This window comes from Castor canadensis, chromosome 12 (genome assembly GCF_047511655.1).
Source record: "Castor canadensis chromosome 12, mCasCan1.hap1v2, whole genome shotgun sequence".
NCBI classification, from domain to species: Eukaryota; Metazoa; Chordata; class Mammalia; order Rodentia; family Castoridae; genus Castor; species Castor canadensis.
Genome location: NC_133397.1, coordinates 50,328,277 through 50,616,634, shown reverse-complemented (window position 1 = coordinate 50,616,634; position 288,358 = coordinate 50,328,277). Strand labels below are relative to the sequence as shown.

The window sequence follows — 288,358 nt, the reverse complement described above, 5'->3', positions numbered from 1 at the left end:
CCATATAGCATTGATAAAAATACTAACTCAGGAAAATCTCAAAAGAACATGTAAAATTCAGAATCTGTTTTTTTTTAAAGTTTGGTCATCTCACTGAAAACTGTAATTGAAATGTGTGTGATTCTGCTTACATATTTATTACATGATTCTATAGATCTAGAGTGGAAAAAATGTGGAACCTACAGAGGACTGCAATGGGAAAGCACTTCCATTCTCTAGCCAGTGATAAGAAAGCAAAACTCCTTAGGCAGGGACTTTCTCCCTCTGCTACTCATACCACCTTCTTTTTAAACACTGCTAAGTGTGAAATTAGTGTCCCTCAAAGTGCGTGAGATTAATTGTTAGTCATTGTACACAGTTTGGGGGCTAACTATATAAAAATTGATATTAAAAGAATACTACCAGATTGATTGAGTTTTATAGTTTGCATTTAGTTTTCAAATTATATGAGTTGAAAGGCAAAAGCTGCTAAAGCAAATTAAGGTTTACTAGTCCTTTGAAAGACAAATGAGTCAAATGCCATAGTGTAGGAAAAGCAGTAAAAATGGTTCTGAAATTAACTGTACATTTAAACAGCAAACATGCTAAGATTGTATGTGTTGACCACATTTTGTGGAGGTCACATGACTTTCCCTGTGCACTGACTTGTTAAGATAGTGCAAACCAGGAGACTAGGACCCTTTTTGAAGATGTGAAGTTATAGGCTCACTGTTGAGTGCTTGCCTAGCATGGGTTAAGCACTGAGTTTGATCCCCAGCACTACAAGTAAGTAAAAATAAAAATTAGAATTAAATGTAAGTTATAATGTTTTATTTCCAATCCATCTTTAAATATTCAGTTAGACCCTGCTTCTTGAAATATGGAATAGATGTAGTATGCCCTATCCTTTAAGTACAGCTAAAATCCTGGATAGGGACCTTTGGTCCCAAAGAACGACATGGTTATGAGTTTCCTTTTTATTTTTGGTGGTACTGGGATTTGAATTCAGGACCTTTTGATACTAGGCAGGTGTTCTATCAGTTGAGTCACACCCCTATTTTGCTTTAGTTTTTTTTTTTTCAGATAGGCTCTTGTGTTTTTTCCTGGGGCTGGTGTCAGGCCAAGATCCTCTTACCTACGCCTCCTACATAGTGTGGGTCACAGGTTTGAGTCACCACATCTTGGATTACATTATTTGTTGAGATGAGATCTTGCTAACTTTTTACTCTGGCTGGCCTCAAACCACCATCCTCCTGATCACCACCTCCCAAGCAGCTGGGATTACAGATGTGAGCCACTGTGCCTGGCCTCCCTGAGTTTTCTTTCTGCCTTATTTGTATAGACTGGGTGCTGAAGAAAGTCAGGAAATGCCAACAAAAGTGTTTATTTTCTAGCCAAAGAAACTGCAAAGCTTTATTATAGCAAGGCAGAAATTTTTAGACAATAATAGCTCTACTTCAGCAAACACCATAGAAAAATCCCATAGCTCCTATCCCCACATTCCCATTAGCAAAGGCCAATTGGGGAGTCTAAAGCTTCATACTTACCAGGCTTTGTTAAAGCACCCAACTCACCTTCATGAGATTAGCAGACAAGATGAATAGAAAATAGAATAAAATGACAAATTGAGAAAAATTAAAATAACCTTTCTAAAAGCAGAAAAGACTACAAAGAATCAAATCAATGATACAGAAGCTAAACTGAGGAAATGTTCCCAGACATCTAAATGACTATGTAAACAAAGAAATAGGAGCCAGGTGTGGTAGCTCATGCCTGTAATCCCAGTTACTCAGGAGGTGAAGATCAGGATTGTGGTTCAAGGCCATCCCAGGCATAAATAGTGAGGCCCCATCTCAACAAACAATTAGAGTGTGTTGGCACACATCTGTAACCCCGAGTATGTGGGAGGCCATAGGTAGGAAGGAGGCTTGAGGTCCGAGGCCAGTGTCAGGCAAAAGCAACACCTTATCCAAAAAATAACCAAGCTAAAAAAGGTTTAGGGTTGTGGCTCAAGTGGCAGAGCACTTAAAAAAAGAAAGAAGAGCTGGGCATCAGTGGTTCATACCTATAATCTTAGCTACTCAGGAGGCAGAGATCAGGAGGATTGCAATTCAAAGCCAGCCCAGGCAAGTAGTTCACAAGACCCTATGTTGAAAAAACCCTTCACAAAAATAGGGCTGGTGGAGTGGCTCAAGGTGAAGGCCTTGAGTTCAATACTCAGTACTGAAAAAAAAGAAAGAAAAAGAAAAGAAAAGAAAGAAATTTGAATTAGAATTTAAATAAAGAACAGAAAAAACAGATCAGAAATAACAAATATACAACAGAAAAAAATTTCAAGATCTAAACATGTAATAAACATAACGTGCAAAATTAGGAACACAGATTAATGCTTAAACACAGCCTGGTAAAACTTTATATTTCTTGATTGGTGAAGGAAGCTTATAAGCAAGTTTATAAACAGAACACAGTCACTTGTGTTTGGAAGTAAGGAAACAATTTTCTGATTACAAAATATACGGTTTAAGCAAAATAATATAAATAGGCCAAAATAAAAAAGGATTTGGATAAAACAAACTCAAACAAATGGAGACAAAGATGGCAGCTATTTAAAAAAAAATAGAATTTTTAATTAGTTTCACCTGAAAGTAAACGTGCACTTCTCCCCCATTTTTGCCTATAAAAGAAAAGAAAAATGATCCAGCTTCAAAGAGAGTGTAGTTGGGTCCTGCTTTTCCCTTAGGGTTTTGTTTCTTGGCAGAACAATTCTGTGGTCTGAATTTTTGTGACCCCCCTCCAAATTCATAAGTGGAAATCTGATTCCCAGCATGATGGGGTTAGGTGCTTGGGCCTTTGGGAAGTGATTAGGTCTGGAAGGTGGAGCCCTCATGATCCAGATTAATGCCTGAACAAAGCATTGATGACACTGAGTTCTCCTCTTCAGCGTGTGAGAGACACACCAAGAAAGTACCATCCATAAGAAAGTGGATCCTCACTTTTAGGGAATTTGCTGCCATCTTGGTGGACTTCCCTGCCTCCAAAACTATGAGAAATAAATTTCTCTTGCTTTTAAGTGTCAAACTAAATAACAATCAGAAATATATTTTATAAAGAATAATGATATTTTTGGGGGGACCAGCAGAGAGCTGCAGGGGGAATACATGTGCCATAATAAACTATGGGTGTATTCAAGGAAATTGCAGCAAGGAGAAAAAAATTAAAGGTAGAAAGAGAGAAACTGGCATAAGCTACTTGGATACAGACTTGATTGGTCTTAGAGACCCAAGGCAGACCCATCAGCTCAATGATGGAGATGTCATTGCTGGGCAAGTGATCTATCAAGAGCATCTTGCCTGAATTATTGTATCTTAAGCAATAAACAATGTTCAAGATAAGTTTTGTTGTACAAATCTGTGAGTACACTGGAGGTGTGCAAAGCATGGGGTGCATGTAAAACAAGAAAAAAAAAATTCCTTTGAGCTTTTGAAAAGTCCTTGAGAAAGTACCATCTCAAATAGACAGGCATGAACTCATCCCCTTTAGAACTTCCTGGCTCTAATTTTGTCTGGCTCTAACAAGAAAGACTTCATCTTGGAATCATTGACATTCACATAAGCTACATTCACATAAGCTACCCAATATGTTGTATTCTGTAACAGCAGCACAGAGTCAGACCAGCAAGCTGAGGATTACTCCTCCCTGGTATCTTGCTGATACTGCCTTGCTACCACCGTACACTCCTAAAAGTTACTCATACTTCCTATCCTCATGTTTATTTTCACAGTACATATCCAGCTCTCATCCCAGGCTATTTATTCTTTTAAGTCACTAGTCCCCCATGCCCACCTCCTATTTCATCCCTCAGTTGGACTGTCTGGCACTAAACCCTTTTTTGTTCTAACTTCCTTGGCATCTACCAGGGTTTTTGGCAATGTCATTCTCTCCTTGTCAAATAATCTTCCTCCTGATCTTCCCCATGATTGCTCTCCTCCTGAGCACCCATGGATCTGCTCCATAGCTGGATTCTGGCCTACTGCAGGCCAGTCCTCACATGGGAACTGATGTTAACTGCCAAGTAGCAGAGCCAGAATGACAAAATACCTAAGGAACCTAGCCATTAAAGAACCAAAAAGACATTGACAGAATCACAGTTTTGGTAAGATATTTTAACTTAGTGCTATGTACCCATATGCCCAAAAAAGAGCACCTTGGCTAAAATAATTAAGATTTTAGAGAGTCAAAACTAATGGCTTAGAATTCCAAAATATTTAATATGATACCACCCCCAAATAATATAATTTTTCTCTGAATCCTCTGGAAAAATAGTAGTCAAGAGTATTTTTTAAATTTGGGGTCAAAAAAAAAGGGGGAAGGTAAGTAATGAAAAGAGATTAGCCTTATTACAAATTAAAGCAATTAATCTAAATTAATTAAAGTAGTTGAGTTTTGGCATAAAAGTAGCCCAATAAATCAATGAACAGAAAGATATCTCCCAAATAGTATCTAGATATGTAACAAATTAATATATAAACAGGGTTTTCCAATTCTGGGGGTGAATAATTACCAACAATAAGTTTTCATGTAATTGTTTACTAACTTAGGAATTAGGATCAATTTCGGTACTAATTTTATACCATCTACTAGTGTTTTAAAATTTGTTTCTCAAAAACTAAAGATTCCTCAAATAAGAAAACAGAGTTGAAAGAAAGCAGGAGAAAGATGGATTGAGTGAATCACACCCCTTCCATACCAAGTTAAGTCATTCCATTTTCTAATGTTTATAAATCAAACTTCCATGTAAGATTTATTTAAATAAAGGGTTTCTCACCAAAAAGAGAAAAATGTGAAAATTTTCCATAAATGAAAACATATTTGAGGAATAAAATACTTATTATTGAAAATAAAGCACTGAAAACCACACATGAACCTATAGTTTACCAATAGCGAATATCTGTAATAAGTAGATTTTTCCAAATATAGATGCAATAGGATAAAAATAAAGGAAAGACTGAGAAATGACTATAAAATTTAAACATTTCTTTACATCAAAATAAGCCAAAGTAAAAAGGTGGTAAGAAAATATTTGAATCACACATGAATTTAAATGTGTTAATTCCTTCATTTTAGAAAACCTTTATATAAATGAATTAAAAATACAAAGTCCTGAATTTCTGGAAAAATAAAACTATCTGGATGGCAATATCCAAAAGGCAAAATCCAGAAAAACATCAAAACAATAAACAGATTGAGAAATTCCAACCAATTTTTGCAAAATGGAAGGTGAATGGAGGAGTGGTCACAGGTAATAAGGCAAAGAGGGAGCCAGTACCTGAAAATGCAGAGTTGGCTGATTCATTTTTTCTATTTGTAATATGGGGCTGGAAAGAAAGGGGTTCATAGATAGGGTATGCATGAAATCCAGTCCTTGCTGTCTTTCTCCACCCCCCCTCACTCTTTCCTTCATTTACATGCCCATCCTCATACATGCAGAATTCTCAGAAGTCAGCCTCTATTGTCCAAGCAGAGGTTCTTCTTCTAAATAAAATGAACCACTTCTCTAGGGAGAGTTCAGGAGTGAGAGAAAACTGTCTCATAGTAAACCTTGCTTTCCTGGCTTTCAGGCTTCCCAACAATGGTTGGCTTCCACTCTACTCACTCTGAAGCTAAGCCTGATAAACAAGATCATGAAGACAAAGCACACAGTCTTCTATTTTTATTGTCACATTTTAAAATATAGATAGATTTTTATCTAAAAAGGAATCACTTTGCACTGAGTGAATCATGTAATATGAAAGAGAATGATCCAGCAGTACAAATAGTAATGAATAAATGACCATCAAAGAAGGACAGAATTTAGGCTAAAGGAAGTAAAGACAAAATAAATGATCTCTAATAATCCCTCATGAATATTTCAGAAAATACTGTGCCTATAAAGTATAAATAAGATGCTATTAAAAGAGGGGGGTCAGTCAAGGAACAAAAATAACTCATGGAAATTAAAGTATTATAGCTCAACAAAGAACTATCACTAATAAACAAATATGTAGGAAAATGAACAGTATCATGGATATGAAAATTATGCACATTATCATAAAACACCCTGCTTTGTTTCACTGTTAAATTAACAAAAGCAAAAAAAGAAGTAAATAAAAATACTCAGTGCTGGGGAGGATGTGATAAAATGCTACTGGTGGTATTATATATTTGTGTAACTCTGGAAATAATTCAGCTATGTAAAAAGAGACAAGAAAACAAACTTTTGGCAAACAGTACAGGACTGTTCCTGGGCAATCTTGAACCAGTTTAGTTTTCTTCCTGTTCTTGCTTTGTCATTCTTGAGGTAAATAGGGACAGGGACTGATCATATCAGCCTGGGCTCCATTGCAATACTCTCCCGGAAACAGGATGTCCTCTAGTGTTTTAGCCCAGTGTGTCACATGTCCCCAGAATATAAAAACCCAGGAGGGCTGATTGTGGCACAAGTGGAGCAAATGTAAATGAGACTACTCCACTTTCCTCAGGGAGCTTTCCTGAGCATTAGAGAACCAGTCAGAATGACTCCTAGGCTTCTATTGTCCCTTGCTGTCTGTCCGTAAGTAATAAATCTGCTCCTATAACTCCTCATGTGTATTGGTGTTCTGTCTCACCAAACTCAGTCAAGTTGGTAACCTGTGAACAGTGAACCTACTTCATACCTAGTAATTTTGTTTTGTTTCCATCTAAGTGGATGATGTAAGGAAACTAAAAAAAAATATATAGAAGCAGTTAAGTGCCCAAATATGTTATCACAGCAGTATTTTGAAGGGGAGAGATTTTTATTTTTGCAACAATTATTCTTGAAAAAGTATTCAATATTCAGTGCATTCTTCTGCAATACCCACAAAAGAGAACTGAGGAAAAAGCTGTAGAAAAAATAATGCCTAGAATGAGCTTTGAGTGATGAATAAGAAGAAACTGAGTACAAAAAGTTGGAATGATATTTTGGGCCATAGAAAAAACATGAAAAAATATATAGATTATAAAATAGTATAGAGAGCATGGAAAACTATAAGTAGTTTAGAGTTTCTAGTGATTAAACCATAAAGTTGGGAATAATTAGAGATGAGGATAGGGAAATGGTTAAGGAAGAGCCAGGCCAAGGAGTCCCTTAAAAAAAACCTTTGACATTAGGTAATGAAAAGCCCCAAAGGACTTATACAAAGGAGTGATGGCTTCAGGTTGTGTTTCAGATGCATCAAATTTTTAAATACTTGGTAGAAATAAATGAGAAGTACAAAGGGAGGTGGGAAGTGATGAGTTCAGTTTAGGATATGGCATATGTATGGTTATTATAGTACATTTAAAGGGATATGACTGGTAGGCATTGGATCTATAAATGTAAAAGGGAGGGAATAGGTCAGCACTGAAGACACATATGTTGAAGTTATTAGTATTACAAGTGGAAATTAAAGTCATGAAAATTATGAGAGTGCTAGACATTTACATAGTGCATAAAAGGAAAAGACAGCACTGAGTGAAAATGAACTTTGGGGGATATCAGTGTATAAAAGGTAAGGAAGAAGAATCACAAATGAAGAAATGGACAAAAAGGAGACAGGAGATTGAAATAACAGTAAAATGTCAACTAGTGGAGTAGAAGGTTTTAAGAAAATGTCAATAGTGTTAAATGGCATAGGAAGATTCACTAAGATAGAGATCAAAACATGATCATTAGATTTGGTTATCTGAAAAGAGATATTTTTACTCAACACTAGTCACTGCAGAACCTAATTACAGGAAGTTTGAATGTTGGAGAGTTATCTAGGAAGCATGAGTCAGATACTCTTTAAACGTAACTGATTAAGAATAAAGGAAAGTGGTAGAAGCAAGAAGAGGAGAGAATAGGGTGTGGGTGGCCAGCAAGAGGTGTTTAAGACTTGGAGACAGTTGAACATATTCATAGAATGAGGAATTAAGAAAAACATGGGAAATACAATAGGAAGTACAACGGTGGGGTGGAAAGCAAGTACTGAGATACAAAGCACAGGAAATATAGGTATTAAATGGGAGGTAATAAACAATGATGGGGTTTAGGTCACACTAACCCAAAATATGGCACCTTGGCTTTAGAGAAATAAATCAGAAGACCTCTTTGAACTATCCTCCCTGAAACAAGCTATAAATGAATTCTCTAAAGTTCCATTAAAATCATCAAACTCTTATTCCAGAGGGTTCCTTATACATGGAGGAAAGGAATGAAGATACAGAAACTCAAGAATCGAAACAAACAGGACGTGCTAAGTTCCCCTTCATTTCTTACCATTATATTACATCCCCTTTTGTTCAGTAATACTTCTAGATGACTGTCTACTCTTCATCAAACCTAAGCATGAAAGTAGTTTTTCGTGTTTCTTTGTTCTTCCCTTTGAAAACTCCCGTGCCATATAAAATTTATGTTAAATAAATTTGTATGATTTCATTATATGCCATGAACTTTATGATGGGTGAGAAAAAAAGATATAACTTGCTCCTCTCTATACCCTTGAGATGAAGAAAGCAGCTAAGTATGAACGGCAGGTATAGATAAACTTGTGGGTGTGGAGTGGATAGAGAATAAGATGTGGTCTCAAATGTCATAGCCTTAGATCACCTACAAGGTAGGAGGCAAGCCCCTCTGGGTAAGGAAGTTGAAAAATATGGCAAGATGTTGAAGAGTCTCAGAGTTCAGAGGGGAAGAATTTTTAAATTCTTCAATTTAAGAATTGTGGGATGGAAACCGGGCATCAGTGGCTCACACCTATAATTCTAGCCACTCGGGAGACAGAGATCAGGGGGATCATGGTTCAAAATTGTTTGCAAGACCCTATCTTGAAAAAAAATCCCATCACCAAAAAGGACTGGCAGAGTGGCTAAAGTGGTAGAGTGCCTGGCTAACAAGTATGTGACCCTGAGTTCAAATCCCAGTGCCACCAAAAACCAAAAAAGAATTGTGGGAGGACCTTAAGGTACTAAGATTAGAAAGTATAAGTGCATAATGGTGCCCATTGATGGGTGGCCCTGGAGTTTTTCTCTAGCTTTTCTCAGCATTCCACGTATAGCAGAGAAAGTGGTCTGTCAGATTGGCCAGGATGAGTGAGATATTGCTGAGTGGATAAGCTAGAAGGGTAGTGGTTGGAGAGCTTAGAGAGAAAATTGTTCCAGCAATAAGCCACATAGTTTATGCCAGGTAAATAGTTCAGTCAGAGGGATGGGAAAGGAGTAGTAATAGATTAGAGAGAAATTGATAGGTCAAAGTATTTTTATCCATTATTTTTATCAAATCAAAGAGCAGGTATAGTAAGATGGGGACCTTTATGTACAAGGGCTTTGTATTACTGTTATTATAAAAGCTAGTAATCTGCAGGTTCCTTTTTGTGGTCACCATCAATTTAAATGTAAAAGAACCTTATTTTTATTCAGTATCCAGGGATTAAAATATACCATTCTTAGATTATAGTAAGAAAGATAAATGAGTGTGAAATAGCAAATTCTTTAATTTTGAAATAAACATCTTTCTGGTATTTCTGAGATATATACCACCTTATTATTTGCCCCAGACCAAAAAAAAAAAGAGGTGTATGTGCTCTCTCCAACAGATCCATTTTAATATTCACACATTTCCATGTAGGTGTTAGGGTTACTGTAAGTATCAAACTAAATATGAGTAATTTTCAGTACTCGCTAGCAAAGCCTTTTGATTTGCCTTGGGTTGTTAGCTTTGACCAAATGGAAAACTGGGGAAACTTTAAGAATTAATTAAAAGCTGCATTCAAAACATTCAAGATGAAATTTTTTTTTAAAAAATGAACATTCTGGAAGGGAATGTATACAGTAACATGGATGAATTTTTCACAGGTGGAATGTAGAATGCCAAGTGACAAGCAGCATCAATCAGTACAACGTCTAAGTCATAGGCAGGTGTGATTAATTAAAGCATTGACTCAAATATCAAAGTATCTCATTATTCGAATTTAACTGAATCAAAGGATGCTCATGTAACAAAACAAAACCAAAAACAAATTTCCAACCCTGAATGAAAAGGCTTGACAGGGGGAAAAATGCTTATGAATCATTTTGTACACCAGCATTAGCATTTGCTAGTTCAAATATAATAAAGCCCTCTGTATGAATGCACCATTAATAAAATCTTCAAAGTGGCTTCCCTCAACATTTTCTTTTTGATTTTTCATGATTTAATTAGAAACATCTTTTCAAAGGCTGGTTTTACTATGGTAGTATCACATCTGCCTTTTCAGCAGTATGCTGTTTAATCACAGTGGGTTATAAAGTGAAACTTCCAGTACTTATTGTATTATCTACTAGAACCCACACATTTCCTACTTTTAGTGCCCCTGAGTCATCATCTTATATTTGTTCATCAACATTTTAACTGCCCCTCTTTAAAAAATGTAATTTGATAGTTAATTTTCTAAACTTGTTATTCTTTTCTTTTCAAAGTAATGATATTTCATATGCCTTTGATATGCATCATCCTGTACCTGACCCCTGTTTTCTAACAAGTATAAAAGTTATTTCTATTTTTATACCTTATATTTGTTTGCTATTTTTTATAGAAATTTGATGAAACTAAATCCTTCAAGGTTTCATTATCATCAGTAAAAATGAATTAGTTCTTTTATTCCCATCCTTGTGTGGTTTTAGAATATATGTAAACACCATGGAAGGAGTGTTGAAATTGGTAGCACATTGAAATTAATGATGTAAGAAAAAAGTTAAATGTACAAATGTATATATAAACACATGGAGAAATAGATTTCTTTTTCTAATAAATAATAATTCTCAGTTTTTAAAATACTATTAGGTTAAGTCCTGGTTTTCACTGGAACAGAATCAAAGGTATAAAATGGGTTGCAAACCTGCTGAGGAAGAACTCAGATCATCCTTCTTCCTTCCCTTTCTTCCTTCTTTCTTTCCTTCCTTCCTTCTTCTTTCCTTCCATCTTATCTTTCTGCTTGCCTATCTATCTCCATATCTCTCTATATAGTCATCATTCCTTTTAAATTGCAGAGAAAAAGGGTCAACAAATTATTCAAATAAGCATGTATTGTTAATTAGTGTAAACTCCCCTAAAAGTAGGAACCAGTTCCTAGCATTATTGGCCATTCAAAATACAAAACCTTTATCACACCAGCAAGCAATGGAATAATAGATAAGAAAATGAGTTCAAGGGACCAGTTGCCTTGATTTCAGTCCTAGTCTTATCTATTAAAAGATCCAATTATTGGACCTTCCTTTATTCTGAAATTTAATATGGTACTAGTATTTGACAATTGTTTAAATTAGCACTACATTTAAAGTATTTAGAACAATTTCTGAGGCATAGTAAGAATGAAACAATCATTAGTTATTGATAATATTATTTCTCTGTTTCATCATGCTGGCAAGGTAAATTCCTTTACTCTTTCACTAGTCAGCTTTCTGTTACTGTGACAAAATACTTGAGAAAAACAAAAAGAAAAAAAGGTTTATTTTAGCTTATGGTTTTAGAGGGCTCAGTCCATAGACATTTTGTTTGGGGAGTGCCTGATAAGGCAGAACATTATTGTGGGAAGTACATGGTAGAGCAAAACTTCTCACCTCATGGTAGCTGGGATGAAAAGAGAGAAAGGAAGGGGCCAGGGACAAATTATATCCTTCAAAAGCCCACCCTGTAGTGACCTACTTTCTCCAACTAGGCCCTACCTCTTAAAATTTCTACTACCTTTCAATATACTACCAGCTGAGGACCAAGCCTTCAACACATGAACCTTTGGGAGACATTCCAATTCCAAACTATAACACTATACTCCTTTTAAAGAAAATCTACCCAACTAGCTCTCCTTTAAGTTTAGTCATTAATCTAGTATTTCATTCAACAAGTATGAGTTGAGTACTTGTCATTATCCAGGAACTGAACTAGATCCTGGAGTCTTAAGAGTAAACATGAAACACATTGCCTTCCTTTGACATGAGAATCAAGAACAGGCTCCCCAACTAAACAAGCAAGTATAATACAGTATTTGTAAATGTTATAATAGTAGTAGTGGGAGGTGCTGTGGAATCAGAGGGCTGGGGAAAGTACTGATGGGGACCTTCACCAGATGATAGTAATTTCTCCTTACTGAAAAATACCCTGCCTGCCACTCTGACTTCCTAACTCCTCTACCATCTTAATAGGCCTAAGCAGATTCACAAATTAAATTTATTGGACCCCAAAGAAGGGAGGAGTCTCAGGAATCTATATATTTACAAAGCACTTCAGTTGGTTTTGATGCAAAAGTCTAAAGACACAACAATTATTCAACAAAATGGACAAGCCAAGAATAGCAAGAAATACTGAAATAAAATCTCAGTGCTGCACATCCAAATTGTAGACAAATTAGTACATCACTACAGTAGTGCATTAAAAAGACCTTTATGTCTGATGCATTTTAAGGAGAGAGTCATCCCAGACAGGGCAATTAATCAATGCCATCACCTCATATTCAGTCATACACATATACTATGCTGAAAAGACCCAAGAATCCTATCTTAAAAGACTTCCAGATAAGGGGATTCAATAGCATTTCTTGTTCACATTTTCTAATGATTATAATGTTAATTATCACCACATTCTTGGGCTTAATCAGGAACTTGATCACTTCTGCTGCTGTCTTTCATTTTCTGCACATTTTCAACATCAAAGCTGCCTCTAATTCCTTCTTTCAACTTCTTAGTTCATCTCTGCTCTTCCACCCCCTTCCCAAAGTCTATCTGGAAAATATCTGGACCTCATTCTCATTAAAATAATGCAACAATGATAAGGTTCAAATCATTGTCCATCTCAAGGAACATTTGTGTTTTAAGGAGAGGAAATTTTTAAAGAAATACAAATTTTGAGATTTTAGGCAACAGACAACTGACGATATAGGGCTGGGTTTTCTTGCTGTCCCTTAAACTACAGCGTCCTGCATGGCTATGACTGGTAGCCACTGGTATATTTGGGTGTTTAATTACTAGGATAGTTACTTTTATGTTCCCCATCACTCTATATGTGTTGTTCTGCTTTGAGTATGTAGCTTCTGTGCTGAGAACCCCATGCTCTGATTGTTGCTGACTTAAGGGAGAGCAAAATAAAATTGTCCACAATGGTTTTAAAAGCCAATTGTTACTCTTTATCCATGGCAGAATAATAACAATAATTGTCGCCACTTAAATAGTGCCTTTCATCTTCAGACCTCAAGGCACTTCAACATTGTTGCTTCACATTATTTGTGTGAATTTCTTTTGGAAGCCAGGAAAACTGAGAGACACATAATACATGGTTAGCTATGCTAATTTTGTTTTCTTTAACAAATGCAAAATAAATAGCCTACTAAAAAGCCAGATAATATCTTGAAGATAAACCCTTTCCAAAGTAGGTAATTCTAAACAGATGTGTTTTGTTTTATATGAGTGTAATTTTTAAAAAAAATTTTATTCCCATAAACACAAATCCTGGACTTGATTAACGATTGCTGAATTTTCTGCTTCTATTTTATCAGTCATAGAAATAGGCAACATGCTTGTTCATAGAAAAAATGGCTATAATGAACAGTAAAGCTACAGCTTTTTAAAGCTTTGCTGCCTTCTAAATTTTATGAGTAAATTTTGTGGAAAACTGTGTAAATAGAGCATAATTATTTTAAAAATAGGAGCCTTTGTTATTAGTCATCTAACTGTCATGGGTATACAAAGCACCCTGCTGTATAGACAAAGGACTGAAAAAAGTTACCTGTAGAGAGTTTTTGCTATAGAAAGAATAAAAACTGAAGCAATGGAATGAACTTGTGGTTCATAAACGCAAATGCTGAATGCTAAACCTGGCTGAGGGAAAAACACTTTAGTCTGATAACCGGATTACTTAGAACAAAAATAGAGAAAATTAAGAACTGAAGAGCAGAAAATTAAGGTGGAATGCAATTTAAAGAGTAAGTAGATGATGTAGGCTTTCATTTTCTTCCCCCCCGTGTCCAGCTAATTAAAATTACAATCAAAATGAAAGAGTCTAAACTTGTAAATATCTTTAGCTAATGATTTTGTCTTTTTAATCATCCTCACATTCAAAGTCTTCTTTTATTCATTTAGGTCTTTACAATAAAATGAAATTGTTTTTTCCCTGTAAAAATCCTCCTTTTAATTTTCCTTATCAGCTTCTCTATATAATATATTCTTTGGATTTTTTTTCTCTTCTCTTTATAATCTATCTTTTCAACTTTTACTTTGAACATATTTTACAGAAGGCAAAAGCAGTGTAAGTATAGAGTTTGTATTTTATTAAAAATTTAAATGCTAAGGATGAAGGGTGTAGCTCAGTAATAAAGCACTTGCCTACCATGGATGGTTCTGGGTTCCATCCCCAGCATTCCCTCCCCCCAAAAAATGCTAATCTAAATGTAATGGTTTTAGGCTCCCTCACAAATGAAAGAAATAACTTGTTCTATACATTATAAAATTAAGCTTTCAAAAATTAAGTGGATTCAATTCTTTTACTCTAAATACTCTTATTACCTTTATATTTCAAAGCAAAATCACAGCTAAAGAGGAAATTTTGCTTTATACCTGTGTTTATTAGTCTATTATGCATCCAACTGTCCTGGAATAATTGTTGGGGGACTCAAGAAATTAAAAGGTACCTAGGACATTGAAGTCCACACTGGTGGAGCCTATGAAGAAGTGAGGTGTAATACACATCAATTGGATTCGGCTGCACACACCTTTTGTAGTGGAATTTGTTTCTGAACCTGAAGGTCAGATCTGGATCTTGCATAGCATCCCATCTCTCTTTTCTGGTTACACTTGTCTTACCCCATAGCCAATAAGAATTAGTAAGATTTATTGATTCTAGCTTTTTGTGAAACTCTTCCATTCTTCCCATCTACATGAGTACCAATTAAGCCCAAGCATTTATCAAGACTTCAGCAGCTTTCAGAAGTTCTTGAAAGAGTTTCTCAATTGGTCTTTTTATCTGCTCCAGTGTATGAAAGCTAAACTTAAAATATAGTACTAGGAAAGCTCATTTCAAAATATCACTAGAGAAATGCAGTTGCCTAGTTAGAAGTTAGCAATGGTAGTCATCTAACTAGCCACTTTACTGATCTCTTTGAGAGTTGATATTCCAAATAATGTTATATATGCTGGTGACGTTGAATTCAAGGCTTTCTAAGACCAGTCTCCTTCCTTACATATTAGAGTCATTTTATTCCCCTCCATACTACTGTTTATATCCAGTGTCTTAAAATTTTCATCTACTTTCCTGCCTCCTCAGACAGACATATTGTACACATAGTAATCCTCTTCTTTTTGCCCAGCAAACTCCTATCCTTCAGATTAGTTGCTTCCTACAAGACTTTATACCTTATACCTCAGACTAGGTCAGGTCCAACTTAAATGGTTTTTCATCAATTTTGACTTCTTCTTTATGATAGACATCTCAATTGTAGTATAAAATAATTGACTCTTCAGTTAGATGTAAGCTTCATCTTCTCAAGGACTATACTGGAGACTGGATCTTATTCACTACTTTAGCTCCAGAATTATTTTATTTAAATAGATTCTCACTGAACTTTCATTTTTGGGGAGTTTTTTTAGTGGTGCTGGTTTGTACTTGGGGCCTTGTGCTTGCTAGGTAAGCATGCTACTACTTGAGCCATGCTTACACCCTCTTTCTAAACATTTTTGAAGGAAGAAATAAAGTATTGAAGTTATGAATAAGTAGATTATTCTAGATGGTAATGTGCAGAAGCATCAAACAAATTCTATTCTAGGGTGATGGGCTTTGGCCTCTGTCATTCTGATTAGTAACTTGGCTTTAGCTCATATGTTCAAACATCCTTCTCATTGTTGTTCCATGTGACCCCCACCTAAAGTTATGAGCCTCACTGGATTCTGGCACCTGATGTAAATAGAAGTGCAAGTGGCCAGGACCTATTTATGTGGGTAGCAGATTAGGAGAAGCCTATGAGAACTTGACATAAGCACAGCTATGTCAAATAATTGACAGGCTGAGTTTGGCACAGCCCCAGCCGCAGAAGGGAGCGAAAGCAAAATGCAGCACAGCTGCTTTTCCTAAATTGTTTACATTCAGAGAGAGCAGGTCTCTCTTGTTTCAATGTCACACCCCTCCCTGAGAACTGTTACTCAATGTCCTTGTTTACCACTGTATATAAGACTCATTGAAGGAGGATGGGAGATTTTTGATTGGCTGGCTGCTGGCTTCTTGTGAGGCTGCTGCTGACACTGCTGTTGCTAGCGGCTGTGTGTCTCCACCAGAGCAGTTTTCTGCACCAAGAACTTTATATATAGGTGTTAAAAAAGCTAAGCTAAAGAAAAACTAAAGAGAACATGGGATAGTGCAAGTCTAAGGACCAAGACTTTAAGAGTTATGCTAATGCAGTTTTTAGACGTGGCTGCTGTTGTGTGTCTGCAAGTCTGAGGGCCAAGACTTTAAGAGAGATTAAAGAAAATATGAGACAGTGCAAGTCTAAGGAAAGAGACTTTAAAGAATAGAAAAGAAGCAAGGTTTAAAAGAATAGTAAAGAAGGAAGGCCTTAAAGAATAGAGAATAAAAGAAGCAAAGTAAAAGAAGAGAATAATAGAGAAAAGAAGCAACAAAGCTGCTGTGCATCTCCATCCAAGTCCCAATACAACTGACCCCAACTTTATGCTTGTTAGTCTTCTATCCTTTGTCCTTTCTATATCTCCCATTGCCCTCAATTAGGTCAGGAGAACAGGAGCTCGCAAGGCTTGCAAGATATTTATAAGTCTGCGATGGGGGACACTGAAGTGTCACATGATACAGTTTGTACTTTATGGAGTTAATATGGTAGCCAATATCACTTAAGAATACTTCATGACTAATTATCTCTGATTGCTGAACACCTCTTACTCCAACTTAGCATCCATGATTCAAGAAAGATCAAAATAGGGAATGCAAGTGATGAAATCCTCAGCAATGGTCACCTTCATATGGCATTCTCCCCCATGAGCAAAGGCCCATTCGTAACCATTAGACCCACCTAACCTACCAAACTAAATTAGCTTTCAAACTTCACAAATGTCTAGATCTAGATGCATATATCCAGAAGTATTTCTAGTTCAACTGCAGTTTGAGACAGCATCATAATGGATCTGACTTTTTCTTGCCTCTGTAAGACTGTAGGTCTCACTCAAAATGGTGCTTGTGTGATTCATTCTGTTGCATATGTGCCTCAGATGTATTGAAGGATCCAAAATATTATAATTGATAGGAAAATATAATACTAAATATTGTGCTACTCTTTTATTCATCTTTTTATTAGCAATTCTTTGATTCTAACATTATTGAAAACTGGTAAATTTAAGTTTTGTATATGTGGTAGTCCATTGAACAAATATTTATTTGAGTTTCTGTTATGTTAAAGGACTAGATGAAGTGCTATAGATATGGCAGAAAATAAATTAGAAAGTATGTCTGTTTCATGGAGTCTATATACACTACTGGGTGAAGACAAACAATAAACAAAATGAACAAATTAAATTTATAGTTGTTATAATATAATACATCTGTGGAAAAATAAAGTAGGATAAGGGCTATGGGATATGTGGTAATGAGGTATACATTTATTATTTATTTATTTGGTGGTACTGGGTTTTTTAAAAATCAATTTTACTTATTCTTTTTCTTTCTTCTTTTTTTTAGATAAAAAGACATTTCTCTTTCGGTTGACAATTCTGACATTCATAAGGGCAGTAATTGCCATTTAGTCTAGTCTACCTTTGCAGTCACTAGTGGCTACATTGTGCATTGAGGATTATAAAACAGGCTACATTGAGCATTATATTTTCTGTTTCCTAGCCTATTTCTAAAACATACAGAAAGTAGAAATTTCCCATATACCTCTACCCCAGACATGCCCAGCATCCCCATTATAAATATCCCTCACCTCAATAGTACATTTTTTACAATTGAAGAATTTATAGTGATACATTATTATCAATCAAAGTACATAGTTTTACATTTGGATTCACTATTAGTGTTTTATATTTTATAGATTGGAATAATTTCAGGTATCCAGTATTACAGTATCATTCAGAATAGATTCAGTATCCTAAAAATGCTCTATGTTCTTCATATTCATCCCTCCCTCCCCTCTAACTCCTAACAACCACTGATATTTTTATTGTCTGCATAGGTTTTTCTTGTTTAGAATGTCATATAATTGGAATCATACAGTGTGTGCTTTATCAGACTTGAGTTTTATAATTAGTGAGATGCAGGTGAATTTCCTCCATGTCTTTTCGTGACTCAATAGCTCATTTCTTTTCCATTCCATTGTCCAGATGTGTCACAGTTTACCTACTAAAGTACATTTTGATTGCTTTGAAGTTTTGCAATTATAAAATAAAGCTACTATGAACATCTATGTGTAGGTTTTTGAATGGACATATTTTCACCTCTTTGGGTAAATATGATAGGGCACAACTACTGGATCAAATGGTAAAACTGTTTAGCTTTCTAAGAAGCTACCAAACTATCTCCTAAAGTAGCTGTGTCATTTTCCTTTCCCACCAGCAATGAATAAGAGTTCTGTTTGCTCCAAGTCTTTGCCAACATTTGGTTTTGTCATTATTCTGGATTTTGGTCATTCTAATAGATGTGTGGTTGCTATTCCACTGTTATTTTAACCAGTAGTTTTGAATGCACCAAACTGTATCCCCCTCTACCCCCAGTATTCCACTGAAGCTGCCAGCAACTATTCTCTGGATTGTCTAATAGATTTTATTTATTTATTACTTTTACAAAAACATTTTAATTAACATATATTAGTTGTACAGGGGGATTTCACCATGACATTTCCATATATGCTTATAATGTACATTGATTAGACTTACCCTTTCTATCACTCTCCCTCATCTCCCCTCCTCATTCTTAAAATAATTTCAATAGGTTTCATTGTTCTTATTTTCATGTAAGTGTATAAAGTACACGACCATATTCTCTGTACTTAACCCTCTCGGTCACCCTCCCTAAATAAGACATTTTACATTCCTGTCCTTCATTTTTAAAGTATATGTTAATTGTTCAAAGGAGTTTCACCATGGTATTTCACACATGCATATATTGTCCTTTCATCAGAATAACCTTCTCTATTACTCTCTCTTTCCCTATCCTCTCTACCCTCCTTTTATTTAACAGTTTTCAGTGAGTTTCATTATGCCATATTCAGACACAGATTCAATGCATTTGGATGTTATTCACTCTCTTTTGTCCTCTCCTGCCTTCCCTTAGTCCCCTCAAACAGTCCCACTATTACAAACATGTTGTGTGTATGTGTCTCTGTGTGTGTTGTATGATCATGTATGTATTTATGTATGTGTTTATCTTTTAGCTTCCACATATGAAAGAAAGAATGCAACCTTGTGCTTCTGAACCTGGCTTTCTTTGCTTAACGTGATGATCTCCACTTCCATTCATCAGTTGTAGGGCATCTGGGCTGAGTCCATAACTTAGCTATTGTAAATATGGGTGTGCAGGTGTCTCTATTGTATCCTGACTTACATTCCATCAGTTATGTGCCCAGGAGTGGTATTGCTAGATTTTATAGTAATTCTATTTTAAGTTTTTTGAGGAACTTCCATACTGCTTTTCATAGAGGTTGCACTAATATACATTCCCATCAACAGCATATAATAAGGGCTCCTTTTCCCCTCTCCATCCAAGCTAGCATTTATTGTTGTGTTCTTGATGATAGCAATTCTGACTGGAGTGAGGTGAAATCTCAATGTTGTTTTGATTTGCATTTCTTTTATGGCCAAGGATGCTGAACATTACTTCATGTATTTATTGGTCATTTGTACTTCTTTTGAAAATTGTCTGTTCAGTTCATTTGCCAATTTATTCATTGGGCTGTTGATTCTTTGGAAGTTTAGCTTTTTGAGCTCTCTGTGTATTCTGGTTATTAGTCCTTTGTCAGATGTATACCTGGCAAAGATTTTCTCCCATTCCAAAGTCTAGCTCATCAATGTTACTGTTTCCTTTGTTATGCAAAGTTTTTAGTTTGATGCAATCCCATTTGTCAATCCTTACTCATACTTTCTGAGCTATTAGAGTTCTATTCAGTAACCTATTGCTTATGCCTATATTTTCCAGTGTTTTCTACATTTTTTCCTGCAGTCATTTCAGAGTTTTAGGTCTTACATTACAATCTTCCATCCACTTTGAATTGATATTAATACAGGGTGAAAGACAGGGAGGGAATCTAGTTTCAGCCTTTTACCTGTGGAAATCCAGTTTTCCCAGCACCATTTTTTGAAGAGTCTTCATTTATTTATTCATTTTTAGGGCGTGGTAGTGAGGTTTGAACTCAGGGCCTCATATTTACTAGGCAGGTGTCTTACCACTTGAGCCATGCCTCCCCAGCCCTTGGGCTACAAATTTAAATAGAGTTGACAGAGAGGTGTCTTGAAAAGATAACATTCTGGCAATGACCTAGAGAAAGGGAGAGAGAGAGAGCCATCTGTGAGACAATCATTACAGACAGAGGGAAAAACCAGCACAGGTTTGAAATGGGAGCATGCCTGGTATATCTAAGGAATAGCAAGGAGGTCACTGTGATCAGAGCAGTGAGCAATTATATTAGGGAATGAAATTAGAGAGGAACAAAAAGAGACAAGAAAAATCTTATAGGGCTTTGTAAACTATTTTGGAGACTTGGATTGTTATTTGACTGGAATAGGGAGGTATGCAAGGGATTTGAACAGCATATGGTATGATTACCACTGAAAAAGAATCTCAGTGTTTTCTTTTTTGGTAGTAAAGGGACAAAGGTGGAGTCATGGATCAGTGAGGATACTACTTACAGATCTGTATCTGCTAGCTTCCTAGCCATGGTTTTGTATCTCCAGTGATAATCCTAACTGAAAACTTATTTTCATATAGTGATAGATCTGGTGGAGATGCATTAAACAAAAGTAGGTTCCACATAATTATGCTTTCATTTCTAGAAGTTGAGTTTTCCTTGTTGAACCTGAGAAACTTTAACAGCAATTCTTCAGTTGGTGAAGATAGGGAACTGCTGGGTGAAGGTGCTCATTCATGTTCTGTGCCATGCAGAAAGGCTCTTACATTTTCTTATTATCACACTCAGATAATTCAGAAACCTGATATCCATTCATAAATTCATTAGTTTCCATTATTATGCAAAATAGATTTAGTTGTTTTAGGGGATAGAAACCAATATAATCTCTATCCCTAGTCTTAAGAAACATTTCTAATGTAATTAATTTCAGAAGGCATGATTATAATGGAATAAGAATAATTTTATTAGGAATCTCATATAGTCTGGCTTGCAAAAGTTTTATACATAGAAATCATTGCAGTCAGATTGTTTCAACAAATAATTTCACCAGAATTCATGCATAACTATTATATGTAGCAACAGAAGTTGATCTTCATGTATTTACATATTACTCTTGCAAAAATAAAGTTACAGCTGTTAAAGAGTATCTATTTCAAAAAGAATTAACCTAGAAGGTAACAGCCACGCACAGGAAATCAATGTGAGTCAATGCCCTGTATAGCTATCCTTATCTCAACCAGCAAAACCCCTTGTTCCTTCCTATTATTGCTTATACTCTCTCTACAACAAAATTAGAGATAAGGGCAAAATAGTTTCTGCTGGGTATTGAGGGGGGGAGCGGGAGGGGGTGGAGTGGGTGGTAAGGGAGGGGGTGGGGGCAGGGGGGAGAAATAAACCAAGCCTTGTATGCACATATGAATAATAAAAGAAAAATGAAAAAAAAAAAAGAGTATCTATTGCTAGTAGGTAAGATTAGAAATATTCTTTGTGATGTTTTCTTAAAGGTTAAGTAAATAAATAGTCAGAGTCTATACTAGAGTAGCAACAATTTCTGAACTTAAAAGTTAAGTTCTAAAGATTCCTAAAATAGCTAAAATTTGATAGAAAAGTCAATTTTAATAGAAGCCAAATAATGTAAAGGTTTCTAAGTTTTGGCCATTGGTCTTTGTTTATACTGGTTTATTATTCTCATTTTAAAAATGTACTATAACAAAAAAGTCATAAAAACACGAAGCCATATTATAAGTCTGCATTTGCCACAAACATTTTTTTCCATGCATATTTTTCATGTGTGTGTGTGTGTGTGTGTGTGTGTGTGCGTGTGTACACAATCACATTTTTAAGGAAGATTTTTAAGGAAGATTTTGGCTGGTACCTGGTCTGATACTTTTACTTACTCATTTATAAACTCAAATCACAAAAGGATCAGAAGAATTGCTTATCTGGTTCTATCTTCTCCTCAATGCAGACTTCCTCAATATAATACTGTGCCAATGAGTAATCCAGTCACAATCTATAACTGGCTATATAAATTATGATAAATATTTTTAGATAAATGATTGCTCTAGAGATGACTGAAATGATCCTGGTTAAAATGGGCCAGTTTCTTGAGTTGCCATTGAACAGGTCTTTTAAAATGTAATGCTCAGAATCTTTGACATACCTCATAAAATGTATAAGCCTAAAGCAAAGAGCATGTTATTTTGAGGATTGTTTAAAAAATAGTTTACCAAGCCCTGCCAAAATCTTTTATGAATGGAGTAAACAAGTGTTTTTTCCAGGGGAAATAGTTTCTGTGACATTACAAAGCAGCATTTGTCAAAATGAAATCTATTTGAGCTCAAGGGTTCAGTTCATAAGAGGGCCTCATGAAAAATGATTGTACTAAAGTGACATATATTGTCAATATTAGAAGAATAAAATAATTTGTGGTATAATAACAATACCAATCACAGCACAGATTAATTTATACTCTTTTTTATTAGTAATTTCAGTATTTTTCCATATGCCTTTCAATTACAGATGAAGTGTTTTCTAACAAATGATTGCTATTACTCCTTCTCTAATCCAATTTTTTTGTAGCATTGGCATTTGAACTCAGGACTTAAGCCACACCTGTGGTATAGTCTTAATAGTATGTTGTCCATTGTTCATGCTTCCTTGCTGAGTTTCAAATTAAAGTAAAACATTCTAAGGATTCATTTTATTGGTTCCAATGGTTCTGTATTTTAAAGTTCAGAATTTTTACCTTTTGGTCAAAGTGACTTTTCAATATAATTCAGTTTATATTTTAAAAAATGACACTACAATATTAAAATTCAAAGTTTTGCTTTTCCTTTCCAATAAAAATACAAAATTTAGATTTTCAGTACAATTTTGGGTTCAATAAGTCACACCTTATTCATATGATTCAAATCAAACCAAACATTTTTATCTCTCTTTTGTATTAACAAGCACATTGGTGGATGCACCATGTCAGAGTCCTTCCAGCAATTTTTCAGTCTGGGTAAAGAACAGAACGAATGCACATGAAAGAAGTAAAAACAGTTTCAGTGCAACATCAACAAATGCAAATTACTATAATGTGAAGTATTCACCTAGTAGGAGATTAAAGTATAGATTAAGGGTGGGTCTAAATTAAGGTATAATTTGGGTAATTAAAAAACACTTTTTGGAGATGAGTTTTGAGTAATTTTTTTTAAGTTTTCATGTATGAAGGGGCAGGAATTTTCAGTGAGAAGAGCAAGGCAATGAAATGGAAAGGAGCAATTTTAAGATAAGAAAGGAAATACAAATGGCCAGGGCAGAGATGGGTTTCAAAAGTATACTACTTTGGCCTATGCATTCCTCCAATCTTTTTTAAAAACTCCACTTTTCTTCCCCTTCATTTTTATTAGGATATATTTGCTGTACAGGGGAGACTCATTGTGACAATTCCAAATAGGTTTTCATTGTACACTGTTTAGATCAACTCCACCATCTCCTCCCCCTCAATCCACTCCATGCCCCACTTGAAGCAATTGCAAGAGGTTTCATTGTTCTATTTCATATAAATATATGAAGTCCATCAACCATATTCCCTCACCTTCATCTCCTTCATTCACCCTCCTTCCTCTCACAAACAACCCCCCCCACACACACTGTACCTATTTTAACAGTCCTGTCTTTCATTATTAATTCCTAAATCAATGTTCAAAGTGGTTTATGGACATATCCCATCTGTGAGTATAATTTACTTTGGTCATTTCAACCCTGTCCATTACTCTCCCTTATCCACTCCCTATTATTCAATAGCTTTCAATACATATTTTTATATCCTCTACCTGCACAGATGTTATGTTTCAATATTGTTGATGCTCTTTTTTCTTTTCCTTCCCTCCTTCTCTGAGTTCCATAGAGTAGTTTCACTATTATGAACATGTTCTAAATATAAGTTTGTATGTGATCATGTTTAAATAATTCCCCTTTTAATAGTTTATCAACTTCTTTATTCAGCACAGACTCAGTGGTATACCCTGTCTTGTGGTACTACTTCCAGGTACTGGCCAGTTCTAGACATCAGAAGAACGAGTTTTGTAGCTAGGCCTGTGCAGTGGTTGCTAGTGAAGTGACCAAACTCAAATTATCTCTCAATGTGAGTCACAATCCTAATGTCACACCTCTTACTCTTGTCTTTTCCTCATAATCTTAACAATTTTCATGTAAAATTATGACCGCTGCTCTAGCCAGCTTTCTCTTGCTCTGTTACTACCTGAACCTAACTATGGGTGACTGGAGATGCAGAAAGGACAAATGATAGAAGACAAACATGCATAAGTCTGGGGCCAGGTGTGCTGGGCACTCGGAAGGAGACACACAACAGCTTCATTGCTTCTTTTTTTTTCAAACTCAAATAGTAATGGATATTTATTATGGTTCTCAGGCTTATGTAGAGAAGACTATACATGATAAAACCCCAAAATGTCCATATGTCATGTTACTAAAAATGCCACACACTCTAGTATCAAGTGATGACTCTTCACCAGTAACATTTCATTTTCCTTCAGTAATATTTACTGTGGCTTTTGTGGGCCAAAGAGAAGACTGAACAGGACCCACCCTCCCTTCTGAGCAAGGGACTGTGGAGACCTGACCATTCTACTGTATTGTGGTGTGATACTGAAGTCTCAACCTTCTTCTTTTTTTTTTATTATTTTATTATTCATATGTGCACACAAGGCTTGGGTCATTTCTCCCCCCTGCCCCACCCCCTCCCTTACCACCCACTCTGCCCCCTCCCTCTCCCCCCACCCCCTCAATACCCAGCAGAAACTATTTTGCCCTTATTTCTAATTTTGTTGTAGAGAGAGTATAAGCAATAATAGGAAGGAACAAGGGTTCCTGGTTGAGATAAGGATAGCTATACAGGGCATTGACTCACATTGATTTCCTGTGCGTGGGTGTTACCTTCTAGGTTAATTCTTTTTGATCTAACCCTTTCTCTAGTTCCTGGTCCCCTTTTCCTATTGGCCTCAGTTGCTCTTAGGGTATCTGCTTTAGTTTCTCTGTGTTAAGGGCAACAAATGCTAGCTAGTTTTTTAGGTGTCTTACCTATCCTCACCCCTCCCTTGTGTGCTCTCGCTTTTATCATGTGCTCAAAGTCCAATCCCCTTGTTGTGTTTGCCCTTGATCTAATGTCCACATAACTTCATTGCTTCTTTTCTCTTATTCTTTAAGGCCTTACTTCTAAAGCCTTTCTTTAAAACCTTGCTTCTTTTCTATTCTTTAAAGTCTCTTTCCGTAGACTCACTTTGTCCTATGTTTTCTTTAATCTCTCTTAAACTCTTGGCCCTCAGACTTGCACTATCCCATGTTCTCTCTTTAGCTTTCTTAAAGCCTTGGTGCTCAGACTTGCACTGTCCCATGTTTCCTCTAATTCCTAGCATAACTCATTAGTAGCAGCATCATTCTGTGGCAGTCCCCTTGCAAGCCACCAGCCAATCAATCCATCCCCCATCACAAAACCTCACATCCTTCTTCAGCAAGTCTTTTATATCCAGTGGTAAACAAGGAGGTGGAGCAACAGGTCTGGGCGAGGGGTGTGACATTGTAACAAGAGAAACCTTCCTTACTTCTCTGAATGTAAACAACTTAGGAAAAGCAGCTGTGCTGCATTTTGCCTTCTCATTCTCTTCTGTGGCTGGGGCCATGCCAAACTCAGCCTGTAGATCATTGAGCACAACTGTGCTTATGTCAAGTTCTCATAGGCTTCTCATAATCTGCTCCCCACAGACTGCAAATTTTTTTAAAGTTACCAATGTTGAAAAGCAGAATTTTCTCAGCGATAGCAGTGGCTCCCCCATTCTCTATTCAACTTGCTCCCAAGCTTTGCTACTAGTTATAGTTACACATGAACTTCAAATTTGGATCATTTCTGCTTTTTTCTGTTCCTAACATCCTGGATGTTAGAAAAGAAGATTTATACCTGCTCATGTTGCAGCTACAAACCCATCATATCTTGTTTCATCTGGATTTTCAGAGGCATTTTGCGAAAGTTCTACATCTCCTGTCTATTGCAGTATCTTTTTCCATTTCCATTTCTCCCTTCTAACTGCCTTCCTTACATCTCCTACCCAAAGCCATTCAGATGATAAGGTCATTGGTCAAACACTGAGCCCAAAGGTCATCCTGTCCACTTGATTACTAAGGATCCTCTTGTCCACTGGGGGCCTGCTGGTGAGTATTGCATGAAGTATGAACATTTTTAGGTTCTGAGACTGTTTTAAGAGATCTAACTCATCCATACACCAATCCATAAGCTTGTTTTTTACTAATCTTTTATTTACTTTTTTAGCTAATCCATACCATTATCCCTAGTACAGGTCCTGACCTCTAGCCAGACCTTCTATGAAAAGTATCTAACATGTAAAGAACATGTTGTGCCTGCTAAAGGGATTTCTGTCCTCCAGTTTCCTAAAAGGCAGCCAACAATCTTCTTTTATACCCAGATATAGGCACAATGTGTGGAGCCATCTTAAAGTCAAGCTTAATGTTTTTGCAACCTCAGTCATTTGCTGAAAGGCAACTGCCTTTAAGCTATAAATGTGAACTGAAGCAAATATGTATGTTTGGAGAAGATATAAGATTGTAGGATATGTGCTGTTTGTTGTTAAATGATGCTGGGTACCACAAACTTATTGCTGCATTAAGGAGAGAGCACTCAGTTTTTTGAGGGCTGTATAACCCTATTGGAAATCTCATGCTAACCAGGCCCCTCCAGAGCCTGATAAAGTCAGAAATTTTATCATAAAATGTTAGATACTGGAAAGGCCATGGCCTTTTTCCAAATCTGAGGGTCTTCTCAATATATCTCCTCCCTGGAGTTAACAAGCCTCTGTTTAGTATCTTTGTCTGCTAAAGGAAATTCAAGACTTAGAGATTGCAATCCATAAGGACCAAGTGACAGAGTAATGTGATCAAACTCTGAATGAGGTGCTAAACTTTCTTTCCTTATGGACTCCAACTATAAATGTGCAAAATTTATTCATCCTGTTAATGGCCAGAATAAGTTATACAAATATATTATTTCTAAAATTTAGAAACCCATTTTGAAAGGAAGATAGTAGAATATGTCTCGATCCTCACATATCCAGGCCTTTTCCTGTCATATAAAATCCCTTTATTTTTATAGAATTTTATAGTCACACATATGACTTATGGAAGCATCTAGGGTTGTTTCTAGTTTCTGTTGTTCATGTCCTTCCAGCATGATGTTTTGTGGAGATTTAATCAAAATGTAATGGTAACATGGTCATGTTCCTAGCAAACTAGATTATAGACTAGAGCTAGGGAGCTGACATATCCCTGAGGGATGACAATAAAAATTTATGGATTCCTCTGTCAATGATAGCAAACTTCTAGAGATGCATAGAAACCAAAATGGGAAAAAGTTTTGGTGAGATCAACAGATATACCTTGAGAGCTGAGAGGTACTTTAATTTATCCCTGTAAAAAGAAAAAAAGTGGATGTGGTGCTGTACACCTGTCACCCCAAGATGTCAGCCTACCTTCATGAGGAAGTGGAAGTAGAATTGTGGTCAAAGGCTGATGGGCAAAAGTTCAAGACCCTATCTGAGAAAATATGGTGGGCATGGCTCAAGGTCTTGAGGCCAGTTCTCCAGTATTGCCAAAAACCAACCAAACAAAACCCCAAAACCACACACACACAACCTGCAATTCCAAGCAAAACTAGAGCTTCTACTGATTTTGTTTCCAATAATACACTGTAATTCTTCAAGACCTATAAAATGGCAAAAGTCAAATAAGTCTATTAAATTAATCTCCAAATATATACCTTTTAGGAAGCAACCTCTGGGGTTGTAGTGGTCCTATTCCTTCCTTATTTGGGCAAGGAGAGTTCCTAATGACCTCCACTTGGCCCTTCCTAAAGATACTAGTCCTCCTTACTTTATAAGTCAGGAAGACTGTGTGGGGTATCTGCCAATTCCTAAAATGCCACTTCATTCCAGATCTGAGAATATGCCCCTAAGAATTTTTTTTGGGGGGGTGGTTACTGGAACTTCCATGCAACATAAATGGCCTAGACTCCATTTATCACCTGAGTTCCATAATGATCCCCAATTCTGCACATCTGACTACAGCAGAATTCTCAGTTCCCAGGAATCAGTGATAACTTTAAACTAATAAGCACTATTTCCTAACTTTAAGAGTTCTCCTTTCCTCAATGCTCAAGGTATTCAGGCTAAGGCCTGCCAGCCACATTAGAAAGGATGAAGCAAAATGTTCACAGTGTGTCTGTGTAGTGTTACCACAGGATTTTTCCTCATAGGCACTACCCTCTCCTTTACTGGTCAATGTTGGGCTGTGAACTCAAAATTCTCCAGCACATTGGCTCCAGTGAGACCTCTGTTCACTAGACCTAGAATAGCTTTGGTTAAATAAATCAAGACACACCTTAATTGGCTGTCTGTCTATTTCATTCCTGGGGACTCCATGATTAATTAACCACAGTCAGAGATTTCTCCTACTGAAGCCATTCCCTGATCCCTGAGAATAGCATCTGGCTATTAAAACAATACCCACTTTGCTTCAGATGGTTAACAGTCATCACCTGAGCCAGGCCCCAGCTGGCTTCTCACATCCCCACTGAGATCAGGAATACCATTTTTACTGAAGCTTCTTCCACAAGCATTCCCAGCCCAGAAAAAAAAAAAAATAGAGCAAGCAGATCACTTTTAAATATTTGGGTATTTCCCTTTTCTCTATTTATTTTTATTGGCAAAGAAAAGTCTTCAGAGTCCTGGCAAGATGCAGGGGTGAGACAACTGATCCATTTAATCTACTTATCATCCAAAGTCTTTAAATTCTTTCCTCTATCTTCTGCCAAAGGCTTTCTGGCCTTTTATTTCACAAAATGAGGCCAACGGTGGGTTCCTGTTTGCTTTAGCGAACCTAGAAAACTATTACCCAACTGCCTGAGCTACCACACTGAATGCAGTATGTCTTACGAATGAATGCATAACCATGCATACAGCCCATTTATGTTCAGAAATAAAGAAATCTTCGATTTCTAACATTGCTGCACAATAAAATAGTATGAGGAGTTCAAAAAACATGACGTCCATCATGTCTCCTATCACATTTGGGGTGGGGCACTCTAAGACATTGGAATCAGGATTTCCAGGGTTAAGCATCTGCATTGTTTTTCAAATATGCCCAAGTGATTTTTAATCTACAGTGAGATTGAATAACTTCTGGTGACAGACACTCTTGTTCACTCCTAAGGTTTGTATTACTATCTATATGCTAGGCTAATAATACCCATCTATAAAATCCTGGTAATATCTGTCTCTGAACTTCCCCCGAAAATAATATTTCTCTTCATCCCTTCCCCCAATTTTCCAAGAATGTGGAAGCTTTTACAATTTTAAAGGGATTATCCAATGTTTTCACACTTACCACCTACCAGGATTTGTGCCATGCTCAGAGAAAGTATACCAGTACTTGTCTGCACCTTCTTTGTGCTTACTTTAATTACACATTGAGGGTTTCTTAGTATTGGTATTATTACCATTTGGGATAGACTATTATTTGTTGTGCTGGTTCCATCCAATGGATGTGCTTTCTTTGAGGTGACAACCAAAATGAATCCCAATATTGCTAAATGTCCCCTGGGAATCAAAATTGCCCTTAATTGCAAACTATTTGGCAATATGGTTGCCTGTAGATAAAGATTTCATAAGAACATACATTTTAACATGTTACATATTAAGTATATTAATTTTCTCTCCATTGTTCCTTATCTTGAATGTACTGTTATTAATACTTTATCAATCCAGAGATCCTCCTATTCCAGGACCACAATTGATTTGTTCATATCAGGATGCAAGCAGGATTTCATATTATTCATTTGTGTTGTGTTTCTTAAATATATTTTAGATCTGAAAAATCATTTTCCCTCCCTCCCTTTTGCCTTCCATGCCATTGACTCGATTAAGAAGTTGGGTCACTTGAATTCTTAACATTTTGGATTTGTCTGATTGTTTCCTCCAATGTCATTTCATTTGTTCCGCTATCCCCATTTTCCTGCAAATTAGAAGTTACAACCAAAAGCTTGATTAGATTCTGGTCAAACACTGTTGATACTGTACTTCACACTGCCACACATCAGTCGATAAACAATGTATGGTCCCCCACTCTTACAGTTTTACACTGTGTGGATACCTGTTTCACCACAGCCTTTTAACTAATGGTTTCAGTATCTACTAATCATTAGTACCTAAGTCAATTGTTTATTCAGGAGTTATAAAATGATCACTTTTGGGAGGTCCATTTTTGAAACAAACTATTTGATATGACAAGTAGACATCTAAAGCAGATACATGCAAGTCTAACAGTTGAGGCTAAAAAAGATAAATTTAGAAGCTGCCAGCATCTAGTTGGGCTTTAGTGTCTGTAGACTAAATGCATTCACTGAGCAGAAGAGGGTCTAGTAGGAGCTCTTCCCCCAAGTAGATGCACTAAGGTATATCAGTTTATAATTGGATGAGAAGGAGCCAAAAGAAGGCTAAGAATGTAGACTCCATCTCCTCTTTACCATTCCTCATAACTGTCCCACTATGCTTCCTAAGATTTATAAATTATCCTTACATTATAGGGAGCTTCTTGTGATCCCAATCTACTACACTTGGATATCCACACTATCAGGGATAGGATAGCTATCACTTTTTTGAGCCTAAAAGCTATCACTTTTAGATGTTTTAGAATAAATATATAATTTACATATACCTCTCCGGGAAGGTATGTGTTCTGACCATTTTTGGGCACAGCTAATCTGAAGGGATTTCAGAGAAGCTATACACTGGTCTTTGGGAAGGGGAACGGACTTCAGTACCTCAAAGTAATTTGTCCTCTATGAACATCTGTCTCGCTAGGAAAGAGAAAAAAGTTTGCACATTAATCATTGGTGGATATTCTAATAATAATAGTAGTCACTATTAACATTATTATCATAGTTAATTGCTGACATCTATTGAGAGTTACGTATCAGGCCATGATACATAAATCTCATTAATCCTCACAATAATTCTGAAGGTATTTGTTGTGTCATCACACATTTTATAGAGAAGAAAACAGGGCCACAGAGGACTTATATAATTTGCCCAAAGTTGTACTCTAGTGACTATCAGTGTTTGGACTTAAGTCAAATTAGTTCAATTCCTAAGACCCTTTTTTAACTACTTACATTAAAAGTAGAAACAGGTGAGAGTTTTCCTTCTAGAAAAGAGGTAGGAGGGCCTGTTGGAAACCATTACTCAGTAAAACAACTATAATTAGTGAAAACAATTTTAAAAAGAAAAACTTTTAATGTAAGTATAGTTCTAAAGGTTTATTGTTTCTTCTTAAAGGAAGAAACAGTTATTAGTAAAATGTACTAAATCTCAATAATGACTATGCCTGTGTCACTTGATCCACAACCAGATTTTTCCTGCTTTCCAACTCAGCCTGCTGGAAGTCCCATTTTGGGTGGGTGTTACGAGGATGGAGCTCCTTCTCCCCTCAGTTCACAGTTAATGGATATGCTATTCCATTGGAAGGGGTCAGCCACTAGCATGTCTTATCCTCTCTAGCTCCAAATTACAGAGTCTAAATCCTAGTGAATGCAGCTGAGAAGTTCCAAGCTCCCTTCCTCCACCTAGTCCCTACTCACAAGGTAGAGGCTCTCCCCTAACAACAGTATGGCCCAGAATACTGGGGCTTCTGATCACTGTACCCCAGCTGGCTTATAATGGGAAGGTTTCATGCTGAGAGCTACAAGCTGAAAAGAAAATATACTAAGGATCAAAAAGTGCCAAAAAAGATGCTCAGTATCATTAGCCACCAGCGAAGTGTAAATAAACCACAATAAGACACCACTTCACACCAACAAGGATGACTATAGACAAATAAGAGTATAATAGCAAGTGCCATGAAGATTGTGGGCTCTGGAACACTCAGAAACTGCTGGTGAGAATCTAAACTGGTGCAGCATTTTGGAAAACAGGATAGAAATATTTTAAATTTCCTATATGCTTCAGTAATTCCACTGTAGGTATATACTCAAAAGAAATAAAAACATATATCTACATAAAATCTTACACATGAGTCTTCATAGCAGCATATTTTGTATTTTTTGTTGTTCAGTTTTTTTTTTTTTGGTGGGACTGGGGTTTGAACTCAGGGCTTCACACTTGCAAAGCAGGTGCTCTACCACTTGAACCACACCTTCAGTCCATTTTACTTTGGTTTTTTTGGAGAAGGGTTCTTGTGAACTATTTGCCTGGGCTCACTTCGAACCATAGTCCTCCCAATTTCAGCTTCCCAAGTCGCTAGGATTATAGGCACAAGCCACCAGTGCCTGGCAATAGCAGCATTATCCTTGATAGCTTAAAAGCAGAAACAACCCAAACATCTATAAACTGAAAATGGATAAATAAATATAGCATGGCATATCCATATAATGGAATAATATCCAATCATTATTGAAGTATAATAGACAAAATGGGTGAATCTTGAATATCATTATGTGAAAGAAACCAGTCACAAAACAGAATATATAAATGATTCTATTTATATGAAATGCAGAAAATAGTCAAATGTATAAAAACAGAAAGACTAGTGGTTGTCTAGGGATGGCAGTAGGGGAAATGGGGAGTGACATTCAAAGAATATGGGTTTCTTCAGAAGGACAAAAATGTTCTAGAATTGTCATGGTTGCACAATTCTGTGAATTTGTTAAAGTGGTTGAATTGTGCAATTTAAATGCGTGAGCTACATGGTATATGAATTGTAGCTCAATAAAGATGTTATTAAAAAAATCAGATATCATAATGTCTTCCTGTACTAAACAGTAAATCTTTGAGAGTAGAACCATGTTTTGTTCAACACTCTATCTTCTTTTTTAATCACAAAGGTCTAGTATAGAGGCCAAGAGAATGGATTTTGGAATTAAGTCAGCCTGAATTTGAGTCCCAGTGTTGTGATATACTAGTTGTGTTACCTGGAAAAATGATTCAAGTTTCATTAACCTTAATGTCCTGACTTATATAATGAAAATGATAGACTTAAAATGACAGAGTTGTCACCGGAACTCAGTGAGATAATGCATGAAAAGAACTTCTAAAAGCCAGGCATGATTCCCTATAATTTCAGCACTCAAAGGCTGAGGGAAGAGGATCACAAGTTTGCGGCCATCTTATGTTACATAGTAAGACACTACCTCAAAAAACAAAAACAAGCAAACAAACAAACCAAAAACTAAAATGCTTAGTACATGGAAAGTTGTAAAGAAATGTTATGTCTCAGCTATAGCAGATACTCACTAAACAATATGATAAATGTGTGGAAAATGGGGCTTGTAGATAGGATCTTGAAAAAATCTGCACACAGTTATGGCATTGAATGTCATACTGTCAGGATGGGTAGGAAGTTTTTACATACTCTTGAGTTGGGGAATACAATATAAAAACTTTTGAGATAATTTTTATAACGATTGTGAATAAGAGGTCTTTTGGAGAAGCGGTGTTATAGCCAAAGAAGCAAATCAGGAAAAAAATGAGTAGCAATTTCTGCCTAAAAATCAAGAAACCATTTCTCTCCAAGCTTCAGTTTACAAAGCTATAAAATGTGCATAGTAATCCTTGTTCCAACCACTTCACAGTGTAACTGGAAAGCCCAAATGATATAAGGTATATGAAAGTGTTTTGGAACTTATACAAGTGTAAGTATTCACCCTAATCAAATTATTAGTCCTAGTCAATAATAGCGACAATACTGCACATACTCTTATCCAGATATTAGATAACGATGATCAGTGGTTGGGTTCTCCAGGAAGCAGACTATATGAGAAACTGCATTGGTCTTGTGTATCAACACCTGTGGGGGAAGTGAAGGAAGTAAGATTGGGTGGGGGGAGATGATAGATGGTGATTTAGGCACAGAAAACCCTTATCTGACTACATGAGGTACTTTGAAGCTGAGATAGCCCTTTATGGTTTTCCTCCATTGCCAAGAGGGGGAAAGACTTTTATACCCCTGCATTGGCAGTCATTAAGTAAGAACCACACCAGGAACAGGGTTTGACTTTGGACTCAATATTCAGCAAGGACCATTTCACAGAAAGAGCTGACAGCTAGGCACTAACAATGGACAATCTTTCCAGCAGGTAGGCAGAATCAGTCAGTCCTAAAGTGAGTTTTGGGCAGCAGAACACATCATCCAAAAAATGATAGTGTGAGGTGGAGGACTAGCAATCATGGAGTAAACTCCACCAATTTCCAAATTTGGAAAAATCAAGCCAATTTTGTTGTTTTGTCTTAGAGATCTAATTCAGTAACATATTACACACTTATGCACACACATATTCTCCTTTATATCTTTTCTGACTGAATGACTAAAATAATTTCAGCTATGCTCAGAATTAGTGATTTTTAATAAAAAAGGCTTTTAGTGATTAGGATTATTGAAAAAATTAGTCAAAATACACAAATGTAATTATTGAATCACCCTAGTTGTTAAAAAAGGATTTTCTTTCATGGAATATGCTCATTAGGATGGCTTGGTACAGAATAATTATTGATTATATCAAATATATATTTTTTTATTTTTGGCCATTATGTTATTTAATGTTGAAGTTTTATATACATCTGTAAGAAAACTCCTTTAAAATAATTAAAATAGCAAAATAATTCAGGTTTTAAAGTATTTCAATAATGAACCAAGTACATTTGGGGCACATGGAGAATTGATTATATCATGAGCTAATGAATTTACTTTGACACAAAAGTATTTTTACATATTTTCTTGATTGGTTTTATTTATTTATTATTGCTATTATTTATTGTGGTGCTGCACATGGAACCTGGGGCCTCACACATGCTAGGCCAACCATTCTAACACTGAGCTGCTTCCCCAACCTTCCATATTTGTTGAGCAATAGAGGTAGGCTAACATTTTGTTCCATTGACGTCATCTATAGTGACTATTATTTGAAAGATTTTATGTCAATTTAAAATTTATTTCCCTAGAAGTTTAAAATCTTAATTCTTGAAAGGTTTTACTTTTTCCTTTTTTAATATCTTTTTTCTTCCTTCTGAAAATTTTATGTGTTCAGAATTATTGACTTCAGAGATAAAAGGAGGGGGTGGTGTGGGTGGTAAGGGAGGGGGTGGGGGCAGGAGGGAGAAATGACCCAAGCCTTGTATGCACATATGAATAATAAAACAATAAAAATTAAAAAAAATAAAATAAAATATTCAAAAATAAATAAAAAATAAAAAGGTAAGAGAAAACTTATGGCAATAAAATATTCCTGAAATTCAGTATGAATTTGTTACTAGTCTGCAGCACCAAGTATTTGTAAAGATATTCAACTGTATTATTCCTAAACAAAATGGGGCTAGCAAAACAGAGGTTTCATACTGAAAAAGAACTCAGGTAAATAGATAAAATGATTTATAATAGTTTATTGCAGGGTTGTTTTGGCTTCATTGGATGTGTTAGAGCATGGATTATTAGTCTGCATAGTATCAGATAGGTTTTCTCATAGAAATAAATTGTGGTGCCTCAGAGCAGTGGTCTTTGAAAATTTTCATCACATGTCCCCCAAATTAAAAGTGTAAATTGCATATATTTCTGGTGGCATCTAAAATTCTTTTTGTTATAAGTTTAAATAGTCTCAAAGGATATGTTTTTGGCATATTTTAACTATTTGTCTTTCTGCAATAAAACTATTACTCTTAAAAATTCAAGTGGAATCTAAATACCAACTGTTTTAGTGTAATGCATGCTAAGTGGTGGTATAATACATGAAACCACAATTTAATTCCCTAATATAAAAAAGTTTATTTCTCCCTCATATCAAGTCAATTGAAAGACATATTCTTTCTACCTTGTGCCTTTATTATTCCTGAGGGAATAAAAATTTTCTTAAAATTTTCTTAAATCTTTTGATTTAAGAAAAAAATGTTGACTCATGCATAAAAAGTTTTTATGAGGCACTCACAGTGCATTGGCTGCAACTCAGTCACTAGACCACATCAAACTGCAAGGAAGGCTGGAAGTATAATTTAGTTATGGGCCTGGGGAAAAAAGAGGAAATAAGTTTGAGGAGTACATGACAGTCTCCACTCTAGCTCACTCTTTCAAATCAAATATCTTTCTTCTTCTCACACTAAAACATACTTCTTCTTAAAGTGGACAGCCCAAAGTTTCATCACTATATTTATCTAAAATTCCAGAATCTACCAGTAATGCATATATGTCTGTTCAAATTTGGATTGAGATTCCTCTAGTCACTGCTACCATCCTTCCTACTTAACACACACACACATACACATAACAAAATTATGATTTTGATTGAACACATACACATACACAATTTTGATTGACACATACATATAACAAAATGGTGGAGCAGAGGTAGGAGAAATCCAATGAGCTTACTCAATAGGAAAAGTGAATAGTAGGAGATTCAGAGTATTTACTGGTATATACAAACCAGTTATAAAACCGGTCACAGTAAGGACTGGAGGAAGACCCTGTTCTGGCAGCAGAAAATGTTTCTTGGTTCAATTTTGATTGCGCATTGAGAGAAGGTTATTTTTTGTGATCCTTGGTTCTTCTTAAGACTCATTCATGTCCATTATTATCAGTAGTCACATTTGACATGGGTGTTGCTTCATTTAGAATGGCCTGAAAAGGGGAACAAAATAGTGGACTAGAGATACCACATTTCTACATCTCCACAAATCTGAAATAAAACCTCAAATACATGACTACTAAGGGAAGGCAGAAGGCTTACAAAGGCAGGAGCGGATACAGGTAAAGAGTAGATAGAGACCAGGGAAACCCAGAAAAGTTGAGCTCTAGGTGTAGAAAAAACCCAAAGGGAAGCCAAGTGCTGGTTGAGATTGGGAAGATCATAGTTCAAGGCCAACCTGGGCAAATAGTTTGTGAACGCCCATCTCCAATATGATCAGAGCAAAATGGACTGGATGCATGATTCATGTGGTAGAACACTTGCTTTGTAAGCGTGAAGCCCTGAGTTTAAACCACAATCCCACCAAAACAAAGAGAAAACCTGATTGGGAAAGAGCCTGGAGTTGCCCTGAGTCCTGAGCACCCCACTCTGCATAATCTCCCTACACCATAATGTACTTAAAATGTTAAGATGAGAGAACAAGGAAGGGAATTTGAAAGCTACAAGAGAAAAATGCCACCTTATTTAAAATAGTAAACATATCAGAATTACTTCAGGTCTCCCAGAAGAAATTTTAAAAGCCAGGAAAGCATGGAAAAGCTCTGAAAGAAAATAGTTGCCAACCAAAATTACTACTCAGTAAAGTTGTCCTTAAACTCCATGGAGAATTAAAAACCTTCCAAGATGAGCATAACCTGAAGTAGTTTGTGTCCAAAGACATGTCCATGTTTACAAAGCCTGCATTGCAGAAGATAATTAAAGGAATACTACATACAGGTGAGGTAGAAAGATAGTCACAAACACAAGAGCTCTGGAAAGAATAAATTTTGGGAGCATAATGGATAAACACATAAAAATTATGAAAAAAATCAAACACATTCAATTTAGCAATCCAGAAAAATCCTCAGATAACAAGGGTGAAAGAAAAGAAGAAACAATGCTTGAATCAACTTAAAAAACACAGAATCACAGGAAACAATAAACGCCTCTTAATTATAACCCTAAATATAATGACCTTATTTCTCCAATTAAAAGACATAGACTGGCTGATTGGATTAAAAAACAAGATCCAACTATTTGTTGTCTGGAAAAGACAAACCTTTGTAGTGAAGAAACACACAGACTGAAAAGCATAAGGCTGGAAAACAATATACCAACAAAGTGGAAACTGAAAGTAAGCAAGCTCTATACACATTAGCTGAAGTAGATTTCAAGCCAAAAATAGAAGAGATAAAGATGCTCACACATATTAATAGAGGGAAAATTCCATCAAGAAGACATTATGATTACAAATTTATAAGCACCAAATATTGGTACACCCAATTAATTAAAAAACCCACTAGTAGATATAAGTGAACAGGTGTATCCAGTTACAATACAGTGGCTGACTTCAATATTTCATTCTCATCAGTGGATAGATCATCCAGGCAAAAGAATCAATAAAGAAACTTCAGAGTTAAGCTGCACCATACAGTAAAGACACTTATAGGACATGTACACAATATTCTATCCAACAACTGTTGAATATATGTTCTATTCAGCAGCTCATGGAACTTTTTTCAAAATAGATAACATTTTAGGCTATAAAATAAGTCATAAGAAATAGAACAAACTCAAAAAGCTTTCTGTATCTTATTAGATCATAATTGGATAAAATTAGACATAAATGATTATAAAAGCTACACAAACACATGGAGATTGAGCAAGACACTTTTGAATGATCACTGGGTCATTGACAAGATCAGGGCAGAAATTAGAAAATTACAAGAATAAAATGAAAACAAAAATGCAACATACCAGAATAAGTGGGAGTTGGCATTTCTAAGAGGAAAGTTTATAGCTATTAGTGCCTTCATTAAAAAAAATCAGAAAAATCTCGCATAAATAATGTAATGACACACCTCAAGCTCTTAGAAAAACAAGAACAAGCCAAATCCAAAATTAGTAAATGGAAAGAAATACTAAAGATTAGGGAAGAGATTAATAAAATGGAAACTAAAAGAACACAAAAATCCATTAAACAGAGTTGGTTCTTTGAAGAAATAAACAAGATTGACAAACTTTTAGCCAAAGTAACCAAAAGAAAGAGAGAAGAACCAAATTAATAAAACTAGATATGAAAAAGACTTTTCACAGATACCTATGAAATCCAGATGATCATCAAGTAATATTTTGAAAATTTACATTCCAATAAATTAGAAAATCTAGAAGAAATGCTAAAATTTTTTTATTGTTTTATTATTCATATGTGCATACAAGGCTTGGGTCATTTCTCCCCCTTGCCCCCACCCCCTCCCTTACCACCCACTCTGCCCCCTACCTCTCCTCCCCACCCCCCTCAATACCCAGCAGAAACTATTTTGCCCTTATTTCTAATTTTGTTGTAGAGAGAGTATAAGCAATAATAGGAAGGAACAAGTGTTCCTGGTTGAGATAAGGATAGCTATACAGGGAGTTGACTCACATTAATTTCCTGTGCGTCTGTGTTACCTTCTAAGTTAATTCTTTTTGATCTAATCTTTTCTCTAGTTCCTGGTCCCCTTTTCCTATTGGCCTCAGTTACTTTTAAGGTATCTGCTTTAGTTTCTCTGCATTAAGGGCAACAAATGCTAGCTAGATTTTTAGGTGTCTTACCTATCCTCACCCATCCCTTGTGTGCTCTCGCTTTTATCATGTGCTCAAAGTCCAATCCCATTGTTGTGTTTGCCCTTGATCTAATGTCCACATATGAGGGAGAACATATGATTTTTGGTCTTTTGGGCCAGGCTAACCTCACTTAGAATGATGTTCTCCAATTCCATCCATTTACCAGCGAATGATAACATTTCATTCTTCTTCATGGCTGCATAAAATTCCATTGTGTATAGATACACATTTTCTTAATCCATTCGTCAGTGGTGGGGCATCTTGGCTGTTTCCATAACTTGGCTATTGTGAATAGTGCCACAATAAACATGGGTGTGCAGGTGCCTCTGCAGTAACCTGTGTCACAGTCTTTTGGGTATATCCCCAAGAATGGTATTGCTGGATCAAATGGTAGATCAATGTTTAGTGTTTTAAGTAGCCTCCAAATTTTTTTCCAGAGTGGTTGTACTCATTTACATTCCCACCAACAGTGTATGAGGGTTCCTTTTTCCCCGCATCCTCGCCAACACCTGTTGTTGGTGGTGTTGCTGATGATGGCTATTCTAACAGGGGTGAGGTGGAATCTTAGTGTGGTTTTAATTTTCATTTCCTTTATTGCTAGAGATGGTGAGCATTTTTTCATGTGTTTTTTGGCCATCTGAATTTCTTCTTTTGAGAAAGTTCTGTTTAGTTCACTTGCCCATTTCTTTATTGGTTCATTAGTTTTGGGAGAATTTAGTTTTTTAAGTTCCCTATATATTCTGGTTATCAGTCCTTTGTCTGATGTGTAGCTGGCAAATATTTTCTCCCACTCTGTGGGTGTTCTCTTCAATTTAGAGACCATTTCTTTTCATGAACAGAAGCTTTTTAGCTTTATGAGGTCTCATTTATCTATGCTATCTCTTAGTTGCAGTGCTGCTTGGGTTTCGTTGAGAAAGTTCTTGCCTATACCTACTAATTCCAGAGTATTTCCTACTCTTTCTTGTATCAACTTTAGAGTTTGGGGTCTGATATTAAGATCCTTGATCCATTTTGAGTTAATCTTGGTATAGGGTGATATACATGGATCTAGTTTCAGTTTTTTGCAGACTGCTAACCAGTTTTCCCAGCAGTTTTTGTTGAAGAGGCTGCTATTTCTCCATCATATATTTTTAGCTCCTTTGTAAAGACAAGTTGGTTATAGTTGTGTGGCTTCATATCTGGGTCCTCTATTCTGTTCCACTGGTCTTCATGTCTGTTTTTGTGCCAGTACCATGCTGTTTTTATCATCATTGCTTTGTAATATAGTTTGAAGTCAGGTATTGTGATACCTCCAGCATTGTTCTTTTGACTGAGTATTGCCTTGGCTATTCGTGGCCTCTTGTGTTTCCATATAAATTTCACAGTAGATTTTTTAATCTCTTTAATGAATGTCACTGGAATTTTGATGGGAATTGCATTAAACATGTAGATTATTTTTGGGAGTATAGACATTTTTACTATGTTGATTCTACCAATCAATGAGCATGGGAGATCTCTCCACTTTCTATAGTCTTCCTCAATCTCTTTCTTCAGAAGTGTATAGTTTTCCTTGTAGAGGTCATTCACATCTTTTGTTAGGTTTACACCTAGGTATTTGATTTTGTTTGAGGCTATTGTAAATGGAATTGTTTTCATACATTCTTTTTCCGTTTGCTCATTGTTAGTGTATAGAAATGCTAATGATTTTTCTATGTTGATTTTATACCCTGCTACCTTGCTATAGCTATTGATGATGTCTAGGAGCTTCTGAGTAGAATTTTTTGGGTCTTTAAGGTATAGGATCATGTCATCTGCAAATAGGGATATTTTGACAGTTTCTTTACCTATTTGTATTCCTTTTATTCCTTCTTCTTGCCTAATTGCTCTGGCTAGGAATTCCAGTACTATGTTGAATAGGGGTGTAGATAGTGGGCATCCTTGTCTGGTTCCTGATTTTAGAGGAAATGGTTTCAATTTTTCTCTGTGAATATAATGCTGGCTGTAGGTTTGTCATATACAGCTTTTATAATGTTGAGGTACTTTCCTTCTATTCCTAGTGTTCTTAGAGCTTTTATCATGAAATGGTGTTGGATCTTATCAAAGGCTTTTTCTGCATCTATTGAGATGATCAAGTGGTTTTTGTCTTTGCTTCTGTTAATGTGGTTTATTACGTTTATTGATTTTCATATGTTGAACCACCCCTGCATCCCTGGGATGAAGCCTACTTGGTCGTGGTGAATAATCTTTTTGATGTGTTGTTGAATTCAGTTTGCCATTATTTTGTTGAGGATTTTTGCGTAAATGTTCATTAAGGAGATTGGCCTATAGTTCTCCTTTTTGGAGGTGTCTTTGCCTGGTTTTGGGATAAGTGTAATACTGGCTTCATAAAATGTGTTTGGTAGTTTTCCTTCCCTTTCTATTTTGTGGAACAGTTTAAGGAGGGTTGGTATCAGTTCTTCTTTAAAGGTCTGATAGAATTCAGCAGAGAATCCATCAGGTCCTGGACTTTTCTTTATGGGGAGACTCTTGATTGCTGCTTCAATTTCATTTTGTGTTATAGATCTATTCAGGTGATTAATTTCCTCTTGGTTCAGTTTTGGATGATCATATGTATCTAGAAATCTGTCCATTTCTTTAAGATTTTCAAATTTATTTGAATATAGGTTCTTGATGTATTCTCTGATGATTTCCTGGACTTCCATGGTGTTTGTTGTTATCTCCCCTTTTGCATTCCTGATTCTACTAATTTGGGTTTTTTCTCTCCTCATTTTAGTCATGTTTGCCAGGGGTCTATCAATCTTATTTATTTTTTCAAAGAACCAACTTTTTGTTTCATTAATTCTTTGTATGGTTTTTTTGGTTTCTAATTCGTTGATTTCAGCTCTTATATTTATTATTTCTCTCCTTCTATTTGTTTTGGGGTTTGCTTGTTCTTGTTTTTCTAGGAGTTTGAGATGTATCATTAGGTCATTGATTTGGGATCTTAAAGTCTTTTTAATATATGCACTCATGGCTATAAACTTTCCTCTCAGGACTGCCTTTGCTGTGTCCCATAGGTTCCGGTAGGTTGTGTTTTCATTTTCATTGATTTCCAGGAACTTTTTAATTTCCTCTTTTATTTCATCGATGATCCATTGTTCATTAAGTAATGAGTTATTTAGTTTGCAGCTGTTTGCATGTTTTTTGTCTTTACTTTTGTTGTTGAGTTCTACTTTTACTGCATTGTGATCAGATAGTATGCATGGTATAATTTCTATTTTCTTATATTTGCTGAGACTTGCTTTGTGCCCTAGGATATAATCTATTTTGGAGAAGGTTCCATGGGCTGCTGAGAAGAATGTATATTGTGTAGAAGTTGGATGAAATGTTCTGTAGACATCAAGTTGGTCCACATGATCTATTGTATATTTTAGATCTAGGATTTCTTTATTGATTTTTTGTTTGGATGACCTATCTATTGATGATAATGGGGTGTTAAATTCTCCCACAACCACTGTGTTGGTGTTAATATATGCTTTTAGGTCTTTCAGGGTATGTTTGATGAAATTGGGTGCGTTGACGTTGGGTGCATACATGTTGATGATTATTATTTCCTTTTGGTCTATTTCCCCTTTTATTAGGGGAATGTCCTTCTTTATCTCATTTGATCAATGTAGGTTTGAAGTCTACTTTGTCAGAGATAAGTATTGCTACCCTGCCTGTTTTGGGGGGCCATTGGCTTGGTAAATCTTCTTCCAGCCTTTTATCCTAAGCCTATGTTTATTTCTGCCAGTGAGATGAGTCTACTGTAAGCAACAAATTGTTGGATCTTCCCTTTTAATCCATTTTGTCAAGTGGTGCCTTTTGATGGGTGAATTAAGTCCGTTAACATTAAGTGTTAATACTGATAGGTATGTGGTGATTCCTGTCTATTAGTTGTCTTAGTTGTTTGAAGGTTTGATTGTGTGTATCTAAGTGGAAGTTAGTCTCTACTGTCTTGCTTTTTCTTTTCCTGTGGATTGGTGCTGCCTGTCTTTTCATGGTTAAGTTGGGTTTCACTTTCTGTGTGCAGAATCCCTTGCAGAATCTTTTGTAGTGGTGGCTTTGTGGTCACATATTGTTTTAGTTTCTGCTTATCATGGAAGACTTTTATTGCTCCATCTATTTGGAATGATAGTTTTGCTGGGTAGAGTATCCTGGGGTTGAAGTTATTTTCATTCAGTGCCTGGAAGATCTCACCCCACGCTCTTCTTGCTTTTAATGTTTCTGTTGAGAAGTCTGCTGAGATTTTCATAGGTTTTCCTTTGTATGTTACTTGTTTTTTCTCTCTTACAGCCTTCAACATTCTTTCCTTAGTTTCTGAACTTCTTGTTTTAATGATGATATGTCGTGTGGTAGTTCTATTTTGATCTGGCCTGTTTGGTGTCCTGGAGGCCTCTTACATCTGTATGGGAATATCTTTCTCTAGATTTGGGAAATTTTCCGTTATTATTTTGTTGAATATATTACGCATTCCCTTCACTTGCACCTCTTCTTCTTTGATGCCCATGATTCTCAAGTTTGGTCTTTTGATGGAGTCGGTGAGTTCTTGCATTTTCTTTTCATAGGTCTTGAGTTGTTTAATTAATAGTTCTTCGGTTTTTCCTTTAATTACCATTTCATCTTCAAGTTCTGAGATTCTGTCTTCTGTTTGTTCTATTCTGCTGTATTGGCCTTCCATTTTGTTTTGCAGTTCTGTTTCGTTCTTTTTTCTGAGGTTTTCCATATCCTGGATGTTTTCCTCTTTAATGTTGTCTATTTTTGTCCTGAGTTCATTTATCTGTTTATTCATCGTGTTCTCTGTTTCACCTTGGTGTTTATACAGTGCTTCTATGGTTTCCTTTATTTCTTCTTTTGCTTTTTCAAATTCTCTATTTTTGTTGTCTTGGAATTTCTTGAGTGTCTCCTGTACATTTTGTTTGACCCTATCCAGTATCATCTCTATAAAGTTCTCATTGAGTACCTGTAGTATGTCTTTTGTTAAATTATTCTTGTGGGCTTCATTGGGTCCTTTGGCATAGTTTATCTTCATTTTGTTGGAGTCTGGATCTGGGTATCTGTTTTCTTCATTCTCCTCTGGTTCCTGTACTAATTTTTTGCTGTGGGGAAACTGGTTTCCCTGTTTTTTCTTTCTTCCCATCATTGTGTTTGGTGTTGTTACTGTCCCTGTACTGTGTGCAATTAAGTATTTTCTAGCTTGTAATAATAACAATGGTGATATTTAGAATGGAAGGGTGAGGGGAGATGGAAAGCAAGAAGTTAAAGAAAAGGGAAAAACAAATAAACAGACAAGAAGGAGAAAACAGAACAAGGAATCAGACAAGAAAGTTTCAAAGGTATAAACAGGGAGTGTTAGTGTACTAATCGACAGTAAGCTGAACAGGCATTAGAGAGACAGAGAGAGGATTGAAAATAAAAAATAAAAAAAAAGATAAGAATAAAAATAAAAAAATAAGTAAATGAAAGAAATGTATATATAAAAATAAAATGAAAAATAGAAAATTAAAAAAAAACCTAAAAAACCAAAAAACCTCCAAGTTCATATGCAATGAAGTTTCAGTCTTAATAATTTGGGTGTCCATCTCAGTTTCTGTTCCTGGAGATGGTGCCTCAGATGTTGTTCTGTAGTTGTCTTATCAAAGGGGATGCATAAAGTAGAACAAAACTACACACACACTCAAAAAAAAACCCCCAGCAAGTGTTCCAAGTTCAAATGCAAGACAGTTTCATTAAGTTTTTCAGCATGCAGGTGTAATTTGGTTGTTCTCTCATCAAAGGTAGGGAGAACAAGAGAAAAAAAAATAGTCTGGTGACAGTTCTGAGAATGGTATCTGCAGCTGTGGCTTGCCTGCCCGCTGCTGTCAGCCTGCTGTTGCTGGAGGCGTTATTTATGCAGATCTCTGGGGTGAGCTTAGCACTCACCTGGCCCTGCAGGCTTTGTTTACTCAGAGTTCTCCTGTGCGTGAGCCTCTGCTACAAGCTTTCCCCTTTCCAAGCACACTGGGGAAGGTGACACTACACTCGCTTTCTCAGGCCTGTGTATTTATTTACAGTTCATGTGGGAAGTGGGTCTTCCTCCCTCTCCTGTGCAGTTTTCTTCCCACCACCACTTTTACAAGCTTTCCTGCTCCTAATTACTGGGCGGTGCTGCTGCTCCTGCCAGCCACCATGTTTGTTTACAGTTCACATGGGAAGTGGGTCTTCCCTCCTCTCCTGTGGAGTTTTCCTCCCTCTGCCACTCTCACAAGCTTTCCCACTCCTGGTTGCTGGGCATGTGCCCCCCACTCCTGCCAGAGCCTCTCTGGCCCACCCGGCTTGTTTATTTACAGTCCCAGGAAGGATTCCGTTCCCCTAATCTTTGGCACTCAGTGCACCCCACCCTCTTTCCTATGTGTCTTTATTGTTCTTATTGCTTATTAGTCAGTTTCTCTTTTTTTTCCCCCGGGTGGAGGTCGGTCTGTCCAGGGGGCTATGCTGGTCTGGCCCAGGCTTGTCTGTGGGAGTACTGTGGTACCACAAAGCTCACCTTGTCCGTGTCTTCCCAAGCCATCTGGGCGTGGGTGACTGGTGACCCGGGGGCCCTCCTTGTTTCTCTGGGTAACATGAAGTGGGGATTCTCTGTGCCCGCTGCAGGTGTGAAGGGGTCAAAGTTTTGCCTTTTCTCAGTGATTTTGCCTGCAAAGTGTGTCTCCAGCATCTCTCCAAGATTTCACTATAGGAGGCTTGCTTTCTGCTTCCTCCCTCTAGCCGCCATCTTGGAATCTTCTCAATGATAAAAACTTTTAAACACATGTAACTTACCAAAATTGAACCAAGAGGATATAAACAACTTAAAACAGATCTATAATGAACAATATAGTTGAAGAAGTATGAACGTCTCCAACAAAAAAAAAAGTCCCAAGACTGGATGGGTTCACTGCTGAATTCCACCAAGCCATTAAAGAAGAACTAACACCAAAGCTGTTCAAACTATTTAAAAAACTAGAAAAGGAAGAAACTAAATTCATTCTGTAAAACCAGTATTACCCTGAATACCAAAACCAGGTAAGAATACAACAAAAAAGAAAATTTCATTGATGAACATAGACACAAAAATTGTTAATAAGATACTTGAAAACCAAATTCAACAACACATCAAAAAGGTCATATATCCTTACCAAGCTGGTTTCATTCCAGAATGAAGATGGTTGAACACAGGCAATCAATCAGGAAGCACAATGCAGCACACGTGTAGAATCAAGGGTAGGTGTCTTAATCAGTACAATGATGAGAAAAAGGCTTTGACAAAATCCAACATTGTTCATGCTAAAAGCCTTGGAGAAACTAGGATGAGAGGAGACTTGCCTTAACACAATAAAGGTTACATATACCAAGCATGCAGCCAGCATTGCACTAAATGTGGAAAAACTGACAACATTTCTTCTAACATCAGAAATGAGATGAGGGGCCACCCGCTTCACCCTTATTCAATACAGTGCTGAATTCTTAGTCAGACAATAAGGCAAAAGAAAGAAATAAATAAATGGGATAAAAATAGAAAAGGAAGAAATCAAATCATCCATATTTGCAGATGACATGATCCTATCCTTAAAAGACCCCAAAAGACTCCACCAGCAAACTCTGAGATCTGGTAAACACGTTCAGCAAAGTGTCAGGATACAAAATGAAAATATAAAAATCAGTAGATTTCCTATATATCAATAATGAACATGCTGAGAAAAAAAATCAAGAACATAATTCCATTGTCAATAGCCTCAAAAAAAATTAGAATACATCTATAGTGAATGCTATAGTGAAAGACATCTATAGTGAATGCTATAAAACACTGAAAGGAGGTGAAAGACATCTATAGTGAATGCTATATAAAAGAAATTGAAGAACATGGAAATTACAAGATGGAAAGACCTTGCATGTTCATGGATCAGTACAACTAATATTGTACAGATGGTTATATTATTGAAAGCAATCTCCATCAAAATTCCAATGGCATAAGTCACAATAATAGAAAAAATTCTATGCTAAAATCAATTTAGAAACACAAAAGAACCTGAATAGCCGAAGCAATCCTGAGCAAAAAGAGCAATCCTGGAGATACCACAATATCTGACTTCAAACTATGCCACAAAGCCATAGTAGCAAAAACACCATGGTACTTGCACAAAACCAGACTCATAGACCAGTGGAATAGGATATGGGATACATAAAAAAACCTACACAGTTACCATTTATCTGATTCTCAGCAATGGTGTCAGAAATATACATTGGAGAAATGACAGCCTCTTCAACAAATGGTGCTGGGAAAACTGGATATCCACATGTAGAAGGCTGAAACTAGATCCCCATGTCTCACTCTGTGCAAAAGTGAATTCAAAATAGATCAAAGATTTCAATGTAATTCCTTAACCTTTTAAACTACCTTAGGAAAAAAAACATTGGGAAAACACTTGAAGATGTAGCATCAGCGACGACGTTCAAACAAGACTCTAATTGCTCAGGAAATGAGAGCAAGAACCAACATATGTAATTATAACAAAATAAAAGGTTTCTGCTTTTTATTAATAAGGAAACAATTGTTAAAGAGTAAGTCTATAGAGTGGGATAAAATCTTTGTCAGTTATACATCTGACAAGGAATTAATATCCAGAATATATAAAGAGCTCAAAAAAATCAAGCATCAAAAGAATAAATAATTCAAGTAGTGTATGGGTAAGTGAACAGACAGCTCTCCAAAGAATTACAAATGGCCAATAAACATATGAAAATGTGTTCAATATCAATACCCATAAAGGAAATGCAAATCGAAATGACAGTGAGATTTCATTTCACTCTAGTCAGAATGGCTATCATCAAACAACAAATGCTGGTGAGGATGTTGGGGAAAAAAAATCCTCACCATGTCTGATGAGAATGTAAATTAGTGCAGCCACTATGGAAATCAGTGTGGAGGTTCCTCACAAAACTAAAAATAGAATTACCATGTGATCCTGAAATACCACTCTTGGGCATATACCTGAAGGAAACTAATACAGCATACAATAGTCACCTGCACACCAATGTTTACTACAGTGCTATTCTCAATAGCCAACTGATGGCATCAGCCTAGGTGCCCATCAATGGATGATTGCATAAAGAAAAAGTGGCACATATATGCAGTGGAATATTATTCAACCACGAAGAAGAATGAAATTACGTCATTTGCTGAAAAATGGATGGAATTAGAGATCATCCTGTTAATTGAAACAGGCCAGATTTCAAAGTCAAACACTATAGTGAAGTACATATGGAAGGTGTAGGTAGAAGTTACACAGTCTGAGGCTGGTCCCTATCCAAAAAAGTAACGAAAGCAAAAACAGTTTGAAGGCATAGCTCAAGTGTTAGAGTACCTATCTAGCAAGTGTGAGGCCCTGAGTCCAAACCACAGTACAAAAGACAAATGCTGCATGTTTTCTCTCATTTGTGGAGTCTAGATCTTACAAAATAATACGTAAACATAAATGTGGGACTACTGGGGGAAATAGCTAGAGGTGAGAGGGGGAACAAAGAGGATGGGAGAGAGAATGTGATTGAAGTACATTATATGTATGTCTGAAAATGTCATACTGAAGTCCATATAAAAATTTGTAAGGAAGTTAAAGGCAGGTGTTGGAGGAAAGTGGATAAGAAAAAGTAATAGAGGGAATGAATATGATCAAATTCCATTATGTGCATGTATGGAAATATCACAATGAAACCACTTATTTTGTACAATTAGAATATGCCAATTAAAAAAGAATGTCCTAAAGACAATGGTTTTTGGCTTCAATATATTCTCTACTGTCTATAATGTTAAATTTGGATAAAATTAAGTTGGTTTAAAATTAAAGCAAAGTCAAGAGTATTCCGGGGAGGGGATTGCCTGCGTGTTTATCTTTGTTGGGTGAACTCATTTGCTTGTCCAATGGTGCTGTCAATTTTAATATTCTTCTGAATCAACACGATTCTTCAGAGTTTTAGGACAGTAGAAGAGAGTATAATTTAGGTTGTGTTTTCTTTTAAAGAATTATGTACATTGTGATAAAGTAAAATATGCCACTTTCAGAAAAACGGAACAAGTTTAAACATAGGAAGTAACTTTTACATTATAATTTATATGAAACATGTTTTTTCTATGCTATGTCTAACTCCAATACATTATACACAGATATTTATATTAATTTATATTGCTAGATTTTGTTCACTAGAATAAATATTGCTACTATAAAGAGACCTAAAAATGTGTATGATTTCTTCTTTTATCTTTGCCAGTCAGGGTTTCATGGAGCCCTAACTACAAATCTTTGACCAGTCAGCTTTGTAATGTGATATCATTTCCTTTGTGTCTTTTCCCCTCCATGTTATTTTTTCCTTTGTACCTTTTTTAGGCTTTAAAGGAAAATGAAATTAAAATGAATTCAACTCAGGTGGACTATTTGAAGAATATAGTCACTTTTATTTTTTAAATTATATGCTTAAGAAGATTTTGAAGACTATTTTCAATGTCTTGCTAATTTTCAATGGTCATTTAAGATGTTTTTGTTATTTTGAAATAACTATATACATGGGTGAACATAAAATTACCTTGATTTTTGAAAAACATAATAACTTCTGAATGATATGTGCCCACAGAGAGATTTTCTACATCTCGATTTGTAAGATTTCTATGATGTTCATCATTTGAGCACTGTAATGTTTATAATGCTCATTATTTGAATAAGAGAATCTTAAGGATTTTAGGAATTCTCAATTCATCTAACAAAACATTAAAACCTAGGTACACACGTTTAGCCTCAACTCTGAGTATGTCATGCCATACTGAACATGACCTTCATCACCTGTGGCAGTTAATTGCTTCACATCAGTTCCTGAAAGCATTTGTTGTCTAGTTGAAAATGTACAAGATTTAGGGTATTTTCTCTACTATTGATAAAATAGTCCTAATATCCAATGTTGTCATTCCAGTTAAATTTCACAAACCCATTCTTATTAAGCAGACTAACTGTAAATATGAACTGGAATTTTAAAGTCATCTTTTTCAAAGTTATCACATAGTCCATACGTAACTATTATTATTGTTTTGGAGCCATTCATTTCTCACAAATGGTTTTTAGAGTTGGAAAGGATCTTAGAAATCATTAAGTGATTTATTCAAAATCAAGCTTCCATAAGAAGACTAGCCTGCAAAAGAAAAATGAGTTACGAACATAAAGGATGGGTACCTACAGAAAAGAAAGTATAGATGGATCATACACTACTGAAAGTAGATTCTTTACTATAAAAAGGGAAATGAAATTTTAAGTGATAATGTGGTGCCACTTTTATGTACAAATTGGTAAAAATAAAAAAGTTTCAAGACGTCTCAATTGTGAAGGCTGTAGGAAAGCAGGTGTGCATAAGTTGTTGTGGGACAGTGAGCTGGTACAAATTCTCACCCCACCGGTGGAGTGGCTCAGGTGGAAGTGCACCTGCCCAGCAAGGGTGAGGCCCAAAGTTCAAACCCCAATATTGAAAAAAATAAGAGTAATCTGCCAATATCTATCAAAATTACAATTGAATATATACTTTGGTCAAAATGTTCAGGACTGTACACTAAAAAGGTAAATTTTACTTTGTGTAAACTATACCTTAGTTTTTTAAAATGAAGAGGATTAATACTAGTATCCTCAAAATAAATTCCATATTGCTTTTAAAAGAATGAGCTTATCTATACTTATAAACTCTAAGATATACTAGGTAAAAAAGATCAAGCATCTGAACTCAATTTTCTTCACTCTCCTTTTGTGCTTCATCCAACTTGCTACATGATTTCAAGTCTGATGATATTTACATTTCTAACCACCTTTGCTAATGTTTTATTTTTCAAAAACCTTGGTAATAAGAAACTTGCTTTACATAGAAAATGAAAACTGTTTACTTTTTAATACTATCAGCCTACCAGCAAGTTGTATATTCATCTTTTCTCCTTCCTTCCTTCCTTTTAAATGGGTCTCTAGGAAAGCTATTTCCAGCTTACCAAACATTTGGATGTCTTCTATTTCCATAAAAAATTTTGTATTATTTTGGGAGATATATTACCATAAGCAGTACTTGATCAAGAGAAAATAATTTTTATATTTTTCTGCTGTTTATAAGTAAATTCCTTTTGAAAAACATCTTGCCAATTACACATAACTATTAGCAGATATGATTATATCTGTTTCTCCACAGACTTGCTAATACTGATTTTATGCTTGATTTTGAAGAGCGTAAGACAGTGTTCTTAAATTTTTAGAAAGATACCCAAAATGTTTTTATTTTGAAATTATTATATATGCATAAAATCATTTTAGAATTTTGAAGAAAATTGTAATTTACTTGTCAATTTAGCTATTAATCAAAATTTTATAAAATCAGCTATTTTTATGCTACAGATAATTTTTCTTTTACTTCTTGTAATTTGTCCATAGACAGAAACAAATAACACCAAAAAGAAACCAATGGGAAGGTTCATTTATGTGCTTACAATGTATTTTGATTAGATTCACCCCTTCATCATTGTCCCTCATCCTCCTTTTCCTACTTCTTAGAACAGTATCAACAGGTTTCATTGTTCTGTTTTCATACAAATATGTAAAGAACATGGACCACATTTGTTCTCCCTCACTGTTTCCCTCCCAGTATACACACCCCTGGACAGGACATGTTTACATTTCTACCCTTCATTTTTTAAGTGTATATTGATTTTTCAAGGGGCTTTTGCCTTGGAATTTCCTGTATTTTTATTTTTCCAGTTTAAGTCTCATGATGATTGCTCTTTACTTTTGGTATTGTTCACTTTCAGGTTATGCTGGTTTACTGAGTTGATCATGCTTGATACTTTCCTAGCTTTCATGGATTCATCAGTTCTCCTTTTGAGTTTTATTCTTCCCTGACCTCTCATATTTGTGATTGTTTTTCTTCTCTTCTGTGCAAAATATTCCTTTGAGTATCTTCTGTAATTCAGGCTTGGTGGACTTGAACTGCTTTAGCTTATCCTTATCGTGAAATGTCCTTATTTCTCCACTGAGATTGAAGGATAACTTTGATGGATATAGTATTCTTGGCTCCAGCAGTTGTTTCACAACTGTGAGGGAACGTTAAAAAAGAATTCAACTCCTTAATACCTCATCTAATGCAGATGGACCTTTTAGCTTTATTCCCCCAAATCTTTCTTTCTTTATAATTAAAGTGATCTCTATTTTGAGAAATCGTTTGACATTTAATAAACTACATTCATTTAGCTGATACCCTCTAAGCTTGAGACTTTAAAACCTCTGTCTGAGCAGTCATTCATTGGGTGATGCAAAATCTTTCAACAATAGCTACTCAATACAATCCGATTTGAGATTTTATATTTACTAAGTTTAGAATAACAGTTTTCAAATTTTTAAGTATCAGAATTGCCTCATTAAAATAGATTTGTTAAACACATGCTTGTTAACACAGACTGTTGAAGGCCTCTCCCAGTATTGAGATTCATTAATTCTGTAGTGGATGCTCTCAGGTCATTCAGATGCTGTTTGTTTACAGTCCTCTCTTTGAGAACCACTAGTCAAGGGTACAGCTTGGGCACCTATATATAAAAAGAGTTTAACATGATTTCCATGGTTGACAGCCAACATCACAGACCCATATTGAGAATTAGTAAGATTATATCTGCTTCCACTTATCCATTTTGAGTTAACAGCATGAGTTTTCCAGAATAAAAGTGAGTGCTTTGTGACTCTTCTTTCTTCTTTGCATGCATTTTCCTCACAGATAGAATTTCTCTCCATTTTTTTTTAATCTTTGGACAAATGTGATTGACTAGTCACAGGCAAAATTCAAAATAAACTAGCAGTCATTCCCTTGCCACCTTTTATTCTTCTTTATTCTTCATTCTTCTTTTAACAACTGTTTTTTCCAATTTGTTATTCTCTTCCTCCTCACAAACTCTACATTATGGCCTTTCTAAGTTTGTAACCCCTGTAAATAGTTGTCTTGGTTTGTTTTTTAAAAATTTTTTTTGCAGTACGTGTGTTTGAACTCAGGGCCATGTGCTTGTTAGGCAACCACTGTACCACCTCATCCATGTCCCCCACTCTTTTTTACTTTCAGTTATTTTTCAAGTAGATTCTCCAGCTTTGCCAGGATTCAGCATTTTTGGATCTTCCTATCTATGCCTCCATTTGGATTTGTGTCTTGTGGCTCTTCTAGAACTCGGAAAGAACAGCAGCTTGGTTGGATGTTTTCCCACCTTATTTTTTGGTTTAAGCTGACAAGAATGCCTCCAGCTGGTTGAACTATATGTCTGCAGATATGCAGACTTGAGAAGCCCCCTTATCATTGCCAGAAAGGTAGCGGAACTCTTTGGGTGGCATATCCAGATAGAATTGGCTCTGCAGCATCTCCTCCATGATGCCGAAGTGTACAGGGAAAATGTCCTGGTCTGGGCTGCTAAGCAGCCCTCTCAGGAGCATACAGTCCTCAAGCTTACCTGCCATGATCTGCAAAGACCCTGTCCTCTAAGAGGTGAGTAGGGCCTATTTGAAATTTTTAAAGGAGAATTGTTAGTTTTTAAGATGGTTAGCATCTGTTTCCATTATAGACATAAATTTTCTGCTTTGTCCCAGTTGTTTCTTCTCCCAGTTCCCATTAAATGGAAGAAAGTAAGATGCCTGTCATTTATAGTAAAATTAATAACGGAGAGACTGCCTGAGTCTACTGGGAATGCAGAACTTTGGAAATGACAAAATTAAGGAAGAATGGAGGAAGAACAACCATTTAGGAGTCTCAAAAAGACTGGAAAAGCAAAACAAAAATCATATTTTAACTATGACACCATAAAAAAGATAGTAGTTATTCAAGATTAAAGTATGAAAAACACTGAAATGTTCCATAAAGTTGGAAAAAAATTGAGAATTATGAGGACTTTAGATTTGCTCATTGAAAAGTATTGGTTAACTTAAAAGAGCAGGGTGTTTTGCTTGTTTTTCTATTCAGACACTAAAAAGCAGTTCATAATTGTGATGTAGGGGATAATTTTGGCATTGCTTTTAAGTTTTTAATCCTTGAGACCAGCATACTCATGAGAAATAAACTATGAAGACTGAGTTTTATGACCAGAGTTTGGTAGGTGACATATAGAGGGGATATGCTAGCTCCCACCAACTCTCCTCTAACTCCCCAGGACAAGACACCTGGCTAGATAGGCTTTACCAATAATGAGTTTAGACCCATAACAGGTCTGGAATAATAATTTCTGTCTCATTCTGGGCAGTAGAAATGAAATCCACAGCCACCCCAACTACAAGTAAACAAAAGAACATTGAAGGGTGAAGAAAGGACAAAAAGGTAAAGGAGTTGTTCAAAATCCATTAAAAACTCTTACATCCCTATAAAATAGAAGAATCCAAGTTATCAGCAAAAGGTTTCTTAGCAGAGCAAAGAAACCAAACCAACCAAACAAATCTATTCTAAGGAAAAATCCCCTCACACAGTGAAAGACAATGATTAATGAGATTAACAACTCTTTTGCATTTTTTTGATGAGCAACTGGAAGAAATGTCTTCAAATTGCTAACATCTAATAATTTAGGAAATAAATACCTAGCAATTCAGGAAAAAAAATGATGTTGAGAGTGGCAGAATAAAAGATACCTGGCCTGGTGTGGTAGTGAACACTTGTAATCCCAACCTGAGCCATTGGACAATGGACTTTGGGGCCTATAATGGAGAGTTGATGACAAGTCTCAGTCAAGGTGCTCAGCTCAAATCCATATTCCTATTTTCTCAATAGAGCCGGAATTAAGGAAAAGTGGACAGGAAACTGAATTTCTGTGCTTGGAATTAGATGAAGTCAAGGTCAACCCAATTCTGAAAACTCTCAAAAGTAGAAGAAAGTATCAGTACCTTGATGCTGCCATTCTAACTGAAGATGAAGTAGAAAAGAGTTGGAGTTGTTGAAGATAGGTGTTCAATATTTCTCTTTCCCATTTTAAAAATCCCATTCTCCCATTATGTTAACTCCTCAAACTTCATATACATACATCTATGTACACAGATCTATCTATCTCTCTCTCTATATATATGCTATGTGTGTATGTATCTATCTCTATCTATCTATCTATCTAATCTCCTCTGACCATCTTCATAGTCCCTTATCTCCCTCCATAAATGTAAACACTGCTAGTAATACAGTATGTTATTTATGTGAACATAAATGTTGTAATAGAAAACACACCTTTTTAGAATTGTGTTGTTCATTTATCAAAGTGTTCTGAGATTTTTCCATGTTGGATCATGCAGTTCCTCATCAGCAAGAGAATTTATTTATTTTTTCCAATTTGTCTGTCTTTTCTTTTTCTTTTTTTTTTAAATTGTTGTGCTGGGTGGGAGTACATTGTGACATTTACAAAAGCTCTTACAATGTATCAAATATATATTTGAGTTCACCCCCTCCACTGCTCTCCTTCATTCCCTCTCCCAGTAAGACTATTTAAATAGTACTGATTTTAGTATATAAAAGAAACCAAACTTAGGATGTGTCAAAAAGCTTGAAATTTGGTGTGAACCTCATGCAGTTTGCCAGAGAGATTCCAAAACTGAAATCATGCTGGTGGTGATAACTTTCTGATGTTTAAATATATTGAGTATTCTCTGTGGTTGGCTTTACTGGGCTTCTTCTTTTGAACCATGGTCCCAATATACTACATATGAACTGGTGATGGTGATGAGTATCCGACACTTCATCTGGAACACCTGGATATTGGTCAAGTCATTGAATTAATAAGTCTTTATATGGCATGTCACCTTGTTCCCTCGTGGTTAAATTTCTTACAGTCTTTATGTATGGGGAATGCCTATTTACAAATTCAAGTAATGTGAATAGTGACTTGAATATATCTTCTTAGCAACTATGGTGATATCGTACAATACATTTTTCTGGAAAACTTTTAATCTAGTTAGTTAAGTATGAGGATTCAGAGGCAGGGAGACAACTGTCTTTGACTATTAGCTACATGGAACAATGTATCCTTGGAGCTTGAGTTAGGTTATAGGGAAAAGATGGCTAATACCAAATCATGCACTTGAATCCTGGTCCTAGGCTTCCTAGCTTTCATAACTATGACAAATAAATTTCTATTGTTGATGGTATTTTTGTTATAGCAGCTAAATAGATGAAGACATTTAACAGAGTTAATGAGCACCTACAATACTCCAGGAACTAAGCTATGTGATTGGAAAGAGCAATAATTTTCAGAAGACAAGAACGGTTTCTCAAAAGAGAGCATTTAAGGAGGAAATTGAAGGAAGGGATGGGGGGAAGCATGGTGACAGGGAAGCTGAGGTACTGAAAATGCCAAAGGTCTTAACTCACAGATAAATTATAAAATGCTTGAAGTAAGGGAACTCTTAACCTTTGTGTTGATAGCACTATTGTACAACCAACCTTCACTTGCTTTATCCCCATCACAAACCACATAGTATGGTGATACTTAATAATGGCAGGTCAAAATGAATGAATGGCAGATCAAAGTGAATTTGAGAACTCAAGTAGGGATTCATCCATCAGAATCACTCAGAAAGTTTGTTAAAACACAAACTTCTGGGCCTTATTCCCAGAGTGTTTGATTCTGTAGGCTTGAGTTTGGGGCACATGAGCAGTTAGAAATATTTTTCTTTTTCATTACTAGTTTCATGGCAGAGCTCCCTATAAAAAAAAAAGACAGATTAACAAGATAAACCCATACATATTTATTTATTTAATGTTTTACATGACATGGAACCTTATAAATGAAAACTCAAAGAAACAGAAAACTGTATCTTTTACAATGAAAAATGGACACTCATGACTATGATTGAACAAAGGGGCATGAATTAATGGTAGTAATGGGGCAAATTTAGCAGTTCCTGTTCACTGTGTCTTCAGAGATAAGGATATTCCCTTTCTGTAGGTGTAGAGAAGGCAAGTCTCCAATGAGGACAAGGGAGAAGGTGAAAATGAGCTTTCTAGGTTTTGTTGTCCCCTCAAATGCCAAGGTGCCATATTTTGGGGCAGTATGTCCTGAACTCCACCTTGGTTGGCAATTTGCATTTCTTTTTTTCCTTTCCAAATTTATTTATTTGTGTTGGGGTTACATTGCGACATTTACTGAAGTTCTTACAATATATTGTAGTTGAATTTACCCCCTCACTATGCACCTTGTATAGCTATCTTATATAAACAAAACTGTCTTTTTTCAGAAATGGAGACCAGGTCCTCTGGGGGGAGGGTAGGCACCAGTGGGAAAGGGTAGGATATAAGGAGAGGGTGTAGGAGGGTGAGTATGGTAGAAATATTATGTATTTATGTATGAAAATGGAAAAAATAAAGAAGAAAATTTGCATTTCTATAAAGTTCTCAAGTGAAGCTGTTGCTGCTGGTTCCAAATAGATTACATTTTGAGAACCCCTGCTTTGGTGTAATTGGTATCTGTTCACTATTATAGCATCCTTATTTTCCCTAAGTACCCAGAATATTGTGACAATTCTTGTGAACCTCAGAGAATTTTGAAAAGTACAATTCCAGTTTGAAGTTAATAAAGATGGGAGGGGAGCATATTACCCATCTTTGCACAACCGTTCTCATAGCTCAATGATGTTTGGCAAATAGTACAGCTCAAAAGTGTGATGCATTGAATAGTAGTTGCCATATCAAATAATTATAAATACAGTTAACAAATTTCTTATTTAATCAACCTTTAGTAAAAGGGAATGGTTACCACTTTTGAATTAGCAAAACATATTGCAAGTGTTGACAGAGAAGTTAGTTCACTGAGTCCATCAGCAAACTTCTTTCATGTTTTACTTTACATATTTGTATGTGCAGTACACCAGAACTGGTCCAGGGTTGGCTTGTGTCACCATCAATATATATCTATGTGTGTTTCTCAAATACAGTATGTGATTAAAACCGGTAAGTCACAGAACCATAACACATGTATATGATTTATTGAATGTAGTATAATGCCTTATAATATGCAGAGTAAGTTATAGTGTATGCTAATGGCATACAGGAGATCCTCTAGGGGCGAGGCCAACAGCAAAGAAGGGGAGGTGAGTCAAGTTCAGCGCAGAAGTGGTACAAAAATGCAGACTGCAAAACTTTGGGGCTCCAAAGCTGTAGCAAGCTTTCAATAAAATCAAATAAAACCACCAAAAGGGTTATTGGGACAACCAAGCTTCCAGTGATCCTGATCAGTCACACCTGTGGATCTGACAGCGCGCTCCTGCGGGTTGGGAACTGATGGAGGTCCCACTGAGCAGCGTTGCCCGGGTCAACCCCGGACGCCGGAAGCCCAAGACTCTTCCCGCCAACGCCGGTTTCCGCCCCGCAGCGGGCCGGCGCCTGTGGATTGCGCATGTGCGACTCCACGATAGGCACGCCATGGCGGTGACGGGGAGGGACCTGTTGCGCCAGTGTCCGCTGCTTCTGCCCCAGAACCGGGCGAAAACTGTGTATGAGGGTTTCGTTTCGGCTCAGGTACTTTTCTGAGAAGTCCCTAACGGGCGTGGATAGCAGCCCAGACGCACGGGGCTTGAGTGGGACGGCGCGCGGCTCGTCAGGAAATCCGACTCCCGCCGAGGGCCGCGAGGAGGCGGGGCGTGCCGTGGCGTGGCCACGCCCCCCGGCGGGTTGAGTGGCAGGTTCCGGGACTTCCGAGATGCTCACTTGGGTGTCTTCGGAGGAGTGTTTTGGAGGAAACAGCCTTTTGACTCTCTGTCAAGTCCTGTGTACCTGAGCATCTCTGCGTCGGGTATTTTGTGGGAAATCTTAGTCTCGAAGTTAATTTCTTTTTTTACGGAGTTCATTACACTTGGTAATTCGTGCACGGTTTTTAAGTTCACAAAGCGTTCGCCAGGTTCCCTGTCTCAGCCCTCAGACATGTAAAAATAGTCATTGTTCTCGTTTTATAATTCAGGAAGTCAAGGCTTGGGAAACTGCAGAGGTGGCGATTGTATCCCATTCTCTTCCAGCTTGGGCTATCTGATTGCAGTCCCAGGTTTTCCCCTTTGCTTTGCCCCAGGTTACCTTTGGTTTGGACCTTGAGCATAGACTTTTCCTTTCTGAACCTGACACCCCGCTGCGTCCCCCTACTTCCATAGTCCTGAAACATAGGGGTCGTCCTAGGAATTACTGTATGGTTTGAAGTCTCCTCAAAGAATATAATCCTCCAAAAATGTTGAGTGCAATATCAAATCCACTTGCTAAGTGATAACTTTTACGTGTCCCTAAGATTACTAGAAAGTGGGATTAATCAAAATGTTCTGTGATTACTGAAAGGTTATAAACTCTATGCTTGAGCTGTTAAGTGTGTTTTCAAATTCATGTGACCATCACGGAAAGTAGAGGTTATAATTCATTATTACATATGGAAAAAAGTTAGCCTAACTTTGCTTACTCAGTTGTTGAATTACCTAGTTAGAAACAGGATTCACTTTCACACAACATTTAGAAAAGTTTAAAAAGTTATTACTAACTTGTAGGTTTTTTTTTCCCAAGAGCCATGCTATACTTAATTTTAGGCACTTTTAGTAATGTATCATGTTTGTCTATGTGTGCTAAAACCCCTTAGAAAACGTGTGCAGTCATCACAATTCTATGATTTTTTTTACCTTTGCTGTGCCTACAGTTGTAATTTGTGCCTTCCTTAAGCACAAATTTATTTAAATCTTAATCTAAATACTGTTTAATTGCCTAAATATGTTTTCTACATTTCCCAAGTTTATGGAAAAGTGTCAAGGGTGTACGAAGAATTTCATTCAATATACTCTTTGCCCATATTCACCAGTTTATATTTGTCCCATTTGCATTAGCTGAGTGTGGAATGTGGTGGGAATATATACATATTTTCCTGAGCCATTTGAGATTAAATCCTAGTGCTCCTTTATCCCTAAATACTTCAGTATACATTTCATAAGAACAAGGACACACTCGTCCTAACCACAGTACAGTTGCTAAAATCAGGATATTTAATCATAATCCAAACCATTACTGAACTTGGAGTTTTTATTCAAATTTGTTAATGGTACAATTACATCCTTTATACTTCCTTCATCTCCCACTTTCTGATGTAAAGTTCCACATGACATTTAATGGTTGTGTCTCTTTAACCTGCAATAGTTCTTTGTATGTGTTTGTTTTTCATGAACTTGACATTTTTTGAGTTTAGGTTATTAGATAGAATTCAGTCACTATGGGTTTAATCTTTCCTCACCAATAAATTCAGTTTATGCATTTGGGCAAAGTTACCATGGAAAGAATATTGTGTACTTCTTCTCATGGCACATGAGTCAACTGATGCCATTGTTGAAGATGTTAATTTTAATCACCTGGTTAGGGTGACATCTGCCAGATATCTCTTGTAATTAGCAAATACTTTCAGGGAGGTACTTTGAGGCATAAAGCTTTCACATGCCCTCCTTTTAGAATCTGTTGAGTGTCACTTGAGTTATTACTGCAGTGGTGGCCAGATGATGATGCTCTAACACTATCATCTCTTCTACATTTATGAACTGACATTTTACTGTAAAAAGTAACCTTCCCTTCTTTCCCATTTAGTTATTTTTACCAGAACTGACTCATGGATGCAAAAAAATTATTTAATTCATTATGACCATTACTTACTTTATTTTGATGCTCAAATAGTCCCAGATTTGACCAGCGATAGCACAGTTTTATTTATACAAGTTTTTAAGGCTTTGCATTTTTCTCTTATTACTATTTTAAAAGTGTCCTATAGGTACTATAGTGGTGTGTCATCAGTATTTTTTTAGAAGCTATATAATTTCTATTGTTAAAGTTTTTCAATTTTTCTGGTGGAATGTCCTTTCTTATTTCTTCTTTTAATTTTCTTATTTCTAGTTTTATTGCACTGTGATGAGGTAGTCTTGTGTGTTTGTGTGTGTGTGTGTGTGTGTGTTGCCAGAGCTTAAACTCAGGGCTTTGCTCTTGGTAGGCAGGTGTTTGAACCACACCTCCAGTCCTATAGTATTGTTTTTAAAATATCTACTTTGTGGAATTTAGTGACATATTTTTCTGTGACCTAATAAATATTCATTTGCTTTTTTCTTTTATCGGTGAGTGATCCATTTGTGATTATAAAGAAGATGTATCCTCTATTATGTTCTTTCCTCTTGGATGAGTTTTGGTAGTTTTCATCAAGTAATTTGTCCATTTCATCCACTTTTTGAATTTAGTGGCTTAAAAGTTATTGATGATATTTCCTTATCCTTTTAATGTCTTCAGGATCTGTGATAATGTTTCATATATTGGTTGTTTTTTGCTCCATAACTTTTTCAAGTCTTAGTGGCTTAAAACAACAAACATTAGTTACCTGCTTCTGCAGATCAGGAATTTGGGAACAATTTAGTTGGTCAGGGTCTCACAAACTTGCAATAATGCTGTTTGCTAATACTTTGGTTATTTAAAGGTTGACCAGGGACTGGAGATGTGGCTCAAACAGTAGAGCGCCTGCTTTGCAAGTGCAATGCCATGGGTTCAAACACCAATCTCATCCAAAAAAAAAATAATTTTGCGGGGTTGGGGATTTAGCTCAGTGGAAGAGCGCTTGCCTGGCAAGTGCAAGGCCCTGAGTTTGGTCCCCAGCACCAAAAATAAAAATAAAATAAAATAAAGGTTGACCAGCCTTGCAAAATTTGCTTCCACCCTTATTTGTTTATACAACTAATCCATTCCTTAACTCATGGATTCATTTCTTAACTCATGGATCTCTATAATGTTGCTTGAGTAAATGGCAGCTCGCTTCCTTTCATTGAGTGATAACAGCGGTCAAACATAAAACTGCACATTGTGTTTTATTCCTTTGCTCTGAAGTCACACAATTTTACTCTGGCTTTATTCTGTCTGTTAGAAGCAAGTCTCTAAATTCAGTCCATATTCAAATGAAGGGAGATTGGGCACCAACTCCTACCAATAGAAATGTCATATAATTTATGAGTATATCTTAAAAATGCTTTCAGTTCCAATTCCTGCTATAGGTTAATTTGTGTCTTCTTTCTTTTGTTCTGATGTGTCTGGATAGAGAGATTTACTATTTTATTGATTTCTTCAAAGAACTTGTTTTGTTTCATTGATTTTTCTCCATTTTTCTGTTCCTATTTTTTGATTTCTGATCTTTAGGTTCTTATTTTTTTCAAGTAGATTAGATCATTAATAGACTGTTTAAACATGAGAGATGTTTACTACTTTAAATTTTTCTCTAAACACTACTTTATCTATATTACACAAATTTTGTTTTGATGTGGTTTCATTTTTATTCAGTGCAGATTGCTTTTTAAGTTTTTCTTTGATCGCATGACCTTCTTTCACTATGATTTGTCTTTTAAATATTTGGGACTTTCCACATACCCTTTTGTTATTGATTTGTAATTTAATACCATATTGGTCACAGAAAAAACTTGATATGATTTGAATTCCTTTAAAATTATTGAAACTTATTTAATGGTCCAGAATATGGTCTATCTTGGTAAGTGTTCTGTTGAGTGGACTGCTCTGTGAATGTCAGAGCAAGTTGATTCATAGTGCTCTTTAAGCGTTCTGTTTTGTATGTGTGTGTGTGTGTGTGTGTGTGTGTGTGTGTGTGTCTTCTTATTCTGTGAATTAGCGAGATGAAATGTTAAAATGTCTAACTATAATTGTTAAATTTTCATTTCAATCAGTTTTTCCTCCATGTATTTTAAAGTTCTGTGCATAAAACTTTCAGGATTGTTGGTAAAGTCAGTTTGGTAAACTGTATTCCTTATGATTATGAAATGACCCATTTTATACCTAGTAATAATCTTTTCTCTGAAGTTTGTATAGTTTTTGGTATTACTATAGTGATTCCAGCTTTCTTTTGGCTTATGTTACCATTGTTCATCTTTTTCCATTCTTTAAGCTTACTTGTGTCTTTTTATTTAAAGTGGCTTTCTTCTGAACTTTGCTTTTTTATGGAATCTGACAATCACTGCTGTTTACTTGGGGGTGCTTAGATCATTTACATTTAATGTGATACTGGCACTGTTGAATTTACATCTGCTGTCTTGCTATTTTGTTTTTGTCCAATGTATTCTTTGTGTCTTCTCTATTTTTGTGCATTTTGTATTGTTCTTTTGTATAATTCTATTTTCATCTCCTATGTCAGCTCATTTGCTGTGTTCATCTTCAGTCTGTTTTCTGTTGCTGTTACATGCCAGGTAATTTATAAAGAACAAAGGTGTATATACCTCTCCTTTTTGGAGACTGGGAAGTCCAGGAGCACAGTGCTGACAGCTTGTTAGCTTCTTGTGAGGACCTTCTTGCTATGTCATGGTATGAAAAAGGTCATTACATATTAAAACAGAGCAATTACACAAGCTTGGTCTTTCTTGCTCTTCTTACAAAGCCAGTAGCGTCATCATGACCTCATCTAATCCTAAATTCCTTCCCAAGGCCATTAACATATGACTTTGGGGATTAAGTTTCCAGTTCAAGAATTCCAGCAACTTCCCCAAACCATAGCAGTGATGCATAGAAGATACGCAGTGCCACCCCGGCTGTCATTGACTTTTGTTGTCACACTGTTGCACTTTTGTAGTTAGTTCTCTGACCTATCAGAATTCTACAATATTGTTTTTGTATTTAGTCTAATACTTCCCATTCTCTCTCTCATGAGTGTTTTTCCACTAACACTCTTGACTAATTGCTGTGGGAGTCCCAGAGGGGGCTCTACTGAAAATGGATTGTATTTTTCTTACTACAGGCAATTTGAAGTTTATTGTGTTTGCTGTCTTCTGGTTGGAAATACGGGATTTTTGCAATTTTGTTTCTAATATTGATTAGTATAGTTTTGTGGGGAAGATGTAGGGGAAAAATTCAGGTTTACACATATCTCCTGTTTTCTGCATGCTTGGAAAAATATGCCTTTTGAAAAACAAGTCTTTTTTTTTTTACATGCTTTAACTACAAAATGCCTGATTTACGGTATTTTCTTGAATCAAACAAGTATTATGGCATGTAACTTGTCATTTGACCTTTTGAAATGGCTGTATTTCCCAAAGAAGGGACTTTGGATTTTTATTCTTTCAGGTAACAACACAAATTTCTACAGTAGTTTTACTGTTTTCATGTAAGATGTGAATAATTCTAGCTTGTTCTTACACCTATGTGTGGGATGTCTGTAAAGTTAGGTTAAAGTTACTGCGTAATACCTTTTACTGCTTTAATGAAATAGTGAATTATTGTTACTTGACCTTTTGAAAAGGTCAGTAGTACATTTTGTTTCATTTTTTTTTAAAGGACATTTAAATGTAATGAAAGTCAGAACTGTAATATTACCATGAAAGTAAAGGTTATGGGGTACATTTAATTGTGTTCCTCTGTTTTTGAATCTGCTTTGAGGGAGTCTGTGCTAAAATTCCACATGGTAATTGTTTTTCAAGAATTTTATTACTCTTTTCATTTTATATTGTTGGAGTAAAAGATTACATTTCTGTTTATCTTTTTCTGCTTATTTTTGCTCAAATTTCACATGTATTATCCTATTTAAGTTACAAAGTTTAAACTCTTTACTCATTCACTTTCCAAAGAAAGTAAAACTGAATATATTTTTCAGAGAACAATCTTTCCTTTCCTTAGGAAGACTCACAAATAAAATTCTGTATATTCAAATGTATAGCCAAGTGAATATTTAGATTAAAGTAGTATTTAATGTTATTGATTTTATATAATTAAAGGTTCAACTAGTATGAAAGAATTAAATATACTCTGATTTGCAAATGTATTTCTTTTATGTCTAAATGATTACATTTTTGGAAATATATTCTCATTTTGTTAAAATTTAGAAAGTTGCAAACATGGAGCCGATAATGTATTATGTGTTCTTTTTTTCCATTATGATTTTTCTTCTATATTCAAAGCAATTTAAAGGAATTCCTTTTTTTGTAAACTTACTTCCAAAGAAATACATGTCCACTAACAATTTCATAGTCTTTCTTGTGTTGTCTGTGTTACCTTCTCTTTAAAGATGAGGCCTTAATTTAGTGTTTTGATTTCCTAGCCCTTACAAAGTTTTTGATATATAATGTTGAGTTATTTCTCCCAAATGCTTGTATTTTTCTAGTTATTTGAAAAATAACTTGGATAAATTTGATATCTTTTAGAAAATTTATGAAAATACTGCCTTTTTATGTGATTCTGTTTTACTTCTCATCATGATTAAGTGAAAGATGAAAGTTTGAGTGAATCTTTTTAATATTTTTTGTAGGGAAGAGATTTCCACCTTAGAATATTGTTGCCTGAAGATTTACAACTGAAGAATGCAAGGTGATGTGGTGTTTAGTTATATGCATGTATCATGGTGGGATAGGCAGCCTGTATAAAATGGTTTTAGTGACTAGAGTTTTGCCTGAAATGATTATAAATAACTGCTGGCAACAAACTCAAAACATTTCTGATTTTTCCAAGTAAGTGTGACATTTGCAAATAATGTCTTTGTTACTGAAATGCTTTTTGGAGGTGACATGTTAATTCTCTACTTTTTAAATTTAAGCAGTAAATAGCAATTGGGGATACTTTTCTTAACAAGTATGGAATAAGAGTATAAAGGGAAAATGCAAAAGGATTAGACTCTTTCCTCAACTTTTGACCAGTGTTATTCATATGTAGTAAGATAATGTGGGAAGACCCAAATTATTAATATAGTCCTGGTATAAATTATGTATCAACATTTACTGTTGGTAGAGACAACTAGTCAGGAGATGAAACCAGAAATTTAGGCATCGCCAGAAATCTTAATTCTATATCCCTAAATATCTCTGGAGTAGAGTGAAAGGAAAGGAATGTAGAGGTGTTTATGAATAGAGTTGATAGGATTTTGTGACTAATTCAAAGCAAAGGTAAGAGGGAAAGAAGAATAGAGGATGCTTCCCAAGTTTTTGGCTCAGATTACCAAACTCCAAAAGAGTTCACAGATGGAGAAGTGGGAGGGAGATGGTTTTAAGGTATATTGATTGTCAAATATCAACAGGAGCTATTTAGTGGGTACTCATGTATTGGTATGGAACTTGTGTGTAAGACTTGGAGTAAAGGTGTCTGTGGGAGTCGCAGTTAGCATGTGATTTGAAGCCCTGAGCATAAATAGACTTCCTAGTTTTCTATCTGTGGGATGAAAAGAGAAGGCTCGTGAGATGACTTTGAGGGCATACCAACATTTAAAGGACTAGCAACTGAAGGGGAACTTAAGATGAGTAGAATTGAGCAGAAGAGTAAGTAGACAATTTGTGTCGTAGTATCTCTGAAGCTGAATAAAGAGCCTGGAGAAATGATTGGTGAGCATCCATGAGTGTTGCAAAGGGATCAGGTTAGATATGAATAGGGTTTGTGCAGTGGTGGAAAAGCAGGTTGTATTGGATTTTGGACTGGATTAGTGAGTAGAAAGGAAATAGAAAACTATAAGCTACTTTGAAGAAAAGCCCAGACTAGACGAGGATGCACTCAAGGACGATTGATTTTTAAAAGATGATATATACTTAAATTAATTCATTAAGAAAAAAACTAGTAGAAAATAAGTTAAGGATACGCAGTAATGAGATAATTAATGAAGTGATCATGTTGGTAGCAAGGTATGGGAAGCACATTTGGAGAGGGTGTCACCATGGACAGCTGAGTGAACTACTCTGCCACCGATAGGGGAGACAGAGTGGGTATGGGGTTTAACAAACCAGGAATGGACGGAATTGTGATCGTTTAGAAAGGCCATAGTTTGGAAAACTCAGAGAAACTTCCTACTTATAGGTAAGTAATTCTTTAGAAAAGTTGCTTACCTAACCAATATTAAGAGCAAGGTGAAGAAAGCTAGGAGATAGATGAACTTTATCACCACCTATACAGTGGTGATACAGTTAAAAGTATATATTCAGAGTAGTTTGGAATTTGAAGAATATATTGCTACATATGCTTTTTGAAATGTAAATTTGATACATTATGATCCAAACTGTTGGTTATATTTAGCCTACCTTGGAGAAGAATCTAGTTCACTAGAAAACTTTGCTTTAGATATGTTAAAAAAAAATACTTGTTTGAATGCCATTTACTGATTGCAGTTATTTATATTCTGAAGTAAAATTAATACTGACAGTTTGAAGACAGGACTTTCAACAGTATAAGAGGCAAAAATTTTATTAACTTGTCAGAATTACGTTTATGTCATCCTTTTGATTATATGTGCATGTGTGTTAGCATAAAATAAGTTTTCTCTTTTTAATTCTGAACAATGAATAAATTATTTTGTCCTGTTCAAATTTTAGATTACTGTGTAGTTGGCAGCTGAAAACAATTCTTAATGGATACAATCAAATAGTCCAACAGGTGAGTCTTTTAACTGGTTTATGCTTTAAATGAGAATAAGAAATTACTAAATTTACTCTTTAAAGATCTGCTTTGCGGTATGTTATAACAGACAGGTTTAACAGTGGCCCAGTTTTTTGTAGGTTTCAATTCAAACTGTTAGAAAGTTTAAGGATCTATATAAAAATTTTTTGGGGGGTCGGGTGGGGTGATGCTTTTACCTCCAGTCAGAATTTGTGTTGAAATTGATTTGCATTCTTTAGACTTAAGATTTCCAAATGCATCCTTTTTCATTATTTCCTGGATGATTTTTTCTTTTGAAACTGAATAGTGGTGATGGAAAACAAACAAACAAAAACTTGGACCTAGACTATCTGTGGAAAAAATGGGAGATTTTAGCTTTAGATTAGCATGGAAAAGGTGTGAGAGAAATTTACTTAGGATCCTATGTACTTGGATAATGAGAGGAGAGACAAGCAGGGTACCTCAGTTAGTGCTTAGGGTTCCTCTGTCTGAAAATTCCTTCAAGGATTTCAGCAAATTAAAAAAAAAAAGCATTGTTACTGAAGCAACTGAAAATAATAAGATGCCTACTGTAGAAAAATAAATGTTACAGAATTGTACTTTTTGATGATTTATTCATTTCTTTGTTTTTTTCTGGTTTCCTATATTTTTTTCTATTTTACAAAAGCAAGTTATATGGGATAACTGACAAGGAGAATCACTCACATGAACCATTACTGAGTCACAAAGAAATATAAGAGAGAATAATTTATAGAATGTAAGCTGTCATACTAACAGTATAGTTACAGCAGATTTTTAATGACATGTTTAAATTATTTTACTCTATTTTCTTTCTTTTTTCACTCTGTTCTCCCCATTTCTATGACTGTTTATATCTTACACTTAAAGTTTAAGAATGACTTGTTGACATATTTAAGTAGTCTGAAAAAAGTGTTAATGAAGGCTCAGCATAACATTTTTCTCTACTAATTCATCAAGAAAATTCCTAAAAGAGTCTTAACTACTTTATTACTGTCTTTGAGCTTCAATTGGTCAAGCAGAACCTAGTATTAGTTTGAGTTGCATTTTTTTCCAACGTTTAGTTGAATACTATTTTCTCTTGTATCATTTTTAGTAAATATGGACCAAGTGGTCAAAGAACTTACTCTGTGAAGGACCATAATAACCTTTTCAGGCTTTGTGGGTCATCAGTCTCTGTTAAAACTACTTCTCTCTGTTCTTATAGCACCCAAGCAACCAGAGGCAAATGGTGAATGAGTGGGCATGGCCACATTCCAATAAAACTTTTTAATAAAAATAGGTATTGATCTGGATTTAGCCTCTGAACTGTAGTTTGCAGAACTTTGGTATAATTTATTACTCATCTGCTATAAAGTAAAGGAAAGAAATACCATACAGAAGAAGGTGTAATCTAAGATTTATTCTGCAAATATGTACCCACTCAGATTTAGGTTAAGATAGTGAATGATATGCCTTCACACAATATTGAAATACCTGATTCTTATTTTTCTAATCTGAAATGACTGAACAGTTTTATACTTAACTTTGTTAAGAACTGTGTGGTATTGGTGCAGTGCAGCAAAAATGCAGTGTTTTTATTTCAAGCAGAGAAATGATGTGTTCTGAGAAAGCAATATAAGACTTGACAGTTTCTTTGCTTCCTTATAATTTTTGTCTGGGAAATGGAACCATAGCTGTTAAATGTTCATTCCATTTTAGAAATTATTTCCTTTCTATCATTTTCATTTTATTGAATGTTTCTTTTCTTTTGAATTAGTTTGAGTTATGAAAGGACAAACATAGCGATCAGTGTTCTTTAAGGTCAAGAAAAAATATGCAGTATTTTTGATAAGCTATTGTTAATTCATTACTTTAATCAGACTTTTTACAACTTAAATTTATTTTTATGATTATGATTTTTATACTTAATTTCCTCTTTTCATTCATATCACTCCCCTTCTTCCCTTCTCTCCCTCTGTCCTCCTCTTCTTTTGTAAAATAGTGATATGATTTGTTAGCTTTAACTTGGTGGTAAACAATATTAAAGGGTCAGGAATGTGTGAGGTTTTCAGTGACACCAAATTAGATTTGAGAGTTTTAGTTACTCTTTCAAAATGATCTTGGTAGGAGCAGTAGGGATGATGATCAATACTTCCCCACTTAATACTTCTAAGATGTAAATATAGCTATGTTTTTCACATCCATTTCAACTTATATTTCATTTTCAGTGAATGGAGTATTCATTTTACATATGAAATTAATTAGAAATGTTTTGATTTAGAGAATGCAGCACTCTCCTGATCTAATGAGCTTTATGATGGAGTTGAAGATGATTTTGGTAAGAATTTTTTTCTAACATTGTGAATGTGTTCTGTAAGTCTTGATTGTTTCCAGAACCTCTAAAAGCTAACATTATTAGAATTTAAAACTTGTCAATCTTCAGTCACTTTATTTTTTTTTACTATGTACTTAAATGTGGATGGTACTTTTCTTGAACTTTGATTGTATCATAAACTTGGTACCTTTGATGCTAGTGCTGGGCAGATACTGAAGAAATAAAATGTATTGCTGGTTTATCAGAGGATTTAACATCCAAGGAGAGATTAGGTGGTCATACTTAAAGGCATAATGTTAAATATAAATAATTTTGTATACATCTATATATTCCTGAATATTTATTGCTAAATATATTTATATTATATATTGCATGTATGCATACATATATATGTATATACATGTGTATAGTTAAAATGGTAATTGCTTATTCAGTTAATCAGTTTTGCACAAAATACTTGATTATTTAATTTGTCCTGTAGACATTTTACTATTTTCTTTTTTATTTGTTTTGCTGGGTGGGGGTACATTGTGGTATTTGCAAAAGTTCTTACAGTGTGTCAAGTATATCATACTAGAATTCATCCCCTCCACAACTCTCCTTTATTTCCCCCTCCCCCGATTCCTTGAATAGTTTCAACAGGTATCATTTTTGCATTTATGTACATGTGCACATGTGTACACATTTTTTGCACCATATTCAACCTCTCACCCCCTTTCCCCACCACCTCCCCCATCCCGCTGGTACCAACACCCTTCTCCCTGATTTTCTTAAAACTTTCTTATTACCCACATTTTCAACATAAAAGAGGATTAGAGTAAATATAATTAGACTATGATCTGATTCGACATTTTGCCATTCATATTTCTTCCCCTAACTTTTTTTTTTTTTTTAGAAGAAAGAGTAGTGTTTAAAAGTATTAAAAAATATTTTAAAAGTATTTAAAAGGAAGTCCTGGATATTGAATTCATTTCTTTATAAATATATCACTATGTATCTCCTACAGCTAATTGATTTCATCTTGTTTTAGATATATAATTATAAGCTCAATGAAGTTACTGATAATTCCTTAAGGCTGCTTTGTTTGTATCAGTATTGACAAGGTCCACACTTTATGTTTAGTTGATATGTCTCTTAAATCTTATATAAGATTTGTAGTGTAGTTAGTTTATGCAACATCTCATCACCCTATTCCTTTTCTTTCATGTCATCTGTCATTTGTTGGATATATGAAATTATGTGTCCTGTAAAATTTCTCACATTGTGACTTTAGTTTGTTAGGTATTCATGTAATCTTATTTATTTATTTTTGACAGTACTGAGGTTTGAACTCAGAGCCTCATGCTTGCTAGGCAGGTGCTCTAGCACTTGAGCCACTCTGCCAGCCTTCATGGAATATTTTTAACATATTCTTCGAAAGGTTGATTGAGCATCCGTTATCTGAAACTGACCAGATGCCACAAGTGGAAAATTTCATGCCATCGAACTTTATGTAATGTACAATTATTAAACTATTGCTTAAAATTACCTTGAGGCTGCGTGTATAAGGTATATATGAAATGTAAATAATTTTGTGTTTCGGTTTTGGTTCCATCCCTAAGATATCTCGTTATGTATATGTAGATATTCCAAATTAAAAAAAAATTGAAATCCTAAACGCTTCTTACCCCAAGCATCTGAGATAGGAATGCTCACTTTATACCTCCTTTACAATCTGGGTGTTAGAGCTACAGCTCTCAGCAGATTTGGGTCCGTTTGTTTTGATAAAAAATCCTTGATGCTCTGTACTTAAATTTCGTTAGGAGTTACTTGATGTCTGCTGATTACTTTTTTTATTTTGTAAAGATTGATCAGTAAGTTTAGATCTATCCAAGGCAAAGTTTCCCATTAGCTTGTCACTTAGTAATTTTAGCATCCAACACAAATCCTTGCCTATATCCACTGTTAGATTTTGCAAATGGTGATTTTTTAATCTCTTGATATACTGGGGATTGAACACAGGGCTTCGTGCATGCTAAGCAAGTGCTCTATCACTGGGATATATCCCCAGCCTTCAAATAGTGATTTTTAAAAATTCCATCATCTGCATTTATTAGTGGAAAGTTTTTATAGAGAAAAACCCTCATTAGTTCTTAGCTTTATTTGAGGTAAAGCTCATACTAGAGAGATAGGATAAGTGCTTGTTTCTTTTTAAAAAATCAATTTTTAGAATAATGAATTGGTGCCTAGCAACTGTCATATAGAACTAAAGATTTTTTTAAGTATCATTGTGAACTCATGAGATTTTATTTATTGGATTAACTTTAATCCATTCTTTTCAATGCTTAAAGCGTACCATTTTTGGTCAGTTGTAAGCCCTTTTATATTGGCTCCTGAGTTCTTTTAACATAACCTAACCTTCTTTGCTTTCTGACACTAGTTTCCCCAGGCTTATTTATTCATCCTGTAATCAGCCATTTCTCCAAATTCATATTTATATATATATTTGTGTGTGTGCATGTGTGCGTGCATGCATGAGAGAGAGAGAGAGAGAGAGAGAGAGAGAGAGAGAGAGAGAGAGAGAGAGAGAGAGAAAGAAATGGTATTTGAATGCCAAAATCTGGAAACTGGCATGATCTTTGATGTTACTGCTTCTTGGCTATTTCAATGGACAAAGGTAGGAAACATTTTAGAGTATGATTAATCATGAGCTCACATTGATATTTCCAACTCAAATTTGGCATTACTGGATTTTTACTTCTTTGGTTTTATGCTTGCATCTCTTATATTTAGAAATACTGATTTCTAATGGTATTAACATTATTATGTTTTTTGATAATTGTGTTAGTCACTTTTTGTTGCTGTGACAAAATACTTGAGAAAACAACTTAAGGGAGGAAGAATTTATTTTGGCTTACAGTTTCAGAGGTTTCAATTCATGGTTACTTGGCTCTGTTCCTTCTGGGCCCATGATGTTCTGGTGAGGCAGAACATCACAGTGGGGCTGCCTATGTTGGAGCAAAGTGGCTCACCTCCTGGTGGATAGGAGGAAGAGAGATGGACAAAAAGGGGCCAGGGACAAGATATACCCTTCACCAACTCAGCTTCCATCAGTGCCATTCAGGTCTGAAATCATCAGTGGATAAATCCACCAGTGAAATAAGCACACTAATGATACAGTTACTTGTTAGTAGCATCACCAGCTGGGGTCCAGGTCTTCAGCACTTGAGCCCTTTTTGGGGGTACACTTCATATCCAAACCATAACACTATATTTTAGTTGTAGTTTTACTATATCTGTTTACATTTGTTTATATCAAAATTATAATACCAGCGTTGCTATTGACAATTCAAAGTGGTTTAGTATTGCTTCAATAAGAAGAAATAGCTTCTTAAGGTCATTTTGGCACCTTTTTTATTCTAAGTAGCACGTACTATATACGAAGAATTAATTGCCTCCATTTTTCCTGAGTCCTTTTTTAGTTTTTTATAGCTATCATTTATTAAATACCCATTTTATTTCTAAGTCATAGCTATCTTATACAGTACTGGAGTTTGAACTCAGGACCTTGCCCTTGCTAGACAAATGATCTATCACTTGAGCCACACCCCCAGTCCTTGAATCCTTTTTTTAATCCGAGCCTAAGGCCTCAAAACTAAGAAATGCTAAAAGTGAGGATTTAAGCCTATGCTGGTAAAGCTTTCCTACTGTACCTTTGGCTCCTCTGTGAAGAATGGTTGTTTCTCTCCCCTTGCCTTGTTACCTGTTCCCATCCTAGAGGAGGATGGTCTGACTCAAAGTAGAGTTTACAAATATCATAAATCTGGGATTGAAATACATTTTTATTATCCAAGTTTATTTTTACCTTTAGTATTTATGGGTATTAGTAATTAATATTTTTGAATAACAATAGAAATTTCAGGGCTGGGGATGTAGCTTAGTGACAGAGTGCTTATCTACCATGCACAAGGCCCTGAGTTCAGTCACTGGCACTGTAAGAAAAATAACAAAAAAGCAGAGATTGGTGGCAAATGCCTATAATCCCATGTACTCAGGATGCTGAGGCAAGATCCCAAGTTCAAGGCCAGCCTGGTTAATTTAATCGAGACCCTTTCTCACAAAAGCAGAACAAAAAAACTGGAGATGTATTTCAGTAGTAGAATGCTTGTCTAACATGCACAAAACCATCTCCAGTATCGCAAAAAAATTTTTTTTTCCCCAAAAGAAACAGTGTGCACCTGGGTATGGTTTAAGAGGTAGAGTACTTTTAAATAAATGGAAGGCCCTGAGTTCAAGGCCACCAAAAAAAAAAGTGTGTAAAGTTATAGTGTAAGAACTGTGTTAAGTCATTTTATTCAGTAACTAGTAGAGGACATTCTTAATCATGCAGACTTTTTTTTTTTTTGGTTTGGACCACCAGGCTATTTTTAGATTATATTAGATGTTTAGGTTATTGAAGAAAGGCAGGCTGAGGTTGTGGCTCAAGTGGTAGAACATCTGCCTAGCAAGTGTAAGGCCCAGAGTTCAAACCCTAATACCACTATAAAGGGTGGGGGAAAAAAAAAGAAAGACAATATATGTCTTGTGTCTTAGTTGCTTACCCTGTATTAATCCATACTGATTTCTTGGCTTTGTGGATCTGCTTTCTTGTTTTTTCCATCTTAAAGCAGGTTCAGAACTAGGCTGAAGTAGTTTCAGTTAATAGTCCTGATTCTGAAATGCCATTTTGTAAAGTCAGTTCTTTTAAGTATTATCTCAATAGTATTCTATTCTTATTAAATGAAAAAGTGTAAAGCCAGGTGTGGTGATATAAGCTCATATTCCTATCATTCAGGAGATGCTGAGGCTGGAGGATCACAAGTTTGAGGTCGGCCTAGACTACACAGTGAGACCTTGTCTCAAAAAAAAAAAAAAAAAGTAGAAGGACCAATAGCAGATTAAAGATGTACTTAAAGGAATAAAAATTTCAACCTTTTATTAGGGTTATTTTACCAGAAATGCTTGTAATCTTAAAACTCTTCTCATGTGTTTTTGTCACTGATTTCTTATTTTTAAAAATTTTTTATACAGGTTGACTATTCTCATATTTACAATGCTTGGCATTAGAACTATTACTGATCTTGAAATATTTGTGTATACATTATAAGATATATTGGGGAGGGGACCCAAGTTTAAAATGAAATTTGTGATTCATATATACCTTATGCACATAGCTTGGAGGTAATTTTATACAATGCTTTAAATAATTTTGTGCATGAAACAATTTTACAGTGTGGAATTTTTCACTCATGGCATCATGTTGACACTTAAAGTTTGGGACTTTGGAGCATTTCAGATTTTGGATTTTTAGATAAGAGGTGCTCAATTTCTAATATCTTTTGATAATCCAAACCATATGAACATCTAAGAATTTTATAAATATATTTATTTATTTTTTTAAATAAAATGTTGTTAGTAACTCGAAAGTCATTGGTAATTATTAATCTCAGCAATTCTAGTGTTGTCTGTATTGCTTTGTAAAAAATGTAAATTTTAGTTTTGTTTGAGGGATCATATACCATTTTAAAGATATCATAGGTGGACTTAGCGAGGAAAGGGGCTATGATCAGCTAGATGAATAGTGAAATACTGGCTTTGCCTGGTTAGAGAGTAATGAATGTCAGTGAAAGAAATTAGTAGGTAGGTACTCACTGTGATAAGAAGGAACTTTTGTTAAGATGTAGTTCACCAGGGTATCACTAGTTACTGTAGAAAGACTCCAGGCTTTTCCTTACAGGCACATGGTGTTTTGTGTCATTTATCGTATCTATGGAGTAGAAATATGGTGAAGCCTTGAAGATAAGTACTTTTTATTTTTCACTCTTTCATCTCTGGTAGAATACCAGTCCAGAAGGATAATAAAATCTTAAGTTTTTTCATTGTATAAAATAGAAATTTTGTTTGTTGTAGTCCTCTGAGTTTTTCTACGAGAAGAGGAGTAATGAATCACCTAAGTTTTCTATAAAAATAATAAGCTCTTTAGATAGGCACTAAAGCGATTATGAAATTGCATTTGTAATGAGGTACTAAAACTTTTTTTTGTCTAGCATTCTATAGCTGATTCAAGTTTTCTTCTTTTAAACAGGAAGCTGCTTTAAAGAATAGACAAGAATTATATGCACTACCTCCTCCCCCCCAGTACTACTCAAGCCTTATTGAAGAGATAGGAACTCTTGGTTGGGATAAGTATGTCTTTTAAAATATGCTTTAGAAATGCCTTTGTTTTAGACAATTTAATATGTTTCCAGTTTAAGCAATTTATTTTATACCTGTTTTTAGTCAGAGTGCTTCATTGTAATTAGAGTATATGATTCTTATTGCTGTTATCGATTAAGAGGGAGGGTATCTTAAAATATTGACCTGCAAAGCTAAATATAATTTGGACAAAAATGACATTTTTGTGTACATAGCATGAAGTTATCTTAGTAGATATTTTCACAATATATATAACATTATTTTGAATGTTACTAAATTATCCCTGTTTAAAAAGTGATATCCAATATCCAGGCATGGTGGTACATGCCTGTAATCTAGCTACAGGAAACGCGGTAGGAAGATGGAGGATCTACGTCTGCTGGGACAAAAGTGCAAGAATCTATCTGAAAAAGCAACTAAAAGAACTGAGGGCATGGCTCAAGTGGTAGAGCACAAGCAAGCCCAAGGCTCTGAGTTTAATCCCTAGCACTGCCAACAACATAAGAAAAGAAAACAAAAACCAAAAGCAATGCTGAGATATACACGACTGGGAAATCTGCAGTGTTTTTGGTGTGTTTAGGTAAATGTGTAGTTGTTTTTGGTTATCACACAGTTTGGCCATTCTAAGATTAAATACCTATATACATTTCAAGTGTTTTTATAATTTGAGAAGTGAATTTTAGCATCTAGGGTTTGGAAGAATCATCTAGCTTTCTTTAGAAAAAATGATGAATGAAGAAACTTAAAAGCAGTTCAGTAGATTGGTATGCAGGTTGTTGAAACTTCATCCATATATCACCTGGGAAAAGATCTGTGGTGATTTGCTTGATTTTAGTATAATATTAACTTTCTACATTGAGCTAGAGAATCAGTATAGATAAACCAATTTAGTTCTTCTCAGTTCTTAATCACTGTCAGTTCTATTTTAGTATTCAGTTATTATTTCAGCTTAGATTGCTAGTTACTAAGATAAATCAAAGGCTGACTGTTAGTTACTATGTAGAATGTGGAACTTTTTTACCAGTAAGTGTTTCTGGAAGTGTTTAAAATATTTTATTGTTCTGTTTGTTATTTTTTACCTTTTTTTCTCAGTTGGTCTTTTGAGAGCTAACTTAAAAGAACCAGAAAAATCAAATATCATTTTAAAAGAAGGCAAGAACATATCTTAGGTGCAAAATATATGTCTAGAATATATGCCCATAATCTGATACCTGAAGAAAAACTAGTCATAAACATATTTTTAGAGTTCCAACTTATTTCCGTATAAATTTGTTTGTAGAGGTGCTTAAAAATACAGTGTCAGTATTAGAGAAAGAAAGATTCTTTCTTTTTGCTCATCATCCAACATCCATTTATATTCCTTATTAGCCTTTTCTTAGAACAGTTCCTCCTCTTTTCCCATCATTTTTTTCCCACCACTAAATTTGAATGAGAGGCCTGTTCCTCCTTTGGTGCAGAGATGGGTTGGCCATTTTCCTAGGCATGTACTTTAGACTTTGGTGTGTTTAGGTAAATATATAGTTATTTTTGGCATGTACTTAGGAACCCTGAAATTCATACACTGGGTTCTTGACAAAAATTGCAACTTCAACTTTCAACTGTTAAAACCTTACTAAAAATCACGATTTCTAGTAATAGTGTTTCACTGTAGATGATGGGTTGCTTAAAGTTTGTATGGTATAATTATTTTAGGTTTCCCAAATTGAATGTTAGAACCCAGCATCGTTATTTTGGTCTTTTGTATAATTGCTCTTGAGGATGCAACTGATTGACTAGTGTTAAATTATGCCAAATGATACAAACCCATGAAATGCATTAGGGATTTTGTTTTTGGAGGTCTTCCATTTCATGATACAGCATTATCTTAATGAGAAACCATGAAATTTGTTTTCCTCCTTCAGATGTTGGAAAAGTCATGCTTCTCCTAAATATCTGCCCTCTTTTTGTTTTAATACTTATTTTTATTTTTTGTTGTGCTGGGTGGGGTACATTGTGGCATTTACAGTATGCCCTCTTATTTAATAGATAATCTGAATCCTATAATTGATTAAGTTCTCTTTGACATGGCCCCAAGGAGGCTTGTTAACTGTTTGACTCTTTTTAGAGCCATGTTGGATATAGGATTTACATTTCTGTGTGCTAATATAACCTTGAGTTTTGTTTTCTTGCTACTTTTGTTTTTTTTTAATTGCCTTAAATTCTTTATGGAGTTGTTACAAATCAGCTCTATCCAGGCAAGAAAATGCTTCTCCAGTTATTCCAGACCCGTGCAGGTATTTGCATGTGCAAAGAGTGGATGACAGTGGGTAATGGCAGTTGGCCCTGGGCCTTTCACATTTAGGGTTCGGGCCCTAAGTGTTATAGCATCTTTGGCAGGAGGGATCTCTCTGCTAGCAGATCCCAACCAGTTACTTTTCTGTTGCCTTTTGATATTCTCTGCTGCCAGATTCTGCCTGTCCCGCTGCCCTGGTCTCTTTTACCTGGGCCACTCTGTGTGCTTTCCTTACTGCTGCCCTGCTGTCAGGACACCTTCCTCCCTGCCACTGCTGCTTTTCTTGGTGTTACAACTCAGCAAAGATGGGCAAGACCACTCACGAGAAAGACTTTATGAGGAAGTGATATTATAACATCAGGGGGACAAAAGGAGGATGTTTCCTAGATGCTCACAAAGTGAATTGACCCTGCTGCTTGTGTAGCTAAACGGGGGAGGAGCAAAGGGTATCTGCACCAATCTTGATAGTAGTCCCCTTATGTTTGCACCATTATACAAATGAAGTATTCTGTTTGCACCAATCACAGATCTTCTGTTAGGGTGAAGTGTCTCCTCACCCTTTCCCTGGGTGGATGTAGTAGTTCTCTCTGGTTAGTGAAAGCACCTTTCAAAAGGGTGCTTACAACAAAGGCTTATCACTAATAATACTTTAGCAATATTTCACAGTGTTCCAACAATGCTTAACTTCTGTCCTATTGTCTTGGGGAGAGGTGGGCCCCTTCTATGTGTTTCAGAATGAGTGATATTAAAAATAAAAAGATCTAATTGTCTCTGTTCTCTTACAGCATTTTATTCTGATACTCTCACTGAAATTGTATTCATGAAGACTGACATAAAGATTGATCTTTATTCCTTACTTTTTCCAGTGTTTGATTTTATTAACTACCTTTTCCTTTTTAAAACTCTGTTTTTGTCTTTTGTAACCATTGTAGATTCTTTCTTTTATTTTAATTCCTTTAATCTGGTCAGAGATCTTTTTCTTCCATGTCCTGGATATGAATTACCCATTATGGTTCTAGGCTTTTCTTCTTCCTTCAGAGACAGAGTAACCATTTTTTAGCCATTCGTCTGTTGCCTCCATTTAGTTTTTACTTCATATTTTTTTTTACATTTCTATTAAGTTTCATGAAAACATTTGGCAATAACAATTTGACTTCATTATTTGAAACACTCTTCTGTTCCTCCTTCTCTGAAGCTCCCAAAGTACAGTTCTTCTCTAATAGTCAGGCTTTGGTTCTAGGCATTTCTTCAGTTATGTGTATTAAAACATATCTTGACCCTTTCTGTGTATTTATTTCGAGTCAATTATTAAGCCCCTTCCAAAGTTGTTACGATGGAGTTTGATAAGATCCCTAACTACTGCATTGATGTCTACCTCTAGTTTCTATATTCTTTCTTCTTGGTAGGTCATTTTACTGTTTTTGATACCCACAATCCAGAGTAAAATAGCCACTCACCAATTAGTAAATATATTCAAAAATTTTTTTTTTAATTTTTATTTTATTCATATGTGCATACAATGTTTGGGTCATTTCTCCCCCCTCCCTGCACCCTCTCCCTCCCCTCGCCTAACCCCCCCTTACCCCTCGCTATGAGGCAGAAACTGTTCTGCCCTTATCTCTAATTTTGTTGAGGAGAGAGTATAAGCAATAATAGGAAGCACCAAGGGATTTTGCTAGTTGAGATAAGGATAGCTATACAGGGAGTTGACATGCATTGATTTCCTGTACATGTTTGTTACCTTCTAAGTTAATTCTTCTCGAACTAACCTTTTCTCTAGTTCCTAGTCCCCTTCTCCTATTGGCCTCAGTTGCTTTAAAGTATCTGCTTTAGTTTCTCTGTGTTGAGGGCAACAAATGCTATCTAGTTTTTTGGGTGTCTTACCTATCCTCAAACCCTCCTTGTGTGCTCTCGCTTTATCATGTGATCAAAGTCCAATCCCCTTGTTGTGTTTGCCCTTGATCTAATGTCCGCATATGAGGGAGAACATAAGATTTTTGGTCTTTTGGGCCAGGCTAACCTCACTCAGAATGATGTTCTCCAGTTCTATCCTTTTACCTGCGAATGATAACATTTCGTTCTTCTTCGTGGCTGCATAAAATTCCATTGTGTATAAATACCACGTTTTCTTAATCCATTCGTCAGTGGTGGGGCATCTTGGCTGTTTCGATAACTTGGCTATTGTTAGTAGTGCTGCAGTAAACATGGGTGTGCAGGTGCCTCTGGAGTAACCTGTGTCACATTCTTTTGGGTACATCCCCAAGAGTGGTATTCCTGGATCATATGGTAGATCAACGTTTAGATTTTTAAGTAGCCTCCAAATTTTTTCTAGAGTGGTTGTTCTAGTTTACATTCCCACCAGCAGTGTAAGAGGGTTCCTTCCTATACCTATTAATTCCAGAGTACTTCCAACTCTTTCCTGTATCAACTTTAGAGCTTGGGGTCTGATATTAAGATCCTTGATCCATTTTGAGTTAATCTTGGTATAGGGTGATAAACATGGATCTAGTTTCAGTTTTTTGCAGACTACTAGCCAGTTTTCCCAGCAGTTTTTGTTGAAGAAGCTGTCTTTTCTCTATCGTATATTTTCAGTGCCTTTGTCAAGTTGATTATAGGCTTCATATCCTGGTCCTCTATTCTGTTCCACTGGTCTTCATGTCTGTTTTTGTGCCAGTACCATGCTGTTTTTATTGTTATTGCTTTGTAATATAGTTTGAAGTCAGGTATTGAGATACCTGCAGCGTTGTTCTTTTTGCTGAGATTGCCTTGGCTATTTTTGGCCTCTTGTGTTTCCATATAAATTTAATGGTAGATTTTTCAATCTCTTTAATGAATGTCATTGGGATTTTGAAGGGGATTGCATTAAACATGTAGATTACTTTTGGGAGTATAGACATTTTTACTATGTTGATTCTACCAATCCATGAGCATGGGACAGCTCTCCACTTTCTATAGTCTTCCTCAATCTCTTTCTTCAGAAGTTTATAGTTTTCCCTGTAGAGGTTGTTCACATCTTTTGTTAGGTTTACACCTAGGTATTTGATTTTTTTTTTTAAGGCTATTGTAAATGGAATTGTTTTCATATATTCTTTCTCAGTTTGTTCATTATTAATGTATAGAAATGCTAATGATTTTTCTATGTTGATTTTATATCCTGCTACCTTGCTATAGCTATTGATGGTGTCTAGGAGCTTTGAGTAGAGTTTTTTGGGTCTTTAAGGTATAGGATCATGTCATCTGCAAATAGGAATATTTTGACAGTTTCTTTACCTATTTGTATTCCTTTTATTCCTCCTTCTTGCCTAATTGCTCTGGCTAGGAATTCCAGGACTATGTTGAATAGGAGTGGAGATAGTGGGCATCCTTGTCTGGTTCCTGATTTTAGAGGGAATGGTTTCAGTTTTTCCTTTAATTACCCTTTCATCTTTGAGTTTTGAGGTTCTGTCTTCTGTTTGTTCTATTCTGCTGGATTGGCCTTCCATTTTATTTTGCAATTCTGTTTCATTCTTTTTTCTGAGGTTTTCCATATCCTGAGTCGTTTCCTCTTTGTTTATTTTCGTCCTGAGTTCATTTATCTCTTTATTAATCATGTTCTTTGTTTCACTTTGGTGTTTATACAGTCCTTCTACAGATTCTTTTATTTCTTCTTATGCTTTCTCAAATTCTCTTTTTTTGTTGTCTTGGAATTTCTTGAGTGTCTCCTGTACATTTTGGTTGACCATATCCAGTATTATCTCTATAAAATTCTCAATGATTACTTTGAGGAATTCTTCTTTCAGCTTATTCTTGTAGGCTTCATTGGGTTCTTTGGCATAGTTTATCTTCGTTTTGTTGGAGTATGGATCTGAGTATCTGTTTTCTTCATTTCTCTCTGGCTCCTGTACTAATTTTTTGCTGTGGGGAAACAGGTTTCCCTGTTTTTTCTGTCTTCGCAGCATTGCCCTCAGTATAGTTATTGTCCTTGTACTGTGTGCAATTAAATATTTTCTAGCATGTAATAATAACAGTGGTGATAATTAGAATGGTAGGGTGAAAGGAGAGGGAAAGCAAAGAAGGTAATGAAAAAGGGAAAAACAAATAAACAAGTAAAAAAACCAAAACAAACAAACCAAAAAAACGGTGTCAAAGATATAAACAAGGAGAGATAGTGTACTAATCAACAGTAAGCTAAACAGACATTAGAGAGACAGAGGATCAAAAAAAATCTCTAAGTTCAAATTCAATAAAGTTTCAGTCTTGATAATTTTGATGTTAGCCCCTCAGCCTCCAATCCTGGAGATGATGTCTCAGAAGTAGTTCTGTCGTTGCCTCATCAAAGGCGAAAAATACAAAAATACCAAAAAAACCCAAAACACCACAAAGTGTCCCATGTTCAAATGCAATACAGTTTCAGTAAGTTTTTCTGCATGCAGGTGTAGTTCGGTTGTTGTCTCATCAAAGGAAGAGAAAAAATAAAAAGTCTGGAGTCAGCTTTGTGAATGTCTGTCTGAGTCTGTGACTCACCTGGCCGCTGCTGTCAGCCTGCTGTTGCTGGAGGCTTTATTTATGCAGATCTCAGGAATGAGCTTAGCACTCACCTGGCCCTGAAGGCTTTGTTTACTTAGAGTTCTCCTGGAGGGGACCACCACTGCTACAGGCTTTCTCCTTTCCAAGTACGCTGGGGGAGGTGGCGCTACACCTGCCTTCTCCGACCAGCTTGCTTTTTTACAGTTCACATGGGAAGTGACCCTTCCCCTGTCCCATGGAGTTTTTTCCCACTGCTACTTTTACAAGCTTTCCCCCTCCAAGGTTGCTGGTTGTGTGCCACCGCTCCAGCTTTCTCCGGCTGGCTCATTTATTTACAGTTCCGTGAGGGATTCCCCCCCGCCCCACCTTTGGCACTCAGGGCACCCCTCACTCTTTGCTATGTGTCTTTTTTGTTGTTGTTGTTTATTCAGTTTAGTTTTTTTTTCTCTTTTTTCCCTGGGTGGGGATCCGTCTGTCCAGGGGGCTATGTTGATCTGGCCCAGGGTTGTCTGTGGGAGTACCACGTGCCGCTTAGCTCACCTTGTGGTCTGTGTCTTCCCACGTGGTCTGGGAGCTGGCGTCTGGCAGTGTGAGTGCCTTCCTGGTTTCTCTGATTAATGTGAAGTGGAGATGCTATGCGCAGGCTGGAGGTGTGGAGGAGTCATTTTGCCTCTTCTCGGTGGTTTATCCTGTAAGGTGTATCTCCAGCATCTCTCCAAGATTTTATTTTAGGAAGCATGCTTTCTGCTTCCTCCCTCTAGTTGCAATCTTGTAATCTCTCCTATATTCAAAAGTTTTTATGTTTGACTTTGGCATCAAAAACCACTTTTCCTGTAAAATTTTTTGAGTGGAAGTCCTAACCTACAGAATTTGATTTTGTAACAAATTTAACCATTTTGAATGTCTTGAAAAATAGTATGAAGGACAGAAATGATCATTTGTAGTCATGAAATAAATAAGAAAAAAAGTCACCTCTTCTTCATCATTTCCATGAGCAACCATAGGTTGAACCATAGGCACACTTAATGAAATAAATTATGTTATACTTCCCTGTTTCTATTTCCTGTAGCTTTGAACTCTTTGAACTTCCGAGTCCCAGTAGTCACATTCTCCTGGTAATTTACCTTCTTCCTAATTGCCTTTAGATTTCTGTATCTTCCATTGGAAATTAGGTTTTTTCCCCCTTGTTGATTATTATTAATATATATATTTTTTTGCAGTACTGGGGTTTGAACTCAGGGTCTCCTGAGTGCTTTGAACTCCAGTGTATTTCTTTTGTTTTCTTAAAATCTTGTCTCTATTCAATAAGGTCACTACACATTCCTTTAAAAGAAACTTATGAAAAGGGAAAAATGAAGAAAATGTTTTAAGTTGGAGTCATTTTAGTTATTGTGCCTTTAATCACTGCTTCCTGTTGGCTGGTTTTCAGTATTTACCCATGGTTATTCATGATGCAGTATTAGGCCTAATAATATTTTGCTGATTTTTGTAAAGTGTGCGTAAATGTCTTAGAGGCCCTAGATGACATCATTTTCATTCAGGTAACGTTTACATTTTCCTTTGCTTGGAAGATAGTGTGGGGGCAGATTGCCCTGCCCCAGGTGAGTTTATAGGGGTCATTATAGCTCTGATTTTTTCTTTCCATCTTTCCTTTCAAGCAAAAGCCAACTTATTTATTGGATTTTTTTTTTCCTTTGGTGGATCTTAAACTCTAAACTCTGTCTCTTTACTTAACCAATTTACCTCTCAAGTAAGAGTTCATTTTTTGCGAGGCTCCATCTCTTTCTCATTTGCCTTGCTTTCAGGAGTGGGCCTTCACAGGTTCTAATTGAGTTTTCAAGGGCATTGATTTGGAATTTGTTCCATTTGTGAACTCTTAAGTTCTAACTAATTTCTCCTAGTATTTTGAACTTCCTGAGTGTATTCTTTTGCAGTTTAGTGGCTTTCCGTTTGGTTCACCCCCTTATTCCCTACAATTTAAAGATTTATCAGACGTTTTGAGGGAAAATTAGCAGAATGTTAGGCCAAGGCTTCTGGACCTACCTTTTTCTCATATTCTGACCTTTCAAGTCCATTATTATTATTGTTATTATATTTATCAATCCTCAAGAGACTGCCAACATTAGGGTTTTTGTTGTTGTTTTGGTTTATTTTTTTGCCACTTAATAGCAGGTCTCTGTCAAGGCCCTTTGCCCAGATACTTCTTCACTTGCCCATGCCCAGAACTGATAAATATGCTAAGGGAGAAATGGCTTCAGAGTGTTGGCTTACCTTTCCACTTCTTTAGGGTTTTGGTCCTTCAAGTCCTGGTTGCCTTAGCAATTCTTTGATGTTTTCAACCTCTTCTTTTTTTTCTCTTTTTACTTATAAGACTACTTTAATTGTTCAGGGAAGTGTTCTTCAGTTGTTCAGAGAAGTGTTCTTTGGTTCAGAGAAGTGTTAGTCTGCAGCAGCCTATTCCATTTTAGTGAGAAATGGATATTTGATATAATTTAAAATGTACTGTTGTTATGATATTAAGGATTGGTTAATATTTATTCATGAGATCAGGCTTTATATTTGTTAAGGCTCCATTCCTGAGTAGGGTTTGTGATAAATAGAACCTTTTTTAAAAAAATTTTTTATTCACTTATTCACATGTGCATACATTGAGCCATTCCTTCCCCCCTTCTCCCCACTCCCTCCCTCTCCCCCCACCCCCTCTTGCTTCCAGGCAGAACCTGTTCTGCCCTTATCTCTAATTTTGTTGAAGAGAAGATATAAGCAATAATAAGAAAGACAAAGTGTTTTTGCTAGTTGAGATAAGGATAGCTATGCAGAGATTCCTATATCCATTATCATACATGAGTACATAATATTTCCACTGCATTCAGCTTCCTTTACCCTTTCCTTGTGTCTTCCGCACTCACTGGTACCATCCTCTTGACAGAACCTGTTTTATCTTCCTGTTCTCTGTTCTTGAAAAAATAAATCTTTTTATTTGTTTAAGATAGCTCTACTGGGAGTTTTGTTATGACATTTCCATATATATATATGTAGTATGTCCTGAATTGGTTCATCTGCTTCATTTTTCTCCTTTCTACCTTAGTCCCCTTCTTATGGCAATTGAAACAGGTTTAAAAATTCTATATTCATTCTTGTATAGAAAGTACATCCACCATATTCACTTTCTTAGCTTCCTTTTTTTATCCTCCCTCTTCCATTAGTGACCCCCACCCCTTGTTTTACCTTGTATTGTTTGTATTTTTATTGTATCTTATCTCCCACATATGAGAAGAAACACATGACCTTTGTCTTTCTGAGCCTGGCTTACTTCACTTGAACATGATATCCTCCAGTTTCATTCATTCACCTTCAAAGCACCTGGTTTCATTCTTCCTTACGGCTGAATAGAACTCCATTTTATATACATGTATAAATGATTACATATATATAAAATCATTTTTTAATCCACTCATTAGTCATCCAGCATTTGTGTTGTTTGCATATGTTGGCCATTGTGAATAGTGCTGTAATAAACATCAGCGTGCAAGCGTCTCTGTTGTATTGTGACTTATGTTCCTTTGGATATATGCACAGGAGAGGTATCATTGGATCACATGGCATTTCTATCTTTAGCTTTTTGAGGAATCTCCATACTGCTTTCCATAGTGGTTGTATGAGGGTTCCTTTTTCCCCACATCCTTGCTAACATTTGTTGTTTTTTGTGTTTTTGATGTTAGACATTGTAACGGGAGTGAGGTAGAATCTTAATATGGTTTTGATTTGAATTTCCTCTATGGCCAGGGATGTTGAATGTTTCTTCCTCTGTTTTTTCACCATTTGGACTTCTTCCTTTAAAAAAACCTCTGTTTAGTTCACTTGTCCACTTCTTCATTGGGTCATTGATTTTTTTGGGTGTCCTTGTATATCCTGGTTATTAATCCCTTGTCATATGTATAGCTTGCAAAGATTTTCTCCCATTCTGTGGACTGCCTCTTTAATCTGGTGACCATTTCTTTTGTTGTACAGGAGCGTTTTAGTTTCATATAATCCCATTTGTCAATATTTTCTGTTAGTTGGTCAGCTATATGTGTTCTATTTAGGAGGTCATTGCCTATGCCTATTTGTTCCAATGTATTCCCTGCTCTTTCCTACACTAGCTTCAAATTTTCAGGTCTTAAATTAAGGTCCTTAATCCACATAGAGCTAGTTTCAGTTTTCTGCATGCAGACATCTAATTTTCCCAGGAACATTTGTCAAAGAGGCTGTCTTTTCTCCATTGTATGTTTTGAGCCCCTGTCAAAAATCAGGTGAGTGTAGCTGTGTGGATTCATATCTGGGTCTTTACACTCACCTTAAAAAAATAAAATACCTAGGAATAAACTTAACAAGGGAAGTGAAAGACTTCTACAATGAAAAGTATAAACCAAGAAATCAAAGAAGACTGCATAAGAAGAAAAGATCTCCCATGCTCATGGATTGGCAAAGTCAATATTGTAAAAATGGCTATATTACCAAAAGCAATCTACAGCCCCATCAAAATTTCAATGATATTCATCACAGAGATTGGAAAATCAACCCTAAAGTTCATTTGGAAGCACAAAAGACCACAAATAGCCAAGGCAATATGGAGCAAAAAGAGCAACACAGGAGGTATCATAATACCTGACTTCAAACTATACTACAGAGCCATAGCAATAAAAACAGTGTGGTACTAGCACAAAAACAGATATGAAGACTAGTGGAACAGAGTAGAAGATCAAGATATATTTTTATTTCAAGATCAAGATGTATTTTATTTTGGAAATAAAAATATAGCTTGGCATGGTGGCTCATGTCTTTATTCTTAGCTACTTCATAGGCCAGTCCATGCAAAAAAGCTAGCAAATTTCCCCCACTTTCAATCTCAACCAACAAGCCAAGAGTGGTGTTGTGTGGCTGTCATCCGAGCTACACAGAATGCATAGGTAGCAGGATCACAGTCTGAGCCTGATCCCAGGCAAAAACTCGATACTTGATCTGAAAAATAACTAAAAAATAATAAAAGTGGACATAGGTCAAGTGGTAGAAGACTTGCTTAGCAAGTGTGAGGTCTTGAGTTCAAACTTCAGTACTGCCAAAAAAAAATAATAATCACAAGGTTGGCTACAAAAGATCCCTGTGAAAGGTCATACTTTAGTTGTAATGACTAGAATGGGTAAATCACTTAAAATATAGATAGCTATTGCTACTTAATTGTTTGTGTTTATATTATTTGCAAATAATGAGTGCATTAACAGAAGAGAAGTTGCCTGCATGGACTGTGAGATGCTGAAGAGTAAGGTTTTGTCAGCATTTATCCAACACTATCAGATAAGAAAAATCAGTTTTATTTTTGAGACTAAATTCTTAAATAGAATTGGGTTTCAGGGCTTGTGTAGCCAAGGATATGAGCCAACTGTACTCTCCTGTACAGATTTGCCTCCTTTGAGGTCCTGCCTGAGCTGCTGTCTAGCTTTTTTTCTTTTTGGTGGGATTGGGGTTTGTAATCATATAATATGATGATAAAGGAAATTTCTTCTTTTAGGTAATACAGACTTAGCTGTGTTTTTAAAATTACATACTTGCTGTTTTAAATCAATTCTGTAAGATTAGGAATTATAAAAATTTAAATTGGTAGTGAAAAATATTTAAAATGAGGAAACATCTCCTTTTTGTCTTTCTTTAGTAAAGAAATGACATTGAGAATTAGTTGCAAACTTTAAGTTTGATTGCTGTTGTTTTAATTTCCATACTTGTTTCAACTTGTAAAAAATTCTCATAACAGCAACTTTTCCAAAGGGTAAACTGAAGGTGGTATGACAATTTGGGATTATTTTGAGTGGCATTGGTTTACAAATGTTAAGTGATATCTGCTAAAAGATGACTTGATGGATTTCTGTTAAGTTCTGGTTATGTTGTTTTTATAAAACACCTCATTAAAACAATAAGAATTAGAGTTCTTTGGGTTTAGCAGGATTTGCTTTTTGTATTAAAACCATCCTGGATTTGAAGCAAGAAATACTTTTGCTTTACAGGTAGTCTGATCGTGCATCCACCTTATCTACAACATCCTAATTTATTCCTTTTATTATGACCCCTTTCAGTGTCATAGGCATCCTAGTTTGGAGGAAATGCATACACACTTTATTTATAAAATACCTTATATTTATTTTAATAATCACATGTCCCTAGATAATTCAGAGATTAAATGGTTCTAACAGATGTGAGCTGATGCTTTGTCCTTTTTAGACAGCATGTTATTTATCATTTAGAGGGAGTACAGTTCAACTATTGGCCTTTCAAGTATATCTTGGGAAAGAGCTTAGTTGTACTAAATCTGTTGTGCTACTGAAAGATGGTCAACATATGTTAAGTTAGACTCTTTGGTTAAGCCCATTACCTTGAAAGCTGACTAATGATGAGTTTTAAAGTAATTCCTAATGCGTTAAAAAATTATAATATACTGGGGGAAATGGAGATGCATTCTTATTCACACTGAAGTAATTTCAGTGATTCGACCAAAACTTTAATTCTGTTTTACCACCTGTGTTACTTGGGACAAATAACTTAACCTCTCTGAGCTATGTTTTCTTCATATAAAGCTAATCATACCCAATAATAAAGATTAAAAGAAACATGTCATGAGACTCACATAGTTCCTTATGTAAGGTAGATTCAAGACTTGCTACACTGGTTCACCTAGTAATGTCAGACCATACCTGAGTTTTATAGCACTTAATTAGGGCAATGATTTAAGTATAATGAATAATTATTATTTGTTTCATAACACATAAGAAATAGGTTTAAACTGGTATGATTTTCATTCTAAACTACCATTATTAATAGGATGATCTTTCTCCATACATGTAGAAAAACAATGAATAACTATAAATTATATGTATAGTAGTGAAAATGTTTTTTTTAAAAAAAGATATGTTTATAGTATTTAATTTACACATACTTTGCACTCAGCTGTTATTTAAAACTTAACACAAGTTAGTAAATTATGACCCAGTTTCACTTAGCTTCTGCATGTCATGTATTCATAAAGCACTGACACATGCACAGAAATAGAAAACTTTCACATTTCTTACATGACAAGCTTATTTGAAGGGGCTTGGTGTGGTCATTCACACCTGTAATCCCAACTACTTGGGAGGCAGAGATAGGAGGATTGAGGTCTGAGGCCAGCCAGGGCAAAAGCTCAAGACATAATAAAAGACTGAGGGTGTGGCCAAAGTGGTATAGCAATTGCCTAGCTAGCACCAGGCCCTGAGTTCAATCCTCAGTACTGCAAAAACAAAAGTAAAACAAAATGTCTGTCTCTCCCTCCCTCCCTCCTTTCCTTCTTTCCTTCCTTCCTTCCCTTCCTCCCTCCGAAGTAAAACTTGAAAAGGATAGAGTAAGTTCAGAGAGAGGTGAAGTGCTTTTGGTTTACAAATAATTCTGCAGTTATCTGTAGTAGAGGAGATGAATATGTTACAAGGTTGGAAGGAGTGGAGAGAGCCTTAAGCAGGAGGGAATGGTGGAGGCAAGATTATAGAAGGAAGCATGCATTCATCTTTGGACCATGGACGAGATCCCATGAGGAGATTAGTATGTTAGGGCTGGACTGGAGGATCTTGAATGCTAGACTAATCATTCTGTATATGCAGGTGATAGAAATTCATTGACTATTTTTGAGCAAGGGGTTGATAAGATTTATAAGGTATTTAGGAAGGCTAAATCTAGACACAGAAGGCTGGATGGATTGGTGTACAGAAGAGTTATGAAGTGAAAACACCAGGAAAGTTGTGAATCATCTAGGAATGAAGTAATTAAGGCTTAAACTTGGTAAAAATGGAACCTTTGATGCTTTGTTAAAATATGAAGGTCTTCAGTCTGCCCTTTGATGTTACTACTGCTTAAATGTATCTCTGATAGTCAAAGAAAGAACTAAATAACTGATGTTGGTCAGAATGAGTGCAGCATTTTAAGAGATATAAAGAACATTTCTTCTTTTCTGAACTGGTACCATCCAGCTATTAACAGGGACAACAACAATAAAACTTCCCTGAAGCTTAAGAGTTAACATCCTTTTCAGATGTTCATAATACTTAACTTTCAAAGTTAGTGCGTTTTTATTAATTGCAAGCCAATTTACAAAGAAATATAGCAAATGATAAGTATAAAGTGGAGTGATAAAATATTTTTTCTTAATATTTTATATTCATGTTTTTATATTTTCTTGGTTTTAGAATATGCTCAGTTAAATGATCGTGCCTAATATCCTCTTTAGTATAAATTTAAGATGGGAATTTTAAGCATTTTTTCTAGTATTTTATACATAATAACTTTTTAAAACTTTGAGCTTTTCATTGATGAAAGTTTCCTAAATTTATTATTTAAACAAATTACATTTCATTTCAATGAAATCGTTTAAATTGAAACGATTTAATAGTTTAACAATAAGCAGAACATTGAAATGGACTTTCTAGAAAAAATTTAATATTGCTTGCAAAAGCTTATCACCTGTTTTTTTTTTTTTTTTACCTTTAATATCAAAGTGGGGATACTCTTTCCTATCATGAACAGCTACACATATGCTTTATTAATATGGGACAGGGGAAGTTGCTGATAACAGATAGAACCCAAATTCTCAGGTCAAACAAGAGAATTTTATTTGTCTCTTGTTTTACAGGCAGGTGGCTATGAGTAGGTTGGTGGCTCTTTTCCATAAGGTCATTCAAGAACCCAGGTTTCTTTTAATTGTTACTCAGTACCATAACTTCTAGCCACATATGGCTATTGACATTTATATTTAAATTCACTTAAAAATGCACTGTTAATACGAGCCACATTTTAAGTCCTCCATAGCCAGTATATGGCTAGTGGCTATTGTTCTGGATAGCATAAAAAGAGTATATCTGTCAGCATGTCTTTGGGAGGGGAGAATAAGAGGAGTGAAGAGCCAGAGGCACAATTTTGTTATAAAATGATCCAAACCATGCACATATCACTTCTGCTTGCAGCCCCGTGGCCAAGATTTAGTTTTTATTCCTACATCTCACTGGAAGGACAGCTAGGGAGAGTTACTAGCAGGGTAGACTGTACCCTGCTAAAGTTTGGTTTAGTTGGAGGTGGAGTGGGGAGCAGGGATTCTATTCCCAAAAGGGAAAAAGTGAGAATAAACACTAGAGAATAATTGTCAATCTAGCTCATATGTACTGAAGGTATTAATAATCCCAGTAAGGTCTCCTTTTGCAACTAGCCGGGGATTAACATGGTAAAAATCTTTCTTAATTTTAGATGACCATGGTGTGATTAACTTGAAATTATAAGTGTTTGTTTTACTACTTTATTTGAATTACACAGTGTTTCTTAAAAGGTGTTTTGATGAGTAAGTACAAAAAGTACTAGTGGGTGGTTTAGTTGTTCCCTTTCTTTTCCTCACACCTCACTCCTTGTGTGCAGTCTCAGCCTTGCAGTTATAAACTATTTAGTGCTTATAATAAAAAGCAAATAGTCTTTTCTCATACCATTTCTTACCCCAGTCTTATTCTCTGAGACAAACATTTTAAAATATTCATGTTCACAATTTCCTTATTTCTAAATAACATGTCTACATTTAGTATGTCTTGATTTATCAGTCTTGGGAATTATATGCTGATCATTTATTATAAACAAGGATTTGGTCATATACAATTTACTGTCTTCATTATTTTTATTTTTCTATTAGCTTTAATATCTTTTAAATCATTTTCATGTTCATTCAGCTGAAGATGTGTGTCTTGACTCTAAAATTAGCAATCATAGATGTTATTGTTACTAAGCTTCCCTCCCGATATCTTTCCTCTTTCTGCTTCCCACTTTTTTTGTCATCTCTTCTTTGAAAATTACATTTGTTTCTGTACATTTATGTTAGTTTCTCTAACTATAATTAAGTCCTTCAGCTTTTTGTCTTGCTGCATTCTAAAAATTGTAATTAGTCAATAGTTTAAATTTTCAAATTTAGCTTCATGTTGTTTATTATTTAGTATAGTTTCATCTTTCCTCTTTAGTTTCTTGCATTTAAAAATATTTCCATAATTTCTGCCACTATATCAGCCATACTCTGTTTTATAGATTTTGCCTTTTTGTCAGCTGACACCCTCCTGCTCTCTCTTTCTGTCTCTCTCTCTTTCTCTCTCTCTCGCTCACTCCTAGTTTTACTTGTTACCCAGTGGTCTTTTAACTGTATTTTCATGAAAGTTGTTAAAAATTTGCTATAATTATTGCTATTCTTTCTTTTTCCTTATAAAGTTTTTTTTTTTTTGGTGGTAATAGGGTTTGAATTCAGCAGGTACTCTACCACTTGAGCCACACCACCATACCTCCAATCCTTTTTCTTGTTCTTTATGTAACTGGCATTTTATATTTTAAAAATTTCTTTATTTTTTAAATACAGGAAGGATATTAGTGCATGTGTTCATCTCAACTTTTTGAGTCTGAACTGTAGATGTTTTCAGTCAGATGCTCATGTATCTAGAATCGTACAATAAAACAGGATAAAGACTCACATTCAAGTATTTGGGAGGCGAGAAATTTAAGGTGTTTATAGATAAAGCTGCAAAAAGTAAAGATTAACCATATAGTTATTCTTATGTAAATGAATGTTTGTTCTAGAATAATTTTACCCTCACTTGTTTGATAAAGCTCTATACTTTTTGCTGTTATGATAAACCTTCCATCTGTTGATACCATTTTGTTTTACTTTCTATTCCATTATTGAACCTATGTGTCTTCTTGCGATTAGCATCTGTTTCTTCGTTACAGTGCCCCACAACTTCATTCCCTATGGTTTATTGAAATTGACCCATTTTACCGTTACACCCGTCTGTCTGTAACTAAGTGGCTTATAGGGATATTGAAAATGCTGCCTCTGTTGGGAGGCTAATGAGAGTTCCGAATGCTAATGGGTCTTGTCATTAGTCTTGGTGATAAGTTACACAATACTCTTGGACTAGTTTTTGTCTTTATAAGAGAATAGTATTGTAAAAATGTCAAAAAATATCCACATGCCCAGTTCACCAGTAAATATACTGTTAAATTTGAGCCATTTTGGCAGTAGCTTATGCTACTCAAGGGACCATATTTTTACAGAATGATATATTTTGAAGGATATTGGTTTTCATTGTAGAAAATTCATGCATTTAGAGCAACTTAAAGCCAAAACAATTGGGCTTGTGCTATATGTTTAAAATATTAGTCATCTTGAATACACGCCTAGGTTAAGTGTCAGAAGCTATATATCGTGCAAAAAGAAAATTTATTGTTAGGAGACCTGACTGTACCTGTGCTCTTAGCGTTTTCCTTAGAGGTTCAATTTGAGTATATGAGCTAATATCAGTGAGATTTTTGTACAGTAACATTATTGATAATAAAGGAAAGTTCATTGAGGAGAAAAACAAATAAAGGAAGCATAAAAGTCTCATACCATGTGAAACTACAGAAATGGATCAAAGAGTTTGACAGGAAGTTTAATGTGTACATAAGTAGAGGCTGACAGAAACATGCTGTGTGTGCCAAAGGTTCCTGTGATGGAAAACCGAAACATAGTGCTCACTGACCACAGCATGAGCCTTGACACACATTGTAAATAATCCAGAGATCTATGACTGCATTAAGCACTAGGCTGGTGTATTAACAGCAGTAAATCTATAGCAACAGAAAGGGTCGGCATGCAGAAATTCCTCTGATTAATTTTTGTCGTGGTTTAATAGGAATATAGCAAATATTTTCATTTTAGATTATACAGTCCTCAATCCTTCCCACCATAGCCCACCCCATCATAATCATTTTTTTTACTCTCTTTGCTCACCAGACTTGTGTATGTGGATACTTGCTTCAGTACTATCCAGTTAAAAGCAGAAGATGCTTCTGGTAGAGAGCATCTAATGACTGTCAAGTTGAAGGAGAAGGTATGTGCCTTGCTAAAACTGTTGTAGTCAGGAAGTACTTTGACAAATGAACTCTGTGAATGTTTTCAGTATAAAGGAGTGTGAGTTATCTATAGATACATATATGATTGCCTTTAAAAATTGATTTTGGAAAGTCTCAGAGTTTATTCACCAGGTTTCTAAAAGCCTAGTTATAATCTTCTGTCATTATTTTAGCTTAAATTTGATCAAGATGGAGACTTACAGTAAATACTATAAATAACATTTAGTAGCCTCACAGTGCCATAAAAAAGTGTTATTTTTCTACCATCCTATATAGAAAAGAGTGGATGCCTTCACAGTCCCCAGTGAAGTCCTCCTGTAAATGTCTTTTGCCTTCACCTCTTGTGAGGATTTACTTTTGCAGTTCTTATCTTGGCTTCCATCATTTCACACACACACAACACAGACCCACGTACCCCCTCTCTTCCACACACAGAGACACACACACACACCTACATAGTGTTTGTTATTTATTTGTTTTGTTTGAAGTTTTTTGGTGTATGTTTTTTGAGATTTTTCAGTTACAGACTAGTGATCTTAATCATTCATGGATTTTATTGGCACAAAACATTTAATTTTATTTTTGTTTCATCTTTTTAGTTTTACATTGTGAATATTTAAGAAATGAGTAGAATAAGCAAGTTTAGCATATAAATCATTTACTTAGTAATCACTGGAAAAACATTAGAATTTGAAGGAAATCAGGACATCCAACTTTTTTATTATTCCTAGTGATCATCAATCAATTCTATTTCAGGGGGTTGTAGTGATGAAAAGATCAATTGTGTTTGTCCTTTTTAAAAATGTGTCTGGCATTTAAGCTTTTCACAAGTGAAAATTAATATATAAAGCTGTACTGGGTGACACAGAAAAGTTGATACCTTATAGTGGTCCTGTATCAGACAGGTTGAGAAATAACTCATTCTTTCTCATACACAGAACATTTAGGTATAATTTTAAGACCCATATACAACAAATGTTAAAAAAATTTAGTGGGATATGAATCTTATTTATAAAAGAAACAAGATGGTTATTTTCATTAAAATGTGATTTTTATTTTCCTTTTAAGTTTCTAAGCATGTGCTTTTTTTAAGATCTAGGAGAAATCTGCCCTTATCCTTCCAAAAGGTCACAAGTTGCCAGCGGCAAGGGTTTTGTCATTTCCGTCAAATCACTATTTGTTTATATTTTGTACATTGATTAAAGTTGCTTTAGTGCTAAAAGACCAAAATGAAAGATTTAAAATATACTCTGTCCTCATTTTTATAAGCTCTGTACTTACCAAGGAGATAATGCTTTAAGTCCACACTACACTTAAAAGATTTTATTAATTTAGTTTTTACTGACTTGTGTTAACTGTACACATCAGTAGGGTTCAGTGAGATAAAAGATTCTGTTGCCACCCTAAGATGGTGACATTTGAGAACATGGATGTGGCTGTCCATACAGTCCACTCTCCCTGCTATTTTCTTATACCTTTCAAGGTAAATGAGATGGATCTTTTAATATTTCTCAAAAACTATTCTGTAGTTATGAAGTGCTGTGTTACAGTCATTTTGCCAAGACAGAAGAAAAAACTTTATTTGAGCTGGGAAAGGATTAGGAAAAAATGTTTATTAAAAATAAACAGAATGGAACTTAATCTTATGTTAGTATAATTTATTAGAATCTTTATTTGTCCTTTTAGTTTAGCATTATAGAGGCCAAAGTTGTCTTTGACACTTGGTAAGTTTTGGGTTTGTTTTTTGTTTTTGTTTAGGAATTTATGGGCCTGGGATAGTTAGTTAAAAAAACAAGAATAGCTGAAACTATTTGGTAAAAGTATATAATACAGAATCTTAATCCAAATTAAATTTTAGGGAGAAAGCTGAATTTTAACAAACCTTAAAGCAGGAAACAGGCTTATATTTATAAATATGTAAACCTTTGTTTTCTTGATTTGGTATATATTAAATAATAGGTTTTTTAAAATTTTTGTTATTATTTTTGGTGGTACTAAGGTTTGAACTCTGGGATTCCAGCTTGCTAGGCAGGTGCTCTGCCCCTTGAGCCTTGCTCACCTCAGTCCCTTTTTAGTTATTTTTCAGATAGATCTCATGTTTTTTCCAGGGCTGGCCTCAGACCACAATCCTCCCACCTATGCTTCCCAGTAGCTAGGACTACAGATATGCCCCACAATGCCTAACTTGTTGGTTAAGATGAGCTGTCCTTAATTATTTGAATTTGGACTGGCCTCAAACCATCTTCCTGATCTCTGCTTCCCAAGTAGCTGGGATTATAGATACCTGCTGACCTGCTTTTATTCTTGAGTGTACATTCTCCCAATTGCACTACTCCTCCTTACTATTTCTAAAAACCTACCAGAAGAACAATACCAATTTGTATTAGACAACCCCTATTAAAAATATGTCAATCAAAAAGAAACATTATACAGCAAAAAGTGGTTTTTATCAGAGCATTTGTGGCACTTACAGTGTATCCTGTATTAAGGAGTGAGGTTCCTTTCTATACGAAAGAAGTAGTTGAGAGCTTCCTCGGCTTTGACCAAGAGCAGAATACTTGAAAAACAAACCCCAGACGTGTAGCAGAGACTGGGCACTGTCACTGTTTTGCACTGACAGTGGACCTGCCTGGGTATGTGGGATCATACTGTATTTTACCTTGCTTTTTGTTTTTCTTTAACTATTTGTGGATCTGTTTATACTATTTATTATACTGAGTCCTACTTGAGTGTAGGACTTACTGACTCCCAAGGCCACAGATTCTTTACTTTGGTGTATCTACTCCAAATATAGCAAGCATTTCATTAACTTCTTACTGTATCTAGATTGATTAAGTTATAGTTGATAGTGCTTATTTTTATATCTTTAAGAGATAGATAGCAGCAACATAAAGTAATCTAAATTTACAGTTTTGACTCGAGGTTTCAATTGTGTATAATTATTTTTAAAGAATTCTGAGATTTTAAAGGGAAAAGGTTTTGTAACACTTTCACTTGAGTTCTGTCATTTCAACATGCAAGACAACCACAGAAATTAAATGACTCATCCATTGTCACACTACTTAATTAACAAAGCTTGAGCCACAGACAGCTGAGGTATCTATCTATTTTGAGATAAAGACATGACTTTTTAACACGGTGTACAAATTGTTTTCCCAGTCATTACAGTTTTTAAACTCTGAAGAACATCCTGTGGTAGTTTTGGATTGTCTGAATGGGTTCCCTCATCTCAACCTGATATTTTTAATTTTTCCTTTTTCTTTTTTCAGAATTTAAGCATTGTAATATTTTGGAGTGGTTTTTCTATGTATTTGTCTTTTGTTATCAATTTTATATGGCCAGATAGCATGAGTCAGTATACAGTGATACTAAATTTCTTTTTAGCCAAATGATCATTATAGCGAAATGTTAATTCTTTTGAGGCATTGTTTCAAATGGATTGTTGTTTGTTGAATATTGCAGATTTTTAAATTTTTGTTTTGGCATTATTAGGGTTGGAACTCAGGACCTAGAGCTTACTAGGCTGGCACTCTTCCACTTGAGCCTTACCCCAGCCCCTTTTGCTTTAGTTATTTTTTCAGACAAGCTCTCCTGTTTTTGTCTGGAGCCAGTCTTGGAAAGTGATCTCCCTACTACTGCCTCCACATAGCTGGGATTAGGCATGGCCTTCCTTGTCCAGTCCTGCAGTTATGATTTGTAGTCCCTCTGGCTTAGACAGTGAGGTCTGAAAAACAATAAATTGAAAAAAGTAAAAGTCTGAAGCTAAATTGTTTGTCAAATGAAAATTATTCTGAAACTAATTTTTAAAGTAAATTTAGCGTTTCAGTGGAGGGAATTGACTATTTTTAATTATGTGTGATTTTGAAGATTCCAGAAGTGAATTTCAGTGTTATCATAATGAATAATTTGCTAATAAGAAAATTAATTTTAAGAAAAACTACCTTTTTTCTCATTAACTTAGAAACCTGATTTGTTCTCATGACTACCATTTTTTACATAACTAATTCAGTATTAATTTTCTAATTTTTTTTAGCTTAGAATTCTTATTTTCCTTGATCCGAAAACATGTTATCATTTTTTTTATTTTCTTTATAAAATTTGCTTTGATAGAGGACATCAGTTTTTAAACTGGTAGTTATATATAATCATTGGTGTTGCATTTCTTGATTCTTTTAATAGATACTGTCTATTTTAATGTTGACTCAGGCATTTGAGGTGAAATCTTAGACTGGAAGGAAGTAAATACCAGTTTGATCTCTTGTTTTAAAGATAAACTGAGATCCACTTTGGTCCACCCCTCACTTGTCATTGAACAGAACACAATTACTTTGGTGCCTCAAATCACCAAACTTTGTATCTCTTGAGCACCGGTTGACTGTTAATCAGCTCTCAAACATCACTATAATAGTAGAAACAGAAATTTGCATATATTTGTAGTTAAAATAATGCTTTTCCTAATTTACCCAGTTTTTATGATGTCCTGTGAAGTTGTCACAAAGCAGTGAAAATGACCTGATACTGTGCTTTTTCATAGTACCCTTCAGAATCACCAGATTGTTTTGTGGATTTTCCCATTGCATTTTGTGTTTCCTGGACACCACAGGTAACTGCTTAAATTTATTTTAAGTAATTAAAAAAATGTATACTTTTTGGCATACATATATTTGGTTTCCAGCTTAACACCAGCTCAGCACCTTATACTTATAGGTGTGGGATAAATACAGTATTACTCTAAACTCAGGATTTATATTTGAGGTTTCGCTTTTGTTTTGCCTCAAGAAAACATAGAATTAGTATGAGTATACTAATTTTTAAAATTGTACATTATACTGAAATTCTTAGCAAAGTACAAGTAAATTTAAGACCTTTTTATCCACAACTCAAATTGGACGGATGTTAATGTTTTGCCTCAGCTATCTCTTGCTCTTTGTCTTCTTTTAGAAATTAGATGTTCTGGGAATAGTACAATACCCACTCCCTTTTTGTCACTTGTTTCTCTTCCTTTCTAAAAAGGTTATCTTTCCCTGAAATTGATATGTATGTTCTCCATGCATATTTTTGCTATGTTTTTATGCTATATTTACAGAATATTATTTTTGCACAATGCTATTTCAATGATTGTTACATGATAGTACTTCAGTGGTTTTCCATGATCATCTCTGTATCTAATACATTTATTTAAAATGCTGTCTTTTATTCCATTATGTCCACTGACCAGGCAGTTTATCCATTGCCCTACGTTAAGGGTATTCATAATTTTTTACTAATTGCCTGAAATGAACATCTGTATGTGTTTCCTGGCACATATATCTGAGAATTTCAGCATGGATTATTCCTAGATATGAAAATACTGAATTGTAGGGAATGTGCCCCTTTGAGATTACTAAATATTGCCAAATTGACTTCCCAAATTGGTTGTATAAGTTTATGTTCTCAGTTAGCAATAAATAGTGATGCTTACATTTCCATATTTCTTGTAAGTTTTTTTCTGATCTTAGACTGACCTTAATTCTTATTAACAGTTGATCATAGTGATTGTGTTCAAAGTCTTTGCCTATTTGAAATTTTTTTTTAACTAAACATTCCTTATATATTTTGGACACTAATTCTTTGTTGGCTATATGAGATGTAAGTATCTTCTTCCTGTGGCATATATTTTAACCTTGCACATTATATATTTTTGAAGTTTAATTTTCAGTGTGGTTGCATTTGTCAGTTTCTTCCTTGTTTTTGCTTTTCATGTCTCAAATAAAATCTTCCATATTCTTTTCTGAAAAGATGTTCCTGTAGTTTGTTCTATAAGTTATAATTTTTCACATTTATGTAAGTATGATATGGTAATCCAAATTTGTTCTTATCATTATTATATATGCTTATATAATTTGGAGATATCTTGATTTGTAGGAGTCTGTGGATAGTTTCCCCAGTTTTTCTTTACACATACTATTAAGATTTCAAACGGTAATATTCTTGGAAAGTTTCAAAGTCTATTCATACAGCTTAAGAATTTTGATGGTGGTACCAGAAGTAGGAGCTCTTTGAGACTTCTAGACTGTGTGCTGGCCTTAATAGCCTGTATTTTGAAAGTAAGGCAGTCAGACAACTTTGGTATATGTGATACTTTATTGACTGACTACAGGCAGTTCTTTTGGGAGTTTATTTTTGGTTTTAACAGTTTTTAAACAGTTGTGGTTCTTAACATTAATGTTACTGTTGTAGTTTATTTGAGTTATATTTAAGAGACTGCAAATAGGTTTCAGATAATTGATTAAAAAATCATTGCTTTTGTGCATTTCCTCTATGGTGATTTTGGACTTTAAACCTGGAAGATCTTTATTTTCCTTTCTTTTTGTAATATAATAGACATGGCTTTGTGGCATCCATATTAAAAATGGGTAATTTTCCTTATGGTCCCTGTCTTCCCACTGAGTTGATAATGTTTTGATGTATTTTTCTTTTGCTCTGATGAGAGGTCTGCTGCTGCTGCTCTGACATATTCATTTGGATGAATAATTATAACTTGCACAATGTCAAGCTGAAGATGGTAGGGTTTTGTGCGTCATGACAAGCCTAGTAGCCAGTGCAGGTGTCTCACAGCATGATCAGCAACAGCCAGTGTATTCTGGCTCAGAGGAGACATTTAGAGTCGTAAGAAATCAGCACCAAGGGCAAGGCTGCTGCTACTATTGCTTCCATGACGTGTGCCAAAGAAACACAAAGTGCTTTTCAAAGACAAGGGTCTAAATGTCTCTTTTTTGATATTCACTTTGTTTACCCAGTAAATCTCTTTTAGAGATTTTAGCATAGAATGTAAGAACATCTCAAGATTTTTTTCTTAATTCTACTTTCTAACGTCACATATGATCTAAAATACTTCTCTAGCTATCTGCTACCTTTCAGAGTTGTACATATATGTCAATATTATTGACTAATGAGGCTGTATAGTGTGTTAATGTAACATTTTGAGTGCACTGATATTATGATTATATAAAAGTGGAAATCATTTTGTCCAGGTCACTGACTAAGCAAAACTGGCTGTTACAACTGCAATTCTACCTGAAAATGTGCCATAAGTGCAAATTTGGTGAAGTATCCTTGCCACAGGCATTTGAAATATTTGGATTTGATATGATGCAATAAACAGTGATCTTATATTTTTTTAATCATGGAAATCTGATATTCTTGGAAAAATGCCATGAAGGAAGAAGAGCAAAGCTAATGATAAAGCCTCTGGCTGATAATCGATAATCTGGTGGTGAATGAAGAATTTGTAATTAAAGGAAACAGTCCTATTACATAGCAAGGAGCGTGATCCATTAGTTAGAGCAGCAGACTAGCGGTCGGTATCTAGGTTGTGTTTATAGTTCAGCCATTGACTTAATTGTGCAATTTCAAACAAGTCACATGACTGGCCTTAGCCTCAGTTCATATATATAGGAAATTTTTTTCTTCACAAATAAGTTGAGAAAAATAAGTTTAGTTTAAAGCAAATACAATGTCAGGGACAAAAGGTCTCAATTATCCATTATAAGCATCCTGTGTAAGTTCTTTTGACCAAGATTTTCATTTTTCCCATTTCTCTCTGCTGTGTCAGATAACTCATAGTACTGGGTTTTTGTTTGCTCCTAAATTGCTTAATTATATATGCTTTTGCTTTCTTGATCTTATTGTACCCACAGTAGTTTGGATAAAACGATCTAAACAAAGAAAAAAAATTCCTTGTTTCTATGTGATATGAAAGGTGAAAGTAGGAGTGAGGAAATCATGGAACCAGACTACTAAAGGCCTTGGATTTCTTTTTTTTTCTGGTGCAAATATTGGGATATGAACTCAGGCCCTCATGCTTGCTTGATAGGCAAGATGGGGTCTTGCTAACTTTTTGCCTAGGCTAACCTTGAACCAGGATTTGCCTCCCAAGTAGTTGGGAATTTCTGGCATGAGTCACCATGCCTGACCCTTTTCTAATTTTTAAAAACGTATATATTTTTAAAGTACCCTGCATTAATTCTAAAAAAGAAAAGAGGATAAATATAAGCAAACAAAATTAAGAAAACATACAATATGCCTTTATCTGAATTAAAATTTCAGTGGATACTAATTTCAAATTACAGGAGTGGTGGTGCGCCTTGTAATCCCACCGACTTCAGAGGTGGGGCAGGAAAATCAATTAGGAGTTCAAGGTCAGCCTGGGCAACAAGGTAATTAAACCCTGTCTCAAAAATGAAAACCTGAAAAAAGCAAGAGGACTTGGGGTATAGTTCAGGTGATAGAGAGTGCTTGTCTCACATGTGCAAAGCCCTGGGTTCAATTCCTAGTACCAAGAGGAAAAAAACCCCAAACCTCATCATTGATAGCTTTATTCATTTATTATTTGAGACAATCTTCAGAATCACTTGGGTTTTTGTGATAATTGGGTTTACATTTATCCATGAAATTAAACATAGAAAATTGTTCTCCATTAACAATTAGGTCCTTCAGTAATAGCGCTGGTTTCTTAACCCACATGTTGCATAATTTTGTTGAATTTATTCTTTTAAGTATTTTAATATTTGCCTGTATGCAGTCTTTTTCTTTGTGTTTTCTAATTTATCATCACAGTATGGGCAAATCTATTATTATCTTAAATTTACGTTTATCGAAGTTATACACAAATCTAAAAGAGTTAGGCTTCAAGATTTCTTTTCCCTCACTCCTCCCCCTCCTTTCCTCTCCCGCTTTCTTTTCTTGTTTTGGGGGGGCATTTTCTAGCCTTTTTCTCACTTATTTGTCTTTTCCAAGGTAACTGCTTTTAACAGTTCTCCATTCCTTTTAGTATTTGTGTTATTCAGTTTTCTATCATTATAACACATAACTGAGGTAATTCATATATAAAGAGAGAAGGTTTATTTTGACTTGCAGTTTGGGAGGTATCAGTCATGATCAGTAGGACCCATTACTTTTAGGACCCTGGGGAGTGAAGGGTTGCACATTGTGGTGGGAATGTGTGGTTTAATAAAATTATTTGCCTCATGACTTGTATGTAAGAAAGAGAAAGGGGTTTGGGTCCCACTGTCCCCTTTGCTGGAGCACACCTCAGTGACTTAAGACCTTCCCATTAGGCCCCACCTCTTAAGGGTTTCCACTACCTCCCGTACCACTACTATGGAGATAGAGTCTTTAACACCTGGTCCTTTGGAGGACATTTGAAATTCAACCTGTAGCAGTATTATAATTTATGTTATTGTTCTTGTATTTATACTGCATTTTGTTTGTTTTAGGCATTATCCATAATTTTCTACTGTGAATAACAATTTTCTGTTTTTTCTACTTGTCTTCATTCCACTTGCATATATCCTAACTTCTTGTTCTCTACAATAATTATAATCTTGATGTAAATATTCATATTATTATGAATATGTATACTTTGTAGAGATAAGCAATGTGTAGTTAGGTCTAACTATTTAGCCTCTGTCATCCTGGGTTTTGTTATTCCTAGAATTAATATTTATCTTACTTTCTCAGTTTCTTTGTTTTCTAAGTTATATGACCTTACTCAATCTCCATATACCTGAGATATATCTGAATAAATTTCTTTAGTGGGCAGATGGATGGATGACTTTAATCTCAAATACTCAGTTACTTGCTAGATTAGTGAAGATATTACATTACTTTAATTTTCAAGTGGTCTGAATGTTGTAGAATATTTGAGATCTGTGGATTGTGAACACATGAGATACTTCTGTGGAATAATGAAACTCTTCTGTGAATTTAAAGACCCATAGAGAATAGTTTTTTGGAACAGGCTGTTTATCAGATGTCTTCATTGCACCTTAAGGAATATTTTAAATGATTTACCTACTAATGTTAATAAGTCAGACGTAATGATGAACCTTCATGATAGGTGTCATCGTTTATTCTGGTGGACTACTGAATAATAGTAAAAAGAAAACACAGGGTCTAAAAGTCTGGATGAAATCCTGTCTCTGTCCTTCCAACTCATGACCTTATATAAATCATTTAATTTTATAAAAAGAGGCAAATGATATTTATGTCACAGATTGCACGAGTCAATTGAGATATTATGAATGAAAGTCCTTTGAATTGTAAAGTGTTGTGCAAATATAAAAAGTGAACTGTAGGGAGTTAGTGCATTTTGTACATTGGTAAGTTCTTAAAATAGTGAGAGCTAATATGGACAGAAATAATATCTGTCCATATGCATGTACATTATGTGTTTGTTTATGTATGTATATGCATACATCTATACAATAGCAAATAGTATCAATTGCATATAGCAATAGATATGCAGTGTCATATCTATTGAACTGCATATACCTTAAAGACTTTTAAGACAGTATCTCTATGTGCAGCAACTAGGCATATTCTGATGTTTAAAAATGAAATAGGATTACTAATGAAAAATGACTGTCAATATCACAAGGTAATGTGGATGTTGAGATGACTAATATGCATTGTACAACAAGTAGCTTAGATAAAGGTAAGAGAAATATTGTCTGTCTTTTTATTGGCTAGCATGTTGTCAATACTTAGACTAAAACTTAAGATTTAGAGTAAATCAGTAAAATATTTTTAAATAGCAGGTGCTTCAAGTAAAGGAAGAAGTATATCAGTTTCCACATGGCTTCTTAATGTTGTGATTTTATTTTAAGTTTAAATACTTTTGGATAGAAAAGATTATCTTAGCTATTATCAGTGAAGCAGTGTATAATTTATTAACATCTCTACCTCATGTTTTGCTTCTCCCAGGGACTCTGTCTGATAAATTGATAAATTATATTTATTTTACTTTTGAAAAGCTTTTATTCAAGGGCTAATTTGGAATTTGTCGGTATTGGTGTTCTTGTTAATGGGAATATTTGTATGTTTTAAAACATCCACTTAGAAATAAAAAGATGCTCATTATGAGACTAAAGATCCAATAGGTTAGAGACAAAAGTGGTAATTCAGTTTTGAAAAGTGTTAGTTCAAATATCCCGTAGAATCACTAGGAGATATTAGTAGTTTTATATATGAAATACCACCACTCATGTTTTTGCAGTAAAATAGAAGTTAAATATTAAAAGCCAAACCAGTTTAGTATATAGAAGTAGAAAAGCAAAGTAGACGATGTAAGTTGGTAGATAGTATAGTAGAGGGCAGTGGGATGGTATTTATTTACTTCCTAAATAAGTAACTTTGCAGTTAGTTCTTGGCTCTGGCTATGAGAGTAAATTGGCAGTCAGCAGCACACTGCTGGCTGTTATTTTTGTTACCCCTTACTTTATCTAAAGTAAAGGTTTTTGTGACCATTTATTTCCGTTTTGTTTTTAGTATGAGTGATAAAGTTAGATATAGCTAATATTTTTTCGTGCATGTGTGTGTGCGTGCGTGTGTGCATGTGTGTGTGTGTGTGTGTGTGTGTGTAGGTAGGCGGGATCCTTTTTTTCCATGTAACCTAACTACAACATAAAGCTAGCCTGATTTACTAATTGGTCTTGATTTTTTAAAATTATGTACAATGTTGACAAGATTGAAAGTGTCTACTTATTTTCATTGTGCACTTGACAGACTTTTCTTTTTCTTAATAGAATTGCTACTGTCATTCTGTGATTGTTACATGCTTCATTTAGCCCTGTGGGCAGATACCCTCTTAGGATGAAATAAAAATAGTACCAAATATTTGAAATGATCATTGGTCAGTAATAGCTAAAACAACTTAGGTGTAGGAAAGATGATAAGTTCTTTATGGATTGCTTGACAGAAAAATAGCATTTGATTAAATAGTTTTAGTAATAGATACAACTATAGAAAGAATTGAGAACATCAATGAAGCATGTAAGTATGATCAAATGATTTGAATATTTAGAAGCTTTATCACCTCTTTAGAGATACCTGGTTGGAAATATTGCAATTAATAATAAAATTAAATTTCTTAAAGTTTAATCTCTTAATATTTTCTTGCTCTGTTGGAGTCCTTTGAATCCCCCAAAGATAAAGATAAAAATGGTTATTAGAGGATTTATCTGCAAGTATTATAGGGAAGTATAAAAAATCAGAATGGGAAGCAACTGTTGCAAGTACCAGAAAATTATGCTATTAATTTAAGTGTCATCAGAGCACAAAAGATCACATTCTGGGACTATGTAAGCATTATTAAAATACTGGAAATAATAGTACTTAAGATGAAGATATTAAACTCTAAGATCTGGTTAAGTGACTGACATTATTACTTCACTTCAGGTATTATAAAAGTAACAAAATGCTTTTAAAGATAATAAGCGTTACATTTTGAGATTGGCAGTGTTCACACTTTTCTGCTTAAGTGCTTTCCTAGTTTAACATAATTTAATAACAGTTATGGGGGAATAGCTAACATCTTAGTTCTCATATAGATCTTTCTTCCCACCTCCAATATAAATCTATATATTTATATAAAATTGATAAAAATTTTACTCTCTACAAGTGGTTGGTGTATGAATTTTTTACTCTACTGCCTTATTTGCCATTGCTGTAAGAACTGTGGCTATTTTGTGTTTTTTTTTGGCAGTACTAGGGTTTGAACTCAGGACCTTGCACTTGCTAGGAAAGCATTCTGCCACTTGAGTAACACCTTCAACTTGTGTTTGTTTTTAAGTTCCTAATTGTTGAGAAAACTTTTGTAAAAAAGCTACTGCTATATAGATCCTTTGCTGTCTAGAAATCAAAATGAGTATTTTTAAAAACATCTTTATTAAGGTATACTTGATATGTAATAAACTGAACATATTTAAAGTGTACAATTTGGTGAGTTTTGATTTCACTTTTACCTGTGAAATCTTCTCCACATTCAAGATAAAAAACATTGCTATAACATCCACATCATCTCCTTTCCTTTGTTGTCCCTCCTTCCTGCCCTTTCTATTCCTACCACCTTCACCCAGTTCTCTGGCAACTGCCAATATGCTTTCTGACTCTGTAGGTTTGTTTATATTTTGTAGACTCTTAAATAGTTCTATGTACTTTTCTGCAACAGGCCTCTTTCCTCAGTATAATTCTTTGGAGACTTATCCATGTTGCAGCAGGTTGTAGAGTTCATGCTTTTTTATTGCCAAGTATTAACGTATGTACTACAGATTGTCCATTTACCTTTGATGGGCATATGTATCATTTTCAGGATTTGTCTATTATAAATAAAGTATTATAAACATTATGTAGATGTCATTATATAAACATGTTTTCATTTCTCTTGGGCATATACTTGAGAGAGGACTGACTGGGTTGTATAGGAAGTGTATCTTTAACTAGTAAAGAAACTTACATACTTACTTACTTTTTTCAATGTGGTTGTGCTATTTGAGTTCTTAATATATATTTGAGACTTTGTGTTCAGCTGCCTCCTTGCTGACATTTGGTATTTTCAGTCTCTTTCATTTTAGTCACTAAGTAGATATTTAATAGTATCTCAAATGTTTAATTTGCACTTACTTAATGACCTGTGATATTGAACAACTTTTCATGTGCCTATCATCAATGTTTCTTCTTTTTGAATTATCTGTACATATTTTGCCTGAATGCCTAAGTTAGTGGACAGAGAGATTCCATATTTATGGATTGGAGGATTCAATACTGTTAAAATGTCAGTTGTCTTCAAATTTATCTATATATTCAATAAAATCCCAATCAAAATTCCCACAAGCCTTTTAAGGCACGGATAAAATCATTTTAAAATTCATAAGAAAATGCAAAGGACTTAGACTAGTCAAAATAACTCTTAAGAACAACAAAGGTGGAAGACTGACTTCACCTTATCTAAAGAATTATAAATCTGCTTTTATCAAGATAATGTGTCAACATAAAGGAAGACAGGTAGATCACTGGAATGCAGAATTTAGAAATAGACCCATACATATACAGACAGCTGTTTACAGCAAAGGGTCAAAGATAGTTCCATATAGGAGAACAGTCTTTTTTTTTTTTTTTAACAAATGATGCGAAAATGATTGGATGTCTATATGCCAAAAGATGAGTTATGTCATAATGGTCAGAAATTGAATGTAAAACCTAAAACTACAAAACTTGTGGAAGAAATATATGAGATAGTGTTTGAAACTTTATGTTAGACAGGCTTCTTTTTGTTTTTAGGTGTTTTCATTTTTGTTTTCTTTTTGGTAGTGCTAGAGATCATATGCAAACACTGTACCACTGAGCTATGTCTGTCTAGCCCAGGCAGACAACACCAAACACAAGATCCATAAAAGAATGAATGGGTAATTGAACTTTGTCAAAATGAAACATTTTTGTTCTTGAAAGATAATATTAAGAGAATGAAAAGGCAAGCTAAACAGGAGAAAATATTCACAAATCACATACATGATAATATACTTACATTCAGAATATATAAAGAATTCTCAAAACTCAATAATTAGAAAACCCAAAATAGGCAGTATTTTATAGAGACATACCTGCTAGTTACTTAAAGGATAACCCTTTTACTACCATTAAAGTTGTATATAATTAGTTATGAAAAATGTTTTCAAAATATACCTCTTAGAGAATTGTACTGATGTTCCCTGCCTGATTGATTCCTTTTGGCTATGATCTGATAACTATTCTCTCCTTCTCTTCCTTTCTAATACTCTTCTAAGTCATATTACTTCAGTCAGCTTTATAGTGTTGTATCTTGACAAAACACCCCTCTCTTTGCCTTCCTTCCAAGGTTTTCCTAATGATAAACTTAAAGAATAGTGTGGGAGCAATTAGGTATATATACAGTAAGCCCACCTTATTTGCATATTATATATACACAGTTTTGACCAAGTGTGGTCTAAAAAAAATCAAAAGAAATCTCAAAACTGAAAATTTCTGAACATACATTGCACAGCTCAGTTGTTGAAAAGCTCTGATTTAGTTCTGCCTTGTGTTTAAATCATTGTGTGATCTTCTGAATGCCCTTAATTTTGCGAAAACATGCCTCCCAAAAGGCAAATGATGCCCCCAAAGTGAGGTAAAGATGAATGTGCTTAAGTGATAAAGTGACAATTTGCGATTTGGTGAAAGGCGGCACATCTTTAGTGGAAGTCGTGTGGCATTATGGGAAAAGTGAATCAAGCATCTGCAGTGCATTTCTGAACTCTGTGCGTCCAGAGCATTCACAGTTTTCACTTAGATGTGGTCTACTTGACATTATCTACCTGTGGACACCACAGATCTGTTGTATATGTGCAGACCTGGAAATGGCAGATTTAGTCCCCCTCAAGCAATTCAACCAGTGGGGATTGGAAACTAGCAAATAAATGCTCCTTGATTCCATTTCTTGGATGGGAATTCTGGGAAACTTTGTCTACAGCTTCTTACAAAAGTAACATTAACCACAATGACTGGGTGAAAGCACACCCTTGGCTTTCCCTCCTGTATTCCACTGTTTCCTGTTCCCTAGTCCCATCCCTTAGATTCATTCCAGTGAACTGCTCCACACATGACCTTGTCTCAGGCTTATTTTCTGAGGGGATCTTGAGATCAAATCGACATTATCATATGCTACAAATAAAAATGGTATAGGACAAGGGTCAAAATATAGCAGTCATTCTTATGGTCCAGAAATTTACCTTCTTAAAGAAAAATCCTGATGTTTGCTCTTTGTTTGCCTTGTTTTTCAAGATTGAACAAAACTTACATAACTGTATCTGACCTTCTAAGCCATTTAACTTGGCAGCTTTCTTTAAAAATCAATTTATAAATCAAAGGCTGCACCGGGTTTCTTTCATATAATTTGCTTGACCCTAGAAAATTGTAGTCTTCACAGCTGCTATCTGCTTCTTTTGACTTGTCACTACTATTTGAAAATTTTTCTGTGACTTCTGTGTAACTGACAGTGGGATATAGCCACTAAGTACTTAGCTGTACTTATACTTCATTTGTTTGTAGAAAGAAAGGTGTTTCAACATTTTAGAAGTAGGTGCTAATGCGTTTTGAAGAGTTTGACTTAAGTATGCAGATAACTTATCAGTGAATAATGACACTGTAGAGACTAGATCACAAACTGTTTTTCAATAAAGTTACATCATCTAGTCATGGACCTAGTAAGAAAATCTTTCTTACGTCCCCATTCACTGACTTATGCTTCATAAGCAATTATTAGAAAAGGTAACAAATTTTAAAGTTTTAGAATTATACCTAGTTTTCTGATGATTTACTTATTAAACATGAACAAAATAGCCAACTTGTTCTAGTCCTGCTCAAATAGTGGAGTACTTGATTCATGCACACCTTCCAGCATAAAAACTGGCAAGATACCCAAGATACCAATTTGTATGCCAGCAGTGTAAAACTATTTCAGGTAATAGAATAAGCCTTTTAGTTTATTGTAAGTTCATGATTTGGTGACCTTTGGGCAGATAACTTCCTGTTGGTTCATGATCTCTGGGATTAAGTGTGAAAGATACCTTTATGAGCTGAAAAATCTGTCTGATTTTGTGTATTCAGAAAAATACCATGAATCAACACAGCAACCCCACATAAAGATCCGAGAAGTCCATGTACAGAGCAGTACAGATAGTATATCAAGATGTAGAGAACCTGACAGTGGATTGATTGCTTAAGATCTTTATGCCTGCTCTTTTCAAATCATTTGTAGATGTCCATTTTTTTTTAAAGATTAGTACATTAAAAACATTCTTCTGACCAGGCATAGTGGCTCACCTTTGTAATCCTAGCTTCTTAGGAGGAGGAGAGCAGGAGAATCTCAGTTTAAAGTCAACCCTGTCAAAAGATTCAGGAAACCCCACCCCATCCAAAAGCCAAGAGTCATGACACACACTTGTTACCCAGCAAGGTGGGAAGAAGCATAAAATAGGAGGATTGAGGTCCAGGATGGCCCTGGCATAAATGTAAGACCCTATTCATAAAATGTAAGGCAAAAAGGGCTTGGCCGCATAACTCAAGTGTTAAGAGCACCTGCCTGGCAAGCACAAGGCCCTGTGTTCAAACCCTCAGGGGTTTGAATTGCAAAAAAAAGTTTTCTGACCTTTGCTTTGCTTTTCATTTTAGGAAGTTGCTCTCTATCAGGGAATATCTCACTTTTAAACTAAGCCGTTGTGCTCCCTCTACTTGTATTGTACCTTTCTGATTTCTTCTGTTAGTCTCTACCTCTTTTTTTCTACTATAGCCCTACTCGAGATTAAAACAGATTTCTAAAAACTCTGTTGGGGTTGGTGTCTTGTTATCCATCTTTCTCACGGTATTTCCCTTTTTTGTGGTGGTGGTGGTATCTTGAAGGCAAAATGTTTAGCATTTCTCTCCCACCATCACACGGCTTACCTCAGAGGTTTTTGTATTGTTATCTTGGTTTCAGAGATACTTTTCATTTCTATGAGAGTTCCTGTTTTGGGGGCACTCAGCCTAATGTGGGTATGTTTATGTGAGTTTGCATTTTCTCCTACTAATTTCTATTTTGTATCTTTATTTTTCTATTTCATTTCCTGTAATCACATTGCTGTATGTAATGGCATTTTCTTTTGACTAGTGAATTTACCAGTTGGCAGTGTTCTGGGTATGATTTTTGAGTCTTCATTATATTTACACCTTGTAATTGCTTTCCTGTTTCTGCTAGGAATTTGTGATTCTAAACCTATTTGAAAATTCAGTATTTGGGGGAGATTGCAGTTTTCATGCTATGTTTTAGAAAAGAATGTTAGTCATAAAATGCTGGTTTGACTTCCCTTAAATACATGGGGTTGTAAAATATATTGTGATCTAAATACTTTGATTGTTATGTAAAAGTTCTTTGATTCAGATATGAAAGTTCTTTTGAGCAAAGCAGAAATGGTTATTGTACAATAAATCATAAATAAACATTTATGGATTTATTTAATGGACATATATTTATAACTTGATAAGTTCTGTTTATAAAATAGAGGATTGGAAATAAGTGGGAATACATTATAATAATTGGTATCTTAAAAAGGAATACTTTCAGTTGGAAGCATTACCTCCTTTATGGATTTTTAAGCAGTTATATTTAGAATTCTCTAGTTTTAGAGCTGGAAGTTATCTACTGCACACACCTGTATTTATATGTGAAGTATTGAAGCTTACAGAGGTTAAGTATGTCTTGGTTAAGATCAAATACCTCATTATCCTTAAGATTAGAGCTGTGAACTGTTCTCATAAATGAAGTGCTTTTTATCTTTATATCAGAGAACTCATCATAGTCCTGGCTTATGAAATATTAGTTTTATTGAATTAACTTTAATATATTTTCAATATGTTATGTATATCAGGAAGTGGGGGGATGGCTAGTGTATCATTTATTTCTATTTTTACATAGACTTTTTATTATAAAAAGTATGTTATTGTAGAAGATAACAAGTACAAAGAATAAAAATTGTCATAAAGTCTTATTTTTTTTGTAGTGAAAATGATAGCCAAGTTTATTAGGAATGAAATTTAGTATAACAGGATAAAAGTAGGGACAAATGGGGAAATAGGTAAAAACATTTCCTGCTCACTGTGTAAGAAATGAACTTTTTACTATGTTAATGTTGTATTGGGAGTACATTGTGACACTTATGAAAGTTATTACAATATATCATAGCTGAATTCACCCCTTCCATTATTCTCCTTTAAACCCCCTCCCTCCATTCTTAGAGTAGTTTCAACAGGTCTCATTTTTACATTTTCATACATGAGTACATAATATTTCTATCACATTTATCCTCCTACACCCTCTCCTTATAACCCACATTAACTAGAGATCAGTGAAGAGATGGAATAAGGTCATTAGAGCAGATTCAGAATGAAATTATTGATTATTCTGGATTGGATTAAGGGCATGAATCAAGTCCCAGATGACCTAAAAAATGCTCACCTCTTTGCTGAGATTCTGTAATAAAGCAGTAACCGGTAATAGGAGCTGTAAGAGAGCAGCCAAGCCATGGAATTGAGCTATTGAAGGAAAAGTTACTTTGGAGATTTGTAGATTCCTCACCTGGTGTACTTCATTTTTTAACTATCCTCAACTCTGAGACTTCTCTGATTTCTTTTGTTACTCTGAAGGTCTGCAATTAGAAAAATAATGTCTAATCTTACGAGGTTGAACATTTTTATTAGATCACCTGTATGCTATATTTAGGGAATGATTTCTTTATCCCCTGTTTTTCTGTCATATCTGTTTCTATTTTTTATGTTTTCAATAATTGTTTTTATGTTAAGGATGTCACTTCATTGTCTAATATGGTACAAGTATTTTCCTATTTGGTATTTCCTTTAGGTCAAGGGCTATAGTTTTATAGTAATAGTTACAAACTTTTAAACACTGTAGTTGAACAGTTGATATTTAATACACATCATCTCACTCCAATCTTGTGAGTATTGATAGTATTTCTTTGTGGTAGAAGTTCTGTGGTGTAGATAAGTATCCCCGGTAGTCCCTGTGTTAGAGGATTAGTCCCCAGGGTGGCATGTGGGCAGACTGTGGAACTTTTAGGAGGTAGAGTCTAGTGGGAGGTCCTTAGGTCATTGATGTCCTTGAAGGGAATTGTGGGACTCTGGTCTCTTCCTCTGCCTCTTTTACTTCCTGGCTGTGAAGTGAGCAATTTGCTCTACCACATGCTCCCTGCCACTGCTATCTGGTACAACAAAGCAATGGATCTGCCTCATTTTGGACTGAAAATTCCAAAGTGGTGAGTCAAAATAAACCTTTTGTTCCTTGTAAGTTAATTATCTCAGGTACTTTGCTATAGTGAAGGAAAGATAACACATGAATCATGACTGAGATTAAACAACTTACTGAGAAGATGCAGCTAACTTCAAGTGATGGGCTGCCCATGGAACTTCAAATATGATGCAGTCTGTGTTCTTAACCACTGTACTTTATTGCATCTTATATTTTCTTAACATCACCAACATCTAGTATACAGCATACTGCTTAGTAGACACGTTATTTGTACTTGCTGTATTGAGATGTATTAGGATATAATTCATATATGCATTTGCTTATTTAATTTTGTATTAACTTGGTATATTATAAATTATTTTAGTCATTGCTTGACTAAGATAGTTTGCTGAATATGGTTTCAAATTAGCTATTTTAAGTTGAAGATAAGATTTTTTTCTTCCATAGTCTGTTTTTTATGGAATGGGTTTCAGTTTTACAAACTCATTACATACATCCACCCCAAAATTAATACAAAATTCAATATTATTTATTGAAATTGTGATTAAAATGTTCTTATGGATGCCTTTATTTTTCTTCCACCTGGGTTGCCTAAATTTTGACAAAGTGTGACTGTGGTCACATTTAAACTGTAAGAAGCATGGTTGTTCTTCATTGTCACATCAGTGTTCCTCAACCTTGCTGCATGTTGGAATCACTGGGTAATGTTTAAAAGTGGCACTGCCAAAGGCTGCATTGAACCAAGATCATTTGAAAAGGAATGGCTCAGTAGAATATGCATTAGTGTTCTAAGTTCCTGAGGAGATTCTAGTATCATTTTTATTACAGAGAAAGTTATGGGTACTGATAATATTTCTGTGAATTAAAAACAATCTATATTCGTAGTTGAAGGAAAGACTGAATTTTACTTAGAACAAAGAATATAAGATTAAAAAAAAAATCTCCTTAAGAATTCTCCAGTGGGATTCCAAGATGGCTGCTAGAGGGAGGAAGCAGAAAGCGAGCCTCCTATAGTGAAATCTTGGAGAGACGCTGGAGACTCACTTTGCAGGCATAGTCATTGAGAAAAGGCATAACTTTGACCCCTCCACACCTCCAGCCGGCGCAGAGAATCTCCACTTCACGTTAAAGGGAGAAACAAGGAGGGCCCCTGGGCCGCCATTCGCTGGCACCCAGACGGCTTGGGAAGACGCGGACCAGGTGAGCTTCGCAGTACCGTGGTACTCCCACAGACAAGCCTGGGCCAGAGCAGCATAGCCCCCTGGACAGACTGACCTCCACCCGGGGAAAAAAAAGAGAAACTGAGTAATAAGCAATAAGAACAAATAAGACACGCAGGAAAGAGGTTGGGGCGCACTGAGCGGCAAAGATTGGGGAAAGGGAATCCTTCCCGGGACTGTAAATAAACAAGCTGGGTGGGCCGGAGAGCCTCTGGCAAGAGAGGGGGTGCGTGCCCAGCAACCAGGAGTGGGAAAGCTTGTGAGAGTGGCGGAGGGAGGAAAACTCCACAAGACAGGAGGGAAGACCCACTTCTGATGTGAGCTGTAAACAAACATGGCGGCTGGCAGGAGCAGCAGCACCACCCAGTAATCAGGAGCCGGAAAGCTTGTGAAAGTGGAGGTGGGAGGAGAACTGCACAGGAGAGGGGGGAAGACCCACCACCCACATGAACTGTAAATAAACACGGGCCTGAGAATGCGGGTGCAGTGTCACCTTTCCCAGTGCTTGGAAAGGGGAAAGCTTGTAGCAGAGGCTCACGCACTGGAGAAATCTGAGCAAACAAAGCCTGCAGGGCCAGATGAGTGCTAAGCTTACCCCAGAGATCTGCATAAATAATGCCTCCAGCAACAAGCAGGCTGACAGCAGCAGCCACAGTTGCAGATATCATTCTCAGAACTGTCTCCAGACTCTTTATTTTTTTTCTATGTCTCCCTACGTTTGATGAGAGAACAACTGAATTACACCTACAAGCTGAAAAAGTTACTGAAACTGTATTGCATTTGAACTTGGGACACTTGGTGGGTTTTTGTGTGTGTGTGTGTATGTAGTTTTGTTGTTCTTTATGCATCACCTTTGATGAGATAACTACAGAACAACATCTGAGGCACCATTTCAAGGATTGGAGACTGAGACTTCACTGCATTTGAACTTAGAGGTTTTTAAAAATTTTCTATTTTTTCATTTTATTTTAATACATTTTTACAAATAGATTTTTCTTTCATTTACTTTTTTATTTTTATTCTTACCTTTATTTTTTTATTTTTGATTTTCAATCCTCTCTCTGTCTCTAATGTCTGTTCAGCTTACTGTCGATTAGTACACTAAAGCTCCCTGTTTATACCTTTGAAACTTTCTTGTCTGAAAATTTCCATTCTGTGTATTTGTTTTTCCCATTTCTTTAACTTCTTGCTTTCCATCTCAGCTGACCCTTCCATTCTAAATATTACCATTGTTATTAATACAAGCTAGAAAATACTTAATGGCACACAGTACAGGGACAGTAACAACACCAAAGACAATGACGGGAAGACAGGAAAAACAGGGAAACCAGTTTCCCCACAGCAAAAAATTCCAGAGGGGAATGAAGAACACAGGTACTCAGATCCAGACTCCAACAAAATGAAGATAAACTATGCCAAAGGACCCAATGAAGCCCACAAGAATAATTTAAAAGAAGACATACTACAGGTATTCAATGAGAATTTTATAGAGATGATACTGGATAGGGTCAACCAAAATGTACAGGAGACACTCAAGAAATTCCAAGACAACAAAAATAGAGAATTTGAAAAAACAAAAGAAGAAATAAAGGAAACCATAGAAGCACTGTATAAACACCAAAGTGAAAGAGAGAGCACGATAAATAAACAGATAAATGAACTCAGGACAAAAATAGACAACATTAAAGAGGAAAATAGCCAGGATATGGAAAACCTCAGAAAAAAGAACGAAACAGAACTGCAAAACAAAATGGAAGGCCAATACAGCAGAATAGAACAAACAGAAGACAGAATCTCGGAACTTGAAGATAAAATGGTAATTAAAGGAAAAACCGAAGAACTATTAATTAAGCGACTCAAGACCTGTGAAAAGAAAATGCAAGAACTCACTGACTCCATCAAAAGACCAAACTTGAGAATCATGGGCATCGAAGAAGGAGAAGAGGTGCAAGCGAAGGGAATGCGTAATATATTTAACAAAATAATAATGGAAAATTTCCCAAATCTAGAGAAAGATATACCCATACAGATGCAAGAGGCCTCCAGGACACCAAAAAGACCAGACCAAAATAGAACTACCCCACGACATGTCATCATTAAAACAACAAGTTCAGAAACTAAGGAAAGAATGTTGAAGGCTGTAAGAGAGAAAAAACAAATAACATACAAAGGAAAACGTATAAAAATCTCAGCGGACTTCTGAACAGAAATATTAAAAGCAAGAAGAGCATGGGGTGAGATCTTCTGGGCACTGAATGAAAATAACTTCAACCCCGGGATACTCTACCCAGCAAAACTATCATTCAAAATAGATGGAGCAATAAAAGTCTTCCATGATAAGCAGAAACTAAAACAATATGTGACCACAAAGCCACCACTACAAAGGATTCTTCAAGGGATTCTGCACACAGAAAGTGAAACCCAACTTAACCATGAAAAGACAGGCAGCACCAATCCACAGGAAAAGAAAAAGCAAGACAGTAGAGAGTAACCTCAACTTAGGTACACACAATCAAACCTTCAAACAACTAAGACAACTAATAGACAGGAATCACCACATACCTATCAGTATGAACACTTAATGTTAACGGACTTAATTCACCCATCAAAAGGCACCGCTTGATGAAATGGATTAAAAAGGAAGATCCCACAATTTGTTGCTTACAGGAGACCCATCTCACCGACAGATAAGCATAGGCTAAAGATGAAAGGCTGGAAGAAGGTTTACCAAGCCAATGGCCCCCGAAAACAGGAAGGAGTAGCAATACTTATCTCTGACAAAGTAGACTTCACACCTACATTGATCAAACGAGATAAAGAAGGACATTCCATACTAATAAAAGGGGAAAAGACCAAAAGGAAATAATAATTATCAACATGTATGCACCCAATGTCAACGCACCCAATTTCATCAAACATACCCTGAAAGACCTAAAAGCATATATAAACACCAACACAGTGGTCGTGGGAGACTTTAACACCCCATTATCATCAATAGATAGGTCATCCAAACAAAAAATCAATAAAGAAATCCAAGATCTAAAATAAATATGATCTATTGATCAAATGGACCTAGTTGATGTCTACAGAACATTTCATCCAACTTCTACACAATATACATTCTTTTCAGCAGCCCATGGAACCTTCTCCAAAATAGATCATATCCTAGGGCACAAAGGAAGTCTCAGCAAACATAAGAAAACAGAAATTATACCGTGCATACTATCTGATCACAATGCAGTAAAAGTAGAACTCAACAACAAAAGACAAAAAATATGCACACAGCTGGAAACTAACTCATTACTTAAGAATGGACCATCGATGAAATAAAAGAGGAAATTAAAAAGTTCCTGGAAGTCAATGAAAATGAAAACACAATCTACCGGAACCTATGGGACACAGTTAAGGCAGTCCTGAGAGGAGAGTTTATAGCCATGAGTGCATATATTAAAAAGACTGAAAGATCCCAAATCAATGACCTAATGATACATCTCAAACTCCTAGAAAAACAAGAACAAGCAAATCCCAAAACAAGTAGAAGGAGAGAAATAATAAAAATAAGAGCTGAAATCAACGAAATAGAAACCGAAAAAACCATACAAAGAATTAATGAAACAAAAAGTTGGTTCTTTGAAAAATAAAGAAGATCGATAGACCCCTGGCAAACCTGACTAAAATGAGAAGAGAAAAAACCCAAATTAGTAGAATCAGGAATGCAAAAGGGGAGATAACAACAAACACCATGGAAGTCCAGGAAATCATCAGAGACTACTTTGAGAACCTATATTCAAATAAATTTGCAAATCTTAAAGAAATGGACAGATTTCTAGATACATATGACCATCCAAAACCGAACCAAGAGGAAATTAATCACCTGAATAGATCTATAACACAAAATGAAATTGAAGCAGCAATCAAGAGTCTCCCCAAAAAGAAAAGTCCAGGACCTGATGGATTCTCTGCTGAATTCTATCAGACCTTTAAAGAAGGACTGATACCAACCCTCCTTCAACTGTTCCATGAAATAGAAAGGGAAGGAAAACTGCCAAACACATTTTATGAATCCAGTATTACACTTATCCCAAAACCAGGCAAAGACACCTCCAAAAAGGAGAACTATAGGCCAATCTCCTTAATGAACATTGATGCAAAAATCCTCAACAAAATAATGGCAAACTGAATTCAACAACACATCAAAAAGATTATTCACCACGACCAAGTAGGCTTCATCCCAGGGATGCAGGTGTGGTTCAACAACGAAAATCAATAAACGTAATAAACCACATTAACAGAAGCAAAGACAAAAACCACTTGATCATCTCAATAGATGCAGAAAAAGCCTTTGATAAGGTCCAACACCATTTCATGATAAAAGCTCTAAGAAAACTAGGAATAGAAAGAAAGTACCTCAACATTATAAAAGCCATATATGACAAACCTATAGCCAGCATTATACTTAATGGAGAAAAACTGAAACCATTCCCTCTAAAATCAGGAACTAGAAAAGGATGCCCATTATCTCCACTCCTATTCAACATAGTACTGGAATTCCTAGCCAGAGCAATTAGGCAAGAAGAAGAAATAAAAAGAATATAAATAGGTAAAGAAACTGTCAAAATATCCCTATTTGCAGATGACATGATCCTATACCTTAAAGACCCAAAAAACTCTACTCAGAAGCTTCTAGACATCATCAATAGCTATAGCAAGGTAGCAGGATATAAAATCAACATAGAAAAATCATTAGCATTTCTATACATTAATAATGAACAAACTGAGAAAGAATATATGAAAACAATTCCATTTACAATAGCCTTAAAAAAAAAATCAAATACCTAGGTGTAAACCTAACAAAAGATGTGAACAACCTCTACAGGGAAAACTATAAACTTCTGAAGAAAGAGATTGAGGAAGACTATAGAAAGTGGAGAGCTGTCCCATGCTCATGGATTGGTAGAATCAACATAGTAAAAATGTCTATACTCCCAAAAGTAATCTACATGTTTAATGCAATTCCCATCAAAATTCCAATGACATTCATTAAAGAGATCGAAAAATCTACCGTGAAATTTATATGGAAACACAGGAAGCCTCAAATAGCCCAGGCAATACTCAGTCAAAAGAATAATGCAGGAGGTATCACAATACCTGACTTCAAACTATATTACAAAGCAGTAGCAATAAAAACAGCATGGTACTGGCACAAAAATAGACATGAAGACCAGTGGAACAGAATAGAGGACCCAGATATGAAGCCACAGAACTATAACCAACTTGTCTTTGACAAAGGAGCTAAAAATATACGATGCAGAAATAGCAGCGTCTTCAACAAAAACTGGGAAAACTGGTTAGCAGTCTGCAAATCCATGTATATCACCCTATTCCAAGATTAACTCAAAATGGATCAAGGATCTTAATATCAGACCCCAAACTAAAGTTGATACAGGAAAGAGTAGGAAATACTCTGGAATTAGTAGGTATAGGTAAGAACTTTCTCAACGAAACCCAAGCAGCACAGCAACTAAGAGATAGCTTAGACAAATGGCACCTCATAAAACAAAAGCTTCTGTTCATCAAAAGAAATGGTCTCTAAACTGAAGAGAACACCCACAGAGTGGGAGAAAATATTTGCCAGCTACACATCAGACAAAGGACTGATAACCAGAATATATAGGGAACTTAAAAAACTAAATTCTCCCAAAACTAAGGAACCAATAAAGAAATGGGCAAGTGACCTAAGCAGAACTTTCTGAAAAGAAGAAATTCAAATAGCCAAAAAACACATGAAAAAATGCTCACCATCTCTAGCAATAAAGGAAATGCAAATTAAAACCACACTAAGATTCCACCTCACCCCTGTTAGAATAGCCATCATCAGCAACACCAACAACAACAGGTGTTGGCGAGGATGCGGGGAAAAAGGAACCCTCTTACACTGATGGTGGGAATGTGAACTAGTACAACCACTCTGGAAAAAAATTTGGAGGCTACTTAAAAAGCTAGACATTGATCTACCATTTGATCCAGCAATACCACTCTTGGGGATATACCCAAAAGACTGTGACACAGGTTACTCCAGAGGCACCTGCACACCCATGTTTATTGCGGCACTATTCACAATAGCCAAGTTATGGAAACAGCCAAGATGCCCCACCACTGACGAATGGATTAAGAAAATGTGGTATCTATACACAATGGAATTTTATGCAGCCATGAAGAAGAACAAAATGTTATCATTCGCTGGTAAATGGATGGAATTGGAGAACATCATTCTGAGTGAGGTTAGCCTGGCCCAAAAGACCAAAAATCGTATGTTCTCCCTCATATGTGGACATTAGGTCAAGGGCAAACACAACAATGGGATTGGACTTTGAGCACATGATAAAAGCGAGAGCACACAAGGAAGGGGTGAGGATAGGTAAGACACCTAAAAATCTAGCTAGCATTTGTTGCCCTTAATGCAGAGAAAGTAAAGCAGATACCTTAAAAGCAACTGAGGCCAATATGAAAAGGGGACCAGGAACTAGAGAAAAGATTAGACCAAAAAGAATTAACCTAGAAGGTAATACACTCGCACAGGAAATTAATGTGAGTCAATGCCCTGTATAGCTATCCTTATCTCAACCAGCAAAAATCCTTGTTCCTTCCTATTATGGCTTATACTCTCTCTACAACAAAATTAGAAATAAGGGCAAAATAGTTTCTGCTGGGTATTGAGGGGGTGGGGGGGAGAGGGAGGGGGCGGAGTGGGTTATAAGGGAGGGTGTGGGGGCAGGGGGGAGAAATGACCCAAGCCTTGTGTGCACATATGAATAATAAAGGGAAAAAAAAAAAAGAACTCACCAGTTCAGAATGTCTGTTGTAGACAGCCCCTTCAGCAAATGCTACTGGGAAAACTGGATATCTGCATGCAGAAAACTGAAACTAGATCCATGTCTTTAGCCTGTAGAAGTATCAACTCAAGGTAGCTTAAGGACCTTAATACAAGACCTAAACTTTGAAGTTAGTGCGATAAAGAGCAGGGTATAAATGGGAATTAATAGGTATAGGCAATGACTTCCTAAACAGAACTCAGGTTAGCAACTAAGAGAAAGGATTGACAAATGAGACTATATGGAATTAAAAAGCTTCTGCACAACAAAACAAATGGTCTCAATGGTCTCTTAATTGAAGAGGCTGCCCACAGAATGGGAGAAAATCCTTGCTAGCTATACATCTGACTAAACTCCCACAAAAATCAATGGCCCAGCGAAGAAATGGGCAAATGATCTGAACAGAGCTTTTTCAAAGGAAGAAGGCTAAATGGCCAAAAAGCACATGAAGAAATGCTCAGCATTCCTGGCCATAAAGGAAATGCAAATCAAAACCACATTAAGATACCACCTCACTGCTGTTGTAATGGCTATCATCAAGAACACAGCAACAAATGTTGGTGAGGATGTGGGGGAAAAGGGACCCTCATACACTGTTGGTGGGAATGTAAATTAGTGCAACCACTATGGAAAACAGTATGGGGGTTTCTCAAAAAACTAAACATAGATCTGCCATATGATCCAGCAGTTCCACTCCTAGGGATATACTCGAAGGAATGTGAGTCAGGTTACAACAAAGGCACCTGCACACCCATGTTTATTGCAGCACTATTCACAATAGCTAAGCTATGAAAACAGCCAAAATGCCCTACTACTAATGAGTGGATTAAGGAAATGTATTTATATACAATGGAATTCTATTCAGCCACATAAAAGAATGAAATTTTGTCATTTGCAGTTAAATGGATGGAACTGGAGAACATCATCTTAAGTGCAGTTAGCCAGGTTCAGAAAGCCAAAGGCCACATGTTTTTTCTCATATTTGGAGTATACACCTAATACAAATACAGCAATACTATAAAAAACAGGTCACAATAAGGGGAGCTCACACATGAGACAGGGAGGGCAAAAGAAGGAAGTTAAGGTAAATGTGTTTAATGTACCATCTATACAAAATGAATAAAGAATTTTTAAACCTGCTGAAACCACTGTAAGAAAGGGACTAAGAAAGAAGAAAAATAGAGGAGATGAACCAATTTGGGTTATAATACATACATACATGAAAATGTATGCACAGGAAACTCCCTGTGCAGCTATCCTAAACAAAAATGTCAATTTTTTTCTTTTACAAAATTGAAGAACAGGAGGGTGGGCTAGGTCCTATCGGGGTGGGGGTGGGGTTGGTATCAGTGGGCAGGAGGGGGGTGGTGAACAAAAGGTGTGGGAGGGTGAATACGGTGCAAATACTGTGTTCACATGTATGTAAATGGAAAAATGAGACCTCTTGAAGCTATTCCAGGAATGGGGGAAGGGGAGGATAAAGGAGAATGGTGAAGGAGTTGAATTCAAGTAGGATATATTTTATACATTGTAAGAACTTTTGTAAATCCCACGATGTACCCCCACCCAGCACAATAAAAATTATAAAAATGCACTTAATAAAAAAAAATCTCAAAGACTATAATTTGATTAGACAATGAGCTTTTTTCCTAGGAAGACAGGTTTTTATTTTTATTATTATATATTTAAATATATAAAGATTTCTTCCAAAAGACTACTTTTAAAATATTTGCAAAGAAGAAACACATTAGTTCATAACATAATCCACAAAAGTAATTTTTTGAGGTAAAAGCTTTACTTGGATTCAGAAAAATAATTCCGATAGAATTTTGTTATAATAAATAACTCACATATGTTATTTAATTATTTGAGATTAATTTTCCCTTCAATATTTTTCATAAATTTCAAACATACAGAAATACTTAGAAAGTTTTGGGTTAGTGCTCACAGCCCATCATCTAGATTTCACACTTACTACTCTGCTGCTGTATCATGTATTTTTCCACTTACTCATTCCTCTCTCTGCATAAGCGCACCTGAGGTTTAGTGCATCCCAGGGTAATTTGCGGATATTTGAGCACTTTCTGTAAAACACATCAGCACGCAAACCTTTTAGTTCTTTATAAAGTTTGGAAACAATAAAAAAGATTTTTTAAAATTGTTTTTATATTTACTCACATGAGTATACGTTGTTTGTGTCACTACCCCCCAATCCCACGCACTTCTGGCCAGGACCTGTTTTGCACTCTTGTTCTCCAATTTTGTTGAAGAGGTAATAAGGACAAACCATTTTTGTTAGTTTGAGATAAAGATAGCTGTACAGAGAGATTCCTAGCATTACTTCCATGCACATGTTTATTGCAAGCCACATTGGTCATCTCTACCAGACCTCTTCACTACTTCCTAGTCCCCTTCCCATAATAGCCTCTGCCAGTTTAAGATTACTATATTCACTCCTCTACAGTGAGCGCATCAGCCCCATTCAAGTTTTAGGTTTCCTTCCCTTTCCCTATCCCTCCCATGTATGTTCTTCCCTTAGTGTGTGACCCATGTCCAGTAATATTACTGCATTTGTTTTAGGTCTGTAATCCACATATGAAGGAGAACATGTGATTTTTGGCCTTCTGAGCCTGGCTAATTTAGAAAAGGCATAGATTTTAAGTGTACTATAAATTCCAGTAAGTGGATGTAATATTATTATCATCCCAGGGTCCTGTGAATCCCCATTGTCTGGAGTTATTTTTGATGGTACTAAGGTTTGAACTTTAGATTTTGCACTTGGGAGGCAGGCAATCTACCATCTGAGCCACACCTCCAGACCTATCTTGATATTTGTCACCATAGCTTAGATAACACCTGTTCTAGATTTCATATGAACAGGAGCTTACAAAATGACCTCTTTTGTATATAACTTCATATATTAGGAATCTGTTCTGTACTGGAATTCATTCATCTTATCTTTCTTTTCTTGGTGGGCAGCTGGACTTTTTACCAGTTTTTAGCTCTTATAAACACAGCTACAATGGGCATTCTTGTGGAAGTATTTAATTATGAGCATGCCTTTTTGGTTCTCTTGGAGTGGAACTGCTAGGTGTAAGAGAGGGATATATTTAGTTTCTAAAGAAATGAAAGTGCTGACTCTTCAAAAGCAGTTGTTGGTGTCATTTTACATGCCCACCAATAGTATATTGGTTGCTTTACGTTTTCATCAACTTTTCTTGTTTTTATATTAATGTTACCTCTTATTATTATTGTACTCACTTTTTTCTGAAAGTTTTTGTTTCATTTCTTATTTTGTTTTGCATATTGAGAGTTGGAAATGATCACCTTAAACTAGAATAATAGCTTTGGTGAGATGTGAAGCTGCTCATATTTATTACAAAATGAAGAGTTGGCTATTTTTACTTTGGAAAAGTTTTTTTTTTTAGGGAACTCATCTCCCTGGTAAATACAGATTTTGAATGTAACTTTCGTCATATTATTCCTTGGCGCATATATACAAATACTACATTGTTAACATTTAGAAGTAATTTTCTTTTTTTATTAGGGAAATAAATCCAAGTGAGGGTTTGTGAGTGATTTAATGGACAAAATAAGCAGTTGAGAAAAATCTGTTAGTTTTTTACATAGCTTATTGGTAAAATAGTTTTAATGTCCACTTCCCACATTCATTGAAATTGCCAAGCAAAGTGTTTCTTTGGCCATCTCCTCTGGAAATGTAAAACTACTGAAGGAAGAATCTGTTTTAAGTAGGTTTCCAGTGAAATCTGATAATGACTTTTAGGGTTTAAAATTCACTTTTTCTATAATTAACTTCTAGTTTAATGCTTGGTTTTTGCTCTGATTTTCTTACTTCTTTATTATACAACATCTTATTTTCTGTTCGAAATGTGGAGTTAGAATTTTGTTTACTGTTGTATATAAAAGAAATGGACAGTGTAGTTGGAAGTACTTTCAAATAAAAGATGTGGCTATGAAAACATTTTCTCATTTATTTTAAAGGGAATTAAAATATAGACATAAAATAAGTAATTGTAGACTTTTAAAGTACACATACATAGATATAGCTAGAACAAGAAAGGATAATACATATTATACTGATTTAAAAAATATGAGCTGGCACAGTGGCTCATGCATATAATCCTAGGTACTAGGGAGACAGAAATCTGGAGCATCTTGGTTCCAAGCTAGTCAGGGCAAAAAAATGTGATCTCTTATTTGAAAAATAAAAAAGTAAAAAGGGCTGGGGGTGGGGCTCAAATGGTAGAGTAAGCAGGAGGCTCTGAGTTCAAACCCCAGTACCACCCCCATTACCCCCTTAAAACTTAGTTATTTCTAATTTCTAGATTCTGTAAATTTGTAGATAAGTAGGGTATACTAGAAAAAAGTACAGATAGTCTACCTTCAGTGTCCTTAAAGGTTATTTTCAGACATTAAGCTCTAGTTCTTACTCATACTTTTTTTTTCTGGGCATAGTTTAGAAGAGTTGAATCTGAAATACTGAACTCAGTGATTTTAATAAAAATTGTGTGGAAAAATCACAATTTGTTTGATTCTTTAAAAGTATGTAACATTGGGCTGGGGCTATAGTTCAGGGTAGACCACTTGCTTACCGTATGTGAGGTCTTGGGTTCTATCCATAGCATAGAAAAAGAAAACAAAAGAAAGAAGAAAAACCTTTTCATACTTTTGACTTACTTGGTCTGCAAAACTATTTGCTAAGATTGTTTAAAGGTAGTTTAGTCAAATTACAAATAGAGCTTCATTTAGTAGCCAAATTTAAGCTTACATTTTTATTAAAATTATATAGGCACTGTGCTCAACGCATTACATATATGATACACATTAGTAAAGTTGTTTATGTATCATGTTATATTAGTAATTAACTATTCCATACCTATAGTGTCACATACATCTGAGTAAAAGTGTGGTTTTAAGAAATTATTCCTGATAAAGGTCTCCAGTCTAGTGAGGACAAGACTTATGCTAATGATGATGCTAATGCAGGTGAGGAAATTGGAAGCAGGGAGAGTGGACTTGTCTAGTGAGTCCAAATTCCAGCTGAAATGAAGAAGAGCTTAAAGTGTCCATAAATTGAGTGTATTTTGAGTCAAAGAGTATCTAGTGTTGGTAGAGTTCCATATAACTTACTCAGCTTTCATCTTTTCACAGAGCTCCTTAATAAGTATTCATAGTCAGTTCTTGGCAGGATTAGAATCACTGAAGACATTCTGGGATGTCATGGATGAAATCGATGAGAAGACCTGGGTACTGGAGCCAGAAAAACCTATGCGGAGTGCAACTGCACGCAGAATTGCATTAGGTAGGGGAAAGAGGGTTAGGGCTTTTATTTTCAGGTGTTCGATTTTATATTTTATTATTTATGAAAATGAATCTAAAGATGATAGTTAAAATCTTAGATGAAACATCTTTGCATGAAGTCAGCTATTAAAAGTTTTTGGAATAAAGTATAATTTCTTTTACTACATATTTAAATACAAATATTTTAGGTGAAAAGGGCAAGTACTGAGGTGTTTCATTATAAAAGGTGATGATCCAGTGGAAGTATCATTCAGAGATAGAGTTTAATTAGCTTTTAATTAGCACAAAAATAGTGGAGCAGGTTATTCAAAATGTACATTACTTAGAACAAAAAAATCTGTGTTAGAAATAATGAAGTCTGCATCTGTGAAACTTAGACAAGATTAGTGTGAACAGATCTGGGAATACTTCTGTCAAAAATATAAAGTATAAAAGAATCCAAAGGTGTACTGTGCCACTGAAGGATAAACAGCAAAGAATAAGAATCGAATATATTTTAAGTATTTTCTTTTTGATAAAAATCTGAAGTTAATGAGTAAGATGCAATTTGGCCATAAACATTCCTGCAATGGTATATTTGTCTATTAATGATTATTTATTTCCATTATGAAAACATAGAACAGAGTTAATCCTTTTTCAAGATTTTAGATATTTTAAACTATATTTGTGTCTACATTAAATGAAATAGCTCGTTTTAAGCAATCCATTTATTTTTTTTCTCTAGTTTTCTTTCTTTTTTTGCTAAATAGATATTATTTTGAAAACCATATATTCTGGTGGTTATTTTGAAATTCTGATGTGAATCATATTCAAATTAGTGAACAGTTTTTATTTATACTTTCCACCCAGGCATAATAGTTTACCTGAGATTGGTGGGGTGTGATGGGGAGTTATATGTTATTATGAGAAGAAAATACTATAATAATTGTGCAGCAATTCTACTAGTAATATTGTTATTTTCCCAGTTTGAAAAAAATCTAATAGTACTTAATTTGGGATAATTAATGAAATTACGGTATACATGGGATCAAGTAGATATTAAGAATGAAAATATAATAAATGTAATTTATTATCTTTATGGCCCCATTAAAATAATTATTCTGAAAGTATACTTTTTGTTGTATGTCTTATTGCTTAGCACAAGCAGCCTATTTGGTATTCAATTTATATTTACCTTTAGCTGTTTTTCTCCCTTCAGGCATTTGTTTGCTCAGGGCCAAGTTTTGAACAAATCAATTGAAAGATTAGTTAATATTAAGTGAAAGTGCTATCTGAAGCCATTAGTAGATGACATTGCTAAGGCTAGTAATAAATTTGTGTTCATAGTAAAGAATGTGTTGACAAATGTACCTATAACATAACTTTGAATTTTTATTTTTCTCATTGAGCAGCTGTAACTCTTAAATTTTACTTCAACAGCCATTTTTTTGCTAGATTTGTATTAATTGTATTTATATTACTGCCAACTATAATAAAGCTTATTTAGCTGTGTATAGAATTTGTCAAGACATTTTTTGACATAAAAATGAAGTTCAAATTGATCATAAATTATCACACTATATCTTCAAATTATAATTTTTGAAATTTGTACTGCAATACAATTAAATCTTATTAAAGGATCTGGTGCCAAGTAGTAGTTTTTTTGTTTTTTATTAAAGTTTCTCTTTTTAAGGTGAATTGATTAGTTTTTTAACTTACAAGGGAAAGTTTCTCCTGGAGCACAATTCAAAAAATATTTTTATAAATTTTTGTAGAACTTGAACACATTTGCTGCTTACTGTAATACCAATCTTTTTACATTTGGCCATAGTTTATGAAATGTAAACTTTGTAAAGTCATGAAAAGCAATTTAGATCTTTTTCTTAAGCTTGTCATATCTTTGATATTAAATGCCTTTATTACTCCATAGAAAAATTTTTATTCAAACTTTACTGTCATAGAATTGACCAGAATCCCAACCTAAATTAACCATACTAATTTATGAATTGGCTCTGATTTTTGAAACTTAAGATCCCTGAATCTTTAGTGGTAATAATAGTTTCACAATTATTTCTTTTGGTTAAATTACGATGTATATATCTTCATAAAAAACTAAAAAAAATTTTAGTTAATCTTTCCTTGTGTATACTGTAAAATTGTCAACCAAATCGACATGCCTTTGTTTGGTGAATGGTTCCCACTTCAGAAACTTTTATCTTCTTTCTTTCTAGGGAATAATGCTTCCATAAATATAGAGGTAGACCCTAGGCATCCTACCATGCTTCCTCAGTGCTGTTTTCTTGGAGCTGACCATGGTACGATATCCCAGAATCAAATATTTTTAACACAACCATAAATCCCCTGTCTACCATTGTTAAATATTGTAATAGTGATTATTTTAAATAAATTTCTCATTCTGTATACTTTTTTAACATAAAATATATGACTTAGGTTTTAGAATCAACCGGTTAAGAAACAAATGTGTACCAACGTGATTTTACAAAATAGTAGTGACAAATCCCCTAATTTATTGAACTTTTTTTTCTCCCCTAAAGTGGTAAAGCCTCTAGGAATTAAACTGAGCAGGAACATACATTTGTGGTAGGTACCTTACCAATGAAATTGTTACCTTTCTATGATTTTATAAACTTTATAGCGGAAATATATTTTTCATGCTTTCAGGGATCCAGAAAATAGTCTGTTACAAAATTTGAAGGATGTTTTAGAAATTGATTTTCCATCTTGTACTATCCTGGAAAAATCTGTAAGTTTTATCAGTGCTTTGATATATTCTACATAGTGTTGCATAATAAAATTTAAATGCTTTTTTTCAAAAAAACAAAACAGCTGAAAAGGGAGGGAATTGGAAGATGTTATAACAGACCTCTGAACTACAAGTAACAATTGAATCAAAGAACTTGTTAACATTTGATAGGTGGTTTTAAGTGTAGTTTTTTTCATGGTCTTCAGCACTAAAGTGATTGACGACAGACATTTATTATTAAAAATAAGGAGAAAAGTCTAAAGTAGCTAATGAGATGTTTGGATTTTCTATACTGTCTGCTTATGGATGACTGAAATAATGATCTAATTAGCTTGGTATAAGTGTGAAGTATGGCAATGCAGCTTTTTAAAAACAAAAGGAACTACTACTGTTGTAAAGATAAAAATGTAGAATTGATTTTTGACAAAACTGCTAAGGTTGTAGAATACCAAATGGTGACAATATTTTTTTTTCCTTTAGTTATAGAATTGTGAAGTTTAGTAATCAGTAGCTAATGTTAATTTCTATTATATGTTGCAGACATTATAATTATGTATTTGGGAAAATTGCTAAAGTCCCAAAATCTTGCAGCTAAAAAGAAATCTAGTGTATCTGCATATATTTAAGTGAAAAAGGAAACACATTCACAAAACAGTTTTTCTGGGTGTTAAGTAGTAATGTGATTATATTTCCTATATTATAGCAATATAGTTACTTTCATGTAAAACTGTATTTATAAAGACTTCATATTTCTATATCCTATCATCCATTCTTCCTAGTCTTACCATGTGTATTTTAAACAAGTATGTTCATAAGCATTTTTCTTTTTAAGGATTTTACTATGGATTGTGGAATTTGTTATGCCTATCAATTTGATGGTGCCATTCCTGACCAAGTGTGCAATAATTCCCAGTGTGGACAGCCTTTCCATCAAATATGCTTATATGAGGTAACACTAAACTAAATTAAAAATAACATCAGCAAGACTTTTACCCAACACAGAATAGGTAGTGTGCACATTTGAAATGCACAGAGCCTAAAATCTGTTTACTCAAGTGTTCCTTTCTTTTGCTATTAATTTCTTTTGCTAGTTTATTCCAGATCTCATGTGCTTCATAAATGTTCAAACATCCAAATGGGGGGAGAATCCATCTAGAATATATGCATGAGCATAAATTGTACTGATGGTATTTTGGAATCTTTCCCTAAATACCTCCTGTTACCAGAATGCAAAACCTGTAGATTCATCCAGCTGGGGGTGATAGCAGCAAGAAAGTGAAAGGGAATGGCATAGGCAGTTTGAGTAAGACCTATTACTTTTTAGACTATATTTAAGTAGAGAATAAATGCAGTAATCCTGCTTTAGATATTAAGGATGCTTTTTGTGATCTGAACATCTGAAGCCATGAAGTTTTATTTACAGCTTGCTTACTATATGTGATGTCCACTTTCATTCCTGTCTTTAGTTGTTTGCTCTCTGAATAGTGTTTTTAGTCTTTAATATCCTCTCCTTACTTTTGTGGTTATAGGTAGCAGTTGGTGCTGTCTGCACTTTGCAAATGGAAAACTTCGGATCAAACATCATAAACCATCATAAAAATCATAAAACACCAGATTTACTTTTTCGTAATAATGAATATTTTAAGTTTTACAAATTGACTGCCTCATGCTTATAATTAGTGGAGTGAGAATTAACCCACTGTTGGATTAAGACAGAATTAAGACCTAAAATTTCAAACACCTATGATGTCTCCTACGACAGGAATTCTTAGTATGTGATTAATGGATTTAGGTACATGAACCCCAGGAATTTCCACGCATCTGTATGTACGTCTGTTGGCAGTAAAATGTGTAATTGTTAATAGATTCTTAAAAGGGGTGTATAATTTGCTTACAAACTGGTGGTTTAGATTTCAAATTCTAATGCTGATTTCTCCTTGTATTCAGTCTAATAATAATCTATTACTGACTTAGCAAATGTATCTTTACTCTTGTGAAACAAAATTAAGGTAAATCTTGTGGAATAAAAATACAATGCATTAAAAAAGAAAGGAAATGATCTTTGGAGTATCTGTAGTCCTGCTGACATTTCCTTTACTTTCCTTTTAAAATCTTTAGTGGTTGAGAGGACTGCTCACTACTAGACAGAGTTTTAACATCATATTTGGAGAATGTCCATATTGTAGTAAGGTAAGCAAATCATTAGTCACATTTTATAAAATGTGCCTAGCTTTTAGTAATGTGTTATAGAAAATACACATATAGTATATTAGCTAACTTTCTGAAACACATTGTTCTGTGTATTTAAATAGTTTCTGGATAGGGAATGGTGGCTCACTCCTATAATCCTACCTACTTGGGAGGTGGCGATCGGGAGGATTGCAGTTCAAGGGTAGCCTGGACAAAAGGTTCTTGAGACTTCATCTCAACTAATAAAAGCTTAGTGTAGTGATGCACATGTCCCAGCTACTCAGGAAAAATAAATTGTGGTCCAGTCTGGGCTTGGACATAAATGTGAGAGCCTGTCTCAAAAATAACCAAAGCAATACGTACTGGGGTATAGCTCAGGTATAGAGTGCCTGCTTAGCAAGTGTAATGTCCTAATTCAAACCCCAGTACTGGAAAAAAAAAAAGGTTCTGTAAGATAAATTATCCTTAATTTTTACATTTTCTCTTTGATAAGAATGTTTAAGTCCTTTTCTAGATTTCCTATGTGATCTGAAGTATCAGAGAATTATATTGTTACAAACTATGTAGTGACACCATTTCTAGTATAAAGCAATTTTATTTTTTAAGAGTATTCACAGTTTTGTTAAAATAATTTTGCTTTTTTTCTTTTTGCAAGCCAATTACCTTGAAAATGTCTGGGAGGAAACCCTGAACTGGGAATGTAGCACTTCTGTGAAGAATTGGGAACAAAAATTGTCAAATGGATTTTATTTGATACTGTCAGAGAAAATACAAAACAAGACATATCAATGTCAAAAGGAAAACTATGGCGAAGCCATAATAATATACATCTTCTTTTGTCTCTTCACTAAGAGTAAACTGGGAAATTACAGGCCAGACTCTTACAGAACTTTCTAAGTGTATGACCCCCGTACCAGTTGTGGAAGTATTTTCATACCAAGGTGGAGATCTTGAATTACTGATTGTATGTTGACTGGTAAAATCTTGATAGGGTTCACAATATGAATTTGGGAATTGTACATAGCTTGATTTTTGTTGGAGACCATTTACTTCATTCAGAAGTGCTGAAGATTCGGGATATTTTTGTCTTCTCCTGGTGCCTTCCTATGAAAAAATGCATACATAGTTTGATTTAAGTTATCCAATTATGTATTGTGTGTACACTGTAAAAATGCTAAATAAAACTTGTTAGCAACCAAATCTGGTCATTTGGGTGGTTCTTTTAAACCATGTAAATAGGTCCTTTCAAACAATTTATAATCTAAAAGCTGGATAGAAGATGAAAACTGAATTCTTGGCAAGACAACAAAACTAGGCTTAATCTTATGAAGTAGTCATGATTAGAAAGATTTTGGTCATTAAAATAACTCTTCTTAAACTTTGTCACATTATAGCAACTTGAAATGATTTCTGCTTTATGTTGAGTAAATAGAGACGACTGTCATCCAGTAAAACAGTCTCTTTTGAAAACTGATAGGTAAAGACCGAACACTATAAACTGAATAGACAGTAATGTAAAACAAAGTCACTGATTACTTATACAAGCTTTTAAGAGTTGCTTCAATGTGTTCACCATCATTCCTATTGGCCAAAGCCCCAGGAGTCAGTGTCCTGCTCACTGCTTAACTAGCTGCAGGTCAGGAATTTCTGATCTGTTTCTGCTTCACTTGGGTGACCTCTTGCATGGCTTTCTCCTTGTAAATTGGAAGAGAACTTTATTAAACAAAGCCAAAATACTTAAGTCTTCTTCCAGAAATGTCTGCTGTGATACCATTATTTATCAACCTTTCAATTGCCATCCTTCAAACAGCTTGTCCCCCACCACACCAAAAAAAAAGGGTCATTTTGAGGATGGGTAGTTTTAGAAGGTAAGAAAGGATTCCTGTATAAGATGCAGATACATAAAGCAGAGATGTTTTGAATGATCTTTAGCTTTCCTAGTAAATAAATTACTTGAGACTTAGATAACTACCATTTGAGAGCTAATAATATCATACTATTGTAGTTTTCCTAAAGTTCTGTCAGCTTTATCCACTAGAGGCAAAAGAAATGAATAGTTACTCCAGTATGACCATAAATCATTCTCACACAACAAAACAAACTGTGCCATCAAATCATTTATTTCTGAAGGTTGAGAACCACTTTCTAAGGGTTTATGTTAATTTAAGCAGCATTTACATGTAATTTACATGTGGAGATGTGAGGTATCTCCACCTAGTTAAGAATAGAAATCATGCTAAAATTTTAAGAACCATCTACTGCATAATCTATATACCTTGTCTCTTCTAGAAGCAACTAATGACATCAGATAGGAAGGTACAGGATATCCTGTGAGGTCTGATTCAGAAAAAAAGTCATTTTATAGTAGGAGTTGGTCTTTGCACTGAAACAGAGTTGAATAATTCTGAAAAAAAAAAAAAAACCAGAAAACAAAAAGACGCTTAAGTGGACTGAAAGCCTAAAACATTTTCTATCTGTCCTCTTGAAAAAATTTTGCTGGGCTAGGGATGTCGCCCAGTTGGTAGAGTGTTTGGCAAGTGTATTTAAGGCCCTGCATAATGACCTTCAGCACTGGGATAAAAAGAAAAAAGTTAGCTGGTTACTGCCTGGTCTATGGCATTGTTTTTCATATATAAGAAAGTATATAGATGACTTGGGATCTTGTTAAAATGCAGATCTCAGTCAGAACATTGGGTGGTGTTGAGATTCCATGTTTCTAAGGAGCTCTAGGTAATAACAATACTGCTGGCTTGGTAGCAAGGGCTTAAGAAAATGCAATAATCTATTCTGCTATAGTACTGACTCTCAATCCCAGGATGATTTTTTTCCCCACATAAGAAATTTAACACTTTGTGGAAACATTACAGTTTGGAGGAGGCACTATTAGCATCTAATGGATAATACCAGGAATGCTGCAGAACATCCTGTAACATACAGGACAGCCACCCCAAAACAACCCAGTTCTAAATACCAGTAGCGCTGCTCTGGGAAACCCTTCACTAGAGCAGTTACTGACCTTGAACACACATTAGAATTCAACTGGGGAGCTATGGAAAATATCACACCACTTCCCCTTTGGACATGAGTAATGAGTATCAGACTTCCCCACTTGCTGTAAAAGACCACGAATTAAATACAAAACAGTATTAGACATAGCTAACAGGACTATGAGACATGAAGAGGAAAATAACCTAGACTTCAGAAAGTCCACGATTTAAGATTAGACCAGACCAAAAAAATTTAACAAAATCAACACTCTAAGGAATCTAGTAAAACAAGAGTCTAAACACCGTAGCATTCACAGCATTCAGCATACATAGAAATCATGAAAATGTAAAGCATAACTAGGTGAAAGAACAGAATTCAGGTATGTCCTAGATTAGTAAGATTATCAAACAAGAACTATAAAACATCTACATAAGTATGTTCAAAGACTTAAAGGAAAAGTTAAACACAATTAGGGAACAGGAATCTGGCAGAAATATGAAAATATAATTTACTTCTGGAACTGAAAAATGTAACAGAAAATTAAAAATTCACTGGTCAGGTTTCATTGCTGATTTGACACTGTTGATTTGACAATCACAGAGGTCAAGCAAAAGAAAGTATTCAAACAGACAAAACTCTGATTTTAAAAGAATGTCTCAGCTGCCTGTGATAAAGTATTTTAAATACATGTATTTGGAGTTCAGAAAAAGTAGTGGGGATTAAAGCTTAAAGTTATGAAGTCAAAGTTGAAAACTTTTCTAGTTGGATGACAAATATCAATCCATAAATAAATACGATAATCCTGAAGCACCATAGGAAACCAAAGATATTAAGTAAATCTTCAAAGCAGCAAGGCAGAGATACCGTGTTAAGTCAACTTTCTGTCACTGGCAAAATATCTGTATCATCTTAATCTTGAGGGAAGATTTATTTTGGCTCACAGTTACAGAGGTTTCAGTTCATGGTCACTTGGCCCTGTTGCCTTTGGACCTGTTGTAAGGTAAATACATAATGGCAGGAGTGCATTCTAAAGGAAACTTTACCTCATGGTTGGCAGGAAATGAAAGAGACAGGAAAGTACTAAGGTCTCAGTATTCCCTAAAAGGACATTTTTCCAATGACTTGACTTCCTACCTCTAGGCCCTACCTCTTTAAAGGTTCCACCACCTCCCAGTAGCACCATGGGCTGCCTTCAACATAGGCCTGGACATTCAAGATCTAAACTATAGGAGCTATCTGTAGGGTCACTGGTAGGACAACTACCCTCTACTTATCAGAAGAAACACACAGAACCAATAAGCTAGGAAAACAATGTTCTTCAGAGTTGTGAAGTAAAAAAAAAATTCCATACCCAATGAATCCTTCAAAATGAAAGCCAGGCATGTAATTTCAGATGAGACAGTCTACTGTACCTAATTCCTCCTAATTTCACTGAAAGACTTCATACAAGAAAGCAACTTTCAAAACACTTTGTAAAGAAGGAAGACTGAATAAGGACCACATGATCATATTATGTGATGCAGAAAAAGCATTTGCCAATATTCAATGTCCATTCATGATAAAATTTATCACTAGTCTAGAAATGAAGGTGAGCCTCCTCAAATCAGGGTTCACAAAAAACCCCTGCAGCTAAAATACTAGTGACAGACCAAAAAGTAGAAACAACCCAAATGGTTCGTTCAAAGATTTCTCCCTACTTTAGAATACTACTTAATAACAAAAAGAAATGAAGTATTGATGCATGCAAAATTTGGATGGCTCTCAAGGGTATTATGAAGAAAATCAATCTCAAAAAGTTACATACTATATAATTTCAAATTTTTTGCTTTTATTTTTTAAATTTTAGTTGATAGATGAAAACATTAAAAATATATATTTATAGGGTACTATGTGATGACTGAATATGAGTATACATTGTATAATGTTTAAATCAAGTTAAACATCTCTTCCAACATTTTTACCTCACTCAGTAGTAAGGATTGAACTTAGGTCCTCTTGAACTATGCCCCCCAACACACACACCTGACTCCCCTTTTCAAATTTGTTTTTGAGATTGGGACTTGCTAACTTTGCCCATGCTGGGCTCAAACTCCCAATCCTCCTGCTTCTGTCTTCCAAGCAACTGGGATTATAGGCATGCACACACTGCTCATTTCTTCATAGTGAAAACATTCAGCATGGTTTAAACTTTTAGCTTTTAAAAACATGCAGTACATTATTATTTACAGTTGCCACAATGAGCACACTAGAATGTCTTACTGCTAACTATAACTAGTTCCCAGTGATCAACCACTCCCAATCCATCCCTACCCCACACTCTCCCTGGCCTTTGGTAACCACCCTTCTACTCTCAGCTTTATGACTCAACTTTTTTAGATAATATATATATATATGTATATATATATATATATGAATGAGATCATGTGATACACGTCTTTCTGTGCCTGACAAATTTCACTTAGCATAATGATCTCTAGTTCCACCCATATTATTGCAAATGAAAGGATTTCATTCATTTTTTTATGAGTATGTAACATTTCATTGTATATCTGTACCATGTTTTCTTTACCCACTTATCAATTGCCAGCCACTTAGGTTGCTTTCCATTTCTTGGCTATTGTGAATAGTGAATATAGGAGTCAGATGTCTGTTTGATACACTGATTTCATTTTCCACTGATCCAGTAGCAGGACTGCTGGATCTGTGGTGATTATAGTTTTAATTTTGTTATGGTACCTCCATACTGTTTTCCATTGTGTACAGGAGTTGCCTTTCTATACATTCGTGCCAGCACTTTTGTCTTGATAGTAGCCACTCTAAACTGCAGCAAGGTGACATCTTATTGTGTTTTTGATTTGCATATTCCAGAAGATTAGTAACAGTAAGCTTTTTTTGCATATACCTGCTGGTCACTTCCATGTTTTCTTTTAAGAAATGTATTAGGCCTACTGTTCATTTGTTAGTCAGGTTGATTTTTTTCTTGAGGTTTTTGATTTCCTTTTCTATTCTGGATATTAACCTCTTGTGAGATTAATAATTTGTCAATATTTTCCCCCATTCTGTAGGTTATCTCTTCAGTGTTTCCCTTATTGTGTAAATATTTTAGGCTTTTTGGGTCATACATTCTGTGTTACAGTTACTTAGCTATAGCAGCACAGTATGAAAGGAGTCAAAGACAAGCAAGTAGGATTTGTTCTAATACAATTATTTACAAAATATATTATTACTTGAATTTGACATATAAGCCATACTTTGCTGAGCCCCTGTCCTAGAGTAACCACTAAAACAAAATTTAAAAGCCAATGAAGTATAGTTTCAAAAGACAAGAAAGGAGAGAACAATTCTCAAACTTAGTCCAAAATAAAGCAAGAAGGGAAATCAAAAATGGAAGAAAAAAATGCAGCATAAAGAAAGCAAGTAGCAAGACTGTCAAACCCAATAATCACACAAAATGGAACTGGAACAATTATTAGTATATGTCAGATTTTACAAAAAGCAAGACTTCTTGTTATTTACAAGAGCATACATATTATCATAAGAAGATGCAGATATATTAAAGTTTGGAAAAGGCTACACCATGTAATGACTTAACACAAGAAGGCTGCAATTGTTAAAATCAGAGTAGGACAAAGCATATTAACACATACAAAGAAAGAAGCTTCATAATGATATGACTTCACCAAGAAGCCCTAACAGTTACAAATCTGTATGTGCCTAATAGAAGGGCATCAAAATCCATGAAGAAAATAGAGGACTAACGGGGGTCATGGATACATTCCACAGATACATTTTAACATTCTTTTGTTATTAAATGATAAAACAAAAGGACAAAACAAATAGAATATAAAAGAGTTGAACAATGGTATTAATTTAACCTATTTAATATTTATTAAACAATATACTCCAAAATTCAAAATACATATTCCTTAAAAGCACACATGGAACATTCAACCATGCTAGGCCTCTGCTGTGTGATAAACAAGTCTCAAGGAATTTTAAGGAACTATAATAATACAAGATATATTCTTATAACAACAAAGTTGCAATAGAAATCAAAACAAAAAGATAAGCGAAATTTCAAAATTAATATATCTTTAAGCAACACACCTGTTTAAATATAAGTCAAGGGAAGTTAGAATATAAATTCAATTGAATAAAACATCATCAAAATCTGGAATACAACTAATAAATGGCTTATACTTTTATAGCTTTAATTGTGTATTATAAGAAAAAAGGCTTAAAGTCAATGATTTTTACTTTTGCCTTATGTAGCTTAAAAGAAAAACACAAATAGAAAGTTAAAAAATTAGTGATATAGAAAACAGATCACCAGCAAGTTGTTTAAAAAGCTGGTCTTTGAAAAGGCCAATGAAAATATTAAGCTCTTAGTCTATAGAAAACAAAACAAAACAAAACAAAACAAAAAACCCAAAAGTTACAATTACCAGGAATGAAAAAGGGACATCATTACAATATTGGTGATGTTAAAAGGATCAGAGAATATTATAACAGTGCTAATAAATTCAACAACTTAGATGAGAGTAAATATTACTTATAAGATACAAGTTACCAGACACAGGAGAACAAAAATCTAATGACCACTGTATATTAAAGAGAACAAATTTATAACTAAAAACTTTCTTACAACAAAACTCTCAGCTCAGATGGTTTTCATGATAAATTCTACCCAACATTTAAGAAAGACAAATTCTACAAAAACATTTTCTGAAAATAGAATATTTCCAACCCGTAACACTCAAAATGACTCTGAAAACAAACCATATAAGGGCATCATAAGAAAAGGAAATTACACATCACTGTTTTGTAGATATAAAAATCCTTAATGGAATATAAATTCATCAGGATAACACATCCCAACTACATGGATGTATCCCAGAAATAAAATGTTGGCTCAACACTCAAAATCAATGTAATTCATCACACTAGTGAAGAATAAAAATCATATGATCATCTCAATAGATCTTAAAAATGCACTGAACTTATTTTTTTAAAAACCTACAAATACAATGAAATTTCTTCAGCCTGACAAGTGACACTTAGGAAAACCTCCATCCCCTAAAAATGCATGCTTCTGAGATCAGGCAAGGATGCTCACTCTCAAAGCTTCTATTTCAGTGTCCAGACATTCTAGCAGACATGCTAGCAGATGTTAATATGACAACAGTAACCAAACCAAACCAAACAAATATAAAGGTCTATGTGCTGGAGAGAAAGACATAAAACTCTCGCTCTTCACAGATATCATGATTAACTGTAGAAAATCCTAAGGATCTATAAGTAGTACTGGGACTAGTAAGTAAATTTAGGATGGTTCCAGGATACAAGATCAATACAAAAAAAATTACATTTCTATACACCAGAAACAACTCAAGTATTTAAAATTTAATATTTCTAATAGGATCAAAAGAAATATTTAGAGACAAATTTAATGGGATCTATATATGTCTTACATAGTGAAAACTGCAAGACTTTGTTGAGTGAAGCTTTATATTGACAGAAATGGAGCAAAGGTGCCCCATTGGAGGACGCCGTGTTGGGAAGCCTGTTCTCCGTAAACTGATTTTTAGACTTAATGTACTTCTAATCAAAACCCTTTGTGCTGCTTTTGGGAAACTGAGAAGTTGGTCCTTAAATCCCATGCAAGGCCCAGGACTTAAATGGCCAAGGCATTCTTGAAAAAAAATTAAGGAACTTGCATTCCTAATTTTAGAACTTGCTGTGAAGCTACAGTAACTGATGCAGTATGGTACTGGTATAAGGATAGATGAAAACAATGAAAGAGAGTCCAGCAATAGTCTTGTACTTACACATTTAGCTGACTCTGCACGTGTGTGTATGTGTTTTGTGTATGGTACTAGGGTTTGAACTCAGGGTTTTGTGCTCTAGCATTTGAGCCATGCTTCCAGCATATTTAGCTGACTATTGAAAAAGGCCCCAATGTAGGCCAAGTAGGTTCAGGAAAACATTTTAACAAATGATGCTGCGAAAGACAACTGGAAAGGGATGAACCTTAATCCCTACACACACACACAGGACTTGATTTGAGATTAAAAGAACATGTAGCAAAACAACTCTGTGACTTTGAGGTAGACAAAGTCTTCTTAGGTTTGTTGACAGGAAAAAAACTCAAGAGAAAAATATTGATAAATTTAACTTTCTAATAAATAATATAAAAAGCTTTTACTCACTGAAGACACTATTACATAAATAGGCCACACACTAAAAGAGGATATCTATAATACAGATTTATGACAGAGGTCTTGTATGTGGATTATGGAAAGGACTGTATAGCTTGATAATAAAAAGATAAACATCCAAACAAAAATGGGTTAGAATACTTGAAAAGTATTGAGAGAAGATATATAAGTGAGCAGTAAACATATTAAAAAGTGCTCAAAATTATTAGTCATCAGGTAAACATATTAAAAAGTGCTCAAAATTATTAGTCATCAGGTAAATAACTGTAGCCACAGTGAAACATTAATATATATTAGAATGGCTAAAATGTAAAAGACTGATAATACTAGATGTTGGGGAGGAATCAGAATGGCCAAAATTCTTGCACTTACTGGTGGGAGTATAAAATGGTACAGTGACTTTCAAGGAATATTTGCCAGCTTTTTATAAACTGAACATATATTTATTTACCTATGGCCCAGCAATACCATGTCTCAGGAGAAATGAAACATACCCATGGAAGGACTTGGGCCAGTATGTTTATAGCAACTAATTCATAGTAGCTAGAAACCAGAAGCAGCCCACTAATGCAAAAATAGGTGTATATATTATGATGCAATGTTATTGTGGAGTTACTCAGCAATGAAAAAGTTATTGATAATACTCCTGAATATAGATATATCTCAAAAAGTGCTAAGTGAAAGAAGCTAAACACAAAATAATACATACTGTATAACTGCATGTACCTGAAATTCTGGAAGAGGCAAAACCAATCTAGACATGAGAAATCAGAATATTCGAACAGTGGTTGCCTCTGGGGAAGGATATTGACTGGAAAAAGGAACAGAGGACTTTCTGAAATGATAATATCTACTCTATAAGTGTCATTGGCAGTCTAGCAGAATTAATCCACTTCTTTTGCTTGAAACTTGGGTATCAATGTTTTTAATTGTCCCTCCCTCCCTGTATATTAGTGACTCCAGAGCTGAGAAAGACTCTCACTAAAGACTTCAAATCTCGAAATTATGTTACTAAGAAATATTTGTAAAATATTTAATTCTACAAATGGGAACTATAAAATATGCCCATTTGAAGTAGATTCCTGTATATAAATTTAAAATAAAACCACAAACAATGCTACTGTTTTATAATGAATGATGGTAAAATATTACTCATAGTCCCAAAAGAAGTACGTCTCTGAATAAACGTGTGCATCTGCTTGGTGGATGAGGGTGAACAGCTGCTATGCCTCTTAATTTCGCTGTGTTTGCCATGAAGTTCAGAGCAATCCTGTGCTTAGTGACTGACATCCCAGCTGCCTCATACATCAACTTTTCTTGGGCAGAGGGTGCAAAAGGTTGAGGTATTAAATTATCTTGTTTCATATTGTAAACTAGTTCAAATAATTTGGGGGAAAATGATGATCTGTAAATCATATAAAATGTTGGCTATTTTGACAAAATTAAATATTTTTTCATGCCACATATATTGTATGCTTCTCCTTCCTATCAAAAAAAGGTTAGATTAGGAAGTATTTCAATTGTTGCTTGAATGAACCATCTGCAAAAGGTTGAGTCACTATCAACTGAATGATTGAATAATGTAAAGATACATCATTTGAAAGGACAATCCACTGACAGAGAGACCCTTTGCTTAGACTAGAACCAATGTACAAGTAAAGAATATGTTTGTTAAAAGTCCCTAATGGATCATAAGAAATTTAAGTGTGCTTCATTACAATCTCAGGATAAAGAAAGAAATCAGATCCACACACAAGTATGCTCACTGCTATTCTGTTTCTGTAATAACTGGTGTTGGCTGCTTTCATTTTATCCATTCTCATACAACCTTGACTCACAGGAAAAAATAAAATGTCTTTATTTCCAAAGGGCATATTCTAATGCAACATTAAGTAAAAAGAAATAACAATGCTACCCCCTCCCCCAAACCCCACAAAAAAAAGACAGACCACAGCAACCCCTCTCACCTGAGCTGCTTCATAGTTTCTGGGACTGAATGGCTGGTCCTCTTTTTGCACTTCTCTCCATGCTGCAAAGGACTCAGTATTCCTCTCGCTACGGACTTTTTCTATGAACTTATTTTGCATCAGACTGAATGGTTTTGTTGCAGGCTTTTGAGAATCAACCTATTGGTACAGAGTAATACAATAGGAAAACTTTTGACTTTTCTTTAAAAACTTATCATTTGTGTCCAGAATCTTGAAAATCCTAAACTTTCCAAGCTTCATAAAAAAAGAAATAAAGAAAAAAGCATCAATGGACATTATAGAAAAAAAAAAGTACAGTAGCTGGCAAGATGCAGACCCTTTCTTACCAATGGGACAAGATCAATTAAAATTAATGTCACTGTTATGTACTCTAGAAATTATCTCCACAGATAACTTGCTTACTGAAAATGTCATCTATACAGAAAATTGTGACATTTTAAAACTGCATGTGAGTTCATTATTAACCTTTGCTGAGAATGAATCTAGTATATCTTTGTACTTTAAATTCTTTTTAAGATCTTAGTTTTCTATCGCTGAAGTGAGTCTAATTAATGTGAAAGTCTAAAAGGAGCTCGATATTGCTTACTTTTTTGTGCAGGTAGTTTAGCTTTTGATCAGGATAAGGAACGGTTCATAACATCTAGCACTGTGTCTCAGTACAGGAGGTTAACTTTGACAACAGACTGCTGCCACTTAGGTTTCTTTTTCACACCGTGGTGATATCTGAGGAATGACTGACTTTCAATAACCTTGAAGTAGACCAAGAATGGAAGAGCAGAGCCTGCAACACACCTGGGAGACTGAAAGCCACAATGAAGGTCCTTATGTGAAGTATTTGCTCAGCAGCTTCATGTTTACAGCAGCTGAAAGTGCCCTCACCTTTTCTCTTGGGTTAAGTAGGGAGCAGAAGACAGGAACTGAACAAACGGAAATAATGGAGCAGCCAATGGCAAGAGATAGAATAAATTACATGGGCTGTACAAACAGAGCCTTAATTTGTAGTCTTTCAATTTTTAGTTTCTAATTCCAAGTGTGTTCATGCCTTTCCTTTAAAATATGCTAGTGTTTTGTAGCTAGGTCTAAGTTGTCATAACACTCTTCATTATTCCCACCTCCTTCTGGATCTCAGCTTATCAAAGGATGGCAAAACCAACTTCCTTTCAGTAACCTGCAAATTGGAAATGTTTCCTAACCACTAAGGATTTCTTTACTTTTACCACTCATCCCTCACAAACATCTGAGAAAGTTGATGGGTCTTCATCCCTTGAACCATTCTTCTTCTGAAGTCCCTTTGGTAATAAATGTACATCAAATGTACACATTATTTGGTAATAAACATGAGAGAAAGGGTCCCCAAGGTTGGCACACACTTTTTCATCCTCTTGAACCACTGCTTTAGCAACCATTGCGAAAATATGCTCTGATCTGTAAAGGATTAGTTGAGATTTTTTTCCCCTTCATCTTTATTGAGATATAATTGAAAAATAAAAATTAAATATATTTAAGATGTACAATGTAACGTTTTGATATATGTACACATTGTGAAATGACATCACAACCAAGTGGACACATTCATCACATCTATTTTCTTAGGAGAGTTCAGGTATATAATACAATTAACTATAGATACCATGTTGTATACTTGATTTTCATAACTGACTTATGATTGAAAGATTGTGCCCTTTGGCAAACATATTCCCAGTTTTCCCAACTCCCAGTCCCTAGCAACTACCATTCTACTCTGCTTTCTGCAAGTTCTGTTTTTCAAAGTCCACATGTAAGTGATACCATATAGTATTTGTTTTCCCTGCCTGGGTTATTTCATTTAGCATAATATCCTTCAGATTCATCCATGTCCCAAATGGCAAGATTTCCTTGATTTTTTATGGCTGGAGAACACTCTACACACTCCCCACTTTCTTTATTTGTTCATCAATAGACATGTCTTAGCTATTATACATAATACTGCACTAAATATAGTGATATGCAGGCCTTTTAAACTTTATTTTTTTATTTCCTTTAGATATACACCCTTTATTTCCTTTAGCTATATATGCTGGATTATGACAGTTTGATTTTTCAGTTGAGATAGTATTGAAGTTTCTAGAGCCTCCTATGTGCTAAGTATTGAAGGTACCAGTTTCTGTCTTGGGAGTTTGTGACACATAAACAGAACATATGCAGTTACCTGAGACTTTCTGAAGAGATGCTGCCCCCTGGATCTGCTGTCAGTGCCCTGCCATGGGCACTTATAGCTAATAAACATAATAATACTCAGTGTATGGGAAATTTCTATTTGAAGGGAAACCTTTAAAATGATGAGATAGCGGTATGATGGTTTAATTCTTAACTGTGAATAGAGTGAAACTTTCTTTACAATGTATTTTTTATTAACATATATTAATAATACAGGAAGTTTCATCGTCATAATACCACAGATGTGCACAGGGTATTTCAAACAAGTTCAACACATCTATTATATTCCCTTAAGCACCTTCTTCCCATCCCCTTTTTCCAAACAGTATTTGATGAGTTTCATCAACACTGTATGTGCCGTGTGTGTGTGTGTGTGTGTGTGAGTATGTATATGTACTTGGATCTTCCCCTCCACACCCATTCTCTTCTCCTTACCCACTTCCCCCACCCACTAATCTCCCCCCTCTAAGACTGAAACTTTCTTTTCTTCAGAGATGGAAATAAATATAGAAAACACTCTAGGCATTCCACATAGTAAAATACAAGGACACCATCCAAAAATGTGTCATTTTCAAGGAAAGTAGCTATTCAAATGAGATAGTTTTTATTTAATTTTCCACTGAAACTTCACACTGTTCTACAAAATCAAGAATACTGTTAGACTCCTAACAATTAACCAATAATGTAGCCAATAATGTGCTTCTAATTGAGAATTTGTATTCCACTTTCTTCACATACAGAAAATAAATAGGAAGACAAGTTAATAGAATTATATAGAAAATTAAAGCTCAGAAAAGAATTTTTGTAAACTTAATCTGTATGCAAAGATTACTATGACCAATAATTTACCCCTGGATTTGCTGTGGGAAACTCAGGTTTAGATGAATAAAGTAGCAAATATACTGTGTGAAATGTAAGATGGTTTGAATATTTTGGCTTTGACCTACAGCTATCCCTCAGCCAAGACAGTGCATTCAGGAAGAATGGGTGGCTTCTTATACACAAGTATCTACACCATTACACTATGATTCAGGCACCATCATGGCTATAGATAAAACTGATAGAAGGACCTACTGGCTCTCAAGGGCTGAACTGGGGCTTTCACTAAAGGTATTTTTCAACTTGGTTTTAACATTATCGTCTAAGAATTCTAGAGCTTCTGCTCACCTCAATAAGCATTACTGAAATATGGTTTTCTTCACTGAATTTTGGACATTAAATCCCAGTGGGGAATGAGGGTATGGCTCAATGACACAGTGTATGCTTAGCAGGCACAAGGCCCTGAGTTCAATCCCAGCACCAAAAAAAATTTAGGAAAAGAAAAACCAAAAGCCCTTCAGTGGGTGGCATAAATAAACTGTGCAGCCCTAAATGAGTTGTCATTGGACAGACAGTGTGACTAAAGGAGCTACCAGAACTACTAGTGTCAGCTCACATACCAATGTTTTGATTGAGGCAAATACCCCCAAAGATTTACTTTTCAGGAAAAAGAAAATCAATGTCTCTACAATCTTGACAAAAATTCACTTCCCATTTTACTCCAGTAACAGTATTTGAGGATTCAAAAGGAAGGCTCAATTTACTGGGAATAGTTTGCAATGCCTAATAAAATCTTATTAGAAAAGTATCTCAAGTTTGCTTAGATTCCTATTTGTGGTGTACTACTTTCTAATACCAAAACAAAACATATTTTTGTTAATAATACTAAATTTCCTTAAGTGTAAATTTCACTTATACTGAATGAAATAACATTTGAAAAACTTACTAATGTTTTCCTTCGAATAATGAAGTATAGAAAAATTATCTTTATATCTGTATACCTTTTCTGGTTCAATGACTTCTTTGTAAGTATCTGTGTCCAAAAAAAGTTCAAATCCAGAATATATTCATTAGTGTTTTAAATAACCACAGTGATTACAGATAAAGCATCAAGAAATGTTTTCAATTACTAATAAGATGATTCTCTGACTACAGAGAAAGAAACATGGGATTAAGTGTTTGACAGTCATTCTGGACTCTGATTTTATAGAAAGAGCCCATTATGGAAATCATCTTCATTTAGTGGAACTGAGTACAGGATAGTTTACATTGTCATACTTTGCTTTTGAGTATTTTCAGTTTGATTTTTATGGCATTTCCAAAATCTGTAAACTTCTTTAATAAAAATTAAGATACTTAAAGTTTAGCTACATATGGTCAAATTGTATTTTATATAATTATTAGATATGTCTGTCTGCCAAAAATTCTAGAAAAATAAAGTCATTATGATTAAATATTGTCCTGCTGTAAAATATATCTCACTCCTGTATGTCCAGGGTAATCACACTGTTAACATAAATTATGGTCTTAAGAATGCATATTATTCTTAAATGCATTCTTTTTACTCATAATCACAGTGTTCTAATCAAAAGAAATAAAATATTTTTGATGGAGGTTCACTGGAAAATATTTTATGTTCTATTCTCTGCATATAAAAATGGTTTCATGACAAACACCATTTGAATTTGATGAAACTGAAAATTCTGGCGGATAATAATTAAAATTAATATCAGAGGATATAGTTATTAGTTTTTAAGATGGCTTCTTTTATATTTCAATTAAGTTTATGAAACTGAAAAACTACAAAAAAGGTGAAAAACATTCTGAAATTAGTGCAGATTAAGTGATGACCATTACTGCAAAGGAAATACTTTGTCAAGAAAATGGCTCTTTGTTTTGCTGGAAAAGTGATAAAAATACAAAAGTCAATAAAACTGTTAAAATAAGTCTCAGTAATTATCAAGATCAAAATCCAGTGGCTTTTTATTAAACATGAACTTTTGTTCTACCTCCTACAATACGTAAATAGTGCTGACAATTGGTTTGTGAGGCACTTGCTACAATAAAATGTAATTGTATCATGAGAGAAAGGTGACAATCAGGAGATCATGAAAAAATTACATATTCTCACTGGTAGTTAATTAGCCATGCAAAACCTCCTCAAACAGATATTCTCTTCTATTAGGAATGATTACTATGCAGGCCTACAGATGTCAATACCACAGTCATTCAAATACTTCTTTTCCTACTAATTGAAGGTTGTAAAGCTCTGGTGCCAAGGTTTTGCTTCCAAAGAGCTAATTTATGACTAGAAGGATATTTTATGTCTTCAGTTGCAGCAGCTACAAAATTCAGCAAATCAGAACCATCTGTGCACTGATACTTGACTCACCATTCATCTAGCAGCCTATCCGTCACATTAGTTTGCATCCTGCATTCTTGGCTCATGTACACTTGTGATGATCCAAAGTTCATAAGAAATATTAAAAATGAATGGCATCCTGACCTTACCTTATTACACATGCACCAGGAAAAAAAATACCTTCCATACTTTTTTTGCATATGGATAAATTCAAGGAAGAAATGGACATTTAGTTGCTAACAGCAGTTTCAAGTTTACACCACCAGCTTCTTAAAAACATTTGAAGTCCTAATTCTTTGTATTAAGTTCTAATCAAGGCATAAATTCTAATCCTTTTTTTTTAAAGTTGGTATGAGGAAGTCTGTGAAAGATGACAGAATAAAGGAAAAGGTGTTGACAGCTTTTTAAAAAACAATTGTTTCTACAGACTGAAATACCAGTATATGCAAATAATACCTAAGAATATTATCTAGCCCTATATTATGGCCAAGGTGGTAGGCAAAAGTAAAGAATGATAACTAAAGAAAGCTCAAAGAAAAGAAGCAAATAAAGACTCTCACAAATTAAGTCAGAGTGGTCTTTAACTTAACCCCAGACATAGTTCAAGGACACCAGTAATTGCTTTATTCTTTAGCAGTACATAGTAGGGCATAGATCCAGCTCAGAGACAACAGGTCAAAAGAACTTGCAACAAACTTTCTTGACGCTGAGTTAAGGGAAGTAGGAATAAAATAAAATAAGCAAGAAACTCAGTAATGAGACTCATTTTGAGATAAAAAACAACTTCATTTGATACAAATCTTCATAAAAGGTATAGGGATTATTACTTACTTTTTGATTGGTCACAGTATGCAAATTTATACTCTGTCCAATTGTGAAAAATTCCAGTGGTCCTAAAGGTGTTCCACCTGGGTTGAGAATTTTCTTGAGCTTTTGATAGTTTGGCTTTTCATCATAAGCTAAGCTATGAACACATGCCAAAAACTGGGCTATTTCACCTGTGAAGTATTAATTTTTTTATGTCATTCATAATCGGAAAGAATTATCTAAATCTGAATAAACTTAAAGATATTTGTCTCATATATATGATACATATATAAACTCATACACACACACACTGAATGAAGTGAAACTGAAGAAATCAATAAAAAGCACTTTTAAATAATTCAAAATGACTGAAATAGCTCTAGTGAGCTAGAGATTTGACAAGGTGGGAAAAATTGGTAATTTTTTATATGCTTTTGTTGATATTTTTATAATTAATCTTATGTGAGGAAGCAAATTTTAATAGATCAGATATGCTTCAGATTTTTTTACATTGAATTTTTAGATATTCAATTGAATATCTATATCAAGATATTTGTATTGAATAAGCTAGTTAAAAATGTTAACTATTATAAACCTGACTTCAAAGGCAAAACAATTGTTGAAAATTTTAACTAAGGCCTAAGATTCCATGTTTTAGCTATGATTGACATTAGAATACAGGAAACCTACCCCCCAGTCCCTAGGTAGCCTAGTGTATTCTCTGAACTCTTGATTTTAGTTCAGTGGCATTTATTTATTTTTAGGGTTTTTTTTTTTTTCTCGCAGTGCTGAGGATTGAACCCAGGGTCTACCACCTGTTGAGCATGTGTTCTACCACTAACTATACTCCCAGCCTCCCCTGCCCCTGCCCTCACCGCCAACCCATCAGCTCATAAATTCAAATAAAATTAGTAACCAAAAGTTACAATCATGGTTGCATTTTTGCTTCAGGTGGAGATTCAATTAGGATCCTGAAATAGTAGTAATACTATACATTACTTAAAAACTAACAGATTTTCATTTGTTCACAGTGATGTTTAAATATACCTTTCCCTTCAAAAAGTTACTCCTGACACAATGTGATCACCTCTTTCTTACTCAAGTGTTTATATTATGTGGCAGGGAAGTCTGGGAAACTTATGAGTGGGCAGGAAGGAGTAATTTCCCAATAAGCCTTTTCTTCACCTCCAAGTCCACCTCCATTCAAATGGAGAATTTTAGAGGCACTAGGTTTGCTCCCCATAGGGAAAGATTCCAAAAGCAATACTCAACATCCCTTTCTCCCTGTTAAAATCAGAGTGACCATTTTATACTATGGAATCCAGAGACATTTTTCTAGAAACACAAGTCTAATGTAGTTAAAAAGAGAAGTCTTGGCTCTGGGCTTTTATTATTTTTGGGCAATATAGCAATTATGCAACCTTTTTCCCTCTCTAATTTAGGAGACACATCAAACTCTTATCTAGTATTCAGCCAATCAGATCTCTACTAATTAACAAGTTCTGCTGCTTTGTCACCACATTTATAAATGATGTTTCCTGGAGCCCCCTCAGAGGGCATCTAATTCCCAAAGGGAAGATAAAAAAAAGATTAAATAATATTCACTACCATTTAATAGAAATATTCTGTTGTTATTTGGTCTTCTGAAGATTGGTAAACCAAAATTGGTACATAAATGTGACTAACTAGAATATCCCAAATGGAGAAGAAAAATGAATTTGCTGTGAACTAATCATTGTTATAAGACAAAAACTCCTGGCACTCCACCAACTGATAGCAGCTGTGCTGCAAAGCCTTCATGGGACTGGGGTTTGGAAAAATGAGGTACCAGTGAAGTACGAGGGGGAGAAAATGAAAAGGTCTATATCCATTGTAAATTTATTATTATAAACTTGAAGGTTAGACTATTGTGATATAGTACTGGCTTAATGTTAGCCTTTCAAGATCTAGATTTATTATATTAAGTACCTTTTTTTAATTTACTAGAATGTTTTCAGAGCTATAAAACAAAATATTTTGAGTACTATGAAATTATCATATATTTGAATAAGCTAGCAAAATAATTTAACTATCATTATTGACTATCAAGAGACAAAAACTTAAGAAATTATTATTACACTGAGTTGAACATTCATGCTGCAAACTTCTTGGCTGTTTTATTTCATAAAATGTCTTAGTAACAAACCTTTTGTAAATCAATTCCTTTAATTCTCATAGTTGTGCTTCTTCTAAATACAACCTCTTAAGAAAACTTCCCTTAATAAAAAAGATTCAACAATTTGTGCTTTAGAAATAGAAATCTTCACTTCATAAGTAGCACTATAAACTCAAATAAATGGTCTGTACTAAGAAGGGAACAAGGTGTGCCTCCTGCCTGGATTTCTCATGTGACTCAAATCTTAACTTATCTCTACAATAGAAATATCACAGAATACACACTGGCCCCAAAGCATTTGTCATATACAATCCAGGGCATGTGGACTTTCTTTTCTAATCCTAAACTGAACAGTTATCTTTTGTGCAGGAGGGACAAGAAAGCTTAGAGAAATACAAAATTTGAAAAAGAAATGACATCTCCTCATCTTCCTTTCTTTCTGTCCCATTGAGTAAAACATACACTATTATTGTATGACTTGGTAAAAAAAAAGTCAGTAAGAATATTAGCTAAGAAGGAATACTGTCATTTTGATCAAGTTATTTAATGGAGTTATAAAAGCAAAATTTTAAGCCCATCTCCAAAATGACAGTCTCTTCTGCTTGGTCCTCTCCATCAGAAGAGAAGTACCACAGAAAGTGAAAAGCAGAAGACTAACAATGGGGACAAACCATGGGACTTGTGGAGAGGAGGTGAGAAGTACACTTGGGTTCTTCCTCTTTAATTTCCTTCACAAAAGACAATTTTGATTTCTACTCAAAGAAGGGCTCTGAATGTAAGTTTAAGATGACATAGCTCTACTTTTCAACTTTCAAATGGACATTGATGCTATCTTCCCTTAAGGATCAGTATACATACTTTTACAAATTAGCTAAAAGCTAACTTTGAAATTGCCCAATGTAAACAAAATGAGATTCACTCTGCCTATCAGTCTCTGAGAAAAAGGAATTCTGATGGCAGAGTTAGCTGGCTCTTTTCTGTAAGACAAACTAACTCAATTGTTAAATTAGTACTCAAAACTGTCATTCCTGCATATACAAATGACAGGAACTTGGGTAATTCTGAGCACACTTACTATTTTATACTGATAATATTGTCAGTTAAAGAATTCTAAAATGTTCTATATGAACTTTTAAGAGAAAGTCATTTACGAAATATACCTCTATATTCCAAGATCAGATGACTTTGCTAATCAAAAAATTTTGCTGGCTGGTCAACAATAGTGTAACCCAGGTATAAACAGTACTCATGTGTTTAATGATTTGTTGTTTTAAATTACTAAATGAAAATAGCTCTTCCTTAGTTTGACTTTATCTTCATTCAATAATATATGGAGAAACAAACTAGAAAGTTTTAATTCCAAGAATACCAGATGAAGTTCACTATTTAGCCTGTATACAATCTCAAAATATAATAGTTTCTTATAGGGTTCTTGAGTTTCTAGGCAGAAATAAACTTTAGCTTTACCTCTAAGGTACATCCCCAGCCCTGGGTTATTGTGTTCTAATGTCAAAGATGATCTAAACATTCTATTCTCTAGCAAGCTATCTGCAACCCTGAAGAGTCTCCTTTCACCCTGTGGGAACAAGAGTGGGTGGATTAAGTAAACACTAGAACAGTAACAAATGTGGTGACCTGAAAATAATAAAACAAAGATGAGGTTATCATTTGACTTACAGCAACTGCTTGTAGAAGGAGCCCACTTCAGCACTGACTCAGGGAGCTCATCCAGCAGACTAAAACAAAAAGAGAAGAAAACGCAATTAATTTGTTTTCAATCCTGTGATCACTCTTTTAATTAGGAAAACAAAACTCTAAAGCTGTGTTGGAAGGTCACTAAAATTGTGACCTCAATGCTTTTTCTCACCTACCTGTACTAGGAAGATAAATAAAAGTAGGAGTGGGCTCTCAATTCCCACTGTTCAATTTTATAATTTTAATCACCTAGAAACTAAACAATATAGAAATATAATACAGGTGATTTGACTCAAACTTTGTACATGTAGGAATGAAGAAGTAGGAATATCTGTAATGATGTTTTCCTAAAAACAGCACCAAGATTTTATCTGGATTGTCAGTCTACTTTTCCTGAGATATGTGCCACTGAAGAGGGATACAATATTTAATTCTTAAGTACATTTGCAATGTTTTGTTATCCTGTGATTAAAAAGATTAATAAGAAATATAAAAAAGTAAAAAACAAAAAAACCACTGTAAGTACTTTCCAGTCCTTAGATTATATAAATACAACTCTTGATGTTTTAGCCATGAACATATAAACATTCAACCAAAATTATTGATATGAGTGAGTGATTCACAAACTGAGGCACAGGATAATAGCAATACAAATGCACTGATCTAATATCATCCTGTGTCAGGAAAAACAAAGGGTATAAGAAAAATGGGTATTATGTGGTTGCATATGCAATTTCCCCCTTATGGGGAAATTCAGTGTTATACCTTCTTAGCAAGTTGAATAAATTACGTATTATATAAGAAGTCTGAAGAGGTTTAAAATGTTAAATTCAATTTATCTAAATGATATACTTCATAATATATTAAGTTCATTAGTCTATTGGTTTATATTATTAATCAAATATAAATGAAGATATTAACATACATAAGACTCCCCAAAATGTAAATAGGGGTTATGTTTGACTTATTAAAACCTTATGTTTTATATGATACCCTATTATATACATGAATATATGTATATGGAGATATTCATTATAGATATCTACAATGTGTCTGTATGCCTGTATTGATATAAGAGTAAAATAAATCATTAGTCTTTTAGTCTTATTAAAAGAAAAACTGCCTATAATCATTAGAATTAAAATGCTAGTCTTTTAAATTAAGTATATTATTCAAATTAGGTAAACAGAATATCAGAACTGTTTATGTATGCCCATTACTGTGTTTTGACTTGACCCATACTTTGAAGAATGGGGGTTATTATGGATACATCAATCACTTCAGTAAATAACTGACAACATAACTGATAAAAACTAATAACATCAATGAATTACTTTTTAGGGAAGACAGCAGATGACTGGATTCAATGTGGAAAAATATTTCACACAATATATCTCTGTATAAATATAATTTGTATTATTTTGAGTCTGCAGCCTAACCTACTGTCTTAAGTACTGATATATTGACTTTAAAGAGTCATTTATATTGATAAGCTACCCCTTTGTACACTTCCATTGTGACTTGTCCTGCTTAAAACTCAGCTGCTTTTCTAAGTGCAATACTACACCTGTGGGTAACTGCTGCTGTGTGTATTTAGGTATAAAACAAAACACTGGCTACTCTGTGCCATCTCAACTGTAAACAATAACATACTTTGTTGCAAAACTGACCTAATTCTTATGCTAACAAAATCAAGGTAACAAAAAATTGAATGTTATGTGGCTGCAAAATTATCTCACATAAACAGCTCACTAAAGAGTTCTGTTGTTTCTTTCTTAAGAAGCAAAACATACTCCTTCCAAGATGGGAATAAGATGTTGTTCTCACTTGAAAAATACCAGCTGTGTTTGTCCCACCTCACATTGTTGCTTTGCACAGTTATTATCAATCCCACAAGCTCAGACACTTCAATACTCTGGTTCAAGGTGAATTTGTAAATGCTCTTCCTTGCAAACACCACCACCTAAAATCTAAGCTCTTGGAAAACACCCTGTAAAGGGACAAATTATTTCACTTTATATTTTGCATTGTAATTCAAGTACATGTGCTTTTTATAGGTATTATCTTAATAGATATTATATTTGTTATTTCGGTTTTCTAAAAAATATTTTTCAAATTAAAAGAAATTTGCTTTGGTTGTCATGGTAGATGAATGGCAATCTTCTCTGGGTATCAGTTCCCTTTAATATTGCCCTTCAGACCTGCTGCAGTAAATGATAGAACACTTGAGAATGTGTACTTTGTTTTAGCAGTCTGGACAGCCACGGGATCCTGTAGGTTCCGTTCCCAGGGAAGTTTCCCACATAACCACCGCAGCATGCAGTAGCCAAGGATTTCAACGTCACTTCTTCTGGACAGGGCTGTAGGAGTAAGCATGTAGAGAGTAAGGGGGGATAAGCAAGTTCTTGAGAAATAAGAGAAATCTTTGGGTGAGCTACTATTGATGAAATATGAAAAAGCCAAATGGGCAAAGTATTTTGTTTGTTCAGCTGGAGTAATTCTTAAACGCCCAGGCGTTTGGCCCCAGTCCACAGACAGGCAATGACTTGTTGCTGCTGAAAGTAAGGGTCAGTTTCCTCATCTCCTTCAACTTCATCTTTCCTTAGTCTGGCCTGTCATGTGAACTTGATCCCCATGGCCTCTGACATGATCCAGACAACCCATAACCCAGCACCAACACTTTCTCAAAGAGCCAAGCAGTAAAACAAAGAAATAAATGTCTGCAACTAAATTGCTAACACATGTTCCAGGAAGTCCATGGGGTCTGTATTGGTCATGCAGAGACCCTCTGAGTGCAGACTAAACATTGATGGCCTTTCCTGTTCTACTCATACTAGTGTTAGTATGTGAAGTGGGAAGAATATGACAAAACTGCCATCTAGTGTGCGGTCTTAAAAAACAGATCTGTCTGAAGATTTTTCAGTTACATGAAAGTATAATAAAATATGTCTACTGCTTTTGACATACAGTTCTAAATGTTACAAATATTATCTTCAGATATAAGCAGCACCAAGATAAAATTCTAGTCTCATATTCTGAATAGAAAATATGAAGGTAAAGCAATGACATAGGGAGGGAAGAGGGTGAAGGATGTGAAGTTTTGAAGCCAAATAGAGGTTTTCATAATTTAATATAAGATGGTTTTTCAGAAAACACACATTAAAAGAACATTTTCAGATCTCTGAAGATATCATTTATGTCAAACTATTAAATGCTGTAGATTAACTTCATATATTCTTTTATACTGCCTGAATAAAAAAATGGAATAATGAAACCTAAGAAACATGTCAAATATAACTGATACTTGTTAACAAGTCACTGAAATAATGATTAAAACACTAACAAATACCCATAAAATAAACTCATTTTTATATTACAAATTGGTATAAAAACAATGGGCTGGTATTTTCATTTCTTCCACTACTTGAATGTTCATCTGTATAAGGATCTATAATTTCCTAAGAGCAATATATAACTGTTAAACCTGCTGTAAAAAGGTCTCCTATTTTATTATCTTTCATTATATTCTTTCATTATATAAACTCTGAAAAGTCACTCAATGAACTTAGCCTTGAATTTAAAAAAGTGATCCAGTAAGAGGAATCTTGCCAGCATATCACAACTGTTTTGGGTTACCACACATACATTATTATAAAGGCAGAAGACAGGATTAGTTCTTACACATACTCTATATTAACTGCTGCTAGAGTACTGGATTATTAAAGGCTCTTCAATCCAGTAGAATGCTATAGTCCCATGGGTACAATTTACTTTCTGGGTGAGCTTCAGCAATGTCCTAATGCAAGACTTGGCTCTCATATTAAAATAAAAACACAATCTCTACCATGCTGTTCTGTAGTGATTTCTTCAGTAATAAATCTCCCATTAATAATGGAATGGTTCCATTTGTACAGATGTGTTCACAAGTCCCTTTTCCATTATGGCAATTCCCGATTACCACCACTTAGAAAATCCACATCCTCTAATTTTCAAAAAATGATATTCTGGCACCTGTTTGAAAGACATAGGCTACACACAAGAGGCCCTTTGAGGAAAAACAATCAGAATTAAAATGGAATGAACCTTCCCAGCCACCTCCCCACTCTCCCCAGCTGAGGGATTAATTGATATGAAGCTGTAAGTAATGACAAGTCATTTAGATTTCTGAAGCCAATCTTTCATAAACTGGTCTTCATTTAAAATAGCCCTTTGAGAGTTAACTTTACTTCACTATTATAGTTTGGTCTTACCTAATTAAAATACTTCATGACACTTTTCTGCCTTTTACTTATTTTCTTTTACTGTACACATACCTTAATAAGTATGGTTAAGTAAACATTTTACCACTGTTTTCACTGGCTTACAGAAATACCTACAGTATTAAAAGAGCATCATATAGTCACTCTGACTTATGATTAAAGAGTGAGATAAAAACATTAAAATTTTTGTGAGTACAAATCTCTACCTGAAATGCCCTCCCAGAGAAATAAATTGAAAAATTTGATGTGTTTTAGGGCAACAAAAATTTCTGAATCTACAGATGATTATGTTTACTTTCTATCTACTGTAGTGAGAACAGTAATTGTAATGCCTGTTAAATTAATTAAAAAACAATAGTTAAAAACAATATTAGAATCTGTGTGTATCATTCACATGCAGAATTGAACAAAGCGGAAGAGGTCTCTTAATATTTAACTATAAAAAAATCTTTTATTCCAGGGGGACGGAGGGGTGGCTAGAAGTGTAGCTCAGTGGTAGTATGTAAGACTCTGGGTTCAATCTCCAGCACTGCCAAAAAAAGTAATTTTAAAAACCTTTTAATTTGGAAGTTGCTTCTTTCATTATGTAATTTTCAAACTCATTTAAGAATAAGTTAAGAGAAGCAGTAAGTCAGAGTCCTCAACTAGGAATCCACAGAGCAGAGACGGAATTCTAGCCCTACAATTACCCATTTTTAACCCTAAAATTCCATACTGCCAGGCAATGCATTTCTTTTAATTTATTTTCATTCAATTGGATATAAGTTATATTGTAAGTTGTTTTTAGTCATATATTTGCCTAACTTATTATAATACATAAGGTTCTTCAGTCGCATGTGGTAATTAATATAATCATTGATAGGATCATATACATGTCCAAAAAATTCAAGTTTACTATTGTTTAGAAATGTAGCAAAATTGCTATTAATAAAAATTGTCCTCTAAACTTTCTCAAGTTAGTTTCCAAATACTATTTAGCATCTAATTTTATTGAGGTTAATGATATGGAGCAAATTAAATTACTCTTTTCATTAAGTATATGCTCTCAATTGTTTAATATTTCTAAATGCTAATGTATTGCAAAGAATAACAATAAAAAACAAAACAGATACAGGTGGGAACATAAATTCTATTTCAGAAAAAAACAGATTCCAGAAATAGCTGGCACTAGATTGTATAATTAAAATAAAAACAATTAATGTGATTTATAGAGAGCTATTTGAATAGTGTAATGTAAGTATTATTGACCATATTTTAAATAAGAAAATAGAAGCTTGGAAAGCTTAAATAACTCGCTCCATATCGCAGAACAAAAACTGACATAGCTTAACACTGAAGTCCAGAAACCAAAACTCATGCTAAGTCTAGTAACTATTTGTCACCATCATTAGTTTAACACCAAACAGCATTATTTACACTTATTTTATAGATAAGAAAGCAGGCATTTTAACTTTAAATTCTGAAGGACATATAACACAAATATACTTCCTTTGGCAATGAATGAACAAGCAGCAGATCCTGAGGTCTGAGTTGCATCCCTGACAAAGTTTTCCATGCAACCATCCTCTTATGAAATTATTTATTTCAAGTTATTTCATCCTGATAAAAAAGGCTGCAGTAAAAAATATTTATATATAAAATGTGAAATAGTTATTCCAAGCTGGGACAAGCACAAAGAAAGATCACATTAGAGAACTGGTCCTTTCTCTAAAGATAAACTAGAGTAAAATCCCAGTTCACTAAAGGGAATGGAAAAGAATAAGTGTTAATCCCAAAATGAATCTGATTACTTGTCTAAAGTACTTTTTATTTAACTTTATTTCTTATATATTATGGAATATAAAGAAAAACAGGGGCTGGTAGGAAATAAAATGAACTTAAAAACATTTGCCTCAGACAATACCCTAAATGAGTATATGCGATCAGAAACAACAATAAGAAAGTATGAAACAACTAAATAAGATGCTCACCTGACAAAATGAAACAACTGCAGAAAGAGTTTGTTCTTAGTTTTCCAACTGAAGACCATTTTTCTACTGAATTCTTTATTATGTAATTCAGTATTTTGCCATTTGGGATATATAGAGAGCTAGAAAATATTATGCTGATCACCTTGTATAGTATAAATATGAAAAATCCCCCTTGGGCTCATGTATTGGGGTTTGATTGCCAACTTTATGGGCTACTAGAAAGTGAGTAGATCATGAGTGCTCTGACCTAAATGGATTAATCCCTTGAAGGATTCATAATCTGAGGGCACTACTGAGACCTGGTGAAAAGTGGGAGGTGGAGCCTAGATGGAGGAAGTAGGTCATTGGGAGTGTGTCCTTGGGGACTATATCTTACCTGGATCCCTTCCTGTATTCCCTTTCTCTGCTTCCTGTTTACCATGAACTGAGTAGCCTCTGCTGTAGGTTCCCACTCCATGATATTCTGCCTTACCACAGATCCAAATCAATGAAGCAAAGGACGATGGACTGAAACCTCTGAAACTGTGAGCTGAAATAAATCTTTTCCTGCCTTAAGTTGTTTATGTCAGGTATTCTGTCACGGCAATAAAAGTTTGACCAACACCCCATCCATTACTGCAATTTCAAAAAGGGTATTAGGAAAGTAGAATGCAATTTATCATTTCAAATAAAATATTAAACCAAGACCTCTTGTTTTCCAGTACCTCTTGAGTTCTAAGTCCTACTTTTTTGGTGAAATATTACTATATAGAGATTAGGAAAAGATATTCAACACAACAAAGACATCTAACATTTAGCCACAGAATTATTTTTAACCAAACAGAGTAACTAAAAAGCCAAGATATAGGTCAAGACTTTAAAAGTCATGTCTACATGTTACAAAAAGGGAACATGGCACATAGAGGCAGTAGTCTTTATTATCAGATAGTTTACCTTAATATCTTATAATAGGAAAATTAGTTCCCTTTTTTGAATTATTCTTTTAGAAGATAAAATATTATATGATCTGTGTCATTTTTTCCAAGTTTGGTAACATGGAAACACATTTTCAGTTTATTTCACATACACTTTGTAAGTTGGAATGCTAAAGGGAAATGAAGCCATGCAAGAAATAAAACAAGACTTGGATTTCATATACTATAGCAATTGGCAAAAATAAAAAAGTACGCAATACATTTCTTTTCTTGACACTGAATATATTACATAAACAAATGGACATTTAAATGCAATTTAAATATCATGTTTTATGGTCATGAATGATGTCAAATTAAAACAGGTATTATACACTCAATGCCCAAGACTAAAGTATTTTAAAAAGCTCAATATGTTAAATGCAGTATATCTCTAGAGAAATTAGGTATTGACTGCATGCTTCAGTGAGTAGAAAAATCTACAAAAATCCATATCACACATTGATTAAAATATTGCTTCCTAACATTACTAAGAATGTAACAAATTTTAAAATAGTGTATTTGACACACATATAATTCTCCTTAATTATCAGGCAACAAGAACAAAATATGTCAATGTTTATATTAGCTAGTTTTTATGAAAAGTAAAAAATTAATAGTGGAAGAATTAAGCCCAACATACATTACTCTAATTTTATACTAAATGAAGCAATTCAGCCACTTAGAAAATACATTTAGATTACACAAGAGAATTGAATTTGGAATAACAACTATAATGTTTAAAAATATATAGGTATATATATAAGTATATAGATGTAGGATAGTTCTAGGAATATTTATCCATTCATCCTTCTGTCAATTCATCTCTACATATCTCTATGCGTATATTTTGGTTTATAACAACATAAGCTAATAGCTAAAATGTTTTTTCTTTCCTTTCCTCTCCCTTTACATGAAGTTGAATCAGAAAATGCTTAGGTGAAAGGGGTGACTGGCATTGCATAAAAGCTCTTTCTTTATAAAAACCTAATTAATGCACAGAAAAATGGGCTATAGCTTCAGTTTCTGAGTAACTACTACAAGAACCACTAGCAAAGACCAGACAGTCTGATCAGGTTAACAGTCTCTATCGGGTGGCTGACTCCTAATAGAGCTTCACATTATGCCTGGAATTATCTTTGTATTTATTTAATACAAAGTACTTAATAAAACTCAGTATTTAGTTAATCTCGAAGCTGAACTAACAAAGATTTTTCTGAGATTAAACTACACAGTAACTTTACTAAAAATAAACAAATATTTAAAAATTTGACAATCTACACTTACCTATTGGATTTATGATTTCTAATAAAATTCTAAACTGAAATGTTTTATTTTGGAAATTTATACATAAAATATTAGAAATGGACAGTATCTAAATATTTGAGGATATCAAATCTTCCATTTTATATATACCACACTAAAGCTGTATAATAAAATTTCAGCAAACACATGCATTGATATATGCATGGGTATATGTACATATATGTGAGTATATCGACATTTAATTTTCTATGCCTATAATTTTAAAGTAGATCATATTTACAATGCATTAAAGGAATCTATTTCACAAGATTGCTGGTGACATATGATAAAATGAATATTCCAGCATAAAACATTCCAGCAATTCCCAAAAATATTTAATGTAGGCTCTTTCCTGAATATTCTCTCCAGTATCCATATAATCTTTCTATAATCATGCTGAGTTCAATCTTCTTCCCCAAAACGCAGACTGGTGAATCTTTTCAACATGTATAATAATTTAGGGAGAAAAAAGTTTAAATGCATTTCAGAGTAAAAATTTGTTCAAATCTCCCATGAATATAGCACAACTAAAGCTACAAAATTAACTAAAGAGGCCCTTCAGAATTACTAGTATACAAATGTGGTCCAGAATAACAAATAACAGCTCTATATAGCCTGATCTACAGTTATAATTTTTTGTGTGTGTGGTACTGGGACTTGAACTCAGGGCCTTCACTTTGAGCCACCCTATCAGCACAATTTTTTGTGATGGGTTTTTTGAGATAGGGTCTCGAGAACTACTTCCCCAGACTGACTCTGAACTGCAATCCTCCTGACTTCTGCCTTCTAAGTAGCTATAAGACATGAACCACAAGCATGGGGCATAATTTTTTTTTAGCCATTTTTAGTACTCAAGTAAGTTAATGTCATAAGTAATAACACTAGATAGACCAATGTTTAAAAATCTGTATGATGAATTTCCAATTATACCACAGGTAAAAAAATAATTTCAGGTTTCTGAAAATTCTATTAAATATCACACAATAAATCTGGAAAAGGTGAAGAATGAAATTCACTGGGAGATAAAGAACTTTAAGTTAAAAAAAAACACTATGAATGAGCACTTGCTTTTTACATTTCTTAATTTAATCACAGCCATGCCCCATTTTATCTTTAAATGCTCTTCAAATTATTAACAACATAAATTGTGAAAACTTACAGAAAACTAGCAAGTTTCTGAGTGGTCACTACTTTTCTAACAAAACGATACTTGACAAAAAACCATATGATTTCCTTTACTCTATTCCAAAGTATATATTTCTGCTTCAGAAAATGTAACCTAAGATTCTTCCTGATAGGACAAAGGTATATACATTTGCTTCACTTTTTCATGGCCTACCTTAACCTAGAGTGAGTTTTAATCACTCTGGAAAATGATATAGACTCCTTACATTACATGGCCAATGGTCCTTTTAATAGAAAAGGCAATAATATACAGTTGTTTGGGCCAACTAAAGCTCACTAGAAAGTATCAGTTTAGTATAACAATTCAAGAACCATTAACAAGTGCAAGTGTCTGACTGCCTTTTAGTGAAAATGTGCTCCTTTCGAAATTCTTGAAAAATAATTTATATGGTTTACTACATTTGAAAATACTTTTATAAACAAAGTTTACAACGAATATTATTTGAAAGCCAAAGTTTTTCAATAATTACCATTTTTTTCACTAGCATAACATTAGAATTGACTTTTTGTCTTGCTGACAGAGCAACTAAGAAAGTACAGTTGCATTGACCATATTGATTGTGAACAAAGCAACCATCAGTGGGACTCAGCACCATATATTTTCAATATTGACCTCCTACTTCCTTTTCCATGGCTTTCTGGGTCAGCTATTGGATTTAGACTGCAGAGTAATAAACAGCTAAGGTTTAATTAATGGTAAATGAATACAAGACATAGGTTATGACTTTAACTAATTAGGGAATTGTTGAATTAAGTCTGCCTTGGAATGCAAGGCAGTATAATCAATATCCAATAAAAGGACTATGTATGTAATTTACCTGCAAATGTGTTTCCAATACCATCAAAGTGAGTTTAAATAAGTAAGATACATGAAAGGCGACTAGGAGAGATTTCCACAAGTTAACACTTTACAGTTTTAGAACAGATATTCTTATTGTGGAGCAATGATATCTTCTAAAGATCTAATAAAGGCACAATGAAAATATGAATAATCGATAACATGAGCACTTTTACCAAATCTGGGATATATATATAGATAGATATAGATATAGATAGATAGATAGATAGATAGATAGATAGATAGACAGATATTATAACATAAAACTTCAGCACTGTTCTCCAAGTTTAACACATACAATCTTGTGATATTCAAGGTAAAATGAACATTAAGTTTTGTTTCCTTGACATCATTTTGCTCCTTCTTCACTTGTTACAGTCTATATCTCCATCCACTGTTGAAAGAAATATTTCTAGGCATAACAGGAATGCACTACTTTTCATTAAAAAAAAAAAACAAACCTTGCCAATGCTCTTACTCCTCAAACTGACTATGAAGAGGTCATTTCAGGCAGCTTTATTACTCTTGACTCTAATCATTCCTCTGAGATAAAAATAATAAGAAAAAAAAAACCCACCTACTCCCTTGTGAGCATCCAAGCTGGTAAACTCTATTGTCCCATTATGGCCTTTTCTAGGATTTTCCTGATACTGTTTGTGGCTCCCATTGGGACAATATCTATAGGAAAGTCCATAATCTGCAAGGTAAACCTGGAAGACAGGAACAGACACATGAATATTGCTTTTGTCCTTTGAAAATATAACCTTTATAATTAAGTCTTAAGAAACCAGTAAGTTAAAAGAGCCTCAGATCCATATTTTATTAAACCAAATGGTGCCTTATGATAAAATACATACAAATGGGGACTATAACACTAACTTTCCAATTTAAATCTTTACTTCATCATAGGCATATCTTATTTCTGAAATGACTTAGATTCTTGTTTCCTTCCCTACAGGTAGACATCTAGACATTATAAACCACAATATGTCTTCTTATGTTTTTACATAGCATGTGAAGCTCTCTCTTTTCTTGTAACCCGTCCCTTTGAAACACAAACTGTTAAGTAGGGAAGGGAGATGAGAGAAAACATCCTAAAAGTATAAATCTCATTGAGTAAGTCTCATTGAGTAAGTCTCCATTAATAGGAAGTATAAAAATAGAGTGGAATGTAATGACTCAAAAACAAACAAAAACCACCTTCATGTTGTCTCTACTTAAGAATGGACTTTCACAGAGATCCATAAGGTCACTGTTACCGGAGTCTGTCAGAATTGCATGCATGGTCTCCAAACAGAAATAAGAGTATAAAAAAAGTCAGATAAATATTCAAGGGGATTTTCTTCAGATTACTTTTGGAGAGAGAAGGAAGAGGGGAGGAGTAGTTTTATGGATATTGCTACATTGAATAGACAATTGTTTTAATTAGACTTTTTTGTGACATTTAGAAAATAGTAAGGTAGCACCCAAATACATGTTATCATGCTCTCTTTTACCCCCACAAAAAAAAACAGTTTCAACTTTTAACACATGTTGTTTCACAGACATTTCTTTAAAATTTTGGGATTTGGGCAATGTTTTAAAATGTCTTCAAGACATATTATATAGAGTATTATAATATAATCTGCAGTTTAGGAAGTAAAGTCTATTAAAAGAAACTAAGTATGGATATTAGTTTATTTAAGTTTTTTGTTTTAGGACAGCCCAAATAGAAGGAATTTTGATAACCAATTGCTTGTCTTCACTGTGTCTGATGCAGTTTTGTCTTTATTTCATGAAGACAAATGTATTTCATTTGGCAAAGTACATACCGATAACACAGCACGAACCAATCAAATTTCAATACATCAGACCACTTTACTATTCAAGGAAAAAAAAGCTATCAAGAAGCAGTCCTTGTACTAATTAGCCCAAAAAATAAGACCTAAATTTTAAGGAGGTGATATTATGCACCAGGTGGAGTGCTAGGTACTGGACATTCATTGACCCAAGACATCCTAGCCTTAGTCCTATCACTATCTCTATTTTTATCCACATGGAAACTGAAGCTTAATGAGGTCATATGACTTGTGCCGTAAAACTGAGCCAGTATAATACGGCAGTTCTGACTTTGCAGCCTTCACATTCAGTCATTTTCAAAGACAGGTTAAACAAGGGAGACTTTATTCAAGACAGCTGAAATAGGGGAGAGAGTTTGAACTCAGCTCCACTGAAACAAAAGGCAGAAGAGATTTTCTGAGCTGGGGTAAGCTAGGGGAAGAGTAGAAGGAGAAAGCAGAGGGATACTGGTCAATGTGATTATACCATCTATGTTTACTGACCGGTACTTATGCTCCCACCTCCCACAGACACTACCGTTCTGCAGAGGGTAACTCCTGGACTCTTAACAAAGACAAGCCAATACTGTATAACTGGTAAGAGATGGAGAAATATCTAGCATTTCAAAGGGGCAGAGAAGTTTCAAGTTTTCTTAAATAAATGGCCCTTTTAAAAGGGAGGTCAGGGAACTACAGTCAGACAGAAAACTGTCAAAACTTTAGTCAAGCTTAGGGAGCCTTAAGACTACCTTGGTCATCACTGAGCTATAGGTCATAGAGTTGTGCTAGGTTGTGCAAAATTTGAGGGGCAGAGCAGGGTTATGTTAAACACAAGAAGCTAACATTACAGTAAAGAAGACATACATTAAACATATTTTAGTCAATGAATATTTCAGAACTAAAAGTAATTTAAAATATACATGATTACAGCCTCAAGGAGCATGTGTTATAAAGAAGAAACCTGTAATGCAACAACACAATTCAACCACGAATGCTCTTGGTAGTTTTAATAGAGGGTTAACAGGAAGGATTCAAATAATCATGAAAGACTATTGAACAAAATATAAAGTTAAGATTCCTCTAGCAAAATGAACAACACTCCATCCCCACCTTACTCTCATATATTCCTTTTTGTTGGCCCTAGTTTGGATATCTATTAATTTAGCTTATGGTTCAACATATTTATATTCCTATAGCTTCCATGAGGATTGAACAGGAAAAATTATCTAAAATTCTCATGAAAATTTTGCTAGTGGAATATATTAATATGTTTGGAAATATTTATTATGGAACTGTACTGAAGCTTTCTAGGGGTGACTGTCTTTGGTGAGTAGAGACCTATTGTAAATAATCTTTCCCAAGTAATAAAAATGTTGACAAATTAATTTGACTCAACTTAGCAAGTTGAAATTTGTACTAAAATAACTTAGTAGTAAAGAATTTTTCTAGAATAATTCAAAGGAAGGGGAGGGGAAAAGGCAGAGAAACGTTGACAAACATGAAAAGGGAAGGAGTAAAGAAAAGTAATATTTATAGGGGTTCTATTATGTGATAATCACGGGCAAAGTGCCTTCCACAAATTAACTCATTAGATCTAGACAACCACACCCAGCCAGGTAGCCCTGGTCTCATCCCAGTACATAAGTAACTTGCCCAAGTAACAAAGCTAGTAAAGGATGGAAGCAGAATCCCACCTCAGGCCAGCAGAACTCAAATCTACTCTCATTCATAGTCTCTCTCTCTCTCTCTCTCTCTCTCTCTCTCTCTCTCTCTCTCTCTTTCTCTCTCTCTCTCTAGCATATACAGAATTAGGGGTTCTGTCAACTTCTAAACTTATGCTGAAGTGAAAAAAAACTATCTATAGTAGCATCAGTCTAGGTCTTATTTTTATACACTTTAAAATTATGAATAATTTTTATAGAAATGTAAATGGAGGGAAGGATGGAATTAATCAAGGAAGAAAGGAAGGAAGGAAAGAGGGAGGCCATAGAGCTCACAGAAACCTAAAATATTTACAATCTAGCTCTTTGCACTAAAAGTTTGCAAACTTCTAACCAAGAGTGAAATTTGGATTTAGTCAATTTTTTATATTAGTCCTTTTTACCTATGAAAATAACATAGTTAATATTCTTCAAGTATGATAAATATGTATAATATTTTCACATATTGGTTTTAGACAAGTCTGTCTTAGGAAGCTCAAGATTTATGCCAGGATTGGGTAGGGGGTGAGGGCTTTATTTGCATTGCTACTAATAAGACTAGCCATAGGAATAATTAAATAGCTAGCTTCCTAATACATTTTAAACAATTTTCTTTTAACACACTCTCCATGAATTCAGTAGCCCTTTTCTTCTTCCATAAGTACAAGACACAGCCTTGTCTGTTCTCTATCATTTGATTCTAGAGATCTTTCTATTTCCATGTGGTCCTCAATATCTCATATTTCCATATGGTCGCGTTTCCATATGGTCCTCAATATCTATTATGTGTTTTTACAACTCTGTGAGGTAGACAAGGAAGATGCATCCATACTAAATCAATGAAAAAATATCATGACATACACAAATAATATAAGTCACCAAAACTAAATCCAACTTCTAAAAAGGTATAATATTAATGTGATATTAATTTAGTGAATTTCTTTGTTCCCCCAAGTAAACAACCAAGTTGCGTTAATACTTTCATGAACTTTAACTTTCAAGTTTAATTTTTGACTGAAGAGATAATGTGGTAGCCACTGAGGTGCAGTCCCATACACAAAGTGGCCTTTCACTGGCTAATAGCCTCCACATGGAGAGGACAGTGTGGCCATTTTTATCCTACTGGTATCTCTTCTCATGGGCAATATTTGCTGTGGAGTCCCCAGTGGGTTGGGGAAGACTACCAAATCTGAATCACAGTCTGCTCTCCCTGTCCAATTCTGCTTGTTATCCTTTCACAGCATCAGATCAACATCCCATTCTGAAAGCTTTCCATGTCCAAACCTGCTTATTCCTCCTTTCATAGTACTATGTTCCCTTCTTCCATTAAAGCCCTTGTAGTTCTAATTCTTTTCAGCATCTGCCTCCCTGAGAACCTGATTTGACACAGTTGGTCAGTAAATCATAGCTTTGATTAATGAGTGAAATGAAGATGAAAAACACATTATCCTTTGAGCATACTTAGCAGACCTGTCTCAAAATTCAACTTCCTCCTTTACCTGGCCAGAGCTAGACCCATACATAACCACATTCTCTAGTTCTATACTCATTTAAGTTTTTACCTCCTGTATCCTTTGCTGGCTGGTGCTTGTAAGCTCTTACACTGCTTTATTTTTTGAGATGGATGGATGAAGCCAGCCATTAGATAAGATAATAGCCTGTGATAATTCTCCTTGAAGCAATCTCCATAAGAAGGACCTTTACCTTCAAGGAGGCACCTCTACAGGGATATCCCAAGTGTTTTTTTGGTATTTTTCTACTTCCTATCATACTTTCTGAATTCACACTCATACTCCCTGGATTCACCATTCACACCTGAATCGAATTCTGGCATGTAGCTCCCTTAAAACACAGGCAATTTATTGGTTTTTCACTAGTGTCCACATGGATTTACTATTTTTTTCTTTTAGTTATGCCTTGGTTCTACATTTAGAGGCTCAAAGCTCCTAGGAGAGGTGGGGCCAAGACAATGTGGACACACTTTTGCATCTATGAAAGCACATAAAGTTTTCTGCACGGGGTTAAATAAATTTTTATGATTTGACTTGATAAGAACTGAACAAAGTGAACTAAATTCTTTTCAACACATATCTGGACACCAGGCATACTAAATTATTGGGAACTGAACATGTTTTAAAAAAGAAAAAGAAATGTATATTTACTAATTCTCACTAAGTGAGAGCATTACGAGCTTCTCATTAGTCAGGTCACTTAACCTTTATAACTCTAAAAAGTTTATAATCTTTAAGGATGAGAAAATAGGATGAATAAAGTTAGGTGTTCTATGGGAAACAAATTCCTAGTAGTTAGCAAAGCTGGGATTTGAACTTATATCAGTCTAAGTAGAATGCTGAGTTTTGGTTTTTTATCCCTTCATAGAGGGAAGGGAGAGGATTAAGCACATCTGTAGGTCTCTAGTACCATGCACTCTGACAAAAGCATAACAGTTTATGTGGCTTTTGAGCAGGAGTAGGTTATTTCTATTCAGGAGACTCAGAAAAAGAAGCAATATTTAATTTGAATCTTGAAAGACGGAAGCAGAAAAGAAGAAACAACACTAGAAGGAAATCCGAGGTGTAGGTCAGTGTATGCTGGTAGCACAGACAGTGGAAACAACGCAAGTTAGGGGAAAACTGTATTAGTTTACAAAGAGCTTTGTAAACTTCAAGGAAGCTGGGACACAATTTTTGTTAGCAAATATATATCACTTAAGGGTTTGGCAAGACATAATATCATCAGAACAAGCAGCAGGATAAGGAGAATATGGAAGCAGTCAATTTAAGAAAATTAATAAGGCTGGGTGTCGATGGCTCACACCTGCAGTCCTACCTACTTCAAAGGTTGAGATAGGAAGAATCAAGGGTTCAAGGTCAGCCCAGGCAAATAGTTCGTGAACCCCCTCCCACCTCCAAAATAACCAGAGCAAAATTTACTGGAGGTGTGGTTCAAATGGTAGAGCATCTGTTTTTCTATTGCAAAGCCGAGTTCAACCCCTGTCGCACCAAAAAAAAAAAAAAAAATAGAATAGCCCAGTCCAGGCAAGAGGCAATAGGAGGTTGGCTATGGCACTGGTGAAGGGAGACAAAGAAGACAGGCACAAGTTATAGGATAAGAGGATGGACATGGGAGACAGTCAAAAAACTGTGAAGATGGTGTGCCTGGCTGGATAAATAGATTCAATGAATACGAGAAAAAGAGAATACAAGGAAAAAGAAGAGATTTGGAAAGAAATGAGCAATCACTTTTATACTGGAAGCAAACTATCTAATTAGTGATGAATACCCTAATCCAAGTAGCTACTGGTTCTGTCAATGTTGTAGGACTGAGTGACACAGTACCCGATGATTGAAAAAAGTACAGGATCTCCTTTCCATTAAGGTTAAATTATACTGCTCTTCAAACAACCAGGAATCCTGAGCACAGAACAGTTGGACTAGCTCAGAGGGAAGCACAACTTTCAATTCTGAGGACTCAATGACTCACAGATGAGGATATGAACTCTGGAACCAGAGTCCTGGATTTCAGACCTGGCTCTACCTCTTAACACTGTGTTCTTAGCCAAGTTACTTTACTTCTTTGTACTTCTCCCTGTCATCTAAAAAAAATAAGGATAGTATCTTCCTGAAAGTGGTATTGGAAGAATCAAATGATTTAAATATGTGAAAGCATTAGAACAGTATCCAGTAAGTACATAGGAAGCACTAGTAATAGCTAGAAAATAACACCTAATCAGAATATTTGTCATATTTCATAAATCTAAAGAATTCTTGTGGGGAAAAGTAGTAAGTTATACTTTTGTTATCAGCATAGGAATCTTAAGAAATATTATTCTCTATTTCTTCTGAGAGTTATGTGGGATAATCTGTTCCATTCTTCTCTACTAGGATCTGGTGGACTCAGGTATTCCTTTTACTTGTAGATAGTATTCTCCCTATCGCTTCACATCATCTTCCTTCTATGTATGCATGTCCTTCTCTGGGTGCCCCCCACACACTTTATAAGTACACCAATCATACTGGACTAGGATCCTCGCTTATGACCTTATATTAATTTGATCATCTGCAAAGGCCCTATTTCCAAATAAGGTAACATTTGCAGGTACAAGGGACAGGGCTAGTACCTCTCAGCTTTTGAGGACACAATTCAACCCCTAGCAGTTCCTATTCTGTTTCTCTTAGCAAAATGTTGCCAGAATTATAAGCAAACACTCATAATTGCAATATGAAATAGTAATATTTCTTGACACAGTGGCTAGATCACTCCCATTAGGAACTTAAGAAATGTACAAATGACTTAGCTACTATTCCTGACTATACTATAACCAGCTGTACTGGCTGGCTGTACCTGCTTCTCCTGACCACTGACTAATTTTTTTAACTACCATATTATTGTTGACTGTGACAGTTACAAAATTCTTACACTATATCATAGTTGAATTCACCCCATCATTTTCCTTTATCCCTTCTCCCCTATTCCTAGAATAGCTTCAACATGTCTCATTTTTCAACTTTCATACATAAGTACATAAAATTTCCACTACATTCACCCTCCTTATATTCTTTCCTTATATCCTCTCCCCCACTCCACTGGTACCAACTGCCTAGACAGGACCTGTTTTACCTTCCTGTTTTCCGTTTTTGAAAAAAGGCATTTTTATTTAAGAAAGCTATACAGGGAGTTTCATTGTGACATTTCCATTTATATATGCATTGTAACCCTAATTCATTCATGCCTTCTATTTTCTGCCTTTCTATCTTAACACCCCTTATGGTGATTTCTATATTCATTCTTTCTATAAATAAAATCAGCATTTGTTTCTAATGAAGAAATGAATCAATATAAATCAATAAGCATTTATTTATAATGAAGAAATGAATCAATATAAATCAAATACCTTAAGAAGTTAACACATGATATAAATACCACAAAATTCAGACAAGTAATGTAGTTTTATTAATTAACATTAAAAAGTACATCAACCATATTCACCTTCTTAACTTCCTTCCTCTACCCTCCCTCTCCTATTAGTGACCTACCCTTAGTGTAACCTGTTTTTCATATTGCTTCTATTTGTATTGTGTCTATCTTCCACATATGAGAGAAAACATGTGGCCTTTGTCTTTCTGAGTCTGTCTTACTTCACTAAACATGATGCCCTTCAATTACATCCATTTACCTTCAAATCACATGGTTTCATTCTTTCTTATGGCTGAATAAGACTCCACTGTATGTATGTGTGTGTATTTTATATATACACATATATAAATGTAAAACATTTATATATATAAAACAGTGCTGCAATAAACATTGGTGTGCAAGTGTCTTTACGTATCCTGACTTACATTCCTTCAGTTATTGCTAGGAGTGGTATTGCTGGATCATATGGCAGTTCTAGTTTTAGTTTTTTAAGGTACTTCCAAACTATCTTCCATAGTGGTTGTACTAGCTTACATTCCCACCAACAGTATATGAGGGCTCCTTTTTCCCCAATTCTTGCCAGCATTTGTTGTTGTTTGTGTTCTTGATGATAGCCACTCTAATAGGAGTGAGGTGGAATCTTAACATGGTTTTCATTTGCATTTCCTTTATGCCCAGGGATGTTGAGCATTTCCTTATGTGCTTTTTAAGCCATTTGGAATTCTTCCTTTGAAAAACCTTTGTTTAGTTCATTTGCCCACTTCTTCATTGGGTCATTGATTTTTGGGGGAGTGTTTTTGAATTCCCTGTATTCCCTGGTTTTTATTCCCTTGTCAGATGTACATCTGGCAAAAATTTTCTCCCATTCTGTGGGCTGCCTCTTCAATCTGGTGACCATTTCTTTTGCAAAAACTTTTTAGTTTCATGTAGTTCATCCCTTCTCTTAGTTGCTGAGCCACTTGTGTTCTATTTAGTAAGGCACTGTCTATGCCTATTAGTTCCAGTGTATTCCCTACTTTTTCCTATACTAGGAGAAAAGTCCTTAATCCACTGAGTTGATACTTGTACAGGGTGAAAGACATGGGTCTAGTTTCAGTTTTCTGCATGTAGATATTCAGTTTTTCCAGCAACATTTGTTGAAGACGCTGTCCTTTCTCCATATTTTAGGCTCCTTTGTCAAAAATTAGGATGGGTGTAGCTGAGTTGATTCTGATCTGGGTCCTCTATTCTGTTCCATTTGTCTTCATGTCTGTTTTTGTGCCAGTACAATGCTGTTTTTATTGTTATGGCTCTATAGTATAGTTTGAAGTCATATGTTGTGATACCTCTAGTGCTACTCTTTCTGTTCAGTATTGCCTTGGTTATTTGCAGCCTTTTGTGCTTCCAAATAAAATTTAAGGTTGATTTTTCAATCTCTGGGTGATGAATGTTATTGAACTTTTGTTGAGGTTTGCATTAAACATGTAGATCGTTTTTGATAGTGTAGCCATTTTCACAACTTGATTCTGCCAATCCATGAGCATGGGAAATCTTGGCATCTTCTCTAGTCTACAAGTTTTTTCTTCAGTGGTTTATACTTTTCATTGTAGAGGTCTTTCACTTCCTTTGTTAAGTTTATTCCTAGGTATTTTATTTTTTAAAGCTATTGTAAATGGAATTGTTTTCCTATATTCTTTCTCAGTATGTTCATTGTTGGTGTATAAAAAGGTTACTGATTTTTGTAAATTGACTTTGTATCCCACTACTTTGCTGACACTATTTATGAAGTCAAGGAGATTTTGGTGGAGTTTTCCATGTCTTTTAGGCATTAGATCATGTCATCTGCAATACCTTGACTTCCTCCTTTCCTTGTTTGACTTCTGTTTAGTCTTATTGCACTAGCTGAGAATTCCAAGAGTATGCTGAATAAGAAACACTGACTAACTAATTAATTCATTTATTCATTAGTCCATTCAACTTCCCATTGTTCACTTTTCAATTACTTATTGAATGGTTACTATATCTCAGGCTCTGTGTTGCTGGTGATAAAACAAAATCCAAGTTTTCCTATTTACAAAATTAGAAACTTGATCTCCAGATATACTGAAAAAAATCACACTGGCCTAATTCTATACAACTACTTTTCTAAATCAGATTTGTAACTACCCACCAGTTGTGGTGGGCAAGAGCCAAGTGATCAAAAAGATCACCTGGCTACTCATTTACAGAAGGGAAAGTTGGGGCACAGAGAAGTCTACATAATTAAGTTGTAAAAAAAAGGAAACGAGACTTGAAGTATAATTGGCATGAAAATTACTTGAATTACTAACATGAATTTTAGAATAAAGAAAAAAGGAAGTAGGAGAAACAAAACTATACCAGCTATTAAGGAACAGCTGTTAATTTTGTTAAGAATGGTAATTATATGATGGTACAATGAACTGTTTTTAGGTGTTTGCTTGTTTTGGCTCTACTGGGGTTTGACCTCAGAGCCTCGTGCTTTCTGGGAAGGTGCTCTACCACATCAGCTATATCCTTAACCCTTTTTGCTTTGGCTGTTTTTTTAGATAATATCTCACATTTATGTTTAGGCTGGCTTGGATAACAATCCTCCTATTTAAGCTTCCCCACATAGATGGGAGGACAGGCACACTTCACTATGCCCAGTTTTCATTGATTGAGATGGGGGTCACATGAACTTTTTGCCTATGCTGGCTTTAAACCACAATCCCCCCAATTTCCACCTTCTGAGTAGCTAGGATTACAGGGGTGAGCCACCACACCCAGCACAGTGTTTGAAGATACATATGTACTTAAATATTTTGTTTTAAGAAGTGTCATGATGCCTAAAATTTATTTTGAAATATTTCAGACAAAATAGATAACATGAACATTTTAAATATTCATTTTTAAATCCAAGTATATATAGAGCTTTCTAATTTTCAGTACATTTACAATTTTTCAAAATAAAATGTTTCTAAAAATGCATCCTCCTCCTAGAGTCAATATTAAACAGGTTCTCAGAATCTTAACACTGGAAAATAAGCTTCTTAAAATATTAATTTTTAAAGATGGACACCATGGTTTCTAAATTATAGTTATTATACTGGTCTCTTTAATATTTTTCACAAATGACTATCCTCCAATAATAACAATAACTCTAACAGTCCATGTTTAGAGAGCTGTCCTTTTCACAGTATTATGAAATATGAATTTTTTAAAATATGGTGCTAATCTGATTTTGAAGCAGACATCTTAAAATGCCCATGTTAAGAATAAACTTTGAACACTATTAACTAACCATCCATTTGATTATTTATACATTTAAAAAATACAATATAAAGAAAATTTCTGTTAAATGAAATTTGGGTCTGGTTTTATTTGCATTTAGCAAATCAAACTGAAAGAATTCCAAAGTGGCTCACAGAACTAATCTTAAAAAAATCTAGATATACAGCAAGTTATTAAAGCTCAAAAAAGAACATATTCATCTAATAAGTAGTTATACTGAGGCAAAGAAAATTTCAATGAAAATGTATATGTAAAAATAATCCTACTAATATAAAACTCATAAAAAATTAATTTTTAAAGTTCACATAACTAAAATTACAGGAACAATTCCAGTCTCATCTCTCAATTGAAAATACAAAGCAGAACCTCTCTAGGAAAAAAGAAAAGAATAATATACATACGATTATATGTCATGAGTAACTATAAATGCTACTATATTATTTAATCTACGGTGGAACCCTATCTTCATGATATCAAAATACTTTAAAACAACCTCACAGCTAGTAATATTATGTTATAATCAAACTAAGATACCTAACACTACTCTGGAGATAATGAAATGTAGAAGCTTCTCCAGAAATATATTTTATGTGTTTTCAACAAAGAAAATGTTAATACTATATGGTAACTGTATAGTATAGTATTAAATGGAAACCATATTATGTGCACATAGCATGTACAATTCTTACACACTTTCATACTCCATCATACATGCAACCGTGATTGATACATAGATTGTATTAGAATTCTCTTTAGTAAACAGTGACCAGCAACTGTACTGAGGCTTATGATCCTACCCCATGGAAATCCTAAGGACTCTGAAAGAGAGTAGTTTGCCACTGGAAACAGTCAGGTGTTACAATTCCTTCTCCAAGATCATTAATGTATTTTCTAAATTTAAACTTTTTAACTTCCTAATCTTGCAACAAAAGGTAAGACACTTTGGAAACCTTAGAAGAAGCATTACCTTTTGCAATGAACACTTAGTACTTGAAGAAAATATTCTGAGAACCATAGAATTTTAGACCTAGGAGGAACCGTTGAGATCACTTAGTTGGAGTCTCCTGTTTTATAGACTAGAAAGCTAAAGTACAAAAAAGCTAAATGATTTGCTGAAGGCTGCAATTCTGCTCAAGGGCAGAGCTGGGACTGCAGCCCTGCTCAGTCCAGCACAACTCCCAGCAGTCAAGAACGAAATGTGACTTATGTTTTTAAAAAACACAGTTTTCCTAAGTCATATTTAATACCCATGATGACAAGAAGAACTATTCTCTGCCAGGGAAGGCCATCCTCTCTGACTCAGTAGGTAGTTTTGAACAGAAACACATGGAGCATGATGGTCAAGTTTTACAATCACGATCCTCCTGGCACTAAGTGATGCAAAGGCACTGATTGCAGCAAAACTGGCCCCATGTCTTGGGCAATCAATAAGTATTTCTTGAAGATTTATATGAAAGAAGTATGAACACAGGTGCTATGAGGAATACAAAAAAAAGAGAGAAGTTCACCTACCTATAAACCTGAAGGAGTTCATTTTAGTACAGAATATATGATAACACAAGTGAGATCTGAGTGCTCATGGGGTTAAAATATAGAGTAGGAGCTAAAAGAAATTAGGAAAGAAGATCACTATATACTAACATCATTAAGACAGGCTTCACCTAAGAGCAAGGTTACATACCAGCATATGAAAAATAGGATGTGCTTCTGATCAACAAAGGGACATCCTTGCAGATTAATTAAGGATTTGTACACTGAAATAAAAGGTATGTTAGTCAAATTGTTTCAGCTTTCTTGCTGTAGCACTGGAGAAGCAGCCAAATGGGTGTTATTCAAAACCACCACACAGAATCATTTCTGGTAATGTCAGTGTAAGTAATGAAATTTTTAAAAATGTCTGTTTTCTAAATACTAGATCAGCACTCATCAGCCCAACTTCTTAGGTATCAATTATGCAGCACCATATTATGTGCTAAACTCAGTAAATTTAAGGAGAATTTTAAAATTTAGCTCAGGTAGTCCAAAAGGGTGATATCTGTCTACTTATCTGGGAAGTTCAGATTTATAAACATATTTTATTAAAGAATATAAGAATAACTTTCATATAATAAAGGTTTGAAAATTAGTTCAAATTTATTTATATTGTCCTTTCTAAATATGCACCTATTCAGTAAATGTTTCTTAATATAATTTAAAATTTCATTTTTAGTTTAAATAATTTTAACTAAATAAAAAGGACAAATATTATTTCCTATACTAAATACAATATTACCTCTGAAGCACTTTTTTTAGTGTTTTGTCTAATAAACAGAATTCCTTAAGACTCTTATTAAAATAGAGATGACATGAAGAATAGGAAGTCCCAGATTTGTTTTTAACATGCAGAGCAGTATTTTTCAAGTGATATAAGAAAAGTGTTAACTGAGTAGTTAAAATCCATCCAAGCTTATCTTTAAAGTGATACTATTATAAAAAGTTTTAAACATGCAAGGGAATGCTATTCTTATAGGTATGCTTCAGCCAATCAAAATAGGACTATGTAACTTTGGCAAAAGGATAGCAGCAGGGTGAGCAACTAATATATTTAATTATATATAAGAATAAATAAGTGTGGGGGAAATGAAGGAAGAGTATACAAATGATACATGTTCTATAAAAAAGTAAATTAGTGCAAATAAAACATGATCAACAATGCTAAGGGAATCAGACAAGTGAACTAAGTTCAATAGTGAATAAGTAGTACATGAAGTAAATGAATACCACAAAAAATTACCATACTAGTAGTAAAAGGTTAAATAAGGTAAAAGTAGGTCAAAACCATCTTTAAAAGTTTTAAGTATCAAGGTAATCAGAACAAAAATACAAACTTTCAAAAAAGTAGCTCCTTCTCCCCAAAACTTTAAAGAATATAAAATTTAAAAAAGCATGCAAAATAAGGAAACATAGCAAAATACAGTAATGACTATTTGTGAAATAGCATAACAATGAAATGTATAAAAAGAAACTACAGGAGAATCAAGGAAACAAACAGAAATGTTCTAATAAAGGACTTAAGCAACATTCTTGTTGTAAAACAAGTCAAGTGGACAAAGTCTATGATACAGATGGAATAAACAATATGGTCAATCAGGTACATGTTTTGGGCAGTGAAAACAAACATGAAGAATAACAAAAACAGATAATTTTCAAAGTAACAAAGCAACAGTATATTCCAATGAGCAAAAATACTACAAACAATAACTTTATCATATTGTAACAAATTTAAGCATTAATAAAATATTTTAAACCACTTTTCCTAAGAAAATACAAGAAACTTCCATTGAACTATTATTTAGTAAAAGAAGAATATATAGCCTTTCTAAAAAAAAACTAAAAACAAAAAGTACAAAGGCATAAAATAGAAAATAGTTAAAAGGAAATAATCACTGAAGTAGAGAAATTTAAGGTGTAAAAAACTACAATACAGACCATAATATAAATGAATATGAAAACTAGGTAATATGATTAACTACTAAAATTGACCCAACTAGAGATCAAGAGCTTAAACAGCTAAGCACTGGTGTCTCACACCAGTAATCCTAGCTACTCAGGAGGCAGAGATCAGGAAGATCGGGGTTCAAAGCCAGCCAGGGCAAATAGCTTATGAGGGCCTATCTCGAAAAAACCCATTACACACACAAAAAAGGGCCAGTGAAGTGGCTCAAGGTACAGGCCCTGAGGTCAAGTCCTAGCACCACACACAAAAAAAGAGCTAAAACAACCAGTTTTCATAGGGAAAAGTAGAGAATTACAAAGAACTAACTCACAGAAAAGCAGCAGAATCAGATGGTTTCACACTCAAGAACCAGATGGTCACACTCTAACAGAAATAGTTTGGGAACATCGAAAATGTAGTAAAACCTCAAAATTACTTTTATGAAGCAAGTACAACATGATACCAAAATCTGGTAAATACAAAAATAGAAAATTACAGGCCAAATATCACTGACGAATATCTACATGAAAGTATCAGATAAAATATTAGTGAACACACTTCAACACCATATTAAATAAATACTATGACATAACAAATCGAGATATATCCTTGCAAAGTAAAATGGGTTCAACATTAGAAGCTCAGCAATATATTAATATTAGTAGATTTAAGAGAAAGATGATTATTTCCATAGATGTTAAACAAGTCTTTGAAAAAATTCAATACCCATTTAATAAAAATAAAGTATTCAAGAGCATAAGAATTGATGGTTAGTTCCTTAACTTGACTTTAAAAACAGACACATACATACAAACTCACACAACATACTCACACATAAATTCAAACATATGTGACAAAACCTTAACTCTAAAGCCAGCACCATGCTTTGTAGGTCAGTACTTCAGGCCTTCTCACTAGATCAGTAGGACACGAGAATGTCCGCTAACTTCACTGCTGTTAAGTACTGTACTTGAGTACTAAATAACGTAATTAATTCAGATAAATCAATTACAAATGTGAGAACTGAAAAAGAAGAAGGAAATTATATCTATTTGCATATGAGATGAAAGTTTGCTAAGAAAACCTTAGAGAACCATTGATAAAATTGCTTCAAACATCAAAAGAATTTAGCTAATTGACAGGGTAGTAAATTACTGCCTAGAAGTCAAGAATGTTCATATACATGAATGATAATCACTCAAAAAAGACAATGAGAGTAAAAGCACACTGATGATGCCAACACAAAGGTATAAAATTTAGGAATAAATATAATAAGAAAGGGGCAAAATTGATTTAAAATACTCCTGAAGACAAAAATGTAAAATTCCTTATTGATGGGTGGACATAATAAAGATGTCAGGTCTTCCCCAAGTTAATTTTCAAATTTAATAAAATTCAGTAAAAATGCTGAATATTTTTAATAAAACTAGATTAAATACAGAAAAATATGAATAATTAGGATAACATTAAAAAAATAAATGTTACAAAGAACCTGGAGGGCAGTTCAGTGGTAGAAAGATGCCTGGCATGTTTCATGAAGACCCAGGTTTCAATTCCAGCACAGGAAAATAAAAGAGCTATGAAGAACTACTAGGCTAGCCAAATGTTAAAATCCATTATAAAGCCTGAAAAATTAATGTATCAGTATTTGTTCATTGTACTGATGCATAAATAGATAAGCCAGTAGGATTTGATAGAAGGTATAGAAATAAATATGAGCATTAAGAAATTAAATATATGATAAAAGCAGCATCTAATTATCACTGAAGCAGATAGTATTTTTTTAAAAAATAGGTAGTACTGGAGAAACTGGAAAACCACTTAGAACAAGGTAAAGTTAGGGTTGTACCTCTCATCATGTAAAATAATAAACACTCCTGAATAAAAGAGATGAAAATTTTAAAAATGAAACCACAGAATAAAATTGCTGTAAAATCTTCCTGTAGGAAAAGTTTATAAATCACAACTCAAAATCCACAGTAAGTAAAAGAATGATAAATTTGACCAAATAAAATCCACCTTTTACATGGCAGTAAAACAACATAAGCACAGTCAAAGGACAAAGGCAAATCAAAAGAAAATATTTGTAAAGGGCTAATATAACTCATATCTCAAGAACTCTTCAAAGACCCAGGAATAATGTTCAAAAAGTGATAGAAAAAATGGTCAAAAGAATAGAAAATTCAATAAAATAAAATTAGTTAAAATTGACTTAATTTACTTTGGGAAATGATAAGAGGAACAGAGGCTAGACTTGTATACTCACTGCATGTAATTAGGAAACTGAGTAAAACGAAAGACATAATTAATTTTGGATTTTAAACAGGTTGTACAAGGTTATAGTCCATGAGAAAATGAAAAAAGAACAGATGAGTCCTGCAAATGCCCCGGTTTGATGAGAGATAAATCCAATCCAAGAGCAGGCAGGGAAGGACATCTTAACTGCTCCCAATGAGTGGAGAGACTGAGTTCGGAGAAGCTCCAACACAACCTGAAACTGCAGAGTTGAGAAGAGGAGAAGGCCACAGAAATCCATCTAGGGACTTCCTAGACTTTTGTCTATAAGATGAAAGGGGAATAGGGAGTAAAATAATTCCCAAGATTCACAGAGCTAGCAATGTTCTACTTCTGACCAGAGTGCTAAATTCTCATGGCGAATTCCAGGAAAGCACAGAACTTCACAGCATTAAAGTAGGAATAAAGTATTCAGAGTAAAGGCTACAATAGACCTATGTCAACAAAGTTTAAAAATAAATTTCAAAATAAACACTTCCCTCCATGAAATTTAAGTTACATGTATCAGCAAAAATAGAAGACAAAAAAAGACATCTTTGTTTATCTATACAGGGAGTTTCACTACGACATTTCCATGTACATATGTATTATATTCCAAATCAGTTCATCCTCTCCATTTTTTTCTTTCTGTCTTAGTTTCCAGTGGAGGACAGGAAGGTAAAACAGGTCCTGTCTTGGGATTGGTACCAGTGGGAGAGGGGAGGATATAAGGAAAGGATTTAGGAAGGAGACTATGGCAGGAATATTATGTACGCGTGTGAAAATGGAAAAATGAGATTTGCTGAAACTATTCTAAGAATGGGGGAGGGGAGATAAAGGAGAATGATGGAGGGAGTGAATTTAATGAAGCACTTTTGTAAATGTCACAATGTACTCCCAGTACCACAATAATATGATTTAAAAAAAAAACCAGAAGACAGAAAGGATAGGGAAAAATTATTCAAAAAAAGAAACTGGTATGGCTATATTAACATCAAAGTGACTTTCCAAAGATAACAATGTACATTTTATAACAACAAAAGAGACAATTCATAAAGAAGACATCAAAATTCTAAGTAACCAAAAACAAATTCTAATATACATGAAGCAAAAATGGACTGGGGGGAATAAGAGACAAATCATAATTATAATTGAAAGCTCCCAGACTCTTCTCAGGAGGGAAAGGAATTTTAACAACTCTACTAATTTTATCTAATTGGCATTTCACCTCAAAACATTCTACCTCAAAACAATCATCAGGATATATATTCTTTTCAAGAGCTCAAGAAATATTCAGCAAGTTAGCCCATATTTTCAATCATTAAATAATTCTCCATAAGCTTTACAATATTAAAATCATACCGAGTAGTTCTCTGACCAAAACATAATTAAGAATCACTGTCAGAGAAAGATCTCAAAACCCCCAAATATTTGGAAATTAAACAACAATCCCTAAAAACCAGAGTTAAAAAAACAAATCAAAAGGGAAGTAAGAAAATATTTAGAAGTTAACAACAACAACAACAAAAAGAACAAAAGAAACAAAAGTGAGTATGGAAAAGATATCCTTTCCCAAGTGAATCAGCTTGGCACATCATAAAAGACTCTATACAAGCTGAGATAAAAATTTGTCAAATAAAGCTACAAATTTACCCCAATCCTAAACAATATCCTAGCAGGTTTTGTCCTAGAAATTGACAAACTGGTTCTACAATATTATATATAGAATTCCAAAGCAGTTAGTATAGCCCAAATAATTTTGATGAACAAAGTTGGAAAACTTATGCTACTTAATTACAATATTATGAAGCTCCACTAGTGTAGTGGCAGACCTCAGCATAATTAAATATATCTGAGTTCAGAAAGAAATCAGTAAAAGAATGAAAAGACAGACCATGGATGAAGAAAATACCTGCAAAACAAACATCTGACAAAGGGCTCCTATCCTCAAAATATAAAGATTTTCTGCAACTCATCCAGAAGCAAGTCCATGTAAAAATGTGCACATTCATCAAAGAAAATGTATGAGTGGCAAAAAAGCACATGAAATTTGTTCAACATCATTAGTCATTAGAGATGAATGATGCAAATTTAAAGTACAACACATGATTAACACCCACTATAAGGGCTAAAATCTAGAAAACTAACAAAACCAGAATGTGCAATAAATGGAATTATCACACATTGGTGATGGAACTGTGTAGTGACGCAATCAGTAGTTTCTAAGTTAAACATACATTATCATATGACCCAGAAATTCATTCTCAGTTATTTACCCAAAAGAAATGAAAACATAAGCCTACACAAAAATCTATACATGAATGCTTAGATCAGTCATTTTATTCATGATAATCAAAACCAGGAAACAAGTCACATGTCCAACAGGTGAACAGATAGAGAAGTGGTAATTTTCAATAGAATACTACTACCCAGCAATAAAAATAAACAAACTACTAATGAACTATAAGGATAAATTTCAAAAGCATTATGATACATAAATGAGACAGACACAAGAGCATATACCTTCTGATTCAATTTACACAACTTCCTGAAAATATAAAGATACAGGGGAATAAATCATTTCTAGTTATGGGGCAAGAGAAAGGAACTGACTACAAACGGAGATGGAAGTGCTTTTGTGAGTGAAAAAACTGCTTTATATTTGATGGCTACATGATACATAAGAGTCAAAATACATCAAACTGTACATGTTACAGAGTGAATTTTACTGTTTACAAATTAAAACTTAATAAAACTAACCTACAAAAAGTATGCAGACTTTTAAAGGCTTTTAATACATATTGCCAAGTTGTCTTTCCATTAACTTATTTTGTATTTCTATTTAATTTACAGCCCACTGGAATTCTATATCTTTAGTTTTTAGTGAAAGGGACCCGTTTCTCATTTGTTTCTAGGACAGTTGTATTTCTTGTTATATGTTCTATCTGCTCATTACTATTGATCATTGTTTTATGAAATTGCTTTTCTCATTATTTGGTGCTTGCTAGGTACCCTCAAATATTTGTCATATTTCCCAGTTTCTCATTTACTTCTCTTTTTGTCTATTTAAATGTATTGATATATTAATGTATAGATATTTTAATATATCAAAGTTTTATGTTGAGATATTTCTTCTCTAATACCTCTATTTAGAAGCTTCTTTACTCATGCAAAGGCTCATTAAATACTTAATTATATTTTGCTTTTTTTTTTAATACACTCAATTTTTTATCTCTGTAAACCTGTGCTTAACAACATGGCTACTGGTTAGATGTAGTTATTTAAATTTAAATTATTTAAAATTAGGTTAAATTTAAATTTCAGTCCCTTAATCACAGCTATACTTTTATAATACAGTTCATTTTTTAGAGAACTTTTAAGCTCAATTTAGGTAAAATTTAAGCAATTTAGGGAAAATTGAGGGGAAAGTACAGAGAGTTCCCGTATTAAGGATTGGCTTAAGGACCAACAGTCCTGAAACACATGGCCTCCCTACATCAACACCCCTCACCAGAACAAAACCAACCCAACGATATCATAGCTAAATCTACACTAACATATCACTGTCATCAAAAGTCCACCGTTCGTACTAACATTCACTCTTGGCAACACACAATGGATCTTGTGTGGACAAAGAAATAATAACATGCATCTACCTTTGTAGTGTACAGTCCCCAAACCTTCTGTCCTCTACCTATTTATCTTGCTTTCCTTCTAACTCCTGGCTATCACTGCTCTTTTTACAGCTTCCACAGTTTTCCTTTATCTAGAAAGTCATCTAATTGAATCACACAGTATAGAGCCATTTCAGATTGACTTTTTCATGTATGCATCCAAGTTCCTCTGTGTCTTTTCATGTCTTGATAGTTTCTTTTTAGCACTGAATAATAATTCAAGGTCTGGATGAATCCATTCCCCTATAGAAGGAATCTAGGTTGATTTCAAATGTCAATAAACATGAATAAAATTACTATAAGCATCTTTGTACAGGTTTTTTGTGTGGACATTAAGTTTTCAACTCATTTAGGTAAACATTAGGAGGATAATTATTGGATGGTATGTTAAGTTTTTTGACCTCCTAAGAAAATGCAAAAATGTGCCAGGTGTGTGGCACATGAAATTCCAGGTACATGAAAGATGGAGATGGGAAGATCATGGTTTGACTCAGTCCAGACAAAAGTTAGAAACATCCAACTTCAACAAAAAAAAATCTAGGCATGGTGGGTGAACACCTAGGCTGGTCCCAGGCAAAAATCCTGAGACCCTATCTGAAAAATAAACTAAAGCAAAAAGGGCTGGAGGTGTGGTGCAGGTGGTAGAGCACCTGCCTACTATGCACAAATCCCTGGGTTTAATCTCCAGTACTGCAAAGAGAGAAAAGAAACTACAAAAACTGTCTTCCAAAGTGGCTATACTATACTGCATTCCCACAACTAACAAATGAGGGTATCCATTGTGCCACATACTTATCAGCAGCTGGTACTTAGTCAAGTTTTAAGGACTTAATAGCCACATATTGTTAGTCGCTACCATATCTGACAAGCAAGGCATATTTCTATCATCACAGAAAGTTCTATCAGACATGCCTCTCTATGTAAAACTGAATTAGCTATATAGAAGAAGAAGAGGAGCTAATATGACAGCTTTTGTTTTTGTCTGCATGCATGCATCACTTTTCACTGGATTCTGATAGTCCTTTGTATTTGCTCAGAAATTCAGTCCTGCTTAGTCTTTGACCCTCTGCCCATTAACAAATGACTTAACTCCTCTGACTCTTTTTCCTCATCCTAATTACTCATTAGTTTGGTACAAAAATTAGATTAGATAAGCAAGGTAAGATAAATTAAAACAATCATCATGTTAAGTCCTCATTTGTAAACTCTTTTGGGTCCAACATTTGTTTTTACAATGGTTCAGTATACCATTTTCAAGAGCCTTATTGAAAGCAAAAGTTTAACACTGTATTTACCCGATCTGGATATTTGTAACCCAAAAGTAGATTGGCTGCTTTTATATCACCATGAACATATTCATGTTCATGTATATATTCCAATATGTCCAGCTGCAAAAAGAAACAGATGGTATTTCAAAGTCACACTACTATTTAGAACTTATGATCAACATAACACTTTAAATGCAGAATAACTTAGGTTTGTTTTCATATTAACCATGACAAAATGACATAGTTCACAATTACTGGCTAATTATTCCAAAATATCATAATTTCTGGTTGCTCATTCTGAAAAAAGGTTGAATAAAATGATCCTCAAATGTCATGTGTTTTAATTGAACCTCTGATGAAGGAAACCAGGAATCAATAATACTTATGTCTATGCTCCTGACATAGTCCAGTATTCAAACCACACTTCACAGAGGAAAAGACACATTAAATCAGAGCTCTAGAATGAAATAGTCATGAAGCCCATTCAGCATTTCCTCACCAAGCTATAATTATGAATCCAATCTTAGGGAACTCAGAACAAATACCATGTCAGTAAGTATTCTTCCTCTGTATACGAATTGAAAGCTCCTGAATTTTACCACTAAAGCCCTTTGTTTGGCCTTGCATACCTAGTGCTCAATAAACATTGACTGGCTAGGTGGATGGATGAACAGATGAATGGGAAAATTAATGAGTTTTATTTGCCACGTCACAACATGGTATGAAATACTTTCAATCTAGTTAAAATGGAAAAAGTAAAATTAGATTTAAGCAAGCCAAATATAAACAATAACAAATGTGTGGTATACATGGGGGCCATTATGATTTCACTGGTTCTTATTTAGCAAAGTATAAATTATTTATTGCCACAACTAATTATTGCCACCTTCCCCAACTCATACTAAAAACTTTAAAGCAGTCCCATATCATCATATGTTTAGTACAGAAAATGACATACTTGGCCATAATTTGCATTGTTATAAGTATATAATTGATAAAAGAGAGGTTATTCTTACACCTATGCAAGCTTGTTCTGACATGTAAAACAAAGCTGTGGGGAAAACATCAGACTATAGACCCAATGCCTACTCGAGTAAGCAGCATCAGATGTAGTATGTTCTGTCACTTATGGAGCTTACAGTTATCAATTTCACAAAAATAGCCTTTACTCTTAGTAATCAACATTTGTAAGGAAATACTCCATTTTTCTAATAATTCCACAAAGGGCAAAAATTTGTACATTGTAAGAAGCAAATAATCTGGGAATGAACATGTGAAATAAATCATGCCTTCTTACCATTCGGATCCCAAGTTGTAGGACAGTTGACTTTTTAAATGGACCATTTTTATCTGAGATCTTCTGTAAATCCATTCCCAATCTTTCCATTACCATAAATCTATAACTATAAGAAAGTGACATCAGAGATCTTTCTGAGATAATAATACTTGAAACTGTCTATTAATGAATTTGAAAGAAGGAAAAATACTTCCAACTTAACAACCAAATATGATACAAGCTTAACCTTCAGAGAATGAATGCACATTAATAATTCTGCTATTCATTTACAAGAGGATACCACTAGGATTTACTTCACAGTTAGTTTTTTAGTAGAAGAGAATGGTGTACCAAACGATTTGCACTGCCTTAGATGATGAAGAGAATGAGCTTTCAAAAGTTAGAGTCCTGAATTTTACTCATTTTGACTTCATCAGCTTTTTGCCATATGTCCTGAACAAATTATTTGTCCATACAGAAAAATGTTATCTGTTTGTTAGTCTCATAAAATCATATTTGTCTTCTCTATACATTTACAAACATATCATTTGGGGGAGGCAGTATAGAGTTTAAAACAGGACCTGGTACTTGCTATGCAAGCACTTTACCACACCTCTAGTCCTTTTTTGCTGCAGTCAGATAGGGAGGGTATCCCACTTTTGCCCAGGGCCAGCCTCAGAATGTGATCCTCCTACTAGTGACTGGGATTGAAGGCACACCACCATGCCTGGCTCTAAACATGTCTTTTTAGAAGCAGACTTCACTCTCTTGGCACCTCTTCTTTTCCTCCCTTCACTTACACGCCCACGTCAGCCTCCATTCTATATCTATCTATGTAATACGCACACAAACACACCCATAAGAACTTCTGGGGGTCTGTTCTTACAAAAATGTGATCTTATCATACGCACTTTGTGCATGTTGGTCATTTTTCCTAGTAGTGTCTCACATAAACCCTTCCAAGTTGACTGGTGTACTTGTGGCCAGTTCTTTCACAGGCTGCCACATTACGTGATACACATGTACCACAATTTACTGGGCCTCAGTCCCTATTGTTCTTCTTTTTGTTTTAACTTATATTATTTAAAAATGATTTGAACAAACTGATGATATTTCAGCCATTTTATCACCTGCAAAATAAAAATATTATCACCTATCTTTAAAAAGCTCCTCAAAGGATAAAATGAGATACAATGTATGAAATCCCCTGCACAAAATGGTACATAACAAGTGGCAAAGTTTTCTTTCTTCTTAAAATTACTATTTACAAATTATTTATATGTCATAACTAGTCATTTTGGTGGTTTTAAAGATATTTCTATAAATCTTTGCTGTGACTCTCCTCAAGAGATACAGACGAAGCCCTTTCTTGAGTATCAGATAGACCTAGTAACTTGCTTCTAACAAAGAGAATATAGCTGATATGACAGATCATGTCTAAGGTGGTTTAAGTTATAAAACCACCATGACTCTTGGCTTGGATATACTCTCTTATGCCTGTTCTCTTGCTCTCTCTTTCAATTATTTGGTCTAAGGAAAGCCAGATGTCATTTCTTTATAATACTCAGGTAGCTTATATAGAGACCCACATGATCAGAAGACAGGCTTTCCACAATAACATGATCAAATGTAAGTGCAGATCTTAGGCCTACTAACAGCCACATGAGTGACTCTACAAGCAGATCCTCTTCCAACAAGACCTTGAGATGACTGCAGCCATGGCAGACAGCTGACTACATTGACATGAACAACCCTTAACTAGAACCTTCCAGCCACCAAGCCACTTGTAGATTCATTACCCACCGAAGCTAAGATTTTTTTGTTTGTTGTTATAAGCAACAGATATTTAATAGATCATATAAAGAATATGTTATTTGATAATTGAATATATAATTTATAATATTTGATTATAATTTGTTTTTACCTTCTTCCCTTGAATTCAGTCAGACCAGATCCATAAAACAGAGGAATTCCTAAATAATCAAGTTGTTTCAGTTGTATCCACTTCTTGACTACAGACAAATTTAACCACAACAAAAATGATAATTATTATTATTTAGAAAGGTACTTTTTACCTTTGCAAAGATGCTAAGACTTATTTAGCTAACCAAAATGGTAATTAAAACTTCTTAGAAAATAAAAAAATTTAAAAAATCAATGTATCCATGTAATAGCTTCAAACTCTATTTGTTATCACGATAATTAACCCCCAAATACAGACATTTTAAAATTAATACTAACAAAAACAAGTCATAGTCTTATAAAATACATTTGTATCTTATTCACAAATATTACTATTCATATAAAAATAATTTACTTACATGCTAGCTAAATTTCTAAATACAACACAATAACTGCCAAAAGGTCAGTATAGAGATGGCTTTTCCCCTTATTACCTGTACTTCAAAACTCAAAAGTGATGGCAGTCCAAAAAAGAGAAAAATTATTTTACTCTTGAAATTGTTATATATATAGAAATCATTATGATTAAATTTATTTACAAAAACTCCAAAATTAGATTGCTTGCACCACTTAAACAATCAAGTAGTTTAATAATTTTTTTCACTTCCCACCATGTGTGTTTCATGTTTAAGATAGCTCTCCTGATACAATCAAGTTTAATGGACTCTATTTGTAACTCTGACATAGTTTAAGGTATTAGTAAAGAGTACAGTCTTAATGTTTAGGAGATTTTATTATGAAAAAACAACTAATTAGGTCAGATCCATCATTCATTTTCATAAAAATGATGTAAAGGTTTGTGAATCATGACTACTATAGTCGTTAAACCTAACATTATATTCTTAATGTTTTACTTGGCCTACCTATGCCATGTATTACTAAAAATTGCTTTCTATTCTTCCAAATTGTCTAATTGGTAGGATTTTGTTTTGTTTCATTTTACATTTGTTTTTGATTTTTGCCATCCTGGAGACTGAATTTAGAGTCTCGCGCATGCTAGGCAAGTGCTCTACCACTTGAACTACCATGGCTGCAGCCCTTCTGCTTTGAGTTTTGTTTATGAGGTAGGGTTTCATTAACTTTGCCAAGGCTGTTTTCAAACTTGGAATACTCCTGCATCTGACCCCCATGCAACTGAGATTACAAGTGTGTACCCTCATGCCAGGCTATAACTCATACTTGCTACATACACTATCCAGCTCCAATTAATTTTCAACATTCAAGTTTCTAATATTTTCATAAGTATCTTAATACTTAATCATTCCTATGCACTTTAATCTATTTTATAGTCATTCCTTTTCTGTATTTATCTACTACCTATTTTAATGTCTTTTTTTAATGTCCTTCCTATCCAAATGATTCTTTGTAAAAGAAATAATTTCATTCTGCTGGCTTTTATACTTAAGAGAACTCTTGGTAGCTTAGATCAACAACTTAACATTTTATGTAAAGTAGCAGAAACAACTTTGACTTAAAATATATAACCCATTATGTATGCCATATCAAGATTTGTATACCATCTGTCCTGCTTTTATATGTTATAACAGTTAGCTGTATCACTTTACAATAAAATTTCTTATGGAAAAGAATTTTCCAGAAGGACAGAAAAAGACCAAAATATTAACACTTGCTTTAGCAAGCACATATATGGAAGTAGTTTACTTTGCTAATTTTACTTACTACAGTCTTTTTTTGCAGCTCTCTGATAAAATTTAAGTTCTGAAAATAATGGGCCATTTTCTTGGTATTCCTATGAAAGAAAAGAATAATTAATTTTATTAGGAAAAATAATCCTAAAGATGGAATTGGTATTTCAACTGTGAAAATATGAGTGAGTATACATATGTATATATGAGAGCATTTGAATCATTCTTTATAAAACATAGGCACCAGATTTCCAGTAAAAATCTCAGAAAACACTAAATAAAGTTGAAGAATCTCATTTTTAAACAACATATTGTACTACTATCTCAATATAGTCTTACACATGAAAGTAGTCTTATGGAAAACACTAAAAGCACTGAGAAGTATATACATAAACATACATAGACACTCATTGTATACCAACATGTATATCAGGGCAGACACACTGGAAACTACCCTGGTGTTGATGCATACATGATATCTTTACTGAATGTCTATTACATTTTGTTCACTGTACTAGGCACAGGGAATACAAACAAATAGAATCAATGCCTGCCTTTAAAGACCTTACCATCTGGAGGAGGGAGGGAAGTGAAGGGGAAGGGTAGCTTGCTAGATAAGATTATATTGCCATGATAGGTGATAATACAAAAACAATGGTCCTCCAGTCTTAACATACAATGATGTGAAAATACAACATTAGGTTTACTGATACTTATAAAAATTAAAGTGAGACTTTTTACAAAAATAAAGAGGCAATAAAAAAGTCAAATGCATGTGAAATGCAAATGTAGGAGCAATACTTACTACTTTTATTACATGTCTTGCTTCTTTGTCTGGTTTATTTGTGGGGAAAGCTATGGGAAAAAACACAACAGAGAAATAATAGTTGCTTCAAATTAATGAATATCTACAATATCACTGAGATTGTGCTAAGAACTTACAACCTCGTATGGCCATAGGTACCCTCTCCATTTTACACAAGCTATTACTAAGACTTGAACAACTTGCTTACTAAGAAGGAGGAAATCGGGGATTGAAACTCAAATCTGACACTGCAGCCCACACTGCTTACCATACATCATATTTAAATATTCAAACATGGGAAACCAACAGATGAAATTAATCACATGAATCCAAAATGTGTGGGGAAACATTTTTCTAGATATGTGGCATTAAACTCAGTAGATGAGAAGTAGTAAAATCCAATTATTGAATTTCACTGAGTGAAAAACTATGGTAATTAAGAAATGAAAATTGATTCATTTTAGTAGATCATTTGTAGAAATTTCTACTTATCAAAATTCTAGAATAATCCAAGTTAAAATGAGAATAAAAACTTTAAGAAGTCATCTTTTGAATCTAGTCATTAATAATTCAACTTTTATAAAATCCAGCAATCAAATTTTAGAACAAATCAATACTTTGCTCTACATTACCTAAGTGATTAAAAGCTCACTGTGTTTTAAAATCTTAATAAGAAAAGTTTACATGTATATTTATTGTTTTGCAGAAGTCTAAATTTTGTCACTTATTCTTTTTTCATCCTTCATTCATTTATTCCCTCACTAACTCAAATAACCAATATTTATCAAGAAGCTAGAATATGACAGGCACTGTGCTTGGTGTTAGTTATAATAATGTTTTAAGGAAACAGAAAGGATCAAAATTGGACCTAGAACTGACTACAAATGAAAATGAGTAGTTAGACTGAGATCAAGTTCTCCAGATACAAATTAAGCATATTTATTAACATGTTGTGTCCTCTTACTATTACTCTTAATATTTTTCCCTTTCTTTTTTCTAAATCTATTGACTGTTCTCTTTTATATTATTTTAAAACTTAGATGTAAAAATGCATCACAAATTTATTAAAGCACTAAAATTACACATTATAGTTCAGCCAACTTGTGTTTAATTTTGTTATCTATTGTCCAAAGATTTTGATATCAACAATGCCAACAATATCAGTTAACATTAGATATAAATTGTACAGAGCTCAGACTTCTGTACAGTAACATCAAAACTAAACTTACATATATTAACTTAAACTCTATTTTCATCTTCATGCACATAGTTATTTCTTTTTCATTCATGCAGTAGTTCCAAGGGAACCAGATGAGGGGATTATTCAGGTCCAAGGAAGATGAAAACTGAAGAAAGTACATACAGGGAAGGAGTCCAGTGTTTATATAGAAAAAAGGGTATAAAACCTGTCTTCTTAATCTATGACAAACTACTTCACTAATATGTCTGAAGCTGGTGAGAAACATCTTTGCTCCAACATTGGTCCACTTAGATCAAAACCTACTCCAGTAAGTGTCTTTGCTTCCTGAGGTAGGTGACAGAAACTTTCTGCCTCATGTCTAAAAGCAAATGGCCACAGCCACAAAGTAATCTTTAAACCAACATGATTTAAGAAGCTGGAAAGTACAGAAGGAAAATGGGGATTTCAACTACATAAATAATTTACTATGTTACCACTGAAAAAAATGTATTTAACAAGCCAAAAGTCCTAATCCTCTCAGATTTCAACCAGTTTCTACCACTTCATAATCTGAACCTTCTTTTCATATTACCTCACATGAACATGAAAATGTAACAAGAAGTGTTAACACATACCTGAAACATCCCAATTCTTGTCATCTGATAGCTACACAACAGTCTCTATAAACTTCTAAATCAGGCTGTATTGGAGAGCCTAAATCTCAAATCAAGTGACTAGAATTCTCTTAAGAAATGGATGATTTATATGAACAAAGATTTTGTTCCAGTTACTATATAGGTCTATTTACAATAGAACAATCAGTTTATGAATCAAATATCTACTTCCTACTGTAAGTTAAGCATCATTGTAATTAGTAAAATTAAATGCTGATGAAAAACAAAATCAGTTAATGAAACAAATATCTATTTCCTACTGCAAGTCAAGCATCATTCTAGCTAATAAAATTAAATGCTGATGGAAAACAATGACAGTGACTATTTTTAGCACCTACCAGAGAAATCAAATTTTCACCAGCTATTTATATACAAATGTAAAACTGTAATGTAGAATAGAGTAGACTGAAAACATTGACAAATATAATATACAACCGAGGAATAGAGTGATCCAGGCTAATCTGCTCTAATATCCTTGAATTTTATAGAAAAGTAGAGATATTACTTAGCTTTAGTTAATTCCAGAGAGTACACTGAAAATTTAAGAACCACTAAGATAACAGAAATAAAATTCATAACTTCACAGTCAGTAGAGAAAAATAAAGAGAAAAAATATTTAAGCCATTTAATGAGACAGAAATGGAAAGGTTACAATAAGAAAGAAAAGTTAGAATAAGTACAAAACAAAATACAAAAAAAAAATGAGTAAATCAATTTTCTGATACAATTAGTAACATCTAAATGAATTTGTTAACTAATGACACCTTACAGTTGCTGATGACCATGCAGCAGTTATAACATAGTTATTATTGTTGTGCATAAACTCAATCCTAGATGTCCATTTGTCTTCACTTGAGTTGAGTCATGTACATTGCTGATAGTTTTAAACATTAGGTTTTTCATAGATAATGATTCGGCATTAAGGAAAATTATTATGTATGTAGAAAAAGCAATGAGCTCAAATCATAGCAGTGAAGAATACATTTGATATTCATGAAATATGTTCATTAAGATCTGATTTAATTAACTGAGTGTTCTACGAGTTCCATATGTAAGATATTTTTAAGGTATTCTGTCATACTTTAGTGGGCAGCAGTGGGTATTAGATATAATGCAGGTCCAACCAAAACACAAAAGACAGTATTCAAGACGAATATAACAATACTCACTTTTAAGCATCTGACATAGACTCAATATGCGCAGATAAAATAATGATGCATCTCTTAAAACATGATAGCTTAGATTAGATAAAATGTCAGTAGTCTATTTAGTAAATTTAAACAGACTAAGTTTATTAGCTAAAGATAGAAAATGTTAAATTGTTTTTTTTTAAATCCAGGGGTAAGGCATGGCTCAAGAAGAATAGCACCTGCCTAGCAAGAGTAAGAACATGACTTCAAACCCAGTACTACCAAAAAAAGCAGAAATCAAAAAAATTTCAAAACAAAAAACGCTAATATTTATAAGACATATACTTAAAACCTGGTGATGAAGAAGAACAAGATAAAGAGATAGCAATTGAAGTAATATGTCAAAACTAGCTGAAAGAAAACTAGAATATAAATTTTCAAGATTAAGTAAATCTGAGGAAAGAATTATTACATAAGACATTAGTACAACCTACTCATAAAAGTAATGATGTAACAGATAGTAATTATGAACCTGAAAGTATGTAATAATGAAGCTTTGAATACATAAATAAAAAAACAGTAGAAATACAGGGAAATAATTAATGACACAGTGACAAAACTAGTGGAAAATATTAATACCATTCTATAATGTGTAGGAAAACAGACAGAAGACATTGGAACAATGCAATTACCAGTTTTTATCTAGAGGTCAGACTTTAAAAATAAATATTACAATTAAAGAATATACATTTTTTAAAATCTAAATAAAATATTATTTTTAAGCAGTGCATATTTTTACCTAGAAAGCAACCCTTAACAAATATACAATAAATATTATGAAGACCATGTTTTCTGGCCACAATGAGTGTTCCCTAGCACAAAAAAGAAATGATAATATAAACTAGAAAATACCTAAGAATGAATCATAGCTAAAATATATCAAAACTAGTTAAGACAGTCAAGATGCTTATTATTTGTCTTCCTTAACTAGAATGCAAACTCCAGAAAGACAGAAATATTTTGCTTTATTCTGATGTATCCCAAGTACCTAGAATAGGGCTGAGTAAGCATTCATTAAGTATTTGGCTTAAAAAAATTAATGAATGAATGCTGCACTTAAACTTTTATAGCAGTAAATGTTTTTATTTTAAGAAAATAGAAAAATAAATCAGCTAAGTAGCCAACTCAGCAACTTAGAAAACTAAAATATGTACAGAAATTAGTGAAATCAAAACCAAGAAGTTAACCCCCCCCCAAAAAAAAAATCTCCTGGTAGAAATGAGTGTGGCTAGCACCCATATTATGGTTTCTGAGTACCATAAAATGAATCAGGGGTACTCAGACAAATGGCTGATTCCAGGACTGAAACAGAAAAATATAAGATAAGCAAATTAAGCAATAAAATACATATGATAGTAATGCATTTTAACCCACAGAAAAATAAACATCCATTGACCATTCTATAAACAACTGAATAAACAAATGAGAGAGATAAGACAGCTCTTTCTTACTGTTAAAATTCAATTAATAAAAGCAGAAGAAAATCACACTTGGTAAACACCTCAATAATAATTGTAGCAAGCAAAAGTCAATAATGGATGCTAAATAAATAAGATAATGGATGATGTGAAGTAACTCTCAATATTTCTCCCCATATAAAGATACTTATTGACTGTGAATGGAAGGACCCTGGGAGAGGATGATGTATAAGATTATCAGATTGCCCTGTGAAGTAGGTGCTCCAGAACAGACAAAATTATGTAGCTAATTGTTCCTTCCACTTGAAGCATAGAAACTAGGGAATTAATAGAACTCAGACTAATTCTCCTGTAAGATGAAAGAGGGAAGCCTGGCACTGGTGGCTCATGCCTTTAATGCTAGCTACTTAGTAAGCTGACATCAGGAGGATTGCAGTTCAAAGTCAGGTTGGGAAATAGTTCACAAGACCCTATCTCAAAAAAAACCAAAAAAACCCATCTCAAAAAAGGGGTGGCTACAGGCCCTGAGTTCAAACCCCAGTACCACAAGAAAAAAAAGTTCTATGTGGTGATGTTGACTTTATTCCAGTAGCAAGAGATGCTCTATAGTACACTGATGCATCCAAGAAGAGTCGCTGACTTTTCAGACTGTTCAGATTTTTTTCCTGTAAGGACAGGAATAAGAACTTCTGAGCTCTTATGTCAGAGTGGAAGCTTGATTTTACTTTTCTAGTGCCTGCAAAGAGCTGTGTATTCTTTTTGTACAGATTTTATATATTTTCAGTGAGAGAGATGAGTTGAGTGTTCCTACTTCATCTGATCTATATTTTAAAAAATTATTGATTTATTCTTCAGTGATTATATTTCTATTTAGGATTTTTATTTTCTGAATTGTTTTTTGTAAATTGTATTTTTTCTAGGAAATTGTCATTCTTATTTAAAATTTATTGGTAATAATACTTACAGTATTATCTTATCTTTTTTAGAATCTCTTCTGGATTTCTTGTTTTGCTCTTTTTTTCTATTGAAATACACCTTCTTAATCAGGCTCACGTGGGTACCTTCAGCAAGACAGACAACATTCTGGGCCAAAAAAATACACCTTAACAAATTTAAGAGAATAGAAATGACACCAAATATATTTTCAGACCACAATGGCAATAAACTAGAAATCAATAACTGAAAGTTGTGTGGAAAAAATCCCAAAATACTTAGAAATTAAGCAATATATTTCTAAATAACATACAGATCAAGAAAGTCTTCAGGAGGCTGAGTCAGGAATGGAATTTGTTACGAGCCTGGGCAACATGGCAAGACCCCATCTCAAACAAACAAGGGGCTGGGGATCTAGCTCAGTGGTAGAGCACTTGCCTAGCATGCAGAAAACCATGGTTTGATCCCCAGTACTGCAGAAGAAAAAAAAACACCACCACTAAAAAAAAAAAAAAAAATTATGGAATGCACCAAAAGTAATGCTTACATGGAAATTTATAGCATTCAATACATATATGAGATCAGAAGAAACAAAAAATCAATCACCTAAGCTTTTGCTTTAAGAAATTCAAGAAGAGCAATATAAGCCTAAAGCAATAAAAAATAAAATTTCAAGCATAAATCAATGACATTGAAACAGAAAACTAAAAGAGAAAAATCAACCAAACCAAAAGCAGGTTTGTTGAAAAGATCAATTATTTTAATAAATCTGTAAGCCAGGCTAACCAAGACAAAATAGAGAAGACGCACTTTACTAATCAGAAATGACACAGGGAAGATCACTACCAATCACATGGACATTAAAGGATAACAAAGGAATATTATGTATAATTCTGTGCTCATACAGATGACAACTTAAATAAAATGGACTAATCCCTTAAATGACAAATATACCAAATCCACACAAGAATCAAGTCATTTGAATAGTCACCTATCAATAATTAATAACCTTCCAAAACAGAAAGCATTAGACCCAACTGGGATAACTTGTAAGTTCTATAAATACCTAAATAAGAAATGATGTCAATTCTCTACAAAGTCTCCCAGAAAATAGATGCAAAAGGAACACAATTTATTCTGGGATACATTAAAAAGAAAGGAAAAGTATAGATCAGTATCTCTCATAGTTGCAAAAATCCTCAAGAAAATATCAGAAGTGAACACACAAATACAAAAGAGAGAAGGGGGCTGGGCTGTGGCTCAAGTGGTAGAATACTTGCCTAGCAAGTGTGAAGCCCTCAGTTAAAACCCCAATAGCATATACACAGAAAGAGCATGCAAACACTAACTATATAAAAATCAACTCAAATGGATATAAATCTTAAAGTGAAAAACTATAAAACTTCTAGAAGACAGCACAGGTGAAAACCTAGGTAATCCAGGGTAATGAGTTTTCAGATATAACAAAATCACAATCCAGGCAAGAAACTGGTACCTTAGACGTCATCAAAATTTAGAAATTCTGCTATGTGAAAGATAATATTAAAAGAATGAAAAAGTAAATCACAGTCATGAAAAATACTTGGAAAACAATTGCCTGATAAAAGGCATACTGAAATTATACAATGTACTCTTTTGTGGGGAAGGGGCAATGCTGAAGTTTGAACTCAGGGCCTCATGCTTGCTAGGCAGGTGCTCTACCACTTGAGCAATGTCCCCAGCCCTTTTTGGCTTTAGCTATTTTTCAGATAATCTAACTTTTGCCTGGGGCAGCATTGGACAGGGATCCTACTATGCTTCCCAAGTAGCTGGGATTACAGGCATGCACTATCATGCCTGCTTTTATCTTTGAGGCACGTTTTTGCTTGAGCTGACTTTGAACCACAATCCTTGTCTCCACCTCCTGCATAGCTGGCATTACAGGTATGTGTTTCCATGCCTAACCCAGCCAATGTGCTCTTAGAGCTTAACAAAAAATGAACAATTCACTTAAAATAGGGAAAAGATTTAACATATTTCTATAAACAATATTAATAAACATGAAAAAATTCTCAATGCCATATATCAATAGGGAATCACAAATCCAAATAATAATGGGATACAATTACCCATCTAATGGAATGGCTAACATCTGAAACACTGATAATGTCAAATACTGTAGAACAAGAGGAACTCTCATTCACTGCTACGTAAACAAGAGGAACTCTCATTCACTGTAAATGGTATAGTGACTTTGAAAAACCAGTTCACCAATTTTTTAGGAAGTAAAACACAGTCTTACTATATTATTCAGGAATTATACTCCTAGATATTTGCCCAAATGAGTTAAAAATATGTCCACACAAAAATATGGCCAAGTGTTTATATTAGATGTATTTATAATTGACAAAAACTAGAAACAACTCAGATGTTCTTCAATAGATGAATGGTAAGTGATATACCTATATTATAATTAAGCAATAAAAAGAAATGCTCTTGTAGCGAAGCTTGAGACAACCAAGGCAAATAGTTCATAAGACCCATCTCTAAAATAACCAGAGCAAAATGGGCTGGAGGTGTAGCTTACATGCTAGAGAGCCTGCCTTGCAAGTGTGAACCCCAGTCACACCCCTCCCCCAAAAAAGAGAGAGGAGACATATAAGACCCTTAATGCTTATTGAATAGTGAAATAAGGTTATACAGTAAGTATATGATTCCAACTATATGCCATTCTAGAAAAGGTAAAACTATAGAAACAGTAAAAAGATCAGTGTTTACAAGGGGTTTATAGGCAGGGGGAAGAGGAATGGTAAGTGGAGCCCAAGGCAATTTCACTCAAAGCACTCTGTATAATACTCTAATACATGACATTGTGCATTTGCCCAAACTCACAAAAGTATGCAAGAAAATGAGAGTACCCTAGTTTAAATTATGGGCTTTAATGAAAAATAATGTTATCAATATTGGTTAATTGCAACAAATGCATCACACTAACTCAAGATGTTTATATTAGGAAACTATGGCAGTAATGGGGAGATGGATCATATAGGAACTCTGTCCTAACCGCTCAATCTTCTGTAAACTTAAAATGCTCTAAATAATGATTTCTAATTAAAAATAATAATAAGTGATAGCAAATGCAGTGAGATAAAAGGTCAGAATTCAAGTGGCACAAAACCTGCAGTGTATATTCTATTTGTTCCCCTCCAGGATCTGTTGGTCTAAACTCAAAGAAGTCCAAAACTTGGAAGTTGAGAGCAGTGCAGACCAAAAGAGCCTCAGGAAAAACCGTCTAGTAAAGGCTGGAAAAGGAGAGAAGAATGGGAAATGAGTCTTCAACTATCCAGAGAAAGTATGGAAAACTTGTATTTTTTTCATTTTTTTCACTTCATACCCATCCTAGCACCCAAGCAATTCTGTGGTGAGGCAGAAACCCACAGACACATAAAACTCTGAAGGAGAGACCTTCCTCTCCAATCAGACAAGCTGAGGTCACAAAAATATAGGATGATCCAATTATTTACTTTCTCTATACCTTTCACCACTTGTCCCAGACACAGAAAAAAACACGTAAGACCCAGTTTTCTGACCAGAGGACTTGAAGGGGAGAGCACAGAAAACCAGAAAGTACCAAATAGATAATGGAGGGAGAAGGGTTTGGGAAAGAGACCACAGAAATGGTTTATGAACTTCTAGGCTCACTCTCAAGCTATACCTATGTGGACCTCGCATTAAAAAACATACATATTTTGAAAAGTAAACTATAGGACAGAACACTGCCCGTGTCTCAAACTGGTCACTGAATGGAACAAACATGGGACAGACGTGAACAGCACTTTTGCTATTGAACTGACATCATACCCAGAATTATAGAAGATCTCAGAACTTGTGGCATGAATCCAAACGGGGCAATGTACGCTATAACAAAATGTTGATATTCTCTGTTAGAAGTAAACAAGACTAAAATTCTCATAACATAATATCCAACATATCCATCATACAATCCAAGCCCTAGATGTATAAAAAACCAAAATAATCTCACATAAGAAAAGACAATCAAGTTGGAAGCATGGCTCAAACAGTAGATCACCTGCCTTGCAAGTACCAAGCCCTGAGTTCAAACCTCAGTACCACAAAGAAAGAAGGAAGAAAGGAAGGAAGGAGGGACAGAGGGAGGAAGGGAAGTGGGGGGAGGGAAAGAGAGAGAGAGAGGTGAAAGAAAGAAAAGACAATCAACAAGCTATGCATGGTGGTACGTGCCTGTAATCCCAGCTACTCAGAAGGCAGAAATAGGAAAACTGCCAGCCCAGGCAAAGGTACCAAGACCCTTTCTCAAAAAAAAAAAGGACTACAATGGCTGGGCATAGCTCAAGTAATAGAATGATTGCCTAGCTTGTGTAAGACCTTGGATTCAATCTCTAAAGCCAAAATGACAGAGATGTGACAAAAACTTTAAAGCAACTATTATCAAAATGCTCCACTGAGAAAAGGCAAACACTTTTGGATCAAATGGAAAGATAGAACAATGATGTATCAAAAACATAGAAAATACAAAAAAGAATCAAATGACACTTTTGTAACTGAAAAACATATAACCAAAAATCTGTTTAAATTCAGAAGTGGACTTAATACAATTATGGAGAAATTATGAAGATGGCACATTAAAGAGTCACTAAAGTTGACATGAATCAATAGAAATTATCCAACCCAATGAGAGAGAAAAAATATGGAATTAATTGAACAAAGCCTCAGAAATCTGTAGGCAATAACAAAAGATTGAGCACTTGGAGTCACAGAAATGTGTAATACTGAAAAAATCTTTGATGAAAAAAATATATTCAAAACTTTCAGGATAAATCCAAGGAAATCAATGCCCAGATATATTATGGTCACACTGCTGAGAGTAAAAACAAATCTTCAAAGGAGCTGCAGCAAAACAATACATTATCTATAGGGGAAAAATGATGCAAATGACTGCAGATTTCTCATCAGAAACCATGAAGAAGGAAATACTGAAAAAAAGAACTGTATCCAATATCCACCAGAAATACCCTTCAGAAAAGAAGATTCAATGATAAAGAAAGATACTCAGGGGAAAAAAGGTAAATTATAAAAGATAATGTGAACTCTCAGGAATAAAGGAAGAGAAAATATGGTAGATGTCTCAAAACATGCAATGGTCTATGCATTCTTCTTCAGTTCTTTAAAATATATTTGACAGTTGAAGCAAAAACTAGAACATGGATTGACAAGATTTTCAATGAGAGCACATTTAATGTATAAAACTACTATAACATATCATAATTTGTGGGATCCAGTCAAAGCAAGGCTCAAAGGAAACAAAAGACTAAATAAGCAGAAATCAGTAAAATTGTAAACAGAAAAAGAATCAAGTAAATCAATGAAACCAAGAGTTATTTCTTTGAAATGATCAAAAAAATAAAAACCAGTATCAAGACTGACAAAAAAGAAAGATTAAAAAAAATCAATGTCATAAAGATCAATATCAGAAATGAAGGAGGAAATATCACTATGAAACTTACTGATATTAAAAGTATACCTAACATGGGTATAGCTGAGTGGTACAGCACTTGCCTAGCATGCATGAGACCCTGGGTTCAATCCCCAGCACCACATACACAAACGTGTAATACGTGAATACTATGAACAACTCTTCACACATAAATTTGACAACTTATATGTGATTTTATTTAAAAACCACAAAGTATTTAAAAGTCATCTAAGATAAAGCAAATGACCAGATTAGTCCTATAACTACTAAAGAAAGTAAAATCATGGTTAAAAAAGAAAAAAACAAAACCCACTTTTCTGGGAACAAAAACAAAAACTGTCCCTGAGCTCAGCTGACTTCACTGTCAAATTCTAGAAAACATTTTAAAAGGAATAACACTAATTATACACATCCACTTCCAGAATGCAAAAGACAGAATACTTCAGAACTCTTTTTATGAAGCCAGCAAAAACAGATAAAGATGCTAAGAAAAAGGAAGAAAAAGAAAAATCCAGACCAATATCACTCCTTAACATAGATGTAAAAATCCTCAAGAAAATACAAACATTAAATACATAAATATAACTACCTGATCATATACATTGTGAAAAATTATTTGACAAAATTCAACACCCATTCACGACCAAAACTCAGTACATTCAAGGACAACTTCCCTAACTTGGTAAAGAATATCTACAATATACTTTACAGCTAAAGTCACAATAAATGGTGAGAGGCTGAATAACTTCTCCCTAAAACTGGGGAAAAGCCAAAGATATTCATTCTCACCATTCCTATTCAAACTGAAAGCCCTATCCAGTGTGGTTCGTCAAGGAGACAGAAGAAGGAAGGGAGCACAGGAGGGAGGGGAGGGGAAGGAGAGAAGAAGGGAAGGGAGGGAGGAAGGGAGGGAGGAAGGGAGGGAGGAAGGGAGGGAGGAAGGGAGGGAGGAAGGGAGGGAGGAAGGGAGGGAGGAAGGGAGGGAGGAAGGGAGGGAGGAAGGGACGTCCTTCTTTGCAAATGACATGATTGTCTGCACAGAAAAATCCAAAAAGGAAAAACTTGCCACAAAAAAGTCCAAGAATAAAAGAGTTTACCAAGATTATGAGATATATCAACAAGGAAAATTTAATATTTTATATATACAAAAAGTACAAATGGAAACTGAAATTACAAAAGCAACTAATACATGTTCTACGTGTTCAGGACTAATATAATAAAAAAAAAGTACACAAAGCGGGTGAAAGAAATCCAAGCAGACTTGAAGAAATGCAGACATAATATATTCATGGATTGAAAGACTCTGTATAGTAAATGTCAATTATTCCAAACTTCATCTACACATTTAATTCCATGCCAAACAAAATTCCAGCAAACATATTTTCTATAAATGTAGATAAATTGATCATAAAAATGGAAAAGCAAAGGAATTAGAATAGCTAAAACAATTTTGAGGAAGGAGAACAAAGTTGAAGGAATCGTTGTTAAGTGGCTAAATAACAGTGATGTGCGCACACAACAGGATACCATAGGGAATAAAAACAAATGAACTACTGAACAAATTCAGCCTCAAAAAAATCATACACTGTATGATGCCACTTATGGGAATCTTGCACATTCTCAATAAGGTAAAACTAGAATGATAGAGCACAGATAAGTAATTAGCAGTAAAGGGAGAATGTGACTATCTTTTTGTGAAACAGTATGGTGAAAATTTAGGGCTGATGAATCTGTTCTACATCCTAATTATGTTGGTGGTATGTTAAAATTCATAGAAATATACAAACATGAAGGTGAGTTTTCTCTATATTAATTTTAAATATAAGAAAAAAGACAAATGCCTAATCATAATACAAACTAGAAATGGATGGGCTGATGGAGTGGCTCAAACGGTAAGAGCACCTGTCTAGCAAGTGTGAGGCCCTGAGTTCAAACCCTAGTACCACTGAAAAGAAAAAAAGTTTAGCAAAACAGAAAATGATTAAGGACAGAATAGAAGCCAAATATGTTGCAGAAAAGAAGTATACAATGCACAACTTTGTGAGAAAATGGAAAGAGAACAGTAGGCTTTGAGAGGAAGGTGGACTTCAAACAAGCATAATTTAAATATGGAAAAACTGCAGATAGCATATAGATGGATGACATAAAAACAGAACAAGCAAGATAATCTTGATAATTATCTCTAGACTACAAACCATAAAAATTCTGATTTTTTAATATATTAAGATGAATCCTTATATTGTTAAAAATTATTCTTTACTTTTATAGTACTGTTAATGTCCCTCCAAATTAAAATTCTCCTATGAACTGCAATGGAATTTCATAGCTTATTAATTATTATAGCACAATTAGTTATCTTCAAAGTCTGTTAGTAATGGAATGTTTCTTAGAAGCTTGAATAGACCAAAGCAGGAATGCTTAAGTTAAAACATGGTGGGGAACCAGGCACTGGTGGCTCACATCTGTAATCCCAGCTACTTGCAGAGGCTGAGATTGGGATGATCATGATTCAAGGCCAGCCAAGAAAAAAGTTCACAAGACCTCATCTAAACCAATAGCTGGATACCATGTTATACACCTATTATCCCATGGGGGAGACTGAGATAGGAAGGATCGCAATTCCAAGCCAGACCCCATCTCATAAAAAAAAGCTGGGCATGGTGATACACATCTGTCATCCCAGCTAGGGCAGGAAGCATAAAATAGGAAAATCATTGTCCATGCCACATGAGACCCTATCTCCAAAATAACCAGAGCAAAAAGGGTTAGAACTGTCACTCAAACAGTAGAGTGCCTGCCCAGCAAGTGGGAAGCTCTGAGTTCAAACCCAAGTACAACAACAACAACAAAAATCCCAAAAACATGGGTAGGTGGACTGGACCCCCTTCTCCTCTCACCTATATACACAAGTTCCATAGACACCTACTATTAACTGACTTATTTTCTCAGCTTCTTTATAATATAGCCGGTGATTTTTATAACTACTTACTGGATCTCTTCTACATTTTCTTTTCTCTCATTTTTTAAGTGATAAAAATAAACAGTAGCACTCTGGCCATATTAAATTCTGCCACCATTGTATTTTCATTTTGCTTTCATAAGCTTTTAACATTATCTATATAATGTGTTACTTGGCTATCTTAATGTTGACTATGGGATATGAAATAATAAAACAATCTCAGCTTATTATTTTACTCTTTACTTCCATATGCATGAAATAGCTTAATCTTTTAGTGTGTTTGTATTTTATCATTTTAAGCATTTCTCTTTGGCAACTGGGATTATGGGAGTTTTCCCTGTTATTCTTTAATAAAGGTTTTATGACTTTTAACTAAAGTTGCAACTGATAACTGTATTATACTCCAACACTCTGTAAATTTACATTGATGTTATTCTTTGTTCTCCTTTGCCAGTTACTTACTGGTTGGGGTTCACATTATACCTTTAGTTCACTGTATAGCAGATTTTCAATTCATTTATCTATTTCTTAAATATTCTCAACACTGATACACTCTAATTCAGCAGTTTCATTATTATTATTAAGTACATTTTGGGCTTGTTTGAGGGGTCAAAACATAACTTTCTGGTTTAACTGTCAACCTTGTAATTCCTTACCATAGCTCATTAATCCTCTTTAAAAGTCTGAGTTGCATTGGAAATTTTATCCAGAAGTTATTATTCTTAAAATAAGCTGTACAATTTTTGCCGAACTGGTTTTATTTTACATTGTCAAATCTTTTAATATTTTCATTAATTTATCTTTTGTAAGTGTCTTTCAATCATATACTTTCAAGTCTATTTTATCTTAGTGATAATATTACAAAATGACTTCAAATTTCCTAAGATCTCAAATGTTTACTTCTATTTCCTAAATACCCTGGAATGGTCGTCACATTTTCCTTAGCACTTATGAAGTCTTCCTATTTTCCAGGTCTGCAAAGTAGGGAGTGAAATGGTTCTTGACTTTCTTCTCTCAAATGCTATAAAATCTGTATTTTAGTTTTGAAACCCTATTAAGACTCTTTAGCTGTATTCTCAGCTTTTTGAAACACCTGTTTTTTTTTTTTCAGGTTTGAACATTTTTCTTTCTTTGAGCCTTCTTTTCTTTTTTATTTTATGTTATGTTTTTATATTTACTCAACATGTGTATACATTGTTTGGGCCACAGGCTTCCAATAAAAGTAGTGTTTCTTTTATCTTTTATCCTTCATTATGGTCTTTACCCTTAGCACTTCATAATTTCATGTTATACTGCTATTAACCAAATTATACTACTTACATAAACAATAGAACCATTATCTTCTTTTTTTTCCCTCACTACATAGCCCAAGCTAGCCTTGAAATGGAGATTTTCCTGCCTTAACCTCCCAAGTGCTGGGATTACAGCTTTCCATTATTTTTAATTTTTAGTGGTACTTGGACTTGAACTCAGGGCCTCATGCTTTTTAGGCAAGCACTCTACTATTTGTGCTCTACTATTTGTCATGTCTTGCAACTTAGGTTTGATTTACTTGTTCACTATTAGTATAACTCACTCTGCTCAGCCTCAGCAGCTCCTATATTAAAGTCTCTGTTTCAGTATTGATTGAGCTTTTACATACATAACATCATCTTTCAGAGTTAGAAGATATTTAAAAGTTCTTCTCCCCAATAAATAGCTTTTATTTTTTAGACTCCATATTCATACAATTTACACTAAATTACATAGTCAATTTCAGAACACTTATAGACTGTTCACAAGTTTTCTGCTGGAGGAGAAATTCTGATTATTAGTCTATACTAGCTTTCTTCCCTTTTATATCATATGACATTTGTGCAATTAGAAATATTGCTTTCTTTTATTTCCTTCTAAAGTTTGTCATGTGGGGAGCTTCTGATTAGGTAATACTTTTCTTTCCAACACCTTCCTAATATTTTTTGTAAACTGGAAGGTTTACATAACTAATACTCCATTGTCAATTATAATACCTTCCTTGACACTGGACATTTAAGTTAGAACTGTAACACATGACCTCTTAATAATACAAACAAGATCCAGTATATGGACAGCTTTTCCTCACATTTGCCAGAAATTGAAATTAATAATCCCATATCTCTATAAATGCTTAAAAATATGTGTTTCAAATCTTTCTTCTCTTTTTTTTTTTTTTTTTTTTTTGAGACAGGGTCTCGCTCTCTAGGCTCAGGCGGCCTTGAACTTGTGATACACCTGTCTGATGATGCATTTTAAGAATGTGGTGCTAAGATTACAGGCATGTAGCACCAAGCCCATGAAAGATGCGTACTTTAATATAATAGCCTGTATTTTGTCCATTCTCTTGCTTGTCATGTATATACACCAAAGAAAAAAGTATTCTAGTATAAAAACCAGTATTGAAATATATAATAAGTATCTCTTCTCTACTCCAAATTCCTAAAAGTTCACCTCTACATGAAGTGTCCTATTTTTTCATGAAAACATCTTTAAGTATACAAAAAATCATTCCATTGTACAATATCTTGGAAAAACTAAAAACTTTCAAATCCTAGATAATTATAAATAAAATATTTACCTGAAATTAATTCTTTAACAAGAAGCATATTTGTTAACAAGATTCTACTTATCCAAGTATTTTTTCTTTTACCACTTAAAAAGCCTATTTTCTAAGTGGGGCATCTTTAAATTATTATCCAATGAAAACAGACATGGTTGCAAATAATTAAATATTTGTAAAAATATCTATTTTTAAATGTTTATGAATCTTACAGAGATTACAGAGATTTAAAGAGGCTTCTCTTCATCTTCCTGGGACTTATTAGACTGAAAATAAATGTATACTGTCCTATAGACACATTTATTCATTTTTTTTCACAAAAATATTATTTGATCTAAGGGATAGCACATTTTAAATGTATTTTTCCAGTGCTTAACATTAGATTTACTATAAATACCAGATGTTCTTTCCCAGATTTAGTAATCTTAATAATATTAAAACATATCACTGATGCTCTATGCCTTCAGTTGTCAATCTGAGTGAAAATGACACCATTATAAACATCATCACTAACAGATTTCCTGAATTAGCTGCCAATACTATCAATTACACTTTTTTGCTGTTATTTTAGAAATGAGCTTGTCATACGCACACCATTTGCCACAATTTTCTCTGGCTAGCAATAAACTCAGTGTTATTTGACAAGAGACATCAATCCCATAGAGCAAAGAAACCAGGGTTCAAATGTAAATGGAGAAACTTAAGAAAAGGTAGCCTGGAAGCAAATTACTTAACCTGTCTAGGCCTCAATATCTTCCTTATTAAGATTTTGGGAAGATTAAATGAAATAATGCACAAAAAAGCCCTTAATACAGAGCTTGGCACCTACTAAGGAGAAGATTTTAGTAGCTGATGATAAAAATGATGATTTTCTAAAAGAAAAAATTTCAAAAACTAATCTCACCAGCTATCAGACACTTTTGATGCATCTGCTACTCTTTACCAGAGTTTGTCTGTCTCTCTCTCTCTCTCTGTCTTTCTCATTCTTTTTCACTTTTCTGTTTGTATTCATAGCCTACTCAGTAAGACTCTGGTGACATTCCCTCCTTGAGGTTCATGAGGTGGCACAAAGAACTACTGAAATGGAAGCTATGTTCTACATGAGCCTCTCTCACACATGTTGAAGATTTCCAGTTGCTCTTGCTTAAAATAAATTTGCGGGAAGCTGCCTTTACTCCACACTGAGCATAGGAGAGAAAAATGGCCAGTGTCTCTGGGGAATAATTAACAAAAGACAGTTTGTTTCATCTTCATGATAAAATACAGCATCCCTACTAAAAGGCAAATTCATCATTCTCCAAAGTTAAATAGAATGACACTTTAAAAGTAATTCCAGCAGATTAAATTTAAGATTCTGAAAAAATTAATTCAGAATATACTCTGAATCTTTCATTTGATTTTAAAATGTATAAATGTTCATTTAACTTTGAGCCCTTGCCTCTCAGTGTTCTATTCTGAGCTAGTCAAACAAGTGGTAGCAGGCATGCTGGGCTCAATAATACTGCCTCTCATATTTAAATACTCTGTTTCACTTGGATTGCAAATTAAAGACAGTCTCCTGAACAGTGACACATTTTCAATGATTGATTTTGCAAAACGTGTTGATTTTTTCCTACACTGTTTTGCCTCTGTGTGTATGTCAACTTTGGCCTCCTTTTCTTGTTGCTTTGCAGCATTGCTGTCTCTTTGAAGTCATTGTCTGCCTGATAGGAAAAGTGTACATTAAACCTCATGACTAATTACACAGATAGAAAATTCTGGATCTCAAACATAAAATACCTGTGCTCAGAAACCATAACAAAAGCTTCTATGTACAAAACCCTTAATCAAACCTTTCACAGACTTGGATTAAAAGAAATTCCAGGGCTGGGGATTTAGCTCACAAGTAGAGTGCCTGCCTATCATACAGAGGCCCTGGGTTCAACCCCCCGGGACCAAAAAAAGAGAAAAAGAAAAAAAAAATCCAATAATTTATTTTCTATTAAAGTTCTGCTTGCATTCTTTGAAAAGTTGATGCCTTATGCATGTTACATTCCTATCAGATTTAACAGTAAACACCATCCTTCTTTCCCACCTAAGTTTATACCTGCAATTAGATCTACTATAGTTAAATGTTACTCAGTAGAACTTTTTGTTCTAAATACACAACTGGTTACTATTGAGCATTTTGATTCTACCTTCTGTGTGTTGAGCAGGGTGCGCCTTTCTCTTTCTTCCTTCTTTACCCTGCTTTACTAAATAAACCTTTGCTAAACTTCCCACATACACACACACACACACAAAACTGTTTAATCTTAATACAATATCCATTTTTAACTCCCCCATACTATGCAACAGCAGAATAGACTTTTCTCAATAAATCCTACATGGGTTTTTTTGCATTTAAAAATATTCTTGAAAAAGGAATTGATAATTCATCCCGAACATCCCAAAATAAGAAAATAACATTTCTAAATCTAAAATTGCAATGCCTTAACCACACTACGTGTTATATTAAAAGCAAGCACAAAATTTAGTGTTAGACAACTGATTCATTGGGAAAGTGATTTTTTCCATAACAGACTTGTCCTATGGTTAGTTTACAAATAATTTTTGAAAAATTGTAATAATACGCAAGGCCATGTTTAAACATTCTCAGAGACTGCCTATGAGGGGTTTATAACAGTGTGAGTGTGCACACATGCAGGGTGAGGGCATTCAAAAAGATAATATGCAAATAGTAATCATGTAAACTTATAGTAATCACATAAACTAATGACATGAGTATTATAAGACATGCAGTGGATACTCCCTTGATTGCCTCTTCAGCATAATAAGAGTTTTTATAAAGTTCATCAGTCATAATTTCCACACTCATCCTAGCAACAGACTTCCTAATTTCCAATCTACCAAGCCTAAACACTCTCGCGTTTAGCAATTGTTTGCCTTTTTGTTAGACCAACTCTCCTCTACCTCTAGTTGTACATGCAGTTACCAAAAGCAGTAAATGTAGCACATACCACCACACTGGTATTTTGGGAAGCCAAGCAATAACTACCAGTTTAGTAATTAACTAGTCCCACACTGGATAGGAAATGGTAGTTACTTGAAAACAATGTTTCAAAATGTGAAGAAGAGAGGAAGAATACAAGTAGCCACACTGCCTACTCTTCAGAAATGGCCACAATACCTAACCATAATAGGTTGGATAAGGTCTGCATGTAAGCCAAAGCCTAGAATTTCATTGCTTTTGTTGGCTCATGTCACTTCTTTAATTAATGTCACTTTCTCTGGTTTAATATCAGAGCAAGTGACAAGAGTGCTTCTGGATGAATTGTGTTTTCCGAGGACTGTATGGCACACTCTCCTGCAGTCTGACAGAGGGATGTGCCAGTTTTACTTGGCAGTTACAATGCACCAGCTTTAGTTTTAGTAGTTTAATTTGTGGCAGTTATATGTTTTGAATACGTTGAAGTATTCACAACGGTCTCATGGAATCTGTTCCATAGATAAAGTTTACACAGTGGAAAAGCAAAAGCAATGACTATAAGGTGATTACGAAAAGCTGCATTTGGCCACAGCTGGTCATATAGGCTTTCCTATAAATTTAAGAGCATTCAGGAGATATGATTAATGTGATCATAAGAAAGGGTGCCTTCATTTCTTGGTGGGAGGAGCAGTTCTGTACTGGGTGTGAGACAATCATAAGGAATATGATGTTTGGAACTCAATTTTATGCAAAATCCATTATTCAAGAAGTAAAGTTTATATACATGATAGACATGCAGTGAAATAAATGTAGGAATAGTAAGTTTTGTTACTTATGCATTAAGTTGGTTCTAACATTTTAGTAATGTAAGTTTTTATTGATAGAAAAATTCAGAAGAATTTCTGCACTGAAGAAAAAGGACTCAACTTTTTCCTTTGGCTTGTTAAAGATCTTTCTGTTTCAGAGTGAACTATTCTGAAGGTGTACTTGGAATTTTCCCTTCATCTTTTCCTTTGCACACTTTTGTGAAGCTCCATCAGCTCATGGTGAGAAGAGCTGCCACCATAGAGTTCTTCTAAACTTTGCCTGCCCTTTCTAAATTTAGGGTTCTTTACTGCAGCAGGTTGAAGATCTGGCTTTGATTGCACCTGGCTCTGCTGGAGAATAGAAATATTCACCTCCACTGAACGCATGCTGCTTAAGTGCTGGAGGCACTTGCAGGAGAGTAACTCTCATTGGAAACTTCATTACAATACTTCTCTTCCCCACATGAAGTGGTAATTCTCATTCACCAAAGATAGAATTTTGCCTGACACAGCCACAGGAGCTCCTGTTTGACTTTCAAAATTAATCAACCTCTAAGCTGGAGTAGAAATGGCATGTCCTTTAACCTTAAGCACAGAAAGCTCTCAACAGACTGCAGTTTTTATATCCCTGGATGGGAGTTTGGGCCCCTGATACTTAAACTTGATTCACATACTGGGTTTCTGGCATGCTTTTGCCCATACCCATCTGCTAGCCTGGCATGGTGCCCATTCAGAAGGTGTGATGCCAGTTTCAATAGGGCATAGGTGCCAATCAAAGATGGGTTTGGAGGGGCAGCATGCAGAACACAGCAAAAGTCAGTTCTTCTGCCAGAAGATCCTCCTGTTATCATATAATGCCAATGAAGGGCCACATGCTTCATTGCTTGGGATCACATTGCATCTGTAGATGTTTCTGGCCTTCAATGGATGACTTTCTACAGAATCATTTCCCTTGATTGGAGATATTAAAGAAAAGATCAGTCCACCTGGCTGTCATTTTAAAAGAAACAATGGAAATCTGGAACAACTGTCTTGAAATAATTGCTGAGTTTTCCGTCTTTTCTTCTAAAATACTCTTCCACATAGAATACTGCATAGTATTCCATTTAATAGAGTTGTAAGAGATAAACATTCAGAAGAAAAGCACTGATTGCAAAACCAAGTATCTAAGCAGTATAAAATTCTTAAGTACCTTTGTATCATTAAGTGTGGATGACAAATATTCATTATCCCAATAGCTAATTTCTAGTGAACTTTTATTTAGAGACTTAAAGTCTCTTAATTTTCTTCTAATTTGTTTCATAATCACAGATATCCCTGGGTCTTACGGGAAGGAACATACCTCATATACTATTTATTCTTCTTCCTTATCTAAAGAAGCAAAACCTAAAACACTTCAGAAGCAGAAGTTTATCCATATTTCATAAGGAAGCCAGAAGCTCTCAAAAGCTGAAAATTCTTTTATTGTGTGGCAAAAGAGGTGAGTTCATTTCATGAAGAAGAAATTTCCCCACAGCAGTAAGTTTCAAATTAAAAAAAAAAAAAAACCTTGACCATTGTAAACAGTTACAATATACTAACAGGTGCAGTGGAAGAGACACAGTATATAAACGCACAGAAGAATTAGGTAGTTTATATAAACCTTCCCTTCAGGCAAAAAGAATTTGACAGTAAAAATGTTGAAGATGAACAGAATAAAATATTTTTTAAAATAAGGTGAGACATTTTAAAAAATGTAAACCACATGCAAAGGCTAAGTCTTACAAAAACATTTGTTTTCATAGAAAGTGCCCAAACTTTCTTAACTATTTAGACTTCTTGACTGATGGGTACATGATATCGCTTTCAAATATCAAAATTAGTAGCCTATGAACAGAACATGTACAATTAATTACATACATCTTCTATAGACTTTTATTTCTTATCTATATTTCCAACAAATATATTAAATTCACAAAATCCCAATCTCAAGTGATTATTTCCTCTTTTGTTTTTTGATAGTACTGGGGTTTGAACTCAGGACCTTCTGCTTGCTAGGCAGGGGTTCTACTACTTGAGCCACAAGTAGTCAGATTCCTTCCTTTTCTGAGTATGTATCTATTATCTACACCTTCATCCTGAACTCAGGACCTTCTGCTTGCTAGGCAGGGGTTCTACTACTTGAGCCACAAGTAGTCAGATTCCTTCCTTTTCTGAGTATGTATCTATTATCTACACCTTCATCCATGAACTAATTTATTGTGTCTGTCTATCTATCTATCTATCTGTCTATCTAGCAATCTACACACACATATAGTTTCTAGTACAAATTACGCTTATTTTCAGTTATTCTCTTTTTATTCCCATGATCTTAACTGCTTATCTCAAAGCCCTCTCTACAAAACATTGCCAAAATAATATGAATACCATAATGTGTAATAAAGCAGTGTGTGTTATAATACCTCTACCTGTCCCTAGCATTATCATCAGGCTTTTCTAAATATTATTCTGCATACCTTAAAAAATTCAATCCATTACAGACAACTAAAAAATAAAACTAAACACATTTTTGTATTTCTTCATAAATAGAAATGTTTCCTCGCTGATAAATGAATTTTTGAAAATGTGTAAAAATTCTCCTAAAAAAGATTCCTTCTATGTTTCTAAAGAGCAAAATTAGTCTAATCTAACAGCATGACCCAAAAATATCTGACTGTCACTTGGATAAAGTCTAAACACTTCTCCATGAATAAATGGTCCAACCTTAAGCCTTCCACAGCTAATTTTAGTTATGATGTGTTATTCTTTATAAAAGAGAATGGCATTGATCTACTGTCAATCACACATATGCTCATGGTTTTAGATGACAACATGAAAGTTACCTTGTCTCAACCTTCTTTGTGAATGGGGTACTCATCTGTAAAACAGAAGACTGGACCAAGGGTGAAATCTATAATTATGGAAGAGAACAAAGCAAACTGGCTTGTATAGGTTAAGTTCCCTAATCGCAGCCCCAATCCCTCCAATGAATAGCTGTTAGGCATCTACCCTGTGCTTAACACTCCAAAGATGCTAACTGGTCATCACTATGCCTCACTTCAAAAACCTAAAACTTTTACAGATAACCAATATCTATTTTTACTCATAGTTGAAGAAGTCTTCAAGGGAATTTGGAGTTTATCCTATACCTCTGCTTTTCTGAATTTTAAATCATTTCTGAAACCCAGTATATCATTCATATCTGAAGCAGACAAGCTAAGTTTAAGTGACAGTGTCACTGTTCATTATGTGACTGTAGTTAAGTTTTAGTGGGGAACAGAAAAAAGTTAGCAAATAAGACATCATAAAATCATTGTGGATATTCTCTATATTCCTAGTTTTATATTAGTAGCTGAATTCACCACAGTCTATGGCAGGATAAGCAAAAAATCCTCCCAATGAAGTCCTCGTCCCTATCCTAATCCACTACAACACCAGATATTTAGAATGGGAAATTCTAAATAAATATAACATTTATTTGGTGCTTACTAAGTTCCATGTTCCTTTAAAAAATCATCTTATTTAATCTTCATAATTATTATGAACAGAAACTAAGCCTTAACTAAGTCAAAGTCAGTCAGTTTGTAAGTGGGTTAGTCACAAGTCGGGATTCAGCACAGACTTACCTACACCAAACCTATGCTTACTCATTCTGCTCTCCCTTGGGCTGGTTATTCCTAGCTTTAAATAAGAAATAATGTTCTATGCTATACCTAGCATTAAAGTAGAACTGAAACCTTCAGTTCTCTTTCTTTCCCTGCAGTTTCAGAAACTTTTTCACTTATTTGATACTAAAATGACAGCAAGTTTTCCCATACCCTAAACCAGTTGGCTTTCTTCCTTTTTTCTCCTCTCTTTTCACATACAAAGAAAGATCCTTGACTTTGTTCTTATATTCAGACTTTTCCCTCATACAACTATTTCTCTTAATGCTACAGGCACATTATTTCTCCAAGCCAAGAGTAAATACCGAACTTCTCTGCCCCTTCCCTTTTATTGTAAGTGGCTGATTACTGAAAGAGGTAGGCTATTGATCTCAAAGCCAGAGGACAGTTGTACATGCACAATGAGTTAGACACAGCGGCTACTGTCTTCTCAGCCTGAGGCAACGACACTGATAAAAAGTCTGCCAAAGCAGTGTATCTGGGAAGAATAACAGCTGAGAAGAATGTGACTGGACACAGTTATTCAGGAAAACTTGAATTTAACTGCTTCTTTATTTATGTATAAGAAGTGATATGAACCATGGTAAAGTGCCAAAATGATATAGTTTCTTATAGATGTGTACCTATAACTTTGAAAATAATCAGAAAAACTAAGTTTCATGAAGGTAAACTGATTCTGTGATTTATTGGCACCATTTCTGATAGAACAATGACAGCATTTGGAACACACAGCTTCATTATATATTCTGAAGAATGGTGCCTTTTTTCCTCAAGACAGCTAAATATTTCTTTTAAAGTCTTTCTTCAATGGTGTGTACTTGCTGATCTTCCTAGGGTTCAGATTCTAAAACTCAGTTAAGAAGGGTGCTACATAACATATTGAAACTTGAAATACGTTGTAAAATATTATTTTGGTAGTGAGAAAATACAAATAAAAAAATACTTAAATTGAAAGAACCAGGGGCTTTTCTGCATTTGAATAAGAACGTATACATCACTTGCTTGAGCAAATACTCCTTTTCATGACAGGAGCCAAGTAGTGAGTATGTATATACGTATCTCCATATGTGTACACATATATGCATATATATTTACTCACATGTTTAATCATAAACATAGACTTATTATTAATATAAATAGTATTTAATTTTAAGAAGCAAAAAAAGGACAAGATCATTAGAGTCAGTGCTTTTCTCCAGTTCTTTGAAATAACTCAAATAATTCAAACATTAGAAAACTAAAGATGTAGGAGGCAGAAATAGAAAGAGGCAAAATTATCTCAAAAAACAAGCTGGGCTTGGTGGTACTTATCTTTAATCCCAGCTACTAAGGAGAGGAGACAAGAAGATTAGAGTCTGAGATTAAGCCAGATAAAAGTGCCAGACCTATCAAAAACAAATTAAAGCAAAAAAGACTGGAAGCATGGCAAAGCCCTGAGTTCAAATCTTCCAGTACTGCCAAGAAAAAAAAGAAAGGAAACTAAACATGTAAGTGGTAAGCTGTAGTTTCCAAGGCTGTAATTCAGCCACTTTAAAAATTACTTATTCAACTTTGTCTCTGATCTTGAGTCAAGACAGTACATTAAAGATCTTAAAACTTTGCTATAAAAAATAATTCACTAACTCCAAGTCTCAGACAATATTTATTCTGTAGGGAATTCTACTCTTTCCGGACTCCAAGTATTCACTAGGACTGTGCTGTCTCAGATGGTAGCCACTAACTACATATGGTGTTGGGTCTTTGAGACTAGATGCCTCTTGGATTTTGAAGACTTTCACTTAAAAAGTAAAATATTTCATTATTTTTTAATACTTGCTTGTTGAAACGATACTGTTTGGGTTCTGTTAAATCTAATAATGTCTATTAAAATATATTTCACCTGTTTCTTTCAAACTTTGAGATAGGATCTCGCTATATAGCCCAGGCTGACCTTAAACTTGAGATCCTCCTGCCTCAGCCGGAGTGCTGGATTACATATGTGTGCCACCATGCCCAGCCACAATCACAGCAATTTTGAAGAAAGCTAAGTTTCAGCTTTAAATTGGGAAACTGTCTTTTACTTAGCCCATACAATTTTGGGGCCTACTCTTATCTCCAATTAGTTTAGAGACAGGTAATTAACAAACAGTTGCTTGTTAACTGCATTTCATTCATTTATTCAAGACTATAATCTTAGTGTTACGAGAAGAGGATCTTTGTCCTTCATAATCCAGGAAATATGTTTGTTTGGAAATATTTGATGAGGAATCAAGATCCCTCCAAAGTAGGTCTTTTATCAACTTTGAAAGTTCCTATAAAAAGATGTAATATGCACCAATATATCTAAGAGAACTTATCCTTTGGTTTTGTTTTGATTTTGGGGGCGTTGGTGCTGGAAATCATGAAGCTCAGAAATATATATATATATATATATATATACATAGAGAGAGAGAGAGAGAGAGAGAGAGAGAGAGAGAGAGAGAGAGAGAATGAGAGAGAGAATGAGAGAGAGAGACTGACTTAAATGCAATGTAGACATATACCCAACCAGGGTACCCTACCTGTACCACAGAACACAGAAAAGTTAATCTGAACATCTATTTTCTCAATTATCCCAAGCATGAAATATAACTCTAGATGCACAAAAGAGAAGTTCATTCATTCCATTCAGTAGATACTTTAAGCTATTAAAGCCTAATTCTCCAGTGGAGCATAGTTAAGAAACAATTAGCCCCTTGTAATACCTAAATATTAATGATAAGATTTACAAACAGAAAGTGTTTATATTTATACAGGTGTAGTTTATGAGCTGTAAAAACCAGTGTCTCTAGCAAAACAAGTTCTCATAAACAGAACATTTACATTTTGCCTGGCAGATTGTCCAATGATGCTCTAAAAAGACTTCTAAGAGTTACTGAGAAAAAATATGGACAACAGGAAGCATGTCGATCATGCCTCAAACCTAATGTTTACTTAATGTACTAAACATTAATTATTTTTAAATTACTTAACAGATTGGACACAGCAGCTGATGCCTATAATCCTAGCTGCTCAAAAATCAGAGGTCTGGAGGATCATGGTTCAAGACCAGTCCACACAAAAAGTTAATGAAATCCTATCTCAATCAAAAAGCCAGGTGTGGTAGTGTACATCCGTAGTCCGAGCTATGCAGGTGGTCATAGGTAAAAGGATCACAGACTGAGACTGGCCCTGAGCAAAAAACACGAGACCCTATCTGAAAAATAAAGAGGAGGAAGCATGGCCCAAATTGTGGAGTACCTGCCTGACAACAGCAAGGTCCTGAGTTCAAAGCCCAGTTCAGCCAAAATAATAATTTACTTAATAAAGTACATTAATGAATTCCTATCACTTCAGTGTTTCAGCTCATTACAGTTACAGTAACATATATAAGAATACTCAGTAATTTACAATTATGCTTTACCAAAATATATCAATCCGAATCCTCCAGAGCCAATCATCTTGCCCAGCACCCATTGTTTTCCTTCCATATCTTCCAGAACCTTGCCTTCTGGAAGTGGAATAGGAAGTTTATATTTCTCATTTCTTCTTGGTGGCATCACTGCTGTTGGCAGAAGGGGTAAAATAAATGGTTAAAAATAAAAACAAAACAAAAAACTGTAGATTTAAAACACATTTCCCAGAATGTCTTCTATGGAAACCTTCCCAGGATTAAGATTAGGATTCTGAAGTCAATTCAATTTTGGGGAAGCCCACCCACTTCACATTCAAGTTAGAAATTCACACATATATTACAAATTTGAAACCTAAGAGGCACTGATATTATGAAACTAAAACAAACCATTCCGTTGGGTTACTTTAAAACACCCATTTAAAAAATTCATATAGGGGGTCTATGATACATATTAACTCTGCAGAATACACCTTAAAAAACAAGAATTTGACAATTTCCAACAATCAGGAAGAAATAATCATACACATGCAAATACTCCCTTCATTGAGAATGGGTTGTTAAAAGATAAGAAGGTCTTTGGTTACTAGGAAAGAATATGGTTTTGAATTAGGAAGACATAAGACAATGGTGGTGTGCATCATTACCACCAAGCAAAGACCTTGACAGAGCAGGTACTCAGTAAACATTTGTTAAATGAGCAAGAGATTTTTGTGAATATAAAATTTAGCATTCAGCTACAGTTTCAGAGCTGGCAAACTATTACTGTTTTTCGCCTTAGTACTCTCTCTTCGTTCAAGTCAAAACAGCTCTGCTTTAGAGATTGCAGCTGCACCCCGTGCTGCCAAAAACAAACGCATCATCTCCATGAGACAGCCATACAACTCTTAAATCTTTAATCGTAATTGCACATAGGTTAGTAAGTTTCAGAACCGAAGATTCTGAAAGAGAACATTTCTTAGAGGAACTACACACTCACACATGCACACATCCTTCTGCATAAATCCCTGAAGCTAAATGTGAAGGTAACCAGGATCCTAAAGGGTTTTTTTAAAAAACTGTTGAGTGCTTTTGATATGAAAATTACTTATAAATATTCAAATTATTTAAACATAAAGTTGTCTTCATATAACTTTCCCATCTTGTGTATGAGAAAGTTCCCTTTAACAGGTTTGTCCCTCCTTCAATTACTGGATGCAATGCCGTGCTGTATCACTTACATAACCCCACCCATGTCCCATCTAGAGAGGGAACTGAGCAGAACTCCGGAAACCCAAGGGGAGGGGTGATCCCGGAGGAAGGCCCTGTATCCTACAGTAGGAGGGGTTTTATAGGGGTTCCTCTGAACCGGTACAGTCTGTATACCAGTGCCCGAGAGAAGTTTGCGCATTTTAAACTTAGAACTCTTCTAAACAACTGTGGAGTGAGCCCGAGCTTCTAAACAGAAAGGAGCCCCTGCAGCCTGGGACTCCGAGGCCTGAGGCGGTACAGGAAGGAGGCGCACGGCGCACGCTCGTCCCGTCACCCCGCCTCCGGGAGCAGCGCCCCTCCCGCGCCCGGCCCGGGACGCCCCGCTCTGCTCTGCTCACTTCCCCCAGCACGAAGCAGCGCTGGACACGGGGTTCCGGGGACAGCCGGCACCCAGGGGCCTGTCACCAGCGCCCTGCCAGACTCCCGGGGACCGCAGGCCGCGGGCCACCCCGACCAACCTCCCGCCTCCCTCCGCCGTCCCCGCGTGGCGACACACAGAGTCCACCCTCTCCTCCGGCCCGGGCCCGTCTTCGGCACCGGAGAGTTGATCGGTCGCCCGGTTCTTTCTCACTTCGAGTTGGGACGAAGTCAGGCCACGCTCCAGCTCCTACACCCGGCTCTGCCGCGCCTCGTCGTACTCTGGGAGGGGCCTGCGCCGCGCGGGCTGGCGTGGACCTCGCCGGCCCCGCCCCCAGCCACTCCCACATGTCCCAAGCCCCGCCCTCAGAGACCCCGCCCCGAGCCTTCGGGCCTCGCGGTCCACGCCCCGGACCAGTCCTGGAAGTGCCGGCGGGGCTGCACGAACCTGCACTGGTGGTTTCCATTCTGCCTCTCCCGCTGAGAAGCCGTGAGATCCGTCTGGAGCAAAATGACCACCACGTGCACTGTAAAGGAAGAATTGCCGTCTCCTGTACCCTGACCTGAGCACCCACAGCCCCCAAAGTATTCAGGCCTGACCCAACTCTCACCAAAACCCTCCGGGACCCCAGGAGCCAGAGCCGGGAAGCATGTGGACAGGAAGATCTGTGACACAGCTATTACCTCCTTGGGCTGGCTGAGGGCCTGGTTCTGCCAGATTATCTGTTAGATAATCTTTAAAAGATATCTTAGTAAACTTCAAACTTTTTGAAAATGGAAACAATCCTAGTTACTAGGTTACAAGGTTATTATGACCACTATCTGAGTGAAATAAACATATTAAGTAGTTTTCTAACACATAAAGGACTTACAGTGAGTTTATACCATTTTAGAGTAAACAAAACAAATGCTCAGAAAACAATTATTAAATAATACATCAATGCTCTACCTGGAAACGGGGTCCCTAATTGTTTGGAATGCAAATGCTTTTAAACATTGAATGTCCTTGAATGATTGGCTGAATAAGGAATTGAGAGTTCCTACATCTACCAAATTGTCACCAAAATGAAAGAGGCTTGAGAAAACTTACAAACAAACAAAACCCCTCAATACTAGCATTATAAAACATTTTAAAAGAAATTTAGTCTGTAATTGTGTCATTTAAAGTAGCTATAACCAACAATGCTCATTCTTATTTTCATAAGGTATCTATGTAAAAGAATGTTACTAGTTGCCTCTCCTAATATCCACATGGGAAATGCCTCCCTCCACCACTTCTAAATAAATTCACATTTCCACCACTTTTCCAAGGCACTTTCTTCAGCACCAGTCACAGCAGATTATTCAAAGCTTCTGTCTTTTAGACATATATATCCAGTATGTTACTAAATCCCATTAGCTCAACCTTCAAAATATATCCAGAATCCACCACTTCCCATTCCTACTGCTGTCATCCTGGTCCAAACCATATTCTCTTGTCCTGAAAACTATAGTAAATCTCCTAATCCCTGTTGTCTGTTGTTCTCTTTGCTCTACTTTAACAAACAGCCAAGTTATCATTTCAAAGCTTAATTGAAATAATGTGTGAACTTGAAACACTTTAGTGTCATTCTAATTTACTCAGTATAAACCAGTCCTTACTATGACCTAAAACAATATTTCTTAACACTGACACTACAGATAGGCCAGAAAATTCCTTGTGGGGGGCGGGCAACCAAAATGCCCCCAGACATTACTAATTTTGCCAAATCGCATCTGCTTGAGAACAACTTACCCATAATGATCTACCTGCTGTGCATCTCTCCCCATCTACACTTAATCTCTCCAATCACAGTGGCCTCCTTGATGTCCTCAGGACCTTTGCATTTTTTCTTCTGCCTAGACCATTCTTCAATCTGGTAGCTGTATGGCCTACTCCATCACTTTCATTAGGTCTTTATTCAAAAGTCAACACAGTAAGTCCTTTCATACCCATCCCACCTAAAATTTCAACCTACTCAGAATACTGCACAGCCTCCTTTCTTCTTTTCCCTCCTAGCACTTATTACTGTACAACATACTACATAGTTTGTTTATTTTGACAACAGACAGACTTCCTCAATAAATTGTATGTTTCATAAGGGCAGAGAACCTTTCACCTCCTTTAGTTACTGCTGTATCTCCAGTCCTTAGAATGGATATAGAAAACGTATTAATTTCTTGTTGGATAAATAAATGAATTATGGCAGCCTCATTTCCACTTCCAGATTGGGTCAGACAGTAAGTAATAAGAATGTGTGAGGTCTAGGTAATAGGTAATAAGAGATGAACAAAAAGTTTCCTGGGCACTTCCTAGAAAGAGATGGTCTCTTCTGGATACTCTTCTGCCTAGAACAACTGCAGTCATCTTATGACCATGAAGGTAGGACAAAGTGCAAATCTAATACACCAGGGAACATTCAACAAATGATATTAGAGCACTTGGCTATCCACATACACAAACATGATGGAAGGAAGGAAGGAACAAAGGAAAGAAGGAAGGAGGGAGGGAGGAAGAGAAAGCAAAAGGCCTCAACCCTTAACTCATAGTCTACCTAAAAATTAATGGGAAATTGATGATAAACCTAAGACTATGTAGAAGAGCTAAAAATATAAAATTTTTGGAAAAAAAAACCTAGGAGAAAAACATTATGATCCTTGAATTTGTGGATTTAGAAATGGGACACTTAAACTGACAAATCGATTCATTAAAATTTTTAAATTTTGCTCTTTAAACAAGAGTTATCAAATGTCAGCAAGAATATGGAGCAACTGGAACTTTGTAATAGTGTTAGTGGTGGTATAGCCACTTTGGAAGACAGTTTTCTTGTTCAGCATGCACCCCTTGCCCACAGAAGATACATTCCAAGACTCTCAGTAGAAGTCTGAAATCACAAATAGCACCAAACCTTATATATACTATGATTTTTTTCCTATATAGACATATCTATAAAGTTTAACTTATAAATTAGGCATAGCAGGACATTAACAATAATAATAGAACCATTATAATGATAGCTCATAATAAAATGTTATTTTAATGTGTTTTCTCTCAAAATATCTTATTATATTATAGTCACCCTTTTTCTTGTGATGATGCAAGATGACACAATGTCTATATGATGAGATGAAGTAAGGTGAATGGTGTTGACATTGTGACATTGCATTAGGATACTATGTAAGGATTAATTGAAAATAAGCACTATAATACTTCAATAGTCAATCTAATAACCTAGACAGCTAGGTGACTAATAGGGAGACAGTGAATACTGAATGAATATACTAGACCTTAAGATTTCATGGTTGGGTGTGGTGGTTCAAACATGTAATATGAGCTAATCAGGAGGCAGAGATTAGGAAGATCACTGAGCCAGGCCAGACTGGGCAAAAAGTTTGCAAGATTCCATCTCAACCAATGGCCAGGTGAGGGGGCATGCACCTGTCATTGCAGCTACACCAAAAAGCATGAATAGGAGATTGTGGTCTAGGCTATCTCAAAAATAACCAATGCAAAAAGGAATGTTTAGCAAGCTCAAGGCCCTGAGTTCAAACCACCACCACCCCAGAAAAAGATTTCATCACATGACTCAGAAAGACATGCAATTTAAAACTTTTGAATTGTGTATTTCTGGAATTTTGCATTTCAGTGACAAGGGGCTACTTCTGTAATGTTGAACATATAATTACCATATTACCCAAAATTCATGTTCCTAAATATTTACCCGAAAGAAACATAAACCTATATTTACATAAGGACTTCTATGTGAAGGTTTACTAAGCAGTTTTATGCATAATAGCAAAAAACTAGAAACACATCCCCAACAACTGTTGAACAGATAGACAAATTATATCTTTTATGCAGTGGAATATCACTTAGCAATAAAAAGGAACAAACTCCTGATATGAATAACAACCTGGATGAATCTCAAAAGCACAATGTTATATGAAAGAAAGACGTTGTAAGAGAGAACATGTTGCATAGTTCCATTTATCTGAAATTATGAGGGTCTGGATTGAGGGGCTGAGTTTGTCTACAAAGGGCAAGTGGAATTTTTTGGATTGATAGGAATGTTCAAGTTCTTGGTTGGAGTAGTGGTTACATAATTATACCTCCCTAAAAATTGATGAATTTTATTATATATATATATATATATGTATTATATATATATATATATATATATATATAATACCTCAATAAAGCCAGCTTAAAAGAAGAGAATCACAACAGAGAAGGATGGGAAGAATCTGAGTCCTTGAGGCCATTATTGATGTACTTACTCAACTAAATATATACTACCATACTTTCCGGTTCGTGAAGTTTTAAGTTTCATTTCGGGTGAAGCCAGTTGACATTGGTTTTATGTTCCTTGCAGCCAAAAGCTTTCTTTTTGACAGTACTGGGGTTTGAATTCTATACCTCATACTTACAATGCAGGTGCTCTACTGCTTGAGTCACACATTCAGCCCTAGCCAAAGCCTTTCTAACATTAAAATGCAGCTATGAGTTGCCTAAATGATGAATTTAAATGTTAGTGAATTTGTACTAAATAAGAATGGAAATAAAAGTGCAGGTAAACCTATATTGAGAATATTTTTTAAGTCTTAAGATTTAATGCAGAATTTTATGATTCAGAGCATATTGCTCTGTGTGTGTTTCAAGATGAAAACTGACAGAATATAGAAATACAAATTTTGGAACCAGTGAAAGAACATCTTCTGAATGAACATGATGAGAGACAAGAAAGAAAAGAGAATTTAGACATGAAAGCTCTGAAGTCTGAGTCATCATGAAAAAAGATAGGGAAAACAAGGTTTTCAAACAAAGCTATTTTGATAGATCTTACAGGGTATGAATGATTCACCACGAACACACACAAAAGGACTTTCTTGGCTGTGTGCCAACTCATAGGTAGGGTGTGTGGGTCCTGCTTTTCAAAGAGCCAGGGTGTTGTAAAATGCTTACATTGGCTCAAAGGAAGAAACAACAACAACAACAACAAAAAACCCTCACCATTTAGTGAGCATACTTTACAAGGCCAAGATCATTTCAAATCAATTAAAGTGTTAAAGATGTTGCATAGACGAAACATTTAGAAAAGACCAATCTTTGTTATTTAATGTTTGAAAAGGAGATCACTTCACTGGAAATATTTTACCTTCCAAAGAGCTAGCTTTTGTTTTATAAAAATCAGGAGGCCTTTTGCACTCATAGACTCACAATTTCTAGAGAGCTAAGCAGTTACTGACAGAAATTTCAAAAACAAAATAATTCAGATCATTTGAATCCAAGCCTATCAGATGTACAAGAGGATCAAATGTCTATATCCTTTGCATTTTTTACATAGGAGACGTGGTTTGGATAAAAAATGTCCCCTGAAGACTCACATGTTGAAGACTTGGTCCCCAGCAGGTGGTATTAAGGAGAGGTGACTGGGTTATGAGGGGATTAACATTAATCCATTGATGAGTTCAGAGCTGAATGGGCTCCTAGGAGATGGGGCATAGTTGGAGAAAGCAGGTCACTGGGATAATGTCTTTGAGGAGTATATTTTGTCCTTGGACTTCTCCCATCTCCCTTCTCCCCTCTCTTTTCTCTCCTACTCTGTCTCTTTCTCTCTCCTTGGCTGTCATGAGGTGGAGAACCTCTTCTACCACACTCTCCCACCACCATGATTCTCTGCTATGGAACAATGAAGCCAGCCAATCATGGACAAAAACCTCTGAAACTGTGAGCCAAAATAAATCTTTCCTCCTTTAAGTCAATTGTCTCAGGCATTTTGTTACAGTGATGAAAAGTTGACTAACACAAGACCATTACAATGTGTGAACATAATCATCCAAAAGACATCATTCTTTTTTTTTTTTCAGTACTGGGGCTTGAACTCAGGGCTTTCATCTTGAGCCACTCCACCAACCCTTTTTTTGTGATGAATATTTTAAAGATAGGGTTTCTTGAACTATTTGCCCAGGGCTGGCTTGGAACCGGGATCCTCCTGATCTCTGCTTCCTGAGTAGCTAGGATTAGAGGTGTGAGTCACTAGTGCCCTGCTCAAAAGACATCATTCTTTGTGGTCCATATAAATAAAGGACAAGAATACAAAAGACAAAAAAAGGTCATCTGTCAGTATGTCAACAGGCTTTCAAGGGCATTAATTTGTAGAATTCTTCCAATCTAGATGTAAATATGTATCAAATTATGTTTTAAACTGTTAGGGTACAAGGCCTGCCACCTTCTGAGAGGACAAAGGACACTTGAGACAAAGGAAGTCACAAGGCGAGGTTTATTTTCTAGCTAGCTAGGGTCCGAGCATCTGCCTGACGCAGCAGGTTTCAACAAGGACCTTGAATGCAAAGTTTAAGCAGGTCTTATATTCTTTAAAGCGTCAATCATTGTCACATAGGAATTCCTCATGCCCCTGGGGTCACATTTTCCTGACATTGCCCACATCCTGGTGGTGGGGTAAGATTATTTATTGGGAACTGGAGAAACACCAGAGTTTTACTTATCAGGTTTACCTGTCAGGAACTTGAAAAACACCAGATGTCTTAACATATTGACTCACATTCCGTTCAGCATGATCAATCAGAAACACTCCCTGTTCCCAGGAACCGTTTCACCTCCCTTTGTTCCAGGGAGTGGGGCTCGAGGTTACCCAAGGGTCATGCCAGTTATAGCTGATTTTTAGGCTAGGTGGGCTGCTAGTTAAAGTACCCCAACTTAGGCTAGGTGGGCTGCAAGTTAAAGTACCTCAACATTCCCCCCTTTAGATGTTCATAATGAGGAATCATGCTCATTTGGGTGATACGCGTAAACATGTCCAGGGCTAGGTAGCCCTTCATATTGCTGTCTCAGGACCATGAGTTGGACTGTACTAACTCGATCTTTTACGAAGGTCACTAGCTTATTCAGAATGCATGAACTGAAAGTTAGGATAAGCAGCAGTATAACCAAGGGACCCACCAGGGTAGAGACCAAGGTAGTAAACCAGGGGGACCTATTGAACCAAGCTTCCAACCAACCTTCTTGGGCTTCTCTTTCCCACTTCCTTTTTGCCAGTCCTTCCCTCACTTTAGACATAGACTCCCTAACTACTCCCGAATGATCAGCATAGAAACAACATTCCTCCCCTAAGGCGGCACATATTCCCCCCTGCTGAAGGAACAATAAGTCCAGACCCCGTCTGTTCTGAAGTACTACCTCAGATAGGGAGGTAAGGGATTTTTCTAGGTAACTGATGGAGGCTTCTGTTCTCTCTATGTCCTCATCTATGGCCACGCACAGTGAGGATATCCCACTATGTTGAGTAGCCAGGGAAGCTATGCTGGTTCCTGCTCCAGCCACTCCTAGGCTAAGTAGGGTAGCAATGGTTAATGCAGACATAGGCTCTCTCTTTTTTCTTTCACCTGTTCCTGTATTCCAGTGTGAATATAGGCTCTCCTCAGAATGATAGATGATGCGGGGCAGCACAGTCACTAGGACACAGAATTCTTTGGAGTTGTTAAAGACATTAGTTGATAGGCAAGGGGTGAGCCCACACTGTGAGCATATCCACCATCCATTGTCTTTTGGAATTACCCACTTAATACCATTGCCCCAGGTGGGGTTGTTATCTATAACAGCACATAGGTCCCATTTTCCTGCCGGCACCTTCCCTAAGCAGGTTCCTTGGCTGCTCACTTGTTGTATGGTCAGACCTCTCTTATGGTTTCCCTAGGAACATTGAGTGGGGTTTTCACTAGTCGAGACATTGTAGGTGGCATTTAGTCCTATTACCTCATAGAATGGGGGCCTCACATCATAGCACAGCCAGCAGGAGGTAGTCATATTAGGGCTGGTGTGGTTCAATGTTAGGAATGCGGCATTTACCAAATTCCAAAGGGGGTCCGTAGACCCAGTCGTGGGGCTGGGCCTTCCCAGGGAAGTGCCAGTTCCTAGTGGTCCTGGAGTTGTAATACTAGCATTTGTGTGGGGTCGGGAAGGGACCGGGGTTGTGCGAGGTCAGGGAGGCGGCTCCACATAGGGCAGCTTAAGTACTTTATTGGGGCCTATCGCCCGAGTAGGGGCTGGTTGCTGTGTGAGCTGATGGTAAATAGGGCTCCCTGGTCTTGGGCCCTGAGCCTCATCAGGTCATAGCGGCGAATTCCCCAGATGAGGCCTGATATCCATCGAGTGTCAGCTTTACCTTTTTCTGTAAATTTGATTTTTACAAGGTCACAGCGGGGACTCCAGCGGCTTCTTTGTTCTGTTATACAGCCCTTAGACATGGTAATTAGGTCTGTTTTTTCAGGAGGTGGCCACCAGATGTTGCCAGTGGACACACAGGACCAGGAAGTGCAAAAATAATTCGATGCCCCCCCGCACTGTTTACTATTACTTTTACCTTTTAGGTGTCCTGGACAGATGTAAAAGTTATCCTTCAGAATCCCCACATGGGCCACCAGTTTTATCAGATCAAAAGTTAAATCAGGGAAACAGACGTTGGGAGGGGTCACCTTGGAGGTCTGAGTGAGACTCTCCCCTGTGGATGTATCTATGACCACCCAGGTGAGGTGGTAGGGCTGGTGGGGATTAGGGTTCTGGGCAGGTCCCACCCAGCATAGACACAGAAGGCTTAGAATGTGCAGGAGGAATTTTATCATCTTTCTGGCTAATGGACCTTGGGGTCTGCCCTGGTCCAGAGGTCACTGCAGGGGGTCATTGAGAGTTGCGTGGAGAGTTGCTCTGTACATCTCCTGGGCTGGATGAGCTTCAGTTTTAATGGATTATTGGGGTTTCACCATGCAATCCACTCTCTAGCCTCTTCCTGTTCTTGCTGACTGGCTTGACGCACGTGGGAGTGATGGACCCAAAGCCCGATGCCGTCAACCTTAAGAGCAGTGGGGGTAACCAAAACGACCATGTAAGAGCCCTTCCATCTTTCTTCTAAAGTGTGGCTCTCTGTCTCTTTACCCATACCCAATCCCCTGGGACGATGCCATGTTCTGGGTTTGATGCATCTTTGGTCTCATACAAGGAGTGCACTAAGGGCCAGATCTCTCATTGGACCTCCTGTAGGGCCTTTAAGCTAGCCAAGTAATTTGGGGCCATACTGGGGTCTTGGTCCAGTAGAGTTTGGACAACAATGGGGGGCAGAGCCCCATATAGAATTTCAAAAGGTGTCAATCCATGTACATATGGTGAATTTTGAACCCGGAAGATGGCATAGGGTAGGAGGGCCACCCAGTCTCCGCCAGTCTCGATGGCTAATTTAGATAAGGTCTCCTTTAGGGTCCAATTCATTCTTTCTACCTGCCCTGAGCTCTGGGGGTTATATTCACAATGCAGTTTCCAATTAGTCCCCACTGCCCGGGCCAGCCCTTGTAGGACATTACTGATGAAAGCCGGACCGTTATCAGAGCCTAGAGTTTCAGGGATGCCATATCTGGGTATGATTTCCTCCAGCAAAACCTTAGCTACAACCTGAGCAGTCTCTTGTTTTGTAGGAAAAGACTCCACCCAGCCTGAGAAGGTGTCTTTCAGAACCAACAAATACTTATACCCATACCTTCCCGGCTTCACCTCAGTGAAATCCACTTCCCAGCTCCATCCCGGCGCCCTCCCCCATACCCGTGTACCTGTATGTAGGAGTCCCTTTTTGCTGGGTTTCATAGCCTGGCACCCAAAACATTGGTCCACAATCCTTTGAATCTGGGCTGTTTGATGCAGGAACCAGAGGTAGGCTGACTTGAGGAGGGCGAGTAGTTTTTTCTTGCCTAAATGGTTGGCTCGATGTAGGTTGGAAAGGAGAAACAGTCCTAACTTTTCAGGAAGGATCAGTCACCCTTCGTCATCACGATACCAGCCTTGCTGGTTGGACTCTGGGCATCGGTGACCTTGGATCCACTGTCTGTCTTCCGAGGTGTACTCGGGTCATGGTGGCAAGCGTGGAAGCTCGGGCACAGGTAAAGTCAGCGCTAGGGTCGTAGAGGCCAAAGCAGCATTTTGGGCTGCTTCGTCTGCTCACCGGTTCCCTATAGCTTCTGGAGTCTGGGAAGACTGGTGACCAGGAACATGTACTACTGCAACAGCTTGGGGCTTCTGCACCACAGTCAATAGTCTCTGGATCTCCGGGAGGTTACGTAGCTCCTTTCCTTGTGCTGTAATGAAACCCCTTTCCCGGTAGATGGAGCCATGTACATGGACGGTGCCGAAAGCATAACGGCTGTCAGTATAAACAGTCACTCGTTTTCCCTCAGCCCACTCGAGTGCCTCTGCCAGCATGATCAGTTCGGCCTTCTGGGCTGAGGTCCCTGGGGACAGCGAGGCACTCCAAATTATGCTCCCACCTTGGTCCACCACCGCTGCCCCCTCCTTATGCACCCCATCCGAGACAAAGCTACTCCCATCTGTATACTATACCAGCTCGCTGTTGGGTAGGGCTAGGTCCTGAAGATCGGGGCGCACTTGGGTGGTTTCAGCTATGATCTCTTGACAGTCATGTAGCGGGGCTTCCAGGTCCAGATTTGGCAGCAAGGTGGCCAGGTTCAGAGAGACTGGTTCAGAGAAGAGGATGCGGGGGGCATCCAGCAAGAGCCCTTGGTAATGAGTCTGTTGGGCATTGGTCATCCATCTACCTGGAGGGTGCTTTAGGACCCCCTCTACTGCATGAGGGGTTACCACCTTCAGATGTTGCCCAAAAGTGAGCTTATCTGTGTCCTTTACCATTAGGGCAACTGCCGCTATGATCCGCAGGCATGGGGGCCAGCCTGCTGCAACTGGGTCTAACCTTTTGGATAGATAAGCAACCGGACACTTCCAGGGCCCTAGGCACTGCATTAGTACCCCTTTCACTATTCCCCTCCTTTCATCTACAAAGAGGGTGAAGGGCTTTAGAGGGTCTGGCAGCGCCAGGGCTGGAGCTCTTAGGAGGGTGGTCTTGAGCTCCTCAAAGACCTTCTGTTGATCTGGCCCCCAGACCCACGGGGCCTTATCTTTAGTTGCCTCATATAAGGGTTTTGCCAGTTCAGCATACCCTAATATCCACAGCCGGCAGTAGCCCGCCATCCCCAGGAACTCACGAACTTCTCAAGCCGAGGTGGGGACGGGGAGTCTGAGAATAGTTTCTTTCATGGCATTCATTAACTATCTGGTTCTCTCTTTTAGTTCATACCCCAGGTAGGTGACTGTTCATCTACAAATTTGAGCCTTCTTTGCACTGGCCTGATAGCCCAATTTCCCCAGCTCCTGAACGAGGTCTCCAGTGGCTTGCCGGCACTCAGCTCCAGATGCAGCTGCCAGAAGCAAGTCATCTACATACCACAAAAGTGTGACGGAACTATGGCTCCGGTGATATGAGTCCAGATCCTGATTAAGAGCCTCACTGAACAGGGGAGTTTTTGAAATCCTGTGGGAGTCTAGTCCATGTTAACTGTCCGGGGGTTCCCGTATTTTCATCATGCCATTCGAAGGCAAAAATGTGTTGACTGTTGGGTGCCAGGGCTATGCTAAAAAAAGCATGTTTCAAGTCCAAAGTGGTATACCAAACACGGGAAGGGGGCAAATGGCTCAGCAAGGTATAGGGGTTGGGGACTGTGGGGTTGATGTCCTCCACCCTCTTATTTACTTCCCTTAAAACTTGGACTGGCCTATAGTCTTTTCCCCTGGGTTTCTTAATGGGGAGGAGGGAGTGTTCCAAGCAGAACGGCAGGGCCATAATATTCTGGCCTCCAGGAGACAGTTAATGTGAGGGGCAATCCCCCTCCATGCCTCAGAAGACATAGGATACTGATGGACTCGGATGGGCTGAGCCAAAGCCTTGATTTCTACTATTACCAGTGCTTGATGTTTTGCCAGCTCCACACCTGTTATTTCTGCCCAAGCCTGGGGGAAGGTTTGAATCCAATAAGTCATTTCAGGGGACCACTCAATAGGTTTCAGGGCAGGGTCCCGCAAGGAGAACATCGATGTTCATCCTCGAGAGACACAGTCAAGACTTGGAGAGGCTGTCCTCGCCCATCCATCACTTTGATTCCATCTGGCTCAAAGTGAATGTGAGCCCTCACCTTAGTTAGCAGATCATGTCCCAGAAGTGGGGCAGGGCATTCAGGAATGACCAAAAAGGAATGGGTCACCTGATGCTGGCCCAAATCCACCTGACACTTGCTAGTCCATTGATATGCCTTGGACCCAGTGGCTCCTTGCACGAGACTAATTTTCTGAGACAGTGGCTCAGTAGGTTTATTAAGGACTGAATATTGGGCCCCTGTGTCCACCATGCATCTCACGGACTTCCCCTCCACATATATGGTTACCCAAGACTCGGGGAGGGGTTCCGAGTCCCGTCCCCTCTAGTCATTGTCCATTTCAGTTAACAGGACCTGGGTGTCATTGTTGGGCCTGCTATTTGGCCTCAAGCGACCCTGGAGCTTGGGACAATAGGCACACTGTCCCTGGCCTAATCGGGGTTGATCTCTTCAGGGATGGGGAGGGCCAGTCCGTCCAGAGCCCGGTCCAGCCAAACCTTGGACCCCTTCTAGCAATATTTTAGCCATTTCCTTCTGCTGTTTTTTGTTTTCCTTACTCTGGTGTTCCCTGTCCTCCCTCCGAATCCTTTCTTGCAGTTCACGAATTTTTTTCCTGATTCTATCCTCTCACTCTTCTGGGGTTTCTCAGGTGTTAAAAACTCTTTTGACCAGACAAGGATGCCCACTATCTCCACTCCTATTCAACATAGTACTGGAATTCCTAGCCAGAGCAATTAGGCAAGAAGAAGGAATAAAAGGAATACAAATAGGTAAAGAAACTGTCAAAATATCCCTATTTGCAGACGACATGATCCTATACCTTAAAGACCCAAAAAAACTCTACTCAGAAGCTTCTAGACATCATCAATAGCTATAGCAAGGTAGCAGGATATAAAATCAACATAGAAAAATCATTAGCATTTCTATACACTAACAATGAGCAAACGGAAAAAGAATGTATGAAAACAATTCCATTTACAATAGCCTCAAAAAAAATCAAATACCTAGGTGTAAACCTACCAAAGATGTGAAAGACCTCTATAAGGAAAACTATACACTTCTGAAGAAAGAGATTGAGGAAGACTATAGAAAGTGGAGAGATCTCCCATGCTCATGGATTGGTAGAATCAACATAGTAAAAATGTCGATACTCCCAAAAGTAATCTACATGTTTAATGCAATTCCCATCAAAATTCAAATAACATTCATTAAAGAGATTGAAAAATCTACTGTTAAATTTATATGGAAACACAAGAGGCCACGAATAGCCAAGGCAATACTCAGCAAAAAGAACAATGCTGGAGGTATCACAATACCTGACTTCAAACTATATTGCAAAGCAATAACAATAAAAACATCATGGTACTGGCACAAAAACAGACATGAAGACCAGTGGAACAGAACAGAGGACCTGGATATGAAGCCACACAACTATAACCAACTTGTCTTTGACAAAGGTGCTAAAAATATATGTTGGAGAAATAGCAGCCTCTTCAACAAAAACTGCTGGGAAAACTGGTTAGCAGTCTGCAAAAAACTGAAACTAGATCCATGTATATCACCCTATACCAAGATTAACTCAAAATGGATCAAGGATCTTAATATCAGACCCCAAACTCTTAAGTTGATACAGGAAAGAGTAGGAACTACTCTGGAGTTAGTAGGTAAGAACTTTCTCAACGAAACCCCAGCAGCACAGCAACTAAGAGATAGCATAGATAAATGGGACCTCATAAAGCTAAAAAGCTTCTGTTCATCAAAAGAAATGGTCTCTAAACTGAAGAGAACACCCACAGAGTGGGAGAAAATATTTGCCAACTACACATCAGACAAAGGACTGATAACCAGAATATATAGGGAACTTTAAAAACTCAATTCTCCCAAAACTAATGAACCAATAAAGAAATGGGCAAGTGAACTAAACAGAACTTTCTCAAAAGAAGAAATTCAAATGGCCAGAAAACACATGAAAAAATGCTCACCTTCTCTAGCAATAAAGGAAATGCAAATTAAAACCACGCTAAGATTCCACCTCACCCCTGTTAGAATAGCCATCATCAGCAACACCACCAACAGGTGTTGGCGAGGATGCGGGGAAAATGGAACCCTCTTACACTGTTGGTGGGAATGTAGACTAGTACAACCACTCTGGAAAAAAATTTGGAGGCTACTTAAAAAGCTGGACATCGATCTACCATTTGATCCAGTAATACCACTCTTGGGGATATATCTAAAAGACTGTTACTCCAGAGGCACCAGCACACCCATGTTTATTGTGGCACTATTCACAATAGCCAAGTTAAGGAAACAGCCAAGATGCCCCACCACTGACGAATGGATTAAGAAAATGTGGTATCTATACACAATGGAATTTTATGCAGCCATGAAGAAGAACGAAATGTTATCATTCGCTGGTAAATGGATGGAATTGGAGAACATCATCCTGAGTGAGGTAAGCCTGGCTCAAAAAACCAAAAATCGTATGTTCTCTCTCATATGTGGACATTAGATCAAGGGCAAACACAACAAGGGGATTGGACTATGAGCACATGATAAAAGTGAGAGCACACAAGGGAGGTGTGAGGATAGGTAAGACACCTAAAAAATTAGCTAGCATTTGTTGCCCTCAACGCAGAGAAACTAAAGCAGATACCTTAAAAGCAACTGAGACCAATAGGAAAAAGGGAACCAGGAACTAGAGAAAAGGTTAGTTCAAGAAGAATTAACCTAGAAGGTAACACCCATGCACAGGAAATCAATGTGAGTCAATGCCCTGTATAGCTATCCTTATCTCAACCAGCAAAAACCCTTGTTCCTTCCTATTATTGCTTATACTCTCTCTACAACAAAATTAGAAATAAGGGCAAAATAGTTTCTGCTGGGTATTGGGGGGGGAGAGGGAGGGGCCGGAGTGGGTGGTAAGGGAGGGGGTGGGGGCAGGGGGGAGAAATGAACCAAGCCTTGTATGCACATGTGAATAATAAAAGAAAAAGGAAAAAAAAAAGACCATTTATGATGTTAAAAAACAAAACAAAACAAAACAAAAAAAACTCTTTTGGCTACTTTCATCAGATCCCGGATAGTCATTTCCCCAAGTCCTTCCTGCTTATATAGTTTCTTTCTAATATCGGGGGCAGCCTGATTTATGAAGGACATTATCACGGCTGACTGATTCACCTCCGCTAGTGGATCTAGGGGGGTATACTGTCTGTATGCATCGTAAAGTTGCTCAAGGAACACGGCCGGGCTTTCATTCTCCCCTTGCACTATCGTCTTTACCTTAGCCAAATTGGTAGGGCAGCGAGCTGCTGCCTGGAGGCCTGCCATAAGAGTCTGGCAGTAGACCCAGAGACGCTCCCTACCTTCTGCATTCCCATAGTCCCAATCGGGTCTGTTTAAGGGAAAACGGTCATCAATCAGGTTTGGCAGGGTAGTCGGTCGTCCGTTCTCACCGGGGACATTCTTTCTGGCTTCAGTGAGAATCCGCTCCTGTTCCTCAGTGGTGAATAGAGTCTTAAGGAGCTGCTGACAGTCATCCCATGTAGGACTGTGAGTATGTAAAATGGACTTGAACAGATCGGTCAGGCCTCTAGGATCCTCAGAAAAAGGAGGATTCTGGGCTTTCCAGTTGTACAGGTCACTACTTGAAAAGGGTCAATACTGATAGACGCGTCCCCCATCGGGACCAACACTGCCCAGAGCCGGCACCGGGAGGATGCGGGGGGCAGTGGAAGTGGAGGAGGGCTCCTCTCTGGGGTTTCTTCTCGCTGCCTACGGGGCCTGAGTCCCCTCACCGGTCTGGAGACCAGGGCAGGGGGTGCAGACAGGGAGGCTGATGAATGGGGAGGTTCGAGGGTGCAGCTGCCTCTGGCTGGAGTGGCATGGCAGTGGCATACGGCGGGGGCTTGCCTCAAAATCTAAGTCTATCAAGGACGGATGGGAAGTCGGTTCTTCCTGCAGAATAGGCTTCTTAGGGGAATTAACAGGAGTGGGGGCATTCCCCGACACAGCCAGTATCGTGGGCCAGTCTGTAGGTGCCTCATGGATAAATGGCCACAGCCAGGAAGGAGGGTCCTCTACTAAAGTCTGCCACATAAGGACGTAGGGATATTGATCAGGGTGGCCATGAAGACCAGGTTTATTAATGACATTGCAGACCTTCTTAATTGTGTCCAAGGAGAAGGTTCCCTGAGGGGACCAGCCTACATTAAAGGTTGGCCATTCCACTGAGCAAAGGGCATCAAACTTACCTTTCTTAATTTCCACGCCATAATTGTGTCCCTTAGCGCGGATTTCTGAAAAATGACTCAGAAGAAGGGTCTTAGGAGTTACCTGAGCCTGTCCCATTATGATCAGAAGAGATGAACAAAGGAGACAACAAAGAACAAAAGAGACAATTCCAGCAGACAAACAAATTCGTACAGGACTCTCCAACATACACAAGTACCGGCCGGTCATCCAGATTACTCTCACAGGCGCACTTCCATTCACACCAGATTTAGGATCCTTACCCAAAGACCGCCAAACGGCGTCCACTGAGGACGTCCGCGTGGTTCCTGACTGTCGGGGATGTCTCCCATGACTTCCAATAGTGAAGCCTCCAGGGCTGTAACCCTTTCCCTCCACTCAATGAGAATTCCCAACCAAATTCACATGGGGACCCCAGGTTCCTCCAAACGGAGGTGGCCAATCCTCCTTCCGCGGTCTTTCCCAATTAAACCTCGGTATCGGAGGCCGTTTGTTCCTCTCAGGGAGGGGCCGATCTCGGTGGAACCTCCAGCTGTTAGGGTATGAGGCCGGCTACCTTCTGAGAGGACAAAGGACACTCGAGACAAAGGAAGTCAGAAGATGAGGTTTATTTTCTAGATGGCTAGGGTCCGAGCCCCTGCCTGACGCAGCAGGTTTCAACAAGGACCCTGAAAGCAAAGTTTAAGCAGGTCTTATACTCTTTAAAGCATCAATCATTGTCACATAGGAATTCCTCATGTCCCTGGGGTCACATTTTCCTGACATTGCCCACATCCTGGTGGTGGGGTAAGATTATTTATTGGGAACTGGAGAAACACCAGAGTTTTACTTATCAGGTTTACCTGTCAGGAACTTGAAAAACACCAGATGTCTTAACATATTGACTCACATTCCGTTCAGCATGATCAATCAGAAACACTCCCTGTTCCCAGAAACCCGTTTCACCTCCCTTTGTTCCAGGGAGTGGGGCTCGAGGTTACCCAAGGGTCATGCCAGTTATGGCTGATTTTTAGGCTAGGTGGGCTTCTAGTTAAAGTACCCCAACTTAGGCTAGGTGGGCTGCAGGTTAACAAAACAATTGAATGTAATAAAACCTAATATTTTACTAGCCAGAAGTGGTAAGAGTCTTACTACATACATTCCCCAAATATAAGCATCATAAAAGATTAATCATAAGACTGTATTTACACTTTATATCCTCTTTTTCTGCAATTAACATGCCTGCACCAATCAAAACCATGAGCTGGAGGAGGAAGAAGAGCTGGCTGGCTGATTTTTAAGCAGAAACTGTATGTTCACTAAGAATAGAGCTGATGACATATTCAGAGAATAGGTAAAAACCAGTTTTCCCATGTGGCAAGTAAGCCATGCTTTTAGGATTTTCTTTCATGCAAGTACACCACCAGTGTCTAAGGGACCTGAAAGACATCTGTTCCCCTAGTTGTGCCTAGCAATTTCAATGACATTCAGATGTACCCCTGAAAAAACCCCATCATTCTCTCTCCTTCTATGGACCTGTTAGTTGATACCTACTTCTGAGACATAGACTCCAAGACCAATAATCATGGAAGGCTCCTGGCAAATGTTACTGGCTGCCTCCTTCTACACAGCTCCATCCCTGACACTTTGCAGCCTGCAAGGCGTCAAAAAGGACTTCAGTGTCCTGGAACCCTTAAAACACTTAAACCAAGCTGTGGGCCACACAGAAGCAAAAGGTTCTATTACCCTTTGGGGACACAATTTGTCTCAATGCTCTACTCTTTTTTCTATAGGGGCCAACAAATGTTTTAGCTTAACCAGTTTATTTAGGTTTTCTTCTAAGTCTGACTTCAAAACTCAGGAATTAAATATGCAGTGGGGAGTTAAGGGATACACCAAGTGAAAGACACCACATTAAATTCAGATTTATTGTTCTTTGAACACTAGAAAAGTTACTAACAAATTTGGACCTTTTGACTTCCAGTTTTCTTGCTGAAGATCTCTTGTTATTTCAGGCAAATAGACTGGATGTCTTTGAATCTAACAATGGGACAGAATATCCAGTTCAGTTGGGAGCTACAGAGTTATATTTCTGAAGGTATACCAATATTTAAGTGTTTGTTATAAAATGTGTATTATAAATATTTGAGAAAATATCAAGAGGTAGAGTAGAAGGGGAAGAGATAGCCCCAGAAAAGTGATTTAAAAATGACCTTTGTTAACATTTTAAGTGAATTTCCTTTCAGTATTTTATTTTTCTTCCCCACAAAGGTTACATATTATATGGTTTTCATAGTTGTACTCATACTGCATACATATCTTTATTCTGCTTCTTTCAATTAACAGTATAAAAGCATGCATTTTTCCTCTCCTGTTGTGCTTTCCCTACTCCCAAACAATTAGTCTCCTAGTCCTGAGCCCTTAATATGAGTGTTATGGAAAGACAAGGAGGGATCTTAGAAAACCAGAGAATTTATATTGAAATAGGATAAACTACTATGCGGGATAGAGTAATAAATCAAGAAGGCTGAAGCTAGGCATGGTGGTGCAGGTCCATAATCCCAGCCAATCAAGGGGCTGAGGCATGAGGCAGGAGGATCAAGAATTCAAACTGACCTACATAGCAAGTTCAAAGTTCAACCTGAGCTGCACAGTGAGATCCTGTCTCAAAAAACCCAGGTCTCGGGAGGCAGCTCAGTGGTAGAAAACTAGCCTAATATGCCTGAGGTTTGGAGTTAGACTCCCTGCATTCATTTTTTTAAAAATGCTGAAAGAGAAGCAGAAAAGATAAAAATTAAATCCTGTTGGATTGGGTCTAGGTAGTTGGAGGGGAATGTGAGAACTTTTTGTGGGAAGCACCTGCTCTGAGATAATGGGGACTAAAAGAGGGAGAAAAAGAGCATTTAAAGAGTTGCATGCACTTCCCCTTTGGCAATATTACAAGGAAGTGCAATAGAAGGCAGGTTGCTTTCAATTATCTTTGGCTGCAGGACAGCTGTTTCTTAGACATCATCCAATTCTAAGGATGTTTTCAAAATGAGAGTGGCACACTGGCCAGGGTTATGCAGGTTATATTATAGCTTTTTGCACAAATGAGATAATACTTTACTCACACTTTTCCATATCTTACCTTGATTTTTATCAGTTGACAGTATCTTGGCTTCTCCAATCTGAATCAAAATTTTACCACATTTACCATTAAACATTATCTAGAACTCCATAGTATAGATGTATCATAATTCAATCATTTTATATGGATATATAGTTATTTTCAATTTTATCACAAATCATCAAGAATTTTTTTTTAAAATATTATCTTATTTCATCAGCTCCCACAGAAGTGATTGAATGTGACTGGGGCCCGAAAATTTGACTAACAAAAGTTAAATTAATAGGAGAAAAGGACTATGTCTCTGTATTAATGGTAACTTTTTTTTTTTACCTGCTTGGGGTCTCACAAAAAAGAAATAAAGACCAAATAAGTAGTTAGACATGGGGATTTTTTGTGAAGAAGTGACTAAACGAAAAAAAAAAGGGACTCTTAGGGGCAGTAAAATATGACAGGTAGCTAGGAAATGTACTAAGATAAGAATTGTTTAGTAAGGTTTGTTATATAGATGAAAGTCACCTCCTTTTTCCTGGAGAGAACTTCACAAAAGAAAAATTTATAATGCATCTACATAGGGAAATTTATACAGTTTTTACACAGAAAGTGGGAAGGCCAGAGAGTTCTTCCAACATCTGCTGCTTCTCAGGTGTCTTCAGCTTAAAATAATCTTCATGTCAAAGTGATATATTTCTAATCCCCTTCACTAACATGTAGTAGTTACTCAAATATATGTTTGTTGAATGAATACTTGCTATACCATCTATGTTCAGTCTTTTATATTTTGCCAGTCAGATGGTAAATTGTTGTGCTTTTATTTATTTACAATAAAATTTTATTTATTTATTTATTTTGGTGGTACTGGGGTTTGAACTCAGGGCCTTATTCTTGCGAGGCAAGCACTCAGCCACTTGAGCCTACAGCTATTGTGCTGCTGTAATTTTGATTTTCCTGGTTACTTGGTAAGGTCGAACAATGTCTCTTTTGTTTATTAGGCATTCTCATTTTTTAAAATTTTTTTTTCAGTTTTTCGCATTTTTCCCTTCAGTTGTTTGATCTTTTACTGAAGACCGTCTCTTTGTTGGCAAAAGGGAGGGAGGACATATTGCGAAAATATTATGATTAAAAAGAAAAGATAACAACAACAAAAAAAAGCTACCATAGCAGGTACCCCCCCAGTTGAGAATATACTTCTAATACTGAGCAAGGCTCATTGCCAAGGCAAAAAGAGGCCAGTAGTGTGGCACCGTTTTTGCAAAAAGAAAGAGCTTTATTGTAAGTGACCAAAGAAGAAACAGAAGTCACTGTCAAATCGGTCTCTCCAGCTGGTCAGTAGGGAAGGAATTAAACCTCTGAGTTCAGGGGCCATAGAGCAGTGATCGGATGCTGATTGGTTGTAACCCAGGAATTCCCAGTCCCTCTATTATTCTGGTCCATCCTGCAACCGTTAATAGAATCCTTTGCTTCCTATTTAGGTCCTTGAGGCCTTGTTCTGGTTCTTTGGGTGCCCCTCATGGGAAACTTTGCATCCACAAGGTTCTTAAGGTCATTTTAGTTTAGGTCCTTGGATTCTGCTTCATGAAAAACAATTTGTATCATTAAACAAGGAACCCAGAGTCTTGATAGAATAGTCAGCTTCCCACATGCCAGACTAGGGAGAACTTGTGGATACTTTGTAACAGCTTTTGGTAGCAGAAATTGCCATTTTACAGCTCAATTTCACTTCCTCAATTTTCTTAAAGCTGAGAACTCTTGTGTAGGAAAGTATTGCCCCATATCCTTTAAAATGCTCATTCCAAAAATGAGCATTTATGGGCTCTGCTTTACACAAACAACTTTTCTTCTTTAAATTTCCCATTGTATATATGTAATGTAAGTATTTATAAAACAAGTAAAAATCTATTTCTGTCCTGCTCCAACTCCACTTGCCACGCATACAGGCGCGTAGAATATAAACAGATTCTATCAGGTTCTTTTAGTTTTTATCCTTAGGCTCTGAAGACCTTGAACTCAGGTTGTCTGAGATAAAATTATGGAGGATGTTAAGTGCTTGACAAGAAGTCTGGCCTTGACATTATAGACTTGCTGTCTAGTGCTGTAGTCATAAACCACCTGTGACAATTTATAATGAAATTAGTTGAAATTATGCAAAATTTAAAAAATCAGTACCTCAGTTTCATGAGTAATGTAACTAGTGGCTACCCCATTGAACAGTGGAGATTATAGAATATTTCCATCATTATAAAAAGTTCTGTTGGACAACACTACTACACAAAATAGAGAGCCCTTGGAAACTTGAACAGGAAGCAAACACTAAATGATCATGTATAATAGCCACACTGACTATAGAGTGGTGTATATATGCAAGTCTATTAGTTCTATAATCTTTTTTTTAAGTAGGCATTGAACCCCCAGGCCTCTTCTATTCTAAGCAAGTGCTCTACTACTGAGATATACCCTCTTTTGATAATAGTAATTCTATAATACATTTAATTTATATACTATCTTGGTTCATTTCACATATTCTTTCTCTCAACATAAATTTATATTAATTTTTTGTAGGAATGTAGAAAAGGATATGGAAAGTGTATACCATCTTGATCCTGATTACATTGGGTTCTCTTCAAGTATAGAATAGAAACAATGAGAGCAGATTAATATTTTAAACCTCTGGAATATTTTGCTTACTACAACAGGAAAATCCATGTGTGTTATATCTATAAAATGAAATTAATGATGTATCCACTGCCTCCTCATTACATTTTTAAAATTTTCCTAAGGGAAGATAATTTAGAACCACATAGAATGTAGATACCTTATAGTTTAAAAGAATATATATTCTTTACTTTTCAAAATAGAGGGTTCAAAATAAAATTGTTATATCAAATGTACTCCCTTTTGGAGTTAGAAAAAAGAAATACAGTATTGCTTATATTCTACCACTTGCTTACCAGTTATATTAGGTGAGAAAAAAACATATAATCAGAACCACTTCAGGAAGCAGTGGAATAAAATTAAAGATGTTCTGGCCTCAGTTCTGGAAGGGCTACGCTTAATGTCTTGCATATAAGAAAAACATTAGTCTAATTCAAGGACATTTAAAGGGCTCTTACAAAGTCCTTCAATGGATAACAGCCATAACCAATAATGAAAGTTCTTCCTTCCAAGATCATTCTGCAGCAATGAAGTTCAAAAGAATAAGCCTATTTTGAGGACAGCAGTTTTATGCAGTAATCTTTTATACCTGGATATTATTCCCACCTTAGTGTTTCATATTTTCACACACATGTGCTTTGAATTTCATCGGATGCCAGTTGAATCCACTCATAAAAGGAGAGAACTCTAGTGCTCATTCATACCTCATGGAGCTTCTCTCTTCTCTTCTTCCGAGTTATGGAGAAGAAGGCTACAAAAATCCTATTCCCTACAAGTGAAGTTAGCAATGCTGCATTGATTTGATAAGGGTGATGAACATTCAAATGCTAGTATATTGGAGTGAATCAACAGTGTGAAGTATTCATAACAGTGTTGATTCATTTCACCAGGATATTCAATCAACCATGAAATGCAAATGTTACTAGAGTCATGAAATCTTCCTCTGAAGCTATCTGGACAATCTATTATAGGATTATTTCATGCTATATGGGTATTCTTGAGTTTTTATTATACATGATAATTTCCTGGAATGCAATTCCTACTGACAAAAAAATAAACTAATAAATAGATAACAGACAAGACAGAGAATAAAAGGGATCATAGTCTGGTCAGGAAACCATTTGAAGCTTAGGGCAATAAAATAAGAACAAATTTTTATCTTCTGGCTCCCAAACTCCCATTAAAACGTCTAATATAATTTTCAAGGGGGAAGACCAAGAACTCTGTATTAGCAACAGAAAGTAAAGATGAATACTGGCTATGCACAAGAAATTAGAGACATTCGTGTTAAAAATAATACAGACAAGGGCTAGCAGAGTGGCTCATATGGTAGAGAGCCTGCCTAGCAAGTGTGAAGCCCTCAGTTCAAACCCCAGTACCACCAAAAACAAAAATAAAAATAAGTAGTACATACAGAAGTATATTGAAGGAACCCATGGAACATCGATGTCAAACACGCTCTTTTATTTTTTAAATTTTTTTTTTGTGGTATGGAGTTTGAACTCAGGGCCTCATGCTTGCTAAACAGGCACTCTACCACTCAAGCCACTTCATCAGCTCTGTTCTGTGTTGGGGTTTGTGAGATGGGGTCTCACAAACTATTTGCCTGGGCTGGCCTTGAATTGCAGTCCTGCTGATCTCTGCCTCCTGAGTAGCTAGGATTTCAGGCGTGAGCCACCAGTGCCTGGCAAACGTGATCTTTTAAAAACTCAGTATACCTGTGATGCAGAAGAGGACACAATGACCCTTTAAAATCATCACCCTTTGAATTTTGGAGGTGTTAGAGCTAAAGGAAAAACCCAGGGGTCACATCATCAGAAGCACAAATGCACTTACACTGACCAAAACATCTGAACCATATCATGAATACTACAAGGCCTCATGAAGCAATGAGCTGGCACCATTGAAGCTATCTCCTTTCCCCAAGAGAGAACTACCAAGCATTGAGAATAGTGACTAGTATAGTTACTCAAAGAATATTTTGGATGAATACATGAAATTTAAGAAAAAATGTCTGAAAACTTGTCAACCTTCCTTTAGCATTGTGTGGAATGAAGAACAAAAATGAAAGATGGTATTCATGCACTAATATTCAAAACAAATTGCTGTAACAGAAAAGAATGTAAGATGAAATGGACAGAAATCACCAGAGTTGCCACAAAGAAATTCAGATTCATTCATTCACTCCTTAAGCTTGACTCTAGAGATAAAATATGATAAAACACATAGTCTCTGCTTTCTTAAAACATAAGTATTGTAGAGTGGACAGCTGTTGAATAAGTTATAGGTTCTACTAGAAACTCTACCAGAAGGAGTTAATTTCAACTACCAGGCAAAATCTGGGAATCTTTGAGGGAGTAACATGTAAAATGAGACCTGAAGGAAAAGGAATTCCTAGGAGACAGAGGGGAAGGAAGAACATTTCATGGAGGAAAGGACATATGTTAAGGGCCTGAGGTGTTAAGAGACTTGGTGTGTTTAAGGCTAACAAACAACAATGGTGAGAGATAACAGTAGCAGATGACATGATAAGGTAGGAAGAGGAAATTTGTGAACATAAAGACTTCTTTATCTATATTAAGTCAAACAAGCAGCCAGTCTTCCTTAATGAGGAAATGATACATTATCTACATTTTAAGATTGCTTTACTTACCAAGTAAAGAATGATTCATAGTGATATTTGGCAATAGTTATTAAAATTTGTAAGCACTTACCTGGAATCTTGAGAAATTATTTTGGAAGCAATTAAATTGTTTGTATTCACATTGGAATTAATTAATTTCTGTGCTACAGAGTTATTCCAGAATCCTTAAGATTTGGGAAGACATCACAGTTTCATTCCTATAATGTAATTTTTCCCATTTATCACTTGATCTATGCAGAATCAATTCTAGTGGGAAATCACATCAGGTTACTTGAAATCATATCCATTTCTATTTGGCCATAAAATGAGACTAGGAAAGCATAAATAGCCCTTCATAGGTGTCAAAACTGAGAAATATTACACATGTGGAAAGACTAATTTAGAATACTTTCTTTCTTTGCAAAATCTAAGCTGCCCTCATTTAAAATCAAATTTACTACAATAAGGCGAAAACCATTGTAAAAAATTCTGTTTAACAAATTATTACAAATTTAGTGTAGCAATTAATAAATGAATTCTTCTATAATTCTGGGGACTAGAAGTCCTAAAATCAAGATGTTGGTGGGGCTGTGTTTGTTCTAGAGCTTCTAGGGGCAAATCCCATTTCTTTGACTTTTCTATCTTCTAGAGGCCACCTACATTCCTTGGTTTGTGGCCCTGTCCTCTCTCTTCAAAGCCAACAGTATAACATATCTCAATTTTTCTCTCTAACTCTAACCCTCCTGCCTCCCTCTTAAAAAGATCCTCATGATTACATTGAACCTTTACAGATAATCCATCCTCTCACCTTATGATCTATAATGTTATGATATCTGTGAAATCCTTTTTAGAAGTAAGGTAACATATTCATAGCTTGCTGGCATTAGAACATGGATATCTTTGATGGGGGCTGGGAGGGGCATTATTCTGACTACCACAAAGCATTCTAGGAAAGAAGAAACAAAAGAGATAAATAATGTTGATTCTAAATTTTAAGCTGACTATGAAAGTAGCACAATTTGTTAAAATTGCAAAAGCAAAATTAGTTATGTAGAAGATAAATATATAAATTATTGTAATTCAAAGTAGAATAAACATCTATACTTTCCTTAAAAATGAGATGAGCCTCAAGGATTCTTCTTTATAACACTAAATAAAAAAAAAAAGAAAATGAGTGCAAACCACAGAATTATGAACAAAATGATGGTACTTAAGAATTCCAAACACAGTCAAGTTATCCTTATGCATGAAAGCAAAAATGGAGATATTTTCAAATATGTAAATGTCAGAACACATATGCTATAGACTGAATGTTTGTGTCCCCCCCAAATTCATATGTTAAATTCTAACATCCAATGTGACGGTATCTGTGAAGCAGGTTCACTGTGCTCTGGTTCCCAGCTGATCTAAGTCTGGTGAGACAGAACACCCACACATAACAACTTACATGAAGCAGATTTATTACTTACACATAGGCAGAAAGGGACAACAAAAGCCTAGAATTCCTAGTGAATGGGTTTCCCAAATCTCTGGAAAGCTGGCCAGGGTGAGTAGAGTTCTGACTGTGCATGTTTCACTTGCCCAACAGCTGAGGTATCCCAGAAAGCAGTCATCCTGGGCTCTATAACCCTGTGTTACATAATAAGCTGGACTAAAAAACTGAAGGACATCCTATTCTGGGGGATACTGAGCAGACCCTGGTCTATCCCAGCCAGCTGGCTCCCCATCAGTAAAAGATGTTTCATCTCTAGCACTTTCTACAGTTACTCTTGAGAACTACATGCAAGAAAAGCAGAAAAATTGGGTTGGCCCAAGACCATCCAGAGAACTTTCCTGTAGTATTTGCAAGTGGGAACTTTTGGGAGGTGATTATGTCATGAGGGTAGATCCCTCATAAATGGGATTAGTGCCCTTATATTGCCTTCGTCATTCGAGACTACAGTGAAAAGTGAGTCAAGTATGAACCAGGAAGTGTGTCTTCATCAGACACCAAATCTGATCTGTTTTTTGATTCTGGGTTTTCTGAGCTTTCAATAAATTTGAGAAATAAAATTCTGTTGCTTATAAAGCTCCATAGATTCTGGTACTTTGTTATAGTCTGAGCTGACATAGACAATCTTCCTGAGCAGAGCACTTAAAAACCTTGAAACCACAATTAAATATAAGTCAAACATAAGAGCATAGTTTCCTTTCTGTCTGTTCATAATCACAACAGGGTCTGTAGAAGAGAATTCTGTTTGCTGAACACCTTGAAAAGAAAATTTCTCTCTTGACTTTAAAAACAAAAAAGAGGAAGCTAGCAGAAAAAGGAAGCGAGATCAATTAGACAGATGGTGTGAAACTCACCAGCATGTGGATAAAAGGCCAATGCAGTATATGGATTGTAGGTAGACAAAGAATCATTAAAGAATGATAATATCTACCACTTAAGTTGTTTGGGTTGCTATAATTTTAGTCATTTTTCTACCTGCCTTCCTTTTTTTCAGTTGGCATGAGTGTAAATTAAGAGTCCACACTTCAAAACTAAATATATACAACTCAAGCAGAGAAGCACATTAAAAAACAATGGTCCAGAGAAAGCCAGGAGAACATAAGCCCCCCAAAACTTAAGAAATTTTATAAAGGAGTTTTGAGTCAATTTTCCCTACATCTTGAAGTCTGCAAAGCACCGAGCTATTCTGTGGATTGCACGTGAATTAGGGAAATTACTACTGGTAGGGTCAAAATGTACTTGAAAGTTTTCTTGGTTTGACCTCTCAACTTCAGTGATTTTCTTTTCTCTGACAAGGCTCATACCAATCACTCTGCAGAAGGGGAGGAGGCTGGCTTTCACATTCTTGGTCTTCTCGTCTCCAAACAATCATTACATCCAAATTCAACTCTTTTCTGGTTTCTATGGCACTTCACTGTCCTGTTGCTCCTTTTGGCCCACTGGCTATTCCTTTTCCTACTTTGCTTAATTCACTTCATCTCGTTCTTTGCCCAGAGTGTAGACACTGTCCATCTTTTGTTGAAATTGTACCATTTCTGTGTGAAAAGTCACTCCAAACTTATTGACATCAAGCAACAGCTATATCATTTTACTGACATATGGATCAGTAGCATGAAAAAAGAACACAGAAAAGATGGCCTAACCCTACTAGTAAGGTTCACAGACTTGGAGTGACTCCTAGCCTATGGGTTGGAGTCCCCAGGCTTGATCACTCATGTGTTTGGACTCACTCTGAGGACTAGGGATTGTTTGCTCACAGCATTTCAGGCAGGCTCAGAAGTACGATACATCTTGTAGGCTAGCTCAGGGCATCAAGCATGCACATTCCAAGAAGTAAAGTGGAAGTTGCATTGCCTTTTCTTACCCAGCCTCAAAAGGAATGGGCACTTTCACCCCAAGTTATTGATTACAAGCAAGTCACAAGTCCACCAAGTTTTAAGAAGAGATATAGACCCATCTCTGGATAGATGTACCATAAATCACAATGGAGAAGAGTATGTGGGACAGGGAAGGTTGCTGCTGCCATCTTTGCAAAGTACAGTCTGCCACAAAAGTTTTGTACAGTCCAGTGAATTTCAAGCTAGTGTGTTCTCTTTCCTACTTCATATTTCCACAAGGATCTCATAGGCATTTCAAATAAAATCTGACCAAACTGTTAAATCTGAGGAGATAAGTAGCAATTTCTATGTACTGATTCAATAAGCAAAATCATGAAATCACTCTCAAGCTGATTAAAGCTAAAAGAGGTCTCAAACAACCTCAAATGCAACAACAGCTTTATCATAGGAGAAATCAGTTAGCTAATGCAGTATAAGAGCAGGCATCATGCCTCAGACTGCCTCCTAAGAAGCTGGCTCTGAGGCTAAGCTGGGTTGTTTTAGGTGAGGAAAAAATGTGCTACTGGTAGAAACTATCATATCTGAAGATTCTTGCAGCAGACTGAACCAGACTGAAATCCAAACTCTGGGAAACTATGGAGCCGCAAAGGATCTAGAGCTCTGCAAGCATTCAGAAAGGGCAAACAACGACAGTGTAGTGTAAGAGGTTTCTTTCCTAACTTTTTTTTTTGGTGGTACTGGGGTTTGAACTCAGGGCCTCATGCTTGCTAGGCAAGCCCTACTCTGACAGCCTGTTTCTTTCATAATCTTAAAGAGAATTGTTAAAGGCAAGATAGAAATGTGTCTTCTTCATCCAGATACTCAAGGAAAAGTCAAATTAGTCACAGAAAAATATAGACCAGGAGCTCGTCAGAGCTCAGAACCTAAGTGACTTTCTTGTACAAACATAAAACAAAGCAAAACAAAAAGGCACCACTACAACCACCAAAACACCATACCACACTAAACCAAGACAAAAAATGCCACACCCTAAGAACATCAATATGACAGGGAAGGCAACCTATGTCTACTTCAGTATGGCAATCTGGCCGTATGATAAGATTATGGCTAAAAAAGAACAGGGCAAGATCATGCCAGATACTACTTTCTTTTGGTGTACACAGAACTACTTACCTTTCCCTTTAAAAGTTTCTTTGGTAAAAGTCAAACCTTGCTTCTACCCAAATTAATGCAAAGCTACACAGCCCCATCTAAGCAATGCAGAGAGGACAATCAGACCTCTGAGAGTTCATTTCCTTTGGTACATGTGAGGAAACTGATATAAGAAAGAGAAAAATGGTGGAATAGAGGCAAAGAGGAAAAAGATGTCAAAGATTAAAGAAAATTGGACATGCAAATTATGGTGATCTCATCATGTCTGGAGATTTGTCTATTATTTTTCTCCTCTATTTCATTTTTAATAGAGGTAGAAAATAGCTAATCAGTTTCCACAGAGCTTTTGAGCCTTTTCAAAGAATTTATCAAATAGTTAAAAGCAAAAAATAAAAAAGCTGGCTTTTCAGAATAATTATTGGATGACTGGACTGCAATTAGATATTTCATCTTTGAGATTGTCTAAGGGTATTTTTCTGGAGAGATTGAATTGCTAAGTGTTTTAATATAACCATCAAGAGTTTCAAGAATCCAGAAACTATTCTGTTGGATTAGTCTTGGGAAGAAACTACTGCCCTTCTTTATATTCCAACACTTGACGTGAAGCTGCACTAAATAGGAACCATGAATAAGACCAGGAAATTATGTTATTTCTTGTCACTTCTAAGTATTACCTCTTTCTAGGAGCCTTGGTGCACAAAGCACTCAATCAGGATCAATAGAAGTCCCAAGATAAAAACTACTTCCCCTGCTCTGTGTCCTACAAATAACTGGTGAGTCAGGTACAGTACTCAGACTTTTTCCATCTAAATTAAAGACCTAGATTATGAGATTATTTGAGCCCTATTAATAGCAGATGATCACTGTTTATTCTTACTAGGCAGTTCTGTACTGGAAAGTCCCACATGTAGTGTTTCCCCTCCACCAGATAGACAAATACTATAGTGTTAGCTACATTTTCTTAAGATTTGTCATTTTGCCATATCCAATTCCTCCTCTTAAGATTTCTCTTTAAAAATACTGGCATAGTCATAAAAAAAAGTGAATTTGTGTGCTAAGGACAGACTTTCTGTGCCTCACCTTATTAATGTCACCATTCCTATTGTCCTCTCTTTAGTCACTTCTCATGTTAACTCATTCTTCTATAAATCTTGTAGATGGATCTGTTATTTTTTCTAGTTTGACATACTTGTAAGAAATTTCTGTTATCCTACTTAATAGGGAAAAAGTGAAACCATTTCCCCTAAAGTCAGGAATGAGACAAGAATGCCCACTCTCTCCACCCTATTTAACATAGTCTTGTAATTCCTAGCCAGAGCAATAAGGCAGGAAGAAGAAATAAAAGGAATACAAATAGGTAAAGAACAAGTCAAACTGTCCCTATTCACAGATGACATGATCTTATAACTTAAAGATCCAAAAAACCCCACCAAAAAACCCCTGGACACCATAAACAACTTCAGCAAAGTATCAGGATACAAAATGAATTTACAAAAATCTGTAGCCTTTCTGTATACCAACAATGAACAGATTGAGAAAGAATATAGGAAAACAGTTCCATTTATAATAGCCTCAAAAAAAAAAAAATCAAACACCTAGAATCAGCTTAATGAAGGATGTAAATGACCTCTACAAGGAAAACTATCAACCAATTAAGAAAGAAAGTGAAGAAGACTACAGAAGGTGGAAAGATCTCCCAAGCTCATGGATTGGCAAAATCAACATAGTAAAAATGGCTATACTACCAAAAACAATCTACATGTTCAACAAATCCCATCAAAATCCCAATGACATTCATCACAGAGATTGAAAAATCTACACTGAAGTTCATTTGGAAACATGAAAGACTGCAAATAGCCAAGGCAATACTGAGCAAAAAGAGCAACACTGGAGGTATCACAATACCTGACTACAAACTACACTACTAAGCCATAGCAATAAAAACAGCATGGTACTGGCACAAAAACAGATATGAAGACCAGTGGAACAGAATAGAGCATCCAGATGTGAATCAACACAGCTATGCCCACCTAATTTTTGACAAAGGTGCCCAAAACATATGATGGAGAAAAGACAGCCTCTTCAACAAATGTTGCTGGGAAAGTGGTTATCTGCCTGCAAAAAACTGAAAGTAGATCCATGTTTGTTACCCTGTGCAAGTACCAACTCAAAGTGGATTAAGGACCTTAATATCAGACCTGAAATCTTGAAGCTAATACAGGAAAAAGCAGGGAATATACTGGAAGCATTAGGCACAGGCAAGGACTTCCTCAGTAGAACACAAGTGGCTCAGCAACTAAGAAAAAGGATTGACAAATGGAACTACATGGAATTAAATAGCTTCTGCAAAACAGAAGAAATGATCTCTAAATTGATGGGAGAAAATCTTTGCTAGCTATACATCAGACAAGGGACTAATATCCAGAATATACAGGTAGCTAAAAAACTAAACTCCCCTAAAATCAATGACCCAATAAAGAAAAGGGCAACTAAACTGAACAGGACTTTTTCAAAGGAAAAAATCCAAATAACTAAAAAATACATGAAAAAATTCTCACCATCCCTGGCCATAAAGGAAATACAAATAAAACCACACTAAGATTCCATCTCACTCCTTTTAGAATAGCTACTATCAAGAAAAAGGGAGGTCTCAATTCCAAGATGGCGACTAGAGGGAGGAAGCAGAAAGTGTGCTTCCTAAAGTAAAATCTTGGAGATACACTGGAGATACACCTTACAGGAAAAACCACTGAGAAGAGGCAAAACTTTGACTCCTCCACACCCCCAGCCCATGCATAGCATTCCCACTCCATGTTAAATGGAGAAGCCAGGAGGGCTCCCACGCTGCTGCCAGATGCCAGCACCCAGATGGCTTGGAAAGACACAGACCACAGGGTGAGCTAAGCGGCACGTGGTACTCCCACAGACAACTCTGGGCCAGATCAGCATAGCCCCCTGGACAGACGGACCCCCACCCAGGGGAAAAAAGAGAAACTGAATAATAAACAAAAAAGACACATAGCAAAGAGAGTGGGGTGTCCTGAGCACCGAAGGAGGGGGGAGGGACAATCCCCCACAGAACTGTAAATAAACAAGCCGGCCAGAGAAGGCAGGAGTGGTGGCACCCATCCAGCAACCAGGAGTGGGAAAGCTTGTAAAAGCAGTGGTGGAGGAAAACTCCAGAGGAGAGGGGGGAAGAACCACTTCCCACATGAGCTGTAAACAAACACGCAGGCTGAAGAAAGCAGGTTCAGTGCCACCTCCCCCAGTGTGCTTGGAAAGGGGAAGCTTCTAAAGGAGAACTCTAAGTAAACAAAGCCTGAGGGGCCAGGTGAGTGCTAAGCTCACTCCTGAGATCTGCACAAATAAAGCCTCCAGCAACAGCAGGCTGACAGCAGTGGGCAGGGGAGACACAGCCTCAGATAGCCATTCACAAACCTGTCTCCAGACTTTTTTTTTCCTCTCTTCCTTTGATGAGACAACAACTGAACTACATCTGCATGCTGAAAAACTTACTGAAATTGTATTGCATTTGAACTTGGGACACTTTGTGGTGTTTTGGATTTTTTTTTTGTTTTTTTTCCCTTGATGAGACAACAACAGAACTACTTCTGAGACACCATCTCCAGGATTGGAGGCTGAGGGATGAACACCAAAATTAAGACTGAAACTTTATTGCATTTGAACTTGGAGATTTTTATTTTATTTTATTTTATTTTAATTTTCAGTCCTCTGTCTCTCTAATGCCTGTTTAGCTTACTGTTGATTAGTACATTATCTCTCCTTGTTTATAGCTTTGAAACTTTTTTTGTTTGTTTTGTCTTTTTTTACTTGTTTTTCATTTGCTTTTCCCTTTTTCTTTACCTTCTTTGCTTTCCCTCTCCTCTCACCTTCCATTCTAAATATCACCATTGTTATTATTACAAGCTAGAAAACACTTGATTGCACACACTACATGGACAATAACAATACCAAGGGCAATGATGGGAAGACAGAAAAAACAGGGAAACCAGTTTCCCCACAGCAAAAAATTAGTACAGGAACCAGAAGGAAATGAAGAAAACAGATACTCAGATCCAGACTCCAACGAAATGAAGATAAACTATGCCAAAGAACCCAATGAAGCCCACAAGAATAATCTAAAAGAAGAAATCCTACAGGTAATCAATAAGAATTTTATAGAGATAATACTGGATATGGTCAACCAAAATGTACAGGAGACACTCAAGAAATTCCAAGACAACAAAAATAGAGAATTTGAGAAAGCACAAGAAGAAATAAAGGAAACTATAGAAGCACTGTATAAACACCAAAGTGAAACAAACATGATTAATAAAGAGATAAATGAACTCAGGATGAAAATAGACAACATTAAAGAGGAAACGACTCAGGATATGGAAAACCTCAGAAAAAAGAATGAAACAGAATTGCAAAATAAAATGGAAGGCCAATCCAGCAGAATAGAACAAACAGAAGACAGAACCTCAAAACTCGAAGATGAAAGGGTAATTAAAGGAAAAAATGAAGAACTATTATAATCAACTCAAGACCTGTGAAAAGAAAATGCAAGAACTCACTGACTCCATCAAAAGACCAAACCTGAGAATCATGGGCATTGAAGAAGGAGAAGAGGTGCAAGCAAAGGGAATGCGTAATATATTCAACAAAATAATAACAGAAAATTTTCCAAATCTAGAGAAATCTATTCCCATACAGATGCAAGAGGCCTCCAGAACACCAAACAGACCAGATCAAAATAGAACTACCCCACGGTATATTATCATTAAAACAACAAGTACAGAGACCCGAGAAAGAATATTGAAGGCTGTAAGAGAGAAAAAACAAATAACATACAAAGGTAAACCCATCAAAATCACAGCAGACTTCTCAACAGAAACATTAAAAGCAAGAAGAGCTTGGGGTGAGATCTTCTGGGCACTGAATGAAAGTAACTTCAACCCTAGGATATTCTACCCAGCAAAACTATCATTCAAAATAGACGGAGCAATAAAAGTCTTCCATGATAAGCAGAAACTAAAACAACATGTGACCACAAAGCCACCACCACAAAAGATTCTTCAAGGAATTCTGCACACAGAAAGTGAAGCCCAACATAACCATGAAAGGGCAGGCAGCACCAAACTACAGGAAAAGAAAAAGCAAGAAAGTAGAGAGTAACCTCGATTTAGGTATACACAATCAAACCTTCAGACAACTAAGACAACTAAATGACAGGAATCACCACATACCTATTAGTACTAACACTTAATGTTAACAGACTTAATTCCCCCATCAAAAGGCACTGTTTGATGAACTGGATTAAAAAAGGAAGATCCAACAATTTGTTGCTTATAGGAGACCCATCTCACTGACAGAAATAAGCATAGGCTTAGGATGAAAGGCTGGAAGAAGATTTACCAAGCCAATGGCCCCCGAAAACAGGCAGGGTAGCAATACTTATCTCTGACAAAGTAGACTACAAACCTACATTGATCAAACGAGATCAAGAAGTACATTCCATACTAATAAAAGGGGAAATAGACCAAAAGGAAATAACAGTTATTAACCTATATGCACCCAATGTCAATGCACCCAATTTCATCAAACATACCCTGAAGGACCTAAAAGCATGTATTAACTCCAACAGTGGTCATGGGAGACTTTAACACCCCATTATCATCAATAGATAGGTCATCCAAACAAAAAATCAATAAAGAAATCCTAGATCGAAATTAAACCATAGATCAAATGTACCTACCTGATGTCTACAGAATATTTCATCTAACTTCTACACAATATACCTTCTTTTCAGCAGCTCACAGAACCTTCTCCATAATAGATAATATCCTAGGGCACAAAGCAAGCCTCAGCAAATATAAGAATATAGAAATTAGAGAATGCATTCTATCTGATCACAATACAACAAAACTAGAACTCAACAACAAAAATTAAGAGAAAAAACATGCAAACAGCTGGAAATGTAATAACTCATTGCTTAATGAATAATGGGTCATTGATGAAATAAAAGAGGAAATTAAAAAGTTCCTGGAAATCAATGAAAATGAAAACACAACCTATCAGAACCTATGGGACACAGCTAAGGCAGTCCTGAGAGGAAAGTTTATAGCCATGAGTGCATATATTAAAAAGACTGAAAGATCCCAAATCAATGACCTAATGCTACATCTCAAACTCATAGAAAAACAAGAACAAGCAAATCCCAAAACAAATAGGAGAGAAATAATAAAAATAAGAGCTGAAATCAATGAAATAGAAACCAAAAAAAACATACAAAGAATTACCGAAACAAAAAGTTGGTTCTTTGAAAAAATAACAAAATTGGCAGACCACTGGCAAACCTGACTAAAATGAGGAGAGAAAAAATCCAAATTAGTAGAATCAGGAATGCAAAAGGGGAGATAACAACAAACACCATGGAAGTCCAGGAAATCATCAGAGACCATTTCGAGAACCTATATTCAAATAAATTAAAAAATCTTAAAGAAATGGACAGATTTCTAGATACATATGATCATCCAAAACTGAACCAAGAAGATATTAATTACCTGAATAGATCTATAACACAAGACGAAATTGAAGCAGCAATCAAGAGTCTCCCCAAAAAGAAAAGTCCAGGACCTGATGGATTCTCTGCTGAATTCTGTTAGACCTTTAAAGAAGAACTGATACCAACCCTCCTTAAAATGTTTCATGAAATAGAAAGGGAAGAAAAACTGCCAAACACATTTTATGAAGCCAGTATTACACTTGTCCCAAAACCAGACAAAGACACCTCTAAAAGGAGAACTATAGGCCAATCTCCTTAATGAACATTGATGCAAAAATCCTCAATAAAATCATGGCAAACCGAATTCAACACATCAAAAAGATCATGCACCACAACCAAGTAGGCTTCATCCCAGGAATGCATGGGTGGTTCAACATATGAAAATCAATAAACATAATAAACCACATTAACAGAAGCAAAGACAAAAACCACTTGATCATCTCAATAGATGCAGAAAAAGCCTTTGATAAGATCCAACACCATTTCATGATAAAAGCTCTAAGAAAACTAGGAATAGAAGGAAAGTACCTCAACATTATAAAAGCTATATATGACAAACCTACAGCCAGCATTATACTTAATGGAGAAACACTGAAACCATTCCCTCTAAAATCAGGAACCAGACAAGGATGCCCACTATCTCCACTCCTATTCAACATAGTACTGGAATTCCTAGCCAGAGCAATTAGGTAAGAAGATGGAATAAAAGGAATACAAATAGGTAAAGAAACTGTCAAAATATCCCTATTTGGAGACGATATGATCCTATACCTTAAAGACCCAAAAAACTCTACTCAAAAGCTCCTAGACACCATCAATAGCTATAGCAAGGTAGCAGGATATAAAAATCAACATAGAAAAATCATTAACATTTCTATACACTAATAATGAACAAACTGAGAAAGAATATATGAAAACAATTCCATTTACAATAGCCTCAAGAAAATGTGGTATTTATACACAATGGAATTTTATGCAGCCATGAAGAAGAACGAAATGGTATCATTAGCAAGTAATTGGATGGAATTGGAGAACATCATTCTGAGTGAGGTTAGCCTGGCCCAAACGACAAAAAATCATATGTTCTCCCTCATATGTGGACATTAGATCAAGGGCAAACACAAGGGGATTGGACTTTGATCACAAGATAAAGCGAGAGCACACAAGGAAGGTATGAGGATAGGTAAGACACCTAAAAAACTAGATAGCATTTGTTGTCCTCAATGCAGAGAAACTAAAGCAGATACTTTAAAGCAACTGAGGCCAATAGGAGAAGGTGCCAGGAACTAGAGAAAAGGTTAGTTCAAGAAGAATTAACTTAGAAAGTAATACACATGCACAGGAAATCAATGTGAGTCAACTCCCTGTATAACTATCCCTATCTCAACTAGTAAAAACCCTTGGTCCTTCCTATTATTGCTTACTCTCTCTTCAACAAAATTAGAGATAAGGGCAAAATAGTTTCTGCCGGGTAGCGAGGGGTAAGGGGGGTTAAGGGAGGGGGGAGATGGGAGGGGTAAGCGGGGGTAAGGGAGGGAGTAGATGAGAGGGGTGGGGGGGTGTAAGGGAGGGGGTGGGGGGAAGGGAGGAGAAATGACCCATTATATGCACATATGAATAAAATAAAAATTAAAAACAAACAAACAAAAAGAACAAAGGGAAAAGGAACCCTCATGCACTGCTGTTGGGAATATAAGCTAGTACAACCACTATGGAAAATAGTATGAAGGTTCCTTAAAAAACTATAAATAGATCGCCATACCATCCAGCAATCCCACTCCTAGGGACATACCTGAAGGAATGTGAATCAGGTTACTACAAAGGCACCTGCAGGCCCACATTTATTGCAGCACCATTCACAAAAGCTAAACTGTGGGAAAAGCCAAAATGCCCCACTACTGACGAATGGATGAAGAAAACGTGGTACTTATACACAACGGAATTTTACTCAGCCACAAAGAAATATGAAATTTTGTCATTCACAGGTAAATGGAAGTTAGCCAGGCTCAGAAGGGCAAAAGCCACTGTTCTCCCTGATTTGTAGACTGAAGACCTAAAACAAATACAGCAATATTATGGGACATGTGTCACACTAAGGGGAGGGTGTGCAAGGGAAGGATAGAGCAAGGGAAAGAAACCAAAACCTTGAATGAGGTTGATGTGCTCACTGTACAGTAATGTATATAGAAATTTTAAACTGTTGGGGGCCACCATGGAAACAGACTAGGGAGAAGTGAACAGGACCAGAATCAGTTGGAGCTGTAATACACATATGCATGGGAACAACACAGGAAACTCCCTTTGTAGCTATCTTTATCTCAAACTAGCAAAAGGTCATGCTTCTCGTTTTATCTGTTACGTTTTTTCTTCTACAAAATTGGAGAACAGGAGGGCGAAACAGGCTCTGTCTGGTTGGGGGTGGGGGTGGGCGGTTGGCACTGGTGGGAGCAGGGAGGTGGCGGGAACGGGGTAGAAGGATGAATATCGTGCAATGTGTACACATGTATGTAAATCCAAAAATATTTGTTGACACTGTTCCAGGAATCAGGGGAGTGGGGGATGGGGAAGGGAAGTGGAGAGGGGAATTCAAGTATGATATATTTGATACATTGTAAGAACCTTTGTAAATGCTACAATGTATCCACATCCAGCACAATAGTAAAAATTAAAATGGAAAAAAAAATTCTGTTAATGTTTCCGTCTGTACTGGGGTCAATCATGGACTCAATATATAAAAAAATTTAATTTATATAGTCAACTAACTTTGTGAATGACTATTTCTTAAACTCTGCATTATCCATTTTCACAGCTAGCTAGCAAATCTACCCAACCCCTTCCAATCCTTTTCACCACTATCATGTGACCCAAACAAAATCATACCTTTGATAAGTAGGGGGATCCCAGTCTTCTGATGTTTAAAAGATCCCACTGGATATATAGTCATTCACTTCAGAGGTTATATTATCATCCTGTTTTCCTCATCAATGGAAATCTTCTCATTGCTTTACATTCTTGGTGTGCCTGTCCTTTGAATGGTTGTGGAAACATTCATATGTTCTTGCAGTCGGATGGAAAGGCAATTGAACTTTATATCATGCCCTCGATTCTCATTGGATTTCATGAGGCCTTTTCTCCTCCTACTTAGTCACTGGGCATCCTAGCTTGGCACTTTCAATTTTGCAGTAAACTGGGTTGGAAGTGTTGGAATTTTAGGAAGGAACATGTTAATAATAAAGGAGGACACCTATAGTTTGCACAAAGTAGTACCACTACTTAATTTGTTATTACTGTCTTTAAATAAAAGTTTAAAACATATAGCTATGGGCTTAATAAAACCACTAAAATTTGTAAATGAATATTCTTTCAGCAGTCAAAAAAGAAAGATCTTTTTCTTTTGACACCAGCTAAAAAGAAAAATGAGGTTATTAGAGGGTCATTTAATCTCTTAGGGTCAATACATTCTACAAATGAAACAATCATTCTCAGTCTTCTAAAATGCTGTACATGCAAAATTAAAAACTTCATTTGTGAACTCCAAATTATTTGGGAACCTGCTTATTGTTCATCTTTGTGGGAAATGTTACTGTGGATCTGTAGTTATCAGAAGTCATATCAATTTTCTTTCACTAAGTAAGAGTATTTTCATACTATGAAATTAACTAATTGCATAAATATAAATTTGTATCTATGCTGATCTCTCCCCAACAGATAATTTTTACTTTGTACATCTCTATGATGGAGTGGAACAAGTGAGACAGAGTACAGTGAAATAGAGAGGACTTGCAATGTTTGAGTGTTAAAATTCACTAGTAAAAAGCACATTTTATTTCATTTATACATAGTTTTATAGAACACTATTTAATGCATGATGAGTAGTCAATCATACTGAAATGACAGAGACCATTACAAACTGATCAATGGTTTGTACACTTTATAAATTAGATGAAAAGGAACCAGGAATATGGGAGTAAAAGTTCTGTAAAGGAGGCATTACTAGGCTAATTCTGGAGCCAGTGATATGCAAAGGTCAGCCAAAAGGTTCCAAGTGGCTCTAGTGGAAGCTTACTTTCCATAAAAGCCATCCAACTGGCATCCTTTCTTTGGTAAACCAAACCAACCTTGATACACAGCAAGGTAAAGCATTCCAAAATAGAAAGGCATTTTTAATCTAGCTTGAGGATTCATTCTTTCCCTGAAAAGTAAGTTCAGACCACAATTCTTGGCTGTCTATTAGATCTAAGTTAGGCAATAAACCATGGGCTATGAATGAGCAAAATTCAACGAACAGCCCTGAGCTGCAGCAAACATAGGATAGATAAAAGATATTTAATTTAAAAATGGTTGAAATAGTAGCAAATATTAAAAAGAAAAAAACCAGTTTGTTATTCTCTTTGTCTGGTTCTTCAGTTTGGGCTTTTTCTAAAATTAGCCTTGAATTCTGAAGAAGTGGTTAAGAAGGAAACCACTGTCTTAATGATAGCAATAATAATGGCTTGACACATATTGAGTTATTAATATGTGCCATGACCTGTTCTAATTGCTTTATAGCTATTAATTCACTCAACACTTAAGAAAGAAAAATTATGAGATATACCTCTTATTCCTATTTTACTGTGAATGAATTCAAATACTTGCCTAAAGTCACAAAGCTTAAAAGCAGTATAATTGAACCCAGAAAGTAACTGCGGATTCTTCTAACTAAACTGCTTACCATGTTAGTACATGTCCAGATTAAGGACATGGGATCAAATAAGAGAGGCTATATGAAGGTGTTCTACACCCAGCAAAGTAGTTTTACCTTCCAGCCTTTCTGCTTTTATTCTACAAGGTAGTCCCCATTCAGGTAAAGCAAGAACCTCATTTACATTCAGCTTCTAGGAAAGGGTATTTTTTTCCTTTATATTTGAGTCTCTTTAGATAATTCTTAGCTTCAAAAATGACTGGTCGTTCTTATAAAGTTGTTACACTGAACAGTTAAATTTAGCATGTGTCATTACTTAAACACAGTGTTACATCTTCAGGGACTGATATTTTAGCAGTCAGATCTTTCTGACTGCAACAAAACCCTGAAATAAAATGTCTATAGATATTTGACTCTCATACCAAAGGTAATAGATTTGGTTCAAATGGATCTTTGGATGGGGAAAAAGTTGGACAGATACAATTTTAGAAAGAGAAACAGTTCTAAAAGAAAATATCAGTAAAACCATGATTCTCTTTCCCATCAAAAATAAACTGAAAAGTGTTAAAGCCAATGGACGTTTCTTCTCAATGGAATAGTAGTGAATATTATAAGTATTTTGAATTTAGGTTCCCATTACCAATTCAGGTTTCAGTCAATCAAGTGCTTTAATTTAGTTCTTCTAGCCAAATGACACAAAACTCCCACAAAACTTCTATCAATTCCTGATTTATCCTTTTTTCTAAGCCTGTCAAATTTCCACCTCTAAATTGGAAGTGTTTGCCACTTCACCCCTAAGCTGTTCACAAATGTGAATATTTCACTATCTTGGGACCCATTCACACTGACTGCAATTCTTTCCTAAATGCATGTTTATTTTAGGAGGAGGCCTTCTGTCAATCTCAGGATTTTTCATGAGGGTCAAAAATTCTTCTTACAAGGCAGTAATCATTTATCATTAGTATTCAACTGTGGGATCATAGACATCTTTCCTTTTTCCCATGACCCTCCATATTTTGATACTTTGGTTGCTTATGTCAACATGAGCATGGCCACTTTCCTCCAAAGTCCTATATTAATTGTGCAATATGTTGTCCCCAGCTGATTCATCTTGGCGAGTCTGACTGTGCTAATTCTTTTATACATATCTTAGAAGTGCAGAAATAGAAATCTTTGACTTCTAATGTCTATTTTTGGTTGTTATCTAAAGGAGAAGCCAGAAATATGAAGGAAGTGTTAAGCTTTGGGAATTTCCTCCATTTCACTTTCAAATTGATGATCATTTTAATTGCAGATATTTTATTTTAATTTTTAGCTAGTAACTTTAAGCAGAGGGTAGGCTTTGAAAAATGCACATTTAGTATTTTGTGCTTTAAAAATAGCTTTCCAGAATTGAAAGCAGGATGGGTAAAACCCCCAGCACTGCAATAAATAAATATGCATAAATAAATAAATAAAAAGTAATTGAAAGTATGGGCTTAAGAAGATATTCGTGCAGTCATGTTCACAGCAGCCTTATTCACAATAGTCAAAAAGCAACCCAAGTCTTCATTTGTAGTTGAATACAGAAGTTGTGGTGTTAGAGTCCTATATGCATATATATGTATAGAATGCAATATTACTTATCTTAAAAAGGAAGAAATTCTGATACAACAACATGGATAAAGACATTATGCTAAGTGACATAATCAAGTCACAGAAGGACAAATACTGCATGATTCAACTTATTAGAGGGACCTAGAGTAGGTGAATTCATAGAGACAGAAAAGAACAGTAGTTGTCAAGGCCTGGAAAGACAAGGAATGAGGAATTCTTGTTTAATGGGTACAGAGCTTCAGTTTGAAAAGATGAAAATTCTGGAGATAGATGTGTTCTACAGAACAGTGTGAATGCACATAATGTCCCCAAATAGTACAACTTAAAATGATAAAAGTGGTAACTTATATGTTATTTATGTTTTACCATATCGATTTTTTTCATTTGTTTAAAAAGCCTCTGATCTCCCCTCTCTCTTCCAGTATGTGAACTAAGCTCTCGTTTTTGTTTTGGGATATCATCATAGAATTTGTCACGGGCAATATGATTTTTACACTTACTTATTCTTTTTTTTTTTAAAACTTCCTTGTTGCTTAAAATGTTATAGAAAATTTACATTAGGAATGTGGTGTCTAAATATCATCACTGAAGCATTCAAGTTTTTTCACATTCAACTCTGGGCAGTGTGGTACATAGCATTCCATGCTTACTTCTCAGACTGCTTCTGGCAGCTTTGCAGAACTTTTCAAGTAATTACTCTTTGGGTATCAAGGGACTTATAACAACCAGAGAGCATGTTGCTCATCTCAGTCATTGTCTGGGTGCACTGACACCCATTCTAAAGGTACTGACACTATTTTGTGAGCCTGGCCTTATGATTGAGATCACATAATTGCAATAATTAGGAAAGTCACCTCAGGATATTATCAAAATGACCCACCCAAACTCAACTCCATATGGTTTGAAATAGCTAATGAGTCAGTTAATGTTCTATGTCCAGGAGTCATGGGTATCTCATATGGATAGCATGGAGGTATAATTTACCAACATTCTGACTGATTAAGGGTTTCAAGTGGACATTTTGCTACTTAAAGAAGGTTCAAAGTATTAACAGTTTAGACAAAAGGAAGGAACAATGGTTGTTTAAAAGTCAAGGCAATTGGAACTTAAATAATTTCTTTCAATCAAACATTCCAGGATTAAAAAGTTAATGCCATGCAGGATCAAAAGAAGATGTAAGTTTCAATAGACATTTGTGATACTGCGGAGAAGTATGAGAGATACTGGCCCAGCCTTGTGCATAAAGAAAAAGCAAAGAAAATGTTAAAAATTTAATCCTCTGATTTTAGTGTAGGAAATGCTCATTACAGGTGCCAGTGCCTCATGCCTGTAGTCCTAGCTACTCAGGAGACAGAGATCAGGAGGATCTTGCCAAAAGCAACCACAATTTGTGATGAGCCTTTCCAGAGATATGCTGTTCATATTTAAGTGTATAGTATATGCAAATACCTCTACAAGCATATATTAATATACAAACATTTATGCATGACATTTTTCTACCTTTTACACAAATTGTAGCATAAACAACAGTAAGAACCTTGCACATCAGTACATTGAAAACAACCTTTTATTATCAATGGCCAACTAGTATTTGATTATATACAAGTATAATTAAATTATACTTTATATTAATTAAATTATAGATTTGCTGTCATTTATGTCAAAGCTTTCTGTTCCCTTCACACTCCCCACTTTCACTTCTCTGTATCTCCTGTGCATGAAAGCCTGACCTGAATAAATCCTGGCTAAACTGAACTAATGTCAACTTTATATGATGTTTACATTTATTTGATTACTGCTAGATTACTTGTAAAACAAACAAATACTTACTGAGTAGTCTCAAAGCAAGTACTACTTGACACTTAATATTGATATTCTTAGTGTTGCCATCTTTGCAATAGCAATGCTAAAATTTCTCCTGTAATGTTTAACATGGTAGCATTATTTAGTGCTTAATTCCAAATTTTTAAAATATGGAATGCACAAATTTGTGTGTCATTTGTGCTCAAGTACCATGCTAATCTTTTCTGGATCATTCCAATTTTAGTACATGTGCTGCTGAAGTGAGCACCCACAAATATTTTTTAAATACAAAAGTATTTTAAGGGCATTGTAGTTCCAAATAGGAGAAGCTCCAAATTTGTCTACTATGAGTTGAGTTTATTTACCTGTTAAGAAAGGCATTTAAAGAGCCATTTTGAGCAGGCATGCTGGCTCATTTCTGTAATTCCAGCTACTCAGAAGGCAGAAATTGAGAGGATAGCAGTTTAAAGCCAGCCTGGGGAAAGGTTAATGAGAACCCTTCTCAGTCAAGCTGGGCATGCTTATGTCTATAATCCCAGTTACATGGGAGGCCATAGGTAAGAGGATCACAGTCAAAGGCTAGTCTGGGAAAATACATGGGACACTCTGAGAAAAATAACTAAAATCAGAAAAGAGCTGGTGGCATGGCTCAAATAGTGAAGTGCCTGCTCAAATAGAAAGTGTGAAGCCCTGAGTTCAAACTCCAGTACCACCTCTACTTCTTCCAAAGAGCCATTTAAAATACTCTATAAAAAGTATAATAGGTGCCAGGCATGGTGATGCATATATGTAATCTCAGCATTCAGGAGTCTGAGGCAGGAGGATCATGGGTTTGAGACATGGACTACAAAAAGAGACTGTCTCAAGAAAACAGAATAGAACAAACAAATGTGTTCGATTAGTGATAATCATTTACAGAGACTAGAGGCCAAGTTTGGTTTTACAGGAAATTTCCCCGAAAGAGAGAGAAACAATATCTGTGCAGAGATTGTTTAGGTGAAGTAAGGGTGTGTTCTGGGATGTAGTGCGGTCCTGGGGCAGGAGAAGCACTCCAGGAAAAAGGAACAAAACCTCCAGGATGGAGACATCATGACCTTTACCTTCATCATTGGAAGTGGTCAAGTGTGTCTGGATCATAGGGAGGTGAATCAAAATGAAAAATCAGGGTGTGGTACTTAGCCATAAGTAACCACGTCTCTACTATAAAATAAAAAACACCAAAATAGACCAGTATTTTTATCCAGAAGAATTTAAGGAGTCAGGTGTATACTTGGATAAAGAGGACATAATAGACTTTCTTCAGAAGTATTACAACTAAAACAAGTATAATTCTAGGCTGGGGATGTACCTCACTGGTAGAGCACGTGCCTGCATGTGTGAGGCTCTAGGGTCAAACCCAGCACTCTCCACTCCCTACTCCCTGCAAAAGTATTATTGAATACTTTTTTAATTACATTGTGTTAATTTATAAATGAAAAATACCTTCTGCAATGTAAATGACATGAATAATCTGGAAATTCTTTGCTATAAATGGAACTTAACACATACATAATTTATAAAATGGAAACAAAGTAAGATGAACCAAATAAAGCATTTGCTCTCATTGAAAAACTGGGCTTAATTTAATGGTTTTAAAGTTTTGATTTTACATATATTTTCTAATCTGTTCTACATGTTTGTTGCCTGTATTATGATGCTATATGTACTATGAATATTTTCATGTAATTATCAAGTAGTGTAAACAAATTCATGTAATCTGGTTTATTTACTTGTTGAATGGGAATTTAAAAATGTATAAATCCAAGAGAGTGGCTTGACATCATTAACAAGAAATAAGGTAAGTGACTTCTCTTTCAAGGAGATTTATTATATATTTAATCACATAACTAAAATCTGGGTTCATTGTACATTAATGCCAATGCTTTGGGAAAGTAAGGATCTCCATGTAAAAGGAAAGGGAGAGCTTTCCACTCTAGGATAGTAAATGTAAATATTGGTAAAAATGAAAAAATACACCATTGAGTGACAGATATCAGAAAAGAAGGCCATGCAGAAGCCCTAGCTTAGAGAAATGTCCCTATAAAATGTACTGTAGCTCAGCCATAACCAGTAGCTTGTGATGTAGCACTTATGACTTAAAAAGTTCACCTGAGAATAAGAGAACAGGATCTGAGCCACTTGGCTAAAACCAATGTCTCAGAGAATCTTGGCAGCAAGTCCCTTGGGGTCTTCAGTGGGGAGTAAAGAGGATGACTTTGCAGCAGGAGTGTCCACCCATAGGGCCCCGAGTTGGCACTGCCACAATGGGCTCCCATGAGAGATTAGTCCTACCAGGTGGAAAAGGCAAGGACAGGTACTCACCTAACTTTTCACCAGTCAACAGCTATGGCAAGCATATCTCTTATCAACATGGAGAATTTGCTCTAGTGTGACTGCTTCCCCAGAAACTAGCACTGCTCACTGTAGCCATTTGGCAAAACCAAAAGAAATCTGCAGAAAATGAAAATATTTTCTTTCTCCCTTTGCCTGCAGTTAATAATTAGGAAAAAAACCTCACATAATTCTTGGACAATTCTGTATCAACACCTTTGATCAAATAAAACATCTGACTCTGTAAACTTGAGCAAGGATAAAACACCAAGCAAATGGAAATTTTAGTATTTCCAGGGAGGAAAACTATTGTGAAGAGGTGAAGCAAGTATCCTTTTGGAGGCAAATATAAACAGATTTGTTTCATGGAGCAAGTTCTCATAAATCTCTACTTCATGTACTTTACATGACAGCCTAAGAAACATGATATCTATAAAAATGAAACAATTAAGTTTTTAAAGAAGTTACATTTAGATTCAAAATTATATTCTGAAATTAATATATGTAGTGCAGAATCTGTAAATCAGAAGTTCAAGCTGTGTGCTGTGGTACACACCTATAATTTCAGTTACAGGGAAGGAACAATTGAGCCCAGTAGTTCAAGGTCAGCCTGGGCAACATAGAGAGACCCGTCTAAAACAAAAGAAGACGTTTTATAAGAATATGATGATTAAGATCAGGCGTAGTGATGTGTTCTGTAATCCTAGCTACTGGGGAGGCAGAGGCAGGAGGATCATGAGTTGAAGGACAGCCTGAGCAAAGTTAGCAAGATTCTAGTTACAAAACAAGAGGACTAAGAATATGGCTCAAGTCGTCCAGTGTGTGCCTGAAGCTTTGTGTTCAATCCTCATACTGCAAAAAGTAACAATAGCAATAATAATAATATTATCACTTAATGTTTGTGAAATACTTTTGTGCTAGACACAGTTTTAATCTTTTCCTTACAGTAACAGGCTTTATCCTCACAATAATACCATAAGATGGGTACAGTTATGTGTTCTACAGATGAGGAAATACGGGAAAGGTTAAGATAAAAGACTTGTAAGTGATAAAACCAGGCAGTGTAACTGAAGAGCCCATGGAATTAATTCTAGAAAAAGACAAGGAATAGATGAGAACCAATTATCAAGGGAAACATTGGAGGTAGTTTACCTGCATGAAAAAAATGTCTTCATTTAATGTTTAGTCACACAGCAAGGCAATGGCAAAGCCTGCATTCATAGCAAAATTTTTTGAATCCAGAATGAACATTATATTACCTCATAATAAAAAATGTTCATTAGTAATTATTTAAATTTAAGTTTTTGAATTGTTTCATAAACACGTAAACAAGTTAAGAAGCAAATATATCAGCCTGGGATTAAAAAATCATGGCAGAAGATAATGCTTGCTAAATCTTTTATGTTACCTGACAAGACTTAAGATTTCCTTTTTGTTCTTATGTTCACAGAAAACATAAGCTAAACATTCTTAAAGTTTGAATATAGTCACTATTAGGACAAAATGGATCTATAGCTTCTGTATTAGAGCCTTATTATGACTGTAACAAATTACCACAATGGTAGTTTAAAACACACAAATATGTTATCTTACTGTTCTGAGATCAAAAATCGGAAGGGGGTTTCACTGTGTGAAAAACCAATGTGTCAGCAGAGATGACTTTCTAAGAAAAAAGCAGTGATTCCACTTGGGTTCCATTGCTTCCCGATATCTTCCCAGATCCCTGTCTTTAGGTTTCTAATAAAACTCTGTATCTATATGAGAATCAATGATCATCCTTTCATCTCAATTTACCTTCAGTGGATCTCTTCTTTAGAAAACCAACTTTTGTTGTACTAAGACATGATATCATTGATACTAATGTCAGTTTTCTATCCTAGGCTGTGCATTTTTCAAAGGCCAGGGTCATGACTGTTCATCTTTGTATTCCCAGGACCAAACCTAGTACCTTCCATATAGTGAACACTTAAAACATGTATGAACTGATAGTGAACACTTAAAACATGCATGAACTGAAGTGCAATACTGCATTCATGTAGAATAGGAGTGGAAATAGTCTTTTTGGATTACACAACTAATATTAATGAGAACTTTAGTTGCTGAGCTATCATATAAGGTTAAAGACTACATCTGATTTTGATAATGACAATTTTCCTTACACTGAAACTAATGAATCATTGATCTCATCTTATTTATTTAAGGCCTTCTTCTCATAACTTGAAAGATTATAATCAGTAAATTTCATCTTCAGGAAATTAACTAGGTATGTAACTGTAGCTGTAAAGATATTACCTCAGAATTATTCTTGACCATTTAAGATTGATAGTTTATATAACTGGTGTCAAACGCAGGGTCTGGATTCAGCAATTCATCTTTTAAGAGGACAGGACAGCATACTACTTAGAATAATTGCAATATAATATGTTTCAAGTTTGTGCACTGATTTTTAATACATGGGTCAGTTTTAAAACTGATAAAAATAAAACAATTAGCAAAGACTTATCTCTGCTAAGATTACTTGCTATCAGAAAGCAGAAGCATTGTGATATCATTATTGGCTTGCTGATATTTCTTTTATCTCCTGAAAGTTTCATAAAGGAATTAGACTATCACATATAATATTTGGGTAAAGTAGAAAATTTTATTGAATAAGATGAAATAAATGTGAATATTTAATCAGTTTACACTGAGCAAAGGACTATTTTTATGAATGTCTTTAGCAACTAGTACTTATTTAAAACATATAGGAAGTTCACCATCAAAAGACCATTTGACCTTTCTTTCAACATTATATAGTGTATTAGCAACAAAAAACATGGAAATATATTCTCTATAGCTGAGTATTCTGCCATTGCTGCCTCATTAAATATTTTTGATGGCTTTAGTAGACGTGTAAATGATAGGCACAAATAAATGTGGATTGAAGTCACATAAATACATTATACAAATCCATGTAGATTATCTGTTGATGATCATCAAACTTTAGTCATGGTATTTAAAGGTGTTTTTATAGTATGGCTGTTTCTAAATTTCACCATTAAAATGTTTGACCATTTAAAGAACAAAGACTCTAACAGATTTTTTTTCTTTATTGCTTTTTTGTTTTAATTTTATTCACCTAAAACTAGAAATAAAATTATTTTTTAAAACAATAGAAAATAGAGTACATTTAAAATTTAAATTTTGCTCCTTTTTGTAAAAGATCATTTTTTCTATAAACCTACTTCTTCCTAGTTCTGACTTTAAAAACCTGTGTACTTTGAAGTTACAGGTTTTGACATGTTTAATCAGGTTTCGACACTTTGAAATGCACTGGAAAACTTCAATATTACAGTTTTCATTTAAAACCTGAATGTATAATAGTGAATAGAATATCTGGTATTATTTAGATTTAACAGGAAAACTGTCTTTGGCCAATAAATACGACTTTCCCAATGTGATATAACAAATATATATTTGATCTTTATGCTTTGTCCCTGGCGCAGAGCTGCTAAAACTCTTGGAATTTCCTGAGTGACTCGATATGTCTTGTGTTATTCATAATGAGTCCCCTGTGACCATACTTAAGATTATGCCAGGCCTAGATAGATCATTTCAAGGAAAGAGCTGGTCTCACCTGTGATTAGATGGTTGAAACTATCAGCCTTGCTCTCCTCCCCAAAACTCTAGAGAGTGGAAGGAGAACTAGAGATTGACTTCAATAGCTAATGGCCAGTGACTTAGTAATGTCTAAGATAAAACCTAAGAAACACCTTCCTGAACCACAAGATTCAAGGAACTTTGGATTGGCACACATATTGAAGTGCTGGGAATTTGGTGGTCATAAAGAGTGGGGACCATCTGTGTCTCCCATTATTGGTTGTCCTATATATCTTATCTATTTGGCCGTTTCTGAGTGGTGTCCTTTATTATAAGCTGGTGACCATAAGTAGAATGCTTTCCTCAGTTCTGTAAGATGTTCTAGTGAATTATCAAGACAATGAGGTTTGGGCTGTAGGAATTCTTGACTTTTAACCAAGTTGAACAAAAGCATAGGGAGTCTGAGAACCCTGGACCTGCAACTGGCATCAGAGATGACAGCAGTTTTGTGGGATTGGGACCTTCAGCCTGTGGGATCTGATACTAATTCCAGAGAGTTAGAATCAGAATAGGATTAGATTGTAGGCCTGCCAGTTGTGATCAAAGAATCAGAGAATTACTGGAAAATAACAGACTCAGATATTATTTTCCATGGTATAAGTGATAATTCAGATAATAACATCTGTGTAACAGCAAATGGCACCTTAAATCTGTAGTATAGCAATTAGAATCCTTAGAGTTCAATCATTTTAATTTTATTTTATTGTACTGGTTTTGATCTGTCCTGTACAAGGCTCCAAAGTGAAAATATTAGGAGGGGTAAATATCCTGAACGTATTTCTTATCCTCTTAACAGTTTATTAAGGAAGGAAAAATAATTCATCAAGAGGGAAAAGCATACCAGACAAAACTTGTGTATTTATTCCATGATTTAACATGATTTATTAGAGCAATGGTACAGTCATTGTTTATACTTACTAATAGAAATTCCAGTTCAAATATCTCCTCACCTAGCAGCTTTGGAGAGAATTTTTTTTGACTGACAGTTTGAAATAATTATAAATGGAAACAGAATTTTAGGATTGAAAAGAAGTGGTAGAAACTAAAAAACAAAAACAAACAAGAAGGAATGCTGCAAATATTAGTAGTATAAACCAACTTCATTGGATTATATATGTAGAGCTGGATCTGTGACCAATCAAATTTTTCAGTCCTGTCTAACCTATATTGCTGAAGTTGTGACCTTGCCCTAGGGCACCTATTATGTGAAAGAAAGTTGATGCTCTTAATGCAAATTCAGTGACTTCAGTTGTCTTCTCTGACATTACCAAAAACAACAGTGCTTTTGGCTGATTTAGATAAATAGATAGATATAGACATAGATGTAGATATAGATATAGATATGCATCAGAGGAAGTCCAAATGACTGGCTCTAAAAACAGTGCATTTGACCTCCAACGTATGGTAGCCAGCTACTTTGTCTGATGGAAGACCCCAGTGAAATGCCTCTGAAAGTACAGGAGCACTTGCCAAGTAACAATTGTACTAAAATGTAAGGAGATTAATGTATTAAAATATTTATTTGAGTTTTTTTTTTTAATTCTGAGACAGACACTGTTTTATGTAATCACACAGAGAAAATTCCCTCCTCCCATAGAGATATATCATTCTAGCCTGGCTGGGGGTGGGAACAGACAGTTAATAGCTAGCACAATTTTTCAGAAGTAATGGGTGCTGGGGTATGGCAGAATGTATAGAGTCACCAAACTCAGAGAATGAACTGTGCACATCAGACAGAAAAATTTTCCATCAGGCCTGGGCCGTTGCAGCTGCTATAAGAACAGGCAGGTCATAGATAGGAGACAGTCCCTGCATATCTGTATTTCCTATCCCTATATTGGAAATGGGGGCCTGAGTTCTAACCAAAACAAGTGACACTTATTGCTCTGGAGGGGCAAGCAAAATTGACCAACTAACTAAATTCTCCTTATCCAGCGAGAAGTCCAAATCACAAAATGTAAACTAGTAAAGGGTGAAAAAGGATAAGTGGGATGAACTAATCCCTGGATTTTAAGTCTGCAGTAAATAAGAATAGAAATAGGAAAATTTAGGGAGTTGATACTCTTTAGATTTTTATTTTCATCTAGTACCTTTAGTAAAAAAAAGTAGCTCCAAACATAAATTCATAAAAGCTCACACTCATTTGCCATGGAGTTGTGACAAGTCTGTGAGGCAGAGATTGCCATCATCTTCATTTTAGAGATATGATAACTATAGCAGTGATAAAGAATTTGCCGAAGGTCACAGCTCTCATAACTGGGTGAGCTGTGATTTGAACCCAGGCAGTCAGACCTGACACTCTAAACTCTTCAACTTTAATACACCAAACTGCCTCCTCATTGTAAGGGCTCTGTGAATGAGATAGGTAAAATGACTTCTCTGAAATGTTGGCTAACATAAGAATGGCAATGATCAGAAATGACACTGCAGAAAACCAAGTTGGTGGAATTAAATAAAATGTGCAAATATACAGTGTGAACATCATGGGTGAAAACAAAACTATCAGTTGAGGTGTTAGAGGATATTCTAGGTCTATTAATTATATTATTTAAAATTAGGAATAAGAAGTCACCCTTCACTAATATATACAATACTATAAAACTGCACTCGTGGCTTGCCTTTGTTTAAGTATTATCATTCATGGATGATACGCAATGCAAATAGTACACAGAGAAAAGAGGACAGAGCCTTTGTGACATACCCTGAGATTATTAGTGGCTCTTTCAGGCATTAATTTATTTTTTATTTGCATATAGCATTATGTGTATGTGCCTATACAATATGTGCCCAGTAAAGTGAATTCACATATTACATTTGCCTAAATCATAGTTTTTCAGTACATGAAAAATGACTATGAAAATCTTTTGTACTCGTTCTCTAATGACAAAACATTGTACTTAAGAAAATGGTTGAATTTGAATATGGGCTACAGTATTTTCTTTTGGAAAAAGACAAATACTCCAGATTTTCAATTCTTTTCTTCTCTCTCTCTTCTCCTTCTGTTCTCTTTTGTTTTCTCTCTCCTTTCCTTTCCTCTCCCGTCCCTCCCCTCTCTCCTTCTCTCTCTCTGACAGGGTCTCACTACATAGCCCAGGCTGGCCTCAAACTCAGGATCTTCCTGCCTTAACCTCTAGAGTGCTGGAATTACATCTGTGTCACCACACCAGTTTATACCATAAAGGCAAATGGTGCCTTCCTTTCAGCTGCAACTGCCATCTTTCATTAATTCACCAAACTGATGGAACACAAAGGGAAAGAGAAGCACCTGATATGTGTCCATTAGGTGTATTGGAAAACAAGGAGCTGTTCCTTTGGCCACATATACAGGAATCTACAAGAAAGATGATATTATAATCATTAAGGCATGGGTACTGTTCAAAAAGGAACAAAATTTTCCCCACAAATGTTAACACAGCCAAATTGGAATAGTCTACAGTGATACCCAGCATGCTGTCAGCACAACTACAAACAAACAAGTAAAGGGCAAAATTCATGCCCAGATAGAAATAATTTGCATTGCTATAAGCTTTAGAAATAATATTTTGGAGAGGGCGAAAGACTTTGGCTCTTAATATATAAAATAAAGTATTATTTAACATATTTATATCTTTATCCTGTTCTTTCTAAATTTCTGTTTTTGTATATGTTTTATGATGTAGTAGGTAAGTATTACTTTAAATTAATAAATAGAGATTTATTGTGGTGTGGAACAGGCCAACTGTGAATTGCCTCTTACCTACGCAGGGACATCGACCACATCAGCCAGACCTCCTTATCAATCATGCTGATGATATTTATTAGGAGAAAGACACTAGAGAATGTTTACCTCAAATGCTTTTTAGCAGGGTATATGTAGTCTGTCTACATTGCTTACTGCAAATCAACCTGTAATTTTTAGATTTATGGGGCATAGCCTACTGGAGAATATGATATTACAAGAAGTATTCATGGCACGAATACAGAGGACAATATAAAGGAAAATGATGACATAGGTGGCTCTATAAATGTTCAAAAGAACAAAATGGAAATTTATATAGACAGAAATAGTTATAAATTAACAGAAACATTAGCAATAAAAAATAGGGACCTACCTTCATGTCATGTGACTTTAATTTACTGGTGACAAAAGGAAAGTTCAAACTCTTAAACAATATGAGAACTTTTAAGTTCATGTTACGTTCAGATGCAATTAACAATGAATGTAAAAACTAAGTAAATTATTTAATGTGATAGAGGGTGAAAATGTGCAAAAATAAAAATAGCATCTGTAAAGTGGACTGGAAATGCCAATAACTGAAGAGGTTTTACTCTAATTTTGCACAGAATGGTCAAGGTAGGTCCTGTGAAAACCAGCAGAATAAAAATGATGTGGCTTGTTTCAACTCTAACAAAAAAAGTAAAGTAAGTAAATAAACCAAGAGTTTATGAAGGAAGCATTGCTATGCACAATTGCCCAAGAGTGACTATCACAAAAACTCTGCAAAAACCAGGACCTTACCGAAAACAAACTTCCCACAAGAACATTTGTCCAGCAATTCTATTTTTCAATTTTAGACTGCCACTACCTGTATTATTAATCCTTGCATCCAAGGATTATTGTTTCAAAATATATGATATTGTTCCCCTCATTTCAACTTTAAAACCCTCCCCTTGCCTCAATCTCCTTCAGTATTCTAACAGCTTACTACGGTATACACAGTCCCATTATACTTCTCTGTGGTTCCCAAATAAATATCATTTTTCTTGGAAGAATCTCTCTCTGATCATTATTGAGGTTGACAGCCCCATTGATAAAATGACACAATCAAAGATTTGAAGGAGTTAAAAGACTAAATTTCAAGAATCTCTGGCAGAACAGTGTTCTAGGCAGAAGGAAAAGTTCATGCACAAGACATAAATGTGGGAGCATGCTTCATGTGTTCATGAAAATCAAGATGGCCAGTGTAACCGGAGCACAGTGAGCAAAGGAGAGAGAAGGAGATGAGTTCAGAGGGTTAGTCATGTAGCTTTTTTTAAGTCATAGGAAGGACTCTGAAAGTTTATAAAGAAAATAATATTCTTAAACAAATTACCCAACAATAGATGAATAATAAATTGATAAACACAGAAGCAGAATTAGAACATGCTTTTTAAAGCTAATATAGATTAAAGTAGAAATTAGTGAATTAGAAACAGAAAACACATCAGTCTCTTGCAGGAAAGAAATTCAAGTTTACTTATAATTTTTCTTATTATGAAATATAATAGAGGAGTTATATAGGATAACAGGCATATACAGTTTAAATATTAAGTCAAGCTATAATCCCATGTACTGCAATTTAAGGAGTTGAATATTATCTAGAACTTTGCAGGCCACTCATGGCACACTTCTCTGTGATATGCCCTGCTATGGTTTGAATGTGTCCTCTCCAAATTTCAGGAGTTAACCAATATGATCATATTAAGGGATGAAAATGCATATCACATCTTCAGATAACCCACAGTGACTTAATTCTTTTGTGGTTTAAAGGACTTACATGGTTGGAATTGGAACAAGTTTGTAGGTGTGTCATGGGTTAGGAAGTGTGTGTTTTTGAGTTGTGTGTATGTGTGTATAAGAGAAAGGGATGGCGGATGGGTGAGAAAAAAATGAAGACTGACTCTGACTGTTAAATGTAGGATTCTGAGTATAGATTAAAAATTATTCACCTTTGAATGCCTTTTATTACATATGTAATATGGCAGATTTGAATTAGAAATGCTCTATATCTGTTTTAAGTAGTGCAAAGATAAACAACACTCAGAATTCAATTTATAGCCTTAGTAATAAGGTGTGACTGTGAAGATCACAGTTTGAGGCCAACTTGGGCAAAAAGTTTGCAAGACTTCAAAAGAAAAAAGCTGGTGTGGTGACAGACACCTGTCATTCTAGCTATGGTGGGAAGCCTAAAATAGGAGCCTTGCAGTCCAGGTTGGCCTGGGCAAAAAGCGAGACCCTATCTCTAAAATAACCAGAGCAATCATGGCTGGAAGCCTGGCTGAAGTGGTAAAGTACCTGCTTTGCAAGCACAGGGCCATGAGTTCAAATCTAATAATGCAGAAAAAAGTATAAATCTCAATTGCCTTGATTCAGCTTGGATTAGAATTATAACTAAAATCATGGGTCAAAAGACACCATAATATTTGATGAAAAGAAAAGACTGTCAAAACAACTGATTTTGAGAATATGATGGACTGTTTTAGACTAATTTTGAGAAAAATACAGGACATCTGGTTAAATTTGAATTTCAGATAAACAATACTTCTCTGGCATAAATATTTTCTATATATTGCATGGGACCCACTTATGTTAAAAATTAGATTTCCCTCCCTTCTCTTCTCAGAGAAGCAGAAACAGTCATTTCGTTTTGAATTTGTGTGCTGTGTTTGGGTTGTGTAAGTGTCATAAATCCAAACAAAAGAATAATAGTTAGAGATTTTGTTCTTTTATTATGTACATTGATGTGGCAAAAGTCATAATGAATTCAGCAAACAAGCTTAATTGAATATCACAGGAATGATTAGGTACACTTTGAAACCTGATTTCTCCCCATAGAGTAAGACATAAATGTATGAAAAAATATGAACTGTATTAGAAATAATTTAGTTTATCTTGTAGTTAAAAAATTCTGTTGTGTCTCTTTTTATTTAGTATGCTTCCTTAATATTGCATTTCATCTGTAAGAAGTGTTTCATTATTTTGGAAATTATGCCACTTATTAAAATATTACACTGTGTAGACAGAACATTTTTATAAATAGAATAACCGTGAATCCGGTATTTGAAAACCTTGATCATCTGCTGTGCATATTTATCTTATTCTAGCTTAGATAATTTCAGAGGTCTTTTCCTATGCAGTCATAGAAGCAAGTACAAGTCCAGCTTCTGAATTTCTATTTGTATTATTACTATCTAATGAATTCTGCTGTACAGCAGGTGTCAAATCATATCTGTTGTTTGGCAATTGAGTATGAATAGAAGATGTATTGCTATTGCAAATGAATCTAATATGAAACTAATGAGCAGTAATGAGCAACTGTTTTGTCATTATTAAGGCAACCACTGAGATGCTAATAAACTCTCATTTTTTGCTCTTTAGAAAAAGCAGTGACCAGGATTTATAACATGGCCTTAATGTCCCCAAAGCCTGAGGCAAACATAAATAAATAAATAAAGAAGTAAATAGTGAAATCCTAAACTAAGTATAATTCAGTCATTTTCTGTATGATGGTCCTTTTGCTTATTAAAATGATCCTGTTATAATGCCTTTTAAGAATTCCTATAAACGAAGAAAAGGATGAAGAATGTACATCCATTAAATGAATATGAAGTTAAGAAGATAGGAATCTTGCCTAATTTTTCTTCATGTAAACATAATTCTAGAGTTTTTCTCTTGCCAGTTCTTTTATAGTATTTTAAGACCTAATGCCAGCAACTTGCTTCCTTTTTTTTTTTTTAAACTTGGTTACTTTAGAAGTGACATTATTAAGAGGCTTTTTGTAATTAACCTTATTTGTTCCCGTGAGTGGCCTAACTTGGTTAATAATCAAGAATACTTATCACACAGTATTATGGCCATATGTTTTATGTCTCTACCTTCTCCACACTAGTGCTAAGAGCAGAGAGCTCAATAAATATTTATAGGCTGAATGATGAATAAATAATTGAATGAATGGGAAAAAAACTTGTGCATTAAATTTGCTTTCTTAGATAGAAATAATGTGGTTTATAGCAATTGTTAATACACATCTATTTAAAATGTCATAAGACCCTCTAAGAACTCAGCTTTGAATACTTTACACTTCTGCATAAAATATTTTAGTATATAAAACTTATTCAACATTGTTGCTTGAAGTAATAAGCTCCTACTAATTCTAAACTCTAATTTTGGTATCTTCCTCCAGTGTTTGCTATAAATCACCGTTTTAACATGTAACATAAGATTTAACTAGTACTTTAAAAAACATATGAATTTGGAGTATAGGTCAGTGGTAGAACATTTCCCTAATATGTGTGAGGTTCTGGGTCCAATCTTTAGCACCATGAAAAACCTTTTATATATTTATATGAATTTTAGAGCCTCAAAACTTGACTATTCAATTAAGATGAAAATTTGAACTATTAATTTTCTATCTTTGCAGGTGATTAAAGATTGTAGATATAAGTCTACAAATACAAGGTCATTTGATTTGAATAGATCAATACTGCCCTGCTTGTAAGACCTTTTTCCCATTTTTTTCTTGCTGTATTGGGAATTGAACCCAAAGCTTCTGCAAGCTATGCAAGGGCACTATCACTTGAACCATACCCCAGCTGCCTTTTTCTCTCTTCTGGCACAGTCATATTATGTGCATATATGTAGAAATTCTACTATTTTTATGATAAGTGTGGTGAAACTATATATATAGTATATATATACTATAAAATAGTTATGTCCTATAGGGTCAACAGAAAATTAAGCAACAAACCTAAAATAGGTAGTACCACCTGAATGTTTAAAATATACAAAGGAAGAGCACAGTGTGGCCTAAAATACTATCTTATTTGATCTTGGAGACCCAAAACACTGCACAAAGACATTCTTATAACACTTAGAATGAGGTGGTTGATTTAAGCTGGGGGTCTTTCATTTAATGTGCCACAACTTCAAAACTTGTGTGTTGGGCCTCCTCCCAATGAACCCAAGCAGTCTGCAATCCTGACTTGTCTATCACACACACTTGTATAACTTCTTATAGAACAATATGGGCACAGTATGTCCAACATATAGAAAAATGTTTGCATATTTATAAATGTATGCACAATTCTACAAAATTCTAGGTTTTGAAACACACGAAAATTGCAAGTTCTGCCTTTGGATAACTTTTTTCTTCCATTGTCATCTGTACTGACTTCAGAGCCATCAGAATGAATGCAACTACATCCAAATAATTTTTAGCACAGTCATGTAAGTTATTTGGGAGGCTATTTTTCACAGGCTTATTTCTTGCAGCCAACAATATCTTTGACTAATTGTACTACTCATAAATTCAAGTGAAGCAAAGTCCTTGAAATACATCAAGTAATTATTGTACGCCTTCTGTTCTCTGTGGTGATCTGAAGAATGGAAAGGATAGTTAATTGTGCCATATAAACAGGTTATGTTTCATAGGGGCACCTACATTAAAGTAGAATAAAATTCTCAATATAATCTTTAATTTTGATAGGAGGCATCTTTTGCCATTCAAAAGAATTGCTAACTTTTAAAGAAATGTGCCCTAGAGATAAACTATAGGGTTTAAGTTGTTTTCCACTGCTTCCCCTGTCATCATATGAAGAAATTAAAATTGTAAATTATCTCCCAAGTTTAAGTAGTTACTTTGTATATCCTTGAGAATATATTTTAGGATACATTGAAAATTAAAAAAAAAACTACTATTAAGCCAAGGAACTGTTTATCACCATATTTTGTTGAATTATTTCTATTGAACATCAATTGCTTACAGACACTAAAGGGAATAGCTGCATACTTTTTAAGTAGCCTTATTTCTGATGTGATGGCAACATGCTTTTCATATTTTAATATCATTTCCCACCATAGTAATACATACATTCAGTAAAAATTAAAATAGCCCAGAGGGCATTTAATAACAAATAACTATTCCCCGCCTCAACTCTGCCCACCTTTTGGCCTATTCCTTTATTAATTTTTCTCTTTTCTTAGCTCTTTTTTAAAACAGAGGTGATATGTTGCCAATGTGTTCCAATCAGCATCCATTCTGAATTGATGGACTTCCAATCAGTACATGTCTGTACCACAATACTTATCAAACATTTGAATCTTGAAGCTGTCTAAATAGTACAGCCAGTATCCTAATTGCTTTATTCAGTTTTATGCATTTAAGCATTATCTCTTGATTCAACACTTTGAAAGAAATTTTATTTCATGTACAATGTGTCTCTATTACCTCTCTTAATTTGTGATAGTTGCTTGATTTTAAAATCTCTTCCGAATTTTAACTTAATAACCTTAAGTAAAACTTTACTTAAATATGTAATAGTTTCCCTGTATTTTTTTATCTCATCTAACTCCATGTTACTGAGGATATTCTTTGAGCTTCTGCCATGCCCTCCATCTCTTTTCTTTCTCTATCTCCAATATCAGGCTATTTATACATTTTCCACAAATGTATTGAAATCTATTCTTTACCTATCAGTTAATTATATATACATATATGTGTGTGTACATATATATGTATATGTTAGAAAGGAGTAAACAGTGCTTATGTCAAATGTTTCCTTCTCTATAAAACCAATGTCAAAATCTCTTAACAACTTGAGGTTTCTTGGTGTCAAACAGAATGGATTATCTCTTCTTTCTCTCTGTTGATTGTACAAAGTCATACCATACCAGTTTGCATCTTATTTAGATCAGATGTTCTTATATAGTTTTCATTTTAAAACCCGCATTCATTAATCTTTTTTTCCTCATTCAAAGAAACAACATATTAACCATCTGTATCCTATTATTCACTGGCTACTCATTCTGTCTATTACTTGGAATCATCCTTTTTCTTTCTTTCTTTCTTTTTTGGGGGAGACATTCTTTCTATAGTTCAGAAGCTTTCTGTTCTAATTTGGATTGAAATTTTTCCTAGGCCTATGAATATATTTGTATCTCAGTAGTTGTAATCAGTTGTTTACCTTTCCACAAGAACATATAGATTTTAAAAAAGGCTGACTGCATGTGTTTGACTCTCTTTAGGATATGACCACTATCTATAGCTCCAAAGACTTTCTTTGTAATTGATTTTAAGCAAGTACTATTTTATACCAGCATTTTAAACAAGAGCTAAAGGCTCTTATAGTACTTATAGTACTTATTTCTTGGGCTTTAGCCAACTTTTTCCTATTTTATCAATTTTCAAAGTATAGTCTCTGGACCCCAGAGTGTCTGCAGGACCCTTTCAGAAACTTTATGAAGTCAAAAACCTTTTGATATAACCTTACGATATTATTTTCACTTTTTCCCTTACTGTATAAAAGCAATGGCACAAAAGGAATGGTGGGTAAAACTGCTGATGCTTTAGCATGAATCCAGGCAGTAGTACCAAACTGGACTCAGTTACATAAAGAAGAATATCCAGCTTTATAGAGAACGTTCTGGTACAAAAGTAAAACTTACTACTTTAATTAGATCTTAGTCCTTGAGTATAAGCATTTTACATATTCTGTGTGACAGACAGGAGGTGTTTATAAAGCACAATGCTGCACACCGAAGCACAGTAATTGTTTGGCAAAAGCACCAATGAGATTATTTGAGAAGACACTATTGAGTGTCTTCTCAAATAATATGAGATTATTTGAACTAGACACTTTTTACATGGCACACCATTCTTATTTGGAAGAACAACTGACAAACTATAATACCGTAGAGTTGAGTGTTTGGCAATATCTTCATGATAGATGAGGCAAAACTTTACTTCAAGGAAAACAACTGGTGGCATTTGTTAACCAATGATGAAATTTAAACTTTCAAGCGAAAGTGAAAATTGTTTTGAAATGCTGTATTCACTACAGCAAGTTCAATATTTTTTCAATAAAATATTTTTCACTGAGATTGATAATTACATTAATCCCTGTGATTTAATATACATAACTCAGTGAACCATTATTTCCAAAAGACCAATGTATGATGTTACAAATCCTGCACGAGTGAAATATTACTCAAACTTCAGTATTGCCTATTGGATATCATGCAACTGTGTATGGGAAGTTGTTAATATGGTCTCAGGTTGTACATTACAACTCACCTGAGAGAATCTATCACTTGTTATGTGCTACTCTGGTATCAATAAATAATACCCAAGTTTGTCTGATAAGGCTATTAAAGTACTTCTTCCCTTCTTATTGCATTTCTATGTCAGAACAGATTTTCTTGATATTTTTAATTAAAATTAAGAAATCACAACAGATGAACCAAGGGTAATGATGTACAAAAATCCCAGCACTTGCAATGCTCAGGCCTGAGTTTCAGGCCAGCCTGATCTACATAATAATACACTGTCTCAGAAAAACAAACAGTCAAAAAATCCAAAATAATCCCCCCAAAGATATCACAGCAAATCAAATATAGAAGCAGATAGAATTCATCTTTTAGTAAGGCAGATATTTAAAAAGATATATAAAAGTGTAAAATAATGTCATTTTCTAATTTTTTGTTTAGGAAAATGTAGGTATGTTTGGCAAAACAGCAAGAATATAGTGAATTTATTGTTAATGTTTTAAAATGCTCTAATAAATATGCAGTCTTTCAGGTCCAATTTCTAAAATAGCAAATATTGAAAGCTATAACTTATATAAACAAGTGGTCTTTGGGATTTTTAATCATTTTTTTAAATGCAAAGAGGCCCTCAGACTAAAACATTTGAAAACTACTATTTTTGGCTACTTGCCTACAAAGACCTGAAGTATTTGATGCATTCTTTTTGCTTAGATGAGTCTTTGTTTTTGGATGATTTTGAGTATTTGTGTCCTTCTTTCATTTATCCCAGTAGATCAGTAGTGGAAAATGGAGACTGGCCAGTTATTTTATTCCTTTAAACTATGTTGACAGCATATGCTCCAGTTCTCTCCCCAAAATCCTTCACTTTGGGAAAATAATTAGCTAATTTACTTATGGGTATTAGTTTAACAGATTATTGACATTGATTGACATTTAAGTGTCTTTGAAGCAATGGAATACAATGTTATGTCAATCTAAACATTTCCCCCTAGATTAGCAAAGGCGAGTCTCCTGGCAAAGTTATAGATTTCATATTCTTCCCAGGAAGCTAACCATGACCTTATCACCTTTCTGATTTAAAGATGTGGCATCTTGTTAAATTTCAGTGACCCTAAAGTTTTCTTTAAGAAAGTCAAATAAAACCATCTATAGACATTTCTGATAATTTTCTGAAGTAATAAGAAGACAAAGATGGATACATCCTTTAAAAAGGAGAGCCTTGATCATGGTAGTGTTGCTTCATCTCTTTCTGTAGGACTTGAAAGACTGCAGTAATTTATGTTAATACTTTATTTTCGAAGTTTTCTTTCTTCCATAAGCTCTTCATACTTTGACCAAGAACTGACCTTTCCCCTCTTTGAAATTTACCCTCCAACCTGCCCCCATCTCCAGGCTTGCTTTTCATTAGGGAACATGGGAGACGTACCCTCATGTTGCTATGCACTGCACTCTGGTGGCAGGCCTCCCTGACAAAAATCAAAGAGTGCTGGTACTAGAAGGATGAACTCTGTGATCTCAGCCCCCTAAAGAGAAGCATCCCCAGAGAGAGGTTCAATTCATGTCAGAGTTAAATCTTAATTCATCAGGGAACTGAGAAGCAGGCAGTTTTTGAATATTTTTATTGAGAAACATTTTTCAAATCACAGATCAGATTAATATTTGTTACTTCTTTGAATGAAACTAGTTCAAGGCAACAAACAAAGCCAATGGCTCAAGTACAGTGTGATTTACAAAGAAGTTTTTAGAATTTTTAAACAGTTTCTGCTGCATTTTTTTTTCAGTTTGAGTAGAGAATAGCACTTCTTCTAGAGATATATTGCTACCCATTGCCCAGCATAATCTATTTCTAATATAACTGCACCTGTGATTTTTCCCATGCCATCAACAGTGGAAGGAATAGAGTGTATTCAGGCAACTTAGAGTCTTTATGACTTATATTATGTTAAGTACCATTGCTACCCTTAATAAGATTGAGCTGCAATGCTGGCATTTCTCTTAAAGTAGCTATAATTCTGGTTGAGAAGACAGAGTTCCAACTTGCTAAATGTTGAAGGACATACATCCAATCTCCATGGGAAATGTCTGTCGCCTTAAATGATAATATTTGTCTAACATTAAAATGTACCAGTAACTTCTAATTTGCTCGAACTAAATGACTTGCTTATTAGCACACTTCATAGGCTCAGTACTTTTATTGTCTTCAGTTCATAGACAAAGAAACTGAGGCACAGAGATTTTTAAAAACTTTTCCCAAGAGAATTAGTAACTGTCAGAAATGAAATAAAAATGCAGAGAGCCTGGCTGCAGGGAATATGAACTTAACCACCACACTATTACTCTTCTTCTGGTAGTCAAAGTACAGTATGATCATAAAGAAACAATATTGAATTCTGCTAGCAGCTTTTGGGGGGGGTTTATTACATTTGAATTTAACATTACTGACTTATTTCCCTCTTACAGTAATGCAACAGAAATATTCCTACCTTGGTACATTTCCTAATCTGGAATGCCCCAATTCCATTTTACTATTCAAAATTCAACCCACACTTTAATGCTTATTTCACATTTCATTTTCCCCATAAAACTACATGTGTTACAAATCACAATTTCTCCAAATTGAGAGTTGGAAAGGAGCATAGTTGATTTCTGGCACAATTTCCACCCAAATCAAGTCATTGCTGAAACTACATGAAGACCACTGCTGATTACAAACATGCTACCATGGGTGCCTACTAGGTTCTCCTTATAAACTTCTAACTCTTAGTTAGTTATTATCATCCTAAAATAGACTTATACCACGGGTTTTTGACCAAAATTTAGGATTTGTAGATATTTATCACTAATGCCTTTGTTTATTTTTGTTTTTATACTTTCAATAGACATTTTAGACTTCTAAAAATGTACTTCTATTCTAGAAGCTAAAAGATAAAATAATAAAGATCATACCCATAGACCTTGTTTTTAAAAAATCAGATGCTTTTAAGATGGCTAGCCTAGACTAGGAGACTAGGGAATGTTTCAGTGATAGTGAACCTTGTTTTGAGATTTGAAGAAAGAACTGAATGTAGCTATTTGGAAAAGAACAGGGGAAACATAAAATTTTGAGAAAAAAACCTTTGGGGGCCTGGGATGTAGTTTAGTGGTAGAGAACTTGCCTAACATGCATTAGGACCCTGGTTTCATCAACAGCACTATAAATAAGCAAAGAAAGGAAGGAGGAAAGAAGGAAGCAAGAAAGTAAGCAAGCAAGAAAGAAGCCTGGCAGATGACCCTACTATATAGATGAAGTACCTGAAGCTCAGAAATGTTGAGAAATTTGCTTGAGATCATAAGGCTAGTAACTAGAAGAGTGGAAATTTGAACTGGCATTTTTCAATTCACCACTGATGCTCTTAGGTTAGAGTAATAAAGGAGTAGCACCATGTTCAGGGGCCTGTAAGTAATCATTGAAGGTTAAAGTGTGGGTTGGGGTCAGTGGAAAAGTTGAGATGATAGTAGAGATGTCTCTTTCTCGTTAGGAGAGTTAGGGGCCAGATTGTGATGAATTTTGAAATTATGATTTTATTCTCCTTATCTATTTCATCTAACTTCAAGATCTTTTGAAGTTTTTTTGCTTGTTAGTCATTTGATTTTTCTGACAATTTTGGTTTTTCTTACTGAAACTATTAGTTTTTATTTTGTTATTTTTTTTCAAGTTGTTTCTTTGCTTATTAGGTGACTTCCTTTCCTTGTTCAATTTAACCACAGAATTTAGCTTTTATATGACTCCTTACTTCTGCTTTATAGAACTGATCTCTTTTTTTTCTATTTTCTTTTATTATTCATATGTGCATACAAGGCTTGTGTCATTTCTCCCCCCTGTCCCCACCCCCTCCCTTACCACCCACTCCACCCCCTCCCTCTTCCCCCACCCCCTCAATACCCAGCAGAAACTATTTTGCCCTTATTTCTAATTTTGTTGTAGAGAGAGTATAAGCTATAATAGGAAGGAACAAGGGTTTTTGCTGGTTGAGATAAGGATAGCTATACAGGGAGTTGACTCACATTAATTTCCTGTGCGTGGGTGTTACCTTCTAGGTTAATTCTTTTTGATCTAACCTTTTCTCTAGTTCCTGGTCCCCTTTTCCTATTGGCCTCAGTTGCTTTTATGGTATCTGCTTTAGTTTCTCTGCGTTAAGGGCAACAAATGCTAGCTAGTTTTTTAGGTGTCTTACCTATCCTCATCCCTCCCTTGTGTGCTCTCGCTTTTATCATGTGCTCAAAGTCCAATCTCATTGTTGTGTTTGCCCTTGATCTAATGTCCACATATGAGGGAGAACATACGATTTTTGGTCTTTTGGGCCAGGCTAACCTCACTCAGAATGATGTTCTCCAATTCTATCCATTTACTAGCAAATGATAATATTTCGTTCTTCTTCATGGTTGCATAATATTCCATTGTGTATAGATACCACATTTTCTTAATCCATTCGTCAGTAGTGGGGTATCTTGGCTGTTTCCGTAACTTGGCTATTGTGAATAGTGCTGCAATAAACATGGGTGTGCAGGTGCCTCTGGAGTAACCTGTGTCACAGTCTTTTGGGTATATCCCCAAGAGTGTTATTGCTGGACCAAATGGTAGATCGAAGTCTAGCTTTTTAAGTAGCCTCCAGATTTTTTTCCAAAGTGGTTGTACTAGTATACATTCCC

At 35.4% G+C, this 288,358-nt stretch overlaps 2 protein-coding genes and 1 non-coding gene across 13 annotated transcripts; 1 reads left to right on the top strand and 2 right to left on the bottom strand.

The window, feature by feature from the left end:
- The first annotated feature begins 59,150 nt into the window (after positions 1-59,150).
- Positions 59,151-134,603, top strand: Fancl (FA complementation group L). 3 transcript variants are annotated; one of them, XR_012439695.1, is made up of 15 exons: positions 59,151-59,268; positions 66,032-66,090; positions 68,073-68,133; positions 70,418-70,474; positions 76,575-76,675; positions 95,308-95,404; positions 99,961-100,029; positions 128,321-128,471; positions 130,681-130,764; positions 131,005-131,050; positions 131,132-131,213; positions 132,046-132,162; positions 132,743-133,040; positions 133,332-133,403; positions 134,059-134,603. XR_012439695.1 is itself a non-coding variant. In XM_020163862.2 (14 exons), the coding sequence occupies exons 1-14, from the start codon at positions 59,173-59,175 to the stop codon at positions 134,092-134,094; spliced, it is 1,128 nt and encodes a 375-aa protein (XP_020019451.2). In that variant the 5' UTR covers positions 59,151-59,172; the 3' UTR covers positions 134,095-134,603. The 3 variants fall into 3 exon arrangements, 1 of the variants encoding a protein (XP_020019451.2); XR_012439694.1 differs by having other exon boundaries at positions 132,743-133,403; XM_020163862.2 differs by lacking the exon at positions 132,743-133,040.
- Vrk2 (VRK serine/threonine kinase 2) lies at positions 133,979-224,114 on the bottom strand. 9 transcript variants are annotated; one of them, XM_074049762.1, is made up of 14 exons: positions 223,891-224,114; positions 222,565-222,643; positions 220,521-220,661; positions 193,223-193,272; positions 192,452-192,521; positions 190,734-190,821; positions 188,831-188,936; positions 187,561-187,653; positions 165,716-165,848; positions 156,871-156,991; positions 154,614-154,672; positions 150,806-150,972; positions 144,577-144,735; positions 133,979-134,507 (listed from the first exon to the last, which is right to left on the bottom strand). In XM_074049762.1, the coding sequence occupies exons 2-14, from the start codon at positions 222,581-222,583 to the stop codon at positions 134,163-134,165; spliced, it is 1,551 nt and encodes a 516-aa protein (XP_073905863.1). In that variant the 5' UTR covers positions 222,584-222,643; positions 223,891-224,114; the 3' UTR covers positions 133,979-134,162. The 9 variants fall into 9 exon arrangements, with proteins under 9 accessions (XP_073905863.1, XP_020019449.1, XP_073905864.1 ...); XM_020163860.2 differs by lacking the exons at positions 222,565-222,643; positions 223,891-224,114 and adding an exon at positions 222,331-222,443; XM_074049763.1 differs by lacking the exons at positions 222,565-222,643; positions 223,891-224,114 and adding an exon at positions 222,331-222,408 and having other exon boundaries at positions 220,521-220,658.
- Positions 224,115-266,042: 41,928 nt separating this feature from the next.
- LOC141415211 (U6 spliceosomal RNA) lies at positions 266,043-266,146 on the bottom strand. The gene has a single exon (XR_012440220.1). It is a non-coding gene; the product is annotated as a U6 spliceosomal RNA (small nuclear RNA).
- Positions 266,147-288,358: the final 22,212 nt, after the last annotated feature.

Coding starts and splice junctions, on each gene's coding strand:
- Fancl (XM_020163862.2), top strand. CDS start 59,173: ATGGCGGTGACGGGGAGGGACCTGTTGCGCCAGTGTCCGCTGCTTCTG. Junction 70,475..76,574: donor TGGAGTTGAAGATGATTTTG/GTAAGAATTTTT, acceptor TCTTTTAAACAG/GAAGCTGCTTTAAAGAATAG. Junction 95,405..99,960: donor CTGTCAAGTTGAAGGAGAAG/GTATGTGCCTTG, acceptor GCTTTTTCATAG/TACCCTTCAGAATCACCAGA.
- Vrk2 (XM_074049762.1), bottom strand. Junction 187,654..188,830: donor TACAACTTGGGATCCGAATG/GTAAGAAGGCAT, acceptor TTCTTTTTGCAG/CTGGACATATTGGAATATAT. Junction 165,849..187,560: donor GTTACAAATATCCAGATCGG/GTAAATACAGTG, acceptor CCTGTCTTCCAG/GTTTACCTTGCAGATTATGG.